The sequence below is a fragment of the Vanessa cardui genome, chromosome 26, assembly GCF_905220365.1.
Source record: "Vanessa cardui chromosome 26, ilVanCard2.1, whole genome shotgun sequence".
In the NCBI taxonomy this organism is placed as follows: domain Eukaryota; kingdom Metazoa; phylum Arthropoda; class Insecta; order Lepidoptera; family Nymphalidae; genus Vanessa; species Vanessa cardui.
This window is the reverse complement of record NC_061148.1, coordinates 7,254,352-7,505,666: the sequence shown is the minus strand read 5'-3', so window position 1 is coordinate 7,505,666 and position 251,315 is coordinate 7,254,352. Positions and strand designations below refer to the sequence as shown.

At 33.1% G+C, this 251,315-nt stretch overlaps 9 protein-coding genes across 11 annotated transcripts; 5 read left to right on the top strand and 4 right to left on the bottom strand.

Moving 5' to 3' along the window:
• Positions 1 to 1,071: 1,071 nt before the first annotated feature.
• LOC124540839 (homeobox protein OTX1-like) lies at positions 1,072 to 64,275 on the top strand. The gene is made up of 5 exons (XM_047118565.1): positions 1,072 to 1,475; positions 30,717 to 31,076; positions 56,987 to 57,141; positions 61,415 to 62,182; positions 62,343 to 64,275. The coding sequence occupies exons 2-5, from the start codon at positions 30,830 to 30,832 to the stop codon at positions 62,631 to 62,633; spliced, it is 1,461 nt and encodes a 486-aa protein (XP_046974521.1). The 5' UTR covers positions 1,072 to 1,475; positions 30,717 to 30,829; the 3' UTR covers positions 62,634 to 64,275.
• Positions 64,276 to 106,019: 41,744 nt separating this feature from the next.
• Positions 106,020 to 121,037, top strand: LOC124540758 (thioredoxin-related transmembrane protein 1-like). Its single transcript, XM_047118465.1, has 7 exons — positions 106,020 to 106,183; positions 112,412 to 112,579; positions 116,139 to 116,313; positions 117,349 to 117,450; positions 118,187 to 118,306; positions 119,342 to 119,416; positions 119,692 to 121,037. The coding sequence occupies exons 1-7, from the start codon at positions 106,032 to 106,034 to the stop codon at positions 119,782 to 119,784; spliced, it is 885 nt and encodes a 294-aa protein (XP_046974421.1). The 5' UTR covers positions 106,020 to 106,031; the 3' UTR covers positions 119,785 to 121,037.
• A 6,377-nt stretch (positions 121,038 to 127,414) lies between these two features.
• LOC124540707 (serine/threonine-protein kinase MRCK beta) lies at positions 127,415 to 179,441 on the bottom strand. The gene is made up of 47 exons (XM_047118385.1): positions 179,322 to 179,441; positions 178,244 to 178,447; positions 169,520 to 169,699; positions 167,771 to 167,892; positions 167,118 to 167,219; positions 166,338 to 166,442; positions 165,832 to 165,980; positions 164,975 to 165,068; positions 163,999 to 164,055; positions 163,859 to 163,913; positions 163,312 to 163,442; positions 162,383 to 162,469; positions 161,382 to 161,503; positions 160,303 to 160,453; positions 159,025 to 159,145; positions 158,527 to 158,636; positions 158,049 to 158,180; positions 157,337 to 157,450; positions 156,731 to 156,865; positions 154,943 to 155,053; positions 154,428 to 154,541; positions 153,301 to 153,414; positions 151,973 to 152,077; positions 151,202 to 151,304; positions 149,981 to 150,194; positions 149,104 to 149,222; positions 144,934 to 144,987; positions 142,277 to 142,383; positions 140,199 to 140,249; positions 139,656 to 139,775; positions 138,952 to 139,068; positions 138,384 to 138,554; positions 137,637 to 137,731; positions 137,276 to 137,402; positions 136,447 to 136,587; positions 135,802 to 136,021; positions 134,442 to 134,608; positions 133,670 to 134,036; positions 133,240 to 133,332; positions 132,759 to 132,881; positions 132,026 to 132,125; positions 131,109 to 131,259; positions 130,563 to 130,635; positions 130,395 to 130,464; positions 129,820 to 129,919; positions 128,518 to 128,597; positions 127,415 to 128,013 (listed from the first exon to the last, which is right to left on the bottom strand). Exons 2-46 carry the CDS (start codon positions 178,302 to 178,304, stop codon positions 128,520 to 128,522), a joined length of 5,433 nt encoding a protein of 1,810 aa, XP_046974341.1. The 5' UTR covers positions 178,305 to 178,447; positions 179,322 to 179,441; the 3' UTR covers positions 127,415 to 128,013; positions 128,518 to 128,519.
• Positions 179,442 to 180,311: 870 nt separating this feature from the next.
• LOC124540715 (protein lines) lies at positions 180,312 to 185,320 on the top strand. Its single transcript, XM_047118395.1, has 2 exons — positions 180,312 to 180,529; positions 180,759 to 185,320. The coding sequence occupies exon 2, from the start codon at positions 180,849 to 180,851 to the stop codon at positions 183,312 to 183,314; it is 2,466 nt and encodes an 821-aa protein (XP_046974351.1). The 5' UTR covers positions 180,312 to 180,529; positions 180,759 to 180,848; the 3' UTR covers positions 183,315 to 185,320.
• A 5,695-nt stretch (positions 185,321 to 191,015) lies between these two features.
• LOC124540747 lies at positions 191,016 to 194,936 on the bottom strand. Its single transcript, XM_047118449.1, has 5 exons — positions 194,729 to 194,936; positions 194,551 to 194,623; positions 193,766 to 193,908; positions 193,054 to 193,130; positions 191,016 to 191,893 (listed from the first exon to the last, which is right to left on the bottom strand). Exons 1-5 carry the CDS (start codon positions 194,768 to 194,770, stop codon positions 191,206 to 191,208), a joined length of 1,023 nt encoding a protein of 340 aa, XP_046974405.1. The 5' UTR covers positions 194,771 to 194,936; the 3' UTR covers positions 191,016 to 191,205.
• A 297-nt stretch (positions 194,937 to 195,233) lies between these two features.
• Positions 195,234 to 206,464, top strand: LOC124540785 (puff-specific protein Bx42). The gene is made up of 13 exons (XM_047118502.1): positions 195,234 to 195,357; positions 195,680 to 195,831; positions 196,303 to 196,460; positions 196,771 to 196,953; positions 197,708 to 197,787; positions 198,508 to 198,689; positions 199,429 to 199,662; positions 200,835 to 200,994; positions 201,460 to 201,593; positions 202,322 to 202,466; positions 202,983 to 203,076; positions 203,529 to 203,670; positions 206,257 to 206,464. Exons 1-12 carry the CDS (start codon positions 195,341 to 195,343, stop codon positions 203,661 to 203,663), a joined length of 1,674 nt encoding a protein of 557 aa, XP_046974458.1. The 5' UTR covers positions 195,234 to 195,340; the 3' UTR covers positions 203,664 to 203,670; positions 206,257 to 206,464.
• A 4,413-nt stretch (positions 206,465 to 210,877) lies between these two features.
• Positions 210,878 to 224,671, bottom strand: LOC124540728 (thioredoxin-2). 3 transcript variants are annotated; one of them, XM_047118411.1, is made up of 3 exons: positions 224,478 to 224,671; positions 214,337 to 214,514; positions 210,878 to 211,667 (listed from the first exon to the last, which is right to left on the bottom strand). In XM_047118411.1, the coding sequence occupies exons 2-3, from the start codon at positions 214,505 to 214,507 to the stop codon at positions 211,518 to 211,520; spliced, it is 321 nt and encodes a 106-aa protein (XP_046974367.1). In that variant the 5' UTR covers positions 214,508 to 214,514; positions 224,478 to 224,671; the 3' UTR covers positions 210,878 to 211,517. The 3 variants fall into 3 exon arrangements, with proteins under 3 accessions (XP_046974367.1, XP_046974369.1, XP_046974366.1); XM_047118413.1 differs by lacking the exon at positions 224,478 to 224,671 and adding an exon at positions 219,899 to 220,079; XM_047118410.1 differs by lacking the exon at positions 224,478 to 224,671 and adding an exon at positions 215,374 to 215,577.
• A 463-nt stretch (positions 224,672 to 225,134) lies between these two features.
• LOC124540816 (prostamide/prostaglandin F synthase-like) lies at positions 225,135 to 242,215 on the top strand. The gene is made up of 7 exons (XM_047118537.1): positions 225,135 to 225,339; positions 228,269 to 228,364; positions 232,992 to 233,100; positions 234,736 to 234,864; positions 238,462 to 238,595; positions 239,523 to 239,594; positions 240,882 to 242,215. Exons 1-7 carry the CDS (start codon positions 225,256 to 225,258, stop codon positions 240,897 to 240,899), a joined length of 642 nt encoding a protein of 213 aa, XP_046974493.1. The 5' UTR covers positions 225,135 to 225,255; the 3' UTR covers positions 240,900 to 242,215.
• Positions 242,216 to 242,835: 620 nt separating this feature from the next.
• On the bottom strand, positions 242,836 to 245,264 carry LOC124540743. The gene is made up of 2 exons (XM_047118442.1): positions 245,116 to 245,264; positions 242,836 to 244,064 (listed from the first exon to the last, which is right to left on the bottom strand). The coding sequence occupies exon 2, from the start codon at positions 244,055 to 244,057 to the stop codon at positions 243,122 to 243,124; it is 936 nt and encodes a 311-aa protein (XP_046974398.1). The 5' UTR covers positions 244,058 to 244,064; positions 245,116 to 245,264; the 3' UTR covers positions 242,836 to 243,121.
• Between the last annotated feature and the right edge of the window lie 6,051 nt (positions 245,265 to 251,315).

The following is a 251,315-nucleotide window of genomic DNA, read 5'->3' as shown; positions in this document are numbered from 1 at the left end:
GACTCCAAATAAAATTGGGATAAGGCAAGGAGGATGATGATGCTCGTTGTTACAAGATGTCTGTGTGTGTGACTAATGCAAGAATAATAAGAACCAAAAACTACTAATTAGATTTTATTTGTGTGGAAGGGCGCGCCTTCATAAATGGACAGATGTATAAGTACCCACTTATGTCTAACTAGTAGGTAGGATATCGATTGGGGATGTATGTATTTAATTGTCATTATTTTTTTTAATTATTATAGTTATATGACTTTCTGAAACAATAAAAAAATATTTAATAAAAGCTTAAGACATGTATTTCATGAAGACTCTTTTACAAAATCAAATACATTCTGTGAATAATTTATATCTGTGCAGTTTTTTTTTTAATAATAATAGGTATACGGTTTTATAGTCATTTAATGACATTTTTTTTAATGACATTTGTTTTAAATTCAAGTTCTAGCAAAATATTGCCAAATAAATAAACTCAATAATTATAATTCACGAAATCTCGTCATCTTATTAGTAATTATTTAAGAATGTTTGTTGAAGACACAAAAGTAAATTATGTATAGAGTGTTGTGTGATGCAGACGGTATTTTTTTCTGCTGACTGTGCGTCATAAAATAAGAAACACTTACCGTGACCTCGCAAAACATAATATTAAATGACTATGAAAACTAAAGGGTTATCTATCTCTACAAAAAAGAGCAAGTTCATCAGACAGCCTTTGTCTTGGGTGGTCCGATAATAATTACAAATAAGACAATACCTTATACAACAACAATATTTTTCAAGTTTTTTTGATATTTCAGGTTTCAAAAGCAATTTCTCAACATAGCTATAAAATAATTAGTCAGAAGTGTGAAGTCTGGCACGTGTCAGCGCTCCCGTAACGCCCTTAAAACAAAGACCAAATCAACAATACACGGGCCACCTACAACAATCACACCCATTATTACACCCACATAAAACTAGTAATTCCACGACAGGTAACCGAAAACGGTCGCCAAAAAGATAAAAATAGATAGCAATAGATAATAAACAAACGTTTTTTCTCCTTTTTACCTGAAAAAGTATAGGGGTGGGGCGGAGACGCGAGGGGCGACGCCGCGCGGCAGTCGGACCGTAGCCGCGAGCGCGCCTGTGTCGACTTCCCGCGCACCACAGAACTACTCAAAATTCGAACGCATAGCGCGCTGAGTGCAATTTGTTTACTTTTTTTTTTCCATTCCTCGAGCGGCCTAAACTGACAACGAATTTATTCACAGATAATAAATATAATATTATATTTGTTGGACTCTTCAAGGACGTGTAATTAGGAAATTTGATGGCGATTAAGTGAGTTTTTTTTTAATATCGATAAGATAATTGTATAGAAACGTCACGTTCGTGGCGTGGTCGTGCGAAGTGATCGATTAATTAAAGGAATTTTTTTGGTCAAGTGCAGTTACAAGTGCCCGTTCTAGTTTGGATTATAGTGTGCGAAGGTAAGATACTATTTAATCTATATGATAATATTAAAAAAAGAAAATTAAAAAGTTTCTGAACGCAATACTATTTTTTTGTAAATCGATAAAGTAACCGCGTATAGTACATTGACCTTTCGTGTTATTGTGTCAATACCCGACTGAAGAAAGTTCTTTCATAATAAAACCAATCTCAGTATATCATGATTATATCGTAAAATTTTTATTTGCATTTACCCACTTTATAATATAATTTAATAACAAATATTTAACAACTGGTTTGTTGTACTTAATATTAGTTTTATGATAACATAAATGATAAGTTATGTAATCACAGCTTATAAAACTTTAATGCTGAATGCGCTTTGACTGTTACCATTAAAAAATATAATACGCCTTTGAATTTTTAAATATCGTTCTATTTTTAAACATTAATTATATCCGTACACGCAAGAAGCCCATGAATATCGAAATCATTTAATTTCTGAGGCTATAATAGTAGTTAAATTGTTATTGTAATTTTAACAACAATAACTAAAGAAATTAAATTACATTTAAATGAAGAGAATTAATTATGTTTTATACTCTTGTAATTACTCGTAACCACTGCTTATAACCTATAATTCTATGTCCACCTAGATAGATAACTTATCATAACTACAAAAGAAAATGACTACTTGATAAAAATAACATTACAAAATTTATAGCTTAAATATGTTATAAAAACGAATCGACCACAGGAAATGTAGCCGGCGACATTATTTATTTCTTTTTAATGCGTGGAAAGAGGTTTTATTAGTGTTATTCTTATTTATGCCTAGCGGAACCTTTTGTGTATTGAAATAAATAATTCTAGTTTATGCCAACTATTCGGACGCGTTCAATTAATTTGTTAAGAAATAATCGCAAGACCTCCCGAACATCGAGCGCTACCAAGAATTACCATACCGTGAGAAATAATCACACCATGCATTCCTTGAAGCTACCACCTGTTGCCAGCGTCGCTGCTTTGTTTCGCAAGACCTCCCGAACATCGAGCGCTACCAAGAATCACCATACCGTGGGGACCATTCAGTGATTTACCGATTTCGTATATAAATATGTAATTCAGACTACAGAACTTCACTTTTTGTTCTAACATCGAACAGACTGTCACGTATATTATAAATTAGAAATAATTAATTGTTAAATTAAATTATTTAAATAAACGTATAAGTTAAATTCGTTCGGTTTCATTCTGCATCCTCAACGGCAGCCCTACGTAATTGGCGCAGTCGGTAGGATGCTCGCGGAACGTTTCGCGTAGAAGATTTCCGTAATCGCGTGAAGCCCCGCCGTAGCTTGTCTAGCTGCTGCATCCGTAGCATCCGAATCTACGAGTAGTGCTGCACGAGAGGTATCCAGACATCGATAACGCAGAGAGACCGAAACATGTTCATGTGAGTACACTAGATTCTTTTTAGTGGTTGCTCAATCCTAGCCTAACTAACCTGTGTGTTAATAAAATTTGCCAAGATTTTTCATTTAAGAAAATCGAAGGAACCTAGGATAGTTATTAGTAGTAGGCAAACTTTCGTAGATAATAGAAGAGATATTAGTTTAAGTAGTATAGAAGAACAAACGGAAATGTCTGAGTTAGACACCATTTATAAAGCCTTAAGGTTGGTACCCGAGTTCGACGGGAACCCAAATGTACTTACTAGATTTTTAAAATTATGTGATCAATTGGTAGGACAGTTTTGTAGTGATAGTAGTAGTGAATTAAGTAGGTGTGCTCTTCTCAACGGAATTCTTAACAAAGTAACAGGCTCTGCTGCTCGCTTAATTAATTCTAATGGGATTCCATCCGACTGGCAAGGCATTCGAACTGCTTTAGTGAACAACTTCGCGGACCAACGAGATGAAACCGCTCTATATAACGATTTAGCTATTTTATCGCAAGGTTCAAAATCCGGGAACCCACCCCCTACGAACTACTTTAAATCTAAAGAAGTAAATTACAATAGTTTCATTGACAATTCTATATACGATGAATATGCCGATTATTACGATCCTTATTTAACAGAGCACCTATTGCAGGAATATATACTAGATCACCGTAAGCGAATGTTAAAGGTATACGAAATCATTAATGAAACCGCCCTTCAGCGTCGTACTGAAATAACCGAGAACATTAATAGAAATGGCATAAAAAATAAAACATATGCACCTGATCAACGAATCTATGTCAGAAATCCCCTAGCTAATAGACAGAAATTAGCTGCCCGCTATACGAACGATACGGTTGTAACAGATTTACCTATACATATTTATACAAAGAGAAAGAGAGGACCCGTACCCAAGTCGCGCCTGAAACGGGTACCTAATCTCCGGAAATTTAGATTATACGGACGCACTAAAGAACGAAAATGCCATTGCTATTCTACAAAAGAACGAAAATAACTTAGCCATTGAAATAAATCATCAAATAAGTTTAAGCAAGCAGTGGGCATCTCAGAGTTCAAATGTTACAGATAGGATAGTAGAAAACCAGAGGAAAATAGAGAACATTATTAAAACCATCTTAGATAATGATGTTAGGAAAGAAGAAGATGCAATTAAGTATTTTCATTTAGCCCAGCTACTTACAATACTAGGTGATGACATAGACAATTTGTCACAAGAGTTGTCAAAACTACAGAATCTATTGGCATTCATAAGAGCTAAAAGCATCCATTATTCCGTTCTCGATTACGACACTTATATAGTTATGTTAAATAAACTAAAAGGTTTATACAATTCAAATGTAGTGCTAGATATTAATTTTAGGGAATATTTAGATCTATTAAGATTAGGATATTATTATAAAGATAATGATATAATCTTGGTAATTAAGTTTCCAATCATGAATCCCAATAACTACATCCTTTACAAATTGTCCTTAGCCCCTAATAGTAATGATAAAATTATAATCCCTACCTATCCATACGTAGCAATTCACGAGAAAGATCTACTGTATATAGAGACAGAATGTCCGAAGTACAGTCACGGTCATCTTTGCGAGGACAACTTAAACCGACACTATGGAGAGCAAACGAGCTGCATTCAACATCTTATACTCCAGCAACATATCCATGAAACCTGTCGGGTTACTCCAGTAATCTTATCTTCTCAAGCCATGGAACAATTGGATGATCGTCACTATGTTCTGAGCTTTCCCAACTTAACGAAAGTTCATTTAACCTGTTCTCAAGATCAATACAAAAACCTTCTCGGAAGCTATCTAGCTGAAATACCTAAAGGGTGTGCTCTACAAACGTCCATCTTCACCATCACTAACCACCATGATCAAGTAAAAGGACAAGTTTTGAAAATGTTGAATATAGAATATAGTAATGAAGATCCATACAAAGCGACAGCGAAGAACATCTTGAAATTGAACAGTATAGATTTGACTCACTTACATTCAACCAATACCAGGATTGCCTCTCAAGAACCAGTGACTTTGGAATTGTCGAACTTAGACACGCTCTATCACACGACTATACCTGTCTACCTACTCATCGGTGCATCAGTACTCACTATTAGCATCGTCCTCATTCGTCGCAAATGTATGCATTTAAGAAATACCAACCAGAAGGACAATGAGGCAACCAGAACACAAGAAGTCCAGGACAGCCCCAGAGATCCTATGTCTCTATCAGCACTATTTTCGACAAAAGTCTCCAAATAGCTGCTGATCCTGCGGAGGGAGTTGTTAAGAAATAATCGCAAGACCTCCCGAACATCGAGCGCTACCAAGAATTACCATACCGTGAGAAATAATCACACCATGCATTCCTTGAAGCTACCACCTGTTGCCAGCGTCGCTGCTTTGTTTCGCAAGACCTCCCGAACATCGAGCGCTACCAAGAATCACCATACCGTGGGGACCATTCAGTGATTTACCGATTTCGTATATAAATATGTAATTCAGACTACAGAACTTCACTTTTTGTTCTAACATCGAACAGACTGTCACGTATATTATAAATTAGAAATAATTAATTGTTAAATTAAATTATTTAAATAAACGTATAAGTTAAATTCGTTCGGTTTCATTCTGCATCCTCAACGGCAGCCCTACGTAATTAATTCGTAAATATTGATTTCAAATAATATTCAAATATTATCTAGGTTTTTTTGTTCAGTAAAATATATTATACTTAAATGTATACTTTAATGTCTTTAAAAATATTTAAAGATTTAAAACACATATATTTATTTATGGGTTTTTAACTATTATGTCTATAAAGGAACGTTATACTGAATCGGTAGGAAGATACGAGTTTCGATTTTATTCTGTGGAATGCCGTCGGTTAAGTCAGGTACGCCTTTAGTTTAATTGTGATTATGACATTACCTAAATAATAACTAAATACGGCAATTTTATAGTATATAGTTTATATTGAAATTATTATTTTGAATTAAGATTATTTTATTTTATCATAAAGTTTTAAAGAATAGTAGTGTTCAATTTATAATTTAAAACTGAAAAAATGGCTTGCATGGTAATTTTAAGTTAATTGATTATTTATTAAATTTATAGATTTATATTAATGATAATATACATTCTCTAGCTGAAGTGTCTACATATTGTACAAGTATAATATTAAACAAATATTTCGTGCTTATAAAATACTTAATTACACTAAGGTACAATCCTTTTCTAGAACCTTTGACCTTAAAGGGAATTTAAAAAGTTAATTTATTAATTTAACTAAACATTATTTGTAAGTATATATAATATATTACAAGTGGTATATAATCAACTCGCTAAATAAGTGATGTAAAATTAAAACAAATGACGATACGATCGGCAGGCGTGAAATATCGAAATTGATCGGTTTTGAAAACAATGTATAAGTATGTAATTAATAAAATAAACAGAGTTTCATTTATTATCATGAATAGGTTTTTCTTATTCTTATAATATTATAAAGTACAGAAGGATATATACCTAGTGTTTGTACTTAAATCATTTTATACTTAAGTACATGGAAATAGGTTGCGGCGGCAGTGAGTTTTTGAAGAGCTAAATGTTTTGAGCCGGTCCAAGTCAATGGTATAGATAATTAACATTTGCAAAAACCACAGATACATAATATATAAAATAGGTTATATACCTATATCGATAAATTGTCACTGTCAATTCTAAAATTGTTTAAATGAATTAGTCTATTAATTTTGGTACAAATAAAAGCCAAAAAAAATATAGTCTATTGAATTTATAATTTATATGGTATAAATTAAATTAATAATATATGTAGGTAACGATATCTAAGTGCAATTGTTTATGTGTAATTAAATATTGTGACACTTTATATTTATAGTAAAAAAAATTAAGTATTCAGGTATATCTGTTTTTTATTTAAATAAAATATGACGAAAGTCCGATATTTGTACCTTTAAAATATATTTTATACTAACATACAGATAATTTCTAAATTCTATTAACTTAAATATAAATAAATAATAATATTCAGGCTTATAATAATATTAATCACAAAGTAAGTAAAGTAATAAATAATAAGTATAGCCTAACGTGAATTACTACATAAAAAAGACTTGACACTGCAATTAGTGTACCTATTTTCGTCTTAACATTTCATTATACATTAATAGTAGGCAGTTAAAATCAAATTACGCAATTTAAAACAATGACTTACGATATTTCTTTCCACGATTATCGATGGTGTATACTTTGGCTGCGATAGCCTACCCCATAACAATGTCACCACCCCAAGGGGCGTGGTTCGGCCACGCCTCTATAATTTATGAATTTTACCCCACTTTACTTGACTTAAACCTGAAGTAAGATATTTTGACGTGGATTTTCTTTTTTTACCTTTATCATTTTTAAATGTTAAAAAAAGCTACGTAATTTTTTTGTATTATCTGTTCTATTTTAAATTAATTCTTTTTGTTATATAGGTAAGTACAACTTAAACTGTTCCGATTATATTTTTCAAATATGGAAACACAGAATAATTGTCATTTTTCGGGATAAATGACCTATTGAATGAAATCCTTACGCGGAACGTGTTCAGATCTTCATTCTTCAGCTCACCTTATGTTCCTTGACAGTAGGTATTTTAATTGTTGTTTGAAATCGAATAGTTCGGTAAGAAAGAAAATATAAGATGTTATTACATAGAAGAATTATTATACCTACTATAGGTACTTATGTCGTGTTAAATATTTTGATTTATGATTTGGCTTAGACAATTATGAAATAAGAAATATATATGAAATAAATACTTTATCATAGTAATAAAGATAATCTTAATATTTGGGTTTTTCGCCAATTTTTTTTTAAATTATTACACCGTGTGTACCTACTTAGTAGGTATATAGGTACATATTAAGATTAACATAGAGATGTCTTGATTGTCTCTCTAGTTGGCTGAAGAGAGCACAAATTATATCGTAAAAAAAAAACAACTGACATTTCAAATTCCTCGTGCAAAACAAGAACTTAAAATGTCAGCTATTCTCCGCCATTTTTGCTCATAGCGACGTTATTACTTGTGAATTGAATCAAAGTTACACGTAATCTCGTGCTCTTTTCTATGTTGTATAAAACTCATAATAATGAAACAATTACATATATAACGATGATTTAGAATTTACATACCTACCTTATATACCTACATACAAAAACAATAATAGTTTTATTTATATAGTTGGGTTGCTCGTACTATCTACAAGAATCAATTCGTAGAGGGAAATACCCATTAACCAATTATAAAGATTACTTTAATACATGTAATGATTAATTAAATTTATTTGTACAATTATTATATTGATAGCAACATGCTAAATTTGAAACCCCTAATATTATAGTTACTGAGATAGAGCTACTTTGGTTTGAAAATATAAATCCCATTAAATCACTATCCCGTGGGAATTTTGAAAAATCCCTTATTAGTGAAATTCTAGGCTACTCAATGTATACGTGTGCCAGATTTCAAGTCTCTAGGTCCAGTGGTTTAGGCTGTGCGTTGTCTGTCAGTCACTCAGAAACGGAAGAGTTTTATATATATTTATTATGATCCACCGGATAAAAATTAAAACAACGAAAAAAAAGAAAAAGATAAAGCCAAGCCAAGCTAGTCCTTACTTATATTATAAATACGAAAATAAGTAAAGTCTGTCGAATTGTCGAACACCTGAAATTTAACCCCTAAAACACGAAAGAAGCGGCAGACAACTACTTATATAATAGTAACAACCTGTGTCCCACTGCTGGGCTTAGGCCTAATATTTCTTTGAACAGAAAGTAATCACCTAATTCCATCACACTGCTCCAATGTACGTTGGTTTCAGACATAGCAGGATTTCGTTGAAATGAAACACATGCAGGTTCACGATGTTTTCCTTCACCGTCGAACTCGCTATGAATTAAAAACACAAATTAAGCACATGAAAAGCCTACTTGATCGATAGCACACCTTGGAAATGAAACGATCGCCTCCTGGCTATTTCACCTCATATTAAATTGTTAATATAATATATGAGACAAACAAAAACAAACTCGCTGAGTTTCTTTCGCCAGTTCTTCTCAGGTCAGGGTATTTTCTTTTCCGAACCGGTGGTAGTGTTTTAATTGACTATCAATAAGAAAGTGTAATGCTTCTATATTGAATAAAGTTGTTTGAGTTTGTCAATCATCGGTTAAGATGAACGCGTTCTAACCACTAGGCGATCTCGGTTCACTAATTATATATAATTATGCTAACGTAGCAGATGTCGTACGATATCCTGGCGCTGATAAAGAGATAAAAAACCTTAGATGTACCTACGGATTTCAGGCGATTGCTTAATAAAACAGCTATATTGTGCAACATTAAGAGTTTATTATTAATATATATTTATTTATAATACAACACTGTTACTATTGGTAACTTATTTCCACTTTAGTTTAGCTTCCAAAGTTTCGATAACAGTTTTATTGAATAAAAACCATGGTTTCTAAAATCCATAGTGAATATCACAGATTATACAAGCTCTCGACCAATGACATCGCGCCAATTTTACGTCAAATGTTTATTATTTGGTTATTTTCCTCTTATGTATATAGTATAGTATAGTCGAATAGAGTATAGATACTTTTCTAGAATTTGTCTGAGAGTTTCGTAAAACGACAATAAAGATATTTATAAAAGAGATTTTACAGTAATATCATATGTATGATCAGTTTTCTACAGATTTTTTTATCTTTGCCGTTTCATAAATTTAAATAATTTGTAAATAATACACTATTAAAGAAGGCATATTATTTGATGCAAGATTATGCAGACGATAAAAAAACGTTTAAATACTTGTTGACTTCCAGGCAGGATAAATTATTACATACATATAATATGTAATTAACTAATATGACTGTATTTTTAAATGTTGAAAAATTACTTATGAGTCTTGCTAGTTCTTCGCGGTAGCATCTACTTTCCAAACCGGTGGTAGCTTCACTTAAAATAGTTGTTGACGATTCAAAAGTTCTTGTAAAAGCCTACTTGAATAAAGTACATTTTGATATTTTTGGTGTCTTCAGCAGTGTATCAATGAGCGCTGAATATGATGATGAAGGGATAAGGCAAGATCTTACCACGATACTACTTAATGATATTACAATATTTGTTATTTCGAAGTTATCTTTGGGTAAAACCGTAATTATATTGTGCAGAACTGACTCGATATAGATAAAGCTTATCACTTTAAGTCACAATAAATTGATTATAGATTGACCTAGGATGTAATCACGATGACTAATTGGTAATGTTTTATTATAAAAATATTCCATACAACCATACAAATTATTAATAGTTGGTTGTTCCAAGCAAGTGTATCGAAAGTAAAATGCACTAAGTCAATTTTGCTACGAATTGAAAAGATTGGAATTTCAAAAATCGTTCTTATGTCCTGTTTAGTCTTGGATGATGATCTCTTATTAAAGATAAGGTTTCTTAAGCTTCAATGAGTATGAATTATATAAATGTATACAACATTTAGTAATACTATGCTAAGTAACCAGCGTCTTATCAAAATCCACTTCATAATTTTTGTTGTGATTATTAAATTATTTTTTAAGTAGAATAGGTATACCTATATAGTTACGCTAAAACCACTGGGCGAAAAAAATTTGGTACACAAAATAATAGTCTAGAACCTGAGAAAGGACATAGGCTAATTTAATTAAAAAAAGTTTTGTAAACAAAGAGGTCTCACATCATTGCATTTATAATAATATTATATGTAACAGCTAGTACCTTATAAAAGAAAATAATTAGATTCGAACTATTCAACTACGATTTACAGGACATTTACGTATACGATCTCCCAAGATAAGTATCTCTTGACAAATGGCAGCCAAGATATTCATTGAAAAACAAAAGATTCGTGATGCCTTGTATTCGAATACGTGTTCATTGATAAAAACCCATTCGTTAGGTATATCAAGTAAATTATTTTGTTTTGTTAACTACTGGATTAGAATTATCATCATACCTAAAAACATTATCAGATGTTTCGATAACAGACACGGCCGACGGATTAGCTTACATTCATTCTTTTCGTTATCTGTACCTATTAGGAAAAAATTAAAAATATAATATCTGGCTGGAAATTTGTCTGATAAACATATTAAACCTTTTTTTAAAGCTTTTTCAACTTTTTTACAAATCGTCAGGTTATAACGCACATGTGTGTCCTCAAATACTGATGCTATTTCAATTATGTAATTCCAAATAGTTCGATAGGTTGGCTATTTGACAAGACTGTAGATAGTTCAATTACAGGATTAATGGTTGTGCTTTTCCAAGTCATGGAAATTTGAGAATTTATTAATAGAACTCTTTTTTTTTTAATGACCGTAAGCTGACCAGTATCACATTTTATACGGCCTTATAATATTTAAGCATTAAATAATATGTAGAAAACTATTTAAAGTAAGTACAAACAAATATATAAGTCTTATTATAAATAAACGTAAAATTATCAAGCTTTTCAATGAATTATAAAGATTTAGTTAAAACCGTTTACAATTGAATTGAAATACTTGTATCGTATGAATTAATCTAAATTCTATAAAATTGCTCGCTAATCTGGCAATACTGGCGTATTACGCGTGTTATTTTTTTAATAAAAAAATCGAATCAGAATCGGATTTTATCTGTAATTACCTTAAAACTGATAAACTTCGATAAAATGTTTGGAAACTCGTTGATAACATCGACTTGTCAAAAAATATTGATAATTAACAATTGATGGCACCACTTCTAATCTATTTACCTAATATTTAATCTTCGAACAGATAACGGTAGCTGTGAAAAAATTAACGCATGATTTTTTTTTTTTCGGTGACTAGCAAATGAATTCGTTACAAAGCCAAACTTTTGGTTAATAATTTCATATAATACCTACTAGTGACTCGTTCCGAATTTGTTTATATATATATTAACTTTGTTTTATATTATGTACCTAATGATTTTAGGATAGATACACGGCTGCAAAGCTTATAATCTTGGGTTGTCTTCAGCTAAGAGATTCATTAGTAGCCTGGATTGGGGATGCTTACACTCTTGGGCTTGGTTTTGAGCTCACATTACTAGTAACATATCTTTTACATAAAGATATAGTGCGTTGAGAATAGCAATGTAACTCCAATGTAGTGTAAACTATCACAATAACTAACTAACTATTACAATATGGGAGCATTACATTTTATTGACTGTCAAAAGAAACGCTACAACTGGAAAACAAAATCGCTTGACATGAGGAGAACCGCAGAAATAAATTCAGAGGCTTTTTTGTTTATTAGAGCTTTGTGCAGACTGTATAACATAATGATAATAGCTTTTAATTATTATTCCCTAAGTACGTATTGTTTATGCCTTTGTCAACACAAGTTAAAAAAAAAACTTTTGTATTTTTTTTTAATTTGTCAATTGACACAGCTGGACCATGATCGTGTTTATGTATGAAAAAGTACTTCCTGTGATAAATATCGTCGATAAAATAATTATCATTCATTAATTTAATGTTGTTCATTTATTTACTGATTAATTATCGATTTCGGATTATCTATTCCGTTTGTTATATTTTTCTAGAAATTAGATTGAGAATAAAAAATCCAATATTGAATTAAAATAAGGAAATAAGTTGTATATGAGATTTTTAAGTAGGCTGAGATAAATCTCATTGATAATGGGAGCTGCACATAGAAAATTGACAATGGTCGCATTTTGAAGATCTCTAGCCATAGATGTGTAAGAAAAACAAAGTCGATTGCGATTTACTAAGTTTTTGTGATTTTACAAATATTTAATATTAGAGAGTCGAGAAAAAACACTGGTCGGTTAGAGCTACGGCTGTATAAGAAAAAAGTAAACATTGTTTTTTTTTAAATAAACGCTTAGTTTTTCTTTATCACCAGTAAGTACCTTTATTTAACATAGAAAACTTCATTATGAAAAATCTACCAGTTCTAACTGGCAAAAGGAACTCATCGGTATACATAATTATACATATATAGTATATGTAATTCATTATTTTCTCACGTTGTGAGAAACATAGTATAAGTTACTCTTAACATTCAACGGCCGCAGTGAGGCGCTAACTATTATATCAACATTAATTTCCTACCGTGAGAAGTTTCCTGTAATTATAATTATATTACTTTTTAATGGTCTCGAATAACGTAACGTACATTTAATCAACACTGATATTGTAACGTTACATTTCTTGTAATGATCATTGTTTATGGTGCTTCTTTCTTGTTTATGGTATTCTTTGTAATGATGTTCTAGTAAACAGATATGTCATTAACGCGCAAAAAGTGAAGACTAGAAAACGTCCTAATTGGGACGTTTGCCTTTAGTAGTTTTACGTAGTAATACGTTATAATACATCATAATTATGTAGTAATACGTTTTGCGTAATTAAAACATCTAGTTATACCTTTTACTTATTGTTTTTATCAAGCTATCCTTTTTACTTGTAACGAAATGTAAAATAAACGGTCCCCGGCGCGGCACACTTTTTTCTGTTGTTTAGTATGGGTATAACATATGTGTTTATTAGAATATCATTGGTTGCTTCACTATTTTCAAGAAACATATCGCACTCACGGGCTATTTGTATTAAGCATCATAATTTTTTTTTCAAAAAGATTGTATACTATATTGGGTTAAGAGATCCGCGCAATTTAACCTAATTTTCATTTTATTATTTTTTTAAAAGAAACGAAGGTCGCCCGTTACAAAATGACCTCGAAACACTTTAATATAGAAACAGCCTAAATGATTCAACCATCATAAACTGCAAAATTTTATATAAATATAAATATGAAAATGTAAATACATACTTCACTTGGTGGTAGGGTTTTGTGCTAGCCCGTCTGGATAGGTACCATCAGTTATTCTTGAGCCAGTGTAACTACGGGCACAATGGACATAACATCTTAGTTCCCAAGGTTGGTGGCACAGTGACGATGTAAAGATTATATATTTCTTACAGCGTCATTATCTATGAGTGATGGTGACCACTCACCATCAGGTGGCCCATATGCTCTATCCGCCAACCTACACCATAAAAAAGGTACACTAAATTGCTAGTTGATCGACATTGGTGTACATTGGTGACATGTACAGTTCTTGCCTCCCATCAAAGCACTATCAATCTTGAGAACTAAGATATGTCCCTTGTGCCTGTATACTGGCTCACTATTTCCACTGGAATACAGTAATACCAAGTATTGCTGTTTAACGGTAGAATTTACGTAGGTATGTTACATAAACGAGGTTACAAAGCCTACCACGAAGTCAATATACATTTACACTTACCATTTATTCGTTCTAAAAGCTTTCTGTTCTTTAAGCAGAAAACCTTCTAGAATATTCTTCTAAAGCCTTAAGATATTTTGCATTAATATAATATCTTATATATCTTCAGATCGTGTCACGTCGTGACATATCAAAGGTATCCTACTTCCTTGAAATTTAATTTCTTTATATAAAATGCGAGTAACATTCGGAATTCGTGTACTTGTACTAGCAAATAATTTCTATGAAATTTTAAAATGATACCCGTCTAATGGGAATGAATAAAATACCATTGGTTAACGATAAAATATGTAGGTACATACAATTTTGTAGCATTACCTTCTTAATTAAAAAAAAAAAAACCAGATAAAATATTCACAAAGACTACTCAATAATAAATACATTCAAATATTTTTAAATTTCGAATGATGCGTGTCGCAATAATAATATTCAAAAAAAGAACATGGCGTAACAGATAAAAAAGTACAACCGGCCACATTACAATGTAAACAAATTGATTGTAACAAAAATACATTTATTCATAAGTTAGCGTAATCTTACATTCACGTTCGTTTAATTGGACACGGTTATGCTGACTCGGCGATTCCTTTGTTGCTACTGAGCTACGCTACGGGCTTCGGTTGCTGTGATAGAAAAAGCCCGTTTATATCTCCAGACATTTATATAAATAGATAATATTTAAACGTTTAATTACTAACAAATATTATTACAAATAAGTTGAGTATTAACGGATAACAACTTTGATAATGTATTTAGACGATTAGAAGTCGTGTCTGAATATATGAATGGACGTTTAAATGACTCGAAAGCTTTTTGTATTAATGATTAATTGATAGATCGCCTGTAGGTATGTGTTAAGGTATTTACAAGTTAAATTTTACTAAATAAATCTATATTTTATACTTGCCTTCTGGGTAGGTAATTCAAGGAAGTTTGTTCTTCACATTTCAAACATCGATTGACAATTCTTATATTTATTTACTTTTATATAGATACTTTTCAATGTTGTTAAATTCGTTTAAAACATAAACATAATAAAATTTTATAAAAAATGCTGGTGACCGTAAGGTTATCGTATGTAGGTAAATCATCAGTTATTTCAAGTAATTTCTGAAATTATTCTACAGACCCATTAGAAAGAACACAATACACTATCATATTTGAGTTTGGTCCTTCTTTGTAATTAATATTTCTATTATAATACATTACCAATATAAAAAAATCATATATGTTTTAAGTGTACAGATTATTTCACAATATGACGTAGATAATTTTTTAAAACCTATTATATAAATATAATAAGGAGACAGTCGTAAAATCTTTATCGTTATTACGAGCTTAATATCACGAAACCCTGACAAAACTATAAAGTTTTAACTTTGTAATCGAACAGTTACTTTACTTTCTAATACTTTCGACCTTACCTACCTCCTTCGATTTAATTTTCTGAGACGCATTTATGGTGTAAGAAGTGGCTCATCTAACTAACATGACTTGTGTGTTTGGGAAGCTGTTTACTTATTATTGTTTAAATATTAAATACCAATTCCATTAAAAACTGATTTATAAAACTGACAACAAAACATATGTCAATTTTTCTCCAGCAGTGCAATACTAAATACCTTTTAATAGTAATTGAACACTTATTTATTTTATGACAAAGGCAGACAGACACGCAAATCATCGCTTATAAACAGTAGATTTGTAGGTAATTAGGTAATATTCCCAAGGCTTGAGAACTAATATTATGTCTTTTGAGCCTATCGTTTTCTTAACCTCACTGCAGAGCAAAATCATTCTCTTGAAAAGGTTTGGAAATGTTTTTCTATGCTCAAATTTGGTAAATTGTACTTACATCTAGCATTTGACAGGCCTATCTATCTATAATCAAGACATATCTGGAAAGCCAACTTTAGTATACATATTAAAATCATTTATCTATGTTTGTTTTAAGTTATTATTTTATAGTTCGGTTTCGTCCGTATCAGACTTAAATTCATACTCGAATGACAAGCATATACCTATACCATTCATTTTCGTACCAGAAATTTACTTCATTTAATTTGTCTTTTAACGTAAACATTTGTCTTATAATTCTTAGTAAAGTTGTTTCTTGTCAACCCTTATTTTCAAATATGATTATTTCAAGCAGTCATATTCTCATCCTTTTAGGATATAAATCCCCTTTAAAAAACAGCTAAATATACCTTCATTATAAATATTATAGATCTTTTTGGGTACATAACTCATTTTCAATTTGCTATTAATTTTAGGCACATGATAGAAAATTTTCACCAAATAATATAAAATATATAAATCCATTCTTCTAAGCAACACAATAAAAAGAATGATAGACAATCACATTTTTTAACAAACCAAAAGGCAGATGTTCGGTTACATAACCATGTAGGGTAATAACAATAATGGCCCCAAACAACGCCCTTTCCATTACCCCCTGGGGCGCTGAATGACGCCCTTTAACGCCCTCTGGTTAAGAAAAAACGGTTTCGCCTCTGTTTGGGATAATAACAGTAATTAGGTGTAGTGATTCGGTAGCGTTGGTAGAATACTTTAAAAATATATGATCCTTATTTAAAAATGATTTATTATCTGCTTTAACTACGTTGTCACTGTTTGAACTGGAGGAGTTAATATGTGTTATATCGATAATGAGAATGAATGACATTGTTTTATATCATGAAAATAGTGATGTCAACATAAATAGTTTATTTTTTTAATGCTGTAATATAAATAGGTTTGAGTTAAATTACATATATCATAATTACATTACAACTGTTAACGTTGAAAATACTTATTTTTATTCGATATTTAAGAAATTAAAAAGATTACTAAATAATTACTATGTTATACGGTTGTACCGCAATAAGTACATAATCCAGTTAAGATTAACTTTATAAAATACTTGTTGCATTAATTTTGTTGCAGTATTTTAAAGATAAAATTTATTATATATTTACAAGATAAGCCTTGCTGATATTGTTAATTTTATTTGTAAACAATTGTAATAAATTTGTATGACTCAAGTCGAACTAACTTATGACGTCACAAAGGCATTCCTGTTGTTTTATATGTTCTGAGAGCATAGTGGTTAAGCATATAGTTCGGGAGATCACTGTGAGCCAAATAAAAGACAATACCATTCAACTACTTATACTTATACTTGCGTAGAGTTTTGTAATCTTGCGTTTAATAAATAAATAAACAGTCTAAATAAATAATATACCTTTATATCCACGTGGTAAGTATATAGGGGCTATTATTCTTGCTCGATAAGTTTTATAGTTTACGTCCAATCAGAGATACAAATAACATCAACAATCTTAAATAATAATACTTTTGGATCGGATTAAAAAAAGATGTGTTATTTGGTTTAGGTTAATATGACTTTGTAATTTTTGTACCACCGTTATTATTATGTACGGATTCTAAATAACCTTTATTGATCTATTGCGGCTTTATCTTTATATATTAAACTTGGCTTATATTACCACTATGCAATGAAAATTAAAGCAATATAATTTTTATTTTTCATGAAATTAGCTATTAAGATAGATATTCAGATAGATTAGCTGCAACAAAAATTAATTGAGTACAATACTTGTGTGTGTAAAGTCATTGGGTCATTAATTTATACTCATTATATTTAACTTCATACACCTTTGAACAACCTGAATCTCATAAAATTATCTTATTTTGTTAATGAGAGCCTCTAAAATTCTAGCATCTATTTCCAGTTTTACGGCTGTAGGTTGAATAAAAAAATAATTTAAAATTTTTTGTTACATGAATATTGATTACATCTTGTAAATGAAAGTAAAAGGTTGTTTCATATCATTTAGTGATATTCGAGGTAACAGAGGTACTAGAGGAGCTAGTGGGGTTCTTGTTAAAGTCCCATAGTCTATAAAACGTAACAAAGTTTTCTAAAGTTATTCAAAAGTCACATATATTAATAAAATACGACCAGTCACAAGTAACCATAATACAAAATAGTTATGGTAGATTTACGTCCCACACGCATCGCAATTTAGTAGTAAAATGGTTCTTCTCTATGGCAACACAATTGAACGTTACATTTGTTTAAATCACGTTCTCCATTGAAACTGATGCGAAACTTAAACGATAAATGACCGAACGCGTTCCAAATTCAAAAAAAGTCACGTAGAGGAAATGTTTAATTGGATTTGTAACGCAATGACATTTTTATCCTGTGCTTTTATAAAAAAAAAAAAACTTTTTAAAGCCACGTATAAACTCCATAATCCATTGTTAAACGAATTGGTTCCAAATATAGAAGTATATACGCAAATGGAAAATTATAGTACATTTTGTCGTATGAAATCAAGATCTTCTCCAAATTGTAAGCTGTTTGTGCATTGATAAATATGTTATGGGATATAGCTTTATACCTATACAGCTCTCACTATATATAAACAAATAAACTACAGCTGTAGCATAAATTCAATACAAGAAACATTTAACGGCAAATACTAAATTCAATATCACGTACAGACTTTCTAAGCACCGAGAATATCTCAAAACATTTCATCTTTTATTATTTGCTTAGCTCCCGACTCCTGTAATGAAATAGATACTTACCTAGTGAATTCAAAGTCTCTACAAACAAAACTATATCTATCTCTTTCGTCTAAAACATTCCGTTTTATTACAGACACAAAACGATTTTATTACAGAAAAAAAAATTGTGTAAACATCAAAACAATTATTTTGTAAATTCTTATATAGCGTTGTAAAGCGTATTCTCGCGTAAAATTAAACTCGATACGAGATTACGAGGCGAGCAATAGTTGTAAATTTTTTTTATAACGATCACGCTATATTGCCTGACCAAGGAATATCGGTGTAAAACCATAACGGCGTGCCATGTTCTTACGATTTAATATCCCGCAAGATACGAACGGGCCTTAATTTTGTTTACTAGGCGGGGATTTAGGCCACGCCCCATATCCCCCGCTCTCTATCTCTTTCCCTCTCGCGTACTTCTCGCTCGGCTATCGATTTTCTGAGTTGTTTACTCTATAGAATTACGTCGCTACTCGGTTCGTAGCTAGCTACTAATAAATGCGTGTTGACTCAAAACGGTCGGCTTATAAATTGGCTGTAGGTATTTTATGTTCGTCGGAACTGCAGTTATTTTATGTTGTCCTGGTCGCTTCGAGGGTAAAAAATTAGTTTTTGACACCATTGTAAAATAAAATATATGCTATTTTTTATACGTATGTTGTAAATAAATAATATTTCATAATAAAAATCTTGTAATCTGTTCATATTCATACAAACTTTTTCTTTATATACCTGAGTAATTTTATATCATTTTCACATATATAACTGAATTAATTGTTTATACAATATAAAAATACTAAATATAATCTACTACAGAATTTGTTTATTTATCATATAAGAAACTTCTAAAATTTTTAGCGTTTCTTTACTATTTTGCCCATGTCTTATAATATAAAAACCTTCCCCTCGAATAACTCTATCTATTTAGAAAAAAAAGCCTGGAGTTAGAATCAGGTTTCAACACAGGACACTAATTATTGCAAAGAAGCATTATAAATCTGTTTATTTGAAAAGAGCAACTATGAATTTCTTACCGTTTCTTCTCGCTAGAAGCTATTTTCCGAAACGGTGGTAGTATTTAATTACCAACTATCCAAAAACGCTTAATTGTGAAGGTTATTTGAATAAAATTGAACAATGCATCAAATTTCGTTGCGTATTTAAAGATCTAAGCATACATAGGGACAGACAGCGGTCAGCGACTTTGTTATATACCTACTATGTAATGAAGAAACTGGTCGCGTTTCAGGATATAGAATGACGCCACAGAGTTAATCGTGCATTATCATTTAAACTGAACGTATATACAAAATTTCAGCACAATCAGTTAAAGATACCTACTTCTAAATTGAGATGTAAGACTTTTAAGTATTCAAACATTGTAACTAAGTACCTAAAGCATTTCATGCTGGTTCTTTTAAATAGAATCTGCATTCTGAACCGGTGGTAGCTTCACATAATATAGATTGTTAAATGACGATTCAAAAGTGCTTGTAAAAGCCAACTAAAATCTATATTAATATTATAAAAGTTAATGTATTATACAATTAATGAGTTTATGATCGATAGCACACCTTGGGAATGAAACGATCGCCTCCTGGCTATTTCATTTCATATTAAATTGTTTATATAATACATGAGACAATAAAAAAACCCGCTGAGTTTCTTTCGCCGGTTCTTCTCAGGTCAGGGTATTTTCTTTCCGAACCGGTGGTAGTGTTTCAATTGACCATCAATAAGAAAGTGTAATGCTTCTATATTGAATAATGTTATATGAGTTTGTAACTTTGTCTATCTATCTGTGGTTCTTTCACGACCAAAACGCTGGATCGAATTTCATGAAATATCGTGTGAAGAAAACTTGAATTCCGAGAAAGTACTTAAGCTACTCTTTCGCCGAACACATGACAACCAAAACTCTAAAACGCGAACGTAACCGCGGGCGACTACTAGTAAAGTATACCTACTTTGATTATTCAACCGTAGCAATAGCATAGCAACCTGTAAATTTCCCACTGCTGGGATAAGGCCTCCTCTGCCATTTAGGAGAGAGATGTGGAACATATTCCACGACGCTGTTCCAATGCGGGTTGGTGGAATACACATGTGGCTGAATTCCAATGAAATTAGACACATGCAGGTTTCCTCACGACGTTTTCCTTCACCGAACACGAAATGAATTATAAACACAAATTAAGCACATATATATAGTTGTGCTTGCTTGTTCGAACCCGCAATCATCGGTTAAGATGCACGCGTTCTCACCACTGGGCCATCTCGGTTCTCATTCAACCGTAATTACAAGTTAAATAAAAGCTTTTAAAAGAGAAATATAGTTGAATTCGATATTCATACAAATTAGCTGTATCAATTTGTATGATTAATATTCTCTTACAATGGCGTCACGTGGCCATTGTAATGGCGGTCCACACAACCCTCGATATAATGAAAATATGATATAGTTTATAACGATTTCTATAGGAAACCGTATTGTGTTGAGATTTTAATCAATTTATGAGCTATTCGAGTGCGATTAGTCTTGATAATCGTGCATTGCATCCGTTTATATCCCGGACTAGATGCCTGCGACCTATTACCGTGTGCGCATTTAACAAAAATATATATTATTGTAGCCTAAGATACTCCTTATTATATCAGTTATCTGCTTGAGAAAGTCCCGTCAAAATCGGTCCAGCTATTCCAGAGATTAGCCGGAACAAACAGACAGACAAAAATTGTAATAAATGTTGTGTTGGTATATGTACCGTGTATACATTTGCATTGAGTAAAAAAGAGCTATTTTAATATTACAAACAGACACTCCAATTTTATTATATGTATAGATAATTCCGGATATACAATAAATCATTTGTATTTAACTGCGAACAAGAATACTCAAACTCAAATTGCTTTATTCAATATAGAAGCATTACACTTTCTTATTGATGGTCAATTGAAACAGTACCACCGGTTCGGAAAGAAAATACCCTGACCTGAGAAGAACCGGCGAAAGAAACTCAGCGGGTTTTTTTTATTGTCTCATATAAATAAACAATTTGATATGAGATGATATGAGATGAAATAGCCAGAAGGCGATCGTTTATTTCCAAGGTGTGCTATCAATCATAAACTCATTAATTGTATAATAACTTCCTTGTTATACTATGTAGGTAGAATCTGTGTACATACCGTATATGTGACTTTAAATTAATTACATGATTAATAAGCTTTAGTATCTATAGTAAGTACTTCTAAGTGCCAACTTGAATTAAGTATATTTTGATTAGTAGTTTTACGATGTTGGTTGTCGTGTATAAAGCAAAAAGTAGCCTATGTCCTTTCTTTCAGTTCAAGTTTGCTTCATACCAAAATTTCATCAAATTCGGTTCAGCACTTTGGTCGTGAAAGAGTGAAAAACAGATAGAAAGAGTTACTTTCACATTTATAATATTGATATTGATTTAATGTAAAGTAAAGTAACAGCCTGTAAATTTCCCACTGCTGGGCCTTCTCTCCCATTAAGGAGAGGGTTTGGAACATATCCCACCACGATGTTCCAATGCGGGTTGGTGGAATGCACATGCGGCAGAATTTCGATGAAATAAGACACATGCAGGTTTCCTCACGATGATTTCCTTCACCGCTGAGCACGAGATGAATTATAAACACAAATTAAGTACATATATATATAGCGGTGCTTGCCTGGGTTTTAACTTTGGCACGTGTTCTAACCACTGGGCCATCTCGGCAAGATTTGATGATCAAATCAAAAAGGAATTAATATAACATTAAAATTATTTAATTAAATGAACCGGCAAATAACTTAGCTACTAATTCAAATAACTAATTGAGTCTCCTTATTATTTCTTAGGTTGGAAAACAAAATATTTAGTGTTTAATTAAGCCCTGTAAGCAACACTAACATAAGTAGGGCTGATAAAGTTTAACGGCGAGGAGATCATCCCACGCTCATCTAAGTCAACACTTACCTAAAAGTAATTACAAACATTTTTTATAACCACCCATAGACAATGACGCTGTAAGAAATATTAATTCTTTACATCGTCAATGCGCCACCGGCCTTGGGAACTAATATATTATGTCCCTTGTGCCTGTAGTTACACTGGCTCACTCACCCTTCAAACCGGAACACAACAATACTGAGTAATGTTGTTTGGCGGTAAAATAACTGATGAGTGGGTGGTATCTACCCATACGGGCTAGCACAAAGCCCTTTACCCAAACAAGTAAAATTTTTGCCGAACCCAATTCTTTGTTGCAACATTTATGATTCGTATTCTATCGCCCTCATTACATCGGTTATTCCCGTTATTAGTATGATTATAAACTAGATGATATTTCTGTACGTTACTAGATTATTTTTCCAACCCGCTGTGTAGTGACGAATATACGGATTACGGACGTAATGTGTATGCATTTAATTCTAAGTTATTTTTTTAATTTCTGTAAGATAACAAATTTAGGCTAAATTTGCCGCCCTAGGCTCCAGCCTACCTAGCCTATTGGTAAATCCGCCACTGATTACAAAAAACATATCCTACAAATTTGCTTATCGATACTAATATGATAAAGAGGACAACTTTGTTTGTTTGTAATCAATAGGCTTATAAGCCGATTTAAAATAAATCTTTCACTATTCGAAAGCTACATTATTCACGAGTAACAAAGATTAATTTTATTTTGGAACAAATAGGGTCCGAAATCTACGCGGACAAAATACTTACATACCACTTTAAGCTAGTTCTTTATAATTTTAGAGCATTCCATGCCTAAAAACCTCTTTCGTTGCTTGAAAAATAAATCACATAACCTCAAACCCGTATCCAAACTATCGTACAAATATTCATTCTTGTAACGAATTCGATATACCTTCAAACTGAATGAATGAAAACATCATCCCATTGTTAATCTGTGGTTTTTTCCCTAAACAAATACGAGCGTAAAAATATGTCAGTCTGTTTGTTGAATTAGTAAGTAGATACGTAACAATAACGTCAATTTCTTATATTTATCCAAAAATATAGGTAATGGTATTCGAATTTAAATATTACTGTTTATTGATATCAATATTATGATACCTAAATTATCAAATTTGTATTTAGTAAGGCAGGGAAATATTATAATCGAAATTATTAATTGTTGTTAAATAATTTCTTCGTAACAATATACCAATTAACTGATTTAATTCTAGGACTAGGATAGAGATTATTTGTGAACTTTAATGCTAGTGAAGACCTACGAAAGATACAAGTGTATTTAGATACCATACAACCTAGATACAATGCACAGAACCAAAGTACTGACAATAGGACATATCTCAGCAAAAAATTTAGGTTCTTAGAATGTACCTATCGAGAAATGGTTTTTTATTTTTGTTCTTAAAAATAATTAACGTTCGATTTTCAAATATATTATCAAGAGACAAACCTACAGGGACATGCAGCCATATGGAATACCGTAAAATAATACTAAACCAGAATTAATATAGCTTCAAAAACAACTAATCCCAAATGTATTAACTCGCTATTACATATCCCATTGCGTAAGCACAAACGCATCATATCAATGTAATTTAAACCTTATATGTATGGGAATAAGAGTTATGGGATGTGATGTTATGGGTAAGAGCGATTTACTCCCAGAGGTAGTAACCTGATCGCCTCATTACTTTGGCAATGATTTGCAAATGTATTTAGTTTAATTCATAAGCGTTAGCGGGTAAGATATCGTAATTATACAATGTTATTCTGTAAGCTCACTTCGTATCTCACTGTTTAAATAATGAAAAATTATAAAATTTATTACTTGGTGGTAGGGCTTTGTGCAAGCCCGTCTGGGTAGTTACCACCCACTCATCAGTTATTCTACCGCCAAATAACAGTACTCAGTATTGTTGTGTTCCGGTTTGAAGGGTGAGTGAGCCAGTGTAACTACAGGCACAAGGGACATGGCATCTTAGTTCCCAAGGCCGGTGGCGCATTGACGATGTAAGGAATAGTTAATATTTCTTACAGCGTCATTGCCTATGGGTGATGATGACCACTTACCATGAGGTGGCCCATATGCTCGTCCGCCAAACTATAACATAAAAAACATAAACAAAATTAGACGCCTTTCCGATAAACGTTATTACAATAAATAAATGTCACATATAACGCTCTATTAGTATGCTCTTACAGAACAGGTAACATAGCTACATACAAATATTCGAAAAACATTCTACGACGTTAAAATTGCATAAGTAAATCTCTACTTATATTACAAATTTGAAAGTAACTTTGTCTGTCTGTTTGTCTGACGCTCTTTCACTACCAAACCACTGAATTGATTTTGATGAAATTTGGTACGAAGCAAATTTGAACTCCAAGATAGGACAGGCAACTTATTTGCCTAAAACATGACAACTAAAGACCTAAAAAGCGAGCAAGACCGCGGGCGATTGCTAGTAATACATAATGATGACAGTAAAGGATAAATTAACCAAGAAACATTTTAGTACCCAAGGTTGGTAGTATTTAATTGTTGACGATACAAAAACGCTTCATTGTGAAGTCTACTTGAATAAAATTGATTTGATTTGGTGCATTGGCGTTGTAAGGAATTGTTGTTGTCTCTTTTGACAGGGGAAAACAATCACAATTGAACGCTGTACCAAACGGACGGATAAAACATTACATACATATATTAAATATTAATATCATAATATCACACATTAATATCACTACAATATAACGTTCGTTCGTAACTTGCGGCACACCCCCGCGTCCCCCGGGTATAACTAACGAGATGTTAGCAAATAGACTACAGATGCGGTCAGAGGGCGTGCCGGGATGCTGACTTGTCCGTAATTGAATATATCAAATATATTTAGATGCTATGAAACTAACGTTAAAATCCGGTTTCAACCGATTACGTGCAGATTTCACTGGTGCTTGAGATTGTTGAAATGTTTTTTTTTTTTTTTAATATGAATAATTGTTATATGTCCATCTCCTATTATTGTAATGACTTAAAATATTAGCGTTAAGTTATCTGAAGTTTTAAAACTCAAAATGTATTCAGTATTTTTTGTTTTATGTTTGTATAATTCAGGTCACATTTCAGTTACGTAATGGGTTCTAATTAAATAAAGATGAACTAAATAAACTGAATAAAGACAGGCCTTTGCATAAATATCATGAGAAAAATAAAGAAAAAAGCTGTCATAATAATCATTCATTCGAATACATTGCTAATTACAGAATGTATATTTTTCAGGTGTTCTATATTCAAATTGTCTAATTAACATCGATAAAGAACATAACAAACAAAGAAACTCTACAAAGTATTAACAGATACAAAAAAAAATACAAGATGGACTGAGACACCATCCATAAATGCTCTATATTTTTAAATATAGAACGATTTTGAAAAAATGACATTCGTTGGTTTCCTATTACGTATCACAATAGCGATCGATAGCGATCGATTTCCATCTTGCTTTCTTCAAATGTGACTAGCCATAGACATTTGTATATGTTTTTGTATATGAGATTTTTAAACTGTATGTTTGTAACAAGAAAATCTAAAAACTACAAGTTTGATGAGAAACATTATTAGTGCGTTTATGCCATGACAAGAGGCAGTGACATTAAACGTCAATATATATATCATATGGGAAAACACATATACTATATATATATGCGTATACCGTATTAATTTGACGCGGTTGTAGCCGTAAGTAATGTCTAATTAATTTAACTCGCGATAATTACATTCAAATGTTCGGTTAATATGAATATTGAATCTAATTCAATTAATAAAATTGTCAAGATTAATTACGTTTATGTTGGCAATGTATTAGTCTATCTACGTAATGTTGGGTTAGGTAGTTTAAAAACCTATATTAATATTATAAATGTAAAAGTAACTCTGTTTATCCGTCGCTCTTTCACTACCAAACCGTCGAACCGAATTTGATGAAATTTGCTATGAAGCAAACTTGATCTCCAAGAAAAAGCATAGACTACTTTTATTGCCTAATACAAGACAACCAAACCCGTAAAATCTATACGAAGTCGCGGGCGACGACTGGTATATAAATAAGATCGTAAAATATTGGGCAAGTTTTTTTTTCTTTAACTAAAATTGATACATCACCCTCTTGCACCCGGGTGTCAATATCACCGAAATCTATTTGTCGAAGAGCAATGAAAAGCCATAAATAATATCGGGCAAACACAGTCGTATTGTGCGTAGAAAAACAAACATCTCGCCCTTTGTAATTATTCTGTTTGCACAGTTGGCAGCACTGCTTGTCACTGTCACCCTGACAAATCGACTGAGCGGGGGATTGTTTATGATTTTTAATCTTTTTTTTTCTATAACAAAAAGTTTATAAAAACTATTATAATTTTCCTCGTACCTTTAACGAAGTTTTATATGATACTAGTTATCGCTCGCATCTTCGCTCGCCTATTAGGGGGTTTGTAGTCATGTGTTAGGCAAAAAAAATACAGACGATTTGATAACCTCCTCCTTTTTGAAGTCGGTTGAAAAGTAACTTACGGCCTTTCTATCATACCAAATTTTTTCAAATTCGGTTTTGAGATTTGGTCGTGAAAGAGCGACATACAAACAGACAGAGTTTACTTTCACATTTATAATATTAGTATAGAAGTATAAATACTTATACATTTTTTAAAATAGCTACTATGGCGTAAGATTCTAATTACGTGTATTACTGAAATCAACAAAAGTTTTCCAAATTATAAGTATATCATTGCTGATATAGCAAGTAACAGTTTAAATAATAATAATCTAATTGCTTTCCAACGCATAGGGGTGGTAACTATTAACAAATTTACCCCAAAACCGACACTACCCATATATTTTGACAAAAACTAATTCCAGGCGTGATAATTGTACGCGGGGACGGCATTGTGACAAATTTCTTCGCATCAGAACACTCTATTAAGAGCACAATGGCTTTTTTTTTTATTTCCAAGTAACCATTTGCCGGGACCACAAAGAATGTCGGCTCTTTATGTTGTCTATGAAATTTGCGAGTTACATAGCTTTCGATGTTGCGAATACCTTGTGTGTTTGGATAGGTACAGATTTATTTCATTTATATTTGTGGCTATTCATCCATTGATGTTTTACATCTCAATATGTTTTACATGAATTGTAGTGATAGTTTCTATTTTATTTAGTAGCAATAGTAGCATTCGGCCCCTAAGAAATATGCTGTAAAATATTTAAAATACACATACCTTATTTGTTCAATTAAATATGATTCGATGTAATGTCATGAATTATATATTTGCAGCTCTTGTGACGAGTTGCAACAGTGTAGTATTAATTTTATCAACAAACAACTAAAATATGTGTTTATAATAACAAAAAAAGTTTTATAAAATCATTCTAATCAAAATAAATCTCGAGATAAATGCTGATTTTAAACCTATCGTACATAGAAATTTCTTATTTAACAACTAACAACGTTTAAGTATACAAATATTATTAAAAGTTATTAAATTTTATTTTTCTTTATTTAATAGGCATTGAACTTTCTGTCCACTTACACGGTGCACGTTATTCCAAATTAAAAAAAAAAGTGTCATTCATACTAACCAAACGAATTCCCAATATATAACTGAATATAAAGTATCATCCTTATTACGTAGTATAAAACAAAGTCGCTTACCGCTGTCCCTATGTATGATTAGATCTTTAAAATTACGCAACGGATTTTGATGCGGTTTTTTTATAGCATAGAATCGAGATGGCCCATTGGTTAGAACGCGTGCATTTTAACCGATGATTGCGGGTTCAAACCCAGGCAAGCACCGCTGATTCATGTGCTTAATTTGTCTTTGTAATTCATCTCCTGCTCAGCGGAAAACATCGTGAGGAAACCTGCATGTGACAAATTTCATAGCAATTCTGCCATATTTGTATTCCACCAACCCGCATTGGAAGAACGTGGTGGAATATGTTCCAATCCCTCTTCTTAATGGAAGAGGAGGCCTTATCCCAGCAGTGGGAAATTTAGAGGCTGTTACTTTACTACATTACTTTTTTAGTAGAGAGAGTAATTCGAGAGGAAGGATTTTGTATATACTAAATAGGTAATATAGTTAAGAAACACTGTTAATTTTAGAAGTTTGTAATGTGATGTCGTAAGTAAAGAAATTCTGTAGTGTATTTAGTATCAGCATTACACCCTTGCGAAGTTGGGGCGGTTCGTTAGTTAAATATAGAAAAAAACACTTCAATAAAGCACTCAGCGTACCGCTTCATTTTTAGCTGTAAAAATCAGTGACGTGAAAACATTACAAGCATCGGTAAGACTTAAATTCGAAAGCAATTGTTACACAATTGAACACCTTTCGAGTTCTACCGCCAAAACCTTTTTCACTCAAGCAGAAATCCTCCTAAAAAGAACCTAATTCAGGAGAAAGCGAGACAGCAAATTCTTTCTTAAGAAAGAAAAGAGATGGTAGATGTTCTTGATAGTTTTGTGTATAATTAGCTTCTTTTCTGTGACATATTGCGAAATATCGAGGATTTTAAGCGACTATGGCTCGAAGTATATTGTGTTAAAGTCGATTTTTAAATAAAAGTATGGAATATAATACAAGGTTCTTTATAAAGGATAGATGCTTATCTGCGGTTTTAGGATAATCTTTTGTTGACAGTAAGGTGGAAAGTAAAAATTTCCGAGAAACAAATATCTACAGACAAACGAAAGTGACAATGATTAAACAAAAGACTTTTGTCACTATTTTTTTTAACTTTTTTTTAGATATATATGTACTTGGTAACATTATTGAAATATTTTATGTTCGAAATTTAAAATACCAAGCGTCATCGTTTCTCTTCCATAACTCTACCATAGACAACATATCGATGTTTATTATAAAGAAAAAATCTAATAATGCAATAAGTAGACGTACAATTTTCGTATTTCTGATCTCAATTTTTTATATCACATGTCATCACATTGATATACCCAACTCACGACACAAAGACGTCAGAAGCGTGATCATAGCCCTCAATTTGCAAAGGAATCTCAGGTAACATCGAAAAAAAAAAAAACGTGACAAAATGTCTGTAAACACGTACCTCCGCGGCCGAATTTTGAAGAAAAAAAAAAACATATAATTTCGCGATCCGAATCTTTGAAACGGTCGTGACGAATGAATTCGAATTTGGAAGGCGTTCCATTTGACTTTTGTATTGCAATGTTGCAATAGCGCGGAAAATTTCCCATTGTAAAACGTTAATTGTAAATAATTGTAAAAATACTTTATGATTGCTGCAAAAAATTAGATTGACGCTATTTATAATTGAACACGGCATGAATTCAATTGAGAGTTATTAAACGGCTCGTCATCGTTTAGCGAAGCTTTCACGAGATATTGATAGAGCCATTATGATGCAATTGAATCTAATTGAAAAACATTTATATTTATGCTACAGAATGTTTTTTTTACTTTTAATATTTATGTACCTTTTTCTATAACAGTACTAGCGACCCGCCTCGGCTTCACACGGGTGCAATGATATGACAACACAGTAGAATCTTCTAAAATTATCTGTGTGTCTTTACGAATTCACTCTATCTACAAAACCGTATCAATTTTTTTTTGCGTAGTTTTAAAGATTTACGCATACATAGAGACATAGGGACAGAGAAAGTGACTTTGTTTGATACTATGTAATGATTACTCCTTGTACAGTGATTATTATAAAAATTATCCGTCAATGTATTTTTTTTTTATTGTTACAGCACATCGAACATGACAAGCCTTCGATCGTTAAAGGAGCGAGTCTGAAACTTTCAAACATGTCAATCCACACAAGAAAGAGGTCGAACCGGTGATTTCTAGTTCACGATAAGAGATGGCGCTGTTAACTAATTCGTCAGCGAGCGGGCCCACAGCGACGCCGACGGCGCCCCAAGCCCACCACTCAACAACGCCGCTACACCACTACTTCCACTACTTGAAACAACCGTCGCCATTAGCCCAGAATCCTTACGCTCACCATTCAAGCGCCCACCACATGGGAATGGGGCCAGGCCCGCTGGGTGGTCTCGGACCTTTCGGTTTAACGCATCATGGCTTAGAAGCGGTTGGATTCCCCCAAGGTAAGTTCTTTTTTTAAAATAAGCCCTCATTTCAATATTACAACTGATAATTCTAAATTCAAAAATTTTCAATTTAAAAAACAATACTGACGTCAAGCAAACAATTATACAGCCTTGTAACATAACATACAGTTCAGAGTAACGGTTTTTGTAAAATATAATAATTTAAACATATATATCGATGGCATAACAAAACATTACAACAGTATATATAGTGTGTACAAAAGAGTATCTTTACAATTTAATTATATAGATCCAAAAAGTTAAAAGCAAATTAAATTAATTCCACACCGTCTTCCGCGATGTTTGAGAGCGCTTTGGCAAGTGAATTTCAGAGTCAAATATGGTTCTCTAATTTATTTCAACGTCTCTTAATGGAATATAAATTACTTCGTTATATCGTTACGTTATAACGTTATGTTTTAACGTTACTATTGTTTCAATTAATTATTTAATGAATATTAATATATGATCTTATAACGAATAATGATAATAATTTAAGGTTTTGTTTTAGTTTTGATTTTAACATAATTAATAGTAATAGTTTATGAGTCGGTAATATTTGTATTTAATTTCAAAATTATTTTAAAACGGCAATATATAATTATATACTTACTTGGCATATCATTTGATAATGTAGTTAAATTTATATGTCAATATAAAATACTATATCAATTTATAATATACACGAATTGTGATAAAACTCTATAAATAAAATAGTACCCTTCGTAACAACAGCGTTGCATAATTTACGTAGCAAGAAGACATCCTTCGAAATAATCAAAACACGCCCCCCTCTTAAGCCGCTTATCCCCACCCCCAGGGTTGCCAGTGAAGTAGGAATCTCCCCTTAATGTGGGAGAATGCTTGTTAGTTGTTTTAATTAGTTACAAGTTTAGTATTTTGAATATCGGTCATGTACCTTGCTCTGTTAATTTATTATGTTGTTTTTACATAAGCGAAAATGAATTAATGTTGTTCGCACATAATCATTTGTTATCTGTTATAATTAATAACGTAATATCTGATATTTCAACACGCTGTGTTTAAGTCAAATGCGAACAGTTGTTGAACACGCTATATACAATTAACATATGTTTTTATCCTTTAACATTTATAAATTTGCAATTACTCATGGTATATTGAAGCTTGGATATCTCTACAGCGTATTGGTTAACGAGACGTCAAAGTCACAAGTTCGATCCTGATCTATAGTTATTGCATATTAAGCTTCACGTTTAATTGAATATAATACAGTAGATTCTTAAAAAACTGCTGTATTATTTTAAAGATAACCACTAAAAAGTAACTTAACGTTACCTATTTATCGTCTTAAAACACACAGACATTTAATTATGAGTAATTATTTATGTTATACGTTTAATTAAACTACTTAATGCTTACATTCGCTATTGCTTTCCAAAGGCTGTCTAATATCTTGATCGATCTAGGCATTAAGTTAAGACCTACATATTATGTAGCGGCATGCCTTTGATCTTATACTGTAATTAGTATTTATCAAGAACCACAATTTTAAATGTATCGGTTAAATTAATCGTTGTGATTATAACTGTTATTTTTAAAGTAACGAAAAATAACGAGTTATTAAGAAATTTGTAACGTTAAATTTTAAAAATATTTTAAATTGATTGTTCGTTGCTATATTATCAATTATTATTTACTATTCGTCTACTTAAATGGATTAAAGACCTGCTAGTTTTTATATTTAGTTGATTTAACGAATGTAATAATATTGAAACAATTTACTAGGACGTTTGATCACATACTCGTGCCTAAAAAATAACGAGTTATATACATATTTGTTAAAGCATCGTAAATATTTAGCAAAGCATTATGAGAAATATAAAATAGGTTATTATTTCCATATAATACCCTTCCATATTGATTATAAAACTTTATATGTTTAGGTAAAAGGAATATATTTTAATAACTGATATATTTATAGTATGACGTAAATGTCACGTCGGAAAGTAGATTCTTAGTGGTAACAAAGAATAGCCCCCCTTGGCTAAATGGGTGAAAGTACATCACAAGAAAGGGACAGTGAATGAATGATGCTAAATTCAAAAGGGAGTTTTTCTCCGAAGAGGTCGGATTACTTTTCCCAAGTGGTATGGGGTGTTCGGAAACTCGCACTGGATTTTAATAACTTTGAACGACGTTTGAATATATTTGGGAACGCTCGGAAATAAGTCTACTACATAGAAATAAAAAAAATTAATAAATAACTCAAAGCTTAAAATGTTCTCATTTTTTACCTTTTTTATAGTGCTTTGTAAAAATTATGTAAGTAGAAATATTCTTAGAAATTTGTAAACCATTTTGTTAACACAGCAATAACATTTTATTCTTTTACTTAATTCGATATTAAATCCTCCTTAAAAGGAAGCAGAAACTCAATTATTTTAAAAGGGTTTTTTACTTTTTACTAGAAAGGTCGGCTTAATTTTCCCTCTCGGAAGCTACGTTCGGATACTCGCACTATTTGTTAAAAAAAATTACTATACAAACATTTATTTAATAAATATTACAAAAGTTTATACCAAAACCCGTGATTAAGAATGTATTTTTTTATTTATTAAATCCGAGATTATTATTAACTTATGATGTTATCTGTATTAGTAATTATTTATTATCTTTACAAGCGAATTCACACAATTAAATACATTAAAATAACATTAAAATTACTCGCTCGATACGATAAAATCTTAAAATGTTTTTAATTTTTACATATTTACACGATTGAATTTTGAATTCAGTAATAAAAAAATCCTTAAAAATCAGATTAAACATTACGTATTATTATACTAACTAAAAACTAGTTTCAGCCCGAGGCTTGGTCTACCTGTGAGGGAAGGGGCTAGGTTAGGTTTATGTACCAATAACATAACGACGTATAAAAAACTATTATAAAAATTAACATTCGGTTGAAAGATTGGAACTTTATATCGCCAATTCACCACCGAATTTATAGCTTACAACTACCACCCTCTGCTTTAACCCCAAAAGATTAATTTCTAAAGATTTATTTTAGTACTACACCTCCACACAATCATTAAAGCCTATATTTCAAATTTCAAGACTCTTTATAAACGGACTTTCATGCAAACTTTCATCCCCCGTTTTAACCCCTTAGTATGGTAAAATCTACCATGTCAACAGCTATACTGCCTTCAATATTTCAAGTATAGGTGTTACAGTTTCTGATACTTTTAATAGCGTTCTTCTTTATTCAAATTAAGCAAAGAACAGTAATGAAAATTCAAGTTATCACAACGAGAGCGAGTTTAAATTCCCGCCAATGTTTTCTTTTTTTTTATAATGTTGCCCACTTCAAAAATCGTAGCGAAAACATCTGTGATTATTATATACTTTATATATAAAGATGTTCAAAACATATAATACATCACATAAAAACAAAACCACTATTGTATATAAGGATTATTAAAATGAAATATTAAAAAAAAGTACCCTGTTAATCTGTTAAAGAATAATTACCCTTCGTTTCTTGTTAAAAACCATCAGGTAGGTTTTTTTGTTAGGATTACACGAGACATTTTTACCCTTTGATAATTTCAAAGAGTGACGTCATTACGAAAATGTAGCTGGAACAAAAAAGTCGTATTATAAATATACTAAAACATATTAAAGTTTTAGTTAACTAATCCTAAGTGGGAATTCGATTTTTGTCCAATCAAGTAGGTATAGTACGACACAACTTAGATGTAGCATCGGCAAATTCAATAAAACCGATTACTGACGATCACACAACCAATAGAAACAGCTCCCTCATCGCTGTAGATGCTCACGTCAGTTCAACTCGAGAAAGCATGTAAATCGTCGTGTCAAATTGACTAATATAATCATATGACATTACAAATTATTACGTTTGTGCAAAGATTATATTCACATAAGAAATAGATTTTGGTAATTTGGGATAGCGTACTTAATTCGGATGTGATCGGTTTTACGAATTTTGCCGATGCTGCATCTATCGTGTCGTACTATACTTGATTGCAATCGTTTATTGCTGCCATTGGTGATTATTCTGCAAACATTATGTATCAGCCAATCAGAGTCCACTGTTGGATGTAATCATCTGTCAAAGCTTCCATAGCTTATTCATATTATATCATATCTGTCCTCCACATCCAATCCTCTTGAAGTCAATATATAAAACAAAAGGATAGACCACGTCTAACATTATAGTGAAGGCTGAAAAGCGAATACAGAATAAAAACCGCGCAAGCTACCGTTTGTGTGCCTCCTGCACACACAAATTGTTACTTACTCACCAATAATAATTGATTGTATTCTTTTTTTAATTATAACCGAAGTGTATGCAAATATTATCTTTTTCAAAATATTATTACCTACGTACTTATTAAATATTGCACGCAGCTTTGCTCGCGTTTTAGTGTGTTGTTTATCATGTGTTAGGCAAAAAATGTAGCCTTATACCGTTTCTTGTAGTTCAAGCTTCATACCAAATTTGATGAAATTATGAATGTGTTTATGTTTACCCAATAGTCAGGGGCCATCTGAAAATCAGTACTGTGGATTAGCACAGCTTACACTGAGATGAACCCCTTGCTACCTACACTGTGTTCTTTAAATTTAATTATTTTCTTGTGTATAATCTATATATAGATGCAATTTCGTTAATTACCCAATATATCACAACTATTGGCAATTATAATTATAGAAAATGTACGTTTTCTTATTATGTCAGTCGTCGGGGCGTGATGCTGGTCCGCGTATCATCACACTGAAGCTCTATCTGTAAACAAAATTAACGGCTCGCGACCTTTTTGATTTAAAACCCAATACAATTTTAATGCGAGTCTAAAATTAATCTGCCATCGAGGTTTTAATCCGTATCACTGTCTCTTTCCCACCCACGAGGCCACGTAGCGTTGTCCCTCTCACCCACTAGACGCGTAACGACGGCAGCTGGGCGATCTTTTTTCGAAATACACTTTTTACATTGTATATTTCGTTTTTATTGGCATCCCTAAGCATTTTATGGGCAGGCCCTTTTTATTCTTTCTACGCTATAATTAATTGTTTTTTTTTTAGTTTTTGTTCATGTAGGAAACAAAGTGGGATCTTGATTTAGTTGCGAGAGTATTTGTCACATCTTTTATGGCTGAAAATTGTACGAATAAATGAGGGTTGCCAAACTAATGATAAAAAAAATCATAAATAATTGCGTTTTATAAGTCTGGTTTAAGTCATGAAACAAAGTCGCTCACCGCTGTCCCTATGTATACTTAGACCTTTATAATTACGCAACGGATTTTGATGCGGTATTTTTTAATAGAGTGATTCGAGGTGAAGGTTTTATATATATAACACATGGACAATATAGTAAAGGAACAAGGAAAATCTGTAGTATATTTAGTATCGGCATTGCACACGTGCGAAGCCGGAGCTGATCGCTAGTAACGTATGTATATTTTACAATGTAAAATTGTAATTAAATATATGTATTTATTTTAATTTATACTTTATTACACACCACAAATATAAAATATATCATATACATATAAGGTGATGGGTTTTCCAAATTACCTAAGCAATTTGATTCATCTAAAACAGTGTTTAATTTTGTTAGTAACAAATAAATTTTACAATTAAAAAAAATACAATAATAAAAGCTGAGTATTACAAACCTAAAACAGTGAATCGACAATTGCAATGTTCATGCTTTAATTTTTAGACAACAGAGACCAAATGAACATTAATTAATAAAAAAAATACTTTTATAACATAAATCTCTTAAATGAATATTTTAAAATGAACTGACACTTCTTATGTCTTTAAAAAAAATATAATATCTTTTTTACTGAGTCAACCTCCTTCGACTCAACTGCTAACACAAAGCTTACATATATACAACATTGGTTGTATTAGATAGATCCTTAAAACAAAACAACAATACGACAATTTACATAGAGATTACAAACCTAAGATAAAAATAATAAGTAATTATAACTTCGTCTATACGAAAGATTTCAACGCGTTCATTACTTCAGTCAAAGTATAGATCGTTGCAGTCATGAACACACACAAGTACACAAGATGTCTTAGTGTGCGTGAGATGATTAACGATTAATTATAAATACGAATTTGTTTATGTAAGCGCATCTTTGTTTTATATAAGACGGGCGACAGGAACGCTAACCATTCCTTACATCGCCAATGCGCCACCAAACTTGGGAACAAAGATGTAATGTCCCTTGTGTCAGTAGAGTATAGTTACTTTACTGAGTTCTTATAACCTAAGCTAACCAAAGAAGAATTTGGCAGTTGTATATCTGATGAGTGGATGGTACCGACCCAGACTAAAAATTCCAATCTATACATATAATAAAATTGAAGTGTCTGTTTGTAATATTAAATTGCTTTTTACTAAACGTACACTCGGTACACATACCAAAATAACATTTTTTATCTGTCTGTTGATCTGTTTGTTGCGGCTTATCTCAGAGACGACTAGACCGACATTGACGGCACTTAACTGGTAGATAGCTCATATAATTAGAATTAATATAGCTATGACAAAAACTTTTAAGGGGAACGATGTCGCGGGTACAGCTAGTCTTACTTAGTGAATGCTAATAACGATGTAAGGTCGTCATAACTCCTCTTTATTAAGTTAGGTAAGTGACCAAGGTCACGCTGTGGGCTTCACAGCAATGACACGCTGGCCGAGTTATCGATCAAAATACAGTCGACAGGTGATCGGGTCAACGTACTTCCCACTAGTATCACATGTTTTGTGTTTGAAAAATAAATTTCGCTGTATAAAGTATACTTTTAAATTTAATTTAGACGGAGAGAGTTTTGAGAAAGTCATTTTTTTTTAGATTAAATCAAGAGATATTTATGTAATAGTTCGGTTTGGTGTCAGATGCTTACTATAAAAAGTATCGGTGGTATAAAATCCTATATTCTTCATCGGAGTTCAAGTTTGTTTTATAATTTTAACAAAATCGATTCAGTGGCTTAGCCGTGGAAGATATATAGAACTTACTTTCGCATTTATAATAGTATAAATAAATAAAATAAGTAAATAGATTGACATCTGGTCTGATAGTACCTTTACACTGTTCGATTTAAATGAACCAACATTATATATCTATATAAAAAAAATATTGTAGGGCTACTAATCGACGTTACAATGTCACAAAATTAAAAAATAAGCAATTTATTTTCGAGCATACGCACACACAAATAAAACACTCACACATCGAAAACACAGTCATAATTATAAAGCAAAACGTCCAAAGCAAATCAATCAATTGAGTTCTATTTTTGAATATTAAACATTCGAACACAAATAAAAAAATTAAACTCACACAGATACAACAATAACAATCATTAAAACTTGTATTAGTAACTACAATAGAATAGTTTTAAAACGAATATCGAAACATAGAATGGCCGAACAAGTTTAAAATAAAACAAGTCGCATTCTTCGGTTATTGATTTCGGAAGCTCCGCAAGGCTCGTGCGCTATCACCGTTGATTCATTACCACTCCACACGAATGACAGATTATCAAGTCACCGTCGCGTCGTACCACTTAGATTTAACTGTTTAATGGGTTACTGCGAATGTCTTACTACCTCTTTATTATAATGTAAAAGAAATGATAAAATCGATAAAAGTTATTTAAAAAATCGATTTATTATTTGACTGTATACTTTTAGGTCGTCGGCAGATCTTAATTAGAAATAAGTTTGTCTCTGTAGTATGTTTACATACATATACATACATAACTAAGTGTACTTTACTTCATTGAATATATAAGACACGATGGCTGTGTCAAATCGTTCTGACACCAGAATAAATACAAATTAAGTTTTCGAAATACAAAAAATACTCATTTTAGAGGAGATATAATAAAGAGACGAACTATGGTCGATTAGTTCACGTCCATATATAATATATTCGTATAAAAAAATCTAAACGAAACGCCTATTTATTTAACAATCACAGGACGCATGTTTGCATACCTTTGCCTAATATATGAATGATAAAGCATTAAAAAAAAAAAACAGAAAAAACTTTTTGAATTCGAGATCTATTAAGACATGAATAGTTACACTTTTGACCTTGAAATAACACTCATAATTTCCAAAACAGATATGAAATTACAATATAAAACACGCAAAAATATCAAAACATTGCTTAATAAATGCCCCGCCATTTCTAATGCACACCAAAGATTATACCTTTAAAAATGACTACCAATTGAAGATATTCGCTTTCCTGACGTCGTTTCGTGTCGTTTATAAAATTATACCCGATAACTCTAAGTAATGGGTAGCATTTTTTTCAAACTGAGGTCTTTCAACCGTGTTAAATCGAGGTCAACTGTCGTACGCGCCGCGTTGAATTAACTATGGTGCTATAATGGGGACTGTATCGAGAGGATAATACCGCCTTGATACATCGATTTGTTTACTTTATTTCGTAAAATATTTTCCTCGCTGTCTCTTTATATATATACATATTGGAATAAACATAAAGAAGACAACGATTAGTAGTATATATCATACGAAGAATTGTTGATTTTTAATTTGTTCCAATGAATATCAATATAATAAATGTGATAGTAACTCTGTCTGACTATTTGTCGGTCTTTCACGATCAAATCGTTGCAACGTAAACTCCAAGAAAAAACATAGGATAATTGTTTGCCTAATATATATTAGGCAAACAATTAGCCAATGTTTTTTCTTTTCGGCCATATTTGTTTTGCTTTTTTTATGATACTGGTTCTCATATGACAACCAGTATCTTAAAACGCTAGCGACGCCGCGGATGACTACTAGTTTTAAAAAAAAATAACATCGTAGTATCGTCTGTCAGTAAATGTGTTGCCATATGTTATACCCGTATTATATATAATAAAACTATGAATTCAGTCATTGTGTTTCTAAGGATAGACAAATAAAAATCTATCATTATTTATAAAACTGATACTAGATTGTTACGGCTTACGACATCATATCTTCTATATTTATCTCTTCAAAAAAAAATATGTAATCTTCTTACCCATCATATAAATCATGTACAAAATATTACAATTTTTAAATGACTTCATAATATAAAATGAAAATTTTGTATGATTTCGTATAAGCTCCTAAAAATTATTCAGCGTCTTTTATTTTAAAATCCCTAATGTCAAATATCTCAATAACTCATTCGTCACAAAAGTCAATTAATCCGATTATAATACTGACATCTGTCAACACTTAAATGAGTGACAGACACTTCGAACATAATACTATAAATTTATATCATTTTCCTAACATATATTATAGGGTTATTATTGTTAACTATCGTGTTCAATTATATTTTTTATCGAGGAGTATTAGATAAATGTAGTTTTCATAAGAATTCCTCGATAAATAATGCAAAACAATTGTAATAGTTGATATAATGCGATAAATAGTACGAAATGGTAAAGACCATTTACCTTGATAATTATAAAAAATCTTAGTCAAATGATAGATTATCAATTACTGAATGGATTTTGTATCTTCTTGATCAGATGTTATCAATGTATTATTATCTATACTTTTATCTATATATTTGCAAACGTAAAATATTGTGAACATAGATATTAGAAGTGTAAGTGATACAGAACTAATATAGTATGTACATAGTTGCTGTTGTCAACTTTTTACATAATTATAGAGAAAACCACCACACGAGCTCTGAATGACAATCTGACCAGTAATGGCAATGATGTTGTAGTAAACAGATATGTTATTAACGCGCAAAAAGTGAAGACTAGAAAACGTCCTAATTGGGACGTTTGCCTTTAGTCGATTTACGTAGTAATACGTTATAATACATCATAATTACGTAGTAATACGTTTTGCGTAATTAAAACATCCAGTTATCCCTTTTACTTATTGTTTTTAACAAGCTATCATTTTTACTTGTAACGAAATGTAAAATTAACGGTCCCCGGCGCGTCACACTTTTTTCTGTTGTTTAGTATGGATATAACATATACATATGTTTATTAGAATATCATTGAGTGATGGTCAATGGCCAAATTACATAATGCTACTAATTTATAAAATATTTAAACAATTATTTTCACATTTAAAATAGTGTCATAATTTAAATGTAATCATGTTATACTTTATTATATATTCCTATTGATCTGGATAACTGGATTTTCAAAACTGTATAAAAGTTATCATAGAGTTAAATTAATACTCTTTAAAGCACAACATTTAATTTTAATCAGTTTTTTTGAAATTAATGAATATGTTTAAAATTTATCGTATTAAATTAAAATGCTGGAAAGTAATTAACTTAGGTTCCTTGGCCATTTAATTAGCAACACCTGTATGTTTGTCTTTGATTATATATCTATATAGATAAATGAATATCTAATATCAATTATTTCTAAACAGTTAACGATCAACAAATAGATATATCGTAGATGTTATCGACAATAGTAATATAGATACATAATACACTTAAAATAACAGAAATTATCGCGTAATAACATCTCTGTATAAATCGATCGCATCGTAAATAATATTAAAATTTATCATTTATGAATTCCTCTGGAGTGCCGCTACCGTCGGCGCCCTTTGACGTGCCGCCATCTTGCGCGGCCATATTTGTTTTGCTTTTTTTATAAACTTTAATGCAATGCTCTTGTCAGTGTCGGGCGTTATCAAGGAAATGTCATTTAAGAAATGAATTTGCCACTATGATAAAATTAGATTGCGTGAACGCACGTAACTTGTTGGCGGTCTCTGTAATTGTGTTAACTTAATTAACTTTGAATCATGATCCTTCGCTTGGACTGGGAGCTGTTTCGTGAATAATCAGTATAAATATTTCATTAGTGGGGAAATCGTTTCTCACTTATCATCTAGAATAGAGCTTTTTCACCCGTGCTGTTCTTCCCAGATTGGTTTGGATTTGTTAAATATATCTGACATCAGCAGATTTCCTGTCAGCGTTTTTCCTCCGAGCGAGAAAATTAATGTTTAGTGATTTGAAAGCAACCGTCGTGTTGTTGTTGTGTATTATTTGTGGGTACTGTATATAGATAAATATACTTCGCAACGTGGACGGATTATACACTTTCAAGTTTTAGGAGACACAGCCATACATATTACGATATTTTGTTTAATACAAACAAAGAATTTCCATCCTTTTTTATAAAAATGTATACACTTTTTTGGGCCACCACATGTTAATTTCACATCACTACCCATAGAATTTCTATGGGAAGTGTGGTTCTCTATGGTAGCAGAATATTCTGTCAGAATATTATAGTATTTCATAACCAAATAAAACCACTAAGGTGCTATTTCTATAGGTACACTGGCTGGCTCACTCTACAAATCTGAACACAACATTACATATTGTTAGGTAGTAGAATATATGAGAGGGTGATCTACCCAGATGGGCTTGAACAAAGCTCTACCTCATCAGTAACCTTTAAGAATTTTGAGCATTAAGTCCGTAAATACATATCCATAAAAATAATTACAGTATTAATCTCGACCGCGTGGAACGGTGGCAAGAATGCTAGCAGCATTTCCCCTTTGAATCGCAATTCCGATCCTCTGGGCAAACGAACCAGCTGACCTGTCCACTGAACCACTGACCAGTGAAAGAAAGGCGAAGATATTTACGTAGGATAAAACCAAAGTGCCTTCCACGTCCCTTTCTATGTACGCTTATATCTTTCAAATTATACAACGGATGTTAAAGCGGCTTTTTTAATAGATAGAGTGATTCAAGAGGAGGGAATGACTACAAAACTGTGAACATTGCAAGATATTCTGTAGTATATTTAGTATCAGCAATGTATCGTAATAAACGTGCTAAACCGGGGCGGGTTTCTAGTGTTATATATGTAACAACATATTTTTTTATATATATAAGATTCTATTCTTTTTACTAGGATGAGACGTTAAATGAAACAAAATTGAGTTTCTCTGTAAGAGAAAATTTATTGGTTAGTTTTACATACAGTATATTAATAAAAATAAAATAAAATTGTATTGCTTTTCAAAAAATAATATTTACGCACCTGTGAGAGAAACGACATTTAATGTTACTATTAACAATGTCTTCTACTAAATTACCAAATTCTTTACTTTTCTAAGATATATAAATTACTTAACTTACTTTAAATTTGTTGCTTCAATTGATTGAATTCAAATAACCCTTAAAATAATCAAATAGTATGCAATATATATGAATTGTATAGTTTACACGATCTGTTTGTCTGTTTACACCCTGCGTGTGAAAGTAACCACGTTTTAGTTTGTTTATGCAATGGGCTTACTACCCTCGTGATTTCAAAAGGGGATGTCTTAATAAACATACGAGAGTTTTCACTTAAACCGTAAGTAACGCGCTTAGGTTTATAAATTAATTTAGTCATGGTCGTAAGTGTCCCATTATTATGTCTGATTTTGAAACTAAAGTGTTTTAAAATGTTATCTGTATTTCTATGCTAGCTGTGCCCGCGACCTTGTACGTTGTACAAAAACAAAATTATAGTAGCCTAAGTTACTCCTTATTATATCAGTTATCTGCCAGTGAAAGTCCCGCCAAAATCGCTCCAGCTGTTTCAGAGTTTTGGCGAAACAAACAGGCCGACCGAACTCAATTTTCACCACATCATTTATGAAATCCCAGAAAGTTATACGCGATTGTGACTTTTATAATCATAACATTTAAAAGTTTAACGTATTAAAATAGCGTATCATTGTAAGTCGACTTTTGACCTTTCAGAAGTGAGAAAGGAATGATTCTACAGAGTATGTTTACAATATTACAGAATAAATAATAGTTAAATATCGGAAGATATGCGACGATTACTTATATAAGGTTTTCCAAGGCGTGAAAGTATCATTACGAATTTTCTAAACTGTTGAAAATTTCTAATAATAAAAATAATTTATCAAAAATTTAAATATTGGAAAAATGTTGTTTGAGTGTTTTAAATTTATAAACATACTTTATTAAATTAAAGATGGCGTCTGACTTAGAGGTGTTCATTGTAATTATAAGGCTTCGATAGCTTGGACTAGTTATATATTTAATTCGTATATTAAAAGGAATACTTATACTAGCTAATAGAGCCCGCTTTGCTCGACTTAGATTAAATATGATTTTTTTTTCAAATATACCATAATAGAACGTCAAAATACACTTAACTACTTCTTTCTTATTGTATCTTTGAACAATAATATTTATTATGTACTATTAAAACTAACAAAATTCTATAAGGTAAGTTCGAACTTATAAAAGATAATTGCACTCTTAATTAAAGGTAACTATTAATTGCATCTTGCTCGACCAGGACTACAAAACATTACTTATAATTTTTTTTATGATTGTAGACATTTCTTAATGTTAAAATTCAATTCTTAAAATTAAGCATTATAAGTTAGTAATAGTACAACTTATATTTCTATTTAATAGTATTTGCAAGCACCGTTCTGCACAAAATTTTTAAAAACAAAGAAAAATGAAAAATTAATTTTACACTCTAAGCTAGAAAAATCTAATATAAATAAATGTATTAATTTAAGAAATATTAGGATAAAAATTCAATCGACTTTGTTCTGAAATCATTTACCACGTGATTTAACAAATAAACGTCATAGGGATATCATATAGGTTTTTTTCCACAGTAGGTACAGATAAAACATCCTCTAAAACGCCGTCGGTTTTCCTATCCCGGGGTCACGCCTACCCCAAGCGCTGGCTAATTGTAAAGTCAACAACACTCCAAAGTGTTTTACTGTTTGTTATTTTTGCCGAGGGCAACACTGCCGGCGAATTACATTACGGGTTAAGTTACGTGCGAATGTTTGAACTACTGATTGCGTATGGCTGCGCTTGTATAATGTTTATAAATAATTTATATTCAACTAGCGACTAGGCATCGCACGGGTGCAATGCTGATACTAAATAGACTACAGATTTTTTTTTGTTTCTTAACTATATTGTCTATGTATTATATACAAAAATCTTCCTCTCGATTCAAACTATCTGTTAAAAAAGTCGCATCAAAATCCGTTGCTTAATTTTAAAGATGTAATACATAGGTACAGACAGCGGTAAGCGACTTTGTTTTATACTATGTAATAATGAAGATTCCCTGAGCATATTCCGCTGATTTAATTTTTTAAGATTTTTTGTTTTTATTCCAATGAAGTTTTTCAGTACGCAAAATAAATTTATGCTTTAATTTTAACATTACAAGTCTAATAAAAGTTATATACTTAAGTAATCTATTTAAAATACTTCTTAAAAAATATCTCAGTAAACTTAAGGTGTGACTAGACTATCTAATATTAATCACAAATATCTGCCCGCAGCATAACTTCGCTTCACTTACTAACAAGGCAATTATGTTTTTGTTGTCTGAATCAATTATTTTCTATGATATCATCCTTCCATTACTGTTGGGTTTGAGCAAACACTTGAGGTGTATTGACGTGGGACTGACACGTGCCGTGGTGTGAAGCGCACGCACACGTAAACACTTAAAATATACGATTATTTTGTTTTTAAAGTGAGTGGGATGTTTTAAAAATAGAACGACTTTTGTATAAATTGTATCAAATAACTAACTTATGTTTTTTTTTATGGTTGACGTAGATGTTTGCGTATAAAGCCAAAATAAAAACATAAATTATTTTTCTTGTGATTTATTTTACAAGTTAAAATTAAAAACGTAGATTAAACTGACAAGAACCGATAAGAAACTCTGTAGTTATTCTTTTCGACCAATTAAATTACATTAATTATTCTATATAATTACGTGCTATACGTTTGGTAAAACAGTCGTGTTCATGGTTATATTATGGTATGCTCATGTATAGTAAAAATATTCCATAGGGGAATAACTTAAGTATGTATGTTTGTTCGGAAAACTATATTTTTTAGGCAATCATCAAACGGAATTAAAAAGAAATATTATTAATGAAATATATTTAGAGCCGAGATAGCCCAGTGGTTAGAACGTGTGCATCTTAACCGATGATTACGGGTTCAAAACTAGGCAAGTACCATTAAATTTTCATTGGCTTAATTTGAGTTCATAATTCATCTATGCCTGTGACAAATATCAAAGACGTTCAGCCACGTGTGTGTCCACCAACTCGCATTGGAGTAGCGTGGTGGAATACGCTCTAACCTTCACCTCAAAGGGAGCAGAGGCCTTAGCCCTGCAGTGGGAAAATCAGCTTCCATAGCTGTCACTATTATATTTACAATCAAATGGTAGATGAAACTGGGGAACTTTTCCAACGCACTAACGTTATTTTACACTATATATACCCAATAACGAAAATCTTGATAGCGCGATTCAGGAAAGTGACAATTCCAATCAGTGTCTTCATTATATACTCGTTCATTGTAACGAAATATAATAAAATACGTGCGGCGTGAATCAAATATCATTTTAATGAAATAAAATAATCTATTAAATCTAATTAAATTTCTACATTTGCGTTCTGTGACCACTTAATTGTTACCGATTAGGGTTGGCGATCACATAAATATCTATTAAATCAAATCAAATCAAATCAAAATAAACTTTATTCAAGTAGGCTTTTACAAGCATTTTTGAATCGTCATTTTACAATTAAGTGAAGCTACCACCGGTTCGGAAAGTAGATTCTACCGAGAAGAACCGGCAAGAAACACAGTAGTTACTCTTTTTTAACATTTAAAAAAATAATATTAATTAAATTAGAAAATATTAAATTAAATTAATTAATAAACTATAGCCTATTAAGTAGGAATAAATATAAACAAAACTCAAATTTACGTACTCTGTGAGATATGTTAATAACCCAGCTCTTCAGCACTAGTAAGAGTTTATTATTAATATATCTTTATATATAATACAACATTATTACACTTAACTACTTATATCCACTTTTTTACTTCCAATATTTCGATAACAGATTCGTCGACGTTCAATATGCCATATATTTGCAAATCCATAGAGAATATCATAGATTAATTTAGCTCTCGACCAATGATAATGCATCAATTTGCCGTCAAAGTTTTTGTGTTTGCCTTTTCTCCTCTTATGGCTGGAATAGAGTATATGTATGCTATGATATACTGATATAAATATACATATGTATATATACAAGAAGTTACTACATTTGTAAGAATTTAAAAATTGTCTGTTTGTTTCCCAAGCAACTGATAGAAGAAGGTGTAATACTGATACTAAATATACTACAGAATTTATTTACGACATCACATTACAAACTTCTTAAATTATCAGTGCTTATTTATTGTTTATAGTCCATGTATTATATACAAAAACCTTCCTCTCGAATCGCTCTATCTATTAAAAAAACCGCATCAAAATCCGTTGCGTAATTTTAATGATCTAAGCTTACATAGAGGCAGACAGCGGTAAGCGACTTTGTTTTATACTATGTAATGATGATTATAATTATTCTTATTGTATCCAGTGAAAAAGGTGAAATGTATCTAAAGTGTTAGTGACGTCAATAGATGATTCGCCTTTCTTATTTTAGACACGATGTCTTTGAATTTTATTGACCACAGAAATAGAAACTGTAGTATTTTTCCTATTAAAATTATATTGAGATATTCTTTAATAAATATATTAAAGTTAAATTTAAATCAATTCAAGCTTACAACAGAGATCACAGAGATCTATTTAAACATTTCCAAGTGTATTTTAACCGAAACAATGGAATATTTATTATTAGGCAACCCTGAAATACAAATGCTTTTTACGCGGGAGAAAACGCCTCCATTACGAGTGACGTATCTCGGAATGGCGCGCAATGTTGCGAATAAAACGACTGAAATGTATATTGTATTATATTTAATTGTTGATTGCTAATTGTTCTCGAAAATTCGAAATTATTTTTGCAAAAAGAAATACATTTATATGATATTTAATTACGAAAGTTAAGTTGGTAACTCGTATTCGAATTTTAAATCGAAGCGCCATTTTTTCGCTAATCCATAGTGAGTATCATAGATAATAAAGCTGTTGACCAATTATATCCCGTCAATTTGCTGTCAAATGTTGTTTATTTCATTTATTTACTTACTTCATTGGTGGTAGAGCTCAGTCCAAGCCTGTCTGGGTAGGTACCACCCACTGATCAGTTATTCTACCGCCAAATAACAGTACTCAGTATTGTTGTGTTCCGGTTTGAAGGGGGAGTGAGCCAGTGTAACTACAGGCACAAAGGACATAACATCTTAGTTCCCAAGGTTCGTGGCACATTGACGATGTAACGAATAGTTAATATTTCTTACAGCGTCATTGTCTATGGGTGATAGTGACCACTTACCATCAGGTGGCCTATATGCTCGTCCGCCAACCTATACCACAAAAAAAAATATTATTGTTGAAATAGGAAACACTAACAACATTAATAAATATATATTTGTTTTAAAATGTTATTTTAGATTGTAGTTTTTCTAATAACTAAATATAAAAAAAAAAACATATGAACCTGACAGCATCTGTCTGTATGTTCGCGGTACACTCCTAAACTACTCAACGGATTTTAATGCTACTATCATTAATAGACAGAGGGATTCATAACGAAGGTTTAGGTATATAATTTATTATGGTTTTTGCGTAAATAAGTTGAAATACATCAACAATTGCTACCATGTCCAAAAAAAGCACCAAAAAAACGTACTAAATATAAAAACTCTTCCTTAATAGCATAGCAGACAAAATTGTACTTGAATCTATCTTCCATTATCTTTCATGAAAGACCAATTTAGCAAGAACCTTATTAATTGGTGATGTAAGACTAAATACTTTTTATTGTCACAAAGATTATAAATTAGCATGAAAAATCATTCAGTCTCAAGTGTGAATTGCTGTAAAAACAGATAAACGCTTGGACGCGTGGACGCCGCGTGCGTGCCATAGATTATAAATGACTCTATTCTCGTCATAGACAAATAATCTCATTGTATTATATACTTTATTTAACATAACTAATTTTCTTATATTTTTTTATTTATGATAAATTATAAGTAAATAAAGTTAGTATGATTTAGGAAACTGTTTTGTTGTAAGTTTGTTTAATCCAATATTATTAAATTTTTCGTTTAAAGTAAGACCATTGTAAAGTTTCACAGAAGTTATTAAAACAACAAAAGAAATATATTATTATATTGAATAGAATTAAAGTTACTTTTCCATTTTTTCCGTGATGTCTTTGTTCTCAGAAAGTTAAATCAAACTGAAACTGAAACCTGCATGAATGAAACTTTAACACATGTTATGGCACCCAGCATTGGCATCTTGGCGGAATCATCTCCAAGTTTTATCTTAAGGAAGCAAATTTTTGATATTATGTATAAAAGTTGAAAATTTCAAACATCATCTGCCGAGGACCCTTAAAATTTATCACCCCCTTGCACTCCTCTGCGATAAGTTAATCCGTACTCTCGAGTAAGGGATGGTTCCCAAAGATGTGCCTTCGAACTCTGATAAAACTAACTATGATTTTAGTATGCATTTGAGTTTAAGATTCGATCAATATATAGATATATCTATAATATTGTCTTAAACTTTCGCGATTATTACACATTTAAATAAAACTAGTTATAACGGGTAGACTGACTACCCGTGACCCCGAACGCTGTAAAGTGCTCGAAACGTCGGGATGTCCAAAATATTTAATATACGCGATTAAAATCCGTTATAACTAGTTTTATTTAAATAGATATATCTATGTTTTATATATAACAACATAGTATAAAACAAAGTCACCTCTCGTATGAAAGATCTTTTAAACTACGCATAGGATTTTAAGGTTTATCTCTCTGTCCCTGTCTGTCTGTCTATCTTTCTTTCTTTGTCTGTTTACGGTATAGGTTATCGGACGAGCGTATGGGCCACCTAATGGTAAGTGGTCACCATCGCCCATAGACAATGACGCTGTAAGAAATAATAACTATTCCTTACATCGTCAATGTGCCACCAACCTTGGGAACTAAGATGTTATATCCCTTGTGCCTGTAGTTACACTGGCTCACTCACCCTTCAGACCGGAACACAACAATACTCAGTACTGTTGTTTGGCGATAGAATAACTGATAAATGGGTGGTACCTACCCAGACGGGCTTGCACAAAGCCCTACCACCAAGTTAACTTGTTGCCGGACATATGACAACTAAGACCCTCAAAACGCGAGCGAAGACATGGACATAGGTAATATAAAAACATACACGTCAAAATATAGAATATGTTTTCAAAAGTATCCCATATGATGCAGCAATGGGTATGTTGCGAAACTAGATTTCGGAAGTCATTCCCTGCACCGGAAAACCCTCACACTTAAACAAATAAAACATTATTCAATCATATTTAACGCCCCTCCTCGAAATAATTTATTTGATAAATTTCAATTTACCGACAATTCGGTTAGCCCCTGCACGCTGGCAACATTATCATGCTAATAAAATAACTCATTGATTTCTAAGGGGAAAGATTTAAAATAAACACTCGATTTTCAACCATATCCCTTAGGTTTAAGACTGAAAATTCAATATCTCGCACTAAGTAGTGTGTCCCTCAGCGTTAATCTGTCACAACTTGTACGCAACCCCCAGGGTTGTGTTGCCAGTGCAATTTATGTGTTAACATGATTTATGTTTTGCCAGCCCTCGTTTCGGGTGCCGTGTTGAAATATAGCTTGTTATGGTGATAAAATGTATGTATGTTTCATGGGGGTTTAATATATACCGTAGGGATCTTATATAAAGGGATACAATACAAACAAAAAAAAAAACAATTATTTAATTCAACAAATAATATAATGTAACAATTTTCGAAAAATTAAAAAGTAAGTATTCGAAATTTAAACGTAATGTTTAAAAATAAATCTTGGTTGTGCTTTTGAGAGGTATTTCATTAAACAATGAGTATCCTTAGAATTGTAAGTCGACCTTTTATAGTTGTATGATCAACTGTATAATTTGTATAACTCTGAAATAAATTGGTATTATTTTCATCAGAAAGAATTTAGAAAATGCTGCTAGCAATCTTGCCACCATTCTACGGGATCATGTACATAGTACATACGGTATATACGTAGGTAACTATTTTTAATTCAATTTATATTTGTTTGGACCTAAACTTAATCATTTTAATAAGTAAACATACATTTAAAACTAATATGGAAATCCTAAAGTAATATTATATATAGAAAATAATCTAATCCATCAGCCGAATTTCACATAATAGTTGTCGCCCGCGGGTTTGCTTGCGTTTCAGGGATTAGTCGTGAGGATCAGATAAAAAAATTATACTTTCTTTTATAATAATTATAATTTCTTTCTTATACTTCAAACTTACTTTATAGCATTAGTCGTCAGAGTCAAAAGATAAAAAGTTCATCCAAATTTAGAATTCGGATCAGTGGTTTTGATAAACGTAACAGACGGACAAACAGACACAGTTACTTTCTCATTTTTAAAATTAGAATAGATTAAGACTGGCTGAACATTTTTTGTATTTTAACTTTATATTATATTCTAATACACGTAAAGGTTATAATATTAACCAAACACGTTACGGTATTAGCAATTTAACTATGAAATCGAAGATAAGATACACCAGCTAATTAGGCAAACTGCCCCAAACAAACTATAACAACAAACTCAAATCCGTGAGCATCCATTACGGCCCCTCCGTCAAATTGACAGTTGATGTTCCCGCCACTCAGTGTTGCCAGCTCCCGATCCAAAATAGCGACTACGTGTCGAGAATAAAGTTGTTTTCTTTATCCGTTAGCATTCCTCCCCTTGAAATATTTTACACGTCATTAAAAGAGATACTCCGTGGGGACGGATGGGGTCAAACACCGTGAAAAACGGGAAAATAATAAGCGTTCCAGCTTGTGGTTTGCTGATTTTTCTGTGACACAGATTATTAATAGACAATTTGTTACCTATTAACCGAAACATTTTTATAAAATATCAATATCGAATCGTTAAACATTTGAAAATAGAAAATCCAGTTAAACTTATATTACTCAAGAAATATATAATAATTAATATAAATGTAAAACTAAATAATAACTCCATATAACAGTACCAGTAACTTACAATTAGGTGAGGCATTTGTACCGTTTGCCTACATATATTTTAAAACATATTTTATATTTCTTTAAAAATATTTAAGGAAATGTAAAAAAATTACAGACGAATTGATAACCTCCTCCCTTTTGAAGTCGGTTGAAAAAATATGATTAAAGATTTCTCATTACCAAACGAAATATTCCATCAATAGTTCTATCTGTTATTAAAGTTACATCGCGTTAATCACAAGAACTATTAGTCCGATTTGGATAATTAGTGATTTATGCATTAGTTAGTCCTATTAATTGAATAATAATTTAAAAACAAGAATACCAACATACCAATAAAAATCATAATATCATTGAGATAGATTAAAAATGTATTTTCAGAAACAATTATAGTTTATTTTTTAAACATGGAACTCAAATATTAAAAAAACATTACAATTGTTAAAAGGCTGTAAGTTATTTAAAAATATTACAAATCAATCACGTTTCGCTTTTGAAATGCTTAGTATCAACTTTAATTTTTTACCGAACCAATCAATCTCGAGTTATCTCGCTGTCAACAACGAAACGTCAGCCAAATTCAATCAATTAACATATTAAATAGTAAAATGATTTACATAACAATCTATATCTTTTAATAGCAGCATTAATATATAATTTGTTTTAATTATAAATGGATGTCAATATAACCTAAATAAATAATAATTAGTTACTTGACTAATTACATGCCTGCGGTTTCGTTCGGATGTGAAAAATAAGATTAGGTTGATATAGCCTATTCCAATGATATTCTAATAAACAGATATGTTATACCCATACTAAACAACAGAAAAAACTGTGCCGCGCCGGGGACCGTTTATTTTACATTTCTTTACAAGTAAAAAGGATAGCTTGATAGAAACAATAAGTAAAAGGGATAACTAGATGTTTTAATTACGCAAAACGTATTACTACATAATTATGATGTATTATAACGTATTACTGTAGTAATTAGAATAGTATTTTTTTCATTGTATCTGTATCCTCTTGAATCACAATATCTATAAAACAAACCACTTCAAAATCCACGTGTAATTTGAAAGATATAAGCATACACAAGATATGCATCTTAACCGATGATTGCGGGTTCAAACCCAGGCAAGCACCGCTGTTTCATGTGCTTAATTTGTCTTTATAATTCATTTCGTGCTCAACGGTGAAAAACATCGTGGGGAAACCTGCCTGTGACAAATTTCATAGAAATTCTGCCACATGTGCATTCCACCAACCCGCATTGGAACAGCGTGGTGGAATATGTTCCAAACCTTCTCCTCAAAGGGAGACTAGGCCTTTAGCCCAGCAGTGAGAATTTACAGGCTGTTGTTGTTGATGTTTATACTATGTGATGACTCGGTAAAATAAAACTAAATTAACTTTATCACAAGTAAGTAATTTAAAAATCACAACTTTATTAATATTAAAAGTAAAGCAACTGACATAAATTACTAGAAAATTATCTGAAGACTAATTCCCGATACAAGTAGTAAGGAGGAATAAGTAATTTTCCTTTAAAAAAAAATCAAAACAGCCATTTAATTTGAAACATTTGAATTTCGAACTGAATTAATCGATTAGCAAACCAAAACCACCACTTTCGAAAGCTTAACCTTTATCGAACACCTTTAGAATTACCGTCGAACCGTAACAAGATCTAAACACGAATATACCATTAGCAGTCATAGACAAGCGAGTATAAACAACCTAGTAGCCCTATCAGAAATCAGCCGTGAAGATAATATCGCAGCCGACGCAAAAAAAAAAAAAGAAAAAAGCCATGTCATGAGGATTAGCGCTCGAGCCCCCATTGTCAACGATGACAATTGGAATACATTCGTCTCTTTTCAACCCGAGCGCGCACAACGCGTAAGAAAGAGGCAGATGTATGTCTATTTATTTTCACTTTTCTATGGATAGGTAATGTGACAGTTTTCGTATGAAATGTTTGTTTGGAATAGGCTGAATGGGGACGGTTTCGGACTCGTTCCGAATGGATGTTGTATTATTTTATTTTAATCCGTAAGCGAGCGGGCGATTGAAAAGTCTAATAACGATTTCGCCCCAGCTGAATTTTGATGTTCGATAATAGAATTTTTAATATGATACAGCGGAGAGTGCGCGGTAATATTACAAATGATAACGTTCTTTTTTTAAATAATAATTTTAAACATTATTCGAAATGATAGAAGGTTCTTAATTTAAATATGTATAGTTTTATTTTAATTATAACAATAATGAGAAAAAGCTAGTAACCCCCATTGAGATAAAATGGCTAGCTAACCCACCATTAATGTTGAAATTTTACCTAGATAAGACCTGTAACAAATTTAATTTTCTAGACTCAGTAGTTTTGACTATGTATTGATAGTCAATTATTTTTTTTTGTATTTATAATATTGAGCAAAAATATATTATAATTTGTCACGAAACAACAAACACATCTCCACTACACCATTCACTAACATGTTTGTAAACGTAAATAATAACAAAAGATAATGTAACGCAGACGCGCTGTCTGCCTTAGCCTATTCACACTTAAAAAAAAACTAAACACACATGATACGTCCAAGCAATTAATCACCAAATTTTCTCTCGCATACCTTAATGTCAGGCTTGTTAAAGAGCTACAAATGTAATTCATACTTGAATAATGACGCTCTAGTATTTAAAGGATTACACATTTAATGTTGTACGACCTCCTTTCTATTTGTTTTTGGTTCCAAATTTGAATTATGACCAGTACGTTTCATTCAAAGAGTTTGTAGTTGACATTTGACGTATAAAATATATGCCGTGTAGTTAATTTTTAACATAGACGACAGGTATTTTAAAGTAACAATGATTGGTCGGACTTAAGTTTAATTCACTTATTGTAATACATTTTATTCTGATACAGTATTTGTAATTAAATGATGTAAGTATATCGAATTGCTATTGGTGGAAAAGTTGTTTTTATTTAAAAAAAATAAATAATAACTATACATCGCATGGGTAAAACTCACAAGTTTCATCTAGCACGAAATTATATATAAAACCTATTTATAACAACTGAATCGTTTCCATGTTTTCATTTATATTATTCATATTTCGAACGTAAAATATTAAAAAAAAAAAACAAAACACTACAGTCTGTTTTGGATTGTAGCTATTGTTGAGCTTCCGGAATTATTGATACTACAAAATATTATTGATATACCTACACGCCGGTGATATTTATATACCTATATAGTTTACATATACTATATATAAACTTAAACCTGGATATATATGCTTGTGTTGGTTTAATTGAGACTTTTAAATTTATGTATACGATTGTAATAACCTCCGAACAATATACTTTATGTACATATTATACAAAAGTAAAGGTTCATATACACAAGATTGCTCTGGTCCCTCTTTCTGATAAGATGTTTGGCCAATAATTGGCGCTATAAAAAATAATGACCATTCCTTAAATCGCCAATGCGCCACCAATTTTGGGAACTAAGATGTGCTCACTCTCCCTTCAAACTGTCATACAACAATACTATGTATCACTGTTTGGGAAATATCTGATAAGCGGGTGGTACCTACCCAGACGAGCTAGAAAGTCTACCAATAGAAACCGATAAGTCATAAATACTGCCTTTAATTTGAACTCAATATGTATAAAAAACAAAATTATTTATTGATTTTTTTTAAAGTACCCATTACTGAAAATGGCATAATGAAAGTGGGCATATTCGTTAAAAAATTTAAAAAAAAAAACAGTGTCCACGCTTCACGTAGTATTTTTACTCTGTGACGCTAAATCAAGATTACAAATTAAAAAAATATATAGAACAGTACTTATGTAAATTAACGTTTGATATTATTATAATACTAGATTACAATTATTTAAACCGGTTCCTGTGGACATTATGTGACATTTAAGATTTATTCACACGTAGTCAAATGACGCGCGAAATTGAATTCGCCATTTTTGGCGCCTGAATTGATATCAGACTTTTTGTATAGATTATAATTGGTGAGAAATTATTGATAGTTAAATATGTTAAGCAAATGCAAATATTGTATTATTTTAATATATTTCTAAAAATGAAAGTAATTAAATTAATGTTATGAGTTGTATTGATAGAATAGTTGTCAATCTTAAGTAAAGTTTATTAAATAAAAAAAATATTAAAGGCAAAGATTAGAATGTAATTATCTATCTTTCTTCTATAGATACTATTCATGAACATATAATTGACATTCCACAGACTATATTGTAAAGTAAACAACACACACAAACATCGTTTAATATATTTGTGACAGACATCAAATTAAAAATATAGATTCTAAATTTGAATACTTATAGATTTTTATGACAGGATTCCGTCACTGACAGATGCGAAAATAAAAAAAAATATATGTTTGTTCGAAAGAGGTTTTTATCCCGAAATTTATTTAAAATTTTTAATGATTAGTTTCGCTAAACAACGGAACTCTTCAATTAATGCAAATATGCGATATCGGCTTTATATATATGTTGGAAATCACTATTGAATTCTTTTTAATTTGTGTATTCAATTATTTAATAACTTATTCTTTTACGAATGTTTTGACATATCTTTTGCAATTTTTTTTCAACAAATACATTTGACGGTAGCTTAGTACATAAAAGACATTTACTTCAAAAACAAGTATAGTGCGACAAAGATAAAATATAAACCTATCTCTTTCCCACAGGTGTAAATCCAAGGAAGCAACGCCGGGAGAGAACTACATTTACACGGGCACAACTGGACGTGCTCGAAGCTTTGTTCGGCAAGACCAGATACCCTGACATCTTCATGAGGGAGGAAGTGGCTCTGAAGATCAACTTACCGGAGTCTAGAGTGCAGGTAGGTTACATAACACTAGTAACAACGGTCGTAGACTTAAGGTCTAAAAGTCCATCTTTTCTTGGGATACGACTTTGTTTCATATGAAATTTCATCTATTTGGTTTTAGCACTTTGGCATCAATGGCGTTTGATAGAGTTATTTTCGAATTTATAATATTAGTAAAGATATTACCTTTTGGGTACCCATCGTTGTTATTAGTATGCCTTTTAAATATAAGATACCCTATCAGTACAAATGAAATAGTTATTTTCGAATGATTTGGCAATTGAAACTTACTTGGACTTTGCATGGACTTAGGCCATTCTAGACTCGAGCTAGAACAGAGCTCGACTCTTAGAATAGAACAATTCACAGCTCTTAGTAAAAGTAATCTATATCAACTCTCATATTCCATTATATACCATTCCACGCGGTCAACATTTATACAGTAACTAGTTTTAGTTGATTATTATTAATCTCATATTAAAATTCATTATATGATTTTTTCACGAAATTTCGACCAACGTGGTTAAAACCAAAAGGAGAGGTTAAAAATACTAGACCGGAGTTAAAATGTAGAATCTGCGATTGTATGCTACGAGAATGTAAACTGACAGAATTTTAACTACTTAAAATATTTACTTGTATAAATATTTTAAATACTTAAAATATTTATACAATTATTAATTATTTTAAGTATTTAAAATATTTATACAATTAACGGTCTAACCTTTTTACTAAGCGTTTAATCAGCAGCTAATGACATTAGCCAATACATTATCCGTTCATTGAAAGAGGTAATTTGATTTAGATCCTCCTAAATAGTTTTCAATTTATAAGATCACTCCTTTAAATACAAATATTAGTTTATTTAAACAAAGATAAATTCGATATTTACAGCATCTTTATAGATTATTTAATCCAACTCCATAGTGGATCAATATTAAACAGTTTCAATAATCTTAAGATGTATTTAAGTATCAATCATAATCCGCTAAGAGTGATAGACGAACCACCCAGAAGAAATTAAGAAAAAAATTAAACGCCTCCTCAACGGTTCACGTCTCACTGAACTCTGATTCGCTCAAACGTTCAATTTATATCAACACGGATAGGGCATTAGCGTTCGATCGAATTATGCGTTCGAAATTTCGAAATTTGTAAATCGAATCATTTAATCCTCCTTTGTTCTGTGAGATGTTGACGACAATGTTTGAATATTACGTTATGTTTTAAATATCGAACCGTCCGATACATTTGAAAATCGAACACTTATTTTAACATTCCTTTATAAATATCGCGCATAAATTGGGTTAAACTTTATTTTAAACTATCTGTGCCCGCGACTTTATACGCATTTGAATTTAACAAACAAATATTGTTGTAGTCTAAGTCACTCCTAATTATATTAGTTATCTGCCAGTGGAAGTCCCGTCAAAATCGGTCTAGCAGTTCCAGAGATTACCCCGCACAAATAGACAGACAGACAAAATGTTATTTTGATATATATACCGTGTATACATACATATATACGCATTGAGTAGAAAAGGGCTATTTTAATATTACAAATAGACACTCCAATTTTATTATATGTACTTATAGATAATTCCGGATAAATAATAAATCATTTGTATTTAATTACGAATATAATAATTCCTTGTTCTCCTAGGTATAATCTATATAATATGTATATACCGTATCTGACTTTAAATTTATCATATAAACTTTTACAATTTGAATAAAGTATATTTTTATTTTAAAATATCTGCAAATAACCAATTAGCAATAAAAACAAGAGTCACGCTAACTAAAACTCCCTCCATAAAGATCGAAATCAATTTCCTTCATTCATTATACAAATCTGTCGGCCATCTTGGTCATTAGTCTATTCTCTTAGATTATAATCTGTGCAGGGCCGCTGTAATTGGTTTGTTCCGATTGTACTGATAATATTTAATGATCTTGTTTGTGTGTTTGTTCATTTATAGATATAAAAAATATTATTTGCAATAAATCAAATTCATTTAAGAGACTATTTGCGTAGTTAAAAAATATTCAAATTTTATGCATTAGGGCGATACAGGTTATAAATATATCATGAGTTAAATTCAAATGGTGTCAAAAAAAGCTTAAAATAAAATTATTTTTAGTTTCATATATTTCATTAGCAATATTATGTAGAATTTCACAAATTAATTGCTTTCATGATTACAACAATACAAGTAAGTATATCAGACTACTAAGGTACTATTTCGTAAATTATTAAACCGCCCAGCTACATTTTTTTTATAATGTTGTTTCCAATATACATCTTAAATCCGATGATTGCCGATGCAATGTAAAAATGGTTAATTGTTAATATACTTAATTGTATTATGTACACCACAAACACAGAATACAGATATTTATTCTTATGTTTAATTTATATGTAGGTAAGTAGTGGAACTTTGGCCATGATAATTTTGATGATGTAATTTATATTTTGTATGTGATATTGTATCTACTATTGGTTGTCCTAATGAAAGTAAACATTATGGAATACTTGTGACAAATTAAACTTTTATTATAAAAATACTCGATCATGTAGGGTTTATTTAGCTCTCATTAAACTGGTTATTACTACTAATTGAAACAACAAGATCCAATGGCTTTGTTATACATGAGATGTAAAGGCAACATATTTTTATTTTGTTGTTTTATATGTATATATGCCACATAAATTGTCAATAAAAATAATACATAACTTTCACATATATAAAGGAAGTTAGAATAAAAGACAAAACTAAAATCGGTAGCAAATTTTCCGTGCGTACACAAACGAGGTACGGATTACCGCCACCCCTCGCCATTGTGAATAAACGAGTTAATAACTTTTATGAAAAAGAGCAAAGAATGAATGAAACGAATGCTTTCGATTCGTAACAGATGCGCGCCGCCATTTTGTGTTATAATTATACGCGGGAATTCTATGTTTCATGTCAAAGGCATTATTTTTTTATTGTTATTTTTTTTTTAATGCTTGTTAACAATCATACATATTTATTTAACTAAACGTAATATAAATAATTAAATAGACTTACAAATTGAATATATTTTTTAAGACAGTAATATATATATACAAAGGTTGTCATATATAATTAGTGCTGGCAATTTAAAAAAAAAATTACTCAAATATATTACAGATAAAACGAAATAAAGGCATTAAGTACCTCCTACAAATGTGATAAATTCGCGCGGTAAAAGTTAATCTTATGAATAAACGTTGTAATGTTATTAGCCTGTGTGACGCTAATGTCTGCTGCCGAATGATTTTACATCTGTCATAACTTACATACATAACTAGGAGGCAAGCAGCTTTATTACTTGTATGTTTAAGCAATTCATATTAGTGTTATTAACAATATTTATATATTTCTTTGCTACAATCGTAGTTTATTACGTTTTGTATATTGTTATCGTTGAGTATATATTAGTACAACACAGATTAAAAAGTTATATTTATTATTTTATTATTAATGAAAAACAGTATACATTAAAACTCTTACGTTAAACATAAGGATATATATAGGTTTGTTTAAGTTCACTGGGTGGTAGGACTTTGTAGAAGTCAGTCTAGGTAGGCAGCAATCTCTCAAACAGTACTCAGAATTCATGTGTTCCGGCTTGAAGGGTGATTGTGATAGTGTGACTATAGGTAATAGAGACATAACATCTTAGTTCCCAAACGTGATCATTGTCTAATACTTAGAACTTACTTACTTAGTAATTGGTGGTGACCATTTTCAATCTAGGTGGCCCATTTACACGTTGATGACTCGCCTTTGAACTATATTGTTTTACAAGTATTATACAAAACAATCTATACTAAATATTTTTTCCTTATTTTGATGCATCTCAAGATGTTTCAATTATTCAAATATATAGTATATAAATAGTGTGACTATAAAGACAAGGGACATAACATCTTAGCTCCCAACGTTGTCCAACCCATTGTCTATCTGATTGTCAGGTGGCCCATTTGCTTGTTGGCCTACGAACTAAATCATAAAGAATCATTTAGCAAGTATCATTCAAAAATATTATACGAAATTATTTTTATATTTAATATATTTTGCTGAATCTTAATTATAAAAATAGATAAATACGTCGTTACGTGTTCTATCGCTTATCAGAATGTAAGCTGACAATTCACGAGCATTTTAGATATTCTTCTTATGTCTTACCAAACAAAACACTTTTAAATTATTTTAACCATAATGACTCTGCTTTAATCAAAACCTTTATTCCCCAGGTCTGGTTCAAGAACCGCAGAGCAAAGTGTCGACAGCAGCTACAGCAGCAGACCAATTCCCAGATATCGAGCAAAACCTCTTCAAACTCCAAAAGCATATCATCGAGTAACTCAATCAAAAGTTCCAACACATCATCGAAGATAACGACATCGAAATCGTTGACCAACTCCTCAAACTCGCTCACGTCAACCCAAAACACGTCCAGCATCACCACATCCTCCCCCAACCTCCCGACGCCGACCACGTCAGTGAGTCCCCCAATAAATGTTATTTGCAAGAAAGAAGCGGCCCCCTCGAACTACGATTCATCGCCCTTGAACAAGAACTTGTCCATTTCCCATCACTATAATTCGAATGACGCTCTCAGAATCAGCAAGGAGTCATCACCATCCGATGCTCTATCAAACGTTCACAACTATGGTGTGACGCCAAAGCAAGAGCTCTATAATAGCCCGAAACGGTTGGACTATTCGAGCAAAGTCGACTATTCGGAGAAATCGTTCGGCAGTAATCTAGTTAAAGACCAGTACAGCTCCCGTTTGACAGGAAATTTAACTCCATTAGGGTCCAATTCATCTATCATGACGACCCCTTCTCCTCCCATAACTCCCCAAAGTTTGAACGGCCCTGGGAACGTCTACCATCCGGACAGCTACAACAGTTTCCACTGGCCGGGCAGCTCGGACTACATCAGGAGTTATTCCAGCTCTCATCATCATCAGGGATACGGGCAGAGCGCATACAATTCGCCATACTATCCTAGTCAGGTAAATACTTATTTCAACCATTAAAACTATGCTTTTAAACAATTTTATTAGCATTTTGTATTAAGAATTATTCTATATATGCTTAAAAACGATAAGATAAGAACTTCGGTAACAAAAAAAAACATAAAAATTAGATATCTAATTGTATTTTCATTCACAGATGGAGTACTTCAACGGTTCGAGCGTGAACCAGTCTCACGGCACCCATCACTCCCACAACCTAACGGCCAACGGCAACCAGCTCTACAACCAGGTGTCATTCGGCAACCCCTCTCCCCCGGCCGCCTGGCCCTCCCACCACAACATCCTGTCGTCGGGCCCCGAGTCCCCCGAGAATCAGCCGCAGAACTCGCCCCACTTAAGCATGCTCCAAGCGTCCCAAATCACGAACTTTTCAAACTCAGGCAACAGCTATTTCGCGCCAGAGAAGTACGGTATAAATATGGTGTAGTGTTTCTAGTCTTTTCCTAGGTTATTGTAAATACTTCCTATTATTTAAGTCACTAGGTGATTTATCCAGACGTCGTTTTGCTTCTGCGCATTAAATAATTGTCTATGGTCAACAGCATTTGGTAAGCGTATTTTTGGCAGCTGTCAAATTTTGAATATAATCATTCATTCTTTTTGACATTCGTCTGGTTCCGAAGTGTATGAAAATTTGATAGTTGTTAAAAATGCGCCGTAAGTACATATCACTGGTTATTTTGAGTTAGATAAATTCTACGAAGCGAAGCTTTGTTTGGATAAATCGCTTAAATAAATTTGAGAGTTTAGTCTACTTTGTAAACTTAGAATATTTGGGCAAAACCTAAAATCATGCTGGCACCAAATAAATCTTAAATAAAGATCATGATTCCTAAAAAAAAAATATTTTTATCACAATTGTAAAGGACTAAAATGTTCAGCTTTTAAGCAACTTTTTTTTAAAGTATGATTTTACGATTTGCCCATTTCCTAATTTACAAATACGCCCATAAGACTTTAATTTTTGAAACCGTTCGTAACGATTTTCAACGAAATTTCATAACGAGGCCTAATTACCTTAATGTCGGCTTAAAGTTGCCATATAAAAAAAAACCTGCAATTTTTTTCGCTTGTACATTCCCTTGAGTCATATCACTTATTGTATTTAAAAATTAATAATTTTAGATTATGACGACGCTTGGTGAATTCGCGTAAATTTATTATTATTGTATATATTATAAAGTACTGTGTAAGAGTTTTTATTTTTAAATGAAATTTGTAAATGTGCGTGCTACTATTGTATATGTGGAATAAATTGTGTAGGTCATAAATTTTAAGTGTTAAATTGATTAGTGATTCATAGAAGTACTCCTTGGAGCTTACTAAAACCTCCTTTAAGAGAATTTGTATCCCAGTGTTACCAGTGGTAATTATAATTTTTTTGGTATTGCCAACCTTTACAGAGCTCCAATACAGTACGAAGCTATGATACATTTCTCCCTAATTTTTAAAAATTGTTTGCACTCTGATTGTAAAAATGAAACATCAATTAGTGCAAATAAATTGTACAGATAATGTAAAAATAATTTATAATAGACTAATTATTGTTTTTAAATAAAGAATTTGGGATGACAAATTCTTAGACGCAATCGTTTAATTTATTGGATTGTCTTAATTTTTTTTTAAATCTATAAATTCTTTTTTAACAATGAAATTACAAAGAGATTACTAGATTTAAACAATGTATGTTTTAAAATAACAAACACGTCGTATGAGTCTGGTTGCACAAAAAACGGACATTTAAAAAAATAAATAAAGCAATTCTAAATTCAAATATACGTTGCTCTATAAAAACTGTTGGAATAACATGAAAATTGTGCGTTCTTTTTGCAACCGGTACGTATCTCGCGTTTATTTAAAAGAAAGACTTATTTCGATGGTGGTAAGGTTGATTTTTATTTACGAAATCGTAGGTGATGTAATGAAATTCGTAACTTATAGTACATTTTATGCTTGGACATAGCTAAGTTAGTAAGTACGCGAATTCCGCGTTCGGCGAACAGTCAGTGTATTTTTTTTTTAAGTTAAGTTGTAATAATTATTAATTGATAGCTATTGAAATATTGAATCCGAATATATGCATATAAAATACATTTCTGTGTTTTATTTTATTATAATAATCTTTATTTATTTTATTACAAAATACAAATTAAATTGGTATTTAAATAACATTATACTTCATATTTATTCAATATACATTCAATAATAACTTAATATTTAGTAATGATAATAGCCATCTTCTTAGTAATAATAGATTATTACAGTACAGTAGTTGAGATTTGACAGTTTTTTTTTTTAAATTAAAATAATATAATATCATTATTATTACTCAAGATTTAAAAAAGTTAATTAACAATTTTATGAAAAAAGAATATATTTTACCTTTTCTTCTTTCTTCTTCAACTTGCCAGACTTCAACTTTGAAAAAAGCAAAAAAAAGAAACATTTTATGTAAAATTATTAAGCATTACATTCAATATAAAGCCTCTTTGAATAGTCAGATGTAAATATTTGGAAATAAATCTTAACTTCTTATAAGCACATTTCTACCATCGAGTATTTAGCAACGCATAGTTATAACAAATGTTTAGCCAAATTTCTCAGTTTCATTAAAATTCTAAATTGAACCTTTTGGGTTCACTTTTTCAACATATGTAAAGCCGTATATCCAATGAGACCAATGATACATCCCATAGAAGACTAACATTACATTACATACATTAACAGTCTGTACATTTCCCACTGTTGGGCTAAAGTCCTGTGTCCCTTTAAGCAAAAGGTTTTGGAACATATCCCGCCACGCTGTTCCATATTTTCGGCTGAATTTCGATATTTTCTTTCACCGCCAAGCACTAGATGAATTTCAAATGCATGTACGAAAAATACTAACGTTTTTCTTTTAGTCATAAACAGCAGCCTAAACACCCGTTTCCAATTTCTATTATTGTATGAAAAACTTTCATCCCTAATTTCACTCTCTCGGGTGATGAATATTCAAAAACGTTGTAACAGAAGTCTAAATACTTTCAATAATAATGAACCCTCACACAATATCATCCTGAGTTTCATCCTCTAGGGCAGAGGTCGGCAACGCGCGGCCATCTTCCTTGCGGCCCGTGAATGTTTTGTAAAAAAGTTGACAAATATATTAAACTTACAAGAAATAGCGTCTCAAATGGAACCTCAGACATTACACTAAAATTTGTGTTAAGTCAGTTTCCTATTTAAGTCGTTTGTAGTTTTGATTTCTTTATTTTTCTAAGCTCAAACATATGAACATAATGTAAGTATTACGTGTACGAATAATCTGTATCTTTTAACAATTTTCAATAGCATTTTTATTTTATCTATGGAATATGACTATTTAACACTAATTAGGTATATTGGGTTCTAAGGTTTATATCATGACTGCGGCCCGCCTATACTTTATTTTGCGACCTTGTGGCCTTTGCCTACCAAAAGGTTGCCGACCTCTGCTCTAGGGGATGATTTTTCAAAAATCTTTAGTAATCTGTGTTTAACGTATAACGCAAACTTAAATAACGAGTTCCATGACACTGACATCGGAAATAATGAATACGAAAACCCTTTACAATTCTTCATAAGTGAACCTATAGTTACACTGGCTCCATCATCCTTCAAACCGGAACACCATTAAGAACACCAGGTCCAGGTTTCAGAGCCGTAAGTCATTACTGGCACACTCTGGTCAACTTTGTCTTGAGACACTGCTGTATATGGGAGGAAAAAAATTGAATATAAATCATGCAAAATACTTACGTAATTAAAAAAGTTAAATTCGTTTAATAGTAAAGATTTTATCGTAGAGTTTGTGTTTGTGTGTGTGTGTATGCGTGTGTGCGTGTGTGTGTCATGTACAAAGATACATTTCACTTTCTCACTTCAATCCAATCCATCAGCCCATTTGTCCACTGCTGGCCTCTTCAATTGCACGCCACTGAGATCGTTCTTGGGCTACTCGCATCCAGCTCCTGCCAGCCGTCCTGCGTAATATAATTCTTTCTTACTTATAATCATACATTTCTTTTTCTTTTAAGTAAAAATAAACTCTTGCACGCACGTAGGGTTCCGTAACATTGTCCATAAAAACTCATGTTTTGTTCTATGGGACTCCCCTGAAATATTTAATTTGTTTTGTACTTATTTGTTGTTACAGTTTTAGTAAAATTACATCATTAATAAAAAAATGATGAAATTTTGCATAAAGTTTGAAGTCCAAGTGTATATCATATTTCGTACCTTAATCCAGAAGGGTTGGAAGCTGACACTAAGTAGATTATTAAATTACAATATAATAATTATTTACAATTTTATTTATTATAAATAAAAATTTTAACAAAAGGTAAAACCGACTTCAAACAAAACACTATTTTTAAACAAGTAAATATACACTAAAAAGTAATGAAAATAATTGCGTATTCAATATATTTTTTGGAGTCCTCCTAAGTAAAATGAAATGAAAAACATTAGACTACTTAAAAGTCGATTTACGATTATGTAACGTAGTTATAGTTATTGCTATATTTGTAGCCGGTGTCAGCCGCGGGTAGGCGCCTCAATAATCAAAAGAAAGAAGCGATACGAGCCCCTTGATTAGTAAAGTAAAGTTTTTTGATAGATATAGTTTTCTTGGTTGACACCGACTCCAATTATAGCAATAATTATATAATTATATTATCGAAATCGGTCCACCCAGTTCAAAGTTATGTGGTAACAAACATAAAAAAAAAATAGAGACGAATTGATAACCTCCTCCTTTTTGAAGTCGGTTGAAAAAACGATATCAATCACAGCTCTACTGTGTACGCAGGCGAAATAAAATTTTAAACTAGTTTTGTTTTAAACACATATGAAAGATTTGTAACTTCGACTATGTTATGCATAATTTGCTCTCTCCTTCACTTCATTCTATGTACTGTAATAAAAAGCACTAAAGACTTTATAGATCTGTTCACAAAAAAATATTAAAATGATAATCAGCTTTCACTCGTATGAGTGCGTGACGCTCCTACTTTGTTTTATCAGTCAGTAAAAAAACCCATTAGGTTAAATATATTACTTTATTTAAAATTATAAATGATTTTTATAGATTTTAGAGCTGAGATGGCCCAGTGGTTAGTACGCGTGCATCTTAACCGATGATTGCGATTTGCGGGCTCAAACCCAGGCAAGCACCGCTAATTCATGTGCTTAATTTTTCTGTAAAATTCATCTCGCTCAACGGTGAAGAAAAACGTCGTGAGGAAACCTGCATGTGACAAATTTCATAGAAATCTGCCGCATGTGTATTCCACCAATCCGCATTGGAACAGCGTGGTGGAATATGTTCCAAACCTTCTCCTCAAAGGGAGAGGAGGCCTTTAGCCCAGCAGTGGGAATTTACAGGCTGTTGTTGCTGTACTACTGTTGTGTATTAAATGATGCTGTCTTCTTCCCTCGAATGTCAAATCGAGGATGATAGAAAGAGAAACTCGGATTTTCTTCACTTTCTAAAGAATTATAAGAAAAAACAAATTAACTCATATTTATAATCGTCAATTGTAGCAAATATGCTCTCACTAACCCCAAATATAATCATCTTTCAATGAGTCTAGTATAAGGTTGAAAAACTATGAAACCTCTTGGCTTTTTAATGTTATTAAGCAACGCTTATACATAGCGACGTGTTTGATAAAATAAATACAATCTATACAAATATTATAAATTATTTTAAATAAAGTTCTTAAACCCGATATGAAAGTAACTCTGTCTGTCTGTCTGTAGTTATTTCACTACCAAACTACTCGACCAAAGTTGACGAAATTTGGTATGAAGCTAACTTGAACTCCAAAGAAGGACATAGACTTTTTTGCCGTACACATGACAACCAACACACTAAAACGGGAACAATGCCGCGAGTTTTTTTATGGTATAGGTTGGCGGACGAGCATATGGGCCATCTGATGGTAAGTGGTCACCATCACCCATAGACAATGACGCTGTAAGAAATATTAACTATTCCTTACATCGTCAATGTGCCGCCAACCTTGGGAACTAAGATGTTACGTCCCTTGTGCCTGTAGTTACACTGGCTCAGTCACCCTTCAAACCGGAACACAACAACGCTGAGTACTATTATTTGGCGTAGAATAACTGATGAGTGGGTGGTACCTACCCAGACGGGCTTGTAGAATAACTGATGAGTGGGTGACAACTAGTATGGATATATATATATATCGTAATACTACCACGTTAGGCTATTGGCTCGAAATTTGTTCAAACCGTTTGGACCATTAAATCGTTAATGGGTTTTTTAACTTGAAAGATCCTCATGAGCATTAGGCATGTGTTATCCTCTCGTGAAGCAAAGTAAAGCACGTTAAGCTTCTACTCCTTACCCTGCCTCTTGTTATTGAGAGAACAGAGTGCACAGTATCTGCACAGACATTGTGCAATTTTATGTGTCGTAGTTTCCCTTGATATTAACCGCTGTGATAATACCCTGACTGGACTACATTATTATTGTAAATTATATAAAAATAATAATCGAAATTAACTTGTATAGACGTACTAAAAAACTGAGAAGTTTAAACAATACTTTTAATTACATTGAGCATAAGTATTAGAAAAACATAAAAATATGTTGTAATGTAAATCAACAACAACAACAACAGCCTGTAAATTTCCCACTGCTGGGCTACGGCCTACTCTCCCTTTGACGAGAATTTTCGGAACATATTCGACCACGCTGTTCCAATACGCGTTGGTGGAATACACATGTGGCAGAATTTCTATGAACACACATGCAGGTTTCCTCGCTTGTTTCCTTAACAGTTGAGCGCGAGATGAAAAAAATAATTACCTAATGTTTTTCTATGACCTCTTTTACAAAAAAAAAAAAATAAAAAAAAGATTAACATATATATTTTAGTGAGGCTTCTATTTTAGGAGGACATGATTATTTTCGTGCACGAATCCCAGACACTTTTGTTAATTAATGTTACAAAATAATGTAACCTTTTTATAATACAAATGAAAGTAGCAATTATTAAAAAAAAAAGACTAATAGGTTGGGGAAAAAGTTTCTTCGTATTTTATATGAAAATTCAAAAAGTTTTTTTTATAGTTTATTTACATTTGACTAAAGTATGTAGGTGCCATTTTGTTCCATAACTTTTTGCCATCTTGTTGGTAGTGACATGATCCCATTGCTGTAAAAATGTTGGGGCTTCTGATCGAAAAACTGCGACAAGTGGTTTTGGCAGTCCTCTCGTGATGTTAACCTGACACTGTCTAAGGAATTCTGCAGAGACCGAAACAGATGAAAATCTGAAGGTGCAAGGTCAGGACTATACGGCGGATACATTAATACCTCCCAACCAAACTCTCGTAATTTTTGTTGAGTGGCTAAAGATGTGTGAGGTCTAGCGTTGTCATAGTGAAAAACCACACCCCTTCTGTTGATCAATTCTGGCCGCTTTCTCTCAATTTCTTGCTTCAATCTCAACAATTGTTCGCAATACAGTTCTGAATCGATGGTCCTGCCGGGCGGTAACAGCTCATAATGAGTGATGCCCTTCCAATCCCACCATACACACAGCATTACCTTGTTGCGAGTTAATCCGGGTTTTGCCACAGTCTGTGAAGCTTGACCGGCCTTTGACCACGATCTTTTTCGCACGTTCTTGTCGTATGTGATCCACTTTTCATCACCAGTTATCAGCTTCTTCAAAAATGGTTCGGTTTCATTACGTCGTAATAAAGAATCACAAATGAGTACACGGTTCATTAGGTTTCTTTCAGTGAGTTCATGAGGCACCCATATATCGAGCTTTTTTGTGTACCCAGCTTTATTCAAATGAGTCAAAACCGTTTTGTGGTCAATTGCCAGTTCTTCAGCTACATCGTAACTACTAATATGCCGATCTTGCTCCACTTTTTCAAAAATGGCATCAATTTTGTCCGTAACAGGGCGACCAGAGCGAGATGCATCTTTGATATCAAAATTTCCGGCTTGAAAACGCTTAAACCAAACTTGCGCTACTCTCACAGATACTGCATTAGGTCCATAAACATTACAAATTTTTTTCGCGGTTTGAGTTGTATTTTTACCTTTTTTATAGTAAAATTTTAAAATGTATCGAATTTCTTCTTTAGATTCACTCATTTTAACAACAACAAAAACAAATGAAAATCACACAAATTCCTAATTTGAATTTGGAAGTGCCTTCTTTAAAATTAAAACTTTTTAATGATACCAAAACCAGCCAGATACAAATGGTATAGCCAAAGAGATTTTATTACAATTTCATACATACTATATGCGAAAAGACTTTTTCCCCAACCTAATATTTTTTAACACATAATCATAAAGCACAAGGCATTTAATGAGATTAAATATTACAAACACTAATTCGAAATTTAAGTACATACGAACGACAGATAAAAAATCACTAATGTCAAATATACTTCCTACGTTAAATGAGTGATTACTTTTAATCATATTTATAATCTTTTATTGTGTAATACGCATTTAAAATAATACTTTATTTAAGCATAGGATTCAAATTAATTGGTGAACATATTTGGTTATCATCATTACATATATATATTACATAGTTCTTATAAAACAAAGTCGCTTACCGCTGTCTGTCCCTATGTATGCTTAGATCTTTAAAATTGCGCAACGGATTTTGTTGTTTTTTTTTTTAATAGATAGAGCGATTTAAGAGGATGGTTTTTGTATATAATACATAGACAATGTAGTCTGAAATACTGATAATTTTAGGAATTTCTAATGTGATGTCGTAAATGAACAAATTCTGTAGTATGTTTAGTATCAGTATTGCACCCGTGCAAAGCCTTGGTTGTTAGTATTATTATGAGTAGAATTGAATGAGTGAATGATTTGCGGAATGGTTTCATGCTTCAAAAGTGTTTCAAAATAAGTATATTGGATACATGCATCTTATATCCTTTATAGCTTTTAAATGTTAGTTGCCTGGAATCGCTATGTAGCGATAAGGTCGCCAAAATTGTACGCTACGTATCTACTATTTAAAATAAAATTATATGTTATATTTTTTTTTTGTTTGTGTGGTGTACAATAAAGAATAAAAATAAATAAATAAATCAGTCATAAACTTATTACTTACATAACTTACGGAAATCGCAAAATAAATTAATATTTATCTATACAACACACACAGATAATACATATTATTTTCCAATAGATTACGCTGTTCTTTTTTTTAATTTTGTAATTTTGATTTTAAACATTTTAAATGTAAAAAAAAATCTAATTAAATGTAACTATCAAGTGCATTAAACATAAAACAGAAGCCGGCTAATTAAGTTATGGATAGACAAAATTGTCGAGCCTCGAACCTGCGACCTCGATCGATAGTAGACGAAGCCGCGAAGTGAGGAAGCCTTACGACGCCACCGACGTCGACGGTGCGTGTATGGGGTGCTTAAACCAGTAAAAATTAAAAAAATATAACATTAATTTAACAATTCAAATTTGGAACGATTATGTTTTTAAATATCTTATTTTAAAATTTCGGTTAGCTTAAATTTTGCTACGTCACTGCCACAGTCTTTATTCTATAATTCATTTAATTCATCGACTTAAACATTAAACATTGAAAATCCAAAAACTAAACTATAATATATTCAGTTAACAGTCATCAATGAACTAAACGTATTTTAAAAAAGGAATCCTTTTATGCATCACGCTGTACACACAGTATCGATAGCGATGCACAGCACTATTTTTAAATGTCTTTAATGAGATCTGTTAATGTGATATAGCCTTAGCCTCGTTGCAACGTGAATTGTCCGATCGTGCAGGAATACGTATTAACAATTAATTTTTTTTTATAAATTAATTGCATAACACTTAATTTGAATATAATATATTAAAAAAAAAACTAAGCTGTATAATTCAAAACTCTTGCCTATTTTACGATGAAATAATATTCTCTTGTCTAAACGAGTATAAAATGATTCCGTATTCGAATTTTAAAATAATAATAATGAATCGACTTACATAATCACAATGTGTTACTTAAACTTATTACATCGTTAGATTTTTTTTTAATTAACAATTACTAGGCTCAGGTATTTCACCAAAGTCACGTAGGAAGGAGATTTATCGTTACTACATAGAATAATGATTGTAATTTATGACTTTGTTCACAGATTATTCGTACAACCGTGACGTCATCTTACAATAATGAAAATTATCACATTAAAAACAAGAATCATGGGTAGGTTCTAGGTAGCCTAGCTTAAGTTTTAAGTTAGATATATGTCATTATATATTACGATCAATCTTATGATTTGATGATTTGTAACTATATGGGATTTTAATAAAACCATATAACACTATATAACTATGGGTAAATATTGGACATAAAATATTTTTCTAACACAGATATAACATTTTTTATATGCTATTAAGAATATATATTTCATTTGTTGTAATAATAAAAAGTTTTCTTGATAATATAAAACAAATTCATAAATAACTAGCCACCCGCCCCGTCTACGCCCGGAATTTGTTTGTACAACAGAATTTGTTTATTTACGACATTACATTAGAAACTTCTATAATTTCCATGTATTATATACAAAAACCTTCCTCTCGAATCACTGTATCTATAAAAAAAATCGCATCAAAATCGGTTGCGTAATTTTAAAGATCGAAGCATACATAGGGACAGACAGCGGTAAGCGATTGTTTTGTACTGTAATACGATACTTAATTTTATCAGTGCTATAAGATGACCCCTATCCCTCCCAAAGGGGGATACCGTCAAATGTCATACCATCCCAAACAATGGCCACCACGAGACAACGCGCATCAGTAACTTAAGCATTTAAATAAATAAATAGATATTGATCAAATCCACTCTGACAGTTGTCAAATATCAAAATATTTTGTGCGCGCTTTTTTGTGACGTGTCACATCCGTGTCTATGGCCAGGGCTGCCAGTATCGTTGAGATAGAAAATGATTAATTATCGAGTTTCATTCATATCAATCATAGTAATGGAATGTTATCGTACATCAGAAATTATCGGATTATTAAAATTAAACAAAATAAATTAGAGGAAATTAAACATTTATTTAATACAATTACGATTAATTTTGCCATATAATCGATGGTAGGATTTATTACTCGTCTGAATTGGTACTTATGATAATATATTCTACCGATATCTAGAAGAAAACTACTTAATGTTGTTGTGTTCGAATGATGAGTGAGCCAGTGTAACTACATACACAAGGTACATAACATCTCATTTCCCATTGGTTAATATTTCTTATGACACTAATGTCAGTGGTGACTGCTATTATCAAATAAGTATCCGTTGACATATTGGCCATAGCACCTGACCTAACTTCTTGTTTTGTCAACTAATGATAAATAATAATAAAAAAACTTACTTACTTAATACTTAATCTTTATAGAATTTTAAGCATACACATATTACAAAAAATATAATCTAAACTAAAATAATTCTTTGATTTTTTTTTGCTTTGAAAGTGCATATTTATATAAACAGAGTAGTATTTCGTTTGGTTTTATTGTTATAAAAATATAAAGTAATGCCTTTAGCGTTGTGTCACACTTTACAAACATTGTTTGTAACTCTTACTCGACAATTTGTAAAGGAATGTTTTCGATGAACTATAAATAAAAAATTAAATTGACCCTAATGTTTAATACATTTTATTTTGTATTAAACGGTCTTTACTTACATTTTCGACAGCTTACAATTCGATTACATATATACACAAACATTTTTAATTAATTAATTACAAAAATCATTAAACTAGCAACCCTACCCGTGCTCTACTTTCAAATCGAACCAGCGCGCCGCGGTGTCTATGGTGTACTTTTTTTTTAATTCGTACCAATGGATGACTATTTTATTTTCATAGGAATAATAGCATTGTTTGTGGACAAGATATTTAGGAATTTTAAGACATGTTTGTTAGTTTTTGTGCGTGAGTGTGCGTTTTATTCGAGACCGGGAGTTGTTTGATAAGGTTTTTTTTTTTCTTATTTCGTTATCTGTGCTTGTTTATGGCGTAAAATAGAATTACTATATCATGACGTTATGTTCCGAAGTAAATACCTATATACAATGATGTTATAGTAAACAGATATGTCATTAACGCGCAAAAAGTGAAGACTAGAAAACGTCCTAATTGGGACGTTTGCCTTTATTCATTTTACGTAGTAATACGTTATAATACATCATAATTACAAAGTAATACGTTTCGCGTAATTAAAACATCTAGTCATCCCTTTTACTTATTGTTTTTATCAAGCTATCATTTTTACTTGTAACGAAATGTAAAATAAACAGTCCCCGGCGCGGCACACTTTTTTCTGTTGTTTAGTATGGTACATATCTGTTTATTAGAATATCATTGCCTATATAATAATAAATGTGTGTATAAGATACAGTTTTAATGATTGATTGGTGGGCCAACCGTCGATACGTCAGGGTAGCGTGCGCAAGTATCCCGTGATGGGATAACCCAGAACACAGCTCTCTGGCGTCGACGTATAAGTCCCAACACTGCTAAGCTGTATAAAAAGAAATATATTTTTGTGTGTTTTGCTAACCATTGATCTGATTGTAATCATATGTTTTGAGAACGACCGTAATGTTTCCTAGCGCAAATAAGAAGATTGATTTTTCTATGTTAGTCTCATGATATAGAGACGCTGACACAGAGTAAGGTCCTAACCTTACTCTGTGTCAGCGAGTAATATAGTATTTATTAAGATAAATCATTAAATAGTTGTCATCGATTTTGAGATGGCAATTGAAAATAATTGTTTTATTTTATTACCATAATTACATAGTAATGATGGTATAGTACGACACAACTTAGATGTCGCATCGGCAAAATTCGTAAAACCGATCACATCCGAATTGAGTACGCTATCCCAAAATATCAATATTTATTTCTCACGCGAATATGATACTTGCAAAAATGTAATAACTTTTAATATCATATGACCTAATATATTCGTCAATTTGACGAATATATTAGGTCTGCACTTGCTTTCTCTAACCCGTGAATCTATAGCGACGAATAGCGTCGAGTGGCGCAATAGGGAGCTATTTCTATTGGTTGTGTAAATCGGCAATAATCGATTTTATTTCATTCTATTGCATTTTCCGATGCTACATCTAATTTGTGTCTTACTATACACAATTATTTAGACATTTATATATAAAAAAGTCGCTCATCGCTGTCTGTCCCTATGTATGCTTTGTTCTTTCAAAATACGCAACGGTTTTTGATGCCTTTTTGTCTTATAGATAGAGTGATTCGGGAGGACAGTTTTTGTATACAATGTATGGACAATTATGTTAAGAAAACACTGATAACTTAGACATTATTGTGCGAAGCCGGGCCGGGTCGCTAGTTTATTATAAATTTCAATGAAAAACGCGCTGCGCTTTCTGACTGCTTCATATAAAACTGTCAATTCAATTCCGGTGTATTCCATGGTGGTCGGGCTTCGAGCAAGCCTATCTGGGTAGGTATTGCTCCACACTTAGTATTGTTACGTTACTATTTGAAGAGTGCATAAAAACTACACGCACAAGGAACATAACATCTTAGCTCCCAAAGTTGGTGGCGCATTGATTTAAAGAATAGTTACTATTACATATAGCGCCATTGTCTATGAATGAAGTTACACTTACCTTAGCTGAACATATTTATTAGATTATATTTGTAATTATGTTAAAAAATTAAACAGGAATGTCATTAAAACGAAAAAGAAAAAACATAATAAATACTTCCTAATTGTTCGTACATTCTATTTTTATTTCATAAGGCATAGAAACTTATACCGAAACCATAGGAAAGACATTGAAATATCCCATACCGCTTCATAGACTGAATTACATTAGATTACTAGAATTGTGTAGTCTAGGCAAAACAGAGGTATTAAGAAGATTATGCTACCTTCACTTTGACGCGTAATCGCTACGAATAGCTTTACTGGGAATAATCGATTTTTAGTTTATTCAAGCAACAGAACTCGATAAAATAATAAAGAACCCTTATATAAGTAGGTATTATTTGTAACTATGGAATCACAAATGCATAACTATCATATATATTTCAATTTGATTTATTTTGTAGAAAAGTTTATAAAAAAAAGACTAAAAATCTTTAGGTATAAGATCATCACATACCAATCTATACGTGAACCGACTTGTTACTTTAAACATTTACTGGAAATAAAATGGCCAATGCATTTACAGAAGAATTAAATTTATTTTTAAGACTATTTCATTGAAAAAGAAAACGAATACAAAAGAATGCATTAAACGAAATAACGTTTCAAAACGGAAAACCGACTCCGTAAAACAAAACGTGATTTTGTAAGATTTACATAATTTAAAAAAAAAATTACATTTAAATAAAGAGTTCATTACAAAATCAACATATTCCAAATTTGAAAGTTATCTATGTTTTAAAATTAAATCCCGAAAACCACAGATATTTTAGAGACTTGTATATAGAGCGTTGAAATATATAAAATATATAAAAGGTTCCACCTACACAACACTTTGTTCTTTTTTAAAAGAGAGATTTTCTAAGAATAAATATCACCTTCATAGTGCTCACGAACCATTACCTTTATTTCATATTAAACGCAATTATATATTCACACCAACTTATTCTTTAAAAGGTCATTCACTAATTTGTACAAAACTTGAAAGATTATCAAGGACATTGCTACACGCCCCTACTCAACCGCGTAATTAATTAACCATAAAAAAAAACTTTTTTTTTTTTGAATGCGTTCCAATTTTAAATACTTGTACTCGAATATTGTTGGTGTTATATCTACAAACTGAAGTCAGCCTGGGTAGTTAGAAACAAATGCTAGATGCGAAAAGGTAATTAATCTATTGACATTTTTATAGTGACAGTGTTATTGGGCTGTATGTGCTGTGGCCAGTGTCTTAAAACGAATTAAAAAATATATAAATTCAAATGGGGTCTTATATTCTTTTGTTTTTTTTTTTTAATTTATCACGACTGGTGTTTTGATAGAAATTATCAGTAAAAAAAGTACAAAAAAATAGGGAAGATGTTTCGTACAAATGCGAAGAAATTTGTATTTCACACGTTTTAAAAAAAACATTGAAAGTTTTTTAAATTTTTGAAAAGAATAATAAAATAATTATTGATATGTAACGAGGAAGATTTTTTTATAATCACAAATTAAATAGGTAATTACTTCAAAGAACCTATATTAAGTACTTTAAAATATAGCTATAAGTATTTAATATAACAAAAGAAGATATTTTAATATATTTTCTCTATTTAGTTCTGTTGACGAATGTTGTCAGGGTTCAAAGCTAAATCGTAGTAAAAAAAAAAAAGTTTAATCAATGTTTTTGTTGAAAAACAGAATCACACGCTAAGTCCGACCCCGTCGTCCAGAAACCGAAAATCGAAATGTCAAATCCCAACCGAAATACGACACACCTGTCAAATATTTATTTTTTATCTGTATCGATGCATAGTAGAAAACTTATGTTTGTCTGTCGACTTGTTTCCTTTACTAACATAATTATTAAGAAAATTTTAATGTAATAGATTTTTTAAATTAAATTAATTACTAAAATGAAATATTTTAAGTTGAACAATTATTGTCTAACAATTAAAAATTACAGTAAAATGTAATTAAAAAAAAGAACATATTTCCTATACAAATGATAAACCTTTTCACGAACACTTAATTAAGCGTTTGTTTTAACAAACATGGAGACTATTCTAGATGAGAGATATGAGAAGATTCTAAATTTGCTTATAAAATAACCTGAACTACAAACCACGTCCTCTTTTCCTACGGAGCTGAAACTTTACATATTGGATTTATCATATATAGATAGAGCATAGTTATCTGCGACAGGGGTTTTTGTAGTAATTTTGATTCTTAACCTATTAATTAAATAAACATTAGATTAACTCCAGACTAAATAATACCTACCTCCTCAACAATCGACATACACAGGAAAAATTGTATGCAAAAGCTTGTTTAAATATATTACGTTTTACATGCATTTTCATTAATTTATTTTAAATTATATGTTGTTGCATAATACGATTAATTAAACTTCAAATACAATTTATTAAAAATAATCGATAAAAGATATGCGGCAACACTAGTTAAATTAAGATGGCGAAGGTTTCCGAGACGTCTTAGACGCCGTTCGATATTTAACACTTTGACACTGGCAGCTAATCCGACAACAATTATTATTTTGCTTTTTTTTAAGCTCTCGAGTGTCATGGCCGATGGTATAATCCTTTTAAACGCGCGCTCTTATTGCATCTTATTTCATTAAAAAAAATATGTAATAGGAGACCTGGAATGTCGGTCTAATTTTAGACTAATATTTTTAAAGAATTAAAGTAGCTATTAGTAGATAACAATAATTCATTCGAGACTGTAAGTCCGTAAAACGTTTTTTTTTCAAACAATTTCGCAGCAAAGGACGAAACTTTAGAACCAGTTAAGTTAGATAATTAATTTAACCACTTAGCAAAAATAGTAAAATGATTTAATTTTTTTTTATTAGTTCTTTAATTTATCACAAAGATAATTAGGATAAAGAAATCAACAAATTTCTAAATTTGTAACATAAATAAACATTATTTAATTATTATTTAATTAAGCTAAGTACTCGAATAGTTTTTTCATAGAATTCTCCTTTTTAATTTATTTGTAAATAATCTGAGTCAAATAATGACTCAGATTATTTACAAATAAATTTATTAATATGTATGAATATCGTGTTCAACTCCATACTTAAATATAATTTACTACAAAATAATATCTTATGTGAAATTATTTTTATCTACACCTAAAAAAATGATCTGATCTGGATGAATTATTCAAATCATTTGTGTAAATACCGACGAATAACTAAAAAAAAAAAAAAATTGACAGTTTTTATTTGATTTCAAAACGATCTTCTGTCGAGTTTCTTTTTGTCATGTTTAAAATGAAATTTAGCACAGATATAACGTAAACAAAAAAAAGGATCAAATCCAAGACAATTTTATTTAATTTTTGATAATTTCTTGATAACATAGAACTTCGCGACAGCAACCCCTATCAAAAGTAATAAATATCTTCCAAGTAGTCCATTGTAATTTCCGCCAAATCATTGATCGACGATAAATATGATCTATGGATCATTCACACGGTAGATCACTACAGGTGGCACTTGTGTCATTGCGTACAATAAAGCATTTTCACACAAAATTTACAGCGCTATAGAGGAAAACAGCGCAATGTAGGAAATTTATTAAACGATAATAAAGTAGACATAAATACAGAAAAAATATTTTGTTGTATTTAAATAAACATACATTAATCAAGAACGATCTCTTGTACATAATATAGCAGAGCCACAAGCATCTTCACCATCTTTCCTCTTTCTTGTTTTTAAAATACACCGGGTAGGCATATGACTCCACTCCACCAAGACGAACACAGAAGAAGAAGTAGAAGACAGTCAGGGTGAATAAACTGCACTAGTCGTCCTCGCTATACCAACCCATATGATCACGCCTCGTTTGAAGGAAACCAGGTTATACCACCATGTGTGCGGTTTTTAATGAGATTCGACCGTAACTTCTTGTTACTATTATAGCATGACCTCGCGCTATATACCCTGGACGATCACCCTTGATCGATCAAATCACACCTATTGAAATTGTCAAACGGAATCATTCGAGTTTCGATCATAGAAAATACATCGGAGGCGCATTTTTTGTAATTATTGTGAGTCAGTGTGGCCTAAAATGCATTTGTCGTGTAATCCTCCGGGGGATATGGATTATTTTTTTATCAATTATTTTTTAATGTCCGCGGCGTGGGATATGGGTCCCGGTAATGTAAGGTTTATAATATTTTTTTTATTGTCACTCATACTCGGCGGTGTTCTCGGAATAACTCACGATACCATTCGAGAGACATTTTCTTCAATCTGGTGTAAGGCTGTGTAACGTATACATTGTTTTATGAGAATAATTTACTCATAAGCCACGTAGAACGAGATGGACCAGTGGTCAGAACACGTACATTTTAACCGATAATTAAGGGTTCTAACCCAGGCAAGCACTACTGAATTTTCATGAGCTTGGTATGAAATTTCTACGCCATTCTGCCTCATGTGTACTCGTATCCACCGACGAGCCGCATTGGACCAGCGTGGTATGCTCCTTACCTTCTGCTCTTATCCCAGCAGTGGGAAATTTACAGGCTTTTACTACTATTACATGTAGAACGTCCAGTGAATAGATGACGCGGCTTGTACTTAACAACCTACTTTACTTTAGTTTTCACATGTTTCATTTATAAACGATATTCATCTCTTGATCGAGATTGGAAAAATTGGATGATATACACATGTATCCTTCAATCAGTAGTCAAATAATGATTAGTGCAAGATCAAAGTCTTATACTTCATTTGATTCAACATTTATGAACCAATTGGTGTGATAAATGTAATGTAATCCAGCGGTCTGGAGTCTTACGACCGAACGCTTAAGAAATACTTTTGCATTATTTCTTTTTTTTGTTTTGTTAAAGTAAACTTCATTTATTAACATAAGAATTAATAACATTAAATGCTTAAATATATACAAATATAAACTAAAACTAGTGACTGCATAAATCTTGACTGTGTGGAATGGTGGCAAGAATGCTAGCAGCATTTCCCCGTTGAATCGCAATTCCGATCCTCTGGGCAAAAAACAAACCAGCCCTCCTGTCACCAGTGGAGGCCTTGAGGCGAGGTGTTATTATTATATATATTCATCAATCATATAGATGTAATAATCGTATTCAATTAAATGTTCAATTAAATTTGTATAAACACGAATATAGGATCCTGTCTTTTAAAAAGTATTAATAATGTATAATAGTTAAAAACATGCAGGATTAATTAAATCGTAGTCGTTTTCTTTGAGTACCTATATTTAAGAAGTGTTTTGTTGGTGTTGTTGAAAAGGAGTAACTGAGTTACCTGCCGGTTCTTCTCGGTAGAATCTACATTCTGAACCGGTGGCAGCTTCACTTACATAATTGTTAAATGACGATTCAAAAGTGCTTGTAAAACTCTACTTGAATAAAGTGTATTTTAAAGTAAGTAAAAGTAAAGTAACAGCCTATAAATTACCCACTCCTGGGCTAAGACCTCCTCTCCCATTAAGGAGAGGGTTTTTGGAACATATTATACCACGCTGTTCCAATGCGGGTTGGTGGAATGCACATGTGGTAGAATTTCGATGAAATTAGCTTTCTTGTCTGGATTTGTACCCGTAATCATCGGTTAAGATGCACGTGTTCTAACCTATGGGCCATCTCAGTTCTAAGTATATTTTGATTTTTGTTTTAGATAAAAATATTTGATACTCAAATATTATATCTTATTGCTGATCACAATTTTGGATTCCTATATTAAGAAACAAAAGAGTCCATCGCCATTCGTTATATTATGAAGTTGAATTTCACAAAAAATAAGACGGAAAAATTCATAAGTTATAAATATTTCGTCACAGAAACCATACAAATTTATTTAAGCTTACAACGTTACATTGGAATTGAAATAGAAATAGCTGTTGATTTAACAATAAAAATTCTAAAAATAGATATGAAAACTATTTAATTGTAATTTTAAAAGCCATTACAAAATAATTTGCAACACTGTCAGAATACAGTGCCACATATAGCAAAGGAAGTATAAAAAACGTGGGAACGTGTCTATGGTCCTTTGTCCGAGCGCAGAATGCAGTTCCGTTTATGAATGCGTTTTTTTTTTTTTACTAGCCAGTGTGCACAGGTGTATTTGTTTGTGATTTATAGAAAGAGTATTTTGAAATATTTTTTGGACCTATGTTCGTTCATTTGTTGATAAAGCAAATTGCTGCACGGCAGTGGCTATCTTAAGGCCAGGAGGTGCAGTGTACTAGGGCCCCGGAGTTCAGGGGGCCCTCTAAACTAAACCTTATGCTTCTGTAGCTAGAAAATCACTATATAATATATTATTTCACGATATAATTTCTTATTTGGTATCAATAATTTTAAAGGGTAATTATTAGTTAAAGAGCGATGGGATAGAGGGGGTGAGGGCCCGATTATTTTTCTATGCCCTTCCTCACCTAGCTACACCACTAATGCACGAGCTTCGGTTTCTACTATACATGTACCAGCTCTCCATCCTGGTTTCGCCCGGTTAGATTGAGGATAATGAAGTGTTAATATCGAAAGAAATAATCATCGTCATTACATAGTATAAAACAAAGTCGCTTACCGCTGTCTGTCCCTATGTATGCTTAGATCTTTAAAATTACTCAACGGATTTTAATGCGGTTCTTTTCAATAGATAGAGCAATTCGAAAGGAAGGTTTTTGTATATAACACATGGACAATGTAGTAAAGAAATACTTATCATTTTATAAATTTCTAATATGATGTCGTAAATTAACAAATTCTGTAGTATATTTAGTATCAGCATATCCGTGAGTAGTCGAGCCGGGTCGCTAGTATATTATAAATATAATACAGTTTTAATTTCTACGGTCTAGACTAGTAAAGAACCCAGTCTATATACTTGTTTTCTGGCTTTCTCTTTGAATTATTGTCAATTGACACGAAATCTTGGTTAATTATACATAAGCCACAAACCTTCCTTTTAAATTAGCTTCTACGTGAAAACTGTATAAAGATCTCGTCGATAGTTTTTGCATTCATCATGTTAATACAGGCATACAGACGCTCCGGGATCATTTGCTTAATAACATACAATATGGTGTGGGATAGTCTTCGGTTTAAAAGCAATTATTATAATATACCTATATTAACTGCAATATGAATTCAATTTACAGTGCCGTTACCGAGTGAGAGTCGAGATGGCCCAGTGGTTAGAACGCGTGCATCTTAACCGATGATTGCGAGTTCAAACCCAGGCAAGCACCGCTGATTCATGTGCTTAATTTGTCTTTATAATTCATCTCGTGCTCAGCGGTGAACGAAAACATCGTGAGAAAACCTGCATGTGACAAATTGCATAGAAATTCTGCCATATGTGTATTCCACCAACCCGCATTGGAACAGCGTGGTGGAATATGTTCCAAACCTTCTCCTCAAAGGGAGAGGAGGCCTTAAGCCCAGCAGTGGGAATTTACAGGCTGTTGTTGTTGTTATTGTTGAGTAAACGAAGACCGAAAGATCAAACACACTCTCCCATTTATAGTATTAAGTATAATATAAGCATAGTGCTTAGTTGAACCACATTATACTTTTAACAAAAATATATTATATTTACTAGATATGAATATGACTTCTGAAGAGGCGGCCATTGCATCTTCAGGTTAGTTCTATATTTAAACACCGAGCGTTGGCGGCGAAATAACCATAAACAACCTTGTTTTTTTTTTTTAACTCGCTGTCCCTTTGTGGCAGTATCCTGCTCTTTTCAGCCAGACCTTTTTAAGGTTGAAATTTATTATGTATACTTTCGGCCATGACCAGTAGCCGTTTTTAATTGTGAATTATGGGGTTACATTTTTTTAATATTTCCTGCCCGATCGGAAGGTCACTTTTGTGTTTTTATAGATCTGGATTATTTATTATTTATTCCGTTTCATAATTGGATTAGACACGGGTCTTTTTGGATTGAGCTTCGGATAGTTAAATGTTTTTACGACGGATACGCTTCCCTATATCCTACATTCTAAAAAACAGGATACATATTTGTGATCTGATATTGAAAAAAAATAAAAATACTAATTTTTATACTATAAGATATATAAAAATTTATTATAATAATAACATAATTAAATAATAGAAAGATTAATCTACTTCATTTATTTAAATTGTTGAATTATATGATGTTAATCTATAATAAAAAGTAATATTACTGTTAATTTCTTAGTATATGATAATATAAGAGTACTTTTTAAATTTTTAAATATGTAAGGTAAATTTACTTGGTGAGAAATAAAAGGCTTTTTTATTTTATTTATTTATTTATTATTGAAAGAATCAATTTTTTTTTGTCTAATTTATAACTTTTTTAATCACACATCAGAAATATAATTGTTATATAAAGCCTCTATGAAGATTTTCTTTTAGAATTAATCACTATAAATACTTATAAAGAAAATCTAACTCCTTAAATGTAAAAAGAAGTAACAAATGTTCAAAGATTAAAAAGAAACAGTAAAACGCCGTATCATGTTCAGTAGTCACCCCCCACTGGTTTAAGGGACTACTGGTTCTTGTATGGTATCCCTTTGACAAGCGATTATAGTCTTTATATTTATAGCAATAAGAATTACATTTAATGCATACAATGTTTGGCAGCTAACAAAACTTTAACGATTCCTTCAAGGGTTATACGAACTCCTTGTATATAGTCGTCCCAATTAAACAGTATTTTGCGAACATCTGGCACAGATTAAAAAACGAAAAAAAAAAAAAAAAATTATCGCGAAAAGGTAAAAAAGTTAGCAATTCTTCCCGACAAAATTATAATCGGCAATGGAGCGTGCTTCTTAATCCATCTGATATTTTTTTTTCCGTTTGAAATTTTTTTTATTTCTTTTTTTTTAAAACCCCGTCCCGGCTTTGCGTCTTCGCTTCTTTGGTGTCCTTTTGAGCGTAAAGAAAAAAAGGTATCTTAAATTCGTAACAATTTTTATAGTACACTTTTCTTATATTCAATTCGTACATTTTGACTTTGTAAAAGAATATATAGTAAAAAGTAAAGTAACAGCCTGTAAATTTCCCACTGCTGAGATAAGGCCTCCTCTTCCATTAATAGAGAGAGTTCGGAACATATTCCACCACGCTGTTCCATTGCGGGTTGGTGGAATGCACACGTGGCAGAATCTCGATGAAAATAGACACATGCAGGTTTCCTCACGATGTTTGAATTATAAACACAACCACTTCTAACCACTGGGCCATCTCAGCTCTTACTCTAACTAACGAACATAATTTAAGAGAACAATATATTTATATATAACAGTAATCGATCAACATTTCTTTATATATTTACATAATGATTGTAAGTTTACCTCCATATACTTAATGGATATAATAAATAGCGTTGTAAGAAACGTTACCCTTTCCTTAGATAGCCAATGCGCCATTGAGCTTAGGATCTAAGATGTAACGTCCCTTGTGCGTCTAATTACTGACGCACTCACCCTTCAAATCTGAACACAACTATAGAATATATAATGAGTGGTACCAACTATCAAAATCTACCAAGACATGTCCATATATATAATATTAGTTGTCGACGGCGGCTTCCTTCAGCGTGTTGGTCGTCATGTTTTAGGCAAAAAAGTAACCTATGTCCTTTCTCTGAGTTCAAGTTTGCTTCATGCCAAATTTCATCAAAATCGGTTCAGCGGTTTGGTAGTGAAAGAGCGACAGCTTTCGCATTTATAATATTAATATAGATAAAGAAACCTTACAATACGACACCTCCAAGTGACGTCTATATACATAAATACTGTAAGTCAAACCAAATTAAAATGAACTTAATCCAAGTAGGCTTTTACAAGCACTTTTGAATCGTCATTTTACAATTAAGTGAAGCTACCACCGGTTCGGAAAGTAGATTCTACTGAGAAGAACCGCCAAGAAACTCAGTAGCTACTCTTTTTCAATTAAGAAGTAAGTAAGAAGTATTAAGAACCCCTTACAAGAGAATTTTGTCTGAATGAAAGAGTTTTGTCTCTCGTGCTTGTATTACACTGATATCCTTCAAACATAAACACAAGTACTAATTATTATTTATGGGTGAAATTTCTACCAATTAAATTTAATCAATTAATTTATAGAACTCTATAAATGAAATCTTACAGAACGTTATATATTATATTCATATAAATATTTCAAAATCTACACATATAATAAATTTGAGTGTCTGTTTGTAATATTAAAATAGCCCTTATTTAATCAATACATATGTATTTATACTCGGTACATATACCAAACATTTTTTACAATTTTTGTCTGTCTGTCTGCTTGTTCCGGCTAATCTCTGGGACAGGTGAACCGATTTTGACGGGACTTTCACTGGCAGATAACTGATATAATATAGGAGTAACTTAGGCTACAATTCTTTTATGTTATATTAAAACGCGTACAGAGTCGCGGGCACAGCTAGTTTAATTATATATTCGATGATAACCATGGAAATAAGCGAGAACTTAAATAATGAACTGTCACAATTAATGACGAAATTAATCTCCGTCCGAATATTATCGAAATATTAATTATTGATGAATTTGTACATTTAATGTGCACCTTTGAAAATACTTAACGTTTTAATTAAAATTCTTGCTAAGCAGGATAGCCGAGATGGCCCAGTGGTCAGAGCATCTTAACCGATAATTGCGGGTTCAAACCAGTAAGTAGTACTGAATATTCATGAGCTTATTTAGTGTTTATAATTCATTTCATGCTCGGATGAGGAAACCTTCATGTGTTCTAGAAATTCTGCCACATGTGTATTCCACTAACTGGCATCGGAACAGCGTGTTTCAATATATTCCAAACCCTCTCCTCAATGGGAGAGGAAGCCTTATCACAGCAGTGGGAAATTTGGAGGTTGTTAATGTAATGTATTGTAATACTTTTGAAAAGAGACAAAATGACGGATCAAATCATCATTTTTGCCTTGGAGGCCCTGGGCATATAAGACAGTGGGGCCATTATCACTTTGACACAACACTATTTTGTTAGTATAGCCAAAGAAACATTCTTTGTTTTAGGTTATGGGTTAACAGAGAGTCTACTACTATTGTGCCCTTAAAATTAATTTAATCCTGCAATCTCGACTGCACCGTTCAATCTCAATCGTGTCTTCTCCATCGCACTTGACATTGGCGAAATAATTTGAGCCTCTTGGCAAAAATAAAAGCCATAAAAAACCATTCATAGTACTTCAATTTGCGAATATATAACGCTTTGTTTATTTCTGAATTTTGATGCTTGACTTGTGTTTATAATTCATCTGATGCACGCGTTCGAACAGTACTGATAAAAGCTCTCAACTTCTCAAGATGGAAGAAAGCCAGTATTACTTTAGTAAATTCAAAAAAAGAACATCAAGCGCTCTGTCTGACCAATCAACAGTTATGAATTTTTAACAATTGTTTTCAAAAGGGTACCACAGACAAAACATTCGATTATAGAGCAGGTAGCGTAGACAATGCAGCGCACGCGCCGGCAAGTGGCGCGCAAATTGAGTGCTCCAATTACGGTGTCGGATTCTCTAGAGGCGGATGTAGGGGTGATGTTTTTGTACACTGACTATATTTTATAAATTTAAATGAAATTTATTGTGATTTTAGACCATGAAAACTCCTTGGTGTAGGTGATAATATAACAATGTTTAAGACATTATGACAATAACACTTTCATTATTACTTAACTTTTAAATAAATGAAGAAAACAAATAAACTTTTTTAAGCGTTTACATAATAACTTATCTGTTTCTTGTAACTATATATATACTTATGTGATGCGTGAAATTAGCTCTGTAGATCTATAGTAATCAGTAAGAATATCACCGAATAAAGCGATTACAAATTGTCAGAAGCTAGAATCTAATACTATAATGCTACATTATAGTCAATAGACATCGGTTTTTAATATTTCACGAGTGAAATTAAAAGTGAGCGGCCTTAAGTACTGTTACTTAGCTATTATTTAAAATTAGAAGAAATTAAAATAATACAGTAATGGGAATAAAAGTTTTAACTTCAGTCAAATATTACTCGCAATTTAAAAAAAAAAGTCTCCAAGCAAACTGAAACAGCCCCTATACTAATGGCGAAGCGGTCTCCCGTTCTCTTATTTGCGAGAGACACGTGACCTAAAATGGCGGCGTTCTAAATTCGAATAAATCAAGAGGATTGGCGGCTAATCGCCGGCCTCAGGCGCGAAAACATACGAGTCTAAGGCCCCCACCGTGGACAGAACTAAGTATCAACAAATAGTAATTGATATAGCTTATAAATCGTTACTTAAATAAGGGAATGATTCTTTAATCTATATAAATAAGATCATTAAGTTTACTGATAATAGGGCTACGTACAATACAGCACACTAATTGTTATCGAGAAATCAAAATCATAATATACTATATATGTATAATATATTCAAGTAGGCTTTAACAAGCACTTTTGAATTGTCATTTAAGAGCAACAAAAATAACATCTTACATCTTACAACATACAATAGGGACACCACACCACAAGCATGGAGACGCATTGTAAAGAGGTTTAATATGACAGCAGTGGTCGAACTGAGAGTTCAACTCGAGTTGAGTTGAGTTGAGTCAACTCTCTCTTCTATACATCACTAAATCAACTTTGGGAGCTAAGATGCTATATCTATTGCCTGTAGTTACACTGACTCACTCACCCTTCAAACTAGAATACAATACTAAATAGGTATTGTTGTTTGGCGGTAGAATATATCTATGATGACTAGGTAGGGTAACTTTTCCAAAACCTTACCACGGAATAAACATATATTAAAGGCAATACATATCAAATTATGTATGTTAAACAACATTAATATAATCTTAATGATGATTTAAATTAAATTCCTTTATAGGTACACTAATTTTTGAATCAAAATCTGCAATAGTCTGAAATAATGTAATTAAAACTTTCTTAATAAGTACAACGGATTCGTAGTTTAAATACAAATATGCAATGAGTAACTGCTGAAACTATTTAAGATCAACAATAAAAATAAAACTCGATAAAGCTTAAATTGCCCAAGTACTCGATTAATTGAAGTAACATGAATCGATAAATCGTATGAACTTGCAAATATAATTCGTTCCTTGCTTACACCAACAATTTCTTTATAAAAGGGATGGTAAATTGAAAAGTCGAGTTCCGTGTAATCGAATATCGGATTGAATGCCCACATCAAAGTGTCTTAGATTTAATTCGATAAATCGCTCGAAAATTATCGAACAAGCAGAATTGGCACTTCCCTACGCTTACACGGAAACGTCATTTGCTCATTTAAAATAAGAACGCGATGAGAGATTTTTTTTTAAAAAACATCGGGTATCGGAAAACATTTCGTTCTGAAATTGAGGCTGAAATGAGTTTTGAGAGAACTTTAATTTTTATTCAAAGCATAGCAAATTCATTGTATGTGTTTGTATCAATTTTTAAACGATAACAATTCAACGATGAATGAATACATATCTATTTCCAATTTGTTTATTTTCTTACTATGTACTTATTATTTACGTTACAACAAATAGGTACATTGTTATGTTCATAATGTAATTACCGAACATAGTAACATAGTATTAGATATAATATTAATTGTTCGTGTTAATTTAATTTATTCTTACTGTGTATTACCTACATAATTATGTATATTTTAATAATCGTTGATACAAAAATCTGAAAAAATTAAATATTTTGTGAGCTTAGCGTGCATAAGAAAGAGACATATCTAACTTTTACAATTTAAATATCCAACGTAACATAAATTACTATCTTAGTATACCTTATCAGATGTTTAACCTGAAATAAAATTGTCTATGGGCAAACTTTTAAAGCACTTTATGGTTAGGGGTTGACAAAATTGAATTTATTATTTCAAAGAAATTCCAACGTAGCCAGCGAAGCGTTCTATTAGATTTCCCGCCATGTTTAACAAAAGTTTTACTGCCTTATCAACGCATGAATTTACATCTTTGATCTATAACACGATCGCTGATTGTCTCTGATTTTCATTTATGTCATTATTTAATAATAAAAAAAGGTTAGGTTTTATATTGTATTATTTGATAAATATAAATTGTCAGTAATATTGCGTTCTATTTATAAATTTTAGATGCATTCAAATTAAATACATATTATTTAATGTAATAGATGATATTAACAGAAATGTTTAATTCTAAATACAAATTATAACATATTTTCCAATTACCCAAACAATTTATATCAACGATAATTGAAAAAGTATTACATGAACCTGTGCCCCTGAGTCCCAAAAAAAAAGTTAAAACCCTCTCTATGCCCACCGAGGCATAAGAAACACTTCCTTCAGCCAAATGTCCGATATTTGTTCCCCCTCGTACTACGGTCCTTACATGTTAAAGAATCCATAAATAATAGAGTTGACGCACGGGATTGTTACTCCCCCTGTAGATTCGCTCTTGTCTATGGTGCCTAATGCCCCTATTGTCTGTGGTACGGATTTATTATTCATTTTCCTAATACATCTGACGGTTATGAGTTTTCGATTGATGCGGTGAAGTGCTATTTGATATTTAGAATCTTTTGGGTTTTAGATATCAAAAGAACGATCGTATATTTATTAAGTTTACGTTTGTAAATATTGATAAGAGACTAGGTACCTCCACTTTTCTATACTTAGGTACACATTCTAGAATTCTAGGTCTTTTAATAATCGATTAACGATATATTTAAGAATATAAGGAATAAGAAAATCATTTTTTTGGTAAACAATGAATCTCATTCGTTCAATAATACTTTATATTGTGATTTTTGAGTGAACGTATAAACTTTGATGATAGTTTTGAAAGTATAAAATTTCACTTTGATTAAAATAACCTATACCACATTTTTAATTTGCACGATTGAATAAAGAAACCTTTATTTGATTAAAAACTTACAAGATTTTCTCCTCATATTTGGCTGACTAGTAAATTGGCCAGTTGGTGATAAGTGACCACCTCTGGCCATAGACAATAGCACTAAGATGAACCATCTCTTACATCGCTACTTATTTTTGGAGCCAAGATGATATTTTCCCTTTTACATACAGTTACACTGAGTCACCTCACCCTTCATACTAAAACACGACAGTTACTTATGTACTTATTATTGCTATTTGGTGGTAGAAATATGTTACCACCTCAGGCGGGTTTGCACAAAACTCTGAAGCTATGTAAATAAAATTTATAACGATATACCAAATTTTTATTAATTTATAACAAAAACTAAAAACAACTCTTAAAAATTCCTACAGTAGGTATCTTAGGCTTACATTTTGTATATTTAACGTTTAAAAATATTAAAAATCTCATCGCCCTTATACATGGAATAAAACGTTAATACCTTAGCCTCGATAATGCGAAAATATAAAATAAAAAAGTCATAAACGAAAATTGGCGCGAAAGCACTTGTAGTTTAATAATCGAGCAACATTTGTTTGAATTACTTGGATTGAAGTGGCGCCTGCTGGCGGGTTTATTAAATAGTCGCCATGATACCTCTTAGCACTTGGGGGCCATTTTATTGCCACTTGCGGTTTGACGGGTCTTTTTTTTTATTTAAGCTTTGTTTTAGAGGTTCTTTTTTTAAAATCTCGGACTGTAATTAAATTGATTCTAATTTCAAAATATTCTGAGGTCATTTAAATGTTGAAACACTTATGAAATGTCATTTTACGAGACAATATTGGGTACCAACTGTTTTAAATTTTGAAAAAAAGAAAGTGATAACTTCTATAATTTTATTATGCATCTTAAACATCTTACGATTTAAAAAAGAACAGGGGCTTGAAAGAAACATATTATTGAAACCTATTAAACCTAGTTCTATATAGAAGGCCATTTCGGTTATATCCTACTGCCAAAAAGGATTCTTATATACATATATAGGTAGCGACCCGCCCCGACTTCGCATAGGTGCAAGCTGATACTAAATATATTACAGATTTTTTTTGTTTCTTTACTATTATATTCATGTAGGTATTATAAGTATACAATAATCTTCTTCTTGAATCAATCTATCTATTAAAAAAAACGCATCAAAATCCGCTACGTAGTTTTAAAGATTTAATCATACACAGGGGTATAGGGCAGACTAAGCTGCTTTGTTTTATAATGTTCTTAGATTTTCGCGATTATTACACATTGAAATAAAAGAAGTTGTAAGTAATATTTATTTTGTACTTCAAATAGACAAATGTCACCTCAGTCTACCCGTGCCCACGAACGCTGTAAAGTGCTCGAAACGTCGGGATGATAATAATAATTAATATACGCGATTTAAATCCGTTAAAACTAGTTTTATTTCAATACTTTGTTTTATACTATGTAGTCATTGTTCAAAATTCACACGGTACCAATATTGATAAGCAATGATGATCAGGTAGCCTGACCACTTAATTCAACGAAGCATCGTAGTTGTTATGAAAAATTACAAGATATATTTTAAATTGTACCTACTTAAGCCATATCCCCAAAGGTTTTAGGCTGTTATGCCTACATGAATATTGTACACCTGTAAAACCACATTTACATAAGCAATTTTCACTTGAGTGTACACTTATCTTGAGAACTAGCTGATTTATTACTATGTAGGTATTGCTTTAATATTATTAGAGAAAAAAATAAAAGGAAATATGTAGGTAGGTACCTATATTATTTAGTAGTAATAACAGCCTGTAAATTTCGAGCATATTCCACCACGCTGCTCCAATGCATGTTGCTGGATTCACATGTGGCAGAAAATTAGACACATGCAGGCTTACTCACCGTGTTTTCCTTTTCCGAGCTCGATTTGATTTTTAAGCACAAATTAAGCATATGAAAATTTAGTAGCGCTTGCCTGGGTTTGAACGCGCTATCAAACCCCTGGGCCAGCTCGTATCTGTAATGTATAATAATATACTATATACTTATAATATAATTTATTTAATTAATAACAATTATTATATAAATACTCATTTGTTATTATTTACAATAGATACAAGAACATACAACACAGTTTAAGATGAGATGGAATTAAAAAAAACACTTCTTGCTGTCGTATTATTTTATTTTCATTAAATGTAATTTTTATATTGATGTCATCAAAATATTAGCCGCCATTTTGTTTATTCCAAATCTTGAATTATATTCTATATATAATTTAGAATTAAAATATAATTCTACGCGTATCAATTTTATGATTTATTTAAATAACTAGCTACACCACTGAAGGTATTTACATCTTTTAATATCTATTGTAATGAATTGAATATCCATCAGACTTAGAAAAACACGACATCAACTAATGAGCCTTAATGATTACGTCGATACAACGTTGTGAAAGCTCAAGCCTTCCCTTGAAGATTCCAAGAAGAATTTTCCCAACGGAACTAGTTATGCAATATATTTTTGCGCTTAAGTTTACCAATATTTTAATATGAAACCTTCAATAGTCAATACGTAATATTCGCTGCGAATAATTGACTATTGACAATAATAAAAGTAAATAAACCGTAGTATCTTCCGCCGGGTCTTCTCATGTCTAGATACTTACTTAATTTTTTTTTTAATATCTGATTATCACTTTCAATAATTGACAACAACGATACCACATACATCCAAATCTTTTCTGGCATTTAATAAACACACACCTTATTATGTGTAAGTAAGAGCTGAGATGGCCCAGTGGTTAGAACGCGTGCATCTTAAACGATGATTGCTTGTTCAAACCCAGGCAAGCACCACTATATATATATACATATATATGTGTGCTTAATTTGTGTTTATAATTCATTTCGAGTGAAAAATTTCGGTGAAGGAAAACATCGTGAGGAAACCTGCATGTGTCTAATTTCATCGAAATTCTACCACATTTGCATTCCACCAACCCGCATTGGAACAGCGTGGTGGAATATGTTCCAAACCTTCTCATCAAAGGGAGAGAAGGCCTTATCCCAGCAGTGAGAAATTTACAGACTGTTACTTACTTACTATGTGTAAGTACGCTGAGAACAGTACTTACCTATACTATTTTTGGGCATCGCTGAAACAAGCTAAGTTTAATAAAGTTACAACTAATTCCGTAGTAGGTACATACCTAGTATGCAAATACTATTTAGAATTAGGTTAAAACTAGAACACGTGTTTATGTACTAAGTTTATTAATAACATGTGTTAAGCTATAACTTTTCCCAATAAAAAACGAGATATTTTTGACAAAACACAATCGAATCTTACAAGTTAACGTCTGAAGTAAATGTCGTCCATTTTGATTCGAACCAAAGAAATATGCGTAACATTGTATCTGTAGGTATGTTGAGGCTGTATACATAGTATATAGGGGAAGATGTACTCTGTAATATATATGGCCGGTGGGTGTTTACGCTAAAGTTTTCGTAATAACATTTAACATATATTGACTTAAAACTCGAATGCAATTAGTTTGATTACAAATATAGTACGACACAATTTAGATGTAGCATCGGCAAAATTAAAATCGATTATATCTGAATTAAATACGCTATCCCAAATTATCGATATTTTTTTCTTGTGTGAATATGAATATGATCTTAACACAAACGTAATAACTTGTAATGTCATATGACCTAATATATTCGTCAATATGACACATCGATTTCACGAGAATCTATAGCGACGAATGGCGCGATAGGGAGCTATTTCTATTGGTTGTATAAATCGGCAGTAATCAATTTGCCGATGTTACATCTAAGTTGTGTCGTACTATACGTTGTTCTTATGAAGTTCCATTATTATTTGTTGATTAGTTTTTCTAGCATTCGTTTTACTGTTGAATATTACAAATGAATATTAATAGATTTGATAAGTTTTTGGGATTTACCTGTTAATTTTTCTCTAGTAAGCTTCTTGTTTTATTATTTATCTTATATAAAGTTTTCACAATGGACGGTTTGTGAAATAATTAAAAAGGTATATATAATATTACATGTTATAAGGTCAAATATATAGCTTTTTAGTTTATTATATTAAGGGAACTCAATAAATTATCGACTTACCTAATAATTACTTTAAATTAACGTAAGTACCTAATCAAAAAACCTAATAGGGTTAATTTTATTAAATTTATAAGTGTAAGCTTAATTTATCTTATTAATAAATAAGTTTCATTGGCCTATATATTTACCTAAACCTGTATGAATTTATTAAATAAAAAAAAGAAATGGAATACGTTGTAAGTACTTAAACCAAATATGAATTAGTAAATAAATTATCTTATCTGCCTCTGCTATAAAAAATACCTCTCGATATAACTATTTCAAAAAAAAATAAAAAACAGATAAATAATTATAATAAAATGAAAAATATTTATTAAATTAAAACACGACGTAGAATGTACCACAGTACGCGCAGCAGCCGGCAAGGGCGAGGGGGCGCGGCGTGCGGGCTGAAGATAAGCGGCTTAACTCCGCACCAGACAGTGACAGTATTACCCGCTAGAACCATACGTGCGAAAGAGACGACAATACATCGCTATATACAGCTGCGAGTATTACTGCGTACGACGAGGTTGTAATACAACCGAGCGAAAAGTCTTACATTGCGATTCATATTATAAAATATAGACTTTATTCTAATGTAATACAGTTCATTATTGTTAGTAATGTAATTCGTGAGTTATTCCACGAGGTTTTTCGAATTAAAATAAAAATACATTTTCGAGGAATATGTACGTCGCTACAAGTAAAGTTTGCGTTGCTATAGATATATACGGGCACAATTTACCGTGGCGTCTAAACAGCTAATTTTAAGAGAAGTTTAACCGAGTTGAGTGAAGATTTCGCTTTTTATATATGTATGTATATTTTTAATGACCGACAGCGTTTACGTTTGTGTATAACATTGTAATATCGTTTAGGTATATACAATGATATTCTAATAAACAGATATGTTATATCCATACTAAACAACTGAAAAAAGTGTGCCGCGCCGGAGACCGTTTATTTTACATTTCGTTACAAGTAAAAAGGATAGCTTGATAAAAACAATAAGAAAAGGGATAACTAGATGTTTTAATTACGCAAAACATATTACTACGTAATTATGATGTATTATAATTTATAACGTATTACTACGTAAAACAACTAAAGGCAAACGTCCCAATTAGGACGTTTTCTAGTCTTCACTTTTTGCGCGTTAATAACATATCTGTCTACTACAACATCATTGATACAACAAATAAATGAATATACCTTGTCATTTTCTTACATTTTTAACTTGAAATTAATTTTACTTAAAGCTATTCTATCACTATGATCATAGATCTTAGAAGGAATAATTGTCATACGAAAATATATTTCTTTAATATTATGACGACCTCCGTGGTCGAGTGGTCTGTACACCGGTTTTCATAAGTACGCCACTGCGAGATCCCGGGTTCGATTTCCGGCTGAGTCAATGTAGATTATCATTAGTTTTCTATATTGTCTTGGGTATGGGTGTTTGTGGTACCGTCGTTACTTCTGATTTTCCGTAACACCAGTGCTTTAGCTACTAACATTGGCATCAGAGTAATGTACGTGATGTCGTCTCATATTTATTTATTTATTTGATATTAAATATAATATAGATACCTATTTATGAGTCTACATACTAGGAGATCAGCAGTTCAACTAAAGATTTGCATTGTTTTTCTTATCCATATATTAATGAATCCAAAAACGTTCTGTACTACAAATAGCATCCTATACAAGCAGATAAAACAATTATTATTATAACATAAATGGAGTTTAACCCAGAAATGATTTCTTTTAGTAAAGGAGATACGCTGTTATCGCACTGAAAAAAGCAATTTCACTTTTATCATTTAGTTAAACTTATGATAATTAAATTAATTGGGTATAGATAGGTACATATTGTTTTAGTCCTAGAAGAGACTGTAAACAACTCTTCAATTTAAAATTAATGATAAAATTAACAATTTTGTTAATTTAGTGCATATATATGCAACCAAGTCTCAAATAATGATTATGGTTATGATCTAATTAATTTTTACATTTTTTATTTTGACTAATTTATATATGATTTTATCCGGGCAGTTGGCAAGGTCTAAATAGATCGGCAAGACATCATTATTACCAGCGAATCATACGGTATCTTTTTTTTTATGGAATAGGTTGACGGACGAGAATATGGACCACCTGATGGTAAGTGGTCATCATCACCCATAGACAATGACGCTGTGAGAAATATTAACTATTCCTTACATCGTCAATACGCCACCAACCTTCGGAACTAAGATGCTATGTCGCTTGTGCCTGTAGTTACACTGGCTCACTCACCCTTCAAACCGGAACACAACAATACTGCGTACTGTTGTTTAGCGGTAGAATATCTGATGAGTGGATGATACATACCCAGGCGGGCTTGCACAAAGACCTACTACCAAGTAAGCTCTCATCTGAATTCTATGATTATTTTTGTAAATTAGAAGATATATGTATAATATCTTACTCCACCTTTACAATGCTATTACCCAAACTCATATCTATACTATGTTCTTAAAGTATCACGCACTCATTATAAATGAGGTATCTGTTATTATACTCACCATTATATTAATTACATAGTATAAAACAAAGTCGCTTACCGCTGTCTGTCCGCTTAGATCTTTCAAATTACACAACGGATTTTGATGCGGTTTTTTTGATAGATAGATCGATTCGAGAGGAACGTTTATATATACGTATACATGCACAACATAGTAGAGAAACTGACAGATTTAGACGTGTAGCCGGGGCGTGTCGCTAGTAATACATAAGAGGCAACCCAACACGCCCCAGTAGCCGGACCATGTCATAATAACAGAAGATTAAGGATACTATCACTTAGTATTCATCTCGTTCTCCACAGCACTCCATACCTGCCCTTTTGATTTGATTTTTGATACATAAAATCTTGATATAAGATCCAATCTGTACTGGAGCATCGTGCTGGGCTATGTTGCAAACCTTACTCTCGAAAGGAGTTTTTTTGCACATTGGAAATATCTTTACTTAAAATGTCCAAGTTATACGAACCATTTTATTGATGCTACTGAATTTCTCCCCGGTTCTTCTCTTTCATCTTCACGGCAGAATGTACATTTCGAAATTTACATTTAATAATTTTAATTTCAATAAAATAAATGAAATTAAATTTACCACAGTTCTAGATCTAGTAAAATGACAACTCAAATTTGCTCGCAAAAGCCTATTCGAATAAAATAGGTATGATTCAAAAATCAAAATACTCTTTATTCAAGTAGGCTTTTACAAGCACATGAATCGTCATTTAACCAAGATTTTGATTGATATCACATCAAGAGGTCTATCGGGGTAGTGGTAGATAACTGGAGTTGAAAAAAGTACACCCAAATTGTTGCAACTTATACCTATACCTAACCCTATAAGGCATTCTGTAAACTGGTCTGGGTTACCCACGTATTCTAACCGCCAAACAACACTACATAGTCTCGTGAACAAGACATTCGTAGACAATGTCGAAATATCGAGCTCCACTGGACAAAAATTAAAAACATAGTAAATATCCCGAAATTAATAACTTTAATAATAAAAATAACCATGTCAATTTAAAATCTTATATAGCACTGTATAGAATTCTTGAAGATTTCGAGGTTAGGTCTGTAACTACAGGCACAAAAGTTATATCCCTTTTTACTTTCCAAAGGTAGTTTACTTGGTGGTAGGGCTTTGTGCAAGCCCGTCTAGGTAGGTACCACCCACTCATCAGTTATTCTACCGTCAAATAACAGTACTCAGTATTGTTGTCTCCCGGTCTGAGGGTGAGTGAGCCAGTGTAACTACAGGCACAAGGGACATAAAATCTTAGTTCCCAAGGTTGGTGGCACATTGACGATGTAAGGAATGATTATTATTTCTTACAGCGTCATTGTCTATGGGCGATGGTGACCACTTACCATCAGGTGGCCCATATGCTCGTCCGCCAACCGATACCATAAAAAAAAAGCATTAGCAGTCTTAACGGGCGGCGATGATACCTCCCATCAGATCAATATGCCAGTTTATTTTAAGTATATCTTCGTCTTCAATATGACTTTAAAGATTAACAGCTTAAAGGCCGAGTTGGATCAAGACCGCTACAACCACAAACCACGCAAACAGCCGCGCCGAGAATCGCACGCTGACCAAGGGGAGCCGCAAAAATAAAAGATCGTGATTGACCAAGCTATTGTAATTAATAATAATTTGAGCAAATATAGCTAAAGTGGTTTTTTATGATATAGGGTTATGAGCAAATAGGAACGTGTGGCCCACATAGGCAGGCTGAATGTCAGGGCGTCTCAGTAGTATGCGTAAAGTGATCATGTGGCGCCGGCTGAAAAGGTACCAATGGTTTTTTAGTGGGTATTTTCTAGGTGTTTATAGTTTCCCTCCCACTTCACGTGGAAGAAACGCGTTGTGTGATTTTCCAGTGTAAAAAAAGGCTCAAGAGCAAATGGGCCAACTGAACAATGGCTCTATAAGAAATACTAACCATTCCTTACATCGCCAATACGACCAATCTTGGTAACTATACACACATCAATAATATTGTGTACCCCATGTTATAAGCCAGTAGAATATCTGATGAGTCAGTACCTAGAAAAACCTGCAGAGACGGGCTCGCAAAAGGTAACTACTGAGTTTCTTGCCGGTTCTTCTCGGTAGAATCTACTTTCCGAATCGGTGGTAGCTTCACTTAATTGTTAAATGACGATTCAAAAGTGCTTGTAAAAGCCCACTTGAAGAAAGTTTATTTTGATTTTGATTTTTTTGAGTAAAAAAGTTAACAGGACACCTATCTATGTAGCCATAGATTTCATACATACAATCAATACTGACTTCATTCTTAACTGGAATCGAAAATACGGATATTTCTTTGTATAGACTTATGTATTTGGAAGTACTAAAACATCTGAACAACATATTATTCAATAAATAATACAGCTCTATATTTATAAAATTGTACGCCTCTTTTATTAAGGCTATAAAAAAATAACATAACATTTTTTATAATTTTTGTCTATCTCTCTGTTTGTTCTGGCTAATCTCAGGAACGGCTGGACCGATTTTGACGAGACTTTCACTTGCAGGTAACTAAATATGAGACAACATCACATAAATTACTCTGATCCCAATGTAAGTAGCTAAAGCACTTGTGTTATGGAAAATTAGAAGTAACCACGGTACCACAAACACCCAGACCCAAGACAACATAGAAAACTAATACATCGACTCGGCTGGGAATCGAACCCGGGAAACCACTCGACCACGAAGGTCATCATAATAATATATATGTTGTATTCATTTATTTTCTCTGTGTGGTATACAACAAAGTATTAAAGTAAAGTGTATAAGTATGTTTACTCACTGTGTAATGGTAAAGTGAAATAACTACGTCTTAATTTTCAAACGGGACGTAAATGATTTAATTATAAATAACTCGTGACCCGCCCCTTTTTCGCACGGGTGCAGTGCCGATACTAAATATAAGTACTTACAAGAATTCGTTTATTAACTTCACATTAGAAACTTCAAATCAAATCAAATCAATTTTATTCAAGTAAACTTCACAATGAAGCGTTTTTGAATCGTCAATAATCAAATACTACCACCGTTTCGGAAAGCAGCTTCTAGCGAGAAGAAACGGCAAGAAACTCGCATAGTTGCTCTTTTCAAATAAACACATTTACAATGCTGTTATTGACAGTAATTAGCGTCCTATGATGGAACCCGAGCCTAACTCCAGGCGTTTCTTTCTAAAAAGTACTCTTTTAATGAATAGTATGATTTATTTATTAATTTAGTCTTAATAATATTTTTAAATTTTGAAAATGGTAAATTAATTATATTTTCCGGTATCTTATTATATATGCGTATACCATTGCCCAAAAACGTTCTATTTACCGTATGCAAACGGAAACTGGGGGTTACAAGTTTATTCTTATTTCTTGTATTAATAGTATGTACATCAGCATTGATAGAATAATTTTTAATATTCTTTTGTATAAAGATTATATTATCATAAATATATTGTGAAACAGCCGTTAATACACCTATTTCTTTAAATTTTTCGCGTAATGATGTCCTGGAGCTAATATTGTAAATAGATCGGATAGCTCTTTTCTGTAGAATAAAAACAACTTCAATCTCTGCTGCATTACCCCATAACAACATTCCATAAGACATAATACTGTGAAAATTACTAAAATAAACTAGTCTAGCAGTACTTATGTCCGTAAGTTTTCTAATTATTTTTATTGCATAAATGGCACTACTTAGTTTTCTTGCCAGAGCATACAAATGGGTGCCCCACTGCAGTTTGGAGAAAATCTTAATCTTCTAAAATTATCCTGTTTCTTTTACTGAATTGTCCATGTATTATGTACAAAAACCTTCCTCTCGAATCACTCTATCTTTTAAAAAACCCGCATTCAAATCATAATTTTAAAGATCTAAGCATATAATTATAGGGACAAACAGTGGTAAGCGACTTTGTTTTATACTATGTAGTGATTACTTAGGTAATTGTTATATGCGCGCATAATCCGTAAAACAGACTAAATATGTACTCAGTTTAATTAATTTTGTAAAATAACGATTCAAATATGTGGAAAATAAAACAATAATTTGAATTATCATTATTTTGATTAAAGTTATAATATTAATTAGATAATCATTATACTCTATTTCAACTATTAAAAAGCCACATAAACAAAATTTGACCGCAAATTGACGCAATATGATTATTTTTTTATGGAATAGGTTGGCGGACGAGCATATGGGCCACCTAATGGTAAGTGGTCACAATCACCCATAGACAATGACGCTGTTAGAAATATCAACTATTCTTTACATCGTCAATGCGCCACCAACCTTAGGAACTAAGATGCTATGTCCCTTGTGCCTGTAGTTACACTGGCTCACTCACTCATCAAATCGGAACACAATAATACTGAGTACTGTTATTTGGCGGTAGAATACCATTGGCCGAAAGCTTGGTTAGTCTATGATATTCACTATGGATTTGCGAAAACATACCGTTTTGAAAGTTGACGAATCTGTTATCGTAATTTTTAAGTAAAATTAAAGTTGAAATAAATATTTAAGTGTCAAAGTGTTGTGTTGCAAATAGTTTAATAATAATAGTACTAAGAGTTTACGATTAATATATCTTATATCTTATATTATACCTACTTATTACACAACATAGCTGACCTATTAGCAAATCAATGCACGTAAATATGTGAGCTAATATAACTTTTAAACGACTGAATAAATTTGCTTGTATATATGTATCGTATCGTATACTTATTTCTTAAATCCCAGTACCTAATTTCGGCTAGGTACATAGGTATACCTATACTATACTAAATTAGTTCATTAGTTCAGGGCGTTTAAGTTTTATTACTTTTCTGCGGTAGATTCTAGAACTCAATGGCATATAATGACAACATTAAAATGTAAAGTCATTATACTTAACTTTAGTCTAATATTACAAATACAATAGGATTTGTACAACTAGCGCCATCTAGTTCGAGTATTCCACAACTTAATAAAATTGTAAAATCGTGAATTTTTACCTACATATTATCGAAATTTCCGTTGTACTTTATTATAAAAGTTTAGAAAATAAATTCCCTTATAACTCGTAATTTATAAATTTGATTTAAAAAATTAATATGACCATTAACTATGTCAAATAAGAATTTAAATACTTAATAAAAATGATCAATTGATTATTGTTATTCTGATTAATACTAGACGTAGGTCTAGTATTAATCAGATCAGCTCAAGCGAGACTTATTATCTGCACAGAGCATATTATTAAAGATAAAAAAAGAAAATTTTAAACACCGATATAGTTCTTTTATGAAATAAAACGAGTCGAGATGGCCCAGTGGTTAGAACACGGTTCTTAACCGGTGATTGCGGGTTCAAACCCAGGCAAGTCTTTGCAAGCAAGTCTATGTCTTTATAATTCATCTCGAGCTCAGCGTTGCATGTGACAAATTTCATAAAAATTCTGCCACATGTGTATTCCACCAACCCGCATTGGAACAGTGTGGTGGAATATGTTCCAAACCTTCTCCTCGAATGGAGAGGAAGCCTTTAGCCCAGCAGTGGGAATTTACAGACTTTGTTGTTGTTGTTGAATGAAATAAGGTTTAAATTTACCTTATTAGACCTCTTTACAAAACTGCCAACTTTACATTGAGACATTCTTTATTTCCTATGTTATAGGTGGCAATCGAGCAGGAGGCTCACCTGATGGAAAGTGACTACCACCGCCCATGGACATCTGCAACACCCGGGGGCTTGCAGGTGCGTTGCCGGCCTTTGAGAAAGGAGTACGCTCTTTTCTTGAAGGTTCCCATGTCGTATCGGTTCGGAAAAACCGCCGGCGAAAGCTTGTTCCACAAAATGGTTGTCCGAGGCAGAAAATAAAGACTTTACCTTTTTGCACTGATAATTTTATTACACTTCAAATTCTATAACCTTCCTCTAAATTTATTGAGATGGAAAACCCAAAAAAAAATTGGTCCCTAGTATAACACAGAACTAAGGGACGCTACTAAAAAAACACCAGTCAAGCCAAGCTGCTGATCTCAACATTTTATAATCCTAGACCCAGTACAAGGCTTATGGTACAAAATATACCCATACTCCGTGTTTGACCTTTTTAGAACCCAGGATATATATATTAGTCCGTAATCAGTTAGGTCAAACGATTTTGTAAATATAAATATTTGTATAAAATTTATTTTTATAGAGCTTTTAATAATGTTTAAATTATATCGATAAAAATGAATATCGTTTGGTATCTATGTGTTCTTAAGCAATTGATCCGATTTTGATGAAACTTTCGTGAGGTGTGTGACCGTGAATAAAAATTGTGAAGAGGTATTGGACCATGAACACAACAAATCTGAGTAAGTTAAATGATTGTCATTTTCCTTTCAAAAAAATAGTTAAGTACATAGAAATGATTTCAAAATAATTTAATATGTTTAGATAATGTGGATTCAGAATTTAATTAATTAAATTAATTACGTGGCTCAAGCTCATGAGGCCTTTCCTAAAACCAAGTTCAATACTGAAAACTAAAAAAGTTTTTACTGCCAAAAACACAAGACGGCTTGTTAATGTCTGCATCACAATTTCGCGTCTCAGAAAACCTGGCAGGTTATACTTATGATTTATCTCCTATCGAAAGTGAAGCAATATAGAACACACATGGAACATACACTTATGCAGTAACATTACATGCTACTTATAACTAATGCCAGTATCAATTGCCATCAAATTTCGACCCGTACCTTCATCACTTACTTTTTAACCGACTTTTAAAAAAGGATATTCGTTCGACATGTATATATGTACTGTGATCTATTTAGTCTGCCAAGCATGTGTGCTTAATTTCGTAAATGTAAGTTTGTATTTATATTTGTGTCCAATTCTCGAAAACTATTTTTTTTTAAATATTTAAGTAATATTGAAGTGTACCTATCTAGGTACACTTCAACTTAAGGAGCAGTGTGAGTTTCATTTAAATCTTTTTTTGTTTATTTTTAGTTCGCTAGCTAGCTGTTTCTAATATTGAAGTCGGTATATATTTTTTCTAAATTATTATCATTTATTTTTTTCATTAAAATTTAGTGTATTGAACTTACGAATATATAACAATTAGAAACGTATTTATTCAATGAGTAGGTATAAGCGCTTGAACTAGGCCGAGCCTGAGTCAATGATGTTATATAATTCTTTAAGTGACATGCTGAAATATAGTACAACCTTATTATCACCTTTGTAAAGATTCTCAGTTCACCTCCCTATGTCATTAGGTGTTGCCATTACTCCTTCAAATCACGATAATAAACTTTTTATGATCATTCAGCATTTATTTGATGAGAACGATATCCAAAAACGTATCAATTTTTATACTTATATTATATTACATACATATATAATTGTAATTAACTATCACGACTGTATTTTTAAATGTTGACAAAGAGTAACTACTGAGTTTCTTGCCGGTTCTTTTCGGTATAATCTACTACAGTTGTTAAATGACGATTCAAAAAAGCCTACTTGAATAAAGTATATTTCGATTTGATTTGATTTGTCATAGGTTCATCTGTGTGAGAGACACACACCTAATGCCTAGTCGATATTAAAGTTGAAATGTCAAAAGTATATCGAATGAATGTAACTCATAATGAGTGAAAAAATAAACAAAAATCAAAGAAACTCGAACCCTCACATTTCCTACATTCTTCCGCTATCGCAGTCACGGCTCAGGTGACGTCGGCGTGAGGCTTCTGTCGATGGCCGACACAGCTATTGGGTTACGAAAACAATACTAGACTTACAAGTATTTTGATTAGATAATTAACTTTACAATAAATTATATTCGGTTAAGTAAATATTTATAAAATCGGAAAAGCATAGGAATGGAACCTATGTAATGTATTTGATTAAATAATGTTTAAATGAACATATAAAAATAATTATTGACAATTTATTTACGTTAAAATAGTTAAGGATTATAAATACTTTACTTTATTCTAAATTAAAAGGACAAAAAATCTACATATATGTATTATATATTTTGAAAATGAACTAAATTTTCTTACCTGCTAGAGACATCTAGCATTCCTCTTAAGTAACTTACACAAATTCAAGAACTACACATCAATGCCATCTAGCGGAATATTAATGATTTACATCTTACGTTATGCATATAGTTTAATAAAACAAATAGAATTATAATGTACAATAGTTAATCTATTAAATAAATAAATAAAAATACACTTTATATACATAGTAAACATTTTGATACATATTTATTATTATTTTTTTGTACTTGCAACATTATCTTATTTTAGAATCTTATGTAAATTTGCAACACTGCTTACAAAATTAGACATGGCGCGCCTCAACAAGATTCCGCAAGTGTTCAATATATTATTTTATTTATTTGTATTTTTATGTTGTTTTACAAGATTAGCGAGTGCAAATGTAGAATTAGATGAAGACAATTGGAGACAAATACTCGATGGGGAATGGATGGTCGAATTGTGAGTGTTTTCCTTTACCGGTACATTATAATATTTCAGAACGTGTCAGGGTTTCAGTAAAAAAAACAACAATTTTATTAAGTCATGTTGAACTAGCGATAAAATATAACCATATTTAAACTGAAACCTTTTTTTACGTTAAACAAGTATTATTATATTTTTTTTATTGTGTGGCTCAACTTTGTCTATTCATTCGGACTGGGTTCAATAAACTACCACAAGGCCGTTAGGGTCTAAGCACCGTTTTGGTTACCGTGTCGCATTCCCATCTATTGTCCTCACATTTAGTAAAACCACTTTTTTTCTTCAAATATCACATTACGTACAGTACAAAAACAGCCTAATTAGCATTCAATTTAATTTCAGTGTCGTGTAGCATGAGTCATTGTTAAAATTGATATAATTTTGGCTGTCGATATTTTTTTGAGGCTTAAATTATTGAACTGTAACGCATGATGTAATAAGAACAATGCCTTTACTTTTTATTGCATTAAGTATTTTTAAACGCCACTAATAAGAATAAAATACTTTTTTTTTAATTTTCTTGTTTACGAATATGCTAAGAGAAGGATGTTTATGGTCCCTTAATAAATAAAAAAAAAGAAAATTGTCTTAGTAGATAACTAATTTTTGATCTTTTACTTTTTACTACTACTTTACTAAAGATATAGAGTGATATGTAACTATCTTAATCTTGAAAAAATATCACATGTTGATTAACAGTAATAATAATGTTTCACTTAATCTCTTAGAGCAGTAGAACAAGAGCTCTGTTGTGTTTAAAATGAAGCTAATATGACATACATAGGACTTTTCATTCAATCAATTCACAAATATAGCAAACAGATTGCTATACATTTAAATGATATTTGTTTTCTATATAATATTATATTAATAACTACAGTTTTATAAAATATAGTTGTTAAACACTGATTAATAATAATGCTATCACTTGTTTATAATGGACATAATGTCAATAGTTAAGATACAAATTCTATACATGTTCTGTACACACCATCTGTATCATACAATTCATTTTATTGCAATATCCTTAAAAAGTTTTTTTAAAGATTTTTTTAATTAGTTAAGGTTGTTAAATGAAAGTAAGAATGAATGTCTTTGGCTATAATACTAGACAAATAATTTGAAATTGTTATATTCACATCAAACATACAACATATATGTTATATTTCAGGTAGAAATTTACATTGTATGTATTTGATCATTTATTTTTTACAAGCATAATTTGAAATTTCATTTAATTCCAAGAACATATAATTCTGAGTAATAAATTATTAATAAGATCTCAAGCAAGTCTAGGTTATGCATCTGTATGAATACCAAATCTTATTCCAGGCAAAAGTAAATAGTATCTTTGGTCCAAAGTTACGATTGATATTACTCATTGTGCCGGTGGCTACAAGGGATGATGAACTCAGATAGCAGAAGGTATTCATTATAAAGTAATGGCCTGTAATTGTTTCTTTCTCATCCTCCTTCTCCTTTTTAAGAAGGTATTTAAACTTAACTTTAACTCCACAGTGTTCCAATTGATTAAATTAATAATTCCCAATAAGATCCAGCCAATTACAATACTTGGGCTGTTTTCTTTATGTCAAAGATTATTCTCTTGATTTATAAGGATAGTAATTTATTATAAATATGAACACTTACATAAACAAATGACAACAATTATAATTTGCATTCTTCATTGATTTGTCTTGTGACTTTATTGACAATGTTTTCTATATGACTTCTGCGACTACTGTTTAAATGACTTGCAAGTACTTTGGTAATTTATAATAAGTTAGACACTTAATTGTCCCAATAATAATGTCTGCAAAGTTGTTATGGAAACTTTGGAAGTTAAATTAATCTAGATATAAATATTTGAGTGAAATAGTGTTGATTTATAATTAAAAAAATAATACTCAAATCTATAGAGCTGTAAAAAAATGAAAGTAAATATTCAGTTTGTTTACGTTACTGCTTCACGCCTTCCAATTCCGGATTTCTAGGGAGTGCAAATGCCCTTGGCCTCCATAAGAGAGGGGCCCAGAGGACCAGGAGACCATAAAATTTAAATAATTCTGATGAGTTTATAATTTTAGTGGAATGTGTTAAACATTAATTATTGTATTAAAAGTTACTGATACAAAGATAAAATTAATTATTGACAAACCTTATTGACAGGAAGGAAATTATTCAAATTAATTTGTTAAGTAATCATTTCCTCCAGTCCTCTTGTTCCAGGACATTATACTTCGTTGCCCCAGTACCTCAAGTCCTTTAAATCCAGCCCATTGGATTGGAATAGGGTTTAGTTTCTCCACGCGGTTTCATTCTCGTTGCATCATAGCTCCGCCCTCTCGATAGCGTGATAATAGTCCATAACCTTTCTCAATAAATAAACTGGTAATAAATATCCAATTATCAGCAGTAGGTAGGTTACTGGCAGATACAACAACAACAGCCTGTAAATTCCCACTGCTGGGCTTAAGGCCTCCTCTCCCTTTGAGGAGAAGGTTTGGAACATATTCCACCACGCTGTTCCAATGTGGGTTGGTGGAATACACATGTGGCAGAATTTCTACGAAATTCGTCACATGCAGGTTTCCTCACGATGTTTTCCTTCACCGCTGAGCACGAGATGAATTATAAAGACAGTTTAAGCACATGAATCAGCGGTGCTTGCCTGGGTTTGAACCCGCAATCATCGGTTAAGATGCACGCGTTCTAACCACTGGGTCATCTCGACTCTCATGTTTCCACGCGGTTTCATTCTCGTTACATCGTAGCTCCGCCCTCTCGATAGCGTGATAATAGTCCATAACCTTTCTCAATAAGTAAACTAATAATCAATATCCAATTATCAGCAGTAGGTAGGTTACTGACAGATAACCTTGCACTATATATTTAAATTAGCTCAATCTGCTGACCGCGCGGAACATTTCCAACCCCCGTTTAATCCCCTTAGGGATGGAGTTTTGTAAAATCCGTTCCTGGCTGATGTCTAAACCTAATAACGAACCTACCTGCCAAAATTTCATGTTTGTATATGTTAAAGAGCTGAGATGGCCCAGTGGTTAGAACGCGTGCATCTTAACCGATGATAGCGGGTTCAAACCCAGGCAAGCACCACTATATGTATGTATGTGTTCGGCGGTGAAGGAGAACATCGTGAGGAAACCTGCATGGGTCTAATTTCTTCGAAATTGAGCCACATGTGCATTCCACCTACCCGCATTGGAACAGCGTGGTGGAATTTGTTCCAAACCTTCTCCTTAATGGAAGATGAGGCCTTATCCCAGCAGTGGGAATTTTTTCAGGCTGTTACTTTACTTACTTTATGTTAAAGTGCCTGAGATATCGTGATTGCTCAATTAGTAGTATTTCACTTAAATATATAAGTATATATTCAAAAGATAAATAGCAATGCCCCAAATTAAAGATTATAATTAATTAGATAATTGCTAATATTAATCCTTTAGACATATTTTTGTGTTAGGAGTGGGTACGACAATAGCCCAAGTTGTCAGATCGGTCAGATCCCGTGAATTTAACATCGCTAGGTAAACCATTGCTCTACACTGCACTAAAATGTGTTGGATAATAATAGTAAAATATAAAAAAAAATATTTTACTATGGACATTAATCGTGATTTTATGATTTGTCTTACGAAGACATACAGTCTCAGTCTATGAACTAATTTAACAGTTTTAGAAATTATTTCAACTTCTCTTTATGCAGTTTGCTATTTAAAAGCATGGAGTATGTATATGTAGAATATAATGCGGCGTAAATAATCATTTAATTATATTAATTAACATAATCATGTGTTTCCACCGTAAATAATCAATATCTACGGATATTATTGCCGTTACTCTTTGTTAGTATGTGACAATGTGGTAACATTAAATTTGTTTAAATATTTTACAATGTCGATCGATTCAATAGTTCTCGTAATCATACTTGTATCGAGTTTTTATTTGCTTTGCGATATATGGTTCAATCGAATGTAATAAATAATAGTGTTATTTGTCAACATATGTTTTTAAAGAAACCGTCGTCTACACAATATATAATGAAATAGGAGTGTCTGTTTGTAATATTAAAATAAACGCATTTTATTAATTACCCGCTTCATATACCAAAATATATTTTTTTAAATGTCTGTCTATCTGTCTGTTTTGGCTCATATCTGGAACAGCTGGACCGATTTTGAAGGAACTTTCACTGGCAGAAAGCTGATGTCATAACTAATTTGGCTGCAACAATAATTTTTTTGTTAAATTCAAACGCGCACGATGTCGCGGGCGCAGCTAGTATTTTTAATATATTTAATTCATATTTAAACTTCAAACACTTAACTAATAAGATTATAAAAACGTGCGCACGTTCAAGGACGACTGACATCATTGCCGCGAACACCTGCCTGACTTCATCATCGATAATCATTGGTCAACAATAAACAAAGTTAAAGGGATGCACGGTTGCTAATTTGTAACAAACGGTATTTGACACACGTCACTACTGGTGAGCATAAGTGTAAATAACAACACATTCTTACGCAACAATATACACTATTACAACCATAACCGGAAAAAGCCAAAAAAACAACGTTTGAAAGCAAATTGACGCGGTAACATTCGTTTAATCTATGATGGCTGGATTAATCTATGATATTCACTCTGGATTTGTGGAGTAATGGCGTTTTGAACGTCGACGAAACTGTTTTCAGAATTTTGGAAGTAAAATTAAAGTGGGGCAATAAGTAGTTCAGTATTATATTATGAATTAAGACATTACATATACACAGAAATCTGAGTTAGTAGTTTGTTTATCTTTTTTCCTGCTTCATTTGAATAGGCTCTAGATGGAGTGTGTGATCGATCGATCAGGTGAGGAATAACAGAGGAGAATGGTAGGAAAATATATGCTGCGAGATTCATTAGGAAAAAGACTGAAAACTACGATGCTTACTGTATGTAGTTTAAATTACGCAACTGCAATTGATTTGAAATAAAAATCGGCTTAGCGAGAACAATCTTCTATTGAATCATTTGTACGACTATGTTTATAGGAAGTAAAGATACAAAATACCTACGTAATATTTGGTACGTTGGTAAACAAATTAAATATTATCAGCAAACAGTTTGTTGGTTATCTATTTATAGGCGGAATGAATAGTCATGATCTTGGACGGCGGAGGGATTACAAAACCGTTTAAGCTATCGGCAAGGATTTTTTAGTTTACGATTGTAATTAACTTATTATATCCTGATATTGTGAATGTTTTATAAACTACCTAAAATATTGTATTTATAAGTTATTTTTGCTATAATCATTTATTCATATGTCAGAAACAAGGAATGTAATCCAGTTATTAGCGGGGTCCAGCCATGTGCTTAGACCTTTAAATCAATAGCAATAAAAATCCAACTTAGACCACGTTTGTCTGGTTTTCATTTGACACAGTTTTTTAAACTGTTATATTATTAAACTCTCAGACGTAAATATTAAGACCCTGATAACATCCGTCCGGGAAGAAGAAGAGATTGCGTCGTTACTTTATGAATTTTTTCCTTTACTTGACGCCTAGTTTATAACGTAAGCATCTGCTATGAAAATATTTTGTCAAAATGGAAGGGATAATGCACAAAAATTTAAGACAGATGACAATATGTTTTTTTTATGGTATAGGTTGGCGGACGAGCATATGGCCACTTACCCACACACATGGGTAAGTGGTTACCATCGCCCATAGACAATGACGCTGTAAGAAATATAACTATTCCTTACATCGTCAATGTGCCACCAACCTTGGGAACTAAGATGTTATGTCCCTTGTGCCTGTAGTTACACTTGCTCGCTCACCCTTCAGACCGGAACACAACAATACTGAGTTATTTAGCGGTAGAATAATTGATGAGTGGGTGGTACCTACCCAGCCGGGCTTGCACAAAGCCCTACCACCAAGAAGTAGATTATCTGATGAGTGGATGGTACCGACCCAGATTAAAAATTCCAATCTATACATATAATAAAATTGTGAAGTGTCTGTTTGTAATATTAAATTGCTTTTTAATTAACGTACACTCGGTACACATACCAAAATAACATTTTTTATCTATCTGTTGGTCTGTTTGTTGCGGCTCATACCACTAAATACGCTTAGATTAATACAATAAAAGCAATACCAAAGGGCACGTGATGTTATTCCCCAGTTACGCCCCCTGGTGTCCAGCGTGCAACGCCCTCGCTCCAGCATGGAAGGATCTGTCCAACCGCGCCAGGAACAAGAACCTGGCGATGAAGGCGGCTGCCGTCGACGTCACCAAGTCCCCAGGGCTCAGTGGTCGTTTCGTAGTCACAGCGCTGCCCACGATATTTCAGTAAGTATTTATAATAACTAGTGACACGCCCCGGCTTCGCACGGGTACTTGATATGTATCGTTATGCTATGACCAAATTACATAAAATCATTAAAAAATGTGTTTTATATATGTTATTCTGATGTATGATACCTTTATTACTGTATAATTTCATCCGAATTCGTTGAGTAGTTTTTTTTTCGTGAAAGAGTATTTATTTATATATTTATTTATAGTTTTCGAAACACCATTGTGAATATTCACAAAATATTTAAAAAAAGTAATAAATAAATTAATGTACGATGTGATACACCACAACAGGCGTTTACATTTTACATTACAAATAACAAAACACTACCCCGTATATTAATGAAACTAAAATAGCAACAAAATATATAGTTACAAACAGTAACAAACATACATACACAAACTTTCGCATTTATAATATTAGTAGGTTCTACGCAATTTCTCAACCTAAAAAAAATTCTACAAAATCCAAGAAGCGTTACAATCGTTTGTTAAAAGTCGATCACGGTTGCGGAAAGGAATTCCTCAGATCTGAAGAGATGCTCTGGTTTTGTTTAAAATCCAAGAACTCCTTAAAATATTTATCTGTTCAACAATTGAGTATTTTTAAAAGGGAAAATAGGTCATACGTAATTGTGACTTTACATACAGTCATTAATAATAATCCCTCGTGTGTAATAATGAAGTAAAATTGTGAGCTATTTTTTAATCAATAACAAGACTACCATTGGTAATTTTAACTAGGTTTATTTAAGCCCTTGTAATTCTTGATCTGTCGTTTATAATTCGTCGGTTAAGTTTAATATATAAAATAAATGAAACAACGATAAATTTTCTACTTTATTCTCTCAGCTGTGAAATATGTGTCATCATTTACACATATATGATTCATTAATCTTCATTATTTCGTTTAATACATGTTATGTAATGAGTCGAGATGGCCCAGTGGTAAGAACGCGTGCATCTTAATCGATGATTGCGGGTTCAAACCCAGACAAGCACCACCATATAAATGTGCTTAATTTGTGTTCATAATTCATCTCGTGCTCGGCGGTGAAGAAAAACATCGTGAGGAAACCTGTATGTGTCTAATTTCATCGAAATTCTGCCAAATGTGCACTCCACCAACCCGCATTGGAACAGCCTGGTGGAATATATTCCGAACCCTCTCCTTAATGGAAGAGGAGGCCTTATCCCAGCAGTGGAAAATTTACAGGCGTTTAATATATTAATTTAATGTTACTACTGTCCTACTTAAAATAAAAATAAAATAAATACTTTATCTTTCCCAATGATTGGGGAATCAACACAAACTTACTTATAATAATAATAACTTTTTATATGTAATATACTCACAAATACATCAGCTGTGTGAAATAAATCGTTTCGTATCAGGCTACATGTAAATTTTCAAGGTTTACAGTTTTAGAAAGTTGGCGATGAATCACAGAGTTGGATTGTTTGATAGGTGAAAAACGAGAGCACAGTCGTACAGTCGCTCTGACGAGAATTGAATTTCAGATGTTATTCAATATCTATAAATTCGCAAATGTATCATATTTGTCATAAGCGTTTTCATATAGTTTTATTTCATGTGTGTAATAAATTGCGAAGACATTTTTTGTATTGTCTATTTGATAACTACTTAACTTATATACATTAAAATTATTAGAAGATGCAGCTCGTTTAGGTTTTTTAAATGTATCGTCACTTTCATCCCGCGTTTTAACTCTCCCCTTAAGGGGGGTGAATTTAAAAAAAAATAGCCTATCTTCTAAATCTGTTCAGTGGATTAGCCTGTTTTAAAACTACAAAACTAATATACATTAAACTTTAGTAGAAGATGCAGCTCGTTTGGGTTTTTTAAATGTATCATCACTTTCATCCCGCGTTTTACTCTTCCCTTAAGGGTTGAATTTAAAAAAATAGCTTCTCTTCTAAATCTGTTCAGTGGATTAGTTGTGAAAGCGTTACAAGCAGACGTTTATTTTGCATCAATAGTAATGGCAGTGCAATATGTTCTATATTCACTAATTAATCTCTCAGTAATAAGAATAAACAATTGTAGTTACGGTATACAAAAGTCCTTAAAAATTTTATTTTCGAGACAAAAAACTGCCAGTGATGAATGAAATTTCCCACTGCTTGGTTAAGTGGGCCTCCTCTCTCTTTGATAAGAAGGATTTTTCCATTTCGATTCAACCACGCTGTTCCAGTGTGGGCTGGATAAACATGTGGCAGAATTTCATTAAAATAAAACACATGAAGGTTTCCTCACAATATTTTCCTTTACCGCCGATCACGAGATGAATTATAGTGATTTCCTCGGTTTGAACCCGCATCATCGCTTGAGATTCACGCGTTCTGACCACTGAGCCTTCCTCAAGACTCAAACTATCTCCCATACCAAATTGAATCTAAATCATTTGAGAGTTGTATGTTTGAAGAGGTAACAGATAAAGTTACTTTCGAATTGTTAATTTTAGTAAGGAAGTTCTGGTGACGAATTTGTCTGTTATAAATCAAAAGGTGAATGGACATTTTAAACAACCAATTTGGACGTTGTTAAAACGTTATTCCAAGGTGCCCTGAACCGAATACAATATAAAACCACCTACTGATTTCCAAGCGAGCATTTGCATGAGCAACTAGCTCGTGCATTAATTTAATAACGAGACAATATCTGACGTGGGCTGGGACTAAATTTAATCAAATAATGTGCTATTAATAAATGTTTGTTTAAGAATATTTTAGATAAGTTGGTCTTATAAACTTTGTCTTTAAAAGAAAATAGAATGGCATAATTTTAGTCAATAAATATGTTTTGTATACGTAATTGTAACACAGACCACTTTCCATTTCAGTTCAGAAAGGTCTTGGATGGATTTTGTATTTTTTGGTAGCTGGTGCCATTTCTTATGTTGTTTTTTCGTTTCTAGGTTAGCAATACGTCACTCCTTAGCTCCAATTATCAATGTTGAACCTTACTAGGTCCATTTCCTCTTATGTTAGTCAATTTGCGTCAGTATATTCACACGTTTAGTTTTCAATCTTGTATCTTTTCCTATTTGCACGTTGACATTTCATAAAGTTTTTCTCAAACTTAACCTTTAGTGACCAAAATTTCTGTCACAGATTTGCTATCCTCTAATTGACTTCTTTTGCCATTCGTTCTAGAACACATATTCTGTAACGTAATTGTAGGGTTGCTAATAATTACAGTATCTACCTTCTTGGAGTAAATAAGTTGTGATGACCCTTTCCTTAAGATGATGATCTAGCACAGTATAGAAGAGCTTAAGCAAGAAACCTAACGTGGGTCTCCTAGAGTTTAATTTTCCCTTTATTGCGTCTCAAGTCAACGTCAAAGTCCAAACAATTTATTTAATATGCTTATTGACTGTCAAAAATCTACCAGCGGTTCTTAATTTAACACTTCGGATCAGAGAAGAAGGTGAAAGAAACTCAGGAATCATAATATAACATATCACATAATATAACATATTTTATTTGAATAATCAGGACGTCATAATATATATTTTTCTTGTTACAGCGTGAAGGAAGGTGAATTCCGCCAATACAAGGGTCCACGTGATGCGGACGCGATGATAGATTACGTCGAACGTGGCAAGTGGAAGAAGACAGACGCCATACCATCGTGGAAGGCACCGCATTCCTTCCAGATGGGACTCGTTGCGCACTTCTTCAAACTCAGCCAGGCTTTAAGAGTGAGTAGGAAATGCTTCTAGAATTTTCTAGAATATCTTGAGCATACAGCAGAACATCGATTATTCGAAAATCGATTAGACGAATCGCCAATTATCCGAATATTAATATTAAGACTAAGTTTCTATAGTTTGTACTTTTGTTAAGACCTGATCTCACATCTTGTGACCTGAGGCTACAAACTATTCTTATCGAGATTTTCAAGCCAGCTTTGTTTCCATGTATGAAAGTTCGTTTTCTTAGTATCGGTCTACTTTAATTACGGATAATTGAATTTATCCGAATCGACCCCGATCCAAATTAATTCGGATAATCTATGTTTTACTGTATTTAATTTAAACTATAGAATGTGTTCCAAAACGGTCTTTTTTGTAATTTAACATGTTATTTCATGGAAACCAGTTTTGATGATTCAGTCTGCGATTGTGTCATATAAAAACCACTATCAACAACTAAATCGCTGTATTGTTGTGTGGGTTTTGTTCAACAGCTGACGTCATCAGGCACTGCCTATATGACATACTGTATGACACTTACTGGCTAGAAGTTATATTGATGACGTTTTAGAGCGTCAAAAGTACAATAGTTTAGTCGCAGGATTGATTCTGACCTCTTGAGACTATTGTAGTCCCCTCTCCTAACACAAGTGATAAGCTTAAAAGAAGAGGTGAATAGGAATATTAGTAATTCCAACATTAATTAGGAAGCATTACTACTGTTCTTTAATGTTATTTATATAAGTTAAATTTTAGTCAAATCAAAATCAAATCAAAATAAACTTTATTCAAGTAGGCTTTTATAAGCACTTTTGAATCGTCATTTTACAATTAAGTGAAGCTACCACCGGTTTGGAAAGTAGATTCTACCGAGAAGAACCGGCAAGAAACTAAGTAGTTACTCTTTTTTAACATTTAAAAAATACAAAGTCATTTTATTTAAATACAATTATTTAAATTAATATATCCTGCTTGGAAGTCAACAGGTATTGGTTATAGTATTTATTAAACAACATTGATCGACTAATTTCTCATATACAGGGTGTTCACACCATGCTCATGGAGACGTATGGCCTGCCGACGTGGGGCTCGTATCTCATCTTCGCCGTCGCCACTATATTCGTCGGAGCTCTACTCGGATTGGTAAGGCTTCTGTCTCGATATTAAAATTAACATCCTTGGTAAATTCTGACCTTACAATTGTTTGATAAATATACTAGTAGATATATTCCTCGATGAATTTAGACACCTTTAAAAGGTTTGTGGCAAATTGCAATGACTCATTGTCTATGGAAAATATATTATTGTGAAAGTGTGTGCACAGGCATACATTAGTATATCTATGTTGAATTTCATAATCCGATGAGACAGTAGTCTATTAGTTCACACGCAATTCAGGCTTGACGTGCACACTAATACACAGAAGTGTAAAAACATGCATAGGCTAGAGCCTAGCCTGGGACATAACATCTTAGTTCCCAAGGTTGGTGGCACATTGAAGATGTAAGGAATATTTAGCTAGTTAATATTTCTTCCGGCGTCATTATCTATGGGCGATTGTGACCACTTACCATCAGGTGGCCCATATGCTCGTCCGCCAACCTATACCGTAAAAAAAGCCTAGGGATTTGAGTCCTAGACTATTGTAACAAGGATGCTTCTGTATAGCAGACACACAAAAAAATTGATTTAACTTTGTGAGTGGGTTGTTTACAGGTAAGGTATCCTATCTTTATTCTGTACAATGGGTTAAATAGTTAAGATATGAAATCGTAACAAATAAACCTGCAATTATTATATAAGTTAAGACTGTTCATACTCTTTAAACCATAAAAATTATATATATTTAAAATAATAATGATTGAAATATATTTTTCAGCTGTTGGTGTGCGTAATAGATCTCCTGTATCCCCCGAGGAGGCCCGAGAAGGTACTCGTTAGCCAAGCGGAGGTCGACAGGAAACGGGACCAAGACGGGAAGAAGTCTGATGATGACCAGGTTTGTCGAACATTTATATCGGAGTCGAGATGGCCCAGTGGTTAGAACGCGTGCATCTTAACCGATGATTGCGAGTTCAAACCCAGGCAAGCACCGCTGATTCATGTGCTTAATTTGTCTTTATAATTCATCTCGTGCTCAGCGGTGAAGGAAAACATCGTGAGGAAACCTGCATGTGACAAATTTCATAGAAATTCTGCCACATGTATATTCCACCTGCATTGGAACAGCGTGGTGGAATATGTTCCAAACCTTTTCCTCAAAGGGAGAGGAGGCCTTTAGCCCAGCAGTGGGTATTTACAGGTTGTTGTTGTTTTTGTGGTAAACTTTTGTATTGGTGTTTTATACTTTGAATGTCACCGTAGCTTTGTAATTATAATTAGTAATATATCTCGCGCGATTGTCAACTGTCAATTGTAATCCATAAAATGCTGCTTACGATTAAACTGTCTTTTTCTGTACATTAAAATTTTCGTTTATATAATAGGCTATTTGACTGGTTTTTAAAATCCATTTTATATTATTTAGTAGAAGTTAAGGAACCCAGTAAAAGGTGTGTTTTTCATTTCTAGTACACATTTGCCGAAAAATATCATATTATAAATTCGATATTTAAATAGCGCGCAATAACGCTACTTTGACAATATGGCGCTGCAATGGGGTCTGTGATGTCACTTTCCTGTATTTTAATCTGTGGTGTATATAGTAGAAAAGCAAAGTTTACAAGAACGTGACAATCGTTTGATGAAAAATGCATTTTTATTTTATGGATTTTTGAATAAATTTAGTATTATGTTCAACTTTCGTTACTAAATAACCATTTTGAAACTCATAATATACACTGATTACAATAATCCACAATTTATTTTTCGCATTGTCAAATAGCTTATTATCATTCAGTTATTTGAAAGCTTAAAATATGAGAAGGATTATAACCTAAAGCAATTTACAATTTGAAGATATTATATAATACTTAGCTTAAAAATCGCCACTGACCTTTTCGTTTTTTTAAATATTTTTTTTTTTATTTCCCAGGAGTTAATAAACGACGACATCGTCGACGACGCGGAACAGTTCGACAGCGACGCCGAGAAGAACTCGCCCAGCGATGTGAGTCGCGTCTGATAATAAATCTCCGCACGCAAACCTGTCTTTGATTTGAGAGTAATTAGTCACGTAGCGAGATCATGCTCAAGGTCAAACTACCCACTGTGTAGTACTGGATATAAATGTCCACAAATACACATATAATGAGTTTAATACAGATTTTCTCGTGAGCACTTATTGTATAATACCAATCCATAGTTGCAAAACGCTACATAATCAATGTATAATTGTTGTTTTTTCTCTATGAGGCCTTAAAACAGAAATGCTTTGATTTACAGACCTCAGAGGACGACAAGGAGAAGGCGGGCGGAGATGACGTCAAATGCGAGAAGCCCGATCTGCGCAAGCGCAGGACGCGCAAGGCGGACTAAGGGGGGGGGGGGGGGGGTAGTAGACGCAGGAAACATTTGTTACTGAGTGAGGGAGTCAGTCTAAATTTTGTTTTGGATGAGGCGAAATGTTATTTTGTTGAAACGATTACATCCTAAAGGATTATGTAATTTAATATATCAAATAAAATTATATTTAAAACGGCTTAAATATATAAATAATAGTTTACAAAGAGATTGTTACAAATTATTCAGTGATATATACGATATGTATTATACGACATATGGACTCTGAAATAACAAATGCCAATAAAACGTTTGAATATTGAATTTATGTAATGTAACTTATAACATAGTCATATAATGTTATATGTTTAATTGCGTTTAACATCGTTAAGGCTTTTTTACCAAGACATAGTTATAATCACGAACACTTGAATTCTTAACACTAATGTATTGTTTTAGTATATGTTTTTAGTAACAAGTCACCGGTTTGCTAATATGTCATGACGTTTCCATGACAACGACACGTTTCAATTTGTATTTGACTCGTATCAATGAAATTTTCAAATTTGAAATTGACTAATATCTTACCTGGAAAATAAATGAAAAATATTTTGGTAAATTACAGTTAAAATATTAATTTTAAAGCTCAATACATATATGCATTTATTTGAAGAGATTTCAGTTAGTGTAGAAACGGCTTTGATTGTAAAAGTTGTTTGTATTTACTTAATGATTTATCTCTTTCTCTCATCGTTGATTGACATTAGAAAGAAAAAGATAGAAAGGTGAAACGGTCAATCAGTGATCGTATTGAAATTATTTTAGGTTATCACTAATGTTTGAACAAAATTGCACCGACTTTTTTATTCGAAGCAAGCCACTTGCACCGTTGCTATATAAGTATTATTTTTAGTATTAAACTATAATATAATTTCATTTTTATAGACAGTTAACTAATCAAGATTCGAAATTCTGTTACATTCCCAAATATAAAACGATTTATGTTTACAAAGCTTCCTAAATCATTTCAAGAAACGCAGAAGTCTTACAATCTTTTTCTAGTTTTAATAATAAAATTAAAGTATATATAATGCGGCGTCGTGTGGAAGGACAGCGGGAATTAATACGTTTTTTATAACGAATATATAATATAATGTAATCTCAGTTTGAGTGTGATGGCTGTCAAGTGCCGTTGTTGACAAAATTGCCTTGTACAAAGACTAGACTATTTTAATGTTGCGACTGTAATTAACAACTAGTGGCTCGCTAATAAAATAATTGTATTTATATTGTGTGTTTTTATTTTCCTCTGAGCTTTCATTTATTATGTGATTAGTCGCGCGGCTTCGCTTGCTTTTTACTTTGGTCATCCTTTAATATGTATTTATATAAAGTAGCCTGTGGTCTCTCTTTTGATAGATCTTTGCTATCACAATAAATTCTAATCCCCAATGAGATACAAATAGATATAGACTTGTTGAAATGGCTCGCCTAGTATCTTTTAAGTGATACCCATAGTATATCTTGTGGAATACTACTCTGGGTTTAATGCACAGCCTATGTTAATTAAATTTCTGTATTGCAGTGTAGCTATTCGTATCTCTAATCTATAACTATTAGATGCGTTTAGATATAATGTTACAGAAATTAAAGTAATGACTGCCGCTTCTCGATTTGTTTTTGATAAAAAAAATACAGACGAATTGATAACCTCCTCCTTTTTGAAGTCGGTTGAAAACTATTACTACTGGGAACAAGCACAAACTTAAGTTACCCGACAAAGGGTTACTAACTCTTGTAAGACCATGTATAGGTATTTACAAAAGGATCCCAGAAAATGTTCAATTATATCCAATTCGGAAATTTAAAAGAATCGTCGTAGAGCGTGGGACCGATAGGTAAGGTATAGACATACATTACTCTGATCCCAATGTAAGTAGCTAAAGCACTTGTGTTATGTTATATATAAATCAGAAGTAACGACGGTACCATAAACACCCAGATCCTTGACAACATCGAAAACTAATGAATTTTCTACATCGACTCGGCCAGGGATCGAACTCAGGACCTCGGAGTGTCATGAAAGACCCATGAAAGCCGGTGTACACACTTCTCGACTTGGGGTAGTCAAAAAAAAATTAATATAAAAGACAAAATAAATATTTTATATCTGGGGGCACGGCAGTGCCCCAGCCAAGTCTCGAGTAAAACGGGCACGTCCGTACCATCTTTTCTCGAAGCGATCAGCGGCTGTTTCGTCCCCGCTATGTCTTCGACGTGGACAAAGCTAGGAGTTTAGGTTTACGGTGCCATTGCTAAGTCACTATAATTATAATATAACGAAAACAATTGATACAATTACTAAATGTTGATTCATAACTACAAAATAATTTGAATAGGACTTGGCTTCTAGGAGATCTCAAAACTTTTTACGATGGAAAGACTGCATCGAGAGATTTAACATTTTTTTTACATTTAATGTTTTTAGTGGATATTATTACTAAAATACAAAACAGCTTCTATCAAATCTAGAAAAATAAAACGACAAAATAATTCAATTTTCTTTATTCAGATATTTACATGAAATAATTAAGTATTGATATAATTTCACGTAATTGCAATTTAATATTAGTCAATAATTTAGATTTACATAAAAATTATAATAGCGGGTACAAGACTAAATACAAGGAAGATTATTTCATTATTACTTTTGTTAAATCTAATAGTTTTTCGTCAGCAAATACAATTATATAGGTGCTCATATTTCATGCAACGGAACTATATACTTTACATATATTTAAGCATATAAACAACATAATTATACGTATTCGATTGTATAAATATTTGTGTATAATTCAATACATATCGTTACTAAGTCGCAAGCATCAGTTAAAGCAGTAACTGTGATTCGAGAAGCGTTTTAATGTAAATACTATTGAATTAAATGGACATTATTTACTTATATACATTTCTATTTTATTTCATAAGAAATCCATAACATAAATTTTTATAAATTACTAATTTGGAGAACAAATGATACATGTATGATGTATATTGTACTGTTTTGAAAAGTACTAAACCTACTATTAATATATATATATATATATAAAAGTTTAATGTAATATATACATTATATAGTTACAATAATAAAAAACTTGAATTTACAAATGCGATATATTAAAATGTATATATTCAAAAACACATAAGTAAATAATGCCCTTTATGTGTTACAAAACGAGTGACGATTATTTGTGAATAATTCATATAGAATAAGAGACAACATAGAGACATACAAATTGAATGAGGTCACTCAAACGAGGTCGTAGCCAGGACGACACTTTCCCTCCCCCCCTCCGGGATATCCCGAGTAACCCAACACAATCATACAACATATATCAATATATAAAACATACCTACAGTAATACAGGTACTCTTTTGCTTTCACCAAATACTTCAAAGCCAATATTCCTGGCTACTTCCTTGCTATAATTTCTTTATGGTTTATTCCATAGACAATAATAACTAGTTATCGCATTTTGATCGTCATTCAAGTGCATGTCTAAATATTGTCTCTTTAACATTATACATAACGATAGTATACAATTTCAAATTCTATTCACGTATATAAAATGCATAAGTTTAATTTCTTATTAAAAAATATCTGAAATTTAGCAAAATCTACGTCTATACGTAACGCACGCGAACGTTTCGAGATAATTTAACAATACGATTTCATTTTACACTTACACTAGTAACAATTTATTTTTCATTTACGGTTTATTAGGTTCGTATTATGCCAATCGTTTGTCAAACCGACTTCTGTTATGTAAAACGTGGTATATGCATTTAACACATTCGCTATTTATTTTATTTAATGCGTCACTTTTATTATTTCGACTCAAATGTTTTAATGAATTGATCTAAATTTAAATTTCGAACGCTTTCATTAATGAGCGGAATGTGTCACTAAAATTCTCGAATAATTTTATCACCAATAAGATATTCACATTACGATACGAATCAGTTCTTGTACAAGATTAATAAAAAAAAATACAAAAAAAAATCATCTTACGTCACTAATTAATACATCGTCGATAAATAAGACAGATCTTTGGATGCGTTCGTCGTCAACGCGCGAGAATTGATTATAATTTTTAGCTTAAATTTTAAACGAAGCTAGAGAAAGCGTCACATCTGTTAAAAAAAAAATAGAAAATATTATACATTTTATTCTAAAAAAAAATCTCATTCGTCTAAGCGACACTAAATTAATCCTTAAACACGATACACGGTCGAGTATTCGACGTCATAAAAAAAAAACAAACAAAAAGACTAGATCGTTAATAATTAATTACACTTCTACTTAACACTAAAATTCACAATCGCAATGAGAAAAAAGTACATTAACTAAATCATTACATTACAAAAAATGGTTACTAATATTTCATTTATAAAAAAAAACTCTAGACAATTAAAATACTTTGTGTATTCAATTAAAAAAATGAACCTAAGATTAGGTCTGTTAATGAAACAAGTAAGTCATAAGTAATTAAGTTAATTATTATCATTACGTAAATTGGTCACATTTGCTTACCGCACGTGTAGTAGAGCGCTTAGTATAGCACTCGATAAAAACATATTTTGGCAGTGTTTAGGTTATTAATTTCAAGTCTAGCTTTCCTAGCTATTACGAGACTAAGATTGCCTTTTATATAAAACACATAAAACGCTGTTCAAATATAATTAAAATTTTATTTTTGGCAACCCTGATTTAAGACTTTTTAAAGAGTACGCAGGACGCTTTTAATTACATAGTTTATGAAGTTTAAGTAAACGATACAGACAGACAGACCTAATGTGCTAGTATTAAGAATAAATTGCCATATTTAAACTAAAAAATAGAGGCGTCATCTCGAATTTATACTAACATCTAAACATTAATCGGCGGTGCATTAGTGGTAGAACTAAAAACGACGACCTCAGAGTATTCCATAGCCTTACGAATTTTCAGAAGCGAAATAAATAGTTTTGGTTAAAACTTATATACTAAATCATATAATTTAATATGCCGCGGGTATTATTTATGATTGTTAAATATAAAAAAAAAAACTTGCAATTCGATAAGCTTGCAAGAAGTAAAACTTCTTTATATAATATCTCACGAGTGAAAGCGTGAACTGAAGGCGGCTTTGTAACTTTCTGTACGTTCTGTAAGTTTCACTTCTGTAAATGATCACGACATTATATCATTATTAAAGCGCATCAAATCAAAGAGTATACATTCTAATGTAGAGCTGAGAAGTTGCTTATATTGGAAAACGAATGATTTACGATAGAATTGTATCGTACAACTTTACAAGGTATCCTCGGCGTGCACAGACCGACATACATCCGAGTCGGTACAATATACTTGTTATTAATTGACCTACAAGCCACTTTGGGTTAAATGTTATTTAAAATACTAACTACGTAATATTATTATCTTATAATGGAAGGTATTCTTGTATTACATATATACCATTACAGCCAAATATTTTCAAACACCTGATATTGGAAATGGGGGTTCAAACGACCCTTTCCTCCCCCTTGAATACAGATACGTCACAATATATCCCAAAATCATAAACAACGTTTCTTTGATTATTATTTACTAGCAGTCGCCCGTGACTTCGCTTATTATGGTGTTGGTTGTCATGTTTCAGACAAATAGTATTAAAGTCCTTTCTTGAATTTCAAGTTTGCTTCATACCAAATTTAATAAATTTCGATTCAGCTGTTTGGTCGTGAAAGAGCGACAGATAGAAATACAGAGTTATTTACACGTTTGTAATATTATTAATATAGATTTATGCAAATATATAAACTGTTATAACTGTTTAGATCTGTATATCATAGTTGAATAATGGGCTTTCTTAAAGAATAACTTTGGACATTATTTTTACCAAACTGCTAAACAGCTGATTGGTTGATAATGAAGCTGAATTACATCTGACACATACCGAAAGAATCGAGATGGCTCAGTTGTTAGATATCGTGCATTGTCACCGATGATTCTGAATTCAATCACCACTGATTTTATTTATGATATTATATGTGCTTATAATTCTCATGCTCGGCGATGAAAGAAAATCTCCTGAGGATATCTGAATATATCTTATTTTAAATTCGGCCATGGGAATCCACCAACACGCATCGTAGCAGCATGGTGGAATCAGCTCGACACATCATAGGGAGAGACTTTATTTTTACCAACAATGGGATAAAAACAGTCACAATGATATAGCAACATTAATTACTTCTGTACTTATAAGGGGTTTTTGTTTCCAAGTAAATGTTTATATTTTATATGTTTTGTTATATATTATGACGTAAGTGGATTCAATAATTAATTTAACCCTTGGCTTAGTAAATATTATTGGGGGTACATATCCAACCCCGAGATTATATATCATAATTACATTTATATTGCAAACTTTTTACATATATATATTTAGGAACCAAACTTTATATATAACACGTGTTTTGTCACACTTGAATATATAAATATACATATATATTTGAATATAAAAAAGTCAAATACACAAAACTGTTGTATTAATTTGAACTTAATCCAATTGATAATATGGTCTATTTTTAATCTGTACGTCTTGGACCATCGGTTAAGTTAATTCCAAAACAAGTCATAAGTTGCGCAATTCTCTTAGGAAACTGGGAAGTTACGTCATACCATAACACTGTACCTAATCATCGATATATTTTAAGCAACACTAAAGATCGATATTTAATCGATACTATACCGACCAACAATTTATCGACGTCGATATATTATCGATAAACAAAAATTCAATACTTAACTCTATTGATCCAAGCGTACTATTCACGAGATCAAATAATTCTTTATGTTTAGTTACACTTTTAATCTGTCAAAAGAAAACATACTTAATAACAAGCTGATACGGTTCAATTCGATTTAACAATGTAGCAATTAATTCATACTTCCGTCTCTTTCTCGCATCGTACATTACGTACGTGCGAAAGAGATAACCGATTTAATACGCGTTCATTAATAAGATTAAATTTGATTATTTTATATTTTTCTATTATCATTGATGTAACGTAGGTTAAGGTTTTTTTATGTTTCTATTTTAATTTAATTGTAACTATGGAAGAATTGTTTGTCGTTGTAATATATATATAGTTTCGTACGGCATACAGTCTATTTTACAATGACAATATCACTGTAACTAACTGACTACATGTCTCAGCTAAGTCAAAGATCAGATACGTTATAAACTACTGGAATAGCCTCCTTTTAGTCAAAATTTTGTTCATAAGAAATACACAATACAATATTCACAAATGGAATCTTAATATGAGTGTACATTCGCGTACATATTCAATCTGTGAATTTCCAACGAGTTTTCGAATGGTTCGAATCGAAATTTTATTAATATTAATATAAAGCTTTCCGACCCACAAACACCACACATATGAATCCTGGTCGTGTCTCCTCTGCCCGACATCACGTCATCTCATCATCTTTGATCTAAGGCAATATATTGATTCAAATATATTTGTATATAAGAATAATAATAATCCAGCAATTGTTTTCTTTTCAATCATAAACTAATATTTAAGGAATAAATCTCTTTTTCTTATAAATTCTAAAATATATTGACGACATCATAATGACGTCATATCGAAATAAAAATCATAAATCTAAAGGAACAACTGTCTTAAATATTTATAAGATTTGATTGGCGTGGAAATTGGCCTGTGTTTTAAAACATCATTAATTTTATTCACTTATATAAATCATAAACACGTGATAACCATACACATTGATCACGTGCGTGCGTTGATCGCACGTGCTTTGAACGTGCGTGCGTACACCTGTCATGTGTGGGGGGGGGTCGCAGCTCGCCGTTAGGTTTATATTTACATTATTGTCAATTCCATATTTAAAAATTATAAGATCTTTACACGACACTTTAAGAATAATTTGTGATTGTATTTTTTAGCATTTGTTTATATTGTAACGAGATTCTCCTTCAGTCCTTATTTATACATCCTTTACTTAGCTAAAACACCTAGCGGTTTATTTATAATATATAATCTTATACACATATCACGTTGTATGGTAAACGAACTAACGTCCTTATTTCGTTAACATAAGGTCGGTTATTGCGTAACACGTTCCTCTTTCAACAGAAACAAGCGTAGAATCTGGACATATCGATTTTCCAATACGTGTCCAGCTGGCTTCTGGAAAATAAACATCTTGATGAATACTTACAACATCAAACAAGGTGCAGTTCGACACATCTTAGATGTAGCATCGGCAAATTCAATATAACCGATTACTGCCAATTTATACAACCAATAGAAGTAGCTCCCTATCGCGCCATTCGACGCTATTCGAGCTATAGGTTCTCGCCTTAGTTCAATCCGAGAAAGCAAGTGCATGTAAATCGACTTGACGAATTGATGAATATATTCGGTTATATGATATTACAAGTTATTACGTTTGTGAAAAGATCATATATATAAGAAATAAGTACATATTGATAATTTGGGATAGCGTACTTAATACAGCTTCGATATATACTCGGTCATATGATATTACAAGTAATTACGTTTGCGGAAAGATCATATATATAAGAAACAAGTACATATTGATAATTTGGGATAGCGTACTTAATACAGCTTCGGTTTATCACTTTAAAAAGTCGGCAAGGATGTCTCAGAATAACAGGTTGGAAGACTCACCATCAGGGCTCCGCAGGATGCGGCGGGGAGGCACCGCTGCTGTCTTCGGACTGTGCCCCGTCGCCGACATCCGTCCCCATCTACGCACGTATATTATATTCAATCTACGAGATAGTGTATCTAGTTTTCGACGAGTTGTGAAACCAACAGTTTCGTCGACATTTAAGGCCCAGCACACACGGCGCAACGCATTTGCAACGAAACTGTGACTTCTAGTTACTTTTGAGTTTCAGCCATAGACTCCTTTGAGAGACCGCACACGACGCAACCTGTATGAAACTGGTTGGAAACGCGTTTCAAACCAGTTGCATTGAAACCGGCGTGCAGGAAACTCGTATTTGCGTTTCTTCGGATTTCGCGCCTTTTTCATCAACAAAATGGCTGACGATGATAATTAAAGCATTGAATTTGTGTTAGAAGTAGAAAAATATCCTTGTTTATATAATAACACATTACCTAGCTAACCTAACTCTCGGAGAACTGAGACTGATAAAGAATGCAGCCACAAACATACGACAGTTGATATTAATGTCAATGTAGGGATGTATCCACATAGTTCTTCTTTTACGCCTTCTCCTTTATCGAAGATATAAATACATAACCACAACTTCTTCATCACTTGAACTAGACATTTTGCAGATTTCTATTCTCTCAGAAAACCGAACTGATTGTGAGCCGTGAGGTGGCTGCGTGTGTGGAAATCGATTGAAACGAGTTTCAAACTAATAATTTCAGAAGGGTTTCGTTGCAGTTACGTTGCAGTTGCGTTGCGCCGTGTGTGCTGGGTATAAACCCTTTTTTTTAGGAATTCCATATTTAAACTTTCGACCAATGATATCGTGTCAATTTAACCTTAAGGCTGTTTAATTGTTTTTTTTTACTCGTCCTGTGACCGGATATGGTTAAAGGCAGGGCGCTATCAGTACATCGGTATTGGTGTGGCAACCTTAAGTTTGTTAATTTGGCTTTGTTATGTGACTTAAAATATAAATATAAAAATATAAATATAAATAAATAAATATGAGACAACATCACATACATTACTCTGATCCCAATGTAAGTAGCTGAAGCACTTGTGTTATGGAAATCAGAAGTAACGACGGTACCACAAACACCCAGACCCAAGACAACATAGAAAACTAATGGTAATCTACATCGACCCGGCCGGGAATCGAACCCGGGACCTCAGAGTGGCGTACCCATGAAAACCGGTGTACGTACCACTCGACCACGAAGGTCGTCAAACTGTGACTGGAGTAGGCCATAGGCCATAATACATCGGTCTCGGTGTGGTGGGGGTACCTTGAGCACATCGTGCAGAGAGCTCATGCTGCCGAGGCTGAGAGGAGTGAGGCAGCGCTCCAGCGCCGACCCGCTGCCGCACGAACCGCCGCCCAGCGACCTGCGATCAGTTCCAGTATCAACTTCTCGTTCAATTTATAATTCGCTTGTTTTGTTATTCATTTTCTTTATTATTGCTCTTACAATGAAGTTATTTATTTCAATACTAACTTTGAGTGACTTATTGTGTGTAAATATTTTTAAACAACGACTAATAAACATCACAGATTTCTTTTACTTGTAATTCTACTTCATGGCATTTTTATCTCGATACAAACTTTTGACAGTAGAACTTAATAAACAATTTTTTTTGCTATAGTGTAGTATAGTATAGTGTTACAAAAAAAAGTTACACCAAAAAAGAAGTTTATTACACCACACTACACTACACTATACTTAGTGTAGTGTAGTGTAGTGTAGTGTAGTGTAGTGTAGTGTGTAGTGTGTAGTGTAGTGTAGTATAGTGTGGTGTGTAGTGTAGTGTAGTGTAGCATAGTGTAGTGTAGTGTAGTGTATTATAGCGTAGTGTAGCGTACCGCTCCATGCGGTGCGGAGGCGAGGGCGGCGCCTCCTGCGGCGCGTCCCGCGAGCGCGCGCGCCACGAGCCTGCGGGATACGCACGCATTAATTATGCACTCATTTATACTCAGTTTATCGACCACTGAGTCTATAGTTTAGCGACACGCCAGAGTGCAGTACCGTACCGTTGTACGATCCGGTGGGATGTGATATCGTCAGCGGCGACGTGCGCTTGCTGCTGTCTCGGCTGCCGAACATCTGCAACGATCACGTCTAATTAATACACGCATGAAATAAGGTCAATAACGGTAATAACGGTATTCGTTGTTATACGATTCGAATTTTAAAATCAAGATGAAATGTTTCGTCAAATGAACACGTTATTCGATAATACTTGGACTCGGTACACTGAGCGTATCATTCTCAAGAAGAGTTAATATAGAGCAAGCGTTTGGTATTCTAATAGTACTTTATCCAGTATTCTAATTTACTTACATATACTCGTCTCGTCATATACTCCATCACCAAACGGATATAATTAGATTATTGTGTTCCGATTTAAAGTGTAAGGGAATCAGAGTAATTGCAGACATAAGAGAAATTACACCTTGGTTTCCAAGATTGGTGACGTAATAGCAATTTCAAAATTCATTTATATTTTTTTAATTTACAATCAAATTTTATTTCTTTCGTTGTAGCAACCAATAGTACAGTTTTGAGCGCGAGCGTACCTGATGGTGGTCGTGGTGGTCGCGGTCGGCCGTCTCGAGCGTGGTGGGCAGGTCGAGGAGCCGCTGCGAGCGGATGCCGTCGCCGGGGCCCATGTGCGACACGTGCGCGAAGTTGGACGGCGCCGAGATCAGCCGCGAGCGCCGCTCCGACCTGCGGGCAGTACGTAAGCTAACGACGGGACTCGAGAATCGAGACTCCACACGAGACTCTAGACTCCACACTAGAGGCTCGAGACTCCACACTAGAGACTCCGAGATTCCATACTAGAGACTCGAGACTACACACTAGAGACTTCGAGACTCCATGCTAGAGACTCGAGACTACACACTAGAGACTTCAAGACTCCATGCTAGAGACTCGAGACTACACACTAGAGACTTCGAGACTCCACGCTAGAGGCTCGAGACTCCACACTAGAGACTCGAGCCTTAATCTTTGATATTGCAACAATATAATCTCAAGTAGATAATATAAGTCAAGTCAACAATAAAATGTAAAGTTGTTTATTCGCCCTCTCCTATGGTTCAAGGAGGCTATATATTCTTTACGGAACAATATGATTATTTTTCTCCTCATTATAAATAAATATGAACATAATACTTGGTGGTAGGGCTTTGTGCTAGCCCGTCTGGGTAGGTACCAGCCGCTCATCAGTTATTCTACCGCCAAATAACAGTACTCAGTATTGTTGTGTTCCGGTTTGAAAGGTGAGTGAGCCAGTGTAACTACAGGCACAAGGGACATAACATCTTAGTTCCCAAGATTGGTGGCGCATTGACGATGTAAGGAATAGTTAACATTTCTTAAAGCGTCATTGTCTATGGGTGATGGTGACCACTTACCATCAGGTGGCCCATATGCTCGTCCGCCAATCTATACCATAAAAAAAATAATATTATTACGTAAATAAACTTACAGCCTGTTGTGAGCCTCTATCGCTTGGTGCGACTGTTCCCGCACCGAGAAACGACGCTTGTTCGTTCCGTAAGACGTCAACTCTAGGTTTAGGGGACCGGCTGAAAGCAAAAAAATACGTTAACTGTTTTGATACAATAAGTACATCTAAATAAAATGAAATTGAAATATATTTTTTTTATATATAGGAAATGAAATTTGATCTAACACACTTTTTGCTAATTTGTTTAAGCGTTACCACTAGTTCGAAATTTAAATTGTAACGAGAAAATCGTTAAAAAATATAGATCTACATCAACTACAACGGTGCGATCCAACAACATTTAATGAAGTATTTTTTAATGAAGCATTTTTTGCTGTCTCTACTCAGTCGTCTCATTTACATAAACGCATCCTACAAACACGAACGTTAACTAACACTAATGAACTCTGATAGTTTAATGAGAAGGAGCGTGACTTCAGTCAAAGGATCTTTACTTCTATCTTAGTTAAATTAAAATTAAAATAAAAAATCTTCTTAGATAACTTTCAACACGAAATTATCAATTCTATTCATTTTCATCAGCCGTGTATTTTGACACAGAGTAGGCACAACACGAAATTATCAATTCTATTCATTTTCATCAGCCGTGTATTTTGACACAGAATAGGCACAACACGAAATTATCAATTCTATTCATTTTCATCAGCCGTGTGTATTTTGACACAGAGTAGATAATGTCAGCAGTACTCACGGGCGAGCAGCGGACGCAGGTACACGAGGTAGGGCGCGGCGTCGGCTGAGAAGGGGAACGACGCTGCACCCGCGCCGCCCACCAACACGATCCAGCCAGCTTCGTCCAGCGGACGCGCATTGGCTGCGCCGGGGGGACATACAATTAATCTCACAGTTAATTTAAACATTTCATGTAATTCGTAGGTAATATGGCCCAGTGGTTAGAACGCGTGCATCTTAACCGATGATTGCGGGTTCAAACCCAGGCAAGCACCGCTGATTCATGTGCTTAATTTGTCTTTATAATTCATCGTGAGGAAACCTGCATGTGACAAATTTCATAGAAATTCTGCCACATGTGTATTCCACTAACCCGCATTGGAACAGCGTGGTGGAATATGTTCCAAACCTTCTCCTCAAAGGGAGAGGAGGCCTTTAGCACAGCAGTGGGAATTTACGGGCTAATATGAACAAATAAAATTGTTGGTATTTCTACTTACGTAAGTTAATAGTCTGCACCCACTCTCCAGATTCGATCTCGTAGATGTCGATGTGTGATGTCGTGAATATTAGTAGATGCGTGTCGTTGATGGCTGAAACATAAAATTAACATGACGTAGAGATTATATTTTGTCAAAGACATAAAGTGGTTATTTAATAACGTGGTGATGTAATTATCACTAAGAACGTATTATGTAAATAATACTAGTTGACAGCCACAGCTAAGCTCATATTATAAAAGTTAATCGTCAGGTGTTAAAAAGAAGTAACCTATATCCAATCTCGCATACAAGCACGTTTGATCTAATTTTTAAACTTATTCGGTTCTTTATTTTGAGCATGAAAAAGTAACAGACAGAGAGAGAGAGACAGAGAGAGAGAGAGAGAGAGAGAGAAAGTGTATCTAATTAATATTGTGTAGGGGCTCACCGTGGTAGACGGGGTGCGCCGTGTACATGAGCTCTGTGTCGCGCGCTCGCAGGCCGGCGCGGTCCACGTACAGCGCCAGCGCGCTGAACACAAGCAGCCAATCGGCGCCCGCCGGCCGCGCTACCAGCGGCCGCGCCCCCGAGTGCGCCAGGAAAACGCCCACTTGGTTGTCTGGGTGCACCAGAGCCGCTGGCGCCTCGTGCGGGCCGCGCAGAGCGTGCCCCACCACGCCGCCGCGGTAGCCCAGCAGCAGCCGCCCGCGCAGCAGCTGCACGCTCAGCACGGGCGCCGTGGGCCGCAGCTCAGCCACGCGCTGACGCCGCGCCGCCGTGCGCGTTATCTCGTACACGAGCACCGCCCACGAGTTCTGCCGACCACGCCCCCGTTATCACAACAACAACAACAACAACAACAGCCTGTAAATTCCCACTGCTGGGCTAAAGGCCTCCTCTCCCTTTGAGGAGAAGGTTTGGAACATATTCCACCACGCTGTTCCAATGCGGGTTGATGGAATACACATGTAGCAGAATTTCTATGAAATTTATCACATGCAGGTTTCCTCACGATGTTTTCCTTCACCGCCGAGCAAAACATGAATTATAAACACAAATTAAGTACATATATATAGTGGTGCTTGCCTGGGTTTGAACCCGCAATCATCGGTTAAGATGCACGCGTTCTAACCACTGGGCCATCTCGACTCTAGCCACTGGGCCATCTCGACCGTTATCACTGCGGTGGTGAAATTCCACCCGCTTCCCACTGTACCGACCTGACGCTTGCACACGACGGCGAACCCGTACGCCGACGAGTTGAGTTCGCCGACGGCGACGTCGACCGCGCCCTTCGCCTCGGCCAGCTTGACGCTCTCCGCTTCGGGGCACTCGAGCGCCCTTATGGGCACGAGACGCACGTTCCGACCGCGACCGGCGATGACCACTGTTAGCACGACAGTTACACACATATTGTACAAATCAATTATAAAACTATAAACCACTCTGTTCAATCTCTTTTTAATGAATAAAGATTTATTATTATTATTATTACACATGTATAGACCGCGTCGTGTAAAAAGAACGCTGGAAGAAAGCGGAGGGGGTGTGCTTGCGCATGGGTACTATCGAGCAAGAAAGTACTAGGCATATTGTTTATTTTTGAAGTAGCCTCGCTCGCGGGTTTGCAAATTAAATATTGATAGGCACACCATAGGCAGGCTTTATTCAGTTCTTTTATTTTTGCCGCTAGTTAGAAAGACAGTAAGAAATTCCGAATCTTTTGAACCTTTTAATATTTAGATTCGAACCATTTTGTGCCAATCTATAAAACGGACCACCATTTTATAGATTGTTATAAATTATTATCAACTGTATTAATATCATCCTCTTTCTTCATAAAACAATTTACGTCATAAATATTATTTCTTTCTTTCCTATATAAAACCATTTCGTAATAAAAACTTTTTTGCGTGATCGTATTTTGAGAACAAACGTAACGTGGACACGGCGTGGATAGCAAAGGTCGACTGACGAACCAATAGCGCACCGGCAAGCATGCGGCGCTTGACCCGCCGCACGTCATACCACCAAATAGACCGATAAATAGTCTAGTGCGCAGGTTGACTGCTAGCGTTCTTTTTACATGACGCGAGCTATAATCGGGCGCTGCGGTAGGTGCGGGCAGGGTTGCCAGACGTCTGCGTTTGGTAGTCGCCAGAACCCAGGGTGGGGAGGAGCCCAAAATCGCTGCCTCATACGATAATGCAGAGTAGCCCAAAATCGACGTGAATTCGATCGGATTTTGTTAAAATTTGGAACGAACTTTTTATTTTGTTAATAATAATTGTTCAAAAAAACTTTGTGTGAAATCGTGAATATCTAAATTCTGTTTTATTGTTTTTTTGTGTAACAAACGTAACTTGCTTCCTTATCGACTGATCACCTGTTTGACAAAAGTTATAAATTTTGCCACTCAAAATATTTGGTAAAATCGTCAAAATAAAATCTCATGTAGCCCATTTGGGCGACAAGCGATTTTTCATATTTTTATATCGCCGTTTCGTCGGCGAGATAGCCAAAATGGCGATAAATCGCCCAATCCGGCAACCGTGGGTGCGGGGCGGGCGCGGCACTAACCCAGCAGCTGTTCGTGCGGCACGTAGCGCAGGCGGTGCACGGGCGCGTGCGCGCGGCGCGGCACGAGCTCGGCGCGCTCGAGGTCCAGCAGCGCGAGACCGAAGTCGCCGCCGAGGCAGACGCGCGCGCCCTCCAGCACGCACGCGCACGTCGCGCCGCGCACGGCCGCCGCGCCCGCGCCCGCGCCGCTCGCCTCCGCCACGCACGCCGCGCTGTACACCTGCGGGGCCCATGACGTCACTATCGTTACGTGCTTGCCTAATCGCTGATTCCAATTTCAATTTTATACTTCTTTATTAAAACTGAGTCGAGATGGCCCAGTGGTTAGAACGCGTGCATCTTAATGCACGCTGATTCATGTGCTTAATTTGTCTTTATAATTCATCTCGTGCTCAGCGGTGAAGGAAAACATCGTGAGGAAACCTGCACGCGACAAATTTCATAGAAATTCTGCCACATGTGTATTCCAGCAACCCGCATTGGAACAGCGTGGTGGAATATGTTCCAAACCTTCTCCTCTAAGGAAGAGGAGGCCTTTAGCCCAGCAGTTGGAATTTACAGGGTGTTGTTGTTGTTTATTAAAACTAGTGATTATAATGGCATCAAAGACAGCAATCGGTCGCATACATACGTAGCAGTACTCACATATTTGTCAGGCAAATTGTTCCTCTTCAATATCCTGTGTAGCTCGCTGAGCGCGACCACCCATTTCGTCTTTTCTGACTCCGACTCGGCTAACATCAGCGTGTGGAATCTCTTGCCGCCTTCGAGCTGAGACGTTGATATCTACGAATACGATATACAATCATTAATCGTTTAAAGTTAATATAGAGTATCCAATTTCTAATTAATCAGGAACTGTATATAATCCATAAACATGCTTATCTATAAATATCAAATATTAAACTCTTTGCTCAATTAGCGTCAAGAAAATATTTTGTTTTTATTTCTTTTTACTTTGAAGTAATTAATTATTGTTATGAATGTATTGTTATTTGTAATTTAAAATGTAAACGCCGTTAGTATCGAAAATCTATAAATAAATGTTACATTAAAGTTTAAGAAAGCATTAAACCATAAATGATTTTGATAATTTATTAAATCATTCAGCAGCTAAAATCGTTCGGATACGTTTACATACTAGACAGTTTTTGGATATTCGAATAAATGCTTGGTGTTAGGGCTATATGTAAGCCCGTTTGGGTAGGTACCACCCACTCATCAGTTATTCTACCGCCAAACAACAGTACTCAGTATTGTTGTGTTCCGGTTGAGTGAGCCAGTGTAACTACAGGCACATAGGACATAATATCTTAGTTCCCAAGGTTAGTGGCTCATTGACTATTTAAGGAATAGTTAATATTTCTCACAGCGTCATTGTCTATGGGTAACGGTGACCACTTAGCATCAGGTGGCCCATATGCTCGTCCGTTAACCCATACAACAAAAAGAAAAAAGAAGTCAAAGGCCTCACCCTAAATATGCACGGTATGTCCCGCTTGCTCGCGTGGATGACGTCAGAGTCCTTCACTGACGTCACGCTGAACTCCGGATCCCGCATGTCCAGCACTTGGCTGACACACACCGATGGTAACGCGTTTCTGGAATTTTATCACGTATACCTTAATCATAAGAAAAATAATTGTAAAACATTTGGTCATTCTTATATTTAATATATTATATATTGGAATTAAGTTACGCAGAATGGTATTAATTAAAAACTCAAAAAATTGCTACTAAGAATTCCATTTGGATTAAAACAATATAAAAAATAAGCTAAGCATAGAATGATCAACTTATGTTACAGATTATAAAATTTGTAGACTGCAACTTACCTATCTTGAGATATGTCGTATAGGAACAATTTGAAGTCGCAGACCACGACGAACTGACGCATCCACCCTTTCTTGACGCCACCTGGCTTCGGAACCTTATGTCAAAAGTAAATGATTATTTAATCTGTTACATATTTTTATGTATCTGAATATTTTTTAATAGTCAGATTGTATGGAAGTATGGCTAAGGAAACTATGTATATAAAAGTCATAAAGTTAATCATTGTTACATTTAACTGTTGCGTCAACTGATTATGGAATTTATCTTTTGATCATTGCAAAGGGTAAAATAATTATAATTAATATTTGTATTAGTTTGATCCATTCATCTCAAAACTAATTATAAACAATAGAAAACCTAAAAATTTTGAACATCTAGCTTGATTTATTTTGAGCATTTTTGTGATTGCTGCGCTATATACGGTACTCATATTTTGAGTATCATCTTCAAGAGACTCATCTTAACCGATGATTGCGGGTTCAAACCCAAGCAAGCACCGCTGATTCACGTGCTTAATTTGTCTTTATAATTCATCTCGTGCTCAGCGGTGAAGGAAAACACCGTAAGGACTGCATGTGACAAATTTCATAGAAATCCTGCCACATGTGTATTCCACGAACCCGCATTGGAACAGCCAAACCTCCTCAAAGGAAGAGGAGGCCTTTAGCCCAGCAGTGGGAATTTACAAGTTGTTGTATATTTTGTTTAGCCTTATTGACTATATTTATATATGTATATATAGGCACCTTGACGTATCCCTCGTAGGCGGTGCCCTGCCCGCGCGCGGGGTCGATGCCGAGCGGGCGGCGCGAGCGCTCGGGCGGCAGCGGGCAGCGCGGCGCCACGCGCCCGCAGCAGCGCGTGTGCACGGCCAGACCGCACGTCTCGCAGACCACGCCCTGCCGCGTCAGCCCGATCTGCGGCGAGACACACCGTGACGTCACTACCACACACACCCACGCACACACGCACACGCGCACGCGCTCGCGCACGCGCTCGCGCACGCACACGCACACGCACGCACGCACGCACGCACACGCATGCACACACCCACGCATACGCACACACGCACGCACACGCACACGCACACAGACACACACACACACACACACACACACACACACACTCACACTCACTCACACACACACACGCACGCGCACGCACACACACACACACACACACACACACACATATACACACACACGCACGCGCACACACACACACACACACACACACGCACACACTCACACGCACGCACGCACACGCACGCACGCACGCACGCCCGCACGCACGCACACGCAGACGCACACGCACCATCAGCGACGTGCAGTGGTTGCACTTGGTGGGGCTGCTGAAGGTCCGCACGAGGAACTGGTGCACCTTCTGCTTGCCCGGCACCGACGGCCCGAGCGTCGGGTCCTGCAGCGAGTACTGTAACGACATTTTTATGCAATTCCATTAATCATTTTTATTTTATTTTACATATTAATATAATAATACTCTTGAAATTTAACGTCGAATAATCTTAGAAGGCTTAACAATTAATATAGCGAATAAAGCAATCATCAATTCTATTTCTTAAAAGACGTTTTATATTCTTAATTAATTGTTAAAAAATCGTGTAGTGCATTGCACTGCATTGTAAATAGCAAAGCAATATTTCTCTCATAGATACATTATTGTACAATAAAAATTAAGTATTCAATGTATTAACATATTGAAAAATTATGTCACTTAGCGACACACAACGTGTCTTATCTCTTATCGTATCTTATTTGACAATTCGAAATTGAATTCAATCAAATTATAAACACACTAAGGCAATATTATCTATTCGTCAAACTGACTGTAAAAATTTAAAACACTCACAGATTTTCAGCAGAGTACGATCTATCTTGATAAGTTTATAAAGAAAAGGTTCCTAAAATCACACAACTGATAACTCACGACAGAGTACGATCTATCTTAATAAGTTTGTATACGAACAGTGTCCACAAATATAAGACATGATAACTCACAGTGGACATCTCACTGGGCGAGCTCTTGCAGGAGATGGGCGAGGCTGCGCGCTGCTCCATATCGTCCTGGGACTCTGCGGAACCGCTCATCGCAGTCGACTGCTGCGACCCGTACATCAGCTGACGATTGTCAAACATACATTACTAACTAATACACAAACATACAAACAGATTGACAGGACATACAAAAACATTACATTTTAAGTAAACAAATTATGCATAAACAATTGTTGACACGAATGCACACAAACCGTTTTATTGTTAATAATGATTTTATTAATATTAGTCACGTGAAATAATTAGTATTAAAAAAAATTGATGAAATTTCGTTACAAAACATACAAACAAAAATATAAATATTTCGTTTTAATAATTACAAATTATTATTCGAACCCATAACATAAAAGACGCATAAAATTAAAAAAACAAGATTAATGTTAAAATGGTAACACTAAATGAAATACTAGCACACTTAAAGCGGGCTTTCGACAATATTGAAATTAAAAAAAAAAGAACCATGAAATAAAATAATAAAATGTATACCTTTGCATTGCAATAATACTGGGCATTTCTGTAACGGTATTGCGGCGACATCTGTACGTGAATAAGCGACAATAATGTAACGGAAATTAGCAAAACAAAAATAACACTATTTATTAGAAAACAAACACAAAAGCTTGATATTAAAGCGTGGAGATCGGATATTTGACTGAATATTATGAACTGTTCTATATTTGAAATAAAAAAAAGAAAAAAAACCCGCGAACATAACAGCTGTCACGCATGATCTTGCAGCGCTTTTAGCGCTCAAAGTCAACACAAAATTTATTCAAGTAGATTTTAGTGAGCACTTTTGAATCATCATTTCACAAATGCAAAACTTAAAGCTACAACTGATTCGGAATGTAGATTCTATCCACTGCATACTGCAGTTCTTTACTGGCCAAGGTATTTTAGTGAGTTTTAGAAGATTTTGTGGGTGTCATCTCAACACACAACCTAATAGCCATTTATTGTTAAGCTCATTTAATAAATATTCTTTTATATAACAAATCGAATACGAAACAATGAAGCTTACTTATATATAAAACGAATCTGATTTATCTAATTTACATGTAACATAGTTGTAGCCCGCGGTTTCTTGTTAGGCATATAAAAGTTGCATATTTTTATCGTATTAATATATTTAAAAAAAAATTAAAAACCGTGAAATAATAGCACAGCCAGATATTTATTATAGTATTTATAATATTAGCATAGAAAAGACTCAGTCAAATATCAGATCGGAACATCTATGATTGCATATCGTATTAAAAATGTAACACAAAAAAATGATAAAATAATGTGCCAATAACCAACATGTTAGTAACAGTTACGCTGTGGCGGTTACGATGTGCGATGGTTAGCTATATTTATATCGACCCTAAATACGTTCACGAGATGTCTTAGAACTAGCGCGCACTGGTAACTTTTGTCACGGTGACTGTTTCGTCACTCTTGTCGAGTCCGTGAATATGTACAGATGCAGACACAAATGTCACCCAATAGGCTATTTGACAATGCGAAAAATAAATCGTGAATTATTGTAATCAGTGTATATTATGAGTTTAAAAATGGTTATTTACTAACGAAACTTGAAAATAATACTTAATTTATTCAAAAATCAATAAATAAAAATGCATTTTTTCAAACGTCACGTGACACAAAACGCTCCTGATTGGCCGGGCTTATGATGAAGTCACTTTCTTTGAAACATTGCTTTTCTACTATATGTACCACAGATTAAAATACAGCAAAGTGACGTCACCGACCCCATTGCAGCGCCATATTGTCCAAGTATCATTTTCGCGCGTTATTTAAATATGGAATTTTTAATATGAATTTTTTCGACAAATATGTACTAGAAATAAAAAATCAACTTTTACTGGGTCCCTTAACCTCTACTAAATAATATAAAACGGATTTTAAAAACCAGTCAAATAGCCTATTGTCACGTCGTAACGTGCGCGCACCTCCATACATATTCACGGACTCGACAAGAGTGCCGAAACAGTCACCGTGACAAAAGTTACCAGTGCGCGCTAGTTCTAAGACATCACGCAAAAATGGAGTCTTGACGATCCAGAGGGACCAATCTGCATTCATCTTACTTATTTATAAACAATATCCTGCTCGGAATTGTAATAAAACATCGTAAGGATACATGTTTATCGAATAATCCGCACTGAAGAATATTTAAAAGAACTGCCTTCCTTCTCTTTTCCTTTAGTTTAGTTTAGTTTACTCATTACTCATCAAAAATAATATACATAAAAAAGGATAAATGACACCTAAAGTTAATATTTAAATAAATCTTTATTATTTCAATACTCCATCAATCTATGCAGACTTTTAATGTGAATATTACGGAGCCATGAAACTTTGACTACAAATGGAGAAACCAATTCGATAAGGCATACATAGAGATAACGTAATAAATAAAAATGATCTTAAATTAATTATATATATAAACACATCTACCCAATATAATACAAAGACACAATTACGACACCTACTTAATAAGTACACATCGATGAAAAAAAAAAGTCATAAGACTCAAAAAAGTGCAATCAAAAACATACCTTCTGCTCGTTGTTCATAGAAGCTACATTATCATAATGCCTCTCAGTTGGCGCATCCTTTAAGAACTGCTCCAAGTAGCTCATCTGTGATGGCGGACGATCGAGGACTGGAAAATGCAAACAATTAATTAGTCATAGACAAAAAAAAAATAAAAAAAAAACTAAAGGATAAGAAAAAAAAAACACATAAACCAATCCCAACCGAAACCACGATCACAAAACGTTACTAAAAACTATTTCATGATATTAATATTAAAATAGCGATAAAATATGTATAGTCGGGTGTTTGAAATAGTTTCATAAATAAATTATTATATATTAGGCATGGGCGATATCCGGTCGTGTAACGGATGTTTAAATTAAATATCGGTGTTGATAACCGAATTCAGATAGCTCTGTCTCTGTTTGACTTAACATTTTACCATATGCGAGAAAGAGAAACGAATATGATATCGAATTCGGTTCAACATTCGCTTCATCTCTTTATTACAGATGGGTCAATGTAAAGTTAAAGAGAGATAGGGCGATTATAATATTAGTTTAATGTTGCCGTACTTTGTATGACGAACCAAAAAGAAATTCATAATTGTTTATCAACTCGATGACATCTGATGTTCCGACGATATCCAATTTTAAGATTAGTTTCGATATATCGGACATATGCCTATTATACATTACATTATAACACTAAATTATTAACAAATGTCTGCACCCAACTTTACGTACATTTTAGTGAACAAAATAGGGACTAAGACATGCACAGGGCGGCTGTACAAACTAAAACCTTAGCCCACACTCCGACACTCACACATAAACAACAAAAATATAAAAAAGCAACATAGAAAAAAATATCTTAATTTTTTTTAAATCTATATAACGTATATATCATTTTATACAGTTGTGTGTGTGAATGTCGCGACAACGTCTGAGAATGTTTACAAAACTAGGGTTTACAATTAAAAAAAAAAAAAAACAGATTAGTACCTAAGTGCTTATACAAACAAGTGTTAAAGAAAACCAGATCGCTTAGCGCGTTATATGCTGAGGATGAACGGACATATTATTCTCTCATTATTGTTAATATCACAACAAATATTTAAAATTTCAAATATAATTTTTTTAACAAAACCTAATTAAAAGACTATTTTTATATTTTTAGGGTTCCGCAATAAACATCATACCATGATCCTTATTTATGATAGCAAATCACCTATCAAGGTTTTTTCTTAAAAACGCCTTGAGCTATACAAAATAAATTAATATAATAACATGAGATGCTATACAAAGGGTTTATATATTAATTTAGGACGCAGCAAAACATGATCAATTTTTTTAAAGTAGTCTTAAGCCTCACAAAGATAGAATTTCTAAAATAACATCTGAATAGTACTGAACCAATTCTATACATTCATAATATTCGTCATCCGAACCTATGTCTATACGGAACCCTATAATTAATTAAACAGTTTCAATTAATTCATCAATATTTGGCTGTATTCTGTCACATCCATGCCACTGCAAGAAGCTGAAGCAAAAAAGCAAAGCGATTTACAATGAAAGTAAGATAACGTTTTGAAATGTTTAAATTTAATCGAATAGTTTAATGACATCACTGTTTCGGAGTCAAACTTACATTTATATTTCTTTTTTTTTATAACCAACTAACATAACTGAGGTACATTCGGGGTAAGCAAAGGTTCGTCACCTTAAGATCTATTTTCGCGTGCTCAGTATGAGCGATTATCTGACATTACCGATTGAGAATGTCATATTGCGTCGCAATGATTTGATGTTGAAACTCAAAAGGTACTAAGAGTTTAAGACTTGATAAAGGAATCAATTTGAAAACTGACGAAAGTTTTCTTACTCAGACTGTACATTTGCAAACAGCATTTGGAAAAATAAACTATATAATAATAATTATAGGAAAAAATAACAATTAGCTTACATATAAAAAAATAATTAGAGACCCACAAAACAGTGATAGCGCATATAAAATTCATTATTTATATAATTTTCTCTGACACTTGCTCGTACTTACAATGAAACGAATACAAAACTAGTTATTAACTAAAAACGCAGCACAAAGACAGGAAATCCATGGAAACCTTTTGATTGTGAGCAATATCCGTTGGTGAATGTGAAAATAAATAAAAAAAACACATTATTATATTTAAAAAATCGAATTGGCTTAAGTCCATAGAAGCTTAAGTCCAAAAACATTTCTATTCATAATATCTTAATTAAATATTGTATAATACTATTATATTATTCAATAAATTTCCCACTGCTGAACTAAAGCCTCTCCCTTTGAGGAGAAGGATTGGAACATATTCCACCACGCTGTTCTAATGCGGGTTGTTGGAATACACATGTAGTAATAAGACACACGCAGGTTTCCTCACCACCGAATTATAAACACAAATTAAGCACATTGATTTGAACCAGCAATCATCGGTTAAGATGCACATGTTCTAACCACTGGGCCATCTCGGCTCTTAAATAATTCTATATAACGTGTTATCAGTTATTTATTTACAATCCACCAACAGATACATAAACAAGATAAGGACATACACAGTCACATACGATCTACTTCTAATAGGACGCATATTATGAACGATATGATGTTTTAAACTTAATAAAATTTCACGAACCGTTCTCTTCCTTACCGCTCCAGTAGCTCGACGATTTAGCCGAGCCCTGCCTCGCTGCTTGCGCATAACTTACAACTTTAATCGCTTTGTCATAGACAAATACAATACATAGACAATTTTTTTTACTTTCGATTGAACTTAGAAAAGTAAAATCATTAAAGGTTTTTCTCGTTTAAAAAAAAAAAACAAAATAAATAACAAGAGAATACAACAAAAGTTTAATATAAAATTATGTACATTTACATCAAACTGTACACATGTTTGTCACATTTACAAAACGTCCGACCTTAAGATCTATTTATTAACAAAATCAAAACTCAAATTTTATAAAAATGTCATATATCCAAATCACATTGATAAGCCATTATGATCCTTATAACTTTCACATACAACAACTATTGTATTAAACTTTATGGTATTTAGTACAGTTAACAAAAAAATCTTTGAGTTTAGATATCGTTATTTAGAATAATATCTCAAAGTCACAACAACCTAAATGCAGGGTAAATGTATCACGTCAGTTATAAACACAAAACGTTTTTAAATAATGCAACGATAGTAACATTTTCTAACAGAGAAACTTCTAGAAAAAAACTATATAATATATTAAAAAAAAGGAAAAAAAAAAGAATATACTCCAATGGAACGGTTAGAAAAATGATGAATAAATAAATTTGACGTTGAGTTGTTATGACGTCACTGATCGATAGATCCAAGGGAATATTATTTTTGTTTATTTATATTTACTCCTCTTTTGAGTACAATACATATAAGTAATACTGTTTGATTAACTGTTAATACCTCTGAGGTATCGTGGTGGAGCAGCTTTTATAAATGGCGTCTGATCTCATAGGTAGGTTTGAGGTAACTCACTCACACACTTTTCGGTAACAGTTTGATCAAATTCTATCAAAAAAAAAAGAGGAAAATCGTTCAACATATTTAAATACTTAGTTTAATAAAAGTGATGTATCATTTTTCTGCTGACTATACTAACATGTGCAAATTTTTCTCAATAAGTTATATAAATAACGAAAGAAAAAATCTTTCTAATACTAAAAAAAAAAAATTATGAACATCATAATAAACAACGTATTATGATGCATAATTAAAAGTAAAAGAAAAGAAAGATTAAAAATGCAATAAAGAAATCAATTCTAAGCTCAATAAAAGCTTATTTCAAAAATGGTATTAAAAGTACAACTATGTACTTGACTGTACAATAACATACAAAATAACTACAGTCCAAATAAAGTAATACTTTATAATTTTAATTAAGTCTCATTTGTTAGAAAATGTACCATCGGTAACAAAAAAAATAAGTAAAATGCACTGAGATTCTATAAATGATAAAACTGACTATAAACTGACCGTAACAAAAAACTTAAAACTAAAATAATAATCTGCATTCTGCTGTCACTTTCATATAATAAGCTGAAAAATTTACAAACCGGTTCCTATACAAACTTTTTTTTGTTAAAAGACCTTATTTATTTAATACTGCTTCGTACACTGTAGTTATACCTCTTAATACTTTAAACAATAGAATGATAATGTTACAACACTAAATAAATAAGAATTTAATTAAGTACATAATATTTGTACTTAGCAATGTAAACTTAGTTTGATATTTATGCTGACGCTTTGTTTTTTGTTGACGCTGCCCCTAGCATAATTGGAGGTATCAACGAGAATATAAGTAAAATAGAAAAAAATATACTTGCAAAAATACTTTTGGAAAAAAAAAATAAGATATAGGTAGGTGACGTCACCTCCTATAGATTGGTGGTTTGAAATATTAACTATTCCTCACATCATCTATGCACATACGTATACCTTAGCATGTTATGTGTCTGTATTTACACTAGCTTACTCATCCATCACAGCAGTATTTAGTATTGCTGTTTAGCGGTAGAATATCAGATGAATAGGAGATACCTACATAGGTTGGCTTGTTCATAAAAGCCACCACTATGTGTAGACAATAAAAAAGACATGCTAAGGATAACTATTTTTCTATAGATGAAATGTTTGTAATCTGATATAAAAAATCAATCTGTGCAAATAAATAAATTTAATTTATTTGAAAAGATGTATTAAAACTTTCAAGTAGATATCGTTCATGTCTGTATTCGAACTATTAGAAAAAAATTGTGTATAGGAACCGGCTTTTTAGATATATATTACAGTACTTCGGAATAAATATTATAGATCGGCTAACATCGTATTTCCGAACATGACCGACTACATCTCGACGGTAAGTATAGTTTCCAAATTCAATTTGACATAACAAAATTAAAAATCATAAATGACAAAAACTAAATCCGACGTGGGGTTATATCTGCTCTGTATGATTCCATAAGTACAATATCGTAAATGAATGAATGAAATGAAAATGCCCTCGATTTGATTTGGCTCGCTCGCTATATTTGAAACATTGATCCTTTTTACTTTGAGATAAAGTTTAAAATTGCAAGTATATTCGCTCAACTTTTGCTAATCGATTACGTAAAGTACACGATTGTGTCCGATGTTAACCGATGTTTAATAATTATTCCGAAGTATTCGTAAATAATTAAAAGCTAACATTCCAATTTTAAAATTAATTTATAAACGTAATATATGAATTCGAGTTTTGACTAGTTCGTGTGGTAGAGGCGTTATATAATTATTATTTTATCAATATCTTTGGTAATTGTTTTAGGACTAGACTAATTTTATTCAAGACTAGATGTTATTGACACCTACTGGTGCGAAAAAAAAAATACATGAAAATATTATTGCTTAAATATTTACATGTAAATATCGTTTTTATTACACATGGCCATTAAATACAAATATGATTTCTCATACATTCTGTATATAAATAAAATTAATATGCAATAATGCATAAAATAAAAATAATAATAAAATATTACTGGCCAGTATAACTATATCATTAATTGTCAGCCATAAATTTGATGGTAGACAAGTATGGCAACACCCCATATGCATGACGTCACGCCTAAAACCAGTGGTATGTACGGCCTCAACCACGTCCGAACTGTCATAAAAAGTAACAGCATCAAGCGATAATATAGGAATTAAAAATAAATAGCAACGCGTCCAACGCGATGGTTAAAAAATGCCACAGATAATACACAAGTTTAAATATAAATGCAAAAATGGCCCCATAGACAATATAGATAATTTTAAATTTTTCGTAACAAAACGACACAGCTCACGACGAATCGAATCACAGTTCCAATTTCGAAATTTCACAGACAACAAAAAATCACACAATTTAAAGTCCATACAAGGCATAGACAAATTTATTTTCGTTTTTTTCGTCGCGGACGACGTTGGACTTTGTGGATGGATCCAACATTTCCATTTTGACATTTGGTTGGTTTCCGTGACGTCACGGATATACATTTCACGTATGTGTGTATTGGATGGGATTGTGCGGTAACATGTAACGAAAACAAAAAGAAAAGGTGCACTAAATAAACGTATTATAATCTATCTATATATTATGTGCTCGTATTATACGTACATAGTTTTAACACAATTATTGCTATACCAAGATAACTTGGACGATAAGAATCTGAAATATGTGTATAATTGTATGTGTATGAAGTGTATTGATCTACGAAAATAATATGAGTAATTTTATATACTTAAATAATGAACTAAGATTAAAGTAAAAAAAAAAAAAAGATTTTATATATGATAAATATATAAACTGTTAATTAATTTTAAAAATAAATGTTTAGTACGACACAAATTAGATGTAGCATCGGAAAATGCAATGAAATGAAAATAAAACCGATTACTGCCGATTTACACGACCAATAGAAATAGCGATAGGCGCGATAGGGATATCGCGCCATTCGACGCTATTCGTCGCTATAGATTCACGCGTCAGAGAAAACAAGTGCATCTAAATCGACGCGTCAAATTGACGAATATATTAGGTCATATGATATTACAAGTTATTACGTTTGCGCAAAGATCATATTCGCATGAGAAATAAATATAGATAATTTGGGATAGCGTACTCAATTCGGATGTGATCGGTTTTTACGAATTTTGCCGATGCTACATCTAAGTTGTGTCGTACTATAAATAGATGAGGATATGTATGTGTGTGTAGGTGATCGTTTGTGGTAATGGTGTCGGCATACTCACAGGAGTTGGACGGTTGATGGGGTTGGTCGAGTTTCGCTTGTATGTCTCGTATGTGTTGCTCCTTGCGCTTCATGTCGTGCGCGAGCGTGTCGAGACGCTGCCGGGTCTCCATTAGCTCCCTGGGATTATAAGTCTAATTAGTTTTCGTATTAATCGTTACCGAGGTAGTATTACTCACTCGATGATGGCATGTTATCAAAATATAAAGTTCTATATAAGTTTATAGATGCATTTTATTGTTTTTGTCTCTATATTTCTCAAATTTATTATCGTGCTCTGTTTTTGATCTTTTTCATACAAGAACTTATCAATAAAATATTACGACCATTAATATTGATTGTCTGATAAAGATTGTCTGTAAGAGACTTGAGAGTTGAGATTGTCTGTCAAGCACTAATACTCGATCAACTTAGATTTGAAGTTTATTATTTTTCAGTTTCAAAAATAGAGCTTCTAATCCGATATATAAACTCGATAGCGAATCGATTAAAAATCGATTAACAATCAAATTAATATACTCATGCATTTAAAACAAATCCAAGTCCAGGAGACATACAACAACAGCCTGTAAATTCCCACTGCTGGGCTAAAGGCCTCCTCTCCCTTTGAGGAGAAGGTTTGGAACATATTCCACCACGCTGTTCCAATGCGGGTTGGTGGAATACACATGTGGCAGAATTTCTATTAAATTTGTCATATGCAGGTTTCCTCACGATGTTTTCCTTCACCGCCGAGCACGAGATGAATTATAAAGACAAATTAAGCACATGAATCAGCGGTGCTTGCCTGGGTTTGAACCCGCAATCATCGGTTAAGGTGCACGCGTTCTAACCACTGGGCCATCTCGACTGCCAGGAGCCCTATCATCGTGTCATACCTCTGGCTGGCGAGCAGCTCGGCGCGCGTGCGGGACAGCTCCTCGGCGACTGCCTGCTTGGCTTGTATCTCGGAGTGCAGCGACGACTGCAGAGTGAGGATCTCCATTTTGTCCAGCTTCTGCGAGCGACGGTTGCGCCAGCCCCCCGCACCCCCCGGGCCCCCCGGGCCCCCCGCGCCCGCCGGCGACGGCGGCGCCCCGCGCCCCGCGCTCGCTGCGGACACACACAAAACTCACCCAAAGCACTATCCACTTACCCAGACGGGCACAAAGCCCTACCACCAAGTAACTCCTAATGACACTCAATAATGCACGCGTCCAACTTTCTTGCTTTTATTTATTTGAATTTAACTTCGAGATATCAAATGACCAATCGTGTTATTTCAATTCAAGGTCATATTTGTTTATCGAATAAATCTTTGTGTCCACCAAGTGACAAACATAATTATTCCCGAAGCGTTCAGCAAGTGCTATAGTACGACACAACTTAGATGTCGCATCGGCAATATTCGTAAAACCGATCACATTCGAATTGAGTACGGTATCCCAAATTATCTATATTTATTTCTCATGCGAATATGATCTTTGCACAAAGGTAATAACTTGTAATATCATATGACCGAATATATTTCGTCAATTTGACGCGTCGATTTACATGCACTTGTTTTCTCTGACGCGTGAATCTATAGCAACGAATAGCGTCGAATGGCGCGATAGGGAGCTATTTCTATTGGTGACGTAAATCGACAGTAATCGGTTTTATTTTTATTCCATTGCATTTTCCGATGCTACATCTAATTTGTGTCGTACTATACGTGCTAATCTACCACTTTGCGTCTCTCGTGTCGTGTTATTTTGAGCGAAAGTGCAAACATTGTTCCTTACAACACGAATGACCAAAAAATTAAACTAAAGTGACAAATTAATCCCACTATTAGATGTTTATATATCATTAGTGTATTCATAGTTATACGATTTAAATTTATACTTTACACTCCTTCAAGACTATATATATTTTTTATTGATTTTAATTTTGACCCCATGGTAAATGTGCACTTAACATCAACTGTCCACTTTTTTTTATATTTGAGAGGTCCAGTTCATAGGAATCATTAGTAGGCTATTAACAACTCAATACAGTTTTTCAATATTAAAAACGATTACAACTATCACTTACTTATTCCTCTGAAACAAAACTGTCCATTTGAATATTAAACTTACCATGTTTCAGATAATCTAATTCTTCGGTCATCTTCGTAGCCAGCGCTTGCAGATACCCTCGAGCCTCTTTCTCGTCAGCCACCCAGCGGATTATATCAGCAATCTATTTGAAATTATTAAAGACCATTTAGTGTTCGTAAGAGAACCAACTACACTCCGAAGTATCCTATTTTTCTTATCATAAATAAACAAGAATCTGATGTGTGGGAATGTTAGGTGTGTGATTGAGAGGTACAATGTAAGAGCGAGAGAATAATATTGTAAGGATGACAGAGACAGCATGACAGAGAATTATTTAGGCGTGAGCGAGAGGTAAGCAAAGGAGGCAAGATGGCAAACAAAAAATATACATAAATTGTGGATATTTCGTTGTTTCTTTCAACCCTACATCCCACAAATATAACCCAGGGGAGAAACTACTATATAGATGAAGTAATACTTGGATATTGTGTAGGGAATTCCCCAAATTGCGGAGAATCGCAAGTCGATCGGGAATTGGTATGTGGGGAAAATGAGGGGAATTTATACTTATGCGTTTTAAACCAAAACGATCGGTAATTGATTGTTTACCCGTTTTTAAGTTAGTACAATAATTGAAATTGTAGTCGATTATTAGTTAGCATGGTAGTAAAAACACCAGACTAGTCATGATTAATGTCTATATATAGACATTAATCATCTCAGTAACAGTAAACTAAAGAATTTTGGGGAATTTCGCTAAGAATTTCCCCAGAATTAGGTGAATAGGCATTGGCAACCCTGGCTACGGACCTGAGTCTCCCAGTGTTGCATGGAATCGCGTTTGGCGCGCAGCTCATCTAACTCCAATTCCAGCTGTCGCCTTTCAGTTTGCCATCTTCTACCGTTATCTGCCATCTGTGGAAAAAAATTATATTGTATAGCTGCGATATTTATAGATATATACATATATAACACTATAAATAAACCTTAAATAATATAACACTAATATAACACATATATAACACTAATATAACACTATATATAACCCTTTGTTATGGAACAATAAATACTAAATAAAAGGGATATGAGAGTACAAACGAAAGGGTTACCCGTTAAATATTACACTGATTATTAGTATGATATTGTGTTTATATACAACAAAGAAAAGGCACGGCTTGTCTGGGTATTCAGCAGGGTACCACCTATTTATCAAGTTCTACGGGCAATATGCGATACTTTAGTATTGTTTTGTGAGCCAATCACATCTTATTGTTCCTATGGTTAGTTATTTTTCATCTAAGCCTGGTACACTCTTTGTTTCCAATTTGAATAAAGTCAGAATAAGTAACTGTTAGCATATTTATTTTAATATGATCATATTTTATTGTTTTAATGTATTAAAGTATTATCAGCATAAATAATTCGATTTAAATAGTTGTTACAATTTACGTTGATTGTCAGCATCCGGTTTTGACTAAACTAAATTGTTTTTTAAATAAATCAAAACCGGATGTTGCTACAGTCGGAGGAGGGGCGTGTGAACATTAAATCTAGTATTTAATGTTAGAGTAAGTTAAGTAAGTTTTTTATTAAATTCAACGGCGGACAACGTCGCGGGCATATAGCGTATTTATATATCTATAACCGTCGATGCGTCCGTCATGATATAATGATTGTATAGTGTGTGCAGTGTGCGTGTCGGTCTATCTGTTTGTTCCGGTTAATCTTTGGAACGACTTGACCGATTTTGACGGGACTTTCACTGGCAGATAACTGATATAATAGGGAGTAACTTAGGCTACAATAACACATTTTTAATTAAATTCAACGGCGGACAACGTCGCGGGCATATAGCGTATTTATATATCTATAACCGTCGATGCGTCCGTCATGCTATAGTGATCGTATAGTGTGTGCAGTGTGCGTGTCGGTCTATCTGTTTGTTCCGGCTAATCTCTGGAACGGCTGGACCGATTTTGACGGGACTTTCACTGGCAGATAGCTGATACAATAGGGAGTAACTTAGGCTACGTAAAAAAAATTTTTTAATCGTCGAATTGGAAGGATCGTGAACCACTTCAGGAGAGATAAAGTATTGATAGTGCGGAGAGTTTTTGCATTATTTCAACATAACTTACCGCATCGAGATCCTTAGCGAGCTTCCTGTTTTCGTTGATGAGCATTTGTTTGTCCTCGCTATCGTTCAGCTGTTCCAATCGACGGTTTTCTAACTTCTCCTTCGACGCTTGCAACTGGAAATATAAAAAAATTATAAGAGATATTATACTAAAACTTGTATCATTAAAAAGTGAAGAATAATAATGAAATCAATTATATTACATATAATATATTTTTTATGCTATAGGTTGGCGGACGAGCATATATGGGCCACCTGATGGTCACCATTACCCATAGGCAATGAAGCTGTAAGAAATATTAACTATTCCTTACATCGTCAATGCGCCACCAACCTTGGGAACTAAGATGTTATGTCCCTTGTGCCTGTAGTTACACTGGCTCACTCACCCTTCAAACCTGAACACAACAATACTGAGTACTGTTATTAGGCGGTAGAATAACTGATGAGTGGGTGGTACCTACCCAGACGGGTTTATACAAAGGCCGACCACCAAGATTGTAATATTAAAATAGCCCTTTTTTATTCAATGCATAAGTATTCACACACGGTACATATACCAAAATGTCATTTTTTACAATTTTTGTTGATCTGTCTGTTTGTTCCGGCTAATCTCTGGAACGACTGGACCGATTTTGACGGGACTTTCAATGGCAAATAACTCATATAATAGGGAGTAACTTAGGCTACAATAACATATTTTTTTGTTATATTCAAAACGGCGGACAACGTCGCGGGCATATAGCGTATTTATATATCTATAACCGACGATGCGTCTGTCATGATATAGTGATCGTATAGAGCGTGCAGTTTGCGTGTCGGTCTATCTGTTTGTTCCGGCTAATCTATGGAACGGCTGAACCGATTCTGACGGGACTTTCACTGGCAAATAGCGGAGTAACTTAGGCTACAATTAAATTCAACGGCGGACAACGTCGCGGGCATATAGCGTATTTATATATCTATAACCGTCGAAGCGTCCGTCATTCCATAGTGATCGTATAGAGCGTGCAGTGTGCGTGTCGGTCTATCTGTTTGTTCCGGCTAATCTTTGTAACGACTGGACCGATCGATATGATCGTATAGAGTGTCTGTCTTATGACCGTATAGAGTGTCTGTTGTCTATACCTCTCTGTTGAGTCGCGCGGTGCGCGCGTCGGCGTCGTGCAGCTGTTCGCGCAGCGCCGCCAGCTCGGCCGCGAAGCGAGCCTGCTGTTGCGCCAGCGACTCCGAGTACTGCGCCTGCCGACACGCATACATTACGATCTCCACGCTGCGGACTCTCCGAAATTGAGTTGATAATTTTTAATAGCTCAGGTGTATCACATAAATACTTCTATTTACTTGAATTTAACGTTTGCCGACATATCAAATTACATTCCGAAAATCCACAGTGATTAACATAAACTAATTTAGATTGACCAATGATTTAATTTCAATTCAAGGTCATATCAAGTTTTTTTTCTTATCTCCTATCATTGATAGACTCACTAAGGATCTTGATCCTTTTTTAACTGAACCTTACCCATTGGTAAATATATTCTCAAAGCATTAAGCGAGGGCTATAAATATTATATAAAGATACAATAGACTACTTGTCTTGGGGTATTTTATAACGCCATGCGAAAGGGAAATGGTATTACTTCGAGCGTCTCGATGTCGGCCTGCAACTTGGCGACGTCGGCGGCCGAGCCGCCCGTCTCGCCAGCCTCCACACGCTGCAGACGCAGACTCTCCTCGCGCAACTTACGCTCCTGCAACACACACACACACACACACATCATTACATAACATATTGTTAGCTTCGATAGCTGCTTTTGTGGTTGTAAAAATAACCTATCGTATGTTAAATGACATTAGCCCACCTTGTGTTACCCGTTATACCGGGAGCCGGTATGGTCAACAGACAGTCCAATTTTGAGACAGACTTTTATTGTAACTAGATTTTCTCCGTATTTAGTACGAATCAAGTCAATTCAAGTTATGAGTCTTATTGTAAATTGAATAATCTTTATTCACTTTCAACCATTTCTATATAAATACTCAATCATAGCTAATATATAAACTTTCAACAAAGGGTACTTCAGAGCGAATAACAGAACACACTTAGCCATACCGGCTCCCGGTATGTCAACAGTTGCGGCCAAAATGTGTTTATACTGGGAGCCGGTGTTTCAACAAACAAGAGGTTATCGAAGACTTTGGATAATCAATACTTGTATTAATAATAATTATGAGATGATGAATTGATGTGTCGCGCACGCGAATCGAACGACAAGTGAGATAGTTGGTAGGCGCGTCCCCGCACCCCGCGACGATATATAGTGAAGCGCCGCAACACATATTCATTGTAACAAAGGCTACTTAATTTGAGCTATGTTGGCAAAATGAGCTTTGTCTTATTACATATACCCTTAGGTTATGTACAAACCCATGTCAAAAGCACAACCCTCTCATAAATTCTATCGACTAGCTGCAACACTTAGTATTGATGGGTTCCATTTGAAGGACAAGTCAAGACAAGAGGCATAAATACTTAACACTGGGTTTATGGCACGTTGTAGACGTAAGAAGGACGTAATTGTGTATGGGTCGTGATGACCACTTACCATCAAATAGCTCATTTACTCGTCCGTACATCTATTTCATAAAGCAAATAAATCTTCCTTCGAAATAAAACTAGTTACAACGGATTTGAATCGCGTATATTAATTATTTTTAGCAACCCGACGTTTCGAGCACTTTACAGCATTCGTGGTCACGGGTAGACTAAGGTGGCATTTGTCTGATTTGAATCGCGTTATAACTATAGTTTGTTCGCGTTAAGAATGCAGTGAGTTGTCATTGTTTACCGGCTTTACTCCGCCCCCTGACCAATCAAATCTTTTTTAATAGCAGGGTGAAGGTGTATGCATATTTGTGTAAAAATTCCAACAAATTGTATTTGTTTTAAAGACTAGGTATAATTAATTTAAAAAATACACTTTAAAGTAAAAAATCGAATGGGGGTGTTTAATCAACAAAATTCTTAACACTATATACAATCGTTTTTGAATCTTGCCATCGCGATGTAGAAATTTACATATTTTGCCATAACGTCATCTAGTAGCTATTGGTTACATTAATTATTACGTGTACAGCTTGAATAAATTAAATATAGATATATAAATTATAAAAATATCAGTTAAAAATTTATTAAATGTGAACTTGACTTTGTAATTTGAAAAGATTTGATTGGTCAAAGGGGGCGGAGTCAGGCCGGTAAACAATGACAACTCACTGTATTCTTAACGCGAACAGACTATAGTTTTATTTCAATGTGTAATCGCGAAAATTTAAGACAATCTGCCTTCGATTTTAGCTCACGCTTCAGTTATGGTGAGATTAATAGCTGGATTCCTTTAATAATCAAAACAAAGCTGCGTCAGTACCTTGGTGGCCTCGGCGAGCGCGGTGTCGAGTCGCGCCTCTAAGTCGCGGCGCGCCTTGTCCGCTCGCCGGATGTCTTGCCGCAGCGCGTCGATCTTGCTCATCGCTACTTCTAGTTCTTCTTCCTTATCGCGTACCTGGAAGACATACCATTACTTAATTAATATTCAGGATCAAAGGTCGTAAGTATTTCTATTATTCAATACAAGATTTCTGTTCACTTCCAGGCAGGATAAGTTACATACATATATAATTGTATTAACTACAATAAATAAACTAAACTATAATGACTGTATTTTTAAATGTTGAAAAAGAGTAACTACTGAGTTTCTTGCCGGTTCTTTTCGGTAGAATCTACTTTCCGAACCGGTTATTATTATAATATCTTCACATATAAGATTAGTGAAAATAGTACTGATATAATTGTTCAAGGATAATTCATCAGTACCTATAAAAGCCTACTTGAATAAAGTATATTTTGATTTGATTAACACGTCATGATCATTGGCATAAATAAAATTGAAGTATCAAGCAAACAATTATATAGAAACAGTTTTCATTTTCTTGCCATAATGCTTCGGTCATACACGATAACATCCGAAACCAACCTGTCGTGACAGCTTCTGCTTCTGCTGCCTCAGCTCAGACAACTTATCCGTCACTTCGTTGTACTCGGTCATCGCGAGCTTTCGTTGTGTCACCGCGTCTTTCAACTCTTTATCCTAGAGATGAAATTGTTAAGCATTTGTTAGCACATCCGACCTTAGCTCATATAGGTCTTAAAAACAAAAAAAACAACACAGGTAGTTAATAACATACAATTACACTCATGACACCTAGTTATTAAAAAAAACACAATGTTTTAAAACATAAAAAAAAAATAAGCCATAAAAATTCAACACAATTATTTTATCATCAAGATAAACCTTCGAAAACTTTGGACATTTTTTAGACTGAAATTAAAGATACATCGCCTTTAAATAAGTAAGACTATTATTTCTAAGCTCATATTTCTCCATTTGTAGATTTCTTATCAATTTGGAACAAGAATGAGAAGAGCAATGAAACAACTCTAGCTGAGCTGATAATGGACGACATACACAAATGTTATTACAATCTTTGACATTAGGAAACAAAACTCTATCCAATTCAGATGAGATGACCTTGAAACAGGACTTAAGCTGGACTTATTTTCAATAGGCTTTTGTGAGAAAGAGATAGCAATATACATAGTATTTTTTTTTAAAGGAGATTAGATGAGATAGAGCGAGTAATGCATACATATAAAGATCTAAAATGATTCAACTAAATTCAATTTACCTGTAACCGTAGCTTTTCGATGGAATCAGTCTTGTCTTTAACGAGTTCCTCCTTTTCTATATTCATTGCGTTGATCAAGATCTCCAACTCTTTCACGCGCGTCGCTAGTTCTTGTGGCGACGACGATATTTCCTTTAAGAAGAGACAATACTAAAATTACAAATATGAAAGTAACTCTGTCTGACTGTGTGTTACGCTTTCACGGCCAAACCACTGACCGAACCACGGACCGAATTTGATGACATTTCTGACGAAAAAACTTTTAACCCCAAAGGACATTTTATACCTTAAATCTTAGTCGCGGTTAAACGCGGGCGAATTCGCTGACGAAAATTAGTTTAATACCAGACACTTAATTCCTTTTATCTGGAATTGGTGCCGTGTTTCGTCTCTTCCTTTCATCTCCATCTCTAATCCCATCATATCTTATCAAATGTCATTTCACACAGATAATAAATTTAATTTTTACAGACATTACCTGAGAACCGATCGATGCGTTCAGTTGTTCGAAACGCCGGAGCTGCGTCTCCAATTCGGTGTTCCGTTGCGAGAGTGTCGATATTTCCTCCTTCAGTTGCGTCACATCGTCTGAAATGTTCAAAGTGACATTTTAATAAACTATCGAATAGAACAGAAAAGAAAACTCACATGGATACCAATAGAAATGATTGGTAAATGGCGAGATGGCCCAGTGTTTAGAAAGCGTGCATCTTAACCGATGATCGCGGGTTCAAACCCAGGCAAGCACCGCTGATTCATGTGCTTAATTCGTCTTTATAATTCATCTCGTGCTTGGTAAAGCAAAACATCGTGAGGCAACCTGCATGTGACGAATTTCATAGAAATTCTGCCACATGTGTATTCCACCAATGGAACAGCCAAACCTTCCTCAAAGGGAGAGGAGGCCTTTAGCCCAGCAGTGGGAATTTACAGGCTGTTGTTGTTGGTAAATGTCAGAGAATAGTAGTGTGCATACGTGGATCCGCGTCGGGGGCGTCGGCGGCGGGTCGGCGCAGTTCGGCGATAGTCTGAGCCAACAGTGCGTTTTCGCGCTCCAGCGCTTTCAGCGCTGCACGGTCGCTCGCATTGGACGGCGCCTGACGGGTTATCACAATAAATATGATTTACATTCATGCAGGATATTGTTCGTGAATAAGTAAGGTAAACGCAGATTAGTTCCTCTGGATCATCAATACTCCATTTTTCGTGATGTCTTAGAACTAGCGCGCACTGGTAACTTTTGTCACGGTGACTGTTTCGTCACTCTTGTCGAGTCCGTGAATATGTATGGAGGTGCGCGCACGTTACGACGTGACAATAGGCTATTTGACTGGTTTTTAAAATCCGTTTCATATTATTTAGTGGAAGTTAAGGAACCCAGTAAACGTTGATTTTTTTAGTTCTAGTACGTATTTGTCGAAAAATATCATATTAAAAATTCCATATTTAAATAGCGCGCGAAAACTCTACTTGGACTATATGGCGCTGCAAAGCCTTTTGTGTCACGTGACAAACGTTTGAGAAAATGCATTTTTATTTATGGATTTTTGAATAAATTAAGTATTATTTTAAAGTTTCGCTAGTAAATAACCATTTTTAGACTCATAATATACACTGGTTACAATAATTTACAATTTATTTTTCGCATTGTCAAATAGGCTATTTACGAACTGGTTACAATAATTTACAATTTATTTTTCGCATTGTCAAATAGGCTATTTACGAAAAATAAATTGTGCTTTCATTTCTACTCCTACATACAGGCGAATGCACGAACTGTAGCATAATGATTTATAGTCCATCAAGATAATATAGATAACATCGGTTGATCTTTTATCGTATGCTGTTTGTACGACTCCTATATATGAATGTTAATTAAAAGTATAAATATTAATTTAAGAAACGAACACCTTCAATTGATTTACAGTGGCCGAAGATTACCAGATAATGGACGACAAAATTACAACTAAATAAAACTAGTTATAACGTATTTGAATCGCGTATATTAATTGTTTTTGACATCCCGACGTTTCGAGCACTTTACAGCGTTCGTGGTCACGGGTAGACTGGTAAATCCGTATATCCGTTATAACTAGTTTTATTTGAATGTGTAATAATCGCGAAAATTTAAGACAACATTAAATTACAACAATACAACACAGAATCGAACGTGACTGCAGTCCCGTGTGTGTCTGTGTCTGTGTGTGTGTGTGTTTGTGCGCGTGTGTGCGTGTGCGTGTGTGCGTGCGCGCACCTGCTTGGTGGCGTTCTTGGCGGGGCTGAGGGGCGCGGGCGCGCCCAGGTCGCACAGGCGCGAGCCCGCCGTGAACGTGAAGCCGACGAACGGCAGGTGCAGACCCGAGAACGCAGTCGACGCGCGCGGCGGCGGCACCGCTTCCGACAGCCTGCGCACGCGCACATGATCACACGACACGCACGTGGAGCGCGCCCGACATTACAGTGGAGCACAAAAACCAAATACGAATACGAATTTTGTAGAACTTAAATAATTATTTAACATGTTTTTTTTTTTTTATTCGGTGGAACAAGGCATTCGTGGATAACGCTCTATATGCTCCATCGAATAAAAATAAAATACTAGCAAACATCCCTTAAGTAATAACTGTTATAATAAAAATAACTACATACGTTAATTTAAAAAAAAATATAATTAATTTGAAAGCTCTTTCAACTATATACAAAGTTATAGGTAATTCGACGTATATTCGCTAGGAGGTGATAGGGGTGACTATTTACAATAAATTTAACCCCCATATGTATTAGCCAAAAGTGAACAATATTTGAATTATTACGTTTTTTTAGCTTTTTTAAAATTTGTCAAATATGAAACTTCAAAAATACATTTAAAAAAAAATATCAATAAAATTCTATTTTCTTCTTCTGATTTATAAAAACTAATAAACACTGGATATTTGTGAATATTGAAAGAATCATTATCAGCCCAAATTTAAAAATGGGAGACGGAAAACGATATTATTTCAATATTATTAAAATTTTGTTACCTCAAAAATGCCTTAAAAACTAAAAAAACCTATACGAAACTTATTCTGCAGATTGTTTTAAAAACATAACTGTTTTCTTAGCTTTCCAAAAATTTATAAAAACTAGAAATATATTTCAAAGCAGCCGAAATAAAATGACCAGAAAGGACTTTGAAGTCACTTTGCTGTATTTTAATCTGTTGTACATATTAATTAATTACAACATATTAATTAATTATTTGTACATAGAAGGGACGCTGGTGGGAATTCGTATTTGAACATGACGACTATTCGAACATGACGACGACCCCGTATAATGGTGGAAACATACCGTATGTCAGTGTCGTCGACGTCGAAGTTCGATGTGTCGGTCGGACTGGACACGTCGGGCACGAAGGGAGCCTGCATCTCCCTCACGCTGTCCCAATCCAAACCGGCGAACCACGGGTGACTCTGAAAAGGGAATAAATTATACATGTAAATTGAACAAAGTTATCTTTGAGTCCGTAATTTATTTTTATTTTTGTGGTATACCTATACCACAAAAATAAAAATAAATTGGCGGACGAGCATATGAGCCACCTGATGGTAAGTGGTCACCATCACCCATAAACAATGACGCTGTAAGAAATATTAACTATTCCTTACATCGTCAATGTGCCACCAACCTTGGGAACTAAGATGTTATGTCCCTTGTGCCTGTAGTTACACTGGCTCACTCACCCTTCAGACCGGAACACAACAATACTGAGTACTGCTATTTGGCGGTAGAATAACTGATGAGTGAGTGGTACCTACCCAGACGGGCTTGCACAAAGCCCTACCACCAAGTATAATACTGATATGAATATTAAATTAAGTAAATAAATATTGGAAAACATCACATACATTACTCTGATCGCAATGTAAGTAGCTAAAGCACTTGTGAAAAAGGAAAATCAAAAATAACGACCACATACACCCAAACCAACATTGAAAGATAATGAACTTTTTCTACATCGACTCGGCTTGAAATCGAACCCGGGACCTCGAATTGGCATACCCATAAAAACAAGTGTACACACTACTCGACCACGGAGGTCGTCAAATGAGATATAATGCTGAAGGATTTAGGGTCTTTTTCAGTGATGATATCAAATTCAAATTAACACTAAGATCACAATTGAATAACTTTTTTTAATTATTTAAATACGATTATACTATACTGTGCTGTGCTCTTGGTTAGTGAGATATGAATAACATCAATTAGTTTATTTGTGTACAACGTAAATTTATAATAGGACTGTGATTTGAATAAATCATATAAAGTAAGCCAATATAATAACCTAGTACCTTAAAATCTTGCAATCCATTTCGACCTAATCTAGTTTCAGAGGAACATATCAACCTTCGTATGAGATCCTTCGCTTCTTCGGACACCTGTAATTTATACATTATTTAAAAATTAATAAAATATTTATTTAAAAGAGATATCGAATCTGTGTCGAGATGGCCCAGTGGTTAGAAAGCGTGCATCTTAACCGATGATTGCGAGTTCAAACCCAGGCAAGCACCGGTGACTCATGTGCTTAATTTGTCTTTATAATTCATCTCGTGCTCAGCGGTGAAGGAAAACACTGTGAGGAAACCTGTATGAGACAAATTTCATAGAAATTCTGCCACATGTGTATTACAGCAACCCGCATTGGAACAGCGTGACGGAATATGTTCCAAACCTTCTCCTGAAAGGTAGAGAAGGCCTTTGGCCCAGCAGTGGGAATTTACAGGTTGTTGTTGTTTTTGTTATTGAATCTGTACTAATCTATACTAATACTTTAAATGTTAAAATAACTCTGTCTGTCTGACGCTCTCTCACTACCAAACGGCTGAATCGATTTTGATGAAATTTGGTTTAAAGCAAATTTGAACTCCAAGGAATTACATAGGCTACTTTTTTGTCTAACACATGACAACCAAACCCCTAAAAGGCGAGCGAAGTCTACTAGTAATTTGTAATATAATTATAATGAAAAATATAAAAAAAAAATTTAATTAAAATATTAACAATGTAAAATCAGTGCTCAGCGGTGAAGGAAAACTAAGTGAGGAAACCTGCATGTGACAACTGACAAATTTCACAGAAATTCTGCCACATGTACATTCCACCAACCCGCATTGGAACAGCCAAAGCTTCTCCTCAAAGGGAGAGGAGGCCTTTAGCCCAGCTGTGGGAATTTACAGGCTGTTGTTGTTGTTGTTGAATGATGTATTCAACGATTCACCTGCGCTGCGTGGTCGTCGGGCGGCGGGCAGTGGAAGCATCGCGCGTGGTTCATGATCTTGCCGTACGTTTCCACCAGAGACTCAGCGTAGAACGGCGTCTCGCCGAAAAGCATCTCGTACATGCACACGCCTACAAGACAGATACACGTATCATAATCAATATTTCATTAGGTAGGTTAGGGTAGGTCAGAGTAAGAAAACCTTCGTCAAGTTTTCAAATTAATTAAACTCTTAGTATCTTTTGAATATAAACATCAAATGACGCAGTATGTCATTCTCGATCGGTAAAGAAGATTATCGCTCATACTGAGCACACGAAAATAGATCTTTAGGTGACGAAACTTTGCTTACCCCGACTGTACATCTACCATTGATTGCTTACAGTGAAAATTCTAAGAGGAATCAACGAAAAAACCTCAGATTATAGTTCATTATTAATCATTTCAGTTGAGTTTATATGGTGACATACTTAACAAGTTTAGTAAGTAGTAACTAAATTAGTTCTGACATTACTCTAATTAGGTATAATACTATATTAACACTTACCGAGTGACCACCAATCACATTCCGGACCATAACGCCCTTGGCCATCTTCCATCGCCTTTAAAATATTTTTTATTAATTAAATTTGATTTTATTTAAAAAAATATCAAAAACAAAAAAATATGTAGATAGTGTGCACTCACCCTTAGAATTTCGGGCGATATATAATCGGGCGTTCCAACGGCTACATTACTTTGTACCTAAAAACAATATCAATTACAGAACAAGAAAAACTATATTTCATATCACTTAAACGACTCCTGGAGAATAGATTACTGTGCTGCATATTAATATTACTGTGCATAATGTCTGCACAGACACACAATTCACACGTTCTCTCTATTACCATTCTGATACGGTCGAAGGCGACGATGGAAGACAATTACTATTACTAATGATTTTTAATTAATTCTGAATATATTTTTTATTTATGTGATGATTTTAATTATGTTATTCTGATTTAGATATGGTAACACTGTTGCGTCGTGGTTGACTGGTTAAGATTTTGATCGGCCGACCAATTGGATGGACAGATTGTGAGGTGACAGAATAAAAGAAGAAAAACAGAAGAGAGCGGTCGGTGGTCAGAATCTGGGTTTTTAACGGGGTTACCATGAAAAATTAAGGGTGATTGATTGTACAACTTGGAATGATGCCAATGAAATATGTTAAATAATGTATTTATATCTAATCGAGCTGAGTTTGGATTTATAAAATGTATGTACTGTTAAAGTGACCACTTTTATCGACCACTGAAAAAAAAACATTTACCCGTTATCTATACTAATATTATAAATGTGAAAGTAACTCTAGAGTCTGCCGGTCTTTTACGACGAAACCGCTGAACCGAATTTGATGAAATTTGGTATGAAGCTAACTTGAACTCCAAGTAATGACATAGGGTAATTTTCTGCCCGACACGTGACAACCAATACCCTAAAACGCGGGTGAAGCCACGAGCGACTACTAGTATTCATATATAGTACACACCTCTAAGTGCGCCGGAATAACAATTGAAAAACCAGCGTCGTCGCCATCTCTTCGGGAATGTCCCGACAAAGTGACTAAACCGAAAAATACCGGATTTTTCTCAATCAATTCAATAATAATAATGTTTACCTTGCCATCCTCTCCCAATCGCAGACAGGACCCGAAATCCGCCAACCGTATGTGACCGCTCGCGTCAAGCAACACGTTGTCTGGTTTAATGTCTCTGAAATGATAAATAAAGGTTAATACTTAATACATACTACGGCCAATTGAATAAATAAACCCGCATTGGAACAACATGGTGGAATATGTTCCAAACTTTCTCCTCAAAAGGGAAAGCTGTTATTATATATAGCTGTATATGTTAAATTTGTTGTTAAATCAATAAATAGGAATATCAATTTTAATGCCCTACTCGCATTGAATTGTGAATCAGTTTTTGATGTGTTGTTTGAAGGTTTCAGTTTTTAGACACAGTGGTGGGGGAAGTATCACAACTGTGATCTCATGGAAACATACAGTTTATACATTCATTTACATTTCATTCACGACACACATAAATGCAATATCTATGTGTGAAAATAATTTACTGTCAGGACTATTTGCGACTGTCTTACTTCATAACATAGTATAAAACAAAGTCTCTGACCGCTATCTGTCCATATGTATGCTTAGATCTTTAAAATCACACAACGGATTTTAATAAAGTTTTTTTAAATATATATACTGATTGATTCAAGAAAAAACTTTATATGGTTTGCACAACATAGTTGCACTGACAGTTTTAGACGTACGAAGCGGGGGAGGGGGGGAGTTGCGTTTGTAAAGATTTAATACATTCGGGGTCAAACTAAGAACCTTCTTTTTTCGAGTCGAGACTTTAACCTTCTCCTGAATCTACATACATACAAACAATCGAACTGAGAACCTCCCTTTCTTTGAAGTCAATTAAAAATTATGTATGTGAGAAACACAATCGGGTTTACCTGTGCACGTATCGCAAGTCGTGCACGCTTTGCACGGCGAGTACCATCTCTGCGATGTAGAACCGCGCCATGTCCTCGGGAAGACGATCCTCGAACTTGGATAGCAGCGTCAGCAGATCACCGCCGCAGTAGTAGTCCATCACCAGGTACTGCGGGGACCATACCACACACACTCACTATCATTCATACTATTCTCTATTCGATTAATTATACGAGCTATAAAACTAATTCTTAAATCAATGTAAACTTTAAATAAATGTAAATTAATAGAGATTGTACTGGCTATCTTCATCTCTATCAATATATTTTTAGGACTAAGAGTTGAGTAATATTAACAAAAAATTATTTTTTCATATGTCAAAATTACATTTGGCAACTAAGTCGTATCGTTTAGGTTACTTATTTTAAAAGAGTAAAAGCTTAAGTCCCAAAGTCTTATCAACATATATAGGAGAAAGCATGCGGATGTATCTGCGGATGGAAACCAGTTTGATAATAGGGCTCACCAAATTATGCTCATCCTGAAAAGCGTAGTGCAAATTGGTGATCCATCTCCTGTCGCCGAAAACGAGAACGTCCCGCTCTTCTTGGAAACAAGCCGTGTCTGCCCTCTGTAATATAATCAAAGTATTTACCACTTCATTCAAGAAAACTCTTAAGATCCTCAACAACAACAACAACAGCCTGTAAATTCTCATTGCTGAGCTAAAGGACTCCTCTCCTTTTGATGAGAAGGTTTGGAACTTATTCCACCACGCTGTTCCAATGCGGATTGGTGGAATACACATGTGGCAGAATTTCTATGAAATTTGTCACATACACGATGTTTTCCTTCACCGCTGAGCACGAGATGAATTATAAAGATAAATTGAGCACATGAATCAGCGGTGCTCGCCTGGATTTGAACCCGTAATCATCAGTTAAGATGCATTCGTTCTAACCACTGGGCCATCTTGACTCTAGATAATCGTCATTATAGGAAAAATTAAATTTAAATTTTTGGCAAAATATCTCCACGAGATAAAATTGATAGGTGAGTGATAAATGGACCCACATTGCTGTTTCATAAAATCATAATAAATTACATAAGAACAACTTAAAGTGAAGTCCACAAACAGACATCCCGTCCCACTACTGAGAAAGTCTTTTGAGCAAACAATTTTAGCTTAGTACACCTTTTTTAATATGAATGGATACATGTGGCAGATTCTCATTCACCAGGCAGGTTTCCTCCCTTGTTTTGAACACGAGATGAATTATGAATACATAACCAAAGAGAGATATACCTTAAGCATTTCCCATTTGTTCAAAATCTTCATAGCGTACACCCTATCCCCCGCTGTAGCTGACACTGCTGTCCCAGTTGAATTAGCTCCACTGTCAGTGCCCTAAAAACATAAAGGAATATAGTTAATAAAAAGTATACAATGAGGCAGTGTTAAATTTTCTTCATTCTGTAAATAATGCAGTTGTTCCAAAACATTACAAAGACCTTTTTTATAGATGATATAACTACTTAACACACAATTCATTAACAAGTTCTTATATATTAAAAATAAAAAATAAGTTATAGAATTATTTTAAATTTCGAATAAAATAAATTTCCATAAAGTGAGTCTAATTTTTTTTTTACTGGTGCCAATACCCACGCCCTTAATAAGTATTCATAAATGTACGTTTGATAAACTTATGAATTACGAATTTGGGACCAACATATTGGAGAAATGAATCAAATAGCATTTACTTAAACCAAATCAGTTCCCAATTTAAAAAAACATAACAAATACAATAGTATATAGAGTATAGAAAACATTAGAATGACAAGCGTATATAGAAAATTAATTAATTACACATAATTCTTTTTATTTTATGGATGAATGTAATTTTGCAAGAGAGAGAAAGGGACAGAACATACTCATCGGATGACTCATCCACTCACCTGCATAAAAGACGCTCGTACGACGCAAACCTCCCCGAAGGCGCCTCGTCCAATCACTTTCACGAGCTCGAAGTCGTCGCGGGATAACCGCAAACGCTTCAGAGCCGTGGCCACCGGTTTCACTGTAATACATCAAAAAAATACTCTTTCTTGTACACCAGTAAAAAAAAACACATATAAATAATAAATAAATATAATAAATATGAGACAACAGCACATACATTACTCTGATCCCAATGTAAGTAGCTAAAGCACTTGTGTTATGGAAAATCAGAAGTAACGACGGTACCACAAACACCCAGACCCAAGGCAACATAGAAAACTAATGATAATCTATATCGTCTCGGCCGGGAATCGAACCCGGGACCTCGGAGTGGCGTACCCTTGAAAACCGGTGTACACACCACTCGACCACGGAGGTCGTCTATACACGGTTAGATGAAAGATGTACAAGAGGCGGCCTCATCGCTAACACAGCGATCTCTTCCAGGCAACCTTAAGGTAGAGGAAAACAGATATAGAAAGAGGTAGGGGTGTACAATACATCATTAATAAATCAATATTCTTTTTTGTATTTTTGGTTAAAACTATTGCAAACAGTCACCCCTATCACCTTCTAACGGGAATACGTCGAATTAATAACCCAAAACCAATAAATTATATATTGTCCTCCATCTTGCTTCATGGAAAGTGTAGATGGTACACGCCCATCCATAAGAAACTTATTCACTCTACTCTCAGAGGCTCTAATGTTCAACTTATCACGAAAAATAGTATGTTTCTCTTCTATGCGTTTCTAAGCCATTTACTCTGCTATGATATTATGTAATAGCTTAATAGGCAAGCGGACAGGTTGATGAGCCACAGGACCCTGAGTGATCACCACCGCCAATAGATAATGACGATACGGGTGGTACCTAGCCAGAAGCGCATGCACCAAAGACCTACCAGCAAATATATATTTGAGTATTCTTCATGAGTCTGCACGGTGTTTTGTGAGTACATTCGCATTTCGTACGAACTATTTTTAACTTTAATAAAAGCTCAATAAAATAAAAAAATACGTTGGTTGAATTACAATCCCATTGTGATTTATGGACGATCTCACTCACACCCAAGTTACGCTCAGTTGAAGAGATGGTATTATTAAAAGCTTTCAAAGATCAATTATTGTATTATTGATAGTCACTCAACTGAATAAAAAGCTTTCTTAATTGGACATTTTATTTCAGGGGCCATATATTTGCCTACAATGACATCTCATGTTGGTAATTTATAAAATCAAAATATACTTCATTCAAGTAAGCTTTTATACGCACTTTTGAATCGTCATTTAACAAACTATTTTAGTAAAGCTACCACGGGTAAGAGCAGAGATGGCCCAGTGGTTAGAACGCGTGCATCTTAACCGATGATTGCGGGTTCAAACCCAAGCAAGCACCGCTGATTCGTGTGCTTAATTTGTCTTTATAATTCATCTCGTGCTCAGCGGTAAAGGAAAACATCGTGAGGAAATCTGCATGTGACAAATTTCATAGAAATTCTGCCACATGTGTATTCCACCAACCCGCATTGGAACAGCGTGGTGGAATATGTCCCAAACCTTCTCCTTAAAGGGAGAGGTGGCCTTTAGCCCAGCAGTGGGGATTTACAGGCTGTTGATGTTGTTACCACGGGTTTGGAATGCATATTCATCTAAGACCTGGCAAGAAAATCAGTCACTTTTAAACATTTGATAATACAGCTTACCGTATTGTATGAAGTCAGCTATCGCCTTCTCCCGCCTCAGGCTGCTGTTACAGCACTCATCGTACAGCACCAGCAACATATCCAGGAGCGTCTCCACGCTGAGACCCTGAGTCCTGGGGCCTTGCAGACGTCGCGAGACGAACATCGTCTCTATCTGCTTTAACCTCTTTATACCTAGAACTGATAAAGGAATAATTATGTTATAAAAAATAAATATTAATATGAAATTTGTTTATGTTTACCAAATAGTCAGGGGCCATCTGAAAATCAATGCTGTGCATTAGCACAGCTTATACTGAGATGAACCCCTTGCTACCTACACTGTGTTCTTTAAATTTAATTATTTTCTTCTGTATAATCTATGTAATGTATGTGTGTAGCAAAATAAATGGTTTAAATGGTTTTAACTAATTAACATACACATAAATAAATAATCTATACTAATATTATAAATGTGAAAGTAAATCTGTCTATCTGTCTGTCTGACGCTCTTTCATTACCAAACCAATGAATCGAATTTAATGAAATTTGTTATGAAGCAAACTTGAACACCGTGGAAGGACATGGGCTACTTTTTTTGCCAAACACGAAACAATCGCCTCCTAAAGCGCGAAAAAGCCGAAGACATCAACTAGTTTATAATAAAATTAATCATAAGACTCAGACTACGATTAATCATAAGACATCCACCGAACAAAAATAAAAAACATGGTAAATATCCCGAAATGAATAACTTAATAAAATTAATCATTTTTGGCATTTCAGAAAATATCTTTGCCTTGCTGACATTACTAAAAATAATAGAATTATTACAATTTAAACATATTGTTACTATTACATTTTAATTTATTTAACTATAAAATAAACTAGTGTAGTAGTAACTATAAATTAAACTAGTCAAAAAAAATCTTAAAACCAAATAGACATTTGTTTATTGACATATAGAATGACACTTATCATAATATACAACTATACATGCATAATGATGTGTCGTATTATACAAGATAGTCGATCCGAACGAAACGGAAAGTAAATAAACAAATTTGACCTTGACCTCAGCATGACATCACCGCAAATGTTTTCGGAAAACTTAATATGATACTTTAAACCTTATCTTTAAAGGTGCAAATTAAATTAAAATAAACGTATTTCTCAATGATATTCTAATAAACACATATGTTATATCCATAATAAACCAGAGAAAAAAGTGTGCCGCGCCGGGGACCGTTTATTTTACATTTCGTTACAAGCAAAAAGGATAGCTTGATAAAAACAATAAGTAAAAGGGATAACTAGATGTTTTAATTACGCAAAACGTATTACTACATAATTATGATGTATTATAACGTATTACTGGCATAATTATGATGAAAACGACTAAAGGCAAACGTCCCAATTAGGACGTTTTCTAGTCTTCACTTTTTGCGCGTTAATGACATATCTGTTTACTAGAACATCATTGGTATTTCTACAATAAAACGAGTTGTTTTTTATTTATATTTTTGATATTCATGACTGACAAGCTGTATACATAAAAACAGTTTCCAAATTGAATGACAAAGGTAAGTCCAAAAATAATGCAGACTCGATTTGAATCAGCCTAAATTTATTCAAGGGTAAACAAACTCTCCAGGAAGCTGATCAGTTTAGCACGCGGGTTTTTGCGCAAACACAGAAATATTTTATAACTTTCTCCCACCTCCGTGATCAGACCAATAGCTTCGAACATGATGTATCTAAAGTACGGGACTGTACATGTCAGCTCTTCAAATTGGATTGGCGGAAAGCCATTCAGATTTTCAAGACGGTAAAGTAACAGCCTGTAAATTTCCCACTGCTGGGATAAAGCCTTCTCTTCCATTGAGGAGAGGGTTTGGAACATATTCCACCACGCTGTTACAATGCGGGTTGATGGAATGCACATGTGGCAGAATTTCTATGAAATTAGACACATGCAGGTTTCCTTCACCGCCGAGCACGAGATAAACACAAATTAAGCACATATGTGGTTAATTTGTAGTCGTGCTTGCCTGGGTTTGAACCCGAAATCATCGGTTAAGATGCAGGCGTTCTAACAACTGGGCCATCTCGGTTTTAAGACGGACAAAACAAATATATTTACAGTCCATACTCTGAATCTAAAGCATATGAATAATAAAGTACACGTCCCACGATTGGGCTAATAGCTCCTTTCCCTATGGAACTAATACCACTACGCTGTTTCGAAAGGGTTCGGTATAAAAATATCTAGACGAATTTCATTGAAATTAAACATATACGTTTCGATGTATCTCTTCAAGCACGAGATGAATATTATAAACACAAATTAAGCAAATAGAAACTCAGTCCTAACTGGGATTGAACCCAACATCGATTAAGATTCAGGCATTCTGACCAAAGGTGGTACTGGACTGGAATTTACTTGGTGGTAGGGCTTTGTGCAAGCCCGTCTGGGTAGGTACCACCCACTCATCAGTTATTCTACCGCCAGTGTAACTACAGGCACAAAGGACATAACATCGTAGTTCCCAAGGTTGGTGGCACATCGACGATGTAAAATAGTTAATATTTCTTACAGATTCATTGTCTATGGGGATTGGGTGACCACTTACTATCAGGTGGCCCAGATGCTCGTCCCCCAACCTATACCATAAAAAAAAAAAAAGGTATATCTCGGCTAACAAATCTTGCTTGAATCTACAAAACGAATCCTTTTTAATGCTTGGTCGTTTAACAATAGCCGCTTCTAATGCTGAATGTAATGATAATGAAGTTTTATACACTTTTACCGGTAAATAATGTACCGGTAAAATAAATACTCATTTTGTAACGGTTAAAATAATAAAACATATTATTTGTTTAAAATTTTAAATACTCACTTTATTGACCAACTTAATTTCAACAAAATTTAAATATTAATATTATTAGAGTTTATTGTTTAAAGTTACTAATTACGTGAACATTTATAATGAGCTATATACGAATATAATTATGTACACACAGTCGAGATATTGTGTAAAAACTCCAAAGTGACGCAGATCCCGAGTATTATGTCATTGTAAGATTCGAAGGACATATACGGCCTATTCCAATGGAAATAGGAAAATCGTTAAACAAACCTTAAATTGACGTGTTTCGTGTAATTTCATAATAACTCAGCTATTTTGTACAGTACTGAGAGTTAACGATTAATATATATTTATTTATAATACAACACTAGTACACTTAACTACATATTTCCACTTTAATTTTAACAAATTTCCGACGACAATATCGTCGACGTTGAATACGACGACGGTGAATATCATAGACTAATCAAGCACTCGACGAATGATATCGAGTTAACTTGGGGTCATTTTCTTCTGTTGGAAAGTTGGAATAGAGTTTTATCGGTAGTCTGTTTCCAATATTTCACTTTCGCGCCAAACATCCATAGACTATTGCAATCAAAGGAATAAGCATAAACAAATTAGATTAACACGTTCCATGCCATTTGATAATAGCACAGCTTTATTGAGCACTACTACGAGTTCTTGATAAATAAATATCTATTTAGAATATAAAACTATTCTGCTTAACTACTTATTTACTTATTATTATCTACTTTGATTTTACTAAATTGAGATAATAACTTTGTCGACGTTCAAATCGTCATATCTATCCAAATTCACAATGATTGTCGTAAATTATTCTAGCTTTCGACCAATTCGATGTGAAATGTTGTTTATTTGATTTTTGTCTTCTTGCATTTGGAAAAGACTACAGTAATATTGTTAAATGTAAGTCCAACAAAAAAGTACTGTTTTACTACCCCATTAAGCTGAGATCCAATGTTTACAACATGTGAATCTTAATTTATAATTACGAGTTAAACCCAAGCAAATATTACAGAATTATCATATGATTATTCTTTTATATCAAACTGGAAAGAAAGAAGACGTCGTGAAAGAAAAAGTGTCCGATGAAAATCCGCCACAAATAAATACACCAACCAACATTGGGGCGGCGTGGATGATCCAAACCTTTTAGTCAACAAAAAAAGTGAAAACCATAACCCAGTAAAAAGATTTTTAATTAACTTTAATGTATTACCATCGACATAAACTACATGTTCCTGAAAACGTCCAAAGCACTTTGAAACTAGTCTCAATATATAGTTGACTATATTCTATTCAAACTTCAAAAACAAATACCTTTACAACAAAACAACTAAAAGTAATTAATCTATGCAATATAGGTATTATATTACTCAGTTTAAATGAGTATGTTATACTAAAAAATCACAAAGTATATATTAGACAATGGGCAGTAAAACCACGTCGTGTACTACGCCACACGAGATTCGAACTCCAGAAACTTTTACCCAGCAGTATAACCCATCCTATCTTAGTATGGGATATACTTGTAAGATTAAAGAATTTTAAGCGCCACGATAGACACTGAAACTTGTATACTTTTTCCAATATTTTCAAGTAAGTGTGTCCACTTTTACACACACGAACCGTTTTAAAATATTGTGATTCTTAAATACCTATCCTATTTAAGTGTCTGATTAATAGACAAAAGCATGCCAGCTTATAAATTACTTTATTGTTCTTCTGGTTGTGTGTGAGTATTTATTCATTCCCTCAAAATCATTATCCGCTAGAACAGGAAATACCAACTAGGCGGAAACTGGCTTTACGAAATTCGTACAAAACAAACAAAACTTTTTGCCGACCCACGCCCTGATTCGACCCAAATATCATGACCATAAAATCTAAATACTAGATCATAGAGTCTAAAAACCCTAATCCCACCACGGATCAAGTTTCATCAATCCAAATATAACAGTATAATTTTCACAGTACAATAAACTTTTTTTTTTTTCAAATGCACAACAATCTACAGGAAACATGTCCAAAACAATGCGTCTATACAAAGAGGATATCCCATAGCCTTAAACGAACAATAATATATTACAATGTAATTGTACACCATAGTAGACGATGAATCAGTGCTTATAAAATTTTAATTAATTCGTATCAACTGCTGTTGCTAATTAGGTAATGCTAAATGAAGCAGCCTTGCTTGTTACTGTTTATTTATCAACGTTATATTACGACGAGCTCTTTTTTAGGATTTTGTTTGCATTTCTATGCAACTTTTATATTTATATTTAAAAAAATTACACGGTATTTTTATTTCTATGAAAAGGTGGTTATGTAAATGATGATGTAAGAAACAAAAAGTATGAGATTTTTTTACTTCAGTGCGTCCAACTAAAAAACAACTTTTTGTCACCGTTTTGCTAAAATTCGATCTTGTCTTTTGATTTGTTTGACCAATTATCGCTCTTAAATAATTATGACTTATAAACAATACATTAAGTTGAGACAGGATTGGGCTCAAAGTCTGTCACTCGGGACTCAAGATAGGGTCATGTAAGTGTCAGGACACATGCTAGGATCAAGCCACAGCTGCAGCTATAGTCTAAAGACTTACGCACTAGCAAGACATGCGAGGGGCGAGATCACACTCGTTCTCTAAGCCAGACAAGGCACGAGAGGAACAGCAAATGCTTTTATGTAAAGTAAATAAATCTATATTTAAACGTTGTAGGTATTTTGTAGGAATGTTTCCTCAACAATAAATAAAAAAAATAATTACTATTTTTAATGAACTGAAAAATATTTCGAGGTAAATTCTTTATTTTTGTGGTGAGTATAATCTGTAACAATCCGCTTATATCTCGTATACATTTCAGAACTTTTCATATTTCATTATGAATATGATAAAATATGCAGTTTTGACGTAAAATATAAATCATTTTGTTTATAAACAAAATTTATTTATTAAGGAAGCTGAGAAAGAAAATTTGATTCGTTTATTTACTCGATGCTAAGAATAAGGATCAATTATTTCGTTGGTTTGATTCTTTGTTTATTGTTTTAAGTTTTTTTATCTGTAAAATGTTTACAAAGAAGATTAAATTGAACGCAGACTTAGGACGCATAAAGTCAAAGTACATTGCTTTCTTAGCGAATTTAAAACTGACTAAGTAAATGAATACTAAGCACTTCATAATTGTTAAGGTTTAAACTCAGTTGATTTAATGCAAGTCGTGCTGGTCGCCCTCTTCAACTGAAGTTTGCTTGTTCGGCAACAAGAGCTCTTAGAAAATATTGCTATAGTTTACAAGTTAAAGCTGGTATTATCGACAAAGCTACACAGACAAAAGATGAAACCTATATTAGGTTTACTGATCATAAGAATTATTTTTAGTATCGAGTATAGAACGTCGATCGTGAAAAATCCATCTAAAATCGACTTGAAAAAAAATTATACACGGTTGCAATGCTGCTTCTAAATATACTACAGAATTTTTCTTGTTACTATATTGTCCGTGTATTATATACAAAAACCTTCCTGTCGAATCACTCTTACTACTACTACTAATTACGTAATTTTAAAGATATATAAGTATACATAAGGACAGACAGTGGTAAGCGACTTTGTTTTATACTATGTAATGATAATGACTCAATTTCACACCCGCCTCCCTGCTCATGCTTTAGTAGATGGTAGTTTTACCTTTGTCGTTCAAGTTTACTTCATAATAAATTTCATCAAATTTTGGTTTAGTCACTCGACCGTGAGTTACTTTCGCATTTATAACATTACTATAGATAACTATTTAAGCTGCAACGTTAAGAGCCAGCGCAATTCGAATCGTTTTAGTATTCAAATCGATAATGTAATCACCTTACCAATGGACAAAACATATATAAGCATTTGAAGACTAGCTCTTTGAAATCTATTGATAAGTTCAGTTTTTTGAACATTACTAATGTTCGGCAATCGTTTAACATAATTAAGAAGCAATTATTACAATATTCAAATTCAACCTTGAGTCATATGAAATATGATTTAATGACTTACATTCCAGTTATACGATTGTGGTTCATACTTTCGAAATATTTTCAAAATGTAAAGGTCATCGAGCTTAGCCTATTCATAACAAATAGGATATAATATCATCACACATATATATAATCCTTTGGTAGACGTATTATTTGTGTGTCATTATTATTATTATTTTAAATGAAAATAGGAAGGTGTCAATGTTACATCTGATAGCAGCATCCTCATATTAACCATAGCTTTTCTTCTAAATATATTTAAAACAATGCCAGAGCTTTGCCGGTTAAATAACCGATGAAGTAGTAATAATACTACCTATATTAGTTAGCAAATTATATAACCAATAATATCAATATAATGTGATAATACTTTATGTTAAAAATTCTTTTATTTCATTTGATAATTTTGGACTTGAATTAAATTAAAAATAATATAGACACAATAGACATAAGTTACTTTAATAAGAACATTAAATTGTTTATTAAAATAATTTATAAATAGAATAGTTTATGTATGTTAAGAGTTGCCATATCTAAAATCACTTATGATATGAGCTATCATTTAGATATTTATCCTCTTCAAGTAATACCAACTAAAGCTTATCTCAAGTACTTTTTCACAACAATGGTCAAATTCAAATGATTTTTTATTTACTTTTTTTTTAATAATTCTAACTGGCAAAGAACCACCAAATTCAACCACGATTGCTCATAGATATAATACTTTAAGAATTATTAACAATCCCTTAGCCAATGCACAGTGAGATTAAGGATGTAATTTCCCTATTAACAACACATGGTCACTCAAATGAGAATATAACAATCCAAGCATTGCTGTTTGACGGTATATGTGTCGAGGGCTATGTACTAATACATAGCACAAAAACCAAGTAAAGTAATGGTTAAGTTGAGATGTAATCACAAGATTATACTAATTGATTTTTAATTATTGATGTAAATGATAAGCCTGTCTCATTAAGAAGTGCATGATTAGTACTTGTCTTTTTTATATGGTCACCGACTATTTTAAAATTTACAGTGTAGCAATGATATTGCATCTATCATATAATTTTCTATAATATATTGCGCTATTTATATATGATTCATAAAGAGGTTTGAAAATCAACATAAAAATTTACTTTCAATAATAATTTAAAATCTTAAATCAGAGAAAATAAACAAACTTCCATTAGTCATTTCACTGTAATCTTTGACTGATAAATATAATGACAAAAACATTACTAGAACACAAAAATGTTACGTAAATAATAATTATCTTTATGTTGTTGTGGCTAGAGACATAGAAATAAATGATTAAAGATAACTCAGTAACAAAAACAACTAGTCTATGTAGTATATTAAGTTAGAGAAATTCTTCTGTATCAGATAAATAAGTCTTAGATTTATAAATTCTGAGCAATTTACTTATGGCCTGCCATATTTTGCACCACAAACAAATCTCCATTAACCACTTACATATTTTATTTTCCATTTGTTTTTTTCTACTTTTGGATAACAACTTCGCTTAACATTCAAACGTAAAATTACTTACGACTTCATAAGGAATACCGTATAGATTATTCAAGATCTAAATCCAATGATATGATGTCAATTCAATGTTAATTTTGTTTATCTGTCTTTACTGCACCAGTGATTGGAATAGGCTTTAGACTGTTAAACATATGCGTTTATAATTAATATAACATTTAAAAAATAAACATTCCATTCCAATTTTAAAAATCAAAACATCCTATGTTAGAGTCTGCTAATATATTTCCTATAGTAAACGGCTAACAATACAAATAAAAATCATAATATTTACCTGGAACATTATTAGTGGGCGCCAATGCCCAGTCGGGGGAAGAATCTTCTTCGTCGGACATGTTGTTGTTGTTCACAAATGCCACAGTCAAATCAAAACACTGCAGGACATGTCCTCACACACACTTAATGAGATTCACTTTACAACTACAATTTACTATTTATTTCCAACGGTCCGATTTTTTATTTCCATTTTTAAAAGTTTCTGTAAGAAAAATATTATTACAAACACTTTATGTATGTTATTTAGTGATAACAACATTACAATGAAGAAAAAATAATTAGGTACAGAAGGTGTTTTGTTTTTGAATATTGAAACAAGTACTTTTACTTAATTTTAAAATGATAACTGAATTTGAATTATTTATTACATACAGTTTAACATGTCATTAGGCTCTGTATATTAATACCTTAGTCTTTATAAAAAGGATAAATAAAATCGACCTAAATATTGCTTGGCACAGTAATGTTATTTATATAAATAAAATATACCAAGTGGGTGTTGTCTAAATTATTGGACTTCTAAATTAAGCCAGGTATCAAATCACTAAATATTCATTTACAATGTTATAAAAATAAAACCAAGATTTTAGCTATTGTTTATAATAAAGTATATAGCAGAACTATGAAGGTCTAATGACCAGGCCAACAGGAAATGATAGGTTTTCTCCATTGTCTGGTTATTCAACGTCTAATGCTTTCTATTCGTTTATTACAAGGTTGCGAATGTCAGTCGATACTGGAGCGCTTTCGTAACCTTAAGATTTGAACTTTATTTAGACAGCATAGCATTTTATACACAAAAAAAAAAAACTAAAGTTAAAAGCCGATGACATATCGATACGTTTCCGCATCAAGACTATAAATAAACCTAAATATGTACTTGCGTGCATCTAATACGACCAATTTTTAGATTTATCAAAAATAATACACTACGAAGTTTTGCTGTAAAGCTCCGAATACAACAGCACAAATATCTTAACCTAAATTTATTCTATCGATTGTTATGCAAAAACACTGCGATGAGTCATCATGATCACTCTTATAGCACAATTGTATTCTATATCAGAAATATTCACCTGACTATTTTCTAAACTTTTAATAATAATCGTTTTATCTATTATTTTATGGCATGAAAATAATTTTCGAGTCTTTCGAAAGCAGACATTTTCCTCGGGGAGTCGAAGACACTAAAAATGTTGCCACATATAAATATGAATTTGATATATCGTCGTTGCTCCTGCAAAAGTCTCTATGTGTTTTTCTCATATTTTGCGATTGCTGTGCCATTTTAATCGTTATATCAATAGATGGAAATTTCGATGCATGAATATTGAATATAGCATATTTAAATTTGTAAATTTTTAAACCTCGGAAGTAATGACAAAACTGTTTTTACAGTTCGTGCGTATTGAAATAAAGATTAAAACTGTGTAACAATCGAAAAATATAAAAAAACACATAGCAAATTTTGCAGGAGCAACGGCGATATATTATTTCAAACTTCATCAAATATTTTAGTTTTACTTACAGTTACAGAACTCTTATAACAAATAATATGATAACATATTTAAGGCAATATGTTATCATAGAAAGCAGTAAAAAAAAATCGATATGTTATATACAAAGATTAGCTATATTTTACCTTTTTTAAATATATATATATATAATTTTGACAAGAAATCTATTTTCACTTTATATCTTATATTTTGCTGATGATATTTCAATAAGCATATACCTAACAAAAAACATTTAGCAAAATAAACCATGAAATTTAATTTTTATTCAATGTTTAATTTTCAGTCCCTATCAACTTGTTACTCTTTTGCTCCCTGTTATTACTCATTATGGAATTGCTAAATTCAGAAGTCGTCAAACTGGCAACGTCCTTGCTAGTTATTAAACCGGAAATACTTACAGTTGATTTACTTTTAATAAATATAAATCAATTTCTTATTTATATCACGCAATATTTGTAATCAATGGAAATATTGTAAAAATAAAATGATTATTTTATATATATCGCATTTTATAAATGTATCTGTAGATAAAATATTAAAAAATTCCACAACTAAAAGAAGTTCAACTGACAGAGCGTCATTATACGTAATGGAGTCGATATTCTATTCAACAAAGTTGTGTTTTAAGTAATTATATATTTTTACAGAAATATCAAACAAATTCATGTGCTACAGGACGTTTTTGTGGTGAAGTGAATATTTGATAATAATTTATGGATACCAAGGCCAATAAAACGTGTGTAAACAACCTCATTTTCTCATCAATGGTATGTGTGCCATCAAAATATTTTGGAAAGTTCAATGTAGCTAGTACTTGAATACTAGAAAATAATGATTTATTGAATTAAAGACCACTTTAAAACCTATACGATAATTCTTTATCATTCGTATTACGTAGAACTTGAAAAAACCAGTGAAATATTCTGTAGCTTTGTTGTCCGCGTAACTGGGTAGCTGTGGGAAAGGTCATGCATTCATTTGCCTTTTTATTTTCAGAGTAACCATAATACGAATATCAAAATGGAATTATTGAATACACGTTAATTGTGCAAAGTACATATTTTGAGCGCCTATACACGCGGGTTAATGGTTTTACGAGGGCAAGTTTGTTTTCCAACATCAGATGAAGGGATGGCTTCAGACCAACCTGTCAAGAAGAAACAGAGAATTGATGGTCCCGACATCGATGATGGAAGCGACAGATCTGCGGAGGACATTCTCACGGATATATATGATTCGGAGACTCCGCCTGTCGATACATCAGGCGATTACACTTCAAGAAACGGCGAGTCTCCTGACAGTGGTACTGTAAGTGAAGACGCAGTCGATTGTTCTGCCATATTGAGGCTTCCAAGTGAGATCAACATTGGCACAAATCCCTCCAGTTCAAATAATGTAGCACTATGGACAGCTGCCGATGATAAACTCCTTACTGAGTTACGTATACTTCAGAATGCTTTAGTTGGACAATGTTTGTGTGGTTTTAATGAAACATCCCTGTCTCAACTGTTTGACAGAAGATTACATATAGCTCAGTGGCCTTTAACTTGTTCCCTAACATATCTTTCAACAATGCAGCTTATGTTTGACATTTATTTAAAGCAAAACAATACCGGTACAATATGTTCAAGATTGATGTATGCGTGTGACATATTTGTAAGGAATAGACACGATTGGATCACAGAGGTTGTGGAATTATCTGAAAACAAAAGTAAGTTCATAACATTTGTAGCGTGTAGAGTGTTGGCTAGCTTTTTAATTGTTTCAAAAGATACCGTTGATGAGAATTGGTTGCAGCAGATCACAGAGAACATATACCTCTTTGATAGAATAAATAGGATAACAGTACAAAAAATTAACTTCAGCTTAGATATCATTAAGAGGATAGTCGAGTGGAAAGATGTTGAGCAGCACCCATTGGAAGAGAGTAATTATGTAAATACAGCGGGAAATATGCAGGTTCAGGAAGACAATCCCTTTAGAAGTGGTCCTAGTTGCGGTAGCAGTAGTAACAGTTCACAAATGCCTTCTAGTTCTAATTCACGTAGTGATAATTTACATAGTGCTTTCTCCAACTTACAAACCCATAGTGCACCATCAACTTCATCAGGTGAAAAGTCTGATAACAGTAAGCCATCTCAATTTAAACTTAACGAGCCGGTTCTTAAGTTTACCTCTGAGCAAACAATGAGTGGGATGGAGCAATCTGAGTCCCCGGAACCTCCACAGTCTAGGATAGAAAGAGTAAATGAGCATGGATGCATAACTGTTATATTAACTGACTCGGAATCCTTTGACACGTCTCATATAAAATGTTTAACAATAAAAACTTTAGAGCATCACTGGCCGATTTTAGTTAAAAACATGAAGCTGCTTCTACTAAGGTACCTGAATTTATCTAATGCTGAAAATTGTATATTAACTTTTTTTTCTCTGTGGGAAAACATTATTAGTGTTAAAGCGAATCTCTCAGTAATAGATACTAAACCATTTTATGCAGATTTGCAGGGCTTTGTTGATTTACTACGTAATACAATGTTGCCAAGTTTAATTTATACCCATATACTTAGTTTATTTAATGAGGTGCTTTGTTATGGGTCAACATTAGCTCTTCAAGATATATTGCCAGAAGAAATATGTTGCCTCGCTCACTCCATTGTAAGATATGTTAAAGATTTTCGGCTCCTCAGTGAAGTTAGAGTCCAAAGTAGTAGAAGTGGCTTTGGTTTCCTAGGTCACGATTGTACAGTGATAACAGATTATTCACTAGGGTCGGAGGTTGCTCCTTTATCATCTTCGATACAATTAGTCGATCAGAGTTATGGAGAGGAAGACAATGAAGAAAATGCACAGACACGTAACGAAGTTGACAAGACAATGTTACAAAGGATGTCTTTATTAGTTCTTAAATCTGTAGCAGTTACTGTTAAAGAAATGCGTTGTGATTCATCAGATAGTTCCATAGATTCCTCAGATTATAATGCCATTCAAGACATGCAAATTGTGGAGAGATCAATCCGTGATGTTTTGAAAAAATTGGATGTGTTCATCAGAAATCGTTTTGAATTCCATCCTGAGACACCATTTACAAAAATGTTGATACATTTATTTAGCGAGCAAGACGATTATTTGATTGAATCAATGGTATGTACATTAGATATAACAGTTGGTATTGTTTATAGGAATTCTATGTATCCGGACTTGATTCCCATGTTGAATCCAATTATGTCATTTATTGAATTCCTCAAAGTCGTTTCCCACGACAGTGATGTTCTATTGGATTATCTTGTGAGTAATGAAACATGTTTCCTGCTGTATTTGCTCAGATTTTTGAAATATGTAAGACGTAATTGGCCCAAGTTCCTTGAGACATGTCAACAGGCAGACTCTGGTGGCACGAGAGGCCTGGATGATACAATGAGAGTATTGATAAGGTTACGTCTGCAAATCAGTAGGCTAGTGTCTAAGTCGTTGTTCCCATACAACATAAGCCCCGTACTTAGACTGTTGGAGGTCTGTGAGAGCCTCTATGAGGGTAATGAATTTAGCTGAAAAAATTTACACTGTCAAATTTCATCAATGGTACAAAAACTATCTTTCTTCTATTATAAATTTTTAATGTATATAGTTAAGACGAAAATAATTTAACGTTAGAATCTATGTTAATTTAAAATATAATAATTTCATTCTTAATGAGATCATTGTAATATCTTTTTACTTTCATATGAAAATTTCACAAAGACTGTCGGCATAGGTAACATTCCAGAGCTTGTTAATTGGTTTAGAGATAGTTTAATTATTAATTAGTTATGGTTTAATTAATTTATATTAACTATAATGTTGTAATTTTCGTAATAATTTTAACTATTTTGTACACTCAACGAAAGTCTTCCCAAATTATTTGAAATGTATGAATTTTATAAGGCATTTTATTGAATTATATTATTTCAATAATTATTTAACTATATTTGAAGAATTCTTTAAACACATTGATTTGTTTTTTGATGACGTAGGTAATAAAAAAAAAAGTCACGTTCAATTACATATTTAGAAGCCTAGTATTTTTGCATGGGCATGGTATACACATTCTTACGCCATACATGATGAAGCACAATTGTGAGTTTTTGATATCAGATTAAAAAATGTATATTAAAATTCTTTGCCAAGTTGTAATGATTTGCAAAAAAAAGTGCCTTAATGTAAACTATGGTGCTTTCATCTCCATTTAATGCATTACTGTAATTATAAATCCATTTTAATCGTGTACAATACATTCGTATTAAATTAATTTATGGTATATTAGTTTTTTTTATTATTATGTAGAATTAAATTATTTTTATACATTTGTATATTAGTAGCGTTAATGCATATGAAATGCGGGTTTTATTTTTTTTTGTCTACTAAATTATATTCCTTGTCACAATTGTAAATATATAGCCATCAATTACCATTTAATGAGTAAATGTAATCAGTATTAAAAACATTATTTTAATTTATACGAGTATACTTATAGTTTATCACAATAGAATTTTTTTTCGTGAAACAAAATTTGAATTACGAACGCAACCAAAACAAAAAATGATTTAACTTTTTTTTTTAATTTTACGTTAGCGAAAATCAAAACTATTCGTACCAGTTTCTAATTGAGCTAAATTAAATTGGATAAAAATATCTGTTAGTGAAAAATGGTTTCATGTATAGAAAAAGTTCTATTAAAATAATCTATATATTATTATGATAAAGAAAATCACTTGGTTTATTCATGTTATACAAATTGAATGTAAACTGCTTTAAAATGAAAATTTATGTTTCAAAAGATGAATGGACAGATTAAAAATACAAAAAAAATTATTTGGTTTTCGAACGAATTAACCAAGCAGAAATGTAATTTTTTGACTATCATCTATAACTAACTTTGTAGTCCCTACTGATTAAACCTCAGACTGTTATGTAGATGTTTATGTCAATATTGTTTTATTAATAAGTTTCTATTTTGTTAATATACGTTGATAAAAGCGGAAAGTGAATCTCATATCTAAAATTTCCATACAGAAATGCGAATACAAAAAGTAAGATTTATTTGCTATCATAACACAACACAAATAATTACAATTTAATTAATCCACTTACTTTTTATTTTAATTAAAAGTAATACCTCTTGCCAATTATATCTTTAATGTAATATTTGAAAAAAAAGTTTGTTTTTTTTATTCAAATATTCCCATAAATAATCTAATTTAATAAATGATTATTTTATCGATGCCAAATTAAATACAGCATGAAGTAAGTCATATTAGTTAAAACTCTTTGGTAGTATTCAATTTTTTTAAATTGTTTAGTAGCCCATGTTTATTATAAGTCAGATTGAATTTCTAGCGGGTGTCATCACTCAGGCATTGTTAATGTAACATCCAAGTCTTCCGTTGAATAATTAAAAAAAAAATGCATGTATGTGTGAAACAAAAGGCATCTGAATAGTTAAGATAATACATTGTTAATGATAGTAATGGTAATTTAATATAACAATAAAACGAAATATTTTTGTACATGAACCGTAATTTTTTGTTTTATTTCATACGATGTGTACAATTTTGACAACAGCCGCATAAATGTATGACCCGAAGAAACGGATATCCTATAATTTAAGAGGTATGAGTGAACTGAGAAAGAGATAGCAATAGATCTATATCTTTCTAATAAACATAAATAGTGAAATCTCCCATACTTCCACTAAACACGCTAAACTCCCCTGTATAGTAGCGTATTAATATAAGAATTACAAGACATGCAAAATAATGCCTTCTTAATCGTTATATGAACCTCCAATCGTGACATCTCCATTCTACGGGAACAACTCTACAAAAATAAAACTTGTAAAAAAATACCGTCTGATGTTATAATTGAAATTCCATACATTTTTTTGCCGTAATATATTCAGATTTCATATGTAGCTTTTACAAAATTGGTACCTCAGGCGATTTTTATGCATGCTCGTTGCGTTTAAATTTAAAACACCTAAGAGGAATTAATGTGTAGTAATATAATGATGGGATGGGATTATAAATAAAATAGTTGATACTCGCCGTTAGTTATTTTTAGCTACACCACGAGTGCCAGAAAAAAATACGCAATTCATAATATTTGTCAAAATTAATCTCTACAGAAATTGTGAATTAACTCACACAGTAAATAACAACTTGATCATTCACCACATTAGAACTAATTATTTTACATTATTTAGCCCAATGGTTAAAACGCGTGCATCTTAACCGATGATTTCGGGTTCTAACCCAGGCAAGCACCACTATATATATGTGTTTAATTTGTGTTTATAATTTATGTCGTGCTCGGCGGTGAAGGAAAACATCGTGAGGAAACCTGCACGTGTCTAATTTAATCGAAATTCTGCCACATGTGCATTCCACCAACCCCCATTGGAACAGCGTGGTGGAATATGTTCCAAGTCCTCTCCTCAAAAAGGGAGAGGAGGCCTTTAGCCCAGCAGTGGGAAATTTACAGGCTGTTACTTTACTTACTTTACTTAATGCATGTAAAAAAAAAGTAAAGTAACAGCCTGTAAATTCCCCACTGCTGGGATGAGGCCTCCTCTTCCATTAAGGAGAAGGTTTGGATTACATGCATTAAAAACTGATAAATTGTTTTCAATTTCAAGTTTTATTTTTTTCGTGTTTTAATACACTTGTATTGCAATAAAATGTTTTACCTACAACCATTATCTACAACACATGTTTTCAAACTTTTATTATTATTATTATTGTTGCGTATCCCTCGAGTTCAGAGAGATTAAAAAAAAAATATACTATATTCATTAAATTATTCAAAGATAGAAAAATAAAAAAAAACACAATGTCACAATTTGGACTGCAAATACGACCTAGTTTAAATAAAAAAACGGTCTCTTTTTTTCAGAAACTCAATATTTCGTTTGCTATCGTCAAAGCAATCTGTCCCACTTTTTAAGAAAAGTCTATTTACGTGAAAACTAGGTCAACTCGTAGTGGCCCGACCTAGCTGGCTTCTTTGATGAAAAATATATTTTTGTTGTTAAATCATAACGATACTTGAATCACTTGATAATTTATACAAACGTAATAAACGCAAAAGTAATTCTATCTGAAGCTCTTTCACGGCTAAACCACGAAAACTAATTTGATAAAATTTGGTATGAGCCTAGGTAGGCATAAAAGTAAACTAGGTGAAAAACCTAGGTTACTTTTATACCTAGCCTGAAATAGTCAGGTGAAAATGAAGCCCAGAAAAGCAAGTGAAGCCGCGGGCGACTAAAAGTTACATTAAATTTAGGCAAGAACGAATTCAAAACATCAAAACAATGATTATTATAATTAAAATTTCTTTATAGTACTTTATTTGTATATTATAATAAAATTTAATCATCCAAATCGCATAGCTGCTTTCGAAGAAACGGTAGGTATGTAATATGTTAGTAAAAACAGGGTTCGTAGAAATCCGATATAGAAATATACAAATGTCAAAATAGTACCTGTGTCATGGACATGAAGATGCGATTTTAAGCTGCATGTGTCTTTATTTTATATTTGATCTTTGGATTGTTTCTTAACGACTACGATGCAGCGCCAAGGAGGGGTCGGAGATGAGAGGCAGAGGAACGTAGCTGGTTACTAACTTGCAAGCTCCTATAATACGGGATATTGAATAATAAATATACAAACAAATTTCATTGGACAGATGAAGAACTTTTGTCTCATTGGTTTTCTTGAAAACTCGAGGTAAATTATTTAAAAATAATTAAACATGGACACTCAGTTTTGTTTGCTTGGAGTTAAGCCTACGTCATGAAATTATGTTCCACGTATTCTTTTCACTGGCTTACCTAGACTTTCTTATAAGATAAAGGATAAGGGCAGGAGAATGATGATGACTTAGACTCTTTAAATAATCATAATTATTTTTATTATAAAAATAATCTGAGTCCTTGATATGCTTGGAGGATCAAATTCACGTAACCTATATCATACAAATATTTATATGGTATAGATGATAAAAAATATTTATAACTACCCCGCAACATACCTATATTAATTGAGCTATAGTCTCTGAATGTTGATTGAGTATATATTGTATTTTGCCATCACAATGTTGATTAGATATATAAACCTCTTACATCAAATTCACATAGCTCAATATTTATTATACGCAGGTAAAGTAAAGTAACAGCCTGTATATTTCCCACTGCTGAGATAAGGCCTTCTCTTCCATTAAGGAGAGGGTTTGGAACATATTCCACCACGCTGTTCCGATGCGGGTTGGTGGAATACACATGTGGAAGAATTTCTATGAAATTTGTCACATGTAGGTTTCCTCACGATGTTTTCCTTCACCGCTGAGCACGAGATGAATTATAAAGACAAATTAAGCACATATATAAAGTGGTGCTTGCCTGGGTATGAATCCGCAATCATCGGTTTGCACGCGTTCTAACCACTGGGCCATCTCAGCTCACGCATCTCAGCTACGCAGGTAATGTTAAGGATTACGTGCTTAGATATTGAGGCCATTAAATATTATACCGGGATCGCGTGATGCGTATGAATCAAAGAGTAATGTAAAGATTTGATAATGCGCATGCGTAAACGCCGGGAATTTTCAAACAAATTGGCCTTCAATTTTTTTTTATTGATATAAGTATTCAATATATTATGGCATGGTTTGGAATATTTCTCTTAATAACGGTAGGAGTACATTATTTTGATGTACTTTTTACGGTTGAACCAGAGTACGCAATGTAAGCGTAAAAAAATGCGTTTATTACAATATCACTTTACATCTCCAAAATTCCGTAGACACATATACCTTCCGTTTAAATCGATCTATCTATTAAAATAATTGGCAATCCCGTCATGTTGTGCATGCACCCTTAGGGTTATAATCTGTTTGATACTATTAATGTTTAAGAAATATTCTCTGTGTGATTGTAACCTGTTGTGTTTGCCTTAATAAATAAATAAATAAATAAAATAATGCATCAACATCCGTTCTGTTGTTATAAAGATTTAAATATACACGAGGACAATCAGACAGCGGAAAGCGATTTCGTTTTATACTATGGTAGTGATGAAAAGTTAAATTAAAAATTTTATTTACAAAAAGACACATCAATTTAATTTGTAAATCTAACAAAGATGTATAGATTTAAATAACCATTTCGTACAAAACACATATGTTATTATGATTATACATATTGTTATACTGAAAATCAAAATAAACTTTATTCAAGTGGGCTTTTACAAGAACTTTCGAATCGTCAATTAACAATTAAGAGAAGCTACCACCGGTTCGGAAAGTAGATTCTACCGAGAAGAACTGGCAAGAGACTCAGTAGTTACTCTTTTTGACTTGTACCTACACCATCAGAAATATATTTAAAGTTAACTTGAAATCTCCATGCGAACAAAAACAATTTTGCCATTTAGAACGTATTATAGTATATTGTAAAGTTTGTATCAGTGATACATTGATGCTTGCAATTACATTGTTTTCGTTGTCATAATTACCTTGTTTCCTGCTAACTGTAAAAAGTAAAGAGATATAATCAGCAAATAATACAATGTCACTTTTTTAACATAAAAAAAGATCATTAATTTACACCAAGAGAACCCAAAATTGACCCTTGGCTTGCATAGTGATTTGAATTTTTCGATTCAATTATCTCTCAGTGAGATCCAAGGCTTTAGCAACGCACGTCGTTTGCGCCATAGATGCTTATTTTTGCGTTTTTGTAGAACGCGCATAAAACATAAACGCGCGTTCGATGCGCGTTCGAAACTTGTTTGATTGCAGTGCAAAAGGGCCAGAGGAGGGAAAGAGGTTGTCTGCATCGAAACCATTGTACAACTGAGGATGAGTTTATGACCTTAAAATGGAAGCTACGAGCGACTACAACGCATCTACATCGATGTATATGTCCGTATAGTCCGTCTCCACGTGCAGAGCTAATACGTGCGTATACGCATATTATCTGCGCGTTTAAAATACGCCATGCGCTCGGGGCCTTAGGGCAGCCATTTTCTTTTTACACTTATAATCGTGTCAAATGAGTGTAGTTAAAATAAAATACAGATTTAATTTCATATATTTATTTTTCGTAGTCAGACTTCTTTTCAGGACTTTCTTTTTTTTAATTCTGATATTAATTTAAAAATCTATTGCTTTCGATAATTTTGTACATAAAGTCAACAGCGATATTACAGATCATATTTTCAGTTTAAAAACATAATAAATGCACATTAATTTAGACTAAAATGACGAGCTTACAAACTATTATTATGTTGTTAATTACATCATAGTCGAGCAGCTTTCCTGGTCTTAATATATAAAATACGTACATACGAATGAGTTTTAATAATATGCTCAATACATGACAATGTATCACTTAGCATTTCATCACTGACCATACAAGCACACAACTGTACAAAAGTATATCATTCATACAAATAACAAAAATAAAGTCCATGCAGATACATACAAAATTATAAGACTCCGTCATACGCACAAACAAACAGATAATGAAACAATAATTAATCTGAAAAAAAAAAAAACTTATAATACATACCTAAATGGTAAACAACTTAATTTCACGATATATGTTATCCAAACAAAAATAAAACTAGTTTCATAAATCGTATTGATTTATTTATGGGGTATTCCCCGTTTCATAATCGTTCTACCGTCAAATAGCAATGCTATGTACTGCGTTCTGGTACGAAGGGCGATTCACCTAGTGTAATTACATTGCAACAAACTAAAAAATAAACTGAGCAATTGATTGATTTCATTTAAAAATAAAATCGGTTAAAGTTCATATTTCGTAATTTTTTTTTACTTGCAACATTTCAAAATGGCGCAACACAGCATAAAATTCCATAACGAAATATAAACCTTTTCTCCAAAATGTACATAAAAAGAATATAAGTTGTCTGTTAGCACTTTCTTCTAAGTTACTTCGACAGCTAAAACGCTACAAAATAACGAAAGTTCTTATTTCAAATCGAATTGGCTTATTTTTATGTCATAAACAGTAGCAGGCGTTAACTAGATGTAACATCAGCTAGTATACAGGCAATGTAAGGTATATATAATGTAACTTACTGCTTCATATAGATTTAAAATGATCAAATGTTTGATCAAACATTGGACCATACACTATTGAGTCAATTTTTTTCAGTTATCCACCAGAATTGATCTATCATTATATGACATTGTCTTAATTCTATGCTTCGTTCAATTTATAATACAGACATTAACTTTGACCCCGTGAAGCGCAGTGACATTAAATACACTCGTACATACATACATAGTATTACTTTGTGACATTATTTGGATAACAAATCTCATGTTTTGATATCACTAAAAACACAACAAAAACACATACTTACAAACTTATTCAGGTATCATAGTCTTCGTCTATTTGTAAATTTCCTGAATTCAATAGATCAATATCAACGTTAGTGGGTACTATCGGTATTTTTATTTCAGCTTTTTTTATTTCAGACTTATTCGACTTGGAATTCTGTCGTTGGATTTTTTTATCGGTTTTAGGAACGCCTACTATACCAGCGACGGCTGTGTCTAAGACTTTTATTTCGGGTTTCGCTAGATTCTTCGTAAAATCTATGTTTAGGATTGGTGTAACGGGCGTTCGGGGTGGCGTGTTATTTTGTTTTTCATCTATGTAGAACATCTTAGGATGATCCGGCTTTGGCACTGGCACTTCGAGTTTCTTGACGGGGTCGACTGGCGTCAAACTGGCGTAACTAGACGTCGACGGTTGCGGGCTCGAATACGTTGGGTTCAGTTTAATCACGCTCTTGTGTTGGACTTCCTCCGTTATCAGAGTCTCTTGGTAGAAGTTCGCGGTGACGACCGGCCTCTCTTCGACTTTCTTCGTTAAATCTATAGCCGAGTCTGACGTGACCGTTTCGTTCCTGGGTTTCGTCTCCGCGTCCATGGATAGAGTCCTTATGAGACTATCTTTTGGTGCTGATAAAATCTGCTGCACTCTTATCTCGGAGCTACTGGAACTGTTCGAGTCTTCTCTGACGACTTTTCTTGGAACCGATGTATCTGAAAATCTGAAGATTTATATATATTAGAATTAGACATACAATTTTTTACAACAACAACAACAGCCTGTAAATTCCCACTGCTGGGCTCAAGGCCTCTTCTCCCTTTGAGGAGAAGGTTTTGGAACATATTCCACCACACTGTTCCAAAGCGGGTTGGTGGAATTCACATGTGACAGAATTTCTATGAAATTTGTCACATGCAGGTTTCCTTACGATGTTTTCCTTCACCGTTGTGCACGAGATGAATTATAAAGACAAATTAAGCACATGTATCTGCGGTGCTTGCCTGGGTTTGAACCCGCAATCATCGGTTAAGATGCACGCGTTCTAACCACTGGGCCATCTCGACTCGACTTCACAATTTTTTAAACATCACCAAAATCAGTGTAGATATATGTCATTTCCTTTAATTAAACCATCATAGTGTCAAATGTCTTTGAAAAGGTATGAATATGCATAGAACACGTATTCTCAAATACTCCTTAGCCATTGAAAGAATATACAACTATAGGAACAGTAACTGCAGGACCACTCTATTTAATGCGCTTCTATTGATAAATGCTTAACAGAAAAACGAAATTAAACTAGCTGGATTTCCCGTGTAACAAGTTCACTATATATAGACCTAGTAAATATAGTCCTAAAAGAGATAAGTATTGGTTCACAATACTTAAAAGTAATAGTTAAAGCCTGTAAATTTGTCACAGCTGGGGTAATAACTCATCTTTTGAGGAGCACAGTAGGAGCATATTCCACAATGCTGCTTCAGTGCGAGTTGGTAGATTCACATGACGCAGAATTTCGTTGAAATAAGACACATGCACATTCCCTCACAATGTTTTCCTTCACCGCCGAGCTTGAGATAATTATAAATAACTTCACAATACTTTTTACTTAATCTATTTCTGTAGCACAATTTGGACATGTCACGTTTTCAACAAAAACCTATTCAGGCTGGCATGCAGGCTTTCTAACTAGCTGGACTTACGATTGAAACATTTCCTTCTTAAAATCAATTTTAGAATACACAAGACGGAGGCAGTAATAACTACAATGAGTATAAGCAGACAAGTAGTATCTATCGTAAGCATTCCATTAAGTCAATTATATGGAGTTTGAATTTTATTTTATGTAACCCGAGCATGTTTTTTATTAAACACACTTACCTAGATGAGTTTGGTGAACTTTCTCCGCTCATTATTTCCCTTTCTTCAGCTGCTGTTACATCAGGTATGTTTTTAACCTGTAACGAATAATTAAACATAATTTGTTAACTTGGTTAACATATTTCAATCACTACAAAAGTAGATAACATGTGTTTAGTTACAAAATCAATTCATTATGATATTATATTGCTTTAATTTTTATTTTATTGAGTAATTGATGCAACCAAAATATACTCTATTTAAGTAAGTCTTTACTATATGCGAAAATATTAAATCCGGGCCTGCCGCAGGTTCAGAGTTAAGATTGTAACAAGAAGCACTAAAACAAGTATATCGGTAGTTTTATAGAAAGAATCAGAAACTTTTGTTCATCAAAATGTTATCCATAATGATAATGCTGAGTATAAGTTACAAAATCAACATATTACTTTATTGAATTAAATGTGTTTGCTTTTGTTTACAATTTAATTTAATAGGTATCTCACAAGCCATCATTATGGTATGTGGTCTTCCCCAGTGGCATTATAAGAACTTATAACCATACATATATACAACCCTTACACAATTCTACCATTGACATTGTATGTTGTGTATAGAACACTGGTTCACAGAACGTAAAACTTTAGCCTACAGACTATATTCATTAAGTAACTGTATACATACAGACGGACAACAAAAATGAATTATATTAGTAATAGGAATAAAATCTCACCAAATCTCGTAGAAAGTCAAATCTTGATTCTGCAAGTATGCACTGTTTCACATGCGACGGGCTCAAGGTCTTGGCATTTCTCTGCATCGTCACTTGCATGGCTTTGCCGAGTAGTGACTCTACAAAAAGTTCTAGGGTACGAGGTGTGGTGATGAAGAAATTGAGTTAAGGAAATTAAAGATATGAAATGATGAACATTAATTTTCACAAAAACTATGTTGCTACAGCAAAGTAAAAATTTTATAAAGTTCCTGTAAGGATCATGTATTTTATAATAGATTTTTCATTCACATATTTGCGAACAAAACAATTTATAAGAAGCAAATTTTTATGAATTAATATTTTTTGTAACTTAATTCTTATTAAAAAAACAAGTATGTAATAACTTTAGCACTGAATAATTCAAACATGTATAAAAACAATAACACATAATTCACCTTATTTTTAATTGTAGATAAAAATCAAACACTTAATACACACAATTATAAATAAAATCACTTGTTATGCCTTTTTTTATACTATGCACGATTTTTAGAAGAGATAAGTACCTAAGAGCTGAGGAGATCAAAATCACAATTCTTTGTTTTGCATACTTTTAAGGTGAATACTGCTCGTATTTACGAAGATAAATATAACTGTGACTCTATTGTCATGTAAAAGTGATGATAGATATGCCAGAAGACATATATCAATACAAATAGTGTCATCTATTAATCTTTCAATGTACATAACAATGTTTGAATATCATACAGAGCGATATTATTAGATTCAATTGGAAAGGATATAAATTATAATTGGCACGGCCTGTGCTACTTTTCCCACCTCTTCATCAGTCTGCATAATCTTCTTAATTCGTCCCTATAAGCAAACAATGTCATGATATCACCGATCTCTAATAGAATTGACAAAAACAACTCCATTTATCTTGTTTTTATGGACGATTCTTGGCTATTTGACACTTACGGCTGGAAATCTAGCATTATATTTTCTTTTCTTCGACGGCATAGCGATAATCCGTTCACTTTAGCACTATTTAATGATTAAAATAGCTCACTTCGCTATACCACTGTAATCCTTCTCGCGCATTTTTGAGGTTATAAAAGGGGGACGTTCGCAGCCTACTTCATTTATATACGAGTCTGACAGTTTTCCACCTCTTTTTACAAACAACTTTTCATTTACATGGCAATAAATTAAATGTATAATCTGTATTCAAAAACAGTGTGACACCAAATTTAATTTATCTAAGTAATTTTATGAAATAAATATAACAATGCCATTTTCAAATTAAAAAATGGGTAAGGTACTTAAAAATAACTTAATTTACAATTTTATTTAAGCTATTGCTTAGGAATTTTGTCGCTGTACAAAATAGTTTAAAATGTAGGTAACTAATAAAATATATTAAAAAAAAACAATATTCGTGATATTACACAATAGGTACAAAATGTCTTTTTTAAAGAGAGAGATTTCTGATTATATTCATTATTACCAATCTGTAATATTGTCTTTGACCCAATTCCATGGTGACATATGTGATATGTCAAATATTATAATCTTTTATCTATCATTAAAATGGCGTCACTGTCGAGGTGTGTTTGTAGTTTTGTCTTTTAAATATACAAAATATTTATTTTTTTCTAATAGCTAGTGTTTATTTTAATACGGCTGTTTTTTAGTTGATATATGTGTCATATGTTTAAAATGTGACGCATTAAAGTTAAATTAAAAAGGGTTATGGATATCACTCAACTATCTCAAACCAAATTCTGCGAAGAAAGTTTTCAGTTTACCATTTATAGTTTAACTTATATATTATAGATTTTAAAATGTGTTTACGGGTTAAATACTTAAACCTTTTAATGTTGCAGAAAGTCAATAATTCAAAAAGACTTTTTATTTTTACACTTCCAGCTTGCTACCAGCTCCTGTTCAGCAAGTATGGGATCGTGATGACGAGTTAAAAGCAAAGCGTGTAGGTAGTGCCTTGGTAGTATCTCAAACTAGCATCCCTCCATATGGCCAAAGGAGGGGATGGGTGCCTCGAGCCGAGGAAGATTTTGGAGGTAAACATGAATTATAAATTGCTGATAAGCCATGTTTCATCGATTTTATTTGTTTAGACATATACAGAGACTATAGCAGCAAGATTTAATGAATAGTCTTTTAAGAATTTAACAATCCCTAGCAATTATATTGTGATTTTGTATATTACATTTTTGGGTTGCGACAACAAAATATTTTTATTGCTTGCTTTATTGCATCATTACATATTATTAATTAATCCAAATTGTTAATCCAAAGTCTGCCTGTTCATTTGCTCAAAAATGCAACATACCTATTAGTATTTAAAATTCATATTATTTTTAATCACAAATATTTTTCATAAATATACAAAGATAGATACCAATGTGACAAGATGTAGGATTAATCTTTTATGAGTTTATCATTGTAATAAACTATTAAATCTAAGCTTAATATAAGTTTTGATTGAATAATAAGTTATAGTATAATAAGATATAAAAATCCTTTTTCAGATGGAGGTGCGTTTCCTGAAATCCATGTGGCTCAATACCCCCTGGGTATGGGAGCCAGGGGAAAGGAGAGTACTTCAAATGCATTGGCCGTACAGCTTGATGAGTCTGGGAGAGTGAAGTACTCAGCTATAGCAAGACAAGGCCATAGTGCTGATAAGGTTTATTTTTATTATTATATCACACTTTTAATCATTTTTTTGGCTTACAAATACTTAGAGTAATATTAAATGCCATCATTATGATTTATAACAGGTGAAATAAAACATGTCATCACGTTTTTCTCTTCTATTGGTTGAACAATTAATTTCATTGTTTTTTTAACAACGCTCAGCTTGATCAATAAAAGTTTTAGGAAATATGAATAGAAATAAATTATTTTCGTAAAATGCAAATATTCACAAATACTCTGTGAATACTAGATATAAATAATTCCAATTTAAATAAAAGTATGTTTGTGTTTTGTTTTAGATAATATATTCAAAACTAACGGATCTGCTACCAGCAGAAGTTTTAGCAGAGGATGATCCGACATTACAGAAGCCAACCGAAGATGACATTCAAGATATAACAGAGAAGACAAAACTGGCATTAGAGAAGATAACAAATGCTAAAATATCTGCTGCCATGCCTGTTAAGGCTGCACCGAAAGCTGTGAGTTGAATTCTTATGCATTATTTTATTGATTGTTTAACTCCTTTTAGTTAGTTAGTCGAGATGGCCCAGTGGTTAGAACGCGTGCATCTTGACCAATGATTGCGGGTTCAAACCCAGGCAAGCACCGCTGATTCATGTGCTTAATTTGTCTTTATAATTCATCTCGTGCTCAGCGGTGAAGGAAAACATAGTGAGGAAACCTGCATGCGACAAATTTCATAGAAATTCTGCCACATGTGTATTCCACCAACCCGCATGGGAACAGCGTGGTGGAATATGTTCCAAACCTTCTCCTCAAAGGGAGAGGAGGCCTTTAGCCCATCAGTGAGAATTTACAGGCTGTTGTTGTTGTTTTTTGTTAACTTCTTTCCTGAAGCAAACTAATTATCAATATAAAATTTACTCAGTAGAATCTTGTGTGATTAGGGTTGATGCCATCCAATGATCTCATATTCTGTTGCTAAACAGCAATTCTTAGTTAAGTTGTATTCTGGTTTGAAGTGTGATATAACCAGTGTAGAGAATGTTATATAAGTTGCTGATAGAGCTTGGTGGAGTATCAGCAAAAAATTTACATTCAAAATAATGTCTTTTACTAAATCCACAATGTGACACTGTATTATTTGAGATCTTGTTAGTTGTCATCTTCAAGGTTAAAGTTCTTTACTGTGTTTTGTGGAATAGGATATATTTTTTTTATTGTTTAGAACTTATAACTATCTAGTGCATTGATAGTACCCTATGTTTACAGGCTCCCGCTCAGTATATACGGTACACACCGGCGCAACAAGGCGGCGCCTTCAATTCTGGCGCCAAACAAAGAGTGATTAGGTTTGTGTTTGAATAAAATTACTAATGCTAGATTGAGCTAGTCAATATTGCCTAGCTTTTAAAGCTGCAGAATTTGAGGTGAAGAACTAGAAATTGATCTTTTATTTTAATGCTCACATATATGAAAAATATGTCAAATCTAGATTGATGCCTGCTATTGAAATTTATTCATATTAAAATCAATATTCATAGTAATCAAATCAAATCAAAATAAACTTTATTCAAGTAGACTTTTACAAGCACTTTTGAATCGTCATTTTACAACCTTACAAGTGAAGCTACCACCGGTTTGGAAAGTAGATTCTACCGAGAAAAACCTGCAAGAAACTCAGTAGTTACTCTTTTTTAACATTTAAAAATACAAAGTCATGTTAGTTAAATACAATTATTTAAATTAATATATCCTGCGTGGAAGTCAACAGATATTAGCTCCACGCTTTTTTTATCATCTATAAAATCTTGTATTGAATAATATGCTTAGCTAATGTTTAGCATGATATTTTATAAGGTGTTGAATTTCTATGTAATTTGTCACATACAGGTTTCCTCACGATGTTTTCCTTCACCGCTGAGCACGAGATGAATTATAAACACAATTAAGCACACATATATATAGTGGTGCTAGCTCGCGTTCCACAAAAAGATACTAAAGAGCTAGTCTAGTTACTATTGGCAGGGAATCCTGAGGGATTAATGAATGGGAAATGTGTGACGTTACAGGATGGTAGAGGCTCAGGCTGACCCCATGGAGCCTCCCCGGTTCCAGATCAACCGCAAGATACCCCGAGCGGCGCCCTCCCCCCCGGCGCCCGTGCTGCACTCCCCCCCGCGACGCGTGTCCGTCAAGCAGCAGCGCGACTGGAAGGTTCCACCCTGTGTCTCTCACTGGAAGAACGCCAAGGGTAAATAAATCTACACTAGGTTTTTTCACTTGATTTTACTTGGTGGCTTTGTGCATGCCCGTCTGGGTAGGTACCACCCACTCACCAGTTATTCTACCGCCAAATAACAGTACTCAGTATTGTTGTGTTCCGGTTTGAAGGGTGAGTGAGCCAGTGTAACTACAGGCACTAGGGACATAAAATCTTAGTTCCCATGGTTGATGGCACATTGACGATGTAAGGAATAGTTAATATTTCTTACAGCGTCATTGTCTATGGGTGATGGTGACCACTTACCATCAGGTGGCCCATATGCTCGTCCGCCAACCTATTCCATAAAAACAAAAAACATCCACACAAACACACATTACCTCTGTGTATTCTGGTAGATTTGTTTATTTGTATATTGGACAAACAGATTAAAATAGAATTTAAAAAGATTCATTAACCAATCCTTACAAAATTCACTTAATCTATGGTTAATTATATCTTTAAAATTTACTATCTACTAAGATGGCTACCCAAAATGAAGTAAATCAATTTATTCATACACACTAATATAATAGTATAAACCATTCTGCTTGCCTAAGATGTCTTGCGTCTGTAAATGTGCTGGTTTATTCACCATTCTAACGACAGCACTGTTATACAGACAGAGGTCCTCTTCTTCAGATCCTCTTCTTACTGTCATCAGAATTGAATTGTCTAAAATATAATTTTTACTATTAGCTTACAAGTTGTAATTGAAACTGTTTTCCAGGATACACAATACCTTTGGATAAGCGTCTAGCCGCGGACGGACGTGGTCTCCAACAAGTGCACATTAACGAGAATTTCTCGAAACTGGCAGAGGCGTTATACATAGCTGATCGTAAAGCCAGGGAGGCTGTCGAAGCGAGAGCGCAGTTGGAGAGGAGATTGGCGCAGAGGGAGAAAGAGAAGAAAGAAGAGCATTTGAGAATGTTGGCTCAAAGGGCAAGAGATCATAGAGCCGGTAAGTGAATCTTTAGTTTTTTTTTGTTTGAATCTGAAATGAGTATTAAAGCTATGAGCAAATCTGTTCTGTGTTGCTTCCGAATATTCTACTTGGTGGTAGGGTTCTGTGCTAGTCCGTCTGGGTAGATACCACTCAGTCATCAGATATTCTACCGCCAAACAACAATACTTGGTATTGTTGTGCTCCAGTTTGGAGGGAGTGAAACTACAGGCACAAGGGACATCTTAGTTCCCAAGTTTGGTGGCGCTTTATCGATGAAAGGAATGGTTAATGTTTCTTACAGCGCCATTGTCTATGGGTTATGGTGACCACTTACCATCAGGAGACCTACATGCTCGTCCGCCAACCAATTGCATAAAAAAAAATTCTTCACCATTATTTTATAGTAGACATTATATACCAAATAGGCTATTTGACAATGCGAAAAATAAATTGTGAATTGTGTAATCAGTGTATATTATGAGTTAAAAAATTGATATTTATTAACGAAAGTTGAAAATAATAGTTAATTTATTCACGTGACACAAAACGCTCCTGATTGGCCGGTCTTATGATGAAGTCACTTTCTTGTAAACATTGCTTTTCTATTTTATGTACCACAGATTAAAATACAGGAAAGTGACGTCACCGACCCCTTTGCAGCGCCATATTGTCCAAGTAGCATTTTTGCGAGCTATTTAAGTATGGAATTTTCAATATGATATTTTTCGGCAAATATGTACTAGAAATAAAAAACACAACTTTCACTGGGTTCCTTAACTCCTACTAAATAATATAAAATGGGTTTTACAACAACAACAACAACAGCCTGTAAATTCCCATTGCTGGGCTAAAGGCCTCCTCTCCCTTAGAGAAGGTTTGGAACATATTCCGCCACGCTGTTCCAATGCGGGTTGGTGGAATACACATGTGGCAGAATTTCTATGAAATTTGTCACATGCAGGTTTCCTCACGATGTTTTCCTTCACCGCCGAGTACGAGATGAATTTAAATTAAGCACATGAATCAGCGGTGCTTGCCTGGGTTTGAACCCACAATCATCGGTTAAGATGCACGCGTTCTAACCACTGGGCCATCTCGACTCCTCAAAATGGATTTTAAAAACTAGTCAAATAGCCTATTATGTAAGTTGTTCATGAGCGTTAATAAGGAATGGTCGTCGTTTGCAGGCATCCGCAGTCCGTCGGAGGGCGCGGCGGATGCGGGGCCGGCGGAGGAGGGCGGGGCTTCGGGCGAGCTGTCGGCGGCCGAGCGGGAGCGCCTGCGCGGCGAGCGACACCGGGAGCGCCAGCGCGACCGCAACCTGGCGCGCGCCGCGCCCGACAAGAGGCACGTGCGCCCCCCCCATGTGTTGCCAGCCTCAAGGCTATCCGTACTAGTTTAGTGTTGCCAGCTTCATCCGTACTAATTTAGTGGGAATCCAGATGTAGCCTTTATTTAGGGGGATTAAAAAACATAAAAAATATTAAATAAATCTATGAATAGAATACGTAGGAGACGAACAAATATGTGCGTTAATAAAAGATAAAAAAAGACTATGTTTGAGGAAAGGAAAGTTAAGAAATAAAAATTTAAAACTTTTGAAATTTTCTGTCGAACAGGTTCAGGGTTTTTTAATCAACATTGAGATTCATTTGAAGGGAATTCGAAATTGGTCTTAGAGGGAGGTTATTGTTGGAGTTGGTATCACTGTGAAAGATTGCAAACCTCCAATCCTTATTTATTTATGGTTCATTAGTGTGGTTAATTTGTCAAGTCTATTACTGTTTTAATGAGAATTAATGTAATTTTCAGATCGAAACTTGTTAAGGAGCGCGAAAGAGACATCTCGGAACAGATAGCATTAGGTCTACCGGCAAAGACAGCCCAGGGCGGAGAGGCCATGTTCGACCAGCGTCTGTTTAATACCAGCAAGGGAATGGACAGCGGTGAGTTTGATTTATTAACTTAGTATCTTACTCTTTGTATTAAGAGATTTCAATTTGTCTTCTTCTTTTCCCAGCCAGTTAGGGTTATTTTTTCATAGAATACGACTCTCATGTAAATAAAGTAAAGTAAAGTAACAGCCTGTAAATTTCCCACTGCTGAGATAAGACCTCCTCTTCCATTAAGAAGAGGGTTTGGAACATATTCCACCATGCTGTTCCAATGCGGGTTGGTGGAATACACATGTGGCAGCATTTCTATGAAATTTGTCACATTCCTCACGATGTTTTCCTTCACCGCCGAGCACGAGATGAATTATAAACACAAATTAAGCACATATATATAGTGGTGCTTGCCGGGGTTTTGAGCCCGCAATCATCGGTTAAGATGCACGCGTTCTAGCCACTGGGCCATCTCAGCTCTCTCATGTAAATAAAAACAGGTTTTTACATATTACTCTTGGTACTGGTTAATTGCCTGTGACATAAGCATTAAACATTATCATTAACAGCCTGTAGATTTTTACTGTTTGGCTAAGAACTCCCACGCTGCTTAAATGCGGGTCGGTGAATTAAAATGTGGCAGAATTTTGTAGAAAATATACATTAAAATCGACTACTAAAAGTTACTTGATAGTTAAACTGATTTCAATGTAATAAACACTAAATAGTACTTTGGATAATATTCCAAATATTCGCTTCATGAAGTTATAAATATATTGTATTTCCAGGGTATGGAGACGACGAAGCGTACAATGTGTACGACAAGGCGTGGCGTAACCAGGATTCAGTGGGGGCGCACATCTACCGGCCCTCGCGGAACGCCGACAAGGATAACTACGGTGGGGATCTGGAAGCCATCGCTAATACTAAACGGTAAGCGTATTGATGTTTTCTATTGACTACACAGTAAAATCATATAGTATAGTGTGTAGCGCAGCTACTTATATATATATGATAATATTTTATATTAATAACTTCCCTTAAAATAGCTACAGTTCTGCTAATGGAACTTAGCCTGACACGCTACCGTGTTTCTAGATGTATATTGCTTTAGTCGTTATTTTTTTTAAGTGAGGCGTTAAAAAACGTTCCATTTTAGTTAATATATTATTTGTTCTAGATTAATCTTAAAGTTGTGTGCCTGGTATTCTGTTTAATTTACCAGTTAGTGTCCTTCAAAAGTTTATAATTTATGCAAGTGTGAATAAGCTTTAAGAAAAATCGATACATAAATTATATTGTTCTTTAAACATTGTGTAATTGTGTAGTTTTTTAATATGCTTGTGTTCTTAAAAGACTTGGTCATCCAAGAATGTGCATGGTATATGTGTATCTAAACAAATTTTTAGATATATTTATCAGTAAGTTTGATTGTTATATATTTTTCAGCTTCGTGGCAGACAAATCCTTCGCTGGCACCAGTAGCAGCAACACCCGTTCCGGACCAGTTCCCTTCGAAAAGGACACGCCCAGAGAGGAGCCTGTACGTAACTTGTTATTGTAACAAACTAGCCTAACTGGTGTTGCCATTGCAATTAATACAACAACAACAGCCTGTAAATTCCCACTGCTGGGCTAAAGGCCTCCTCTCCCTTTGAGGAGAAGGTTTGGAACATATTCCACCACGCTGTTCCAATGCGGGTTGGTGAAATGCACATGTGGCAGAATTTCTATGAAATTTGTCACATGCAGGTTTCCTCACGATGTTTTCCTTCACCGCTGAGCACGAGATGAATTATAAAGACAAATTAAGCACATGAATCAGCGGTGCTTGCCTAGGTTTGAACCCGCAATCATCGGTTAAGATGCACGCGTTCTAACCACTGGGCCATCTCGACTCGCATCGGTGGTTCAGTGGTAGAATGCTCGCCTGCCAATTAATAGATTAAACTTAATTCAAATTAATTATTCATAATTAATTATTTTTGTTTACAGTCCCGCAGTACACAATTGGATGCAGATTTCGATCCGTTCGGTCTGGATCGGTTCTTGAGCGAGGCGAAGAGAGCCGACAAGTCTTCCAGGAAACGAGATCATCACGAACCGCATGCCAAGAAACGAAGGGAATAAATTATAAGTGAGTTATATATTATTAATAAATGCAACGAAAACATTTCAATTTTTTCAAATTAGAATATAAATCATTTATTGGTATGTAACTTGTTTCGGATTAATCACCATTGCTTTTTAATACTAAGTCTGTTTTTGTTTTTAAAAAGACTGCTGAGTTTTTGAGAAAGATTATGAAGACTAGTCAATGGAGAATGTATAGTACGACACAACTTAGATGTAGCTTCGGCAAATTCAGTAAAACCGATTACTGCCGATTTATATCCCTATCGCGCCATTCGACGGTATGGATTCTCACGTCAGTTCAACCCAAGAAAGCAAGTGCATCGATTTACGTGTCTAATTGACGAATATATTAATTAGGTCATATGATATTACAAGTTATTACGTTTGTGTAAAGATCATATTCACATAAGAAATAAATATTGATAATTTGGGATAGTGTACTTAATTCAGACGAATTTTGTCAAAGCTACATCTATTGTGTCGTACTATATATACCTTATTATCTTTATGACCATCGGTTGAGGAGTTAACACGTTCAGTGCCAGCGTCAAGCCTAGCGTGTTCATGCGAATTTCTATAGCCACGCCGCGAACACGCTAGGCTTGTTCTAAGAATTTCAGTGATATCTTAAAAACTAGGCTAAATTATTCATTCAAACTAATTGTGTGCAATCTTCAAGCGATAAGCTACTGAGTTTTTAAGTGGCCCGTTAAAATTAATATATTTTTTTATTTTAGAAAAAAAATGTCTTTTGTAATGCCGGCGACACGCTAGGCTTGTTCACTTATTAAGGATAATCATAGATTGTCAAACTGTTTTTTCAACAAACCACATTTTATTTATGGCTTATTTGGTTACAATTGAACTAATTTTGTTATTGTTTTCTCAAATTTGCGGAACTTTGTTACATTTTTTTTTGTACAAATATCTATTATTATAAAAATTTATACACCTTTGTAGTAAAACTATATAAGCCGTAATTCTGCCATTCCTATTTAATGACAAAGTTTATAGTAAATTGTCTTACTTTGTGTTATGTTGATACTGATACTGATTATGTATTACAAGTACCTATATGTTAGTTCGATTAATCATTAACTACCACATACATACACCAAATATATAAAATTAAACACTAAATAAGGCTGATTTACCTTAAAAATGTAAACTCATGTCAACTTCAAATTCGTGTTACAAGAATTGAAGTAATTAAACAATAAAACGAGTTTTAGTCCAAGATTTTTAGATATCCGCTCTGCATAAAATCCTTCTACGTGATTTTTCGATTGGATTATGTCGGAGGGTGCCCCCCAAGTATAAAACCGAGTTTCTGTCGTCCGAAACCGCGAGCGTTAGCCGCCATCTTGGAAAACGTTTTTTTTGCATATATCTCGGAAACGGTAAGTTTTACGTCAAAAACCAAAGAGATCTTTCTTGTAGAAAACAAAATTTCCCACCTCTTTCATACCAAACTTTTCCTTCTATTGTTGATATTTTCCGAGATATTTAAGTAAATAAAAACCAAATTATTTGTTTTTGTAAAGTAAATCAATAATTTTTGTATAAAATTAGTAAAAAAAGTGTGTACAAAAAGTTTTATATAAAATTAGTAGAAAATTTCATGCTCTCCGACCTAATCCAATCGAAAAAACACGTAGAAGGATTTTATGTAGAGCGGACCGATTTTTGGTGCTAAAATTCCTGGACTATTTAGCTTACAAGAAGCTTGATTATTTTTTAATTATTTGTTTATTAATTATTACTTATTTAATTGTTCTTTATTATTATATATCAAGACATGTGCACCGAATCGATATCCTATGACCTTTGAACATTTCTAGCAACTAATAAGAAAGTGAACGAAACAAGTGAGATAAAAATTGATTTTAGAAATTAATAAGTATGTATTAGAGAAAACAAAAAAAAAGAAGGTGGATTTTTATGGACATTTTATGAAGCGAAATTTAAACTCTGTTTTAATTTGTATTGAAAGTTCTATTTTATTTTATTTGATTATACCTTGCTACTTTCAAACTGACCCGCGTCATTTGCAGGGATACAACAGTAGATAACAGGTAACAGTAGATATCATGAACAATTTTTTTATTGAAATACGAACTAAATCATAACGCGATAAAAAGTATATATCAAATTCGACACCAATATAAATATGATATGTGGGAATTTATTAAAAAGTTTTACAACCACTGATTACATTATGATGTTTACTTACCATAAAAGCGGTTTTTTGACATAATCCAGGATAAAACACTGACAACATTATTCTAAACACCTTAATTATTGCATAACACAAGAAATATTAACTAACAAAGACCGTTTTAACAAAAAAACAATAATTTTTTTGTTCCTGTGCCAGTGGACACGCTACGCTTGTCCATACAATTTATCTTGCGATGCCGGGGACACGCTTAGCGTGTTCGCGGCATTATGTATGCCGGCATCGCTATAAGCATAGGAAAAATTTAGGTGGCAGTGGACGTGTTAAGACGTGAAAGCATAACAAATATATAAACAATCTCACTTTCGAAATATATAATTATTTATTAACTTTTTTTTTTATTTTCAGGTACAAATTGCATGTGTTCGTTAGTTGCAAGTGTAGCCTTAAGGGATTTCGTTATGTTCATTCGCATAGTTATTGTCTGATCTTTTAAAGTCGTAATGCTAGTAAATATTTCATTATCATTTGTTTTAATTTGATTTTGTATTTAGATTAAGTTGTTTTTAGGTAAACTGTACATTATGTAGATTTGTAATAAAGTAATCACTAAGAATGTTGGTGTTTTATTTATTTTTTATATTACTAATTATGAAACGGATTTACTTATATATATTATAATATATATTATAGGTACTAACTATATTATATATTATAGGTAAATTTGGTTTATTGCTGTCAAAAAACTCAAACCTCAACGCCTATTGGTACCGTCAGCAACGCTATCCTTGTATATTTACTTTGTATTTACATTTTGAGTGAGTCAAATTATAGAAGTTTTTTTAAGGATGTATGCTTATTTGTAAAATATTGTAACTGTTATTATGCAATATATATACCGACGAGAATATAATTTTAAAATGAAAGTTGATATATTACACGACGACGATGGTCCAACCTTCCAGTCGGTACAGTTTAAGAATTTCTAATTATATATATAGCAGCGCAGTAAATACTTTAATTTAGTTAATGTTTGTTAGTGAAACAAAAATATAAATAAATGCACGTTATAAAAATGTTACTATAATCTAGTATAATCTACTATTGACAAAAATACTATTAACAAACAAATACAATTATATTTAATAAAAATAACAACAACATAAAACAATACTTTAAACATGCAACTCAAATCAATCTTTTTATCCTCTGTCTCAACTAATATGGCTGTCGCCTGCCCGCTTGTCAGATATCTTCCGTAACGTTTCGTCGTATGTCCGGTGACGTCACTTCATTTTCGTTCAACACGGCCTCTCCTGACATGAGAACGTCCTCGTTCTCTTTTCTTGAATTAGGCTGTACTTCTCTGCTAGGACCCGCTCCTGACGATGTACTAGGTTGAACACCTTCAGTTCCAGTAACTTAATCTTTAGTGGTCTCATCATCTGATGAGACTGACCTACAGAAAAAAAAATATAAAACATCTTAGAAAATAAATTAGGCTGTGAATCTCTTCCTTTTAACAAGTGAGAAAGAGGCACAACGTGAAGCGTATCTCACAAACTAAACATAAGGGAGGAAGCACGACGTGAGGCTATCCCAAATGTACGAGATAGAGGCACGACGTGAAGCATATCTCAAAAACAAAACATAAGGGAGGAAGCACGACGTGAGGCTATCCCAAATGCACGAGATAGAGGCACAACGTGAAGCATATCTCAAAAACAAAACATAAGGGAGGAAGCACGACGTGAGGCTATCCCAAATGCACGAGATAGAGGCACGACGTGAAGCATATCTCAAAAACAAAACATAAGGGAGGAAGCACGACGTGAGGCTATCCCAAATGTACGAGATAGAGGCACGACGTGAAGCATATCTCAAAAACAAAACATAAGGGAGGAAGCACGACGTGAGGCTATCCCAAATGCACGAGATAGAGGCACGACGTGAAGCATATCTCAAAAACAAAACATAAGGGAGGAAGCACGACGTGAGGCTATCCCAAATGTACGAGATAGAGGCACGACGTGAAGCATATCTCAGGTACATAAGACAGAGGCACAACGTGAAGCATGTCTTTTACTTACTTTCAAAATATGAAACCAGGTGTCAGGAGTCCACTCGCCTCACCAAGGAACCATAAACTCAGCATCCGCTCAAGAGGACTTCCCATAAGAGCCGACCAATAGCTCGAATTCATACCGCCACTTTTGTTGACGTACTAAAGTATTCTAATGCTCTCTTATTATTTGAAGGATGAAATTGTAAAAGCACCGCAACATACCCAATTGCACTTGCATTAGTGTGGACATCAATTGGTAACTTCGAATCATAGATCGCGACAGTAGGTTCATTAGTGAAATATTGAATAATTTTTTTCGAGCGCGTTCTTGATCATCTCCCCAGATAAAGAAAACATCTTGCAAGCATGTTTTGTCTGAACGTTCGGCTGTACCTGACCCTGAATAACTGTCTAAGAAAGGAACACTTTCGTAAATTAATACAAAATCCGGCATGTGTTAAATTATTCAGTACGTTAAATACATAAAACATATAACAATAAATCGCTTCTTAATTGTGTTACTCAAAATAAATACTTAGTCTATGTCGATGATAAAATCGATATAGACTAAGACTTTGCCAGATTTGAGGTGTTGACGAAGTTTGTTAGAAATTATTCGCTGATATATAATCAGGGCATTTGTTAAACCGATATAGGACTCACATAGTCAGAACCAACGCCTAAGGAAGACTGTAAGTTCGAATTTACTGGCTCCTTAATTTTAAGTTGAATGGACTTAGTACCTGTTTTGACAGTTGAAGTTGCAGTTTCCGTTATAAAATATCCCGAGAACTTACGAATCACTTCCTCATTGGAAACATGTTTTAAATATTGACGATCACACGTAAGAATATACATATGTAACTCCTTCACGGTTAAGTACATCAGTGTCTATAATTACAGGACTGTTCATAAGTTGTGATGAAACTACGAATAATTCAACCTCTAAAGTAGCTTCATCAAACTCAATCGGTAAAGTGACATACTGAGTAGTTTCTAGTTCTTGTCCTCCTGTGCCTCTTAAAACACGAAAACATGGTTTCCAAACACAATCAAAATGTTTCAGTAAAGACAAGGATATCAAAGAAATAATAGAACCGCTGTCAATTAAAATGTCAACTGGCACGCCACATATAACTGCTACTACCACATCACAATCGCGTATATCTCTTTTTTCCTTACAAAAGTTAACATTGTCCCTATTTCGTGTTTCTGACTTCAATTTAACAAAGCAGGTATCAACGCGATGACCAGACCTCTTGCAAAACCTTGTTGACCTGACCGACCCACTTTGGCTTTCTTTTTACGAAAAATATGTCTATGTCCTGCATGGTCACAAGTAAAACATCTACCATCAACAAATTGACGTTTCCTATTACTAGTGTTATCATTATTAATTTTAGCAAAATCGTTTCTATTATGCGACCCGGAAGCTACCACATTGCTTCTAGTGAAATATATAGAAAATAATTCTACCAAATCATTGGGCATTAATTTAGCGTTAGTCGCGGCAACGCGTAACTGTGGATCTCTTACCACGAATAATTATTGCAGAAATTAATTCATAACTTAATCCTTTCACTACCCTGTGACGAAGACGAATGAACGACGTGCATAATCCGCATAAGTAAGATAATTATTTGAATCCGTATTCATGACATCAAATAAAATATTTGCAACATCGGGTTTTTTAGGAAATACTGGCTTCAATTCTCTCTTAAAATTACTCCAACTACGATCTGTTATAACCCACTCATTAAGCCATAATCTAGCATCACCTTTAAGACAATTTCCTATACGAGGGAGGCATTCATTATCATTCCATTTATTAATTGCTATCGCGCGATCTACTTCACCGCACCAAACATCGATGTCATGAACACTGGGATCAAAATTTGAAATATAAAATGAATGATTTACCAAAGTATTTATAGAGCGAAATGCATCTACAAAGCGCTCAGTGGTAGTGGTTTCTGCATCAGTGATAGCACTCATAGAATACGTCCTCGACGAAGACCCAGCGTCTGCCCCTTCCACATCCTTTGTCATCCGCGGCGTTTGTGTACTGTGTAGGTCCAAGAGTACCTGTGAAGTCACGGCTTCCGACGTTGGCAACGGTTGCACATTATTACCTTCTAATACATTTAGACGTTCAAGAATTTAATCCGTTTGACGTCTAACATTGCTGGATGACTTGTCACAATGTCGGCCATGTCGGCTTCGTCCTTTTTCTCGACTATGTCTTTCACGTTTTCGGTCTGACATTACAAATAAATTACCACTACTAACAACGTTAATACAACATAAAATCTGAAATCATAAATTCAAAGTAATCATCGGGTCTTTAAAGAAAATAAATTTTGAAACATTAAAATCAAAAAAAAATATTTGAACAATCATATTCATTAAAAAATAGAAGAAAATGTCAGAAGGCGAGTCGGATAGGACATCAGCCCTATCCCACTTCTGATATAATCTACTATTGACAAAAATACTATTAACAAACAAATACAATTATATTTAATAAAAATAACAACAACATAAAACAATACTTTAAACATGCAACTCAAATCAATCTTTTTATCCTCTGTCTCAACTAATATGGCTGTCGCCTGCCCGCTTGTCAGATATCTTCCGTAACGTTTCGTCGTATGTCCGGTGACGTCACTTCATTTTCGTTCAACACTAGAATTATTTCGAGGTAAGATTAGGCGCTCATTGCAATTACAAATGAACTATAATTTTAACTGTGGATTTGTTAATCGTTAATGACGTTTTATATGAATTTTGAATAAAAATTATAGAAGATATAAATAGTTCAGTTTTGTTGTATCAGAAATTAAGATAAATTAATCAAGAACTATGCAAATAGCATGGAATATTTAAAGCTAAAGTTGTTTTTTCTAACTTATTCAAGGTAAAGAGTTTTACTATTTTTGTATAGGTTACAAATAAAAAACAAAATTAAATAAGACATTTCATTGTAGTAACAATACTTTGTAACATATATATAATAATGCAATACAGACAAAATTAATACATTTACGGGCATGTACGCGTTGTAAAACTTGTGCAAAATGCAAACTACGTGCTCGCTTACAAAACGATGTTTCGATAAGACACTTTACGGCCGATACAAAAATATTTCAATACTTGTTATATTCGTTAATTTAATGTTTATTCTTTGCATACAAAGTTTAAAATATAAATACTAGAGCAACAAAATGAAAAAAAAAAACATCTTATTTTTATCAAGTACATTAGCAAATAGGTATTACATTGAAATTACTATATATAGCTGTTTCTTTAATTATTTTAAAATATATGTGTATCCAGTATGTGATGAAAATACCATGTTAGTCAAGATATTAGTAGACGGATCAAATTAGAGATATAAATGCATTTGACATTGTCTCAGCCCAGAATAGAGTTAATTAAAAAAAAAAAATAACTACCAATGAAAACTTAAAACATTTTTAATCTGTAACGAAAGTGACATCCACTATATAAAAAGCTCTTTTATTAATGTTATAAATAATGCAAGTTTTATGTGTCCGCCTGCGGCTTAAGGCAGCGTACACGCCGCTGTGTAACATTAATATTTTTACTTCAGTTTAAGGATAGTGTTCTTTAGCTTGTCGATGTTAGCGCCTGAGAATTCCTCTAGCTTCTGGGAACTCTTGACGAAGACGAAAGTGGGCATGGCGTTGATGTTGTATTCAGCTGCGACGTCTTCGCACTGGTCTACGTCAATCTGGAAATTAAATTATCTAATATAAATATACATTTATGGTTATAATTATTTATTAATATAATAAATGTAAAAGTAACTGTACGTCTGTCTATCGCTTTTTCACGACCAAACCGCTGAAGCGAATTTAATGAAATTTGGTACGAAGTAAACTTGAACTCCAAAAAAGTAGATGGGCTACTTTTTTGCCGGACACATGACAACCAACACCCTAAAAGCTGAGGGCAACAACTAGTACCATATATATACACTATTTAATACTCAATTGTATACATAACTAAGATTACTAAATATTTTATACAATTTTCTTGATATATTGCATAATAATTATTATTAATTACGTTTTTACCTTTAGCCTTCATTCGTGAAAAAAAATACCCAACCATTATTGTAGGTAAGGGAAGCATAATTATTGGTATTCTAGGACAAGTCCTGTTTTCGTTTCGTTATTATGTAAAATTATAGTAACTGATACCGGTTCTTACTGTTTGTCGATTGTTAGGATGATTAAAAATTATATGATAGAGATTTTTTTTTTCGAAAAGGACTTAACATTCTCACACACTTGTTACAAGTGCTTAAGCATTTCTAGCTATAATAAAAACATCCAAAAATATGAATTTTCCGAATAACCAATGAACCTTTATACAGGAAATGTTTTATTTTTCTATGTAATTTGATTTTTTCATCTATAAAATAAAAACAAGTTTTCATTTTAGTTAAAATAAATACAAAAAGGTTTACTCGTATCCTCGTGATCGAATAATCTATTTTAGCTATATCTGATATGTTTTATGGCACTTCCTAGATAAGAAGCCATATTACCATCACTAATATTGGACAATGAGTAATAGAACAAATGCATTCGAGTATTAAATATCAAGTACTTTTATCGGTTTATCTGTAAATACTTATTGACTATCGTTTATAGAGTATGCATATAAATGCGCCTCTTATTCAGTACAATGATAATTATAAAGTCACTTAGATTGCCTCTGCTCTAGATGTTACCTTATAAGGTAAAAATACAGAATTCCTGGTCAGTAATAACTTGTATGTTTTTTCAATAGTCTTACTGATGTTTTGGACTTAGTTGTTTGGATTAGTATGCTGTGGTAAACTAGCAAAGCAGTTCTATAAAATTATATTGTTGAGTCAGATCAGCCATCCTTAGAAAAATAATGAATTGACACAATACGCCAAAATCACATTTTCAATAAGATTTCAACTTGTCGCACAAAATAAAAAAAAAGCTCAATTGATATTGGCAATAGCCAAGAATAGATTTTAACACGATCATCTGACTCTGTGATAGAATTAGAAAATACTTGTCTATCTAGATATGTGAAAATACTGAGGTTTTTATATTTAACTTGGACTGTATCCAATGTATTACATAATTTTTGAAAATAATATAATTGCGAGAGCCATTTCTTTAAAGCGTAAACGTTTGGGTTTTGAAAAGTGACCAACGTGAAATGTGATGATCTTAACACAAAATGACATCGAACATGGTTATTCTAACGAAAGCAAGCACTCTCAAAGAAGTCTCACTGTCAAATATGCTTATGATTGTATCAAAGCATTTGTCAATGAGACTTCTACAAATATTGAAAGGAATACTAATTTAACGTAGCATTTTTCATGATAGTGTACAATGAATGTAGAAAAACAAATTAAATATATTTTTGCTTTGACTTGTCTTTATTTGTTTTTTTTTTTTTTTTAAATGAGTCCTAGCGTAATAGGCGATGGAAGACGTTGAATACTATGAGTGAAAATATAATTCTCTCACAACTTATTTAGACGAAAAAACGAATACATCGAGTTAATATTGAATAATAAATAAGTGATAACTGTAAAATTGCATCAGAGTGATGACTTTAATACGTTCTGAGGATTTTTTTTCTCTGACTCAACATTTCTCGCTGAACTGGGAAAGTAGTCGACAGATTGGAATAATATTATTCGAATAACATTACTAAATTAGTTCTACTCATATCCAATATGGCTCTGCTTCAACAATTTAGGTCAGCGTTATTTAAACTAACACTCTCAATCAGCCCTGCAATTTAAACAATAGGCTACGTTCAACGTATGTAATAATTACATGGTTACCTAAACTATAAATACCAACATATAAATCGATGAGGCAGCAGAAAATAAGAATGAATATATTTGAAATGTTTTGTTAGAATGGAGTAGCGTAACTAGCTACAGGATAATTGACTCTTTATAAGATTTTAAATCTAAGCGTCTCGTGAACAGGACATTCGTAGATAATGTCGAAATATCGAGCTCCACCGAACAAAAATAAAAAAACATGGTAAATATCCCGAAATTAAAATTAATAATTGATTTCTTATCCGATATTATTTGATTGCATATATAGGGGTCATATTAGAAACATTTATAACGCGATTCAGATTTGCTAGGCGTATCTAGTTAAAAAAAAAAAACTTATAGATACCAAGCCTTAATTGGAGACTGTCAAAGTACAATTTGTATTGCAAAAATATGTATATATATGCCTATATTTTTTATGAAAGTATTTTTGTTTTGACTTCGAATTAACTTAGCGATATAGATGCGCTAATTTCATATTATTTTACGCAAACAAAATATAATAAAATAGGTCATATCTCATAAAATAAGCTGAGAATAATTCATACCTTAAGTACAACAATGGAGTCTGCCATTTCATTGGCAAGCTCCTCTAGTTTGGGACCGATCATCTTGCAGGGTCCACACCAGGTCGCCATGAAATCGATGACCACGAGTTTCTCACCGGCTTCAGACAGCCTGGTCTTGAGGTCGTCGGCGTCTTTGATGTGAATGGCCATTTTGTGACTGGAATAAGAGAAACAGGTTTATTATTAAGACCATACGTATTCGATTACACTACACATGTAGGTCGGTCGTGTAAGATTGTTATGGATTTACCGCAAAAAGGTAACAATTTCATAGTGTAACTAGAATACAGTTAGATACTTAGGGTGTATTTTTTAACACGTCAATTCTATCATTCATATTATTATCAACAAATTATTGTGTTAAGTACTAAAACAAGCAATTTTAAATAATATGTACTTTTTTTTAAATATATACGTGGTTTGTTTGTGGACCGATAAAAAATATAAGAAGTTGTCTTCTTTGACTGGTGTAACTGTATTTGACCTATCATTACTCTCAATTGATACACCCAATAATTACTCATATAAACCCATACATATTATCATAAAACTAATACTTAATTAACCATAGATTTAAAAAAAAGACATATATATCCGTATAGAATATAGAAATTGAATTGTAATGATATTAAATGAAATATATTCATATGTTTATGCGCTGATTTCAAATTTCATGATTTACAGGGAAGGTAAAATAGATTTTTATTGAAATAGACCAATGAAATTAGGTTGATGTCTAATTTAACAATAACAATGATATATAAGCAATTCATTTCGGATGGAATCGAATGGATATTTTTTAAAATATAAAAAAAAAACACTTAGGACAAGTCCGATAAATTTTCAAATCATGGTCATTCTAGTTTTAAAAAATACAAGTAATCAAATAATTCATTTTAACAATTTTAAAAGGTCACATTTATTATAACTACAACAGTACGTAATGTGATAATTCATTGAGCAATAATTTGATATTTCACGGTCAGAACACAAATACAAGGTCACGGTACACTTACCTATTTAAACCGTAAACAATTGCAACTACAAATTATCACAATACAATACAATCCACAAAGCGTGATAGTATTACGTATCTCAAGAATATCGTTTGCACACTAACACCTTATCGAAATCAACGAGTCTTAACTCTGTGAGGTAAAGCAATAAACTAAACTCAACACGATACAAAATAGCAGAAAACAACTCTTTTGTTAACGGTACAAACGGAATGATTAATACGTAAGAATTATGACGTCACAATTTAAAATATTCATGATGACTAGATAAGTTATCGAGGGTAGGGTTAGCATTTGTAATATTTTTTCACTATACGATTTGATGATTACATATTATGTATGAGTAAATTTTCTTTTATATGTTTTAAACCGATCTGGGCCATATAAACTGTTTTTTAAAGTCCATATTTGCATGAAACGTCGATGGGCGATAGTGATTGCCAGTCGTAATTGTCAAGTGATTCATTAATCAGCATATTCCAGCATTTATTTGGAGCTTATGCCAGGAATCTTCCTTAATTTTTATATGTCTGATGTTTGCGATGTGAATTGTGGTGCAAATTTGATGACATAATGTTGCGACATCCAACAATACACTAAAAAGTCACTCTTAAGTCAATGGGTAATAAGGACAACTTTACAAAGACAAGCAGTCAGTGGTCGATTGTAATGCGAATTTAAATACATTCCCGGAAAAAATCCCTTGTAATATACAAGGAAGTGCATATCAAAATATACTAAAAAAAGGTGAAAAGGTCACGTGTTTTGAGCGTTGATGATGAAATAGGCGGGTTTTTATCCCAACGCATGAGTCATTTATTTATGAGTTCTTGGACTAATTTCAGTTTATAAAGAACCCTCGCGCAGTCATCACGTATTGGTTCTATTTACCCCGACTACCTTCTCATGGCTGACTCAAAAGACTCCCTGCAGGAGCAAATGCAACAAGTGGAGCAGCATCGCCTAGATGCGAAGCGTCGGAAAGAAGAGGAGCGCCGGCGAGATGATCTTCGCCGGCAGGAAGAGAAACTGCAGGAATGTGCCGCCAGATGTCGCAAACAGGAAGAGGAAGCTGAGAAACAATTGAAAGCAGCCATGGAACATGCCGCCGAAGCTCGAAGAGGAGCGGAGTGGGTTCAAGCAGCGGCTGTGTTTGCTATCGTGGCCGCAGCTGCGAGGGCGATCCTAAGAAAATAAGTGTTGGACTTCTTCCACCATCCACATGTGATTCGCACTAAGTATGGTCTCTTAATACTGTATAAGAGCCTTATCCCCTCCATTATTATTTACTATAGAGAAGAAGGCAGTAGGGCACAACTATTAGCTCGGCTTGAGTCCTTCAATAGATATCTTGATGCTTTCTCTGGTTTCCCATTAGATTTTTTTAAATCAAATCAAAATTTATTCATGTATCCATTTGTTTAACCTGTATTTCTGCTAACTATTATTCTTGGTTATTTTACTGTTTTGCGGTTATTGTGGTTGATAGATGGTGTATGAATTTTGAATATCTATACAACTTTGTCAAATGCATACCGTTGATTCGTAGGGTTTTGGATGGACATAAATATATCTCTCTCTCTGGCTCTCCAAATACAGACAGTTCATAATAACGTTCACTGTGCTAAGGTTTCTGGTACAAGAACATAGCACATCACATTTTTTAGAATCAAGGACATAGAAGATTCATGAGTGCAGATGTGAAGTGTATGCGTGATTTTTTTATTTATTTTTTTTACAATTTCATGTTCCATTCCTTGATATAGTCGAACGACGCAAAACTGGGTAAATTCACACAGGAAAAAGTTTTGCGAAGTGACCTGAAGTGATGGCATTTATATGTTCTTCATCGTTAATGACGTAATCAACGGTATTTTTAATAGCTTCCCGTAATAAATTTATTAATTTTCTTATCAGTAAATGTAGGCATCATTTTAAACGGGATGTGGTTATGTATACAAACAGTGAAGCAGTCGCCTACATACCCTCGTAAATGTCACTTGCCAGGTTCCGTATTGATCATGACTGCTCTATGCTCTTCTTTATGTCAATCAATATTTTCCTTGTAATTATTGCATAATTTATCCAAAACGGCATCTTTATATACTTTTTCTTAAAATTTTGTGTGCGAACACTAATTGTGGTCAACTAGTCAGTTTGCATTTATCTCGCGAATAAGTATCTACATAAATATAAAATGATGAGATATAAGAATAATCATTTGTGTTAGACAGTATCTTTGCAACTCTAAATGTATCTATAATATTAAAATGGTATGAAATATCTTTGTATTTCAAATGTAAAACAGACAAAATAGGTGTGCAAACAAGCTTGCAGACTAGTTTTTAATGTATTATTTTTAAAAATGTGTTTTTTTATTTCCCGAGTTTTATATTAACATCATGAATGACGATTCAAAGTATTTTTAAAATAGTTTTGAATAAAGTATAATAAATATTTCATTAATCAATTCACGTAATAAACCATGCAAATAATTTATTTCATATCATATAACTAAGATTAGAATATTTAGAATACAAATTATATAATTTCAAATCATTACAAATTTTAAACTGCTTTTTTGTATTATCATTGAATTTCAAATTGCCGTACACATTTTGATAAGAATCTAGAAAACGCAAATTTCTAGTAGGTAGAAAGTGAACTACATTCGAAATTCCTAATAGGATATTTTTGAATTATGTGTACTTATTTATGTGTGTTTGATAAACTATCAACTACCTAGTTGTAAGATGTCGTGACACCTAAGTTTGAAAATAAAGGTTTTCTTTGTGAAAATATTTTTTCATGTCTAATGTGTTTTAATGGTTTAACTAATTTATATACTGTCCAAACTGTTATGCACGATAAAAAATTGTGTCGATTTCCATTTAATTTTATCTTTATTATGAATTCTTAGAAACATAACTAAATCAACATCTGTGTACTCAAATATTAATAATTTATATCCGTTAGATATCATTTATTTTTGCAAAAGTTTGCTAGCTAGTTTTAATAGATACATAATAAATTATGTAGAATTCGATCTACATAATTTATCTTGAATCATAATTAAATTTTTAATCATCTTTGAATTAAACAAATTATTGTATTAAGTACTAAAACAATCAATTTTAAATAATCATTAAAAACCAAACCATATTGATAACGACCTAAATTGAATTTGGCTGTAAAACTTATATAATTTACATTCGTTTAAAAAAAAGAGATAGTTCCAACGATTTTTTTATGTATATAAACTGTACTGTTATCGCGACACCTAATAAAATTTATTATCAGCACTGTGGTTTGTTTGCGGACCGATAAAACAACCTATAACAAGTTGTTTCACTCGACTGGTGTAAGTGTATTTGACGTATCAATACACTCAATTGAAACACCGCAAAAACTCTTATAATATAAATCCATACATATTATACAAAATATGACATACTTAACTGTTAATTTAACTACATACACAATGTGGCTGTCCAGTTGAGACTAAAAATGTAGAGCGTTCTAAGACTAAACATAAAAAAATTAAATAAATACATCAATTAACTAGGCGACAGAACATTTTTTCACTTCATTAATTTACAACTTGCTATAACATTATCGAAGATATAGTTACATAGGCACATACTAACAGGTCAGTAACTTATAACCAAAATGGGTCAAACGTTGCCGTTCCGAACAATTCATTCACGAAATGATTAACCTAAAGTAATGGCGGCTGGAGTCAAAGGGGACTGCGTGTGTGCGGTGCGCGGTGCAGTGCGGGGAGAGGTGGGCAATAGCGGCAGAGCTAGCGTTGTGGTACCCATATCAACACTCACTCTGTCACTCAGCGTTGCCGTTCACAGGTTATTGAACTCAAAAATATCAAAATATCAGTTGGCTTTTACAAGCACTTTGAATTTTGAATCGCCTTTTCTAACCACCATACCAAACATTACTAATTTTACTAATGGTTAATGTATTTTAATTAATTTTCGTGAGTATTGTTTTGTTCTAAAATGACACTTTTTTAATATTCGTTCATTTGTTTTATTCGGTAATTTTATCAGCCTGACAGCGTTAGCGAGTATTAATCGTCGTTTCCATTAATGTGATGACGTCAGCGCACTCTATATAAATTGTAAATGAGTTTTTGAATCTATATATATGTAATATACGATAATTTCGTATTTCATGACTTACAGGGAAGGTAAAATTGATTTTTAATAAAAAAGCCCAATTAAGCTGATGACTTAATTAACATTAATAATGAAACGTAAGAAATATTTTATGTAACAGTAAAATATTAAATTTAATAAAGAAATAAAATAATATATATCACTTTGGACAAGTCCGACAAATTTCCCAATCACGGTCACCCTAGTCAAAAAAATGTTACAAGTAATCAAATAACACATTTAAGCTAATTTAATATTATAACTACAATAGTACGCAATGTTATAACTCATTGAGCAATAATTTGATATTTCACGGTCAGAACACAAACGCAAGGTCACGGTACACTTACCTATTTAAACCGTAAACAATTGCAACTACAAATTATCACAATACAATGCAATCCACAAAGCGCGACAGTACTACGTATATCGAGAATATCGTTCGCACACTAACACCTTATCGAAATCAGCGAGTCTTAACGCTGTGAGGTAAAGCAATAAACTAAACTCAACACGAGACGAGATAGGAGGAAACAATTATTTTCTTAATGGTACACACCGAATGATTAACACATAATAATTATGACGTCACAATTTAAAATATTCGTGATGACGTGATAAATGAGTACATGTAGGGTTGGCAAATGGTAATTAGTTACTATGTCATTTTCTTGAAGACCGGTCTGGGCTAAATAAAATACATGTGCTGTTATTTAATCAAGTATTGGTTGGTTCTATTTGTTACGTTAAACTAGCAAGTAGTAACTACAGGCACAAGGGACATAGCATCTTAGTTCCCAAGGTTGGTGGCGCATTGACGATGTAAGGAACAGTTAATATTTCTTACAGCGTTATTGTCTATGGGTGATGGTGACCAATTACCATCAGATGGCCCATATGCTCGTCCGCCAACCTATTCCTTAAAAAAAACAAACGTTTGCCTGGTGACCGAGTACACCGCAAGTACAGACACAAGGACGAGAGATCGTTTAGTTCGCCGCATTGACGGCGTGTGGAATTGTTCTTAAGTACGATTCACATCAAGACGCGGTATCGCATGGTGAAGAAAATTGAAGTGTACTACACAATGTTTAAAGTTCAAATTTGCATGTAACGTCTATGGGCGATAGTGATTGTCAGTCGTAATTGTCAAGTGATTCATCATTTAAGCGTATTCTTATTTCAAATTCATTATAAAAAATAACCGGTTTCTCCTTGTAAAATACGTTTTCAAAGTATTCTATACTTCATACTAATATTATAAGCACGAAACTAACTATGTCTGTTACCTTTGTTCTTTACTGAATCGATTTCGTCATATAAATCCTTTCAATGGTTTATTAGGTATGTTAATTTGGTATGGAGAGACCCGGGATAGAAAGTAGTCTTTAGTTTTCTAATTCACTCGAGAATGTACTGTATAAGTAGACTTTTATGAAGAAATGTATACAACTTTACCAATATGTTTTTGAAGAAGATAAAAATATTGTCTTGACACAATTAATAACGGACTTCAGGCAAAAGAAATAAAAAATCAAAGTACCCCTAGTAGAGCATTGATAATATCAGTGATGACCACATACCATCAGGTGACATATTGGCAGGTCCTATTCTAAGTTTAAAAAAATATATATTTGGGAAAGATCCGGCTAAATCAGATTGGATGGCAGCCCTACTTCAGACTCCTTTTACGTCGTAGATAAAATGACGGGCGATTGTTACTCTCATTAATAAAAACTCGAGATCAGAATGACTAAGGGTTTTACGAATTCCCGGACACTGATTAGTTGAATCAGTATTTGGAACATTTGTATTGCAATTTATTAATAGCAGTATTTCCTGCTTACTAAAATACCTGAATCATATTTATTATTAATAATATATATTACTAACTATATTAATAGGCAAAGACAAAACAGCTTCTTTACATGAAGTTTCCTTTTTTTTGTGTTAAGACATAATTTCATTATTTTATTCTAAACAGCATATTCATAAACGTATTACTAAATTTTTGGAAAAACACTAGTTTTAGTCAATGGGTCAGTTTGTATAGTTGACCGCACTTATCTGACAGATAAGAATGATAACTTTTGTTTTCGATAGTATGTAAACATAAACATCACCCAATGTGAAAGTTACACGAAATACCTTTGTATAATATTTCAAATATAAAATGAGTAACGGAGATGGTAGCTTTACCTCCTCTGTTATTCATTTTATATATCGTTTATTGGTTTTATAGTTTCTGTGTGTAAAAATGTGATTTTTTATTTCCTGCTCGGTAGCTTTACATTAACATCATGGAATGACGATTCAAAGTAATTTTAAAAACATTTTGAATGAAGTATAATATTTGATTAATTTATTTCCATATTAGTTACCAGAAGAATATTTAGAATATAAATTTGAAAATTATAAGGAAACTTGTGTAATAATTGCTAATTTTTGAATTTTAAACGATTATTCATGGCAGTAAACAGAAACACATTTCTATAAGAATCTAGAAAATGCAAGTTCCTCGTAGCTAGAAAGTGAATTCCATTTGAATTTCCTAACAGGTTATATTTAATATTATTCTGTAAGCGGGTTGATAAACTTTCAACTAGTTATTGCTGCTTCTTTTTTAAATACTCAGGATGTCTGTCAATGGACAAAATAGATCCACTATAACAAATACTATCAACCCCTTAAATTGCCAATCAATATGAGAAATAAAAGTGCTGTGACAATTGTTTTGAACATTAAAGCTGGACTGAATATATTAAACAAAGATCAAGGTCAACAGAGAGCGAGAACCTCCAAATTTTATCATATAGAATTCAAAGTTCTTGTTAGAAATAACATTAAATTAATTCCTCAATACATAACTCAAACTTGTTTACAATGAAATTGCAAAAATCATAACGTTCACAATAAAAGATAATATATTGTTTGCAGAATTATGTTTCATACAAACAAAGATATTTAACACATTATTTATTGACTTGTGTAATATTATAACACTTTTTGTCTAGGCACTATTGTTAGTACAACATGTCATGACAAATGAGTGAAAAGATATGCAAATTATGTTATTTGTGTAATAATTAAATGTGTTGTTATGGTTTATCTAATTTATATATATTGTCCAATCAGTAATGTCAGTTTTGACTGCTTTCTTAGACCATAACTGTTGTGGATTCAGTTTAAAATGTGCAATGTTTTTTTTGTTATCTGTCCGATCTTATTTAATTTTCTTCTTTATGTCTTCTTAGTAACATTTTAATATTTTATATATAATATAACAATATTTTCTTAAAACAATATTTGTTATGGGTTATAAATATCGTAACATTCAACAATTGAGTGTATTGGCTTGGCAAATTAATAAATCGAAAATAAATGTTGTATATAAAAGTACTGTGATATCAGCATGTTTGAATAGATGTAAGATGTGATAATCTATTCCATCTATTTATTATCTACAATGTGGGTTTTTACACAATTAACATGACAATTAGATTTTATTTTAAAACTTTCATAAAATGTTAATCGGGGTAAGAATAGGTTCATCTTATCGTCCTTTAGATCTATTTTCATGTTTCTGCTTTACTGATCAAAAATTACATATTGCATGGCAATTATTCAATGTTTAGATCCAAAAGGTACTAAGAGTTTGAGACTTGATAAAGGAATGAATTCGAAAACTGATGAAGGTTTTCTTACACCGACTATACCTGTTAAGGTTAAATAAGTATTTGAAAATTCAAATAAATAAATGTTTTATACTAAAAAGGTAACAGGTAAAAAATACTGACAAACCAGGTATCTTAAGTCAACTGTGAATATTAATTTAAAAAACAGATAATTTATTAAAATATATGACACTCTTAACAGTGAGAGACAATGTTTAAGACCCATTCTTCCACAGCAGCCATTAGCCAGGGAGACAAACTCTATGCTAGATAATAGTGCTCAAGTGTATGCGCTCAACTTTCTATCATTCTCATATAGAATGGGATGTTATGTTATCATCGTAATTATAATATAGAATGTGTTTATGAAAATTATACTTATAAAATGTATCATACCACAATCTGGTGTGTAATCTGAGATACCTTACTATAAACTTAGTACTGCTGAGTCAAATATTGTACAAGAACTACTTACAGGACGAAATTATCATATGTAACAGTTTTTCTATTATCATAATAAATTAAATATGAAATGTTTCATAGAAAAACTTTATTCGTGTTATTACTTTGTTAGTGTGTTTTTATCTGTGATTGAAGAGATTTTACCCCTTTCTTGTAGACACCGCAAATCAAGCTCTACTCCTTAAATATAAATGACATTCCAAGGAAACTAATTCTCATACCATGAAAATTAGTTATTGTTCTTAAGATTCAATTGTATCATATAAACGAATAAAAAAAAACCATTAAAGATTCCGAATGTGAGCATGACTTTATTAATACTTGAGATACTCAGATAAAAAGTGATAATAATTTTAGATCTTCACATCTAAATTCTATATTATTTAACGTGTTTTAAGAGTTCCGCAACTAGATAGGCATAGGTTCTGTAGTTAGACGTCATAATCGTTTATGAGTCACTATAACATATATATGCTTCTATAATATATGCAATTTGAAGTACCTATATTATATATTTCTAATCAATAAAGTGGCTACACCGATCGATGTACTTTATTATTAGTAAAAATTGAATTGATAACTTAGGCAATGAACTATTTAAGCGCAACGCAACAAAAAACATCATTTAAGTAAGCGAGGTAAGTAAAAATCAATGGTAATATCAAAGATTTGTGTCAACAAGGTCACTAATGAGAATGGTTGATTAGAAATCGATTTTTATTTTATTATTTTCTTTATATGATATTACTAAGATTTAAAAGAAAATGATAATAAATATAATTATAACGCTTACCGAATATATAATATTTGACGATGAGATGCTAAAAACCGGCGCGACACGCGGTAATTGACACAATCCACTGAAATTAAATCGCCACAGAATGTGGAGTGGCGTCTGGCGACGAAAAAATAGTCTATTGACTCTATATAGTCTATGGCTATATTTCTAACCAAGACAAAGTATGAAAATTGGAAATTGACCTTTTGTAAATTCTTATTTGCCTCAAATGAAAAAACATATTTGTTTTAAGTTATTTTCTAAGATATAGCAACGGAAACAAACTTACGAATGCATAGAAAATAGTGAATTATTATTCGTTAAAATGTATTAAAAACTCTAACTAAAACTATAAACCGGTTGCGCTTATTAAGCATTTTTTACTTTTTGTTTCCTATGTAAAATTTTACTGTGTGGAATTTGAAAACGTATAGTAGCGACGTAAATTTATTGGTTTCAATTTTTTTTCTTCCTATTATACAAAGTTACATTACTTTTTATAATCTTAATCAAGAAAGATTTTTATCATGTAGTTAGATTACTTGATTAAATTACTGTTTATGTTTTACTTCAATCTCAAAAAGTCTTTATTATATAATTGTAAAAGGTAAACTGCCTTCTTGCATGCCAGTGTCAGATAATGTCAAAGTCTATTGTTAATCGCACTGCACACAAATAGAATCTTTCCCTATTCTTTCACAGTTCGTCAGTGTAACTGACATTTGACAGATTGATTTAAAAATTAATTGACCGAAATTTACTGTTTTCAAACAAACATCGAAAATTTAACTGCATGATTTCTTCAAAAATTGCAAAAATGACAACGGATATAATTGCACTTGGTTCTCAAAAAATAAAAAGTATTCCAGGTGGTGAGGTAAGAAAAGATTAAAATTTATAAGTTTTTACTGAAATAATATACAAAGCGAAAATCATTGTTTTAAAAAATTAAAGTGAAATGATGATGAAATGAAGATTTTCAAGTACTCGTGAAATTATTAGGTAATATCTCTATTTTATAATGTAGTTTGTGTTGACCTATAAAACTACGTACCTTGAAATCGTAAAGAAAAATTGCAGAGAAAACGAATGCTTCCAATTCAATCGGCTTTTTATTTTAATCTAAATTCGATCCATAAATTAAAATTAATAATCAAAAATATTATTCTTCCCTAAACTAGCTAATAATTATTACGCACTATTTTTCGCCCGCGACTTTACCCGTATACGCGTAAATTGTGTGTTTTTCTGTGTGTGTGTGTGGGGGGGGGGGGTAATTATGCTTGTTGTGCCCTTAAAAATTAGTAAGCAAAATTTTTTGTTGAAATAATTAGTTAATTTGAAAGTCCAACAGTCAAATAAATTTAATTATATTACATTAATAAAAAAAAATTTATTGATTCTTTGCTCTGTGAAAAACAAAAGTATTTCTCAGGAAGTGTACAATTATCCTGGATAAAACCTATGCTATTCCAGATTATAATCTACCTATGTTAAATTTTATTTAAATATATTCCTCCCTTTTGGCATGACTGAGTTACAAACATCCAAACTTTCACATTTGTAAATTACATTCCTAAAAAATGTAATGACAAAGTTAACTCCATATCAGATACAATAAACATTTTTTTTTATGTAACATATGTATATAAGATAAAATGAGGCAGATAAAGTTTTTTATCATCTGAATTTTTCCATTGACCTTTTTATTTATAATACCTGCACAATAATTCTTGAATATTCTAGAATCTACTCAAGAAGGTAAATTTTAAGTAATCAATTAACTTTTTATTTGAATGTCCATAATAATATGTATTGAAATTAAAAAGTTAATTGATGTCTTTAAACTGTCAAATTTTGTAAATTTGTTAATTATATTATCTGTGAATGATGAGATGAAGTTAATTTTGATGGAATTAAAACAACAGATTATCAATTTTTTTTAGTTTTGTTTTTAATTTTTTTTAATTGTTTTTGATTAGAAATGCTTTTGTAAATGATAGCAAGTTTGCCATCTCATTGTGATACATAAAATTATTTATGTTCATTATCTTTATCATGCCTATTATATCATGTAGGTAATTTTACTATAAAGATATACAAATACACTGGTATAATAAGTATAGAAGCTACTTTTCTTTTCTTAATTCTCATATGTTATGAATATTACACACATGTTATATTATGACACACTTTTTAGAGCTGAAGTATTTAAGAACTCAAATGGATGGTTATTTATTTTTTAAAAGATTGTTTATCATTAGTATTATTGATTAGAGGCCTTTGTCATTGCTTATCCCCACAAGATGTGGATATTAATCATTGAGCTAGCTGAATTGTTTAGCAGATCCTCATGCAAATAGAAAAATGTTACAGAAGTTACTTAGCAAAACTCATCACCCTCATTTTCTAGGAGACAGATAGGTTACATATCACTTTTTAATTGTGTTTGCTGCTAATTTTGCATAAATTGCATAATTTTAATAAAAAATGTTATTGATTGTTTAGGACCAAAAAATTACAAAAATAGATGGTATACTATTTTTTTTAATTATTTGTAAAAAAATGAATCAATAAGGAAATGAGATTGTTGAAACGCAGTTCAGAGTATGATCTCGCCGGTTAGGTTTACATATTAATATACATATGCATGTCTAATACTTAAGGCTACACATTAACCTGTATAGGTGTGTTTGACTGCCTGTAGAGAAGCGTAAGTGTGTGCTCTATGGCTATATTATGTGTGTGCAATGTTGATTTATGGTGTTATTATTATTGTTTTCGTTTGGCTATCTTACAATAGTCAATTTTACATATTCATGTTCATTAAAAAATCATCATCTTTAAGATAAACAGATATAATTGAATATCAATATTTTATTTAGTCAACTCCAAATTAATAACCGAATTTCGTTCTTAACTAAATTGGCAGAGACACATTTAAACTGTTTTTTTTTTTTTTTGGAAATCATTTGTCATGAGTGAAAATGCCTGAGCCTAAAAAGTCGAAATTTACGATTAGGTTGAGATTATAACGTCATCGAACATCAGCTAAGAAATGTTTTTTATAAACTTCAAGAGGGTGGAATAGGTTTTCACTATTTATATATAATAAATTTGTTATTTATAAATTTAGATATAAAAATATATTTTAATACCAATCAACGAAACCCTTGTGTTTGGCATGACATTTGTATTTTCAATATTAATAATATTTTCATTACTCTTTAGCCTACAAATATAAAAAAAGAAATAGTTTTTTTTTTTTTAAATTAGATTATCACGTTTCAATGGTTAGGGATAATTTTAGATTACGATATCAGATGATCTTTTATCGTTCTCGATTCGAGATAAGAAAATTATTGTACATTTTTTAAAAACCTTGAGTATTCTAATGATATAGCAAATAGAAGTTTGATATACATTATTAATTACGAAATTAATAATTTAATTAAAAATATATATCGTCAAGTTGCGCTCCAATGTTGCCATGTTTATTTTCTCAAAAAGCGAGTATGTATTTGATTTGCCTATTGTAGATCAGTCATTTGCACATTCCAAGACACTGAAATCAAAACGAAACCTGTCGTAGATTTCAAAACTTTCTTTCAAACCTTTTCTAATAAATCCTTTGACTACTTTGTTGTTGTTGTTGTTGTTGATGTTGTTTATTTGTTTTTACGTCGGGTTGGAATAGTACTATAGAGAGAGACATACATATATCTAGATAATTTGTCGTTTATAATATTTGAGACAAAGAATCAAGGAAATAAATTATCATTTGTAACGTAATTTTTCTATTTTAGTCTGTGGAGCTGAAAACTTTATGGCAGGATCAAACCACAGCTGTTATTTTCTTTCGTCGTTGGGGATGTATGTTCTGCAGATTGTGGGCGAAGGAGGTACGTATTATTGTATATAGCAAAATACTAAACCATAAAGAACAATAAGGAGTAGCAAATAAAAAAGTTAAAGAAGTTTTGGGCCTAATTTTAATGAAAGGTTTGCGCCATTGAATAGTTAAATATAGAATCCGTTGATTTTAAATGAAGAACACATTCTTATTAATATTAATAAATACATTTTATAATGGTTCAAATTATTTACAATCATATCGCATTATATATAAATGAACTCAGTATAATTAAGTATACTATAGATTTGAATAAATTAACATACTAATATAAATTTGCAGAAAACACTAGAATATTCTTTATTCTATTAGGGTTATAAAAGCACTTCAATCGATATATTATATTATTTAATTAAATGTGCTGAACAAGTTGAACTGGTCCGAAATATAAAATTTACCGAAAATACCTTCGAAAAACTTTTACATAATGTTATTTATATATTGTATGTAAATTAGTATTAACATTTATATATATCTTACCAACAAAGATTTAGTAAACACAATTTTTCTGTATTTTTTTACATGTGATTAATTATTAATAGACCATCTAAAATTAGTTTTGTACAGAGGTTCCTATTGAGTAAGTTAAATCAAAATGGCAGTCACTGTCAGCTGTCGAACTCAAACTCAAACTCAAATTGCTTTATTCAATATAGAAGTATTACACTATCTTATTGATGCCCAATTGAAACAGTACCACTGGTTCGGAAAAGAAAATACCCTGACCTGAGAAGAACCGGCGAAAGAAACTCAGCGGTTTTTTTATCTCGTGTATTATGGGTATGAACAATTTGAATGAAATGAAATAGCCAGGAGGCGATCGTTTCATTCCCAAGATGTGCCATTCATCATAAACTTATTAATTGTATAATAACCTTTTGCACACAAGCGTACCTTAATATTTTTTTTTAATTTGGCAATAGAGGCATTTTGAACGCTTTCTGGGATCCTTTTATAAAACCCTATACATCGAGGTTCACATTATCAACAATAGCAATTAAACGCCTCACTGATCTTTGTACGTTTGTTAGAATATAATGTCCTCACTCAGCGGCGGCCTTACTCATTGCGAGGCTCAGGGCGATAGGTCTTTGCGAGGCTCTTTGTCCTACGAAAAAGTACCTACCTATGTGATGCGAAAGTTGGTCTGGTTATTTCATAGGTAATCGTTTTGTTTGGTAAGAAATGCTAAAGTTAAAGAGCACAATAATCTAACTAATCAGCTACGTCATTTTCGATTGACAAAATAGCAAGAGCTGAAAGTCGATCTTGTGTCATGAATTTCTTAAATATGTTTTAAAAATTTTAAGCCTCGAAAAACTCCGTTGAGCAGACGCAACCGTGACAGATGTAGTGGCAATGATTTTTTTTCTTTTTTACATATTTATATGGAATAGGCGTTTGTCTTCCATATCACCTGATGGAAAGTACCTGTTCACTCTACTCTTAAAGCTGGCCACTCGGCGACGATGCTCAAGGGTGTGCAGTCACCTATTTGAGAGCTTTTCGTCGTTAATTAACCTACGGGCTCTTCGGTCAACTGAGTCCAAAGCTTCCAGATGATATTTGGCTGCACTGTCCAAGAGATGACTGCAGTACCCCAGGCATGATCGAACTTGTGCAGTGTAAAGATTAAGCAGCTGTTCAGAGCTGAAGTACCGCCGAACTTTTGAAAGGATTGAAATTTTCTTGGATGCCGCTTGTGCCATAGACTCGATTTGTTGGCCAAAGTTGAGGTTAGAGGTGATAGTAATACCTAAAAGCCCTAGATTTTTTGCGGAGAAAAGACACGCTTGTGTTTTAGAAGGGTTGAAAAGGAACAAGATTGGCGTCACCCCAATCGGACATCCACTGCAAAGTCACGTTTACCCGTTCAATCATGGACTCTCTCAAGGACCGTATTTCATCACAACTGGCTCGCGGGTTGGACATGTACCTCTCAGCTACAGTGAACAGATCCCCGAGGTACCCCAGCATTGATTGCCATTAGATAGGAAGAACAGCCATCCAAGACAACTCGAATCGATCGTTCCCTCAGGAAGTCACATATCCAGTCACAGAGCTCAGAAATATGCCGTATGCTGGAAGCTTACAAAGTAGAGCCTCGTGCCAGACCCGGTCAAAGGCCTTTGAGATGTCTAATGAGACGGCTTTTGCTTCACCATGACCATCCAAGGCCTCGTTTCAAAGGTGGGTGGCATAAATTAGCATATCTCCGGTCGAGTGTCCTTTGCGAAAACCATATTGGTTATCACTAAGGAGCTCGTTTTCTTCAAGATATGACAGAAGACGATTATTTAAAATAAGCTCCATAATCTTACAGATTATAGAGGTGATCGCGACGGGACGGTAATTGGCTGGGTGCTGACCCAGCCTCCTTTTTTGGGAATGGGCTGAACATTAGCAAGCTCTCGGAACCTTGCCAGTTTCCAGAGAAAGTTGGTATAGACGAGTCAAAACAGGAGACAACTTAGGAGCACAACACTTCAGTACCACTGGCGGAATGCCATCAGGACCACTGGCCTTATTAATGTCCAGGTTTCGCAAACATTTGAGTACCTCTTTTTGGTGTATTTTAACGGCGTTCATTTTAGGACCAAACGGAGGTAACTGAGGTGGATGCTTGCCATTGCTGTCCAGACGAGAATACTCCGCGAAGAGATTGGCAAATAAATTTGCTTTCTCCTTAGCGGTGTGGGCCAGGGATCCGTCAGGTTTGCGGAGAGGAGGCAGCGAAGAGCGACAGAAGTTTTTCTCAACCGACTTGGCGAGGCTCCAGAAAGCTTTGCTCCCTGAGGGAAAAGAAGCTAACTTTCTCCCTATACGGCTAATATGGTCAAAATGAGCTGTTCTTATCGCTTTTTTACAATATTTAGTAGCTGCGTTGTATGTTTTCTTCTTAGACTGAAGATCCAATGCTTTGCTTTTACGAGCATCAACCCAACTGGTGTCAAGACACAGATTTTACCACACAATGATCCGATTTCCCGAGTGGTGGTGAAATGGAAACCGAATATCTTTCGGGATCGGTTGTCAGCAGAAGGTCTAGGCAATACTCAGTGTAGCCCACGATATCTGGATACGAGTGGTTTTGTGGACGAGCTGGGAGAGGCCATAAGATATTGCAAATTTATAGACCTCTCTTCCAGCGTGGTCAGTATCTCTATACGGGTACAGCCACTCAGAAACAGAACTATTTCGCAGAACTATTTCGATAGTGGGGTAAACTTCAGTTTACATTATTATTTGTGTTCTATTATGTATTTCAGCACCGAGATAATGTCATCGTTTCCTTCATACATAAAATCAGGAACAAAATCAAAAGTCTTTTAAATAAATAAAAATATAGTAAAAAAATATTTTTTTATTGGCTGGACGCGAGGCGAGGCCCCTTCAAGCGCGAGGCCCCGGGCGATTGCCCTGTTCGCCACCCCCTAAGGCCGCCACTGTCCTCACTCCTCAGTAAATTATATATGCCATGAATAGTCAGACGTAGGGTTGCCAGGTCCTCAGACGCAAAAGCCGGACAGACCTGTGAGTTTGTCCTGACATTTGGGTAAAAAATCCGGACATCTTGTTTTTTTTGTCCATTTTTTTTTTATAAAAAGTGTAAAACTAATTTTATTTTGTCCTAGCACTCGGTTGAAAAATCCGGTGGCCTCACATTTTTGAAAAATTTTGGTGTTACTTAAAAAAAATGGAAATCCGGGATTTTCTGATTGCATTTTAATAAAACAAAAGCAAAATCAAGCTAATATTTCTTTATTATAAATCAGTCTCTAACTCTCTTAATCATCAGTCGTTATATTATAACAAAACAAAAATTATTTTCTTACTTAACATTATCAAAATTAAACATAACAACAAAAATAAATCAACGTAACGTAAGCGAAACAAAACATATATCTTCTCCTTTATTTAAACAAAACTAAACTTTTAAACTTTAAAAGCTTGTATGTCAAGTATGACAACAACTAATAACCTAATATTTTTCGTTAGCGGAAATTTGCTTTAAAACTTCTTGAAGAACGAGTACCGGCGCGCCGCGCGACTTCAAAATTCCTACCTAAATCCTAACAGGCCGGATGCCGCTTATTTTGGCCGGACAAGCAATCAAAAATCCTACGTATGTCCTCCTTTATCCTAACACCTGGCAGCCCTAGTCAGACGTATAGTACGACACAACTTAGATATAGCGTCGGCAAAATTCGTTAAATCGACCACATTCGAATTAATAACGCTATCCCAAATTGTCAATGTTTATTTCTTATGTGTATGTGATGTTGACGTATTAACTAGTAATATCATATGACCTGATATATTCGTCAATTTGACACGTCGATTTACACGCACTTGCTTTCTCGGGCTGAACTGACGCGGGAATCTATGGCGTCGAATAGCGCCGAATGGTGCGATAGGGGTATATTTCCATTGGTTGTATAAATCGGCGGTAATCGGTTTTATTGCATTGGCCGATGCTACATCTAAGTTGTGTCGTACATCTAAGTTAGTGGAATTTCCCTCCAGGACAACGTCAGCGTGGTTTCGTATTAAGTTTCGTCCTATAAATATCGTAGTAGGTAATGTATATGTTACCCTGTGTATTAATGTTACAGTTGGGTGAAATCGCTCCGATTCTTAAGAAAAACAATATAAAGCTCGTCGGCATTGGTGTTGAGGAACCGGGTTCAAAGGAGTTTATCGATGGGAAATTTTTCGATGGAGGTTTGTATTAGAAAACTTGATTAGCGTATAGTATCTGAGATTTGTACTTGATGGGGCATTGGTCAAGCACGTCTGGTTTGGGACAGAATCCAATATATTCGACTTCCAAGCATCCAAACTCTGAGTTAGCCAGTTTAATATGTCCAAGGGTCATAGCATACCCACCGACCTTTGGAACTAACCCTTGGAACAAAAAGGTTGGTGATGCATTGCTGATGTAAGTTATAGTTAATTTTTTTATCCATCATGTGGCATTTTGCTCGTGTACCTATGCCATAAAAAAGTTGGTTTGGATGAGGTTATGCTTACTATCTGTTTGCCTTTTGTGTTTTTGTCCGTTGATTTAAAGCCCATATTCGTGTATGGTCTTTGGATTTTTATTATTGCGTTGAACAAACTAAAGGTCTTAAGCGACACAGTCATGTGAACTTCAATAGTAAGTACTTGAATAGCTATGAATACTTGTTCCATTATATCATCACGCAAGGCGGTTAATAGGACGACCTTTTCCTCGTAATTATATCTAATTGCATCTTGCGCAACGCAATACGTTAAAGTATTTGAGAGATGGTAAGGAATATTATGAGAATGATATATTGTAGGTTTTAGAAGAGTTACTTACTTTATTAATTTAAATATTGGACAACATCACATACATTACTCTGATCCCAATGTTAGTAGCTGAAGCACTTGTTATGGAAAGTCAGAAGTAACGACGGTAACACAAAATACCAGACCCAAGATTAAATAGAAAACTTATGAACTATTTCTACATTGACTAGGTCGGGAATCGAACCCAGGACTTCGGAGTGGCGTACCCATGAAAACCAGTGTACATATTACACGACCACGGAGGTCGTCAATCTTTGTTTGATTTCCGTAATGGTGGGGATTTTCAAAGGAGAAACGCTAACTGCGTAGGCGATGTAGTGCTCGGATAAATTTATTCCGTTAATTGTTTCGTAATCACCATAATTCATACGTAAGGTAAACATTGTCATCATCCGGCTGATACGAAGAATCTTTTGACTAAAATATCCAATAGGATTTTATTACCGTGCCTGATGTTCCATCAGGTTTACAAGATAGATACTAAATTTGCAATTGTTTTGATGTATGGTGGTTAAATATTACTACAATAATAATTGCTAGTAATTACACATTTTTATGACATTATGTTTTAGTAAAATTTCTGGTCAATTTATTTGCTAGAAAGCATCCTGACAGTTTTAATTAATTGTTATGTTATTGACTTTACATGAAACGATTTCAATCGAATTTGGATGGGTTTGTTTATATCATAATTGGCGGTTTGAATGGCTATTTGTCATAAATGTAAAGTGATCTCTTCGTATATTATATTGATAAAGAAATTGTAACTTAAGTGTCGCTACTTTCCAATCGCAATTAACGTCACAGTTGAGAAAACTCAGTGATTGTGAATTCGTAAGAAAATTACCAATCCGTTGTCCAAATCATTCATGGTGGGATTTTCATGATATCTGTTAACACTACGTTAAATCCTTCCGATGTTCTCTTAACATCAGAAGGATTTAACAGTTATGTTTTATTAAAGTATCCAGATTTTGAGCCAAAAGACAAGTGCATCTAATTATGACACTATATTATTTTCAGAGTTATACTGCGTTGAAGATCGATCAACATATCAAATGCTTGGATTCAAAAGATTCAACGTCGTCACGATATTAACATCGCTCTTGTGGAAGCAGTCGAGAGACGCGATCTCAAAGGGGAAAAGTATGGGTAAGTTGACATCAAACAAATAATCGAGGTAATAATATAAAACAAATTCCATGAATTCACTTGATCGTGGTCGCCCCCTTGGGTAGGTACAATAGGCTATTTGACTGGTTTTTTAAAACCCATTTTATATTATTTAGTAGAGGTTACGGAACCCAGTAAAAGTTGATTTTTTTATTTCTAGTACATATTTGCCGAAAAATATCATATTAAAAAATCCATATTTAAATAACGCGCGAAAACGCTACTTGGACACTCACTACTTGGTCACTTTGCTGTATTTTAATCTGTGGTACATATAGTAGAAAAGCAAGGTTTACAAGAAAGTGACTTCATCATAGGACCAGCCAATCAGGAGCGTTTTGTGTCACGTGACAAACGTTAGAAAAAATACATTTTTATTTATTGATTTTTGAATAAATTAAGTATTATTTTCAAGTTTCGTTAGTAAATAACCATTTTTTAACTCATAATATACACTGATTACATTAATTCACAATTTATTTTTCGCATTGTCAGATAGCCTATTCTCTTAAAACATATTCTAATTGCATACAGCTATGCTTACTACTTTTGAGTTACGGTGTGAAGTGTGATTGAGCCAGTATAACTAGAGGCATAAGGAACGTAATATCTTAGTTCTCAAGGTCATTGGCGCATTGGTTATAATTTCATACGACACATTAGTGTCCCATACATAATAATGTATGGGTTGAGTAATAACATCTTAGTTGGTGGTTGGTGATGCTTTGGCGTCTATAAGAATGGCCCATTTACTATCTGCTGGGCCATACGCATTTCCATACTATACCATAAAAAATATTGTTGTAAATTTATGATTAATTTTTTTGAACGTAAAGTAAGCAATGATATTCTAATAAACAGATAAGTATGTTATATCCATACTAAACAACAGAAAAAAGTGTGCCGCGCCGGGGACTGTTTATTTTACATTTCGTTACAAGTAAAAAGGATAGCTTGATAAAAACAATAAGTAAAAGGGATAACTATACTCCAGCCAAATTCGATGTGGAATGTTTAATAACAAAACGTTGCTTAGCAACCAACGTCAGGCAGATGCTCAAAACATTTTTAGAAATATGTAAAACAATTATTTTTTGATGTTAATAAAAATTAAAATTGATGATTGATAATGAAATATTTAAGACAAAGGACTAAGCGCATTCTTGGTTATAATTATAATGCTTATGATCATCTGGAATAATGTAGATCTCAAAAATAATACCTCCAATTTTAAAATGATATCAGAAATTACCTTGTAGTTATATAATTCGCTTTATTAACTTTATCTATCGCCTCCCAAACGACAGGACTCATTTAGATTACAACAACAACAACAGCCTGTAAATTCCCAGTGCTAGGCTAAAGGCCTCCTCTCCCTTTTGAGGAGAAGGTTTGGAACATATTACCACCACGCTGTTCCAATACGGGTTTGTGGAATACACATGTGGCAGAATTTCTAGGAAATTTGTTACTTGCAGGTTTCCTCACGATGTTTTCCTTCACCGCATCATTCATTTAAATTAATTTTGTGTATATTTGAATGGGTCAATGGGAGGTTTGAGATTACAATTGCTCTAATACTGGAAAAAGCAACGTCTGTAGGTATGCTAGTGTATATTAGTATGTTTTTTTAAGCATTAATATTTTATACTTTATTAGGAATGCGCCATAAGTATATATTTTTAATATAATATAAAATTAAAATTATATGATTAAAAATATACACCACCAATTACGAAGAGCCTGTATCGCTATTATACCTTCCGAAATCTGCCAATTGCTTAAAAAAACTCCAAATGTTACAAAACTACGATTTCTTTACGTCAGTATTAAAATATAGGGTTGTTAATTTTGTAGTAATATTATAGGGGTAATTAAAGATTTTTAAACTTTTATTTTAAGCTAATTTTCATATAAATTATGTATTGACGGGCTTAATAAAATTTTTGGATTCTGTATTAAATTAATTTTTTTGTGTTTAAAGAGGAAATTGTGTTATAATGAATATAGTTTTAATTATAATAATTATTATTTTTTATTAAGAGTGTATCAACCCTAATTATGAAGACTCATGGTTTGTTTACTAAAATTCCAGATCGAATGTGGCTGGAGTATAGATGTTTTAATTACGCAAAACGTATTACTACATAATTATGATGTATTATAACGTATTACTGGCATAATTATGATGAAAACGACTAAAGGCAAACGTCCCAATTAGGACGTTTTCTAGTCTTCAATTTTTGCGCATTAATGACATATCTGTTTACTAGAACATCATTGAAAGTAAGCATATTTTCGGATTATAACATTTAATTAAACATAAGCACGTATTCGTTTATAACTTACGTCGTTATGCATGAATTAGGTTTACAGACCGATATAACGGGTGATGGATTACAAAATGGCGGCGCTCTTTTAGTTAGTAATGGCGGGAAAATATTATGTCATTACGTTCAACATGCACCAACGGAACGCTTGAGAAATTTGGATATTGCGAAGGTCATTATCACAGAACTCGTACTCATATAGTTTATATAGCATTTAGTTTATCTGTGGTATTTAGGTATTCCTTTTTTGAATTTTTTTTTTAATTGTCTTTGGTAGAATTTGATGATCTGTATATGTAGGTAGTGAGTTAATAATCGTTTCTGTTGGTGTATGTTGTGGTAGAAAAAAAGTAATATTAACGTTATTAGTCATTCTGTTTAATTACGTTGATCCGATCAATCTCTTTCGTGTCAGCTCCTTCCTATGTGTGATTGACGAAAGAAGTTACGCCCTGCTGCCTCGATTATAAGCCATGTAACAAAAAAGAAAACACTACATATTTTTTTCTGAGAATTACACTTGCTTTGTGTCTTTGATTTCTTAAAGACGGTACCAATGATGTACTAGTAAACAGAAATGTTATTAACGCGGAAAAAGTGAACTAGAAAACGTCCCAATTGGGACGTTTGCCTTAACTCGTTTTACGTAGTAATACGTGATAATACATCATAATTACGCAGTAATACGTTTTGCGTAATTAAAACATCTAGTTATCCCTTTTACTTATTGTTTTTATCAAGCTATCCTTTTTGCTTGTAACGAAATGTAAAATAAACGGTCCCCGGCGCGGCACACTTTTTTCTGTTGTTTAGTATGGGTATAACATATCTGTTTATTAGAATATCATTGGATGGTACTATAATTATTAAATATAATCAAAATGAAAATGTATATTAAATAAATACGAGAGGGTTTCTAGTAGTAATAACTTGATATCTATCCTAATAATACAAAGAGTTACAATTCATTTGTTTGTGTATAATCGCAGCATAATCTCTGGTAATGATTCAATGAACTTTATTAATAAACTGCACTCGTGTAAACTAGGGCGAAATGCTTGTTAATAAAAAACAAATTCGTTTACCTTACCAGTATAATCTACAATAGATTTCTCATAGTAGTTAAACTAGGATAGTTATCCTAATGTTGGTATCCCTTATTACTTAAAAAAATATTGTAAGTATTTAAAGTATTGATTGTTAGTAAATAGTTTTTAAATTAGTATGTTGCTTTTGTATGTAATAGGCTTAGGTGGGGATTTGAAAGGCGACTGGGTGCAGATTGGTGGCGCTTTGTTCGTTGAAAAAGGCGGGAATGTTATCCGCCATTTTGTTCAGACTGGACCGAGCAAACATTTGCAGAATGAAGATATATTAAAGGTTGGTAAAGTAGAACAATAAATAGGTATTTGGTAGTTGTGTATTTATGTTCCAGAACCAAGGTAGGTTACGTCAAGAAGTATTCTCTTTCAGGGTATGGATTTACCATCCACTCATCAGTTATTCTACCGCCATACAGCAGTACTTGATATATGTAGTTGTGTTTTGGGTGGGTGGGTGAAATTCATTGTTTTACGATTAATGACCAATATATCTGATAAGAACGATTTTTTACGATATATCTTGTGGGATTATAAACTCCTAAATTATCGGTTTTTCTTTCCTATATTGTCCATGTATTATATACAAAAATCTGTCTCTTAAATGGTCTCGAATATCAATAAATGAAAACCGCACCAAAATCCGTTGCGTAATTTTAAAAGATACATAGGTTCAGACAGTGGTAAGCGACTTTGTATTATACTATGTAATAATGATATACATTATTGTGTCGCAAAAAACAGTGCCTTCATTGTAGGCGAAATTGATATTGGAATTGTAACTATATGTTGATTTTTGACAACCTCCATGGTCGAGTTTCTGAGGTCCCGGGTTCGATTCCCGGCCGAGTCGATGTAGATTACCATTAGTTTTTATGTTGTCTTGGGTCTAGGTGTTGGTGGTACCGTCATTACTTCTGATTTCCATAACACAAGTGCTTCAGCTATTTACATTGGGATCAGAGTAATGTATGTGATGTTGTCTCATATTTATTTATTTATTTGAGCTATGGGTAAAGATATATCAATAAAGAATATTTTTATAGTAGAGCCTAGAGCAAATCATATGGAATGTGATCATTTAAAATTGGTATATATTATACTTCGAATGGAATACGCTACCGGCATGTTAATGAATATTTAATTTAAATATAATACTGATCGATGTATAAAGTAGGTATTTATGTTTCTGGAAATTTATTTTTAGTTATTCGGCTTGGAGAACGAGTACAACGCTGAAACGATGGCCAATAAGAGGAGAGAAGAGATGGAGTGCAATGTACGTATTTTTATATTTTAAATAAGGAACATTTAGTCTGACTGTTGATGGTCGTTACTTGGTTGTACATTGATTGTTGTGCAAAATGGTCTGGGTAGATTCCACTCATTATACATTCTGCTAACTAACGGCAATAGATGTGGCAATTAGTATTGCAAACGACCTCCGTGGTCGAGTTGTGTGTACGCCGGTTTTCATGGGTACGCCACTCCGAGGTCCCAGGTACGATTCCCGGCCTAGTCGATGTAGAAAAAGTTCGTTAGTTTTCTATGTTGTCTCGGGTGTGGTTGTTTATGGTACTGTCGTTACTTAATTTTCCATAACACAAGTGCTTTAGCTAGTTACATTGGGATCAGAGTGATGTATGTGATTTTGTCCAATATTTATTTATTATTTATTGTTGTGTTTTGGGTTAAACAGTGAGTAAGCCAATATAACTGCCGGCACAAGGGACATAAAGTCTTAGATTCTCTCAATATTTCTTAGTTCACTTACTATACTATAATGAAAAAATGGCCATTCAAAAAAAATTCCTTTGTATGGCTCCACCACGATATCCCAATGTGGTGGGTGTAGTGGATTTGGTTAGGCTTTCTCACGATGTTTTCCTTTACAAATATGTAAATGATATTTTTGTGCTGTTTTTGTTTGTTCAACTTTTCTTAAATGGTATATTATTTATGTTAGTATGTCTATATCAACATACAATTGTAGATAATGTTAGTTTGTAATCTATCTCGCGAAATTGTATACGAAACATTGTGAACGCTTATTCAATTTACGTATAATTTTTCCACAGTTTATGAACTTTAGGTTAGTGTTTAAAATTAAATTATATACCCTTTGGTAGATTATAATCTATATTAGTATAGATTGTAATCCATGGCAGTATGTTACGGTTTACAGATCATGTCATTGCTGATGCTGTCTGTAGTAATGGACGGCTAACAGAACACAGTAGACATAGCAAGGCCCTAGAAATTTCCGTCACCATACCCCACAAGTGAAAGCATAAAGTTCACAATTGTCAGTTTACAATCTCGCGAAATAAAATATTCCGAGATTATAGAAGCATTACACTTACTTCTTGATTGTCAAATTAAACACTACCTCCAGTTCGGAAAAGAAAATACTCTCATAGATTATAATCTAACAATATTTACAGTTTTATGTAGACTAGATACTATAGATAGATAGATATAGTATGTTATTAAGTAATATGTTTACGAGAAATAAATATGTAGATAGATAACTAATTATGGTATCACAAACTTTCCAATTTTCCAGACAGAGGCGAAACCCTAAGCCGTGGCGGCAGATTCTAACGGAGTGCCCCCTAACTCCTATTCATAATATATGGACTGAGAGGCGTTGTAAGCAAAGTAAAGTGTAGAATAACCGTATTGTTTAATTTTTATATGTCTTATAGTCACTTGTAGGTATTTCGGTATATATAGTTTTTCCTAGCACGACCCTACACTGCTCAATATACTTTAAAAAAGTATTACTTAAAACATTTTTAAACACACACAAGGGGAGTTACCGTCGAGGTATTCAAGAAACGACTCCACAAAACGATGTTTACCGAAACGAATTATCTAAGGCGTTATTCAAAGGTAATAAAAAAACGTTTCGTAAGTATTGAATTTGCATGTACAATTCGTGTGACTACCGACGGCATAATAGTCTCGCTAGTAACAAATACGTTATTGTTAATAAATTCACAAGGTGCGCGGGGAAGCGGAAAGGGGGGGGGGGATCTCGCATTCCACTGGATTGTCCATTAATATGTGATGAATAGAAATTACTTCAGCTTATCGGTACTGGTATATGAAAACGATTCGTGAAATGTAGGTCCCAATTATAAATAAACTGGCAACACAAGAAATTATTACAATGATTTGATTGAATCCTTGATCGATTGAGTGACTATTATTATATAAATTCGTATAATTTATTCAGTTATAAAATTTAATACGACTGGTAGTGTGCCAAAGAGTGATTAAAAAAAAAATAGAGAATATTTTTAAATTTAAAAAAAGTTATAGGACACGAATGATTTTTTAATTATTTAATCGTTTTATATGAAATTGTTTATTATTTCGATTATTTTATTATATATACATACTTTTTTAACTTGCTTTTTATCTGACATGGCTGTAAGATTTTTTATTTTACACTATATTCATTTAAAAAAAATGTTTTAAACTTTGAGACTGAATGTATGTTTCGTGGGTAGGTGCAATATTACGTCCTAATTAAAATAAGAATAGTGCACAGATAAATATAAAATTGTTTATTATAGATAGTAAAGAATGTAAAACAGATTATACAGTAATAAATATAAAGAAAATTATTCGTTGATAAATAATGAATGTATAATCTGTTACTAGAAAGACTGGCATAAAATCCCAAAGGATGCATACGTTATTATAGAAAAAAATGCAATTAAATTGTATTGGTATTTTCTATAATGATTTTGTAAAGGTGGAATGTTATTTGTAGTAATCGAAGTAGATGTTGAAATATATTAATATTTATCTAAATTAGGGTGATGTTTTACTTTGTTACAGTTTTATATATCTGCGAAAAAAAATAATAAAATGTTTTTATATTCCTTGCTTTTTATTTCATTGTTCCGTAATTATGTTTAAGGGAATTAGAGAAAAATAAAACTCTTAAAAGTCTCTTATATTATAATATCAGGCGTAATTATCGCATTAAGTATGTGAGAGCTGTGTTGATGCGAGGATAAGGAGCGCGGAGATGCGATGGTTATCAAAAATTTTACATAAAGTTATGGTAGTTTTTTTTTCTTTAGATATAGAATTTTGTCTGTGCTATTTACGGGTGAGGAGTTCATATCTTGGAGCCAATATTAGATCTGATCATAAATACCATAAAAATGCATTGCAATGCATGCAAGTTCATTTAATTCATCAATTGTATTTGACTGAACCTACCAATTCATATTTCAAGATTTTACCTGATTAAATTAACTTAAGTAATTTTAAAGAAATAAAAAATCTTTTTCAACTATTATAATGATATATAATATTATTATAATAATATATATAAGTTTACTGTTGCTATTTTTTATAAATTACAAATAAAATAATTTGTGATGTAGTCTATGGCACAATCCACTCTATGTTTTAAAACGTCATTAGTACATATGAGGTTGTATAAGACTAAATATTACACGACACACAGACTACGTACTAAGTAGTATCGACTTATAAAAAACTTTTTTTTATTACTTATAATTATAATACTTAGTAATTAAATTTAACTATACTTTATGGACGTTAGATTATGACTACTTATTTTAAGTTTTTATTTTATAAAAGACAATATTTATTACCTAGAATACATATTCTAAAAAAAATATTCCATAATAATTTAGAAAGTGTACGAACTTGCTCCATATATTTTATTACAATAAATTTGAGAAACGACCTCCAGGTTGTCTTAAATTTATTGTAACATAAATACCCATAAACCAAGTCATCATAATTTCTTAACATTTATATTATTTTAGTAATATTTTTGATGTTTGACAAATTGTTCTTTTTATGATTTTTGTAACTCCGAGACGTTGTCGCTATAAACATTTTACGATGTTTACCTCTCGTCCCAACACTACAAATATTCAACGTGGGCGACAGATAAAACAAATTTTTATTTGTCACATCATAATAAATTATATGGTTGTCTCCGTCAAATACTAATTTGAACGCTGAAACTTTACCAAATGCACCAATTTCATTTAACTTTTTACTTCTGTAGTTAACACTATAAATGCCTCTTGTGTATGGCTGAATAAAGTATGCATTGCCATCTTTATCTGTGGTCAGTGAATATATTTCATCTTCAAACAGTACTGGAGTTTTCGCGCCATTTCTTAATACGTGAATAGCATAATTGCTCATAAAATAAATATCGCCTATTTTATCAACGATAAAATCATCGATTTGGTGTTCCGATAACTCTGGAATCGTTTTAGAATTCTTATTTGTATACGTGTATAAACCTTTCTTTTGAAATTCCGTGTAGTATAATTTATCAGTGAAATGCATGTGCCATATTGTTTTTTCTTTCAATGCGAATAATTCGGTTTTATTTTCTATAGGATTGTACTTGTATATTCCTTTGGTTCCTGATGCGTAAAGCTCCTTCGTGGATTGGTCGACAGCGTGGCCAAATGTGAATCCAAGGTTGGGTATAAGACTGAAGCGAACTTTATCTAAATCGAATGCTCCAGTGAAGTCTCTTGAACGGTTGTTTTGATAATGAAAATAAAGAACGTTGCTATTTCTGTCTATTGCTAATTGGCCGGAGAATTTGTAACCTTTCAAGATGGTAGCGCGTTTGTAGCAAATTGAATTCAAACAAGCGTGGCATGATATCCTTCTGGCGATTGTAATGCTAAATAATGATGATAGCAGCACAACAATTTTCATATTGATTCTGAAATAAAAAAATAAATGGTTAATAATTGTTAATATATAATATATATAGGATAGAAAGACATGAGATGGTGAATGCTGGAACACGTGAATCTTAACAGAATGTCACTAAAAATACATTACTTATTTGATTCTTGCTTACTTGGATTTCAAATTTGATTTTCGTGCTTGTTAATGAAATATCAAAATAGTATCTGTGACATATAATAAAATTTAGCACACAAATCAACTGTGGCGCCTCACTAGCACTTCGATCTGTCATCGGGATCGGGAAAACGTTCTTTTGAGTTGTGTATCTACTTACTGATAATTTGGCGGTTTTATTTATAATCCCGAAATATAAATAAAGGACATCACAATATCTAAAAAATAAACGATGAAATTTAGGCAAATTGCCTTAAATAACTTTTTAATTTGATTCTTGTTTATACATTTAAAGTAACTAAAATATTAGTTTCTCTGAATGAAGAACCGGATGAACCATGTCTTCCTAACCAACGCCTCAGGCCTATTTACCCTTTGATCTTTCCTTAACTGTTTTTTCCCACATCACGCAGTTAAATTTACATTTAACAAATGTGTTTACTATGACACAAAGATATATCATCAACTTATTCAAATAAAAGCATTATTTGCCAATTTATCAATTTTGGTCTCTTCTTGGCTTGTGTGGTCCTAGAGAGCGAGACTGTTGGCAACACTGAATAATTATACTTCAAATAAAAAATAAAAACTTAAAAATAGGTAAACAGACAATTTTACTACTTTTTAATAAAATATTTTTCAAAATTGATTAATTAACAAATATATACTATATAGATAAACAAATATACAAACAAATGGAGCCCTCAAGTTCCTTTAAGTCATTTATATATAATATTGTCTTTTATATGCGGTTTTTGTATTTAAAATAGTTTTTAGTAAAATTGCATTAGTTGATAGGCGTTGATTACAATAATTTGGAAACCTTAAATATTAATTCATACTACATGCGAAGAGAAAGTGGAATATACAATATTTACACACATAGATAGTAATAATAATATACTTACCCACAGATAAAACATACGTACACGCCATCCAAAAAAATGTTTCGTAAAAAAAACTGCTTCGATTTTAAATGAAACACAAACCTAAAGTTAAAAATATTCCATAACTATAGTTTTATGTCCTTAATAAATTATTAATTAAACATCGACAAATTGATCTGACTTTATTATAAAAACGAATAGTCAAGAGCAAATACAGTATTGAACTGATAAATCTCCGTGGGTAATTTGTTTTGAAGCAATATTTACGTAACACATGACCTCTGTGTGGACAGTTATCTTGAACTTGTGTTCACAGCTGATTCTGCTTATACAATAAACTACACTATAATTTAATTCCTACTTAATGGATTGCCACAAAGAGAAAACGTGGATTTAGAATCGAGCGTTGCAAATTTTGACTACAATGACAAATCAGTAACTTTTGTTATAAATGCTTCAAATACTTTTGAAAGCAAGTGCCGGACAAGTGCAAGGACAAAAACAATTGTTTTTCTCAAAAAACATGTGCACTCTTCCTTATGTAAAATAAGTAGACACTGGAAAATGGGTTAATTGAGGATGACAAATGCCCATGCAAGATGATATTTCACCACGCTGTTCCTATGCGAGTTGGTGGAATGCACATATGGCAGAATTTCGATGAAATGAGACACATGCAGGTTTCCTCACGATGTTTTCCTTCACCGCCGAGCATGCACGCATAGTTGTGCTTGCCTGGGTTTGAATCCGCAATCATCGGTTTAGATGCACACGTTCTAACCACTGAGCCATCTTTGCCAAGATTGGCACATAAATAATAAAGATTTCTCATATCGAAAAGGTACTTTCTAAACTAAGATATTATGTACTTACATTGGTTCAGTTAGTAGGCCTGGTTATACTTGACCCGGGTTTGCGTGGGTTTGAACTTAGGACTTGCTCTTATAACCTTAACGACTCACTTTAGCATAACGAGTTCTTTGTTTGTCTTGTTTCTAGTGTCCTTGGTCAGGTTAACGTCGATAACGTCATTAAACGACTTTTCAGGGAATCAAATCAAATCAAAAATATATTTATTGTTCTCATATCAAATACATATCTCACAGAGGCCCTGTTCCCCTAAATTAGGAAAACCCGTATCTTAGGGGCCAGAAAAAATGACAGTATCAATAGATTTTTGTAGATGATAAAAAAGCTTGGAATTAATACCCGTTGACTTCCAGGCAGGATACATAACATACATATATAATTGTGTTTAAGTGATACGATTGTATTTTTTTAATGTTGAAAAAGATTGACTACTAAGTTTCTTGTCGGTTCTTCTCGGTAGAACCTACTATCCGAACCGGATTCAAAAGTGCTTGTAAAAGCCCACTTCAATAAAGTTTATTTTGATTTTGATTTAATATCTAATAAAAATAAGTTCAATAAAAATAGATACTAAAAATCTTATAATTAATATTATTATTAGTAGTATTTACAAATGCATTCTAGTCTGAAATACAAATATCACAATTATTCAAAAAGACTTCAACCAGAATTATTTAAGAAAAAAATAAAAGAAACAAATGTATACTAGATGTACTTATGTTGCTATACTCAAAAAAGCTAGTGAACTAAAAAAAATAATCTTTGACTAGACTGATTTTAATGAAACTTACACTGTTGCCTAAGTTAAAGCGTACCTAAGTTAAATAGATATACTTTGAGTTCTCGAGAAATTCCTGGAAAAACATACACTTACGAAAGTAAGCAGATAGTAGTTTAAATAAATCATAATATTCTATTTTATATATGTTGAACTGAAAATAGGCCTCAATGGAAACCTGTCGAAAGAAAAGGAGGACAAAAGTTTTTTTAAACTTTTCAATGAATTAATCCTCAATTAAATGCGAGCGACTCGTGTGCCTCTCGTCCATTCTCATTGCGACTAACGAGAATTGTGTGCACTGAATCTAATTGGAGCGGTCCACTTCCGAGGACGCAGTGTCCTAGCTTTTTAGGACGATTTAATGGGCGAAAATTCTATTTTGGTCGGTAGAGAAACTTTCAATTTGACGATTTAGGCAATTAATTAGCTATTTTTGGGAAATTTTAAGCCGATATAAATAGTTCCTCATGATTCCTTCTTTTGTCACGTTTTATTGATCTAACTTTACCAGACACCTTTAAGTAAGTACCAACAACAACAACAGCCTGTAAATTTCCCATTGCTGGGCTAAGGCCTCATCTCCCCTTGAGGAGAAGGTTTGGAACATATTCCACCACGGTGTTTTAATTTGGGCGGTGGAATATACATGTGGTAGAAGTGGTAAAATTTCTATGAAATTATGCACATGCAGGTTTCCTCGCGATGATTTCCTTCACCGAGCATGAGATGAATTATAAACACAATCACAAATTGGAACATGAGTATCAGCGGTGCTTGACTGGGTTTGAACCCACAGTCATCAGTAAGATACACGCGTTCTAACCACTGGGCCTTTTCGACTCAATCATTATCAACATCAACAACACAAGTTCTAAAACAATCAGACACAAAATAAAAAAAATCAAAATCAAAATAAACTTTATTCAAGTAGGCTTTTACGAGCACTTTTGAATCGTCATTTTACAATTAAGTGAAGCTATAATCGGTTCGGAAAGTAGATTCAACCGAGAAGAACCGGCAAGAATATCAGTAGTTACTCTTTTTCAACATTTAAAAAATACAAAGTCAAGTTGACAGACAGATCAACAACAGCATAAGTTTTATTTACGATCAACTCTATTTAACATAATTAATTTCAAACATTAATTAAAACAAACATACATACAAGTCGTATAAATAAAATGTGAATACATCAATTAAGATCTGGTTTTTCAACAAAGCAGTTTGTTCATCTGGAAATTAATTATATCAATGATAACTTAATTATGCAACTTCGCGTTGGATGAAGTTGGTTCAAACTTTGACCCAATATATGTACGTAGTCAAAATAATACTTCGAAAGTTTATTATTATCACAATAAGACTCGTCTCTTTTATCTCTTTCTAATTTGCAAACATAAACAATATAACGCGAGTCAAGTCAATAACTTAAATTAAAACGGTTGGGTTACAGGGAAGTCATATTGGGTATATAATTAGGTATCTTAGGCGAAAAGCACTGTATCTTCTGGTATAAGTTCTATATTGTTTTCTTTATTGTTATTGTTTGTGAATTAGACTCATGCAGGTTTCCTCACGGTGTCTTCCTACACCGCCGAGCACAAGACAAACACAAATTAGTAAAGTAAAGTAACAGCCTGTACATTTCCCACTGCTGAGATAAGGACTCCTCTTCCATTAAGGAGGGGGTATGGAACATATTCCACCACGCTGTTCCAATGCGGGTTGGTGGAATGCACATGTAGCAGAATTTCGATGAAATTAGACACATGCAGGTTTCCTCACGATGTTTTCCTTCACCGCCGAGCACGAGATGAATTATAAACACAAATTAAGCACATTATATATAGTGGTGCTTGCCTGGGTTTGAACCTGCAATCATCGGTTATGATGCACGCGTTCTAACCACTGAGCCATCTCGGAAAAGCATATTGGAAAATAAAGAAGGAATCTATAAAAATCTACTGGCGTTTCAACTTAAACTGGACATAGTTTTACGCTCAAAGAAAAATCATTATTAATATAATAGATTTCATGAGAATTACTCAAGAAACAAAGATCTTTATCCAGATAAGCTGCACGCTACAATTAAAAACGACTTAAGTTCCTGTTCTAGCGACTAAGCATATTGTTTTTAATTTTAAAATAATCAGTATAGTAATATTGCCAGACGCTTTCTTTATAAGAATTTACTGAACGAAAAATCTATACATATAAAAAAAATGGAGTGTCTGTTTGTGATATAAAAGAGCCCTTTTTTACTCAATGTATATGTACATATGCTAAAATAACATTTTTTACAATTTTTGTCTGTCTGTCTGTCTGTTTGTTCCGGCTAATCTCTGGAACGGCTGGACCCATTTTGACGGGACTTTCACTGGCAAATAACTGATATAATAGGGAGTAACTTAGGCAATATTTTTTTTTATTAAATTCAAACGCGTACAAGGCCGCGGGCACAGCTAGTTGTAAATAGTAGTAGAGAAATAATGAAAAAATGTAAAGAGAATTGCGATTGAATAGATTGTATAGCTACGTTGACATTTCTCGGAACCATGTTGACGAGAACCGGAACAGCTTATGTTTGAAATCATATCTTCGTCAAACAAGAGTTAAAACCGATTGTCCGATTGAATTCTTCATTAATGTCAGAAACCATATAATTGTTAATAAACAGTTGGACTCTGGCAGCATCTACATCAATTATTCCAGGAACGTTGTATATATCACAAATATTTTTTTGTATAATGTTGAATACACGTTCTTTATCTACATTACCAACAAAATAAAAGGAACCAAAACGGTGAAATGCTTGTTGGTATGTACCCATAGAGGCATGAAAATTAAATTTAGGGGATGATTGGCCACTTGGATCGGTCTGGCATCTTGTAAAAGATTTTAAAATAGTTGTCTGGTGGACATATATAAAAATGGAGCATCAGAATTTACGTGAAGTTAAGTCATTATTTTGGGAGCTTTAAAGCGTCTGCAAAGCAAAACGGCCGACTGAAAGTGTCTGGGAGTATTGGCGACTTATTTTTAAGGATATTGCCTAAAATATACATAAAATCAGCTTGGAGAATTTACGTGAGGTAAGTAATGATTTTACGTACCTTGGTAACCTGATACCTGAAAATTGACCGTCTAAGCAACCTAGCAGGTAAGCATGCGTTATTAGTAAATACTAACACTACTTAATCGTCCACAGTTCCTTCGTCAGAAAATACGTGACGTCTGGCGGCCCTGGGATCTTGGACTATAACATATTATACATGAGATACGATGATGGTTTATAAGCCATTCCTTTAATAACAGCCTGTAAATTTCCACTGCTGGGCTAAAGGCCTCCTCTCCCTTTGAAGAGAAGGTTTGGAATACATTCCACCACGCTGTTCCAATGCGGGTTGGTTTAATACACATGTGGCAGAATTTCTATGAAATTTGTCACATGCCGGTTTCCTCACGATGTTTTCCTTTACTTCTGATTATGAGATAAATTATAAAGACAAATTAAACACCACCAAACTACACCTTTGCTACACCAAATAAAAAAAAACATGGTAAATATCCCGTATTTAATAACTGTATAAATAAATATAAACATGTTAGTTTAAAATCTTATATGTACCTTTTGTCTGTACAACAATATTAAGAAGTGCTAAATTAGTGTAGTTATGTTATTCAATTTTGTTTCATCATGTTAAATACTTTTAATTTTTTGGGCACAAAACCCTATCACCAATAAATTGTATGTCTAAGTTGTATGTAATTGTGTGGTGGTATTGTTAAATTTGACCATCAATAAGTAAGTATAGTACTTCTACATTGAATAAAGTTCTCTGTGTTTGAGTTTGAATTATTATATTGCTGTAATTACCGTTGTCGTAATCGAAATTCAAATTAGATGTTAACGAATAATTAACAGTTTTTCACGAAACATTTAAAAGGTGAGCCTTGTTAAAACTAAATAAAGGAAAACTTCAGAAAATAAAATTATTCCGAGCTGTTTCCTCCGGATCTCGGTTCCTCTTTCATCCGAATTTTCGGTTACGGGCAGCGCACTTGATGTGGGCCGAGATTTTAATGAATTATGTCGACTGTCGTGTTTTAAATAAAAAAAACTTGTTATAAAACTGTAATAATTTTAACGTTTAGATGAAGTTTTCGAAAGGTAAGTAGATAAATAACGTTTTATTACTCGACGAAAGGATATAATTAAATTTTATGAAAGAAAGTTGTGATCATAAATTAAAATTTAGTATATAATAAAAATAATGCAATGTTTTATCTTAAGAATTTACATATAAAGCGCTTTATTTCAATTATTATGTTTGAACCGATACAAAAAAGTTATTTAATTTGTTTAGGTAATTTTATTACGATAATATTGTTATAATTTAACTTTTAAATGCAAATCTGGTAGGCGGCTGGCAAGTGGGACAACTGATTGTGTAGGCTGAAATGTCCTAGTGGCTAGAGAGCGTACATCATAACCGATGACTGCGGGTTCAAATCCAGGCACCTCTGTATTTGCATGTGTTTAATACGTTTTTATTGTTCTAATTAAAAC

What these genes read in the sequence shown, in the direction of transcription:
- LOC124540839 (XM_047118565.1), top strand. Translation starts at nt 30,830, where the DNA reads ATGGCGCTGTTAACTAATTCGTCAGCGAGCGGGCCCACAGCGACGCCG. An exon ending in AGCGGTTGGATTCCCCCAAG is followed by an intron (nt 31,077 to 56,986) that starts GTAAGTTCTTTT and finishes TCTTTCCCACAG; the next exon opens with GTGTAAATCCAAGGAAGCAA. An exon ending in CGCCATACTATCCTAGTCAG is followed by an intron (nt 62,183 to 62,342) that starts GTAAATACTTAT and finishes TTTCATTCACAG; the next exon opens with ATGGAGTACTTCAACGGTTC.
- LOC124540758 (XM_047118465.1), top strand. Translation starts at nt 106,032, where the DNA reads ATGGCGCGCCTCAACAAGATTCCGCAAGTGTTCAATATATTATTTTAT. An exon ending in AACTCAGCCAGGCTTTAAGA is followed by an intron (nt 116,314 to 117,348) that starts GTGAGTAGGAAA and finishes TCTCATATACAG; the next exon opens with GGTGTTCACACCATGCTCAT. An exon ending in AGAAGAACTCGCCCAGCGAT is followed by an intron (nt 119,417 to 119,691) that starts GTGAGTCGCGTC and finishes TTTGATTTACAG; the next exon opens with ACCTCAGAGGACGACAAGGA.
- LOC124540707 (XM_047118385.1), bottom strand. Translation starts at nt 178,304, where the DNA reads ATGTCCGACGAAGAAGATTCTTCCCCCGACTGGGCATTGGCGCCCACT. An exon ending in GAGCGGTAAGGAAGAGAACG is followed by an intron (nt 142,384 to 144,933) that starts GTTCGTGAAATT and finishes TGCATTTTCCAG; the next exon opens with TCCTCGATCGTCCGCCATCA. An exon ending in ATAGAGGCTCACAACAGGCT is followed by an intron (nt 131,260 to 132,025) that starts GTAAGTTTATTT and finishes TACTGCCCGCAG; the next exon opens with GTCGGAGCGGCGCTCGCGGC.
- LOC124540715 (XM_047118395.1), top strand. Translation starts at nt 180,849, where the DNA reads ATGGTTTTACGAGGGCAAGTTTGTTTTCCAACATCAGATGAAGGGATG.
- LOC124540747 (XM_047118449.1), bottom strand. Translation starts at nt 194,770, where the DNA reads ATGCCGTCGAAGAAAAGAAAATATAATGCTAGATTTCCAGCC. An exon ending in ATAATGCTAGATTTCCAGCC is followed by an intron (nt 194,624 to 194,728) that starts GTAAGTGTCAAA and finishes GTTTGCTTATAG; the next exon opens with GGACGAATTAAGAAGATTAT. An exon ending in TTGACTTTCTACGAGATTTG is followed by an intron (nt 193,131 to 193,765) that starts GTGAGATTTTAT and finishes TATTCGTTACAG; the next exon opens with GTTAAAAACATACCTGATGT.
- LOC124540785 (XM_047118502.1), top strand. An exon ending in GCCAAACAAAGAGTGATTAG is followed by an intron (nt 197,788 to 198,507) that starts GTTTGTGTTTGA and finishes GTGACGTTACAG; the next exon opens with GATGGTAGAGGCTCAGGCTG. An exon ending in CGCGCCGCGCCCGACAAGAG is followed by an intron (nt 200,995 to 201,459) that starts GCACGTGCGCCC and finishes TGTAATTTTCAG; the next exon opens with ATCGAAACTTGTTAAGGAGC.
- LOC124540728 (XM_047118411.1), bottom strand. Translation starts at nt 214,507, where the DNA reads ATGGCCATTCACATCAAAGACGCCGACGACCTCAAGACCAGGCTGTCT. An exon ending in ACTCCATTGTTGTACTTAAG is followed by an intron (nt 211,668 to 214,336) that starts GTATGAATTATT and finishes TTTAATTTCCAG; the next exon opens with ATTGACGTAGACCAGTGCGA.
- LOC124540816 (XM_047118537.1), top strand. Translation starts at nt 225,256, where the DNA reads ATGATTTCTTCAAAAATTGCAAAAATGACAACGGATATAATTGCACTT. An exon ending in AAAGTATTCCAGGTGGTGAG is followed by an intron (nt 225,340 to 228,268) that starts GTAAGAAAAGAT and finishes TTTCTATTTTAG; the next exon opens with TCTGTGGAGCTGAAAACTTT. An exon ending in AGAATGAAGATATATTAAAG is followed by an intron (nt 238,596 to 239,522) that starts GTTGGTAAAGTA and finishes ATTTATTTTTAG; the next exon opens with TTATTCGGCTTGGAGAACGA.
- LOC124540743 (XM_047118442.1), bottom strand. Translation starts at nt 244,057, where the DNA reads ATGAAAATTGTTGTGCTGCTATCATCATTATTTAGCATTACAATCGCC.